This window comes from Amblyomma mixtum, chromosome 8, assembly GCF_055824585.1.
Source record: "Amblyomma mixtum isolate Tamu chromosome 8, ASM5582458v1, whole genome shotgun sequence".
Taxonomy (NCBI): Eukaryota; Metazoa; Arthropoda; class Arachnida; order Ixodida; family Ixodidae; genus Amblyomma; species Amblyomma mixtum.
This window is the reverse complement of record NC_143019.1, coordinates 94,781,219-95,063,570: the sequence shown is the minus strand read 5'-3', so window position 1 is coordinate 95,063,570 and position 282,352 is coordinate 94,781,219. Positions and strand designations below refer to the sequence as shown.

At 48.2% G+C, this 282,352-nt stretch overlaps 11 protein-coding genes, 32 non-coding genes and 1 pseudogene across 44 annotated transcripts; 38 read left to right on the top strand and 6 right to left on the bottom strand.

Annotated features, from left to right (window-relative positions):
- Nucleotides 1–25,598: 25,598 nt before the first annotated feature.
- Nucleotides 25,599–30,927, bottom strand: LOC149333604 (uncharacterized). Its single transcript, XM_089558715.1, has 2 exons — nucleotides 29,985–30,927; nucleotides 25,599–25,653 (listed from the first exon to the last, which is right to left on the bottom strand). The coding sequence occupies exons 1-2, from the start codon at nucleotides 30,714–30,716 to the stop codon at nucleotides 25,627–25,629; spliced, it is 759 nt and encodes a 252-aa protein (XP_089414841.1). The 5' UTR covers nucleotides 30,717–30,927; the 3' UTR covers nucleotides 25,599–25,626.
- Nucleotides 30,928–31,269: 342 nt separating this feature from the next.
- LOC149333603 (BTB/POZ domain-containing protein 6-like) lies at nucleotides 31,270–59,142 on the top strand. Of its 2 annotated transcripts, none has more exons than XM_089556085.1 (5): nucleotides 31,270–31,495; nucleotides 33,244–33,282; nucleotides 43,198–43,436; nucleotides 56,283–56,591; nucleotides 57,981–59,142. In XM_089556085.1, exons 2-5 carry the CDS (start codon nucleotides 33,256–33,258, stop codon nucleotides 58,264–58,266), a joined length of 861 nt encoding a protein of 286 aa, XP_089412211.1. In that variant the 5' UTR covers nucleotides 31,270–31,495; nucleotides 33,244–33,255; the 3' UTR covers nucleotides 58,267–59,142. The 2 variants fall into 2 exon arrangements, with proteins under 2 accessions (XP_089412211.1, XP_089412210.1); XM_089556084.1 differs by lacking the exon at nucleotides 31,270–31,495 and adding an exon at nucleotides 31,595–32,521.
- Nucleotides 59,143–68,964: 9,822 nt separating this feature from the next.
- LOC149333602 (uncharacterized) lies at nucleotides 68,965–69,614 on the top strand. The gene is made up of 2 exons (XM_089556083.1): nucleotides 68,965–69,127; nucleotides 69,203–69,614. Exons 1-2 carry the CDS (start codon nucleotides 69,093–69,095, stop codon nucleotides 69,612–69,614), a joined length of 447 nt encoding a protein of 148 aa, XP_089412209.1. The 5' UTR covers nucleotides 68,965–69,092.
- A 9,805-nt stretch (nucleotides 69,615–79,419) lies between these two features.
- On the bottom strand, nucleotides 79,420–89,312 carry LOC149333601 (BTB/POZ domain-containing protein 6-like). Its single transcript, XM_089556082.1, has 4 exons — nucleotides 88,578–89,312; nucleotides 83,072–83,295; nucleotides 81,641–81,949; nucleotides 79,420–80,495 (listed from the first exon to the last, which is right to left on the bottom strand). The coding sequence occupies exons 1-4, from the start codon at nucleotides 88,602–88,604 to the stop codon at nucleotides 80,210–80,212; spliced, it is 846 nt and encodes a 281-aa protein (XP_089412208.1). The 5' UTR covers nucleotides 88,605–89,312; the 3' UTR covers nucleotides 79,420–80,209.
- Nucleotides 89,313–91,371: 2,059 nt separating this feature from the next.
- Nucleotides 91,372–92,948, bottom strand: LOC149333600 (uncharacterized; annotated as a pseudogene).
- A 16,595-nt stretch (nucleotides 92,949–109,543) lies between these two features.
- Nucleotides 109,544–109,615, bottom strand: TRNAT-CGU (transfer RNA threonine (anticodon CGU)). The gene has a single exon. It is a non-coding gene; the product is annotated as a tRNA-Thr (tRNA).
- A 418-nt stretch (nucleotides 109,616–110,033) lies between these two features.
- On the bottom strand, nucleotides 110,034–110,105 carry TRNAT-CGU (transfer RNA threonine (anticodon CGU)). Its single transcript has one exon. It is a non-coding gene; the product is annotated as a tRNA-Thr (tRNA).
- An 8,493-nt stretch (nucleotides 110,106–118,598) lies between these two features.
- Nucleotides 118,599–118,674, top strand: TRNAS-ACU (transfer RNA serine (anticodon ACU)). Its single transcript has one exon. It is a non-coding gene; the product is annotated as a tRNA-Ser (tRNA).
- A 13,823-nt stretch (nucleotides 118,675–132,497) lies between these two features.
- On the top strand, nucleotides 132,498–203,778 carry LOC149333596 (peroxisomal ATPase PEX6-like). Its single transcript, XM_089558714.1, has 23 exons — nucleotides 132,498–133,669; nucleotides 135,139–135,278; nucleotides 138,268–138,495; nucleotides 140,418–140,589; nucleotides 154,468–154,601; nucleotides 160,404–160,444; nucleotides 161,846–161,891; nucleotides 164,395–164,485; nucleotides 168,183–168,334; nucleotides 173,576–173,687; nucleotides 177,820–177,892; nucleotides 178,478–178,558; nucleotides 181,356–181,510; nucleotides 183,370–183,471; nucleotides 186,660–186,730; nucleotides 188,088–188,383; nucleotides 189,312–189,396; nucleotides 190,638–190,699; nucleotides 193,449–193,557; nucleotides 196,722–196,838; nucleotides 197,700–197,777; nucleotides 199,224–199,363; nucleotides 202,653–203,778. The coding sequence occupies exons 1-23, from the start codon at nucleotides 133,076–133,078 to the stop codon at nucleotides 202,811–202,813; spliced, it is 3,240 nt and encodes a 1,079-aa protein (XP_089414840.1). The 5' UTR covers nucleotides 132,498–133,075; the 3' UTR covers nucleotides 202,814–203,778.
- Nucleotides 203,779–216,593: 12,815 nt separating this feature from the next.
- Nucleotides 216,594–216,665, top strand: TRNAP-AGG (transfer RNA proline (anticodon AGG)). Its single transcript has one exon. It is a non-coding gene; the product is annotated as a tRNA-Pro (tRNA).
- Nucleotides 216,666–216,774: 109 nt separating this feature from the next.
- Nucleotides 216,775–220,520, top strand: LOC149333594 (uncharacterized). Its single transcript, XM_089557755.1, has 2 exons — nucleotides 216,775–217,685; nucleotides 220,515–220,520. Exons 1-2 carry the CDS (start codon nucleotides 216,807–216,809, stop codon nucleotides 220,518–220,520), a joined length of 885 nt encoding a protein of 294 aa, XP_089413881.1. The 5' UTR covers nucleotides 216,775–216,806.
- Nucleotides 220,521–221,467: 947 nt separating this feature from the next.
- TRNAP-AGG (transfer RNA proline (anticodon AGG)) lies at nucleotides 221,468–221,539 on the top strand. The gene has a single exon. It is a non-coding gene; the product is annotated as a tRNA-Pro (tRNA).
- A 117-nt stretch (nucleotides 221,540–221,656) lies between these two features.
- On the top strand, nucleotides 221,657–222,947 carry LOC149333592 (uncharacterized). Its single transcript, XM_089557754.1, has one exon. It carries the CDS (start codon nucleotides 221,679–221,681, stop codon nucleotides 222,915–222,917), a length of 1,239 nt encoding a protein of 412 aa, XP_089413880.1. The 5' UTR covers nucleotides 221,657–221,678; the 3' UTR covers nucleotides 222,918–222,947.
- Nucleotides 222,948–232,494: 9,547 nt separating this feature from the next.
- Nucleotides 232,495–232,566, top strand: TRNAP-AGG (transfer RNA proline (anticodon AGG)). Its single transcript has one exon. It is a non-coding gene; the product is annotated as a tRNA-Pro (tRNA).
- A 72-nt stretch (nucleotides 232,567–232,638) lies between these two features.
- On the top strand, nucleotides 232,639–232,710 carry TRNAP-AGG (transfer RNA proline (anticodon AGG)). The gene has a single exon. It is a non-coding gene; the product is annotated as a tRNA-Pro (tRNA).
- A 72-nt stretch (nucleotides 232,711–232,782) lies between these two features.
- TRNAP-AGG (transfer RNA proline (anticodon AGG)) lies at nucleotides 232,783–232,854 on the top strand. Its single transcript has one exon. It is a non-coding gene; the product is annotated as a tRNA-Pro (tRNA).
- Nucleotides 232,855–232,926: 72 nt separating this feature from the next.
- On the top strand, nucleotides 232,927–232,998 carry TRNAP-AGG (transfer RNA proline (anticodon AGG)). The gene has a single exon. It is a non-coding gene; the product is annotated as a tRNA-Pro (tRNA).
- A 72-nt stretch (nucleotides 232,999–233,070) lies between these two features.
- Nucleotides 233,071–233,142, top strand: TRNAP-AGG (transfer RNA proline (anticodon AGG)). The gene has a single exon. It is a non-coding gene; the product is annotated as a tRNA-Pro (tRNA).
- Nucleotides 233,143–233,214: 72 nt separating this feature from the next.
- On the top strand, nucleotides 233,215–233,286 carry TRNAP-AGG (transfer RNA proline (anticodon AGG)). The gene has a single exon. It is a non-coding gene; the product is annotated as a tRNA-Pro (tRNA).
- A 72-nt stretch (nucleotides 233,287–233,358) lies between these two features.
- Nucleotides 233,359–233,430, top strand: TRNAP-AGG (transfer RNA proline (anticodon AGG)). Its single transcript has one exon. It is a non-coding gene; the product is annotated as a tRNA-Pro (tRNA).
- A 72-nt stretch (nucleotides 233,431–233,502) lies between these two features.
- TRNAP-AGG (transfer RNA proline (anticodon AGG)) lies at nucleotides 233,503–233,574 on the top strand. The gene has a single exon. It is a non-coding gene; the product is annotated as a tRNA-Pro (tRNA).
- Nucleotides 233,575–236,955: 3,381 nt separating this feature from the next.
- Nucleotides 236,956–237,027, top strand: TRNAP-AGG (transfer RNA proline (anticodon AGG)). The gene has a single exon. It is a non-coding gene; the product is annotated as a tRNA-Pro (tRNA).
- A 73-nt stretch (nucleotides 237,028–237,100) lies between these two features.
- TRNAP-AGG (transfer RNA proline (anticodon AGG)) lies at nucleotides 237,101–237,172 on the top strand. The gene has a single exon. It is a non-coding gene; the product is annotated as a tRNA-Pro (tRNA).
- A 72-nt stretch (nucleotides 237,173–237,244) lies between these two features.
- On the top strand, nucleotides 237,245–237,316 carry TRNAP-AGG (transfer RNA proline (anticodon AGG)). The gene has a single exon. It is a non-coding gene; the product is annotated as a tRNA-Pro (tRNA).
- Nucleotides 237,317–237,388: 72 nt separating this feature from the next.
- Nucleotides 237,389–237,460, top strand: TRNAP-AGG (transfer RNA proline (anticodon AGG)). Its single transcript has one exon. It is a non-coding gene; the product is annotated as a tRNA-Pro (tRNA).
- A 72-nt stretch (nucleotides 237,461–237,532) lies between these two features.
- On the top strand, nucleotides 237,533–237,604 carry TRNAP-AGG (transfer RNA proline (anticodon AGG)). The gene has a single exon. It is a non-coding gene; the product is annotated as a tRNA-Pro (tRNA).
- A 129-nt stretch (nucleotides 237,605–237,733) lies between these two features.
- TRNAP-AGG (transfer RNA proline (anticodon AGG)) lies at nucleotides 237,734–237,805 on the top strand. Its single transcript has one exon. It is a non-coding gene; the product is annotated as a tRNA-Pro (tRNA).
- Nucleotides 237,806–237,915: 110 nt separating this feature from the next.
- On the top strand, nucleotides 237,916–239,118 carry LOC149333577 (uncharacterized). Its single transcript, XM_089557753.1, has one exon. The coding sequence runs from the start codon at nucleotides 237,934–237,936 to the stop codon at nucleotides 239,116–239,118; it is 1,185 nt and encodes a 394-aa protein (XP_089413879.1). The 5' UTR covers nucleotides 237,916–237,933.
- A 2,466-nt stretch (nucleotides 239,119–241,584) lies between these two features.
- On the top strand, nucleotides 241,585–242,727 carry LOC149333576 (uncharacterized). The gene has a single exon (XM_089556081.1). The coding sequence runs from the start codon at nucleotides 241,585–241,587 to the stop codon at nucleotides 242,725–242,727; it is 1,143 nt and encodes a 380-aa protein (XP_089412207.1).
- Nucleotides 242,728–243,603: 876 nt separating this feature from the next.
- On the top strand, nucleotides 243,604–243,675 carry TRNAP-AGG (transfer RNA proline (anticodon AGG)). The gene has a single exon. It is a non-coding gene; the product is annotated as a tRNA-Pro (tRNA).
- Nucleotides 243,676–243,741: 66 nt separating this feature from the next.
- On the top strand, nucleotides 243,742–243,813 carry TRNAP-AGG (transfer RNA proline (anticodon AGG)). The gene has a single exon. It is a non-coding gene; the product is annotated as a tRNA-Pro (tRNA).
- Nucleotides 243,814–243,879: 66 nt separating this feature from the next.
- On the top strand, nucleotides 243,880–243,951 carry TRNAP-AGG (transfer RNA proline (anticodon AGG)). Its single transcript has one exon. It is a non-coding gene; the product is annotated as a tRNA-Pro (tRNA).
- A 65-nt stretch (nucleotides 243,952–244,016) lies between these two features.
- TRNAP-AGG (transfer RNA proline (anticodon AGG)) lies at nucleotides 244,017–244,088 on the top strand. The gene has a single exon. It is a non-coding gene; the product is annotated as a tRNA-Pro (tRNA).
- Nucleotides 244,089–249,140: 5,052 nt separating this feature from the next.
- On the top strand, nucleotides 249,141–249,212 carry TRNAP-AGG (transfer RNA proline (anticodon AGG)). Its single transcript has one exon. It is a non-coding gene; the product is annotated as a tRNA-Pro (tRNA).
- A 66-nt stretch (nucleotides 249,213–249,278) lies between these two features.
- On the top strand, nucleotides 249,279–249,350 carry TRNAP-AGG (transfer RNA proline (anticodon AGG)). The gene has a single exon. It is a non-coding gene; the product is annotated as a tRNA-Pro (tRNA).
- A 66-nt stretch (nucleotides 249,351–249,416) lies between these two features.
- Nucleotides 249,417–249,488, top strand: TRNAP-AGG (transfer RNA proline (anticodon AGG)). The gene has a single exon. It is a non-coding gene; the product is annotated as a tRNA-Pro (tRNA).
- A 66-nt stretch (nucleotides 249,489–249,554) lies between these two features.
- TRNAP-AGG (transfer RNA proline (anticodon AGG)) lies at nucleotides 249,555–249,626 on the top strand. The gene has a single exon. It is a non-coding gene; the product is annotated as a tRNA-Pro (tRNA).
- Nucleotides 249,627–249,818: 192 nt separating this feature from the next.
- Nucleotides 249,819–249,890, top strand: TRNAP-AGG (transfer RNA proline (anticodon AGG)). The gene has a single exon. It is a non-coding gene; the product is annotated as a tRNA-Pro (tRNA).
- A 2,600-nt stretch (nucleotides 249,891–252,490) lies between these two features.
- On the top strand, nucleotides 252,491–252,562 carry TRNAP-AGG (transfer RNA proline (anticodon AGG)). The gene has a single exon. It is a non-coding gene; the product is annotated as a tRNA-Pro (tRNA).
- A 121-nt stretch (nucleotides 252,563–252,683) lies between these two features.
- Nucleotides 252,684–253,880, top strand: LOC149333565 (uncharacterized). The gene has a single exon (XM_089557752.1). The coding sequence runs from the start codon at nucleotides 252,684–252,686 to the stop codon at nucleotides 253,878–253,880; it is 1,197 nt and encodes a 398-aa protein (XP_089413878.1).
- Nucleotides 253,881–255,898: 2,018 nt separating this feature from the next.
- LOC149333564 (uncharacterized) lies at nucleotides 255,899–257,559 on the top strand. Its single transcript, XM_089556080.1, has one exon. It carries the CDS (start codon nucleotides 255,952–255,954, stop codon nucleotides 257,476–257,478), a length of 1,527 nt encoding a protein of 508 aa, XP_089412206.1. The 5' UTR covers nucleotides 255,899–255,951; the 3' UTR covers nucleotides 257,479–257,559.
- Nucleotides 257,560–257,574: 15 nt separating this feature from the next.
- TRNAP-AGG (transfer RNA proline (anticodon AGG)) lies at nucleotides 257,575–257,646 on the top strand. Its single transcript has one exon. It is a non-coding gene; the product is annotated as a tRNA-Pro (tRNA).
- Nucleotides 257,647–257,713: 67 nt separating this feature from the next.
- TRNAP-AGG (transfer RNA proline (anticodon AGG)) lies at nucleotides 257,714–257,785 on the top strand. Its single transcript has one exon. It is a non-coding gene; the product is annotated as a tRNA-Pro (tRNA).
- Nucleotides 257,786–278,912: 21,127 nt separating this feature from the next.
- TRNAP-CGG (transfer RNA proline (anticodon CGG)) lies at nucleotides 278,913–278,984 on the bottom strand. The gene has a single exon. It is a non-coding gene; the product is annotated as a tRNA-Pro (tRNA).
- Between the last annotated feature and the right edge of the window lie 3,368 nt (nucleotides 278,985–282,352).

The window sequence follows — 282,352 nt, the reverse complement described above, 5'->3', positions numbered from 1 at the left end:
TGTGCATGTCGTACTGCCTGTGCGTGTACTATGCCGCACAAACTTCAAAATGTTTACCTGCCTGTTCATGGCTCAATAATTGACCATCAGTGTCTAAACTTTGCCTTTTATTTTATTTTTTTCACTAACGATCCCTCCGTGAGGTGCAGATTGAAATCGAAATATCTGATAAAGTTGGAAAATGCGAAGCTGAAAATATTCTCCGATGCCAAATAATGTCGGCCTACCAGTGATTAGTACGGTCCACGCTGTTTGGTAGGCTAGTGCACATTTCAAATTATTTATCTGGCGAACCTGTGCACGCAAACAGAACACAACTCGGCGGGGACGAAAGGAGCAAGTGCGCTCGGCTGTCGACGTGCCAAGAATGGCCGTTGCTCCCAGCTGTGCTAAATTCATTTCAGAATGGAGCTAAGGTTTCCATAAAACCTACAACAAACAGAAATGCCGTTGAAGGAACCGACTGAGGTTACAATCACTACTTTACAAGCGCTCAACGAAGGATTGAATGGTGTCCACACCTACACGCCATCTTCGGGCTTCTGCTGCTTGTTCTGCCGTCGTGGATATCAGTGTTAGACAGCAGTGAGCTGCTGGAAGAAGAGTGCCCGCAAAGAATATCATTACAATGCAACAATAAGTGCTGAGGACCCGTTGTAACGCGTCACCAAAGCCAACTTAATCCTCACAAGATGCGGAGCTGCCCAGACCCGACACATTAAGGGAGGGGACTATTCGTAATGAGAGAAATTAAGGGCAATAGGCCAGGAAAAATGGATTCCCTCCAGATTAGCGTGAGGTCCGATGTAATGGGTAAGGAGCGGAGGGGCGAAGTCGTCGGTACAAGAAAGAAAAGGCAGTGTTCAGGACTGTATGTCGAGACGAAAAAGAATGCGTTTTTGAGTGAGAGGTTTTTCGCGAACTGCGTCGCTACACAACGAATCTCCAAAGTTGTGAGATTGAAGATCTTTTTCCTGCTTGTAGTTAAGAGAAGCGCCCCATGTTAGTGGATAAGATTAAGGGATCCAGTGCGTCCGGTGTGGCAGTTGGCAGGCAAGTGGACCTGCCACCTTGCTACCTAGTTCAGCCTTCCCTGGGACCCACCCGAGTGTCACTGACTAGAGACGAAGTTGCCGGATAAGAATTTGTCCAAGAATTTGCAGGTATGAGGAAGAGTAGATCACAAAAAATTACGCCTAAAGCGTGCATCGAATCGGTGCGCATAGAATTCACTGTGGGGCTAGGAGGTGCTTGGGAGAGTCGCTGTATACCGGTGGTTGTCGACAGGCTCTCGCGCAGGGCAGTAGGAAGGGAATTGATGTAATGCCTCAAAGTGAATGGGACAATTAGGCTGTACGAGCAATGGCGTTAGCAGCTCATGTAACCTGAGCTATTGCTGGTCTTTGTTGTTTAACCGCCCGGGTGCCGTAACTCCTGGGCGCTGTAGCTAAGCGGTGACACTGACGTTTTCTTCGTCGGGAACGTTAAGCAGCATTGTGTCGAGCGCTGTCGTTGCTTCCCTATCATGAACGACCTTTAATAGCATCCTGCGCTGTTTCATGGAATGCATTTGGAGGCAATCAGTACACACGGAAAATGGCTTCCTACGGCTTGTGCTTGTCAACGTAAAAAGAGGCGCTATTCTCTGCGGTTCTGTACAGAACCGAAGCTTTCTCACGATGTGGGCTAGAAACTGCAGAAGTGTCATGTCTTCGGCGTCAGGTTCAGTCCTGACGACATGACTGCCCACGACACTCTCGAAAGTCTTTTCATGTTGCCATCAAAGCTTCAAGCAACGTCTTCCGTTGGCTTCATTTTTGCAAAGCGCCGTGCCGCAAAAACTACTATCTGTGCATCGTGGAGAAGTACTTAGTATCGCGAGTAAATCAAAGTCGTTGATGATTCTGGGTAGAGGATGAACAACTTTCGTAGGTACGCTCTTCAAGGGGTGGTAGCCGACGAAGAACCGAAGGTCATCTTTTGTCCTGCGTAAAAAGGATAACCTTGACACTCAGGGGCTCCTCTAGGGTTCGGTCATGTCGTTGCGAATTATTTTCCGAATGTTGTTGCAATTAACTTCGCGTTCTCGCACTTCACACTTGGTGGGGGATTTTGCCGATAACTGGGGCGTGTATGTTAATTATGTTTAAAAGTTTAGGTATGGCTGTTTTACTAATTTTTGACGCTAATATAAGTAGTAAAGGTAATGTTCGAGTGTACTGTGGTATGGTCTTATCTCTGCAATGGCACGGCTGATGTGGAAGATAGGCCCTTTTTAGCGAAATTGCTTGCAGATGAAACCTTCTAACTTTTAAACTGGATAACATATCTAACATTAATCAAGGATCACCCAAGGCCTGAGTACACGAGTGAGTCACAAGCATCGGCCACGCCTGAGTTTGCAGAACAATAATCGCAATAGACTGCCTTCAAAGAAACACCACGTGCGTAATCCGAAAGCCGCGGGGTCGATCCCGGCCGGGGCGGCTGAATTTCGATGGAGGCGAAATTCTGGCGGCCCGTGTACTGTGCGATGTCAGTGCACGTTAAAGAACCCCAAGTGGTCGAAATTTCCGGAGCCCTTCATTACGGCGTCCCTCATAGCATGCGTTGTTTTGCGACTTTAAATCCCCATAAACCAAGCCAAATCACGTGCGTAAGAAGCACCGCGCAGCATAGTGCTCTCGTGAAATGGCCATCGAAGTTGATCTGTACGCGCCGCAGTGAGCGCGAATCCCAGTCGGCGTAATATTTATTTTATTCCGGCAGGTATCTGAGAGCATTCAGGCAAATATCCTCTTTTTGAGGATTGCTTTGAAGAGAAGTTTATGTGGACACAGGAGCATAAGAGTGCAGCTGTTGTATACGCTCCACGAACTCCGGCGGAAAGCCGAAAGCCCCGAAGACGCCGAGGAGGTAGCGGTGCTCGACACGATCAAAGGCTTTCGCCTGATCGAGTGAGACGAAACAACCCGGTATTCCGGTCCTCGAAGTGAACGTGAACAAGTCACGCGTTAGTGCGAGAGACAAGAAAACCAAGCGTCCGGACACGGTGGAGGTCTGCGCAGGGCTTACGAGCACCGCTAAAACCTTGCTCAACCTTTTGGCCAGCAGCGATGCCACGATCTTGTAAGCTGCATTAAGCAAAGTGATCGGGCGCCACGCCTCCGGATCAGATGGACATCCGCCTGGCTTCAAGATAAGCACTACTAATGAAGAACTGCTTTCGACCGAAATATCTTAGGTGATCCTCGACGGATCGCTGGAATGCGGTAACAATTTCTGTTTCCGCTTATTCTGTGCCAGTTCTTGCTGAAGGGTAAGGAGCGATAGTGTTAGGGGGTTAATGTCCACACATGCGGAGTTGCTCTTTCTTTAATTTTTATGCATGCATCGCTGGGATTCGTCATTCACATGAACAAACGGAATTGGCGATATGAATCATATTAATTAACGGCAACTGTGGCAGGTTACATTGAGTATATATCCTGCCCCTGCAGGTATCGAAATTCCCTGAACGTGCAACTATATCCTACACGCAGCCTGCCAGATCTTTGTGGGGACGAATCTCCTTCAAATTCAATCCTACTGAAGGCTACATATGCAGCCGCCAACCGCCATCAGCCTAACAAAATGCCGAACAACGATGCAGGCAATCGTATTCGCAGCTTGCGTAAGAAGTTGTTCGGAAAACTTTCGACTGGATTTGCCCACTATAATACACAAGTTCTGGATTCGCTACTTTCCTGCACAGCGTGCCATGAAATGTCGCTGCATTTCATATACGACTAACGCACAAAATATTTCCAGTTAACAATGTTGACGATGACATCCAAAAAAATATTACTTCAAAAGCTAGCTCACTCCCCCTGGCATGACATAAAAAATGCATTATTGACCTTTCCTAAGCCAGCTGAAGGCATTGTCCTCTCGTGCGCCTTCTCGACGAAAACACCCGCTTTTCATTTTAGCATGAATTTCGCAATGCATGCCTTCCTCTTCTCAACTATGGCCTAAAGCTGCATTCTCCGTTGCAGTTGCCACTGCGTCCTACAGGTTTTCCCAATACTCTGAGGCAGCGCCTTGCATTTCAAAACCAATTGTGATTACCATGTAGTCAGCACAAGTCCCTTTGCTGAGGCTGGTGCGAGATAATCTATAGTGCGCTGGGTGCATTCCGTTGTGTCTTTTGCGGAGTAATGTCAGCTGCGCTGTGCGATCAAAAGTCTCCTTTGGTGGGGACAGCGACCTCAAGTTCTTCGGGTTTCGATGGAGCTACCAGTTTTAAACAGAAGTTGTCGGAGCGAAGGTGATGAAAAACACTACAAGTGCAGTAAATAGAAAAAAAAGCTGTCACTCTTCAATTGCGAACCCCCCCCCCCCCTCCCCCCCAAACAAAGCATAAGATTTGAGGTCAAGGATCGAAGGGCGAACAGCTTCACATAATATCAACAATTTCAGGGTACGTAGTTTGGACTCGTAGAGACGAATGTTGCGCCAAAACGCGGTCTAGTTTCAAATTTCATGCGAAAGGCGACCAGATTTCTCTGCAATAATTATCCCGCCAGCAATTGCGTCTAGGGTGTTTTGATATTTGTTGATTTATTGAGCGTCTGATCTCAAATCTTCGTGACTTGTTGCCATCGCTGACATCGACACATATGTGACTGTGGGCTGCAGTACACAGACTAAATGTTTCTAGTTTACTGCCCCGTATTTTCCGTGCAATCGACGACTGCGGCCGTGCTGTCAACCGTGGCGCATAAAATATTGTGGAGGTGTTAGTCATAGTCAACCACAGAATAGGACATGGCCGAGGTTTTCTACAAGCTCACCCTGAATGCCAACTCCAATTGCACTGCACTTTATTTCGAAAAAAGCATCATCCAACGCTGAGCCTTTGACGTATTGTCATTTCTTACGCCTCAGGATAATGAAATAGAAAAAGGTTACGCTAGCAAGGGCGCTTGCTTTCTAGAGCCAGTTCACACAAGTCTACAAGCCAGCGTTATTGCAGATGTCATGCAACACGTGCTCTAAACACAACTAATGTAACACCACGCTACAAGCCATTCTAAATGTTCCGGTTAGTGTCGCGCGTAGCTCTCTTTATCGTGGTGTTCATATTGTGGTGCTGTAGAAGACGAGCTGTTGCGAGGCCTGCTCGCCGAGAGGCTGCCGCTGCCGCAAATTGCATTGCCATGCCAAAGAAGCTTCCAAGGGTGAGAGAGTATGGTGTGACACCGGAGTTGCCAATGACGACAAGCGGAAGGCCTTCCACAAACCAAAGCACACCTGGCCACTCTGACTCGCTCCCACCTCTCGAACGATCAACCCGTACATGTCATTGTTGACTCTTTCTGCAGCTCCCATCTTCATTTTCTTATTTTCTTTCCGCACAGCAGCCGCTCCTGGCACATTGCACTTGCTGTCATCGTTGTAGCGCATGCCGCGATCTGCCTTCGGCGAATTTACCGGACATGTGTGTATTGGTTAGTTTCCCGCAGTCCGAGCACCGCCTAGTTTTATCCCTTCGCCCTGTTATCGATCCAGACAAAAGGTTCGAAAACTTCAGCCGTGTGACCAGGATCAACAAAAAAGGACAACTTTGCAAAGCTTTGTTATTGTCACGCAATAGAAGACGAAAAAGTGGGCAGTGGCGCGCCATGGAGCGCTCGCGCTAGGCCCGCCGCCATTAAATCATTCAATCGCCGTATGTGATGCAGTCTTGTCATTATCAATAGACGATCCGTCAAAGAGGCACAAACCATGAGAACACCGGGGTTGTAGTTACAAACAAATGGAAAGAATACTGACACACTCACTAAGCTGAAACGCACGATAGAAGCGACGGCGCGATTAATCCCCCGCATAGCTAATCGAAGACAAGGGGTGAGGGAAAGAGATTTATGCCGACTAGTGCAGGCCTTTGCGCTAAGCAGGATACTCTATGCCACTCCCTATCTCAAATTTGCGAAAGCAGAAAAGGATAAATTGGATAGCATGATACGGCAGGCCTACAAAGTCGCGTTAGGTCTCGCACTAAATGCCTCAACCGAAAATCTTATGAGGTTAGGAATACATAACACCTACAATGAACTGAAAGATCCGATTTGTTGGCTCAAACAGCGAGATAAGCCAATTCCGGAACTGGCAGGAGTATTCTTACCAGGCTTGGAATTAACTTTCAACCTACGAATACAGATGCCGAAGTAGACTTACCCCGCGACTATAGGACGGCCCTATTAATCAAACCACTCCCCAAAAACATGCTCCCCTTTCACCATGAGGGTAGAAGGCAAGCACGAGTCAAAGCCTTACATAATAAATACAGACAGTGCGCTGGAACACTGTGTAGATGCGGCAGAATACAAAGATACGAATGCATTTTCAATTGTGGCTGTGAACGAGAATGGTGACCACATCTTCTCGGCAACAATCAAAACGAAATCTCTGAAACGTCAGAAGAGGCGGCTATAGCCCTCGCCCTAGCGCATACCCAAGAGAGCATCATCCTCAGTGACTCCAAAATGGGGACCAATAATTTCGCAAAAGGCCGAATTACAAACACCTCTCTTAAAATCCTTAAAGCAACCAAATTCCCACCAAATTATTCCATCCTGATATGGGTCCCAGCCCATTCGGAGAATCCGGGGAACGAGGCAGCCCAGAGTAAAGCCCGAGGTTTCGTCGACCGGGCCGTGGATGAGTCTGGCTCCCTGAATTTCACGAATGACTCCATGATCACATATCATGATCTCACCAATCATTTTAAACTAGAGAGAATTTTCCCCCCTCCAGACCAAAGACTTACTACAGAACAAGAGGTTACGTGGCGTCGTCTACAGACGAGGTCGATACGCACCCCATCACTCCTCGCGCACATTTATCCAGATCTTTACAACCCAAACTGCAAACACTGCGGCCAACGTGCCGCCTACGATCACATCCTGTGGGACTGCCAAATAGAGCCACCTCCGGGTGACCTAGTTACAGCACCTTCTCTCGAGCGGTGGGAGACCGTGCTGGCTAGCTCTGACCCCAGAACGCAACTTTTGGCGGTGGAGTGGGCTGACAAAGTCGTCGAGGGCTATGTATTCTCGACCACGTAACGCGACCTCTTACCAAGCTCTTTCCGGCCAATAAAATGTTTTACAATCAATGTCATTATCGCGCTTGCCGTCACGTAGCATTTGGTGTGAGGTGGTGGGGAATCATCGTCATGCTGGTCTTGGAGCTTCAGCGAGCAGCGTCTACTATGGTTGTCGGCCTTTTGTTCCTGGTCTACACCGCACGGCTGTGCCCCATCCCGCCTGACCAGAACCAACCTCGACTATCGCCCCAGCCCCGACCTCCGCCCCGATCACAAGACATGAAGAACTGATCCTGCCAACCAGACCATACACGGCCAGACGATGCGAGACACGTGCGCTTACAGCCCCCTTGCCATGTCGTTTGGTGCGCCCATGGATCTCGGCGGTCGGCTCAAGGTGACCTGTGACCCGAAGTTTTCAGGACCGGCGCTCATCGATCCTCATCTGTTTCATCGTGAGGAGAAACCCTGCATCTTCCTATCCTGTGCTCATTCCTCCTGTCAAGCCCATTGACACGTGCCGTCCTCCTAGTTCGCGCGATCGGGATGATCGCTTGGCAACCCCGTGTGGTTTCATAGACTAGGAGACGAAAACGTGGGCAGTGCTGCGGCACGGAGCGCTCGCAGTAGGCCCGTCGCCAATAAATCATTACATCGACAAATGTCATGTATTCCTGTATTCTAGGGGCTTGCCGTCACGTAAGAATATGTATTCTTTGGTTCCGACCTTCAAGCGGCATAATGGCGTAAAAACCACGTCTGCGAAAAGACCTGGAAAACAGTCAAAATGAAGCTACTCAAGATGCTCCATAGCATCAAACCGGGAAAAAATCGCCCGAGGTAGTCCCACATTTCCATTCTATTACCCTAGGATACACCAACTAGCAACTGTTTGTGACAGTTTCGGTAAAGCGCTTTTAAACCGTCATCAGATTCACAAAAGACAAATCTGCCATAGGCCCTTGAGGAGCAGGACCCGCCAGTCACCTCACAGTCACCTCAGTCCATCAGGAAACAATGCCAACGAGCGGCGACAGCTTGTACAAGGTTACACACAAAGTTTTCCGTGAAACACATGCCGACAGTATTCTAATGAGGGACGAGGGCAACGTTCTAAATGGCTGAAAAATTTGTATATGGCGGAAGTTCCCTTATTCGATTTGATAAATTGTGATTGGTAATTTTGTCATTTATTATGCTATTATCTCGAAATCTGCACATAGTCATACGTGCTGAGAAAAGTTGCTTTTTACATGAGCTAGGTAATATTGTTACGGCCATAAGTCTGCATCAGGTACTGCCATTCGGTCTCTGTAATGCTCCGGCCACTTTCGAGCGGATGATGGACTCACATCTTCGGGGCTTCAAGTGGTCAACATGTCTGTGTTACCTGGACGATGTCGTTGTCTTCTCGCCGTCCTTTGAAACTCATATTTAAAGGCTTTCAATGACTCTCGCTCTTTTTCGTGACGTCGGGCTCGAGCTCAACTCCTCGAAGTGCAAATTTGGCCGCCGCCAGCTCACAATTCTCGGCCATCTTTTCGATGCGTCAGGAATACGCCCCGACCCCACTAAGATCCGCGCTGTAAAGAACGTCCGCAGCTTTATTCGCCCTTGTTCATACTTCCACCCCTTTGTTCAAAATTTCGCAGCTATCGCTCGTCCACTCGCAAACCTCCTGAAGAACGACGTTCCTCTTACCTGGGGCCCGCTCAAGCGTAAGCCTCCACAACACTCACAACCATGCTGTCCACACCACCTATTTTAGCCCGTTTTGACCCGTCAGCCCCTACTGAAGTTCCCGCAGACGCCAGTACACACTAGATCGGTGCTGCGTTAGCCCAGCGACCACAGGGCAACTGCGCGTCATTCCATACGCCAGCCATACGAGCGCTACAACTCCATCACTGAGCGTGAATGCCTGGCTCTCGTTTCGGCAGTTGTGAAGTTCCGCGCTTACCTCTTCGGCCATCCTTTCTCCGTTGAGACCGATCAACGCGCCCTTTGCTGGCTTTCTTCTCTCAAGGACCCCACAGGACGACTTGGTCGCTGGCCCTTGAGATTACAGTAGTATACAAGTCCGGATGCCTGCACCAAGACGCTGACTGCTTATCACGTAACCCTGTGGATCCGCCTGACTCCTGCGAACACGACATGGCATTTTCTGTTTTCGCTATTTCCGACTTACTGAATGTCGTTACCGAACAGCAACGCGATCCTTGGTTACGCAAGATCATTGAAGGACTCGCCGCTGTCCGCCCCGATTCCTCACGGCGACTTTTTGTGCTCGAAGATGGCATTGTGTACCGGTGCAATCTCTACTCTGACGGGCCTAACCGGCTGCTTGTCGTGCCGCAGCGCTTCCGCTCAGCTGTCTTGTCCTAACTTGACGGCTTGCCTATCGCTGGACATCTCGGTGTGCCTCGGATATACGACCTCGACCGCCGCCGTTTCTGTTGGTCAGGATTATACCGTGCCGTCTGTCGCTATGTCGCTACCTGCGTGTGTCAACGCCGGAAAAAAACATCTGTGTTGCCTGCTGGTCACCTTCAGCCTATTGACATACCTGCCGCTCATTTCTATCGCATCGGTTTCGGCCTTCTAGGCCCTTTCCCGCTGACCCGATCTGGCAATAAGTGGATTGCTGTCGCCACCCACTATGCCACAATTTATGCCATTTCGCGTCCGTTGCCGGCGAGCTCTGCTACAGATGTTGCAGTCTTTCGTCTGTATGGCATCATCTGTAGCGTTTGTATCGCGATAAGCAAACGGCGAACTCACGGCCACGTGCCGGTGTTTGGGCACCGCCCCCTCGCCTGTCTGTATCTCGATATAAGCACATGCGGGCTTGTTTTCACGGGAAGTCGTCGACCAACGGGACGCGCGGTCCGACGGCCGGCTGACAGTAAACCCGAGTTCTTGTTACACCTGGGCTACAGTGTCGTTCCCCCCCCCCCCCCAAGACACACCTTTTTGGCGACGAGGATGGCATCCTGAAGCAGAACGATGACCGTTCCCACGGGGACCGTGAAGACGGATATTCGGCCAAGCGTACGAGAAGGAGCACGACCGAGCGACTCGGAAACATGCAGGATTATCGCCATTGGCCAAGTGGAATCTTTCGATGAATCTCAGTCGGACTGGGAAACTTAAGAAGAAAGGATTAATGCATTCCTTCGAGTGAATAATGTTCCAGACGCGAACAAAGTAGATGCCTTTCTGAGTATCGCGGGCGAAGACGTACAAGTTATTGAAGAGTTTTTCCACCCGGAACGCGCCGGCTAGTCAGTCTTTGTTAGAACTGCTGAAAGCATTACGAGAGCATCTGTCACCCAAGCCATCGGTTATTGCGGAACGAGCTAAGTTTCACCAAAAACGCTACCACAAACGGAGAACATCGCGCAGTTCGTGGCAGGCCTCAAACAATCTGCAGAAACATGCAACTTTGGAACTAACTTAGAAGAAACTCTGAGAGACAGATTTGTCTGTGGTATTGCCAGCGCTGGCATCCAGAAGAGACTTTTTCTCTCTTACTTTCAAAAAGACGGTTGAGATAGCCTCATCAGTAGAGGCGGCTTCCAAGAACCGTCACAGAGTGCCGACCTAGCAGTGAGGACCTTCAAATGTTTTCTGTAGAAAAGTCGCCTCGCACGGAACGGTTTGCCGTGCACGCGATGTGGCTTGCGTGATTGCAATCGGGCTTGCCGGTTCCGAACAGCGACTTGCTTTAAATGCCACCAAGTAGGGCATATTCAAAAAAGTGTGTCGCTCCCATTTTGCATCTGATTCGCACCCTTCGAGAGCGAGCGGGCAAGACACACGAAAAATAAACTCCCAGAGGCAAAGCTTCGGCGTGTTCGAGACCGAGGAAGACATCGAGCCACTGTTGCAAACAACGCTCGAGAAACCGCGTCAAGAGCCGGTACGATTTACGATGTGTATTCAGGAAGTGCCGCTGGACATGGAGCTGGACACTGGAGCAGCAGTGTCAGTGATGCCGTACAGTTAATTTCGCTCACGCTTCCCGCAGATGAGTTACGCCCGGCATCGGTGTTGCTTCGTACTTACACAGGGGAGTGCGTGCGCCCGAAAGGGGTGGTAGCAGTAAACGTGAAGCATCAGCACCAGTCTCTACAGCTACCTCTGCACATTCTCTGCCAGAAGGGTCCTGCACTCATAGGACGAGACTGGTTATATCAGCTCAGGCTCAATTGGAGTAGCGTTAATCACATGGGTGCGCAAGACCACCGGCACTTCGAACAAGTCTTAAACCGACATCCTTAGTTGTTCAGCGATGAACTAGGCGAAATTCAAGGTGAGCAAGCTCAACTTTCCCAGCAGCCAGAACAACACCCGAAGTTTTGTAAAGCTAGAAGCATTCCGTTCGCTCTGAAAGAAGCGGTGGAGAAAGAACTGGAAAAACTAGTTAGTCTGGGCATGATCGAGCCCATTTCGAAGAGTGCTTTCGCCTCACCAGTGGTACCTGTGGTAAAAAAGGCAGCGTACGCATCTGCGGGGATTATAAGGCCTCTTTGAACCCTTGCTTAAACATTGACAACTACCCCTTACCCAAGATCGAAGAAATCCTGGCCGCACTTTTGGGAGGGCAAGTGTTCTCGAAGATTGACCTGAGTAGAGCTATCAGCAAGTGGTAAAGGATAACGTTTCGCGGCAGTACCTCACCCTCAATACACACAAAGGACTGTATGCAGTAAATCGCTTAGCTTTCGGGGTTGCATGTGCGCCTGCGATTATTCAAAAGATAATGGACAACATGTTACAGGGATTCAAAGGTGTGATATGCTACCTAGATGATATTCTCGTCACGGGCCGGAACGAAAAGGAGCACCTAGTGAACCTAGATGCGTTACTGAACCGGTTGCACGAGAGGGGAGTACGGATTAAGGCAGAGAAGTGCGAATTTTCGAAACCAGAATTGCAGTTTTTGGGTCATGTGGGCAGTAAACAAGGAATTACAGCATCACCAGAGAAGGTAAAGGCCGTATTAGAAGCCCCCGTCCCAGCCGATCAAAACCAGCTGAGAACGTTACGGGCATGGTGATATACTACGGAAAATTTTTGCCACAGTTATCAATATTCATCTTCCCACTGAATCAGCTGCTGTTCAATAATGCGCCGTGGGTCTGGAGTGAACTGTGCCACATAGCGTTAAAAAAAGATAAAAAGGTTGCTAATAAAAGCGCCGGTGCTGGCACATTACGATCCGGAAGCCCAGATTCAGGTAGTGTGCGATGCCTCATCTTATGGGCTGGGTGCAGTCTTATCGAAAGTGTATCAAGATGGTTCCAGGCGCCGATCGTGTTTGCATCATGCACATTATCGCCGAGTGAACAGAACTACAGCCAGTTAGAGCGAGAAGCGCTAGCCTTAGTCTTCGGAATTAAGAAGTTCCATTACTATATTTACGGCAGAGAGTTCAGCTTGGTAACTGATCACAAGCCTTTACAGGCGATACTCGGTCTCAAAACAGGAGTACAAAGCATTGCCGCTTCTCGTTTGCAGAGGTGGTCAATTACGCTGTCGGCCTACCGTTACGATATCGTCTATGGTTCAGGGGAAAGCAACATAGAGGCAGACTGTCTGTCGCGTCTACCGCTGCCCGGGAGTGTCGAGAAGGAAGATGACGACGAAGTAACCGCCTGCTACGCACTTCGGTGGGAGACTTTTCCAATAACAAGCTCGGACATTGCGTGGGAAACATCACGTGAACACACCTTACGGCAGGTTCTTCACGCGGTAACTGGTCAATGGCCCGAGCGAGTGACTGATGAAGAGATGAAACCATTCGTTTCAAAAAGACTGGAGTTGTCGGTGAACCAAGGATGTTTATTTTGGGGAGAGCAAATTGTGGTTCCCCCGTATTTACAGAAGACAATCCTGGGCGAGCTGCACGAGGGGCATCCTGGAGTGGTGCGGATGAAGGGACTTGCCCGGCGCTACGTCTGGTGGCCAGGAATTGACGCCGACATGCACAGTGAAAACGTGTGTGGCCTGCCAGCAGCAACGAGCGCTCCCTACCCAAGCTCCCCTTCATCCGTGTGCTTGGCCTACGAGGCCATGGGCCCGACTCCACTTGGATTTTGCTGGCCCGTTTCTTCAACACAACTTTTTGGTGGCGGTAGACGATCATTCAAAGTAGCCGGAGGAGTTCGTGATGCAATCGACCTCGGCAGAAGCTACCATCGGTAAGCTGCGTGACCTCTTCAGCGGTTTTGGATTGCCCGAGGTCATCGTGTCAGACAACAGGCCGCAGTTTTGCAGCGAAGAATTTCAGTTACTCCTCAAGATGAACTGAATAAAGCATGTGCGGCCACATGCATGTGCCACGCCATATCACCTGTCAAGTAACGGTTTGGCTGAAAGATTCGTCCGGCCCATTGAAGAGCGGCTAGCCAGTTTCCTTCTAGCGTACCGGAATACACCACACGCCGCCACCCAGCAATATCTCCGGCTTCGCTTTTGATAGGGCGACCTCTCAGAACTCGACTCGATTTAGTTAAGCCTAGTGCTCCTTCAGTGGTCGAGCAAAGGCATTTTCGCGAAACTCGCAGTCGAAGAGAACTTTAGAGAAGCTTTGTCGTTGGTGACAGAGTGTTTGTAAGAAACTCTAGAGAAGGTCCAAGATGGTTGGAGGCAACGGTGACGTCACGCTCGGGGCCACTGTCTTATGTGTTACAGGTGACAACACCTCTGGTGTCATGAAATGGAAGAGGCATCAAACATACGCACACGGCAGGCAGACCCAGAGGCACCATCTGCCGACCACGGTTGCGGCGCCCATGGCCAGGACTCCTGGCAGTCGTGGCAACATCTGGATCACCGACGGGTACTGATGAACAGAGTGCCGTGCAGCCGCAGAAACAAGCAGCGGTCACAGCTGAGGAAGATCCAGGGCCGTTTGGAGCAGGAGGTGGAGTGTCGACGGAAGCCCTCGGTTCCGAAGACATCGATCACGACTCGGGGCCTTCTCCTGGCGCCAGGGGCCACGAAGCCGCAACACGAGATCGGTACCCGACAAGGGAAAGACGTCCCCAGGATCGGTACACACCAGGGCCGTAACTGTGCCAACCAACATTCGGAACTAGTATGAACCGTTAACTTGTTTCTGTTATCTTTGTATAAAGTTAACCGTTCGTTATAAATATCAACCATATGTAATGGCCCATTGAACGACAAGACTTCCTGCAACTACTATATATATATATATATATATATATATATATATATATATATATATATATATCCTCTCACCACAGTATAAGTAATGGTAGGAATTTTAAATAAGAAATTGACTGTGAAAGGTATACATAATATACATACCTATCACAGTCAACTTATTATTTAAAATTCTTACCATTACTTATACTGGGGTGAGAGGCCTTCAGCGGAAAAAAATAAATTTAAATGAAGACGCAGACAGGACTTAGGGACATTATGTCCAACCTTTATTGCATTGTTGTATTTTCGTCATGAGCCGCAAACTAAGTTCTTGTTCCACGACGAACATTCGGAAAGAAAGTCTAGGGAAGGGCTAGGGGCTAGGGATAGAAGGGCTAGGGATAAACAAATTATTTACATCAAGTCAGCAGTAAAGGTCCAGCGGTCGTAACGTTCCTAGCCTGAAATGCTTTTCAAATAGTGGGAAAGTGCTGGCCTTGAGTTGTTCTTTATAAAACCCGTACTAAAATATGCACGCATTTATACACAAACATTGGAAGGGCAGTCTGGGATTGGGCCGGTCCTTTTGTGTGTTATATTTCATGCACTAGTGCGGTCAAAAAGCAGGGCCACAATTATTTTCTTATGGAAAATGCATCGCTAAGGCCTATGCATCCTAGCCCCCCTCTAATCCTAGCCCTAACGACGGTGGCAATTTTCAGCCTGGCATGAGATTTCGTCGAGACTTCTGCCACTTTGAGATTTACCCTCGGTAAGCGAGTGGTATAAGAAGAGATATAGCAGTTCGTACTTGTGGCAGTAGGAGTTCTGGAATTTAATTCGTGTGTTAAGATATGAATCGAATGGTTTTGCAGATACTTTATCTCGATATCGCCCTTTGTGACGCACTCTGAAGAGTATTTGGAACCTTATTGTTCGCCTGCAAGATCTGGTAGTTTACTTTAACACAGCCAGAAGGTGGCTTTGAACAGAGTGCGCTGAACGTTAATAAAAGCCCCATACTCTTATATATACGTTCGAGTGATATTTTCGCGTGTACAGTTTACGTCCGTCAGATGTGATGCTCGAACTGTCTACGGCGCCTGAACTCTTTTACGGCCCTCCAATGGTCACTTGGCATGCGTTACCTTTGTCTGTTTTATTCTCGCGTGATAAGCCTTAAATATTGTCACGTAGAGGCGACTGCAGTACGGCGAACAGGAAAACAGCGAGAACGTCTTCGAAACGAAACGCTTTATTCGGGCTGACTTGCGCCCGCAAAGAACTGAATCACTCGGCGGCGTCGGCGTAGCAACAAGCGTGCTCGGCGGTCGGCGAACAGAATCCCCGCCGCTGTCGGCCGTGCTCTTTTTAAAGCTGACAGCGAACCTTCCAGATAACGCGTGGAAGGTTCTAGAACTTTCTGGCACAAAGTAGAATCGGGCCCGCCTGAATGCGATCAAAAGAGATAATTCTAGGCGCGTCTTGCGTCACAAACGAAGCGATAAAGCGGCGTGCCGGCAGCCTTGGAGCATGAACAAATAAACACAACAAACAAACGCTACAAAGATTTGCGGCAATATTACAGAACTTCGTCACTGCTTTCTCACTGCACCATCCAGGTCTTCGAGCTCCGGCGAAAGCTGAAAAACCCGTCAAAAATGTCGAATGCGGGTCCTGCTGCGTGTTTGGACAAAATATCTGACGAGGATTTCCGCTACAAAGACTACTAATGAAGCCGTCAGTGAGAATATAAAGTACGTGAAGAAACCGGTCAGCTCCACCAACTGGTGCCTGGATTCGGCTGTGGCGTTCACCCGCTGCAGTTTGCTTCTGAGGTTTCCCCACTGAGGCGTGTACAGAATTCGAGTCTCGTGCACTCTGAGTATAAACTGTCTGTACTGCGCTTTTAGTTCGAACGTCTTCCGCATTAGGGTCGTCTCAAAGATGTTACTCAGCTTGTCCCTAGACAGTAAAATGTCTTGACTCACAGCCTCAACCACGTATGGCGGATGTTCTTCGCTTAAGCATACGTGGCCCGGCCTGAGTGCGCATTTTAAGCAGCTCTCGAACACCTTCGTTTCGAGTTTTCACGCGTGGCGATTGGCGTTGAAGGCTAAGCTGATCTTTCGCGCCAGCGGGTTGGGATTGAGGTTGACTGTCAGCTCGTAGTGCAATGACGACCCAACGATAGCGCAAGGGAAGAGGGAGCCTCGATCCAAAGCCTCGTCTAGCTCTACAATTGTGTCCAGAGAGTTTGGTGCCGCTCGAATATTGAGCGTCGAGATGAGGTGACTCCTCATGTAAGCTGACAGAGGAAAGACGCCCAAGAACCAGAAGCACAGCGCAGTGTATCTGCAGCGCTTACAGAGGCGCCAGGCAGGGATTTGCGCGGACGTCGCGTACACGGCCGCCAGGACCAGCATGACTGAGTCGTAGGCGTGGTCTAGGAACGAGAATTTGAACTCGAGCATGTCCGCGACGCTGAGCACCAATGAGCACAAAACAAAACACGCTATGAGCAACACGAATGCAAGCTGCGACTTCGCTACCACGCCGTGAAACGAAAGCGTCTTGCTTAGGGCTTGTCGAGAGTAAAATACGCTGTTAAAATAAGAGACCACCCCAGGGAAGTCGAACCACTCGCCGAGCCTCTCGTGCAGTGGCACTGGCGTCATGGCGACGTCGATCGCACTGCGCACCATTTCGTAGCCGTAAGACTGTTCGTTAGGAAATGCTTTCCTCTGAACTGTCACATTCATAATTCGAAGAAACGCAATGAGGAGACTATGCGGGGACACTGAACAAGACAGCTGGGCCGCCTGACTTATCATGCGCACACACGCAACTCTTATGGCGGCGCCGACGGGAAAAACGTGGCTCTCCGTGATCACTCCGTGATCATATTACTCCGCTCTCGGTCACATGTTCTCGCCAGGATCCTAAAACGAGTGAAGCGCGTAACAGACCCCGGCGTCTTCCTGCATGACATCATGCACACAAATCCTGTACGGCACAGGCGGTTTCTAGGATGGTTGATGTGGAGATCAGTCAAGCGCTCCACGCCTTCGTCCTCGCCTAGCAACACCCACACTGTTCGGTATGTTGTCACGTCTCCCTGGCTTATGAAACGGGCACATTCATTGAAGCCATGTGGTCCCAGTGATGGTACCACAAAATACCGTCTCCAAACTGTTTGCCTGGTTGGCCATTAGTAACCAGTGGAGACCTAAGTCTTGCGTCAGCCAGTGACTAGAGGCCGCCGGCAATGGGCGAATCCATGCGGCGTCTGAACGGTCCCAGTAACCCTTGCAAGAGGCAACGACGAAGACTCGGCCATTGACAGTCAGTGAGCCGGCAAGTGTTTCAGGTTCCTCAATGTGACTTCCGAGACAAATAAGTGGCGAAAGAAATGCCGTCAAGTGCAAGATTAGCCACGTCAAACTTACGTGCATCCTACGTGAAATGCATACAGATCGCATTGTATACGGTCTCGCTGCGGGCTTTCGTTCGTCCTGTTTGTGGACTACACTCTGCGTGTGTGCATGAGTTGTTGAAGAGCAGTGAAACCTCCTGCGTGATGCGTGCGGTAGTTGCGATGGATATTTCGCGTGCTGTAGGTGATCCTTGAAGTACGTGCGGAAAGGGTCCTGGGTGCAGAGGGTCTAAATTAATGCCTGGTATGGGCACCGTTGTCGTGACTGCGTTCCCGGACAAAGATAATTATGTGTTCAGCGCGATGATGTGCAGTCCGATTGGCGGGTAGTAAAATCTGCGCTCCTTACGCTGAATATTAAGTTCCAAACATAAAGTGTTTCCATTTCGTTAAAAATAAATTTGCGGTGCCAGGAGCTACTCGAGGCGACGAATGAAGCAAGTAAGGAAAAAAACATCATACACCTTGTCGGCGCGCTTGCGTACTCAGAGAAAATCTCCCTTGATTTTAAGTCCCGACAGCGCGTTTGTTTTAAATGCGATTGGTATTAGGTTGTCTCCGTGCAAAAAATTTTACCTTTACAATTTTAGCCTTTACAACAATAATGTCAGGGTAATAATAGAAGGAGTGGGATATTTTTTTTGTTTACTTTGGAGCAAGTGAAAAAAAAATTCATAAGCCAATAACGGTGGTATGTACAGCCTTTGTCAAAAGTTTACAGCCCAGGGTGTTTGCTTCTAAGCATTATTGTGGCGCTCCTGTAGCACTAGTGGAAGTCCTATGCATCGGAGGGAGCAGGACCAAAAATCTTTTTACCTTCAGGAGATTTGGGACACTGAGGACGCATTACGAGCAAAGCAATGTGGCCCAGAAGCAGACCCCCTGGGCTCTAAACTTTTGACAAAGGCTGTACACTATATCTACCATGTCTCTCTTGTCGTGCCCAGGTAATTCTAAATCGCTCGACACAGTGGCCCGAACCCCCTCCCTTAAGGATGCACTCTGCACGAGCGTTCAAGATCATGCACGTTTGCACAGCATGGTTGATGCCAAAGGCGGCAACCATAATCCTGACCTTAATTTGCACGACTATTGAAGGGTTCTCAGAGTCCCGTTTACTGCGTTTGTGGTGCGTATAATAAGCGTTTCCCGAAAACTGCATATATGATCCCAGTAACACGAAGAATTGATTGTGGGTGGTGCAGCGCGACACAGAGGAAAGACAAAAGGGGAAGGCGACACAGAGGAGCGCGGACTCGCAGCTAATTTTTTATTGAGAACAGCCTGAACAGGACACACTTTTGGAACTTAGTCATTGACGGACGGCACTGCGGAATTCAAGGGGTGTGTTGAGTGAGTGGCGGCGGCGTCGCGAGGATGATGCGCTCAGGCGGGGTGCAGCTGGGCAGTGAGAAGGGAGAGATAGAGGGGGGGGGGGGGGGGGGGGGGGGTGAAATGAATTATTGTGTGAAAACGGAAAATGGTGTGGGATGGTGCTGCTGAGACGTAGAGTGGCAAGTCTGATGTTCACGTAGAACGAATTATTCTGTTGTGAGGACTGCTCTAGAACGCCAGAGACTCTACACCCTTGTCTTTACGTCGGCCCGGGCATGTGTTCTTGCGTGTACCCTGTAAACTCGAGCTTTAATCCGATACTCATCCGAGGCCCCTGCGCGGGAGCGTGCTAGGCGACACCCGTCGGCAGACGCGCCGCCGCATCGCCCCTCTTTTGTGTGTGTGTAGGCAGGTCGGGTGCTTTAGAACGGAAAATGGGTAGGAGGTATACCCAAAGCTATTCACGCATTGCGTTGTGTGGTTCTGACCTTTTTCTCTCTCTGAACAAGAAAAAGTCTTTGGTAAAACGAGAAAAATAACTAAATACGTTAAAAACAAAACCGAGCCTCAGTGGGGACGCCGGGCCCACGTACCCCAGGTCGAAAAGGCCGTTTCCCGCATAATATTTTCTTTTGGTACGACATCAGTACGCGTTGGTATCTTTGCATTCTGGATGCGGAAGTCAACTTGCACTTTTCCGCGGAAAGGAGAGGTGAAAAGTGATATGAGAGCGCAAAGTAAAGGGCATTCATCTATGCATGTGGCATTTAAACGCCTTGAGACGGGGAGTATTTGAGGAACGGGTTCGGGTATACAGTGCGCTGAAAGGGTGTTTCCCTGTGAAATCCGAGACCGCGCTTATTACGTACCACCGCCCTCTTGGTGCGAACGCTTGCAGACCAAGACCCCAAGCCTGTTAGCTGGAACATGACGAAGACATGCAGTTGCGCCATTTGAGGGGCACTTTCGTTATTGGAACAATCCTGAGAAACAACCACCAGCGCTGAGCACAGGACTGTTGTGGTGGCAGTAAGGTCGCTGTTTCCAAGAGTTTCATCTTACGCGCTCGCTTATGGGCCTCGAAGACATCCACAGCGGGGGCAGTTGTGTTCTCTTTCAGGCTATGGCTGATAACACGTATGAGCGTGTACTGCAGGCTTAAAAAGAGAAGCCACCCTGAGAAGGCAAGGAGTAACATATTTGCATATACACCCGCGTAACGCTTGTTGAAACTGCTGTAGAAATACTGTGCTGGGCCAGTTTATTCTCAAGAAATTCTGCAGTGAATATTTTTGCGTTACCCGGCAGCAGAATTTTATTCGTTTATGGAAATACTTGCAGCATCACCAGCGTACTATGCCCGCCTGCCAGGGTTGCCAGATTGGGCTATTAATAGTCAAATTGGGCTACTTTTTGTCCGAGTTGGCGTCAGAAATTTCGTTTTGGCTATGTGGCTACTTTTGGGCTATATCTTTTTCATGCGTGAAAAAAAATGTTATTGTAGTTATAATGTGCTCTGTTACAATTATACAGTGAGAGAAATAAAAGGCATGCTGGAATCAAAATGCAGGCTATAGCAGGTTAAAGCAATTGAGTGCGTCTGCTACAAAATGACAATTTGTAAACGCTGTGTTCGAGAACACATGAGTTTCAGGCGGTCAAGAATCATGGCCTTTCGATTTCTTTTATAAAGAGTGGACACTACGTGAAAGGAGCTGGAATTAAAGGGTAATATGTTTTTCTCATTATTGTGAACGTGCTGTTAGACTGAAGATAAAATCGACATAGATCATCTAATGGCATATATCCTTGATTTATTCTGAGCTCATGCATATCGTATAGAATGTAACTTCAAGAAGTCGCATGCTAGATGCTTTGAGGTGACGCTCTCAGTGAGAACCTTTCTCTTAAAGCATAAAATTCAAATGTGTGGCTGCTTAAGTATACAGTAAGGTTTTTTTCACTGTTGATGTGTCAAATCTGCGCGCGAACATTTAAAAGGTGAAACATTCCGAAACTAGAGCTGCGATTGCGTTATATAGCGCCGCCGTTCTTTTCCGCGTGCAGAATGGCTGTCGTCACCTGCCTTAGGTGATATGGCCTACTGCCGCGCCTGCAAAGTGGAACTGCGGCCCCATCTTTAGAACCTGGTTAGCGCACCTGGTTAGCCGCACTGGTTAGCGCGCATGACGGGTGCGAAACGTAACAACGGAAAGAACACGCCGTGCGCACCCCCTCAGACATCATGTGTGGGAAAGAAACCTAATAAGTAAATATTCCTGCCGAAAATTAATTAATATGCTTAAGGAATGTCGTCACAAAAACAAATATTTTTGGCTACTTTTGGGCTACGCAAAAATTTCGCTTTTGGCTACGTTTGGGCTACTACGGAGGCCAATTTGGCTACCTGAGGTCGGAGCCATCTGGCAACCCTGCCGCCTGCTAGTTATGACTTGTCTCCATTTTCATTATCATATTAAATTGTTCGCTTCCGGTCTGCTCCTTCCAAACTCGCTTCGACAATGCGGGTAACTTATTCTCCTGCATAGGCGGCCACATAGTTAACATGCAGCGCGCGCTTAATAGGATGGTCATCATTCATATCCAAGTAAGCGTTATTGTTATCCATGTCAGCTGCATTGCGGACGGATCCACTGCACAAGCCCAGAAATGAAATGCTGCGCTAAAAACACAAAAAAAAATTAAGCATGGGCACGGCCGTATGCAAGGGCCTGCAGTGGCGATGCTAGGTTGAACTATTTGGCCGTCTCGATATGCGATCCTCAGCGAAGGCTTTTGCACAGACAGCCACAGGTGGAATGCGACACGATTTATATGCGGCCATTCGCTCGACCGGATGTTGGTATTCGACACTCGGGAATCGGGCCGTCGGATAGTTCTGCTCGGCAGCATGAGAATGTACTTGAGATGACTAGGAGCGCCGCACATCGAGTCGTGCGTAGCGCAGGTCACATGTTTACCCGCCGCCTTCTCATCGTCACGGAGATCTGCGAGCGCCTCGTGGAGTACCCCGAGCGGCGGTTGCATCATAGCAGAGCGCAGTTTAGAACTTCGCATGCGCTTGCGGCTCCTACTGCAGCGCAAGAGCTGAACGCTGGACCCGTCAGCGGGAAGGACCGCCTCCATGGATTGACGAGGTAAGGCTGAGAGCGGTACCTAATATGTGGTGCTCAAATTGTAGCGAGAGTCCAGGCGAAAAAGAATATGGACAGAAGATTTGAGAGCCATACATGCAAATATTAAAGGGCTACTGAAGCGGTTTTAGAATTCGATGAGTTTTAGCTTGACGAATGGGTGAAATGTGCTGGTAAAGCCTGCAAAATCGTTTCGCTCTAGCATTTGAAATGGTGGCGTAATCGCCGAATAAAGTCGTCGTCGGCGTTCAGGCTTCTCTGAAGTGCACAGCGACGGGCAGAGGCCCCGATAATGACGTCACGTATGACGGCACTGTGTTTCCAGCGAAGAAACGGTTATTCCATGCAAGAAAACCGACGCCATTGAAGGTGAAGCTCACAATGCATTGTTTGGCGACATCTGACGACGCACAGCAGCGTGCAGGCGTAAGCAGCGGACATTGAAACTTCGGCAACAATGACGTCACTGCTGAATTTCCCCGCACTCCTCCAAAGTAGTAAGGAGAAGCCTAAACTACGTTGCGGTTTTAATCGACGATTATGTCACCATTTTAAATTCTAGTGCAAAAATACTTTGCATGGTTTATCTAGAAGCTTGATAGATTCGAATTCTTGAATAACCACGAATTCTCAGAAAACTGTTTCAGCTTCCCTTTAACGACTAGCCGTAGCTGGCAGCGATTTATCACTGAACGTGCATGCGTTTCGCCCTTTCTTGCGTTTTAAAGCCTTTATCTGGAAGCGCAGTACAGGAAGGCAAATATTTTAAATTTACTCTTTTGTAGACGCGTTCGTTCAGCAGCAACGGGAAGGAGTGCGCAAACCAGAAAGGCCAAGTGGGGCTCAGCAGCTGAAAGCGCGAGATCCAGAATGGAAGGAAATCGAAAAACAAGCTGGAGCCATGCTTCATGATGTGAAAAAGGGAGCGAGTGATACGACGGGCACATCATGCTCGACGCTCTCCAGCTGAAGACGAATCTTCTGATAGCACCGTGCAATTTGAAGATCAGGAACAACTGCACAGAACGGAAGAAACTGTTGTGAGAGCTGAGAGTGAGTCGAGTGATGGCACTAAGCGTCGTATAAGTGACGTTCACGAAGAAAGTTCTCAAATGTTTCGTGATGTCTCCCTCTGGCAGATAACATTAAGAGATATTTGTCGACCTGAAATGCCGGAAATGGGGAGTGCTTCATTTCAAAACAAATAGGGACATTTTGGCTCAGTGACGAGACACAAGGGGTGAAAGCCAAAGAACGGGGGGGGGGGGGGGGGGGGGGGGGTTGCGCCAGCTTTCCAAGGATTGGTTTTACAAAGCAATCCCTAAAGGCCAAGAAATCTTGCCGTCATTGATGGCATACTCACCTGTCAGCGAGAAGTTGTACTGTTTTTGCATGGACTGCAGTGTAGTATATTGCATCGAGTGCTTGATATTTCACTGTTTTTTTTTTTTTTTTTCAAAGCAGACTCTGGCAATCCTCGGGCACAAGGAATATGAATTGGCGGTCAACAAAGGCAACTTTTTGGAAATGTTTGGAATGCTTTCTAAATATGATCCAGTGCTTAAACAGCACATTTTAAAGCAAATGACTCCTAAGATAAAATAAAAGACCCGGTCGTCTCTTATCGTTTCCCAGTAACACAAAACAAATTTATTGGCGTGCTCGCAAGGCACGTGAAAGAGAAGATCAAATCCGTGCAGTACTACGGGATTATGTTTGACAGCTCACTGGAGATATCTCATTGCGACCAGATGGTGGAAGTGATCAGGTGCCTCAAAAGAGAAAAAAAGGAAGTTGGAAGTGAAAGTAGTATTATTGACATTTACTCCACTAAAGGGTTAAAAAAGCTTCTGATCTTGCTTCTACAATACTACAATGCGTAGAACGTTACGGGATAGACATAACAATGTGCCGTTCACAAAGCTAGCTATGACAATGCTGCCAGTATTGCTGGTACCCAAGGGAGCGTACAAGCCGTTATTAAGCAGAAAAACAAAAAAAAGCTAACTTCAGTTGTTGCGTAGACCTGTGTGGCCATCATTCCTTTGCTCAGAATTTATCTTGCAAGAAGTTTTTTGGATCTATTGAGGCACTCGTTTCTTTCTTCGTGGCGCCAACTCACCGATGGTACCTGTTGATCAGCCACACCGGATTGGCTCTCAGAAGGATCAGTGACACGCTGGAACGCCCATTACGCTGCAGTAAAGTCAGCGAGGGAACATTGCGACGAATTGGTAGCAGTCATGGAAGCCCTCTGTAAACCGCAGGAAAATTTAGACGCAAAGGGTGCAGCAAAATGCATTGCAGTCGCTGTTTGTGTCTTTACTTTTCTGTGTTACTTGCAGCTGAGGCGTCCAGTACCTGGCGTAGTCCATGCTGCGCAACTGTATTTGCTGACAAAACGATTATCCCTTGACAAAGTGGCGGAAAAGCTGGAGGCCATAAGCTTTTCCTCAAAGAGGAACGTGGTCACCTAGTCCACTATGCCATTGAGCAGGCGCTCATAAAATCAAATGAACTCGGAATTGCAGTTGAAAGACGCTCCAGGTTAAAGAATAGGATGGCAGGTGAACAAGCAAGAGATTCGGGACTTTCATTGCAGGAAGCAAATACGAGGGCGATGCTGGAGTGCATTAGATGTTATGCCGAGCTGTGCGTAAGATCAAAAGCGATTCTAGAGCTGGCAACTTCTTTTCAACCTCTTGAAGCGAAAGGTCATCTTTATTCAACTAAGGAAGAACTCGAAGTTTCTATTCCGAAACTACAACACCATTCTAGGACAAGAGGAGTGTTTCCAAGCTGAAAGAAATCAAAGCCTAATTGGAATCATTCATGGGTCAGTTATAGGCTTTCCGATCTTGCATTATTATCGACTGAAAGCGAACTGGCAAAACGCACCAATTTTGAACAAGTGATCAGCAGCTCTGCAGTTCTCAAGGACAGAAAATGAAAATTTTTATCCAGTTTTCATTTTTGTTTGAAACTCTTTGCTGGTATGCCCACTTTTAAAATATCCCTGTTATTTTCGTTATCAGTCACCGGAAGAAAAGTGGCTCCTAAGCGTTCGCCCTTTTGTGGGTTCTTGATCGTTTAACGGATGCGTCGAGTGATATATGCTGGCCTGTTTCGTACGTGCGACAGACTTAATTATTGGTTCCCTGTGACCTTTGCAACTTTCTTGTTTTCTGATATATTAAAAATCTTGATTGACGGGTTGTTTGTTTCTTGACTTTAGTTCTTTGCTGTGCGTTCGAATTTTCCCTCGGGCTATAGATTTGTCTCTTTAGTTCTCATTTCTCATCCCTATTCATATCCCTGCGTGCGTGATAATGTCCATTGTCTGACAGGATTTGTGCTCGCTATTCGTTTACTCTTAGTCATTCCTGCGGCTATAAGTGCAGTCGTTTTGTGCCCGTCAAAAACTTCCATTATTTCTTACGCTGAGGTGGAGCAACCTGCGGAAGAAACACGAACCCAAGTAGGAGTCAGGACGCAGGAAGGCGCTTCTGCTTGTTTTCACATTACCTTCGCTGGTTTCGCTATGCCAGAGGTATGCGAAATAGCCCGCACTGCCACTCCGTTATAGCCCTTGTGGCATCTGCCACTTCACGTCTTTTTCACTATATTCGTCCGCATGTGGCTACAAGTTATTGTACACGCCCAATGTTATACATATCGCGAGGCCCCTATATTCTTACGATCTCATTCTGGACATTCCCCTGTCCAAAACCGCTTGCTCTGTTTATTTCATTGCAATTGACTTTTTTGGGTAAAAAATAATAAAACGGCTCGCGCTTGATTTTCTGTCTGTTCTGCGCTTCTCATATATGAATTATCTCTCGTGGGGCACGTTCGCTTCGTCTAGGTGTTTATTTATTTATTTATTTATTTTATTTATTTCATAAATACTGCCGACTGCCCTTTGGCGGTCAAGGCAGGAGTGCACAAAGAAAAAAAAAGAAAAAATTACAAAGTAGTAACAACCAAATAACAGCAACAAAGGGCGATTACAGTACGAGAACAAAATTCAATAAGACCAACGGGAAGCAAAAAAGTACAGGCAAATCATCCGACGTCAGACAGACTAAGTGAACAGAATAAAAACAAGGAAATCGAAATACACTGTGTACTAGACGCGCTACTGCGATACATGAGCCGAAACAGCAGACAAAAAAGATTCTGAAGATACCAGGTTGGTGATATCGCTTGGCAGTCGGTTCCACTCGGAAATGGTGCGTGGAAAGAAGGAACAAGAATATGCTTTTGTTCGGCATCGTGGCATCAAGATAGTCCGTTCGTGTTTGTTACGGGTGGGGCGTGTTGTGTTGTATTGCATGTAACTCTGAAAATTCAGTTTTGTTTTATTATGTATGATATTGAACAACATTTTTAGTCGGTGCTGCTTTCGACGGGATTCAAGCGTGGGAAGCCCAGATCTGTTGAGCAAATCAGATACCGAGACCTGCCGACCATAAGCGTGGTAAATAAACCGGAGTGCTTTCCTCTGGACGCCTTCAAGAATTTTTATATCCGTTTTTGTGTGCGGATCCCATACAGCGTCGGCGTATTCGAGCACTGGACGCACAAGTGATGTGTATGCTGTCAGTTTAGTTTTGCTCGTGCAATGCTTTAGGCGGTGCTTTAAAAACCGAAGTTTTTTGGACGCTGCTGAGACAATGGACTGGATGTGTACGCTCCAGTTCAGGTTGGATGTCATGGTTACCCCAAGATATTTCACCTGAGTAACTGAGTTGATCGGAAGGCCATTGATTTTGTATGTGCATTGGAGCGGTTGTTTCTTTCGTGTTACTGTCATTTTTCCACATTTTGAACTGTTTATACCCATTTGCCAAGTACAACACCAGCTGGAAACTGCTGTTAAGTAGTCGGTTAGGAGTGCCTGGTCTTCGACTGATGTGATACTATGGTATATAACACAGTCGTCGGCGAAGAACCGACAGCGTATGCGTGAGTTGAAGGACAGGTCGTTCAAATAAATAAGGAAGAGAAGCGGCCCAAGGACTGAGCCCTGGGGAACCCCTGAAAGTACTGGCGCTTTTGTGGAATTAGATTCAGATATCTGAACAAACTGATGCCGCTGTGTAAGGTAGGAATCTAACCATTGTACTACTTGCCGATTATTTAACCACCACCTTATTTTTAACAAAAGATTGCCATGCGATACCCGGTCAAACGCTTTTTCGAAGTCAATGAAAATTAAATCTACCTGTCCATTATTGTCTAGCGACATCATAATTTCATTTGTAATATGAATAAGCTGCGTCACTGTCGACAAGCCTTGCCGAAACCCATGCTGGCTTTCAATAAAAAAACCGCTTCCCTCTAGGAATGAACTTATGTGCTTGAAAATAAAATGCTCTAATACCTTACTGGACGTACATAACAAAGAAATTGGCCTGTAATTCTTCACGCAAAGCTTGTCTCCTGATTTGTGAATGGGTACCACCTTTGCTGTTTTCCAATCGTTTGGAATTTCTCCTGTCCTGAGACTTTCAGTAAAAATAATGAATAGGTATTTAGCGCACCACTCAGCATATCTGTACAAAAAAGCGTTAGGGATATCGTCTGGTCCAGAGGATTTTTTTGTGTTCAACTCCAATAGAGCCGAAACAATACCCTCCTCGTTAATAATTAGGTCTGGCAGATTGAAATGGCTAGTTCGAGATTCGGAGACTGAGTTGCTGTTACTCAGGAATACAGAAGAAAAGTGCTCATTGAAGGCAGTCGCTAAGCGGAGGGAGTCGGTAACAACTGTGTTGTTAAGGAGAAGTTTGTTAACCGGGTCTTTTTTCTGTGACAGATGCCTCCAGAACTTTTGGGGGTCAGTTTTTAGAAAATTGTGCATCTTGACATTAAAAAAGTGGTACCGTGAAGATTTTATTTTTGAACGCAGTTCAGCCCGAAGAGCCGGCAAAGCACCACCAACTTTATTGCTTGACCTTGATAAGCGCTTCACGCGACGTTTTAACTGTATGATCTCGCGTGTTATCCAGGGACACGCCATTTTCAGCTTCTTATGTTTAAGCGGCACGTACTTGTTGATACATTGATGAACCGTACTTTTGAATTCTAACCACAAGTCGTTCACACTTGTACGCCCATCAGTATATTTTTTGGCAAAGAATTCATACGTAAGTTCAAGCTGATCTAGAACGCTTTCATCCTGAGCATTGTTGAAGTCGCGAAACACTTTTCCTGCCTGATGAACAATTACTGGTCGCAGCAATTCGCTTTTAAAGAGCACCGCTTCATGGTCTGATATTCCGGGAAAGACATCTGTCGAAAAGCCCAATTGACTAACAGGGTCTGATATAAATACTAGGTCAAGAAGAGAACTGGTATTTTCTGTAATGCGCGTAGGTTTCTGAACAACCTGGTTTAAGTTATAGTTGAAAGCAATGCTGAGCAAAGCATCCGAGTTAGCACACAAAGTTTTATCGCACAGAGAATCCCAGTTGATGTTTGGCAAGTTAAAATCGCCGCATACGATAACATGGCTATAGCGCTTTGTATGTTCATTTAAAAAGTCGTGCAAGTTGTCCAGTACAGAAGTATCAGCATTCGGTGGTCGATAAATAACACCTATTAAAAGACTAAGCTGAAGAAGACGGAGAACAACCCAAACCATTTCAGTGTTGGTGTGATGCGGTATCAGCGTATAGTCAATGCCTTTCTTTATCAGAATAGCGACACCGCCCCCTCTTGAAGTGCGGTCGCGGCGAACGATTTCGTATTGATCGGATGTGATAACTGCATCATTCGGAATTGCATCATGAAGCCATGTTTCTGTCAGAACAGCAGCGTCAGGATCGTGTGTGAAGAGGAGGCTTTCAAGTTCGCCGAATTTATTTACTATGCTTCTAGCATTAATGTTAAGCACGGAAAAGGAATTCAAGGATGTCTGTGTTCTTAGTGCTCCTGAGCTCTGTGTGTTACTTTGTGCGGACACGAGTTTGGAAACAGACCATCACTTTGGAGCGCAGGGAACTCTTTCATTGCGGGCATCGTCCCATCGATACAGTTTGCCGTTTATTTTAATTTTGTCAAACTTGAGCATGACCTTCTCTTCTTTCAGCCTTTGCTCTTTCGCACTTTCCCAAAGCTTCTTTCGTATTGACTGAACGCGAGGGGAGAAGTCCTCGGATATACTATAGCCTGAGTTTTTCAGATTTCTACAGCTTTTGAGAATTCTCTCTTTGACCCTCCCGTCAACTAGCTTAAAGATAACTGGTCTGCATTTGTCCTCAGCTGGCTTCCCTATTCTGTGGATACGCTCAATAGCCACATCCGAAATTTTCAACCGGTCCAGAAGAACATCCTTGCAGACCATGTTCTCAAGGTCTTGGGGCGTTTCGTCCTCGGTTTCCTTAACGCCAAACACAATTAGGTTGTTCCGCCTGCTTCTATTCTCTAGGTCGTCTACTTTCATAAGTAGACTGTCGACAGTTTTTTCCAGTGATTCTACTTTAGAGGTGTAGTCAGTAACCGTTGAGGAAATATCGTCTAGCTTCTTTTCGATAGCAGACAGTCTCGTGTTAGTAGAGCTTGTATTTTGTTTCAGCTGTTTAAGATCTTCCATTATTGTTTGCAGCATTTCCTGTGTCGAAGGACCTGGGTTTGGTTCTACGTCACCACTCATAGCAAGCACGTCAACAAAACAATGATACATTGCTGTAAGGAGCGTAACTAACGGCCGTGGGCACGGCAGAAGCAGTAGGCACACATTGTCACTGCGGTAAGAGTAAACAGGCTGTTTGTCTCTTACCTGGACAAAAAACAGGAACGGATTTGTTAGCCGCATGGTTCCAAAGCCTCCGCCGTGCCCACTGGTCGCGAACCGGGCAGAAGCTTCTCTTTTATGTGCTGTGACTGGTGACGTAGTCGACGGTGGCGTGCGATGCGCATGCAGTAGTGGTGTCCAGTTGCGCAGTCCTATCAGTTTGGTCTTCGCGATGCATTCCGATGAAGAAATCACGCCGGAAACACGATGGTCGGTCCAATTTCCAGTGTTGTCGTGGTACGCCCCCTGTGATGCGGGTTCCACGTTCACGAAAAACACGGCCTGGACAAAAAACAGGAACGGATTTGTTAGCCGCATGGTTCCAAAGCCTCCGCCGTGCCCACTGGTCGCGAACCGGGCAGAAGCTTCTCTTTTATGTGCTGTGACTGGTGACGTAGTCGACGGTGGCGTGCGATGCGCATGCAGTAGTGGTGTCCAGTTGCGCAGTCCTATCAGTTTGGTCTTCGCGATGCATTCCGATGAAGAAATCACGCCGGAAACACGATGGTCGGTCCAATTTCCAGTGTTGTCGTGGTACGCCCCCTGTGATGCGGGTTCCACGTTCACGAAAAACACGGCCTGGACAAAAAACAGGAACGGATTTGTTAGCCGCATGGTTCCAAAGCCTCCGCCGTGCCCACTGGTCGCGAACCGGGCAGAAGCTTCTCTTATGTGCTGTGACTGGTGACGTAGTCGACGGTGGCGTGCGATGCGCATGCAGTAGTGGTGTCCAGTTGCGCAGTCCTATCAGTTTGGTCTTCGCGATGCATTCCGATGAAGAAATCACGCCGGAAACACGATGGTCGGTCCAATTTCCAGTGTTGTCGTGGTACGCCCCCTGTGATGCGGGTTCCACGTTCACGAAAAACACGGCCTGGACAAAAAACAGGAACGGATTTGTTAGCCGCATGGTTCCAAAGCCTCCGCCGTGCCCACTAAAAAAGAAATAGAAAAAATTGTATTCTCCTGCACTAATTACTTGGGTGCAGAATGAACTGGACTTCAAGGCAAGCCATGAGGATATAAAAAGTCGTGATTTGGTGCTAAAAAGGCGGCGGGTAGGAGGGGGTATAGAGGGGGTGTCGCGCAGCGCCTCCGCACCGGTTCAGTCCTACACGTGTGCGGAAACCTTCTACGCAAGAAATCGAACGCGACTTGAATTTTATCACAAAACTGCATGCTGCTTGATTCTGACGTGGCTCTTTATATATACGTGAAAAGGCGATAACATCAGTGGTGCTCCTGAGGGTAGGAGAGGCTCAACGTTCTCTTTCAACCCTCTCAACCATCCTTGGCGCGCTGCCGTACCCTGGACAGCTAGCGCCACCTCTTCACCGTCGTGTGAACTTGCATTGCCCATGCTGTCTGAAAGATGTGCCGCCGCAAAGTTTCGTTTCGTGAGTGCCTTGGAAGTTGGAGTACACGTTTTGAAAACCAGTGCGTAAGAACCCCGCGCCTCAGATCAACTTGCAGTGATACACAGACTGCATGAATACGTGAGTGATGTGCACCTGTGCTTTTTTCCACTGCGGAGGGTTTATGACCCATCGGCGTGGCTGTCGTGCTTGCGCAGAAAAATGTCAGTAGTTGCGCGGATCTCGTGGTGTCGTTGTGGGCGATGGCGGAAAGAAAACTTCCCCCATGTGCTGGGCGCTGCATGTCAGATCTGATCGTCGCTGTGGCGTGCATCGGCGTTCGCCTCCACTTGGGATAATGTGATCTGCCCGGCATTGGCAATTCATGATCGTAGATTACGGCGTCAGCCCTGCGATATAACTGTGCAGCTCAGATTGGTGCAACTTAAATGCCAGCATTGAGGCTGGCTACTGAATTTGAAAGCGAACTCGTTAATTAAATCCATTACGTTGGTTCGGTGGATGTGCAGAGCGTGGACGGGTGCAGTGCTGCGCCGTCGATCATTCGGCAGCGTCTCTCGTTTGTCTCTATCGGAAATGGCCCCGCTCGAAGCTTGGTACTTTCGCAGCGGGCATTTTCGCAGTGGGCTCCTCGCTCGCCGCTCTAGAGTTGAGAGGTTCAGAGTCCGAATGTGGGCGCGCCTCGTGTGTGCACAGGAGCGTCAAATATCCCGGGCCGCGGCGCAGCGTGTATTCGTCGAATGAATCCATTTGCAGCTGCCAGAAGCATAAGCGGACTGTGCTGGTTAACCACGTTCGAGGATTGCCTTCATTGCCGACAGCAATTGCAAGTAAAGAGGTCATAAGCAGTGAAAACTGGACTACGTGACGTAGTATCGACTTTACGACTCCCGCAGCAACGTCTTCCTCCGCCTTACCCTGTCAAAACCTGAGGCGCTCCTCCCCTTGGAACCGGTGACCACCGAGCATATCTTGTCTTCGTCTTCCTTTCTTTGTTCTCCGCCTTTATCTCGTTTGTTCGCCCCTATAGTCGGCGTTTGGCGTCCGGAGATAATGGGAGATGCTGTTGACAGGTTTTTAAGGCGAAAGCCTTTAATGGCTCACACCCGCGGCCATGACCCTGTCAGTCCGTCCGTTACATCTGAAGTGAGTCATAGCAGTCATTACTAGTCACTAGTCATTAACCAGTCATCAACTTAATAGCCAACTTAATAGTTAGTCTTTAACCAATCATGACTAGTCAGTCATTAACAAATTGTGGCTAGTTAGTCTTCAACTAATTAGTCATGATTAGTTAGTCATGGGTCATGACTAAGTCATGACTAGCCAATCCAAATCGCCCCATAGCCGCCTCGTGTGTGCCTTGGGCCGTCGTCGTGTTAGCAGACAAGTTGCCTAGAAAAGCTTTTGCCTAGCACACTTCAGATCGTCGAAGTGCCTCTTGATTTTTTTTTTTAAGCTGCGAGAGATACTTATGCGTGGTCTCTGCAGGTGGATTTAGCTCGATTTAGTATTTACCAAAGGAAACACGAAGGACAGGCATGATGACTCTGACAAGCGTCGTCTGCGTCCTCCTGTCCATCCTTCGTGTTCACTTTGCGCTATTTTCATCTGGAATAATTGATTCCAGCACGCAGTCTCAGGCATATTTTTATACTAAGGAAAACGAGTGGAAAAAAGTTGTTCAGCCCAGTTGCTCCGGACACCACTTGATTTGAAAGTGTATGCACATACCCTCTGTCAATGTATCCACCTGTGCTCTGTAGTCAGTTCATCCCGTGTGAGGACTATGTGGTAATGTTGTTGACTATCAGGTGTTTTCAATGGCAGTACTTTGGTTTCTGAATTTAAACTTTTCCATTTTTCAGGGCTCTGAAGATATGGCCGCAGCTGCTTTTCAACACAGTGTGAGCATTATTTCATCTTATGTTGTCCACTACCTGTTTTATCAAACCAAAAGCTGGTGTCATCTTTTTTCTTTCATGCTACTCCAGTTCTGGTTTACACAGCATCCATTCTACCTCGTACAAACCCATCCTTGTACCGTGTGCAAAGGGAAAGAAATTTGATTTTATTTGACATGATGGCTATGAAGCGAAAGCTTAGTTTGCATGAAATAATACATAAAAAGTGACATATAGGTACTACTTTAGCATTTTAATTCGCTAAAAATTAATGCTGGCTTGCCCCAAGTTCCAAAACAAAGGATGAGCAGCTGCAATTTTTGTGTGCCTCACTTGAACTGAACTTTAACGCCTTAACAGCCGTTTGGCTGATGAAACCGAAAGTGAAGTAACATGAGGAAGGAAATTCGATTATAGTCATAATTCATATCAGCAATTTGTGTTTACTGTTGTCTTGTGCATCATTATAATGCAAGACCGCTGAACTGAAGTTCGGAATTTTTCACCCGCAGATTTTTCCTTCAGTAAACGTCGGCGACTTTCAGGCGCTGAAGGCGGATCATGTATGGCTGGCGCAACCTATAGCCTTTATAGTGTTTACATTGGTGCATGCGCATTATGTTTGCTATGTCCCTCAGTGCAATGGAGTGCGAAGCACATATGCATTTTCTGCACGAAATGTCTCAACCTGCAGTGAATGTCCGCAGATGAAGACGAAGTTGGGCAGGAGTTTTGCAGCCGTGTTAGCTACTACCACTATTAGGATCGAGTGAGCGTGGTCGGGCAGGAGAAGGGATGAGGAAGGCGGGAGACGGGGTTACGTAGATAAAAGAAGGAAGGAAGAATTTTATGCAGGAATATTTACATTATTTGCAAGAGCAACTGAAAGTGACTCTCAGTGAAAGGGAGCTTCTTTAACGGGAGTGCACTGGAGTCCTCAAACAACACCCGTTAAATAGCTCTCGAATTCCCCAAACCCCTGACTGGGGAATAATGTTCGAAGAGCACTGTCCAATCAGGTGGACCGAAGTACACGCTGGTGTTACCACCCACGGTAGGGGCGTTGCGGGCTGTTCCGCTCTCTCTCAGCTCGGTCGATGGGAGGGGGGAGATGCTGACTAATCCGACATGGCTGGATATGAATCTCTCGCAGTCTACCAGCAGGTGAACGAATGTGCTTCCCCGCCGGATGTCAAGGACACGAAAACTCTGCGAGGACACAGCCGTCTTCAATTAACAGCCAGCGTGACTGTGCGTAGCACCCCTCCGTACTCCGGCAACCCGAGGGTATACACTCGGCCTAACTGGCGCCGCCACGTCGCCGCTGCATCTGCTGCTCTTTGCCGCTGTCAATGCCTTGTAAGCCCCCTTCGCACCTTCGGCCTTCGTCGCTGCTGCCGTGGTCACCTCCGCTCAAGGTCCTTAAGTCCGCTGCCTTAATCCACCCAGGCAGGAGGGGGGGGGCATCCCAAACACTACAGCACCCCCGCCACCAGGCAATGCGTCCGGAAGATGAGCCGCTCCTACGCAGCTCGGCTGACAGGACGTGCGAGAAGGGGCTCTCGTTCTGCACTTCTCCAGGCCTGTCTTCATCCGCTGCCGATGTCCAGCTCTCAGAATTTCGCTGGAAGGCGAGCCAAACGGAACCACAAACGCCAAGCCGCAACAAAAGCAAGTGCCGTCTGCAGCCCACTCGCCCCGCCAGACAAGAACCAAAGCAAAACTGATTACGCCCAGCCATCCCTCTGAGCAAAATCTGAAATGAAACAAAATTTTCCTGAACGAGCACTTCGATGCACGGTTCAAGCGTTCGGACCTCTTCAGAGTTTTGTCATAATGCATGACACTACAAGAAACAGAGGGAAAATTATAATTGGTCTGCAATTGGTCGGAAAGGTGGAAAGGATTCACGGATATTACCCGGGCAGGCAGGAATCAGCCGAGAGGTCAGACAGAGGCTCTCAATTTTGCCCCACGCTACTTCCTATTCGCAACTACTACAGGTGCCCATGTTGTCTTCCTTGCATTCTGCATGGCAGCAGATAAGACGTAAATGTGCGAAACTTGCACAACAAACCTAGCTGAAGTAACTACAGCAACACCTCATGCGATCAAACAAAGTAGCACCTCTAGGAGTTCACACGAGCTACGTAGGCTGCAATGTCCAAGAGAGGCTTCGCTCGCGCCTCTGTGTCAGTGGACACTAGCGTGTAACAAATACTGCAGGTAACGCTACTTGCAAAACCGCACAACAAACACTGTCGAAGTAATAACGTTGTGCAAAAGTCAATGCGGCAGAAAAATTGAGCACCTCTGGGAGTTCACGCCAGCTACCTAAGCTATGATGGCCAAAAGTGGCCTCGCTCGTTCGTGAGTGTCAGCGGACACTAGTACGCAATAATCGGAGCAGTTTAAGTTCACGTGCCAAACCACGAAACGGACCCAACAAAATTACAGCTCGAAGTAATCTCGCAGCACCCACGCGAGGGACTACGCCACATTCGCCCATGAGTTACTTCGCTGTACATCCGCAGCTCAGCGAGCATTCTTGCAATTCGCAGCGCCGCTAAATCTATATACAAGTGCCTGCTGCACGGCAATTCGCATCAAATCTCAACGAAGTGATGCCACGGAAGGAAAAAAAAACAAACCACAACATAGATAATCGCGTGGCTGAAATTACAGCTCACAAAACACTGTTGCTTCAGTGATCGTTTACGCTACATTGAGCTATCACATAGCGGTTACATAAAAAGGTAAGCGTAGTCAATGTAACATCGCTACAATGAAAGTTAACAAAAGTGCAAAATTCACTCAGGCAAAAGCTCAAAACTTGGTTTGCTTTCATTTTTCTGTCTACACTTGATTAAATGAAAAAAAAGCAAGCAGTAAATACAAAAAGTGCTGAAATGCACCTGGAAACCGTCTTGTGATTCAAGGAATCCACTGCTTCCTGTTCTTCAGCCACACCCTGCGCGGTCGTGGCCGGACGGCTGCTCTACCAGCCGATGTTTCCAAAAAGTCGTGGGGCTGATTAGTTACGTCTCCGCTCGACGCACTTCCAAAGCCTGAATAGCGCTTGAGAAGCTCAAAGCCAGAGGGGCGCTTCCTCCTCTCCAGGTTTTCTGGTGTCTCCCACAGACCTGTGTGCGCTCTGCGGCGCCCTTTTGTGTGGCGACCTTGTACCCATCTCCTTAGCACGCCGCCCGCGTCGCATGCCTCATAATCCCTGTTGTGGTCCCACAGTGGAGCCGGTGGCTTACGCCCTGCATAGGCACGCTTAGTTAGCTTGGCTTTGATGCAGTGCCTATGAAGCCTTGAGCCCCGCGGTGGCAATTTCGAGAATTTACGCAGTCTGTTGAAATGCAGAAGTTTGACCCACGCTTTTTGCTTTATCGCAGAGGTGTTCCGATCAGCTGTATTCACGCGTGGCCGTCTTCCGGAAACCTCGCCTGTTGACTTTCACTGCCTGTAAAATGTTCGCGTGCGGCCAACAGGTGCCAAGCTGCCGGCCCTCGCCTTAGTCGACCGATCAGTTTCCAAAGGCTCATCGTGTTCGCGGTTTTTCTCGCCACGCAGCGAAGCCACTTGCGCTTTGCCCAGAGTGCCGACCGCTCGCTCCCGTGACCTCTGCTGTTTCCTCTGAGCACAACAGCTCGCTGTCCTGAATTTTGCGTTTTGAGGCGGCATCGTCAACATTCCGGACTCCAGCGACAACCTGACCAGCATCGCCCTTTATATCTAACGCTGCGCTCTGACTTGACGCTTCAATGTTGATATCCGGCAACTCTCCGTGGCGCTCCTTCCCGGAAAGCTGTCTTTCAGTGCGGCGGCATACATGCTCAGTACCGTCTTTCTTGCGCTGTACCTCCGCCTCATTTGCCGTAGCGGCATCTGTCCGAGGGCTACAATCGGCCATGTCACTCTCTTCCTGACTGTCTGCAGTTGCTACCAAAACACTTGGTGCTTTTGCTATGAATGGCAGCATTGTTACTATTTTTGTCTGCCTTTAGACCTATACTTTGGGTCCCTGCTCCTGCCAAGCTGGCAGTTATTTCTGAGCTTTACGCTGTCCTGTCACTGCTCTTCTGGGCAACTATTTTGTGCGTAGCGGACCAAGCAGGGTTCGTTGGTTGATCGCTGACGCACTGATGGGAGCGCTGCCCACTGCCATAACTTCGACCTGAGTCGGCCTCTACACGAATGCCGAAGAAGCGGAAGAGGGCATTCTTTGCTATCTCGTAGTGGTCTACTTCCTCATCAGACAGGCGCGCTAACACGCCGCCGACATCACCAGGGAGGATGGCCACCAACATCATAGACCATTCGCCGTGATCGAGCTCCTCTTCCGTACAGATCTGCTCAAAATTCTCGAGGAAAACTCTGAAGTTCTCCCCACTTAGGAAATTCCTCAACCGATCTCGAGCTCTATGCCAGTGAACTTTAAGCGTGAGCTCCTGCAGCTCTCGTCTGCGTTGTTCCTCTAGCTGGGCCGCTAGCTGCGCCCGTCGCTCACACCTTGCTCCCATTGTCTTTGTTTCTCCTCAGTAGCCTTCTCCTTTCCTGCTTCTCCTGATCCTCCAGAAGTTTCTGCCTTTCCCGCTGCTCGAGAAGCTCTCGCTTCTTTTTCTCCTCGCTGAGTTTTCGCTTTTCTATCTCAGCTTTTTATTCTAGAATCGTCTCCCACGTCTCGTCTGCCTCCTCAACTGTCACCTCCTCCGCCCGCATAACATCTAAAATCACCTCTCTCGTTTTAGTGGGGCCTACTGATATGCCCAGTTCTTCCAAAATTTCAAGGAGGTCCTCTACCTTGAACTTCTCCATCGCGGAACGCACCTCGTGCCGCTAATCCCCACTAAAACACAAGTCTCAGCTTGAAGCGAACAAAACACAAAATTGCCAGAATCTCCTTCCCCAGAAATCCAAAATCTAACTACTAATATCTGCCTGTGCTAATGCGGTCTGGCGAAATGAATGGCAAACATGGGGCACTCACACTGCCGAGATACAGCTGACACCGTCAGTCCCGTAGCTGCCGTGGTTCGTTGGAGCCGGTGACCTGACTTAGGCACCTCGAGCAATTCAATTGTTGGGATGTGGCTTCTATCTCACCGCTGGCAACCAGTTATTAGAATTGGGTGAGCGTGGTTGGGCCGGAGAAGGGACGAAGAAGGCGGGAAGCGGGGTTATGAGGAGAAAACAAAGAAGAACTTTATACAGGAATATTGACATTATTTACAAAAAGAGCAACTGAGAGTGACTTCAGTGAAAGGGAGCTTCTTCTTTAACGGGAGTGCACTGGAGTCCTCAAAACAACACCCATTAAACAGTGCTCGGATTCCCCAGATCCCTGACTAGCGAATAATGTTCGAAGAGCACTTTCCAATCGGAGGGACGGAAGTGCACGCTGGTGTTACCACCCACGGCAGGGGCGTTGCGGGCTGTCCGCTCTCTCGCAGCTCAGTCGATGGGAGGGGGGAGATGCTGACTAATCTGGCACGGCTGGTTATGAATCTCCCGTAGTCTACCAGCAGGTGGACGAACGTGCTTCCCTGTCGGATGTCCAGAACACGAGAACTCTGCGAGGACACAGCCATCTTCAATTAATAGCCAGCATGACTGTGCGTAGCACCCCTCCATACTCCGGCGACCCGAGAGTATACACTCGGCCTGACTGGCGCCGCCACGTCGCCGCTGCATCTGCTGCTCTTTGCCACTGTCAGTGCCCTGTAAGCCCCCTTCGCATCTTCGGCCTTCGTCGCTGCTGGCGCGGTCACCTCCTCTCAAGGAAGTCCGCTGCCTTAATCCACCCAGACAGGAGGGGGGGGGGGCATCCCAAACACTACATCACATGAGAAGTGACACAGACTATGTCCTCTAGGCACCAGAGTGCTTTGTCAGCTTTCTCAGTAAAAACAAACGGTAGTGGAAGATTGTCTGCGCTTGATGGACATGACAGGCATTCGAGATTAGAAAGAACAGAGCAGGTTTGGAGGTGGAGGTATGGTTAGAGTGCAGAAAGCACGAGATGGGCCGATGCTTGTTGTGGTTACCATGCATGCTCTGCCACTGCCAGTGCCTCTGCTGTCTGGAGGATACACCAACTCCCGTCTTAATTATCTGAGCGCTCTGTATCCAGGGCCGCCCTCTGCAACGGCACGGTGGCATGCAGGTGCGTGCAATCTATAGAAACTGGATGTGAGGAACAATTGAGAGATGAATACTCCCATGACCTTCCTGGGTGTTAGGTTATTTAACAAGTACTTGGCGGCTGCTGTAAATTTTTAGGACACGGATGGTGAGGAGTCGCTGTTATGGAATACGCACTTGGGATACCGTAATGGACTCTTCTTGAAGATCGCAGACCGAGCGTGAGACAACGTTCCTCCCTGGAGCCTCTCCTGCCTCCTTGGCAGAGCAGGATGTTAAGCAAAGCGGAAAGTTGGGCAAGTTGGATAACGTTCATGATGTAAAAATAGCGCACAGGGAACACAAGGGACGGAAAGTAAACGACGCAGACAAGCGCTAACTGGCAACTGAGGTTTATTGCTGACGCGCGCAATATATAGGTAGTCACTTAAAAAAAAAACTACCTTATATTGCGCGCGTCAGCAATAAACCTCAGTTGCGAGTTAGCGCTTGTCTGCGTCGTTTACTTTCCGTCCCTTGTGTTCCCTGTGCGCTATTTTTACATCAGGATGTTAACATTTAGTTGCGAGCTGACTTTGTCTCGCCTTACAAAATTCTAGATCCCCGGAAGCTTCATCACTGGGGCCTTAAGTGGTTGTACGAAACCGTATATCTTTCATATATTTATTCTACCTCTGTGGACGAAAGCAAGGGTTACTGCAATTCGGTCAGTTAGCTTCAAGCCTTTGCAAAAGCCCGTGTCGAAATCAAGCTGTCAATTAGTGCGCCAGTTTCGCTACTGTAGCAATGCCTCTTGGTTAGAGCGATACCAGAAGTCCTGTGCATTAACACTGTTATACAAAGTACTTCTCTGTCGATCTTTACTCTCCGTTTTCTCCAGCAGGAGTGAAGCTACTACCATGAAAACAGCCCTTAGGAAATGCGGGCCTTTTGTGCCTGTTGTGACCTGCCGAACTACTCTGTGAACTCGAGCCCATAGCTGGAGACATTGAACGGAGCATTTAATTTTCGTTGACAGACTCTGCAGATGTTAATTAAAGGGTTGTTGCAGGGGTAGATTTTCTGTTGTTTCTGATGTCTCGTTACTGTTGTATGCTTCAAAACATAGCCAGAGTGTTAGAGGCATATGTAAACAGAGGTATCAGCACGGTGGACTGCTTATATTTTCATAGTTTGAGGGCTGCTAAGAAACGATCAGAGGTGCAGTTTTGTATGCCCAATGTTACCGATGAAACAAAAACACTGGTCTCTGTACTCTGCCGCCTCGATGCTGGCCAGCGTGATAGGGAGTATAGCCGCCTTCCCCTGTTAATGTGTTTTTTCTCAGTGCTGGGTTGCAAGATAAACTTTTCTAGGTGGTTAATGTAGATTTTAATGCAGGATGCATTATACAACTCGTATCCTTCGCATTCGTGTTCCGTTTGTAGTGCAAACGGCTGAATTGCCGTATCCATATATGTTTTGAGAAATGGGTGTATATTGGCTTACACCATTTGAATGGTCTCTTTCAATGGCCTCTAATGACAAAAGTTTCTTGAGTCTCGTTAAATAATTTCGGGAGTTAATGCTCAGCGCGTATTGAAGGGTTCTCAAGCTTGTCGTAGTCTGAGGCAAAACTCTTTACTAGAGTGACAGCATAACAGCAGGGTGGACACTTGGGATAAAGTGGAGAGAGAGTGAAGACAGTTTAGTATCCACATGTTGCTGCATACAGGCTCTCACCGAAGAGCCCAGAGTCAACGCAATGTGCGGATAAGGGGTTGAATGAAATACAGTGCTCAGAACAGAAAAGGTGGCCTTGTGGTACAGGATCCGCCAAGCATTTGGGAGGTGCTGTGTCCAATCCCTACAGCCGCCAGGTACCCACCTGTTTCCTAACGGGTACAAGATTTCTTCTGGCGGTGGATTTCAGCTCATCTGGGGTAAAATTCTTAGGCAAAGCGTCTTGGACCGAACCGTTGCTTCGAAGGGTAGTGTTTTGTTCCCTCCGTCAAGCAACTTCGCTTATCGTCAAAATTCCTGTTTTTATGCTAAAGGCTTAAGCACGAGCTGTAAATAATGCCACTTTTTGTGCAGTTTCTAAAAGGGCAAGAAAACTTGCCTTCTGTTCCTTAGGAAGCACTAAACAATGTCAACCGGCAATGGCTGCAATATTTAGCAAGATCAGTGTCACACTTAGAGATCAGCCGCGATAAAGCTGACGAAATGAGCCTTGTTTGAAGTCTATATGCAATGAAACAAAGCATAAGCATACTCATGTAGAATTTGGCTTGCATATTCAAGACAAATGGTTAGCCTGTTAAAGGTTGTGATGAAATACCGAAATGTCAAAAGACCGCTGATTATATATAGATACGTGTGTCCCTACGGCAAAGTTGCTGCGACCAGTTAATAAGCGCAATGACAAAGCAAAGCAGGAACGTACATATTCTTGCCGGCTTCTATAAACTTGGTTACTTAAGACTAAGGAAATACGCTTCGCTTGGCTTTCTTAGAGTTTTCTGTCAGGTGGCAACCCAAGAGAAATTGGCCTATGGCCGATAATTGGTCGCTCGCCGGCTTCGTGTTGGTAGCTGATGTGCTTGGCCAACTTGGCTCAGCCTGTGTTGGGCAATGGCAGACCAACTGCTGTGTCTGCCTGTGATTGGCAAAAGACAAACTACTGACCGCTGGCAAACGCCTGGCAATAGCTGGTCGCCGACGCGTAGGCAAGCAAACAGGCCGACACAGCACCACCAACCACTTCCAGTACATTTTTAGACAGTTACACGTAATTAGCTAAAGCACAGCCACTCATCAGAACGGTATGTCTTGATCGTACGTGTAACAGCCGGCAGAACGTTTTTCAAATATATGAAAATATGACCTTCATGACGCGCATGTCGCGCAGTTGTGGCGCCTGAGAAAATCTAGTCTCATTACGTTAGCATAACGTTCGCAACAAAGATTGCAAAGTGGACTTTTAACTTTGTTCTAATAGAAGGTATTTGCAATGCAGTCCGCTCATTTGCATTTCTCATTTGTGTCATCACAGAATCACAACTTTATGAAATTTTATTCTTAATGTGCAAGAGCTCCAGGCTCCAACAGCAGGGTCTTTGATTTGAAGTGTATAAGCCCGTGAAAATGCTTTGTTGTGTGGATTTAGGCTCGACATGTTGGTGCAACATGAGATTTTCTAATTTACGTATGTCATAAGGCATTGGTCTGCGTGACAGCTTGATAATATTACTATTAAGATTTCACCTACTGCAAACTCCTGATATGTCGGCACTAGGCCAAACAACTACTCCATGGTTATAAGCTGCTGGCCGTTCTTTTTCATGTCTAAATTAGAAAAAGTGCAAATTATGCTTTGTGAATGTTTTTCATGTATTTTCTACAGGTGCCATTCAAGTGTACTCTCCGGTATATAAGGTTATTTATCATTAGGCCATCGTAGGGCTAAGCATCTCCCGGCTTAGGCAAGCAGGGATCAGCCAGTGGAAGGCAAATTTCAATCCCCAACCATGGGCCGAGATCGTTCGCCAAACTCGGGCAATGGCTCCTGGAGCAATGGCTCGGGCAAACTCGGGCAATGGCTCGGGTAGGCTCCTGGAGATGGGCCATCAACGGGCAATGCAAGCTTTTAATATTGGGAATATCCGCACCATGTGTTAGGCCCTGAAACTTCATATTCTGTGGATAATTACTCAGTGCAGCAGCTTTATCTCCATCTGACTTCTATTTCATGCTCTCCCAGTGCACTCACCCCCTTCTGTATCTTAGGACATCGAGTTGCGGATCGACCTAGAGGCCTCTCTCGACAGTGGTCGCCTGACGGACGTTGAGTTCAAGGTTCGCTCGGCTGTGTTTCCCGATGTTCCCGAACGCAAATTTCGAGCCCACAAGCGGTTCCTCGCCCTGAGGAACGAGGTTTTCGAGGCCATGTTCTTCGGGGACCTGGCTGAAGGGGATGTCGTCATCATAACGGACGTCCACCCAAAGGGCTTCGAGATCATGCTCAGGTGAGGGGCACTGGGGCATAACCTTCTTTCTCTTGGGCGACGCCATCTTGAGTACCGCACATGCCTGGAAGACGTATTCCATTTCTTTGGGACGTTCATCTTTCGTTAATAAATAGTGTGAGACAGGAGACAGAGCGCAGGATGGAGCGAGCTTTTAATGGCACCCGCAAGTATGGCGACCAACCCTTCGAAGAAGAAGATGATCGATGATGATGGATATGTACAGATGAAGACGAAGGTCGCATGTTGTGCTTTGAGCGATGATGATGGATATGTACAGATGAAGACGAAGGTCGCATGTTGTGCTTACACGTTCTCCCCTCGCGTACGAAAGCGACCGGCCCGGGCGCAGATTAGAGCACGGTAGGGCGACGGGCAAAGGGTTTGAGGCGGGAAACATGAACAATCTCGGCACCTCGGCAACGACGATCATTAACAGGATGAACAGGGGCAACGCGATAGTTCACCGGGGACGTTTGTTCGAGTACAGTATACGGACCAATATAACGGCTCAAAAATTTTTCACACAATCCCGGGGTACGCACTGGAGTCCACAGCAGTACCTCATCACCAGGGTGAAAAAATATGGCACGGTGGGAGAGATCATAGGTGTTTTTCCGGGAGGCTTGGGAGGCGTCGGTGTTCAGGCGGGCAATGGCACGGCAGTAGGTAAGACGAGAAGTAAACTGTTCGTGAGAGAGGCTGGAAGAGGTTGAGGGGGCGGAGAAGAAAGACGCTTCGAGGGTGAAGGTAGGTTGACGTCCATACACAAGGAAGAATGGGGAGAAGTTGGTGGTTCTTTGCACGGCACTATTGTATGCAAAGGTAACGAAGGGAAGCATGGTGTCCCAGTTGGTGTGGTCGGGCTGGATGTAGGTGGCTAGCATATCGGACAGCGTGCGATGAAAGCGCTCTGTGAGCCCATTGGTCTGAGGGTGATAAGCTGAAGAGGTTTTGTGCACGGTTCTGGAGGCGTGAAGAACTTCGGCAAGGATGCTGGAGAGGAAGGACTTGCCGCGGTCACTAATAAGGACACGAGGAGCTCCATGGCGCAGAAGGATGGCGTTCAGGAAGAAGTGGGCGATCTCTGAAGCAGAGCCGGAAGGAACAGGGGCCGTTTCAGCGTATCTAGTTAAGTGGTCGATGGCAGTGACAATCCAACGGTTGCCCGTTGGTGTTAATGGTAAGGGACCGTAAAGGTCAATCCCAACGACTTCAAAAGGGGAGAAAGGACAGGGGAGAGGCTGTAGAAGGCCCGCAGGGGCAGACGTGCTCCGTTTACGACGTTGGCAAGAGATACAAGACGCAATATATTTTCCAACAGCGGTTGAGAGGCCAGGCCAAAAGAAACGGCGCTTGATGCGGTCATAAGTTTTCTGAAAGCCTAAGTGGCCAGCCGGGGGGTCATCATGAAAGGCCTGCAAAACTTCTCGGCGAAGAGAACGGGGTACGACAGGCACCCATGAGTCACCGAAGGGGCTGTAATTGTGCCAAAGAAGAATGATCAGCGGTGGTAACCAGATGATGAGAAGGCAGGACAGAAACGGCTGAAAGGTCGGATCCAGAAGCCTGTAGAGTAGGGGGACAGCAGGTAATTACAGCTTGCGCAGAGTGGAGGAAGTCCCAGCCGAGGATGAGGGGATAAGCACAGGAGGGAAGCACAGCAAATACTATGTAGTGCAGGATGCCGTCGATAGTGACTCGTGCCGTACACAATCCGGAAGGACGCATTGATTCATCATTGGCAGCACGGAGAGAAGGACCACTGTAAGGGGTGCGCACCTTGCGAAGACGAGAACATAAATCAGAACTAATTACAGAAATGGCGGCGCCCGTATCGATCAATGCTTCTACTACAGTGCCTTCAATGTCAACGGTTAACATGTTCGATGGCTGTGCAGGAGGAATTGAGAGGGCGGCGTGCGGTGCAGTTTTACCTCCGGAAACTGCACAATTTAGTTTTCCGTGTGGCCAGTTGTCTGGGAGGATGGTGGACGTAGAGGCGACGACGAGCGGCGGAAAGGCGATGGGGAGCGGCGGCGCGACGGCCTGTCGGTCGAGGAGCGGTCCGGAGAGGTAGAGGAATAGGAGGGACGATAATTGGTAGGGTCAGCAAACGGTGGGCGGTAAGCGTACGACGAGTGCGGAGCGTCTTGGGAGAAGTCCCCGTACGATGGGCGACGAGGAGGACTGGAGGCAAACGCCGGACGGTAAGCAGGTGACGAGTACGTAGCTCCGCTGCGAAAGTCTGGGTACCACTCGCGCTCGTCGCGTTGACGCCGACGGCACACACGGGCAACATGCCCGCGAATTCCGCAGTAGTGACATACCGGCCGACGTGCAGGTGGACTCCAAACAGGACACATAGCGGGGCTCGGGGACACAGAGACCGGAGTTTGCTGGACGGGCTGTGGATGCGACGGGTAAACAGCAGCAGGAGGCGTCGCAGCAACCTGGGCATAGGTAGGCACAAAACGCGGTACAGGTGGTTCCGCAGCCAAGGGGCGAGTGACCGAAGCGAGCTCGTCTTTGATGAGATCACGCAAAGGCGAGGACGACGGGGCTGGGGGCGGGTGGGAATCAACTGGCGGTAAGGTGGAGCCGTGCAGTTCCTCCCGGATAATGGAGCGAATGAGGGAGCGTAAGTCCACGTCAGGTGAAAGTGGGGTGTCCCAGGTGTCTTTTAATCGAAGCGACTGAAGGTCGTCAAGACGATGGCAAGTTGTTCGGATGTCTTGGACTGACGTTGGATTCTGAGCAGCAAGCGTGTTGAAGGCAAATGACCCAAGCCCTTTCAGAAGATGACGTACCCGATCGTTCTCTGACATAGCGCTGTTGACACGTCGACACAGGGCAAGCACGTCTTCAATGTAGGATGTGTAGGACTCACCGGGTAGCTGAACGCGCGTATCTAGCTTTTTTTTGTAGACAGCGGGGCTTGCACCAGATGTGCCAAAGATTTGTCGTATCTGTGCCGAGAAGTGAGCCCAGTCCGGGATGGCATCTTTGTGGTTGACGAACCAAGTCTTGGCCACGGCAGTGAGGTAGAACGACACGTTTACAAGTTTCATCGCTGAGTCCCAACGATTATAGGCACTGACCTGGTTATATTGGTCGAGCCAGTCCTCGACATCGTCCCCACGAAGACCAGCAAAAATGGGAGGCTCGCGCTGGAGAGTGGTGATGGTCCAAGTGGGGTGTCCAGAAGATTGGGAAGAACCGGGTTGGCTCATCATTGCTGGCTCCAGACGGTTCGAATCGAGAGGAAGAAGAACGGGGGGCCCATCGGGAGTACGAGTGGTGTTGTCGCTGACGGTATCCATCGGTGCGGATGGTACGAGCAGGTGGCGACCGGAACGTAGCTGCAGTCTGGCGGCGGAGAGGACGCAGGGATCGAGAGCACACTCCACCACTTGTGAGACAGGAGACAGAGCGCAGGATGGAGCGAGCTTTTAATGGCACCCGCAAGTATGGCGACCAACCCTTCGAAGAAGAAGATGATCGATGATGATGGATATGTACAGATGAAGACGAAGGTCGCATGTTGTGCTTTGAGCGATGATGATGGATATGTACAGATGAAGACGAAGGTCGCATGTTGTGCTTACAATAGATCTAAAATGCACTTCAGTTTTTCCCATGAAGCTTCTGCGTGTCGACTATCCTTTAAACGAAGTAGGATGGTGCCTGCATACACTAGTGTCAGACGGTGGTGTCCCGAAGATGCGGCGGCCCTGGCGCCAGCAGTGACTTTCGTTGTGTTGGCAAAAGGCTGCACCATGTGCCTTGGGTATGGCACATTTGCACATTTGTGAACGTATTTGGTGATGTTCCAATGAGTTGTGGTGCGGGTGGTTGAAGCCCGAGGCTGAAAAATGTTTGCAGCATAAGTTTCCACTAGTTTATTGCGGTTAGACATCGGGCCCATAGCGATTGGCAGTGGCCGAGGAACGGGACAAGTGCAGCGACAAGTTGACTCTGCGGCTAGTATCGCATTTCTGCATCTAAATATGATAGTTTGTGTCTCTTAATCAACATGGTTGTCCTTCAGTCGCGCAGCGAACAGTGCAAGAATCAACGCCTGCAACTTGTTCGCGTTCTGTATATGGCTCTCTTTACAAGGAGTTTAGACGTGATATTTAGTGCGCGTGTGATCATAAGCTGAATGCAAGGGGCCGTTTTCAGGTATGCCAATCACCGTGACTATGTTTCGAGAATCTCTTTGTGCAAAAAAAAAATGCAAACCAGCTAATACCGGCCACCTTCAGCACTCATAGCAAAAAATTTGAAGTTTGAGGCAACTCTGTACTCTCATAGCAGTAAGTACGATTCGTATTATTTCTCTATTTTCTCTTTTACTGGCTTCAATAAGTGTGCCTTTTCATCGTTTGTTCTAGAAAACGATTAAACGTCGCTATAGGATATTGGGAAAGTCACGCCGTGTTGTTTAATTCCCATGTTACCCGAATTTAATCATTGCAGGCAGATGAGAGCCTGGCAGAAGCAGCAAATACCAGACTAAAAGTCACTCTGATGAATTGTAAGAAGGTACGCACATGAATGTAAATTTTAAAATTAGCAGAATGACTTGAAATATTCAGATCTGCAGAGCAACTGTAAATTTCGCTGGAAGCTCAAGGAAAACATCTGTTTGCACTTGTGCAGCTCTGCTGATGCCAAGAAAACAAAAAGAGCATTCTGACTAATGTTGCCGGTGGAGTGAGGCTGCGATTCCTACCGCAAGTGTCTTTTTGATATCAAGCAGAATAAGGAAGAATGAAGTTAACTGTGCACTCGGCAAGGTTCCATAGAACACAAAGGTCGCATTTGCACACCTTATTCAATGTAACTGTATGACTTCAGTGTCCATTAATATTCTGTTTTCTCCAGACTGAAGTGGCTTGGCAAAAACATGAAATGTGAAAAAGGTGCTTCGCATCATGACACCCATTGTCCTACTCCATGCATTTAGCAATTGGATATGCCGTATCATCCCAGAAGTTTACACTGTAGATGATTAATTTTAATATATACCTCATGCTTTCTCGGTTTCATTTTATAAGTAACCATAGTCACCTATAGTAGCTGTGCTGTGGCTGCCAACTAGGAAAGCTGCAGCTGGGCTCCACCAGGTAATTCCATACTGCGAACATGTTGAAAAATTCGCTGTGGCTTAGCTTGGTTAAGCCCGGTAATTGCGAAAGCAATTCCATACCTACGGCATGGTTCAGCTGGTAGTGTAGCTGGTGGTGGTGCGTGTGGTTAGACTTGTGGGGATGCATCTTCAGTTTCAGTTTCAGTTTCAGTTTATTTCCCACAACAAGTACAGGGCATGTACGAGGTGTGGCGGGGGTGACGGGATAAAAGCTGCATCAAGGGCAGCTTGACTGGCCCCGTCTCCCCAAACAACATGGCAGCAAGCATGACAGTTCAGAAGGACATAAAATATATATGATGGGGAGAATAACAAGGAACAAATGGAAAAAAATATACGAACAAGATAAGTGCAAAAACAGTGAATGAGTGCATTAGTTAAAAAATACAATCAAATCTTACAGTATAGATTAGTTAATAATGTCGAATAATTTTTTCTTGGTTAGAACCCGCAGCTGCTCTTCTGTTAGCTTATATTTGTTAAGTGTACTAGGCAGCCTGTTTCGAAGCATCTGGAGACCGTAGTTAGTACGTGATCGCGGAACGTGCCAGTGTTCATGGTGGCGGGTGGAGCGAGATGATATGTTAATCTGCAAGTTTGCAACGGCTCGTAATGTTGTTATATTTTTATGGATTTCAGATTTCAAAGATGACAGCAACTGGCGCTCATAAAGCGTGGAAATTTTAGTAATATTGTATTTAAGGAATAGGTCGGAAGTGTGGGCATTATATGGAGAGTTTGAAATGGCTCTAACTGCATTTTTTTGTAATGTAACCAATCTATTTAGTGATTTCTTGGTGCCAGTACCCCAAACAAGATGACAATATAAGAGATGAGGTGCAAAAAGCGTGTTATAGAGCATTAGTTTTTGGGGGACAGGTAAAAAATGTACTTTTCTCAATATACCTAATGCTTTGCACAGTTTAGTTTGTATGTTTTCGGCGTGAAAATCCCATAGCATGTTTTCATCAAAAACGACACCCAGGGATTTTGCTGATGAAGAAAATTCTATTTCAGTGTTATCGAACTTCAGTGGATTAATGCGAACATTTGTTCGTTTAGCTTGAAAGAGAACTGCTTTTGTTTTGGAACAGTTTATTTTTAGGCTATTAGCGCTTGACCATTTACATAGTTTGTCCAAGAATAGGTTGGCGGATTTGACAAGGTCATTTGGATTGCTTCCTGTAAAAAATGTACTGGTGTCGTCGGCGTATACAACATAATTTATGGTGCTATCTAGAGATACAAGGTCATTGATGTAAGCATTGAAAAACAGTGGGCCGAGAATACTCCCCTGAGGTACGCCATGCTTATTTTTTTGTAATGAGGACATTTCATTTCCTATACATATTGCTTGATGTCGATTTGTCAAGTAACTTTGAACCAAATTAAAAGAAATACCACGAACACCATAGCAAGACAGTTTGTCTAGTAGGATATTATGATTGATTCTGTCAAAAGCCTTGGAGAAATCCACAAATAGTCCTAGTGTTAGTAGCTTCCTTTCAATATTATCTAAAATTAATTCTTTTTGGTGAAGTATAGCTGTCTCAGTAGATCTACCTGTCCGGAAGCCATATTGCGATGATGTAATAACAGAGTTAGCATCAAAGAAACCAGTGAGTCTTATAAAGATGATTTTCTCGAGTGGTTTTGAAAATATTGGTAATATTGATATTGGCCTATAATTTCCTAAGTTATCTTTTTCTCCACTTTTGTACACTACTGTCACTTTAGCAGTCTTTAGTTGCTCTGGAAATACACCGGTATACAAAACTAGGTTGTAAATATGGGTTAGGTATGGGGCAATAAGGTCAATGACAAAGCTAACCGGCTGCATTTTTATTCCATCTATATCCTCGCATTTGCTTCTCTTCAAAGCATGGAATAAATTCAGGACTTCACTCTCGTCAGTAGGATTCAAAAAAACGGAATGTTCTAATGGGGCAGATAGATATCGCTGGGCGTCGGTGTTGTAAGGACTTTCAACTAATGAGAGAAAATAATGATTGAATTTTTCTGCTAGTGCTTTTCCCTCGTACTGTTGGCCATCGATTTTTAATTCCAAAGTTCTTGTCTGATGCCTGGAAGGCAGAATTGAACTGAGTTTCTTCCATGCTTGTCTAGAATCCGTAATTCCGTCAAAGAGATGTGCATAATAGTCGCGTTTTGCACGCTTCAAACACTTATTTAACAAGTTCCGGTATTTTCTAAAATCTTCTAGAACTTCAGGGTCACGACTCTCAAGAAAATTGTGATACATCCTTGTTTTAACCTTTATCATTTTTAGTAATTTATTAGTCATCCAGGGCTTTCGTGCACGTTTGGGTTTCTTTACTACTTTATATGGAAAATGCTTCTTGTATATTGAAGAAAACAGTGAAATAAAATGGTCATAAGCTTCATTGGGCGAAGAGTAACATAGCAAGTCATGCCAGTGTGTCATAGCTATTTCGCTTCGAAACAGCTGAAGTGTATGTTCTGTAACATCCTGAATGATAAAACTTTGCATGCAGTTTTTTGCGGGTATAAGTTTCTGATCGGCAACCAGAAATATAGGTAAATGATCACTAATTGCTGCTGTTACAGTACCACTAAGTATATTATTATCAAGAATATTAGTAACAAATAAGTCAATTGCCGTTGCACTATTTGCAGTAACGCGTGTAGGGGTTTCTACAACGTTGTAAAATGAATGCGACTCAAGGATCATTAAAAACTCTTTTTGTTTCGCGGTGCAAGAGAGAATGTCGATGTTAAGGTCACCACCAAGAACCATTGTGTAGTTACACTGATTTACAGAGGAAAACACCAAATCTAAATAACTAAAGAACTTGTTTAGGTCACCTTCGGGTGGCCTATACATGACAGAGAACACAAAATTACCACTCTTTACACAAATAGCTTCATAGTGATCAGTAGACAGTGATAAGTCACTCATAATTTCATAGCCATTTCCACATTTAAGATCTGTTATACAATCCAATCCAATCTAATTCAATGCAATCCAATGTAATCTAATTTATTCTAATCCAATTCAATCCAGTCCAGTACAATCCAGTCCAGTCAGGCCGCCGTTCATGTGCACCGCCGTCGCACACGGACGGCGCGAGATCGCGAAGCTATGTTAAGCCGCTGGTGGTTGGCACAGCTACTGCTTTCTAGCGACGTGAGTCGAGCCTAATTTCTTCAGCGTAACGCCACAATCGCGCTTCTAGTGGAGAGCGCAGGAGTTAGGTGCCGGTGGTGGCACCGCCGCGGCTTGCGACGGCGCGAGTCGGTCGCCCTTCTCTTCGGCGTGACGTCACAACACCTGTTGCACTCCTAACGGAGAGCGCAGGCGCCGGTGGTGGCACCGCCGCGGCTTGCGACGGCGCGAGTCGGTCGCCCTTCTCTTCGGCATGACGTCACAACACCTGTTGCACTCCCTAACGGAGAGCGCAGGCGCCGGTGGTGGCACCGCCGCGGCTTGCGACGGCGCGAGTCGGTCGCCCTTCTCTTCGGTGTGACGTCACAACACCGGTTGCACTCCTAACGGAGAGCGCAGGCGCCGGTGGTGGCACCGCCGCGGCTTGCGACGGCGCGAGTCGGTCGCCCTTCTCTTCGGTGTGACGTCACAACACCGGTTGCACTCCTAACGGAGAGCGCAGGCGCCAGTGGTGGCACCGCCGCGGCTTGCGACGGCGCGAGTCGGTCGCCCTTCTCTTCGGCATGACGTCACAACACCTGTTGCACTCCCTAACGGAGAGCGCATGCGCCGGTGGTGGCACCGCCGCGGCTTGCGACGGCGCGAGTCGGTCGCCCTTCTCTTCGGTGTGACGTCACAACACCGGTTGCACTCCTAACGGAGAGCGCAGGCGCCGGTGGTGGCACCGCCGCGGCTTGCGACGGCGCGAGTCGGTCGCCCTTCTCTTCGGTGTGACGTCACAACACCGGTTGCACTCCTAACGGAGAGCGCAGGTAAAGTGAGCTAGAAGGGGTAGTGGGCTCACTCCTCAGCCGCCGCCATGCATTGTGGTGACGCCGTCTATGTCAACAGATTCTACTTCTCCGCGCCGCCGCGAGGTGGCACTACCGCCGCCTTCACTGTAGGAGCGTGCGTTGACGCGCGTTTGAGCCGCTGCCGCCGCTGCAGCCGCTGCTGTATGCCTTCACGTCTTGCGCGTTGCCATAATCAGTACACCAGCCTATCTTACGCAGAAAGTTGGATACAAATACTGGATGACGTCAAGAACCAGTCAGGACCACCTTGAAAACCTATTTGGTATTATCCGGCAGTCATCAGGTAGCAGTGACGGCCCCACTCAGCTTTTGATGTCTTTCACTCTATGGTCTTGTCAAGACAGTAAGCCAGGCGAACTGTAACCAGGGCGAGCTAGCCGCATTGCTAGATATACAGACTTGTGCTGACACGCTGTCACATCAAGAAAGCACAAATGCAGCTACGAGTGTATAAATAGGTCAGCCAATTACTGCACCCACATCTGCTGACCCCAGCCAGCATACAGCTAGAAGTGATTCTAGGCTGATATTTTACATTTCTGGGTACTTTGCTAGAAAATGTGTAGTGAAAACGAATTGCGAAGCCTATACAAGCCTACTAACCATGGCACCGCAGGGAGGCTTTCAACTTGTTCGGCTTACAACTTTTCGCGACAATTTCCAAATTTCAGCCACCTTTCACAACATCTCAAAGAACAGCTATATTTTACTCGCGTCCGCACGCTACTCGAATATGCCTCAGTGTGCTGGGACCCGCACACACAAGAACTTACTGATAAAGTGGAAAAAATACAAAACAGGGCAATTATGAGTGTCCTTCAATAATTTCCAAAGCGGACTGGTTTGTTTGGATTTATGGGGTTTAACGTCCCAAAGCGACTAAGGCTATGAGAGACGCCGTAGTGGAGGGCTCCGGAAATTTCCACCACCTGGGGTTCTTTAACGTGCACTGACATCGCACAGTACACGGGCCTCTAGAATTTCTCCTCCAAAGAAATTCTAGCCGCCGCAGCGGGTTCGATCCCGGCTGCGGTGGTTGAATTTCTTCGGAGGAGAAATTCTAGAGGCCCGTGTACTGTGCGATGTCAGTGCACGTTAAAGAACCCCAGGTGGTGGAAATTTCCGGAGCCCTCCACTACGGCGTCTCTCATAGCCTAGCTTAGTCGCTTTGGGACGTTAAAGGTTAAACCCCATAAATCCAACCAAACCAGTCCGCTTTGGAAATTATTGCAGGACACTCAGAATCTCAGAAAGCAAAAGGAATCTTCAGTGGCCAGAACTTAAAACTCGAAGAAGAAATCTGAGATCAAAATTTTTACCTAACATTTTCTATTCCAAGAGTGGTATAGACGGAACAAATTATTTGAAGCAGCCTTTCTATGTCTCGAAGCGAATTGGGACCACAACTTAAAGCTTTATGAACTTCCTTTTAAAGGTGACGTACTCCACTATTCGTTTTTTTTTTTGCGAGCAGTTCGCAAATGGAATGCTTTGCCTCCACATATTGTTAATGTTGTACCTAATGAAGCCTTTTTCACGCGTTAAGTGCATGATTTCCTGTTTTTTGAATGTGAAGTGCCCCCCTGCTGTAATGCCGAAAGGTGATGCAGGTACCAAATAAATAAATAAATAAATAAGAGACTGCTGTATCCGTCAGGTCAGCTGTACAGCTACATGAACAAACTAGAAAATATGTTCACGGAGTGTTTTTCCTGCAACGAGCTGCATTCGGACAGCATCATGGATGTACTCGGAGTTGTAAAAGAAAGGCTCTCGCAAGAAATCGGGTGCCCACAGCACGCCTCGCGTCTCTCGGCTAACGTTATCAGCTTTTATCTAACGACACGGTTGCATTTTTTTGTGTGTGTGTTTGTGAAAGGAATGCTGGCGGATCAGGGAAGCGAGAAAAAGCTAAACATTTAAAGTTGAGCCGCTGCTCATGAACTATACACGTCCTATAAATCGTGTTTTTCATGTGTTCAGAACTCCATAGTGCGGCCTCACTTCTTTCCTATAAGTCAGTTTTCATGTCAATGTAAAAACTCCATATGCGCGCCGTTTCATTTTACAGTTATTTTAGATACTTTATCTGCATTGAACAAGCGCGAGTAGTGGAGAATGTGCTGCTGCAAGCTTTTAAGCTATGTTGAACACAACAATTTTAGTTAGCTCTGTTCCAGAAATGGTGTGAGCAGTAAATTCACGAGCCAAAAGAAATGCGCACAACGAAACGGCGCTGACAGCTACAGCTGTAGCCAAAGAAATACCAAGAACGTATGCATGTCCTTATTGCACGCTTCGTATACTTGAAGCCGTGAATAATAATCCTCAGGAAGCGGGGCTATTGGGCGCCGCAATCATTTTCATACAGGTGTGTATTCATGTTTCTGATCTGCGTTGCGGCAGGTACGCCGGAGAGGAGCCAGAAATGCGTTTGCGGTTCGAACACGGTAACCTGTTAGTTCATCGTGTGCTACCGGTAGCAGCATTAGTTATTATTATATTCGACGTCTGTCTACCTGCTCCATGCAAGTCTAACAATTGTGACTGAAGGCAGCGAGGTTTTCTAAGCCAGACTGCCGCGAGAAAGCTGCTCAACCAGCAAAGCGCTACAGTGAAGTCGCCGGTGGCGCCACCCCGTGCGTGTAACATATACTGCGTCAGGGAAAGAGCCCCAGCGAGCCCACTACCCCCTTCTAGCTCACTTTAGCGCAGGCGCCGGTGGTGGCACCGCCGCGGCTTGCGACGGCGCGAGTCGGTCGCCCTTCTCTTCGGCGTGACGTCACAACACCTGTTGCACTCCTAACGGAGAGCGCAGGCGCCGGTGGTGGCACCGCCACGGCTTGCGACGGCGCGAGTCGGTCGCCCTTCTCTTCGGCGTGACGTCACAACACCTGTTGCACTCCTAACGGAGAGCGCAGGCGCCGGTGGTGGCACCGCCGCAGCTTGCGACGGCGCGAGTCGGTCGCCCTTCTCTTCGACGTGATGTCACACATGACGTCGCACAGAGGTCAACTAAAGGTCAATGGTGGCACCGCCGCGCCACGGCAAAGGCTGAAAGTGTAAGTAGTAAAGCTTTCGCTTTAAAAGTGCCAGACTACTCTCCGGGCATCAACAAGAAATGTTTCTAAATACAAGCAATGCCAAGCTTTGAAATATTCGCATACGTGTTGAGCTCCTAAGCCAGCATTACTTGGTGCATTTATAGGTATGGCGCGTTGTTGCCAACACCCGCGTCGCTGCCAGCCGCAGCGCCATACCTTTGTTTACAGACATGACGCTTGTCTGTACTTTTATTTTCCCTCCTCGGGTCTTCTACAAGTAAATCTGTTGGCCACTTTAGATCTAGAAAATGACAGAATTTCTTTTTTTGTCATGGGATCTTTGCTATCAAGAAAAATTTCTCAGTCAACACAGGGATGGTCAGTGGTGTGGTATGTTATTCCTCCAGTGCCCGGCCAACAAGGGCAGTCAAGAGAATTGGGGGAGGGATTGAGCTTGATTCTTTTTTTTTTTCAGGGGTTTGGTAGAGGAGGAAAGTGAGGCCTTGTATATATGTGCCTTTTCCTGGTAGTAGTTTAAATGTTTAGAAAAAATAGAATAAATAAAAAACCCTAAGGCTGGTGATGCCTGTCACCACCTCATTTCAACGGTAATCCTGTTATCATTCATCCATGCATATGATGCAGGTACCTCTACTCTGGCTGGGCCCGCTTCAGCAGTGTACTGGACGCACTGCACGCCCGAGCAGCGGCTAGGAAGTACATCCTAGCCTCGCTAAGGAATGGATGCACCGAGTACATACGCACAAACCTGGTTCCTTCAAACCTCTTCTCCTACCTTGACTACTATACCCGGACCGGTGAACCGGACAGGGATGCCTACGTCCCAGGAGTACTGCAGTCGTGGTCGCAGTCACTGGCACTTCAAACATTGTCTCACAAAGACCTCGCCCAAGCAGAAGAGCACAATGTCCACTTCATACTCGACAACATTAGGTAAGTGTAGCCCACGCAGGATTCATAAAGATCCAGCATACAGATCCGTGGTAAGGCCGCACTGGGAATGTGCAACCTCGGTGTGGCTTCAGCACTAGCAGCATCTCAATGATAAGATAAAACAGAATCCGAAGTTGCTCAGTCGGATTTTTATCAAGGCTGTACTATAGACATGTTTTCATAAGGGAAATAAAGAAACATATAGGAATGGAACCATTGTGTACAAGGCGTCAGGAGTAAAGGCTCGAACTGAATGCAATAATTCGAAAGGCATTGACAACCAAAATTACTTCAATGCACCCACTTTGTGTCGAACATGAGAGAGCGCTGTATCGAAATACATGAAATGAATTATGGACTGATTTATTTAAGTACTCTTTTAAGGGTAACTCTTAAGGTTGACGGAGTGGATTCCAAGAGAAGGCAAACGTAGCAGGGAGCGGCAGAAGGATGGGTGGGCGACTTAGATTAAAAAGTTTGCGGGGATACGGTGGCCACAACTGGCAAAGAACAGGGTTAATTGGAGAGACATGGGAGAGGCCTTTGTCCTGCAGTGGGCGCAGTCATGCTGATGATGATAATTGCACGAACAGTCTGTGAGTGGAATGAGTTGCTGGATGATATGTTGTCTGTAGATAAACAATATATTACTAAATTTACCCAGAAATTGTAAAAGTACAGTTCTTTAATATTATTCACCCCAATCAGCAAGTACTGTTGTTCATATTTTTTGTTACCTATTTGTTGGCTGCTATTGCTGCAATCCTCCCGCTGTCCCTTCGCCATACTTTTTTTGTTTTTCCTAGTTCTGCACATTCATTTTGTTGTCATTGTTATGGTTAGTATCCCGCACACACACTCCTGCTATACAACTCCTGTGCTGCAGGGCTTTCCCTATGACTAAATTTATCTCGGGGCCAGAAGTGTCGATAAGCCTGCAGGAGATTCTAGTGGCTCACGAGAACTTTTAATAACCCATGATTATGTTGTCATACTCCTTTTAATAACCCCTGATTACCTTGTCATACTCGCTACATTGTTTCTCGAGTAAGCTTCGTCGGCAGAATATACGAAAAAATCCGTTTACTCTTTCGCAATCCAGTTGCCGCCTAGCGGTCGTTCATCGTCTTTTGCGTAGACAGCAGAGAGCTCTCGGAAGCTGGAGCAATCAAAAGAGTGCGGTACTAAGGCGGCTTTTCGAATTCCTGGAGAGCTGTGGCCTTCTAGGTCCATGCTATGGCAGTTATATTTCGTATACACTGTGGGACGCAGGTGCACCTACTGTTTACATGTTCACTGTAAGGCTGATCTTCCCACGGTCTCCTCGTCTACACACTGCGTTCGATAATGCTTTAACAAACCTCTTGCACCGGTCTTCTCGACTTTTAGGCGCGTCCGAGAGATCGAGGTCGCCACAGCCATCATGCGCTGGTCCAAGGAGCAGTGCGCCAAAAGCCTTGGCTCGGATTCCCCGCTCCAGCTGAAAGATGTGATGCGTCCATTCTTCCCAAAGCTGCGCTTCCTGACCATGACCACCGAGGAGTTCCTGACAGGGCCAGTCGCCTGGGGCGTCGTGGACAACGACGAGGCCGTGTGTGTTCTGCGGAACATGGTGTCCCAGGGGGCGGTGCCGCTTCCTCCGGGATTCTGCGCCTCCACGCTGAGCCGCTTTTAGTGTACTTTAGGTTTCCAGAAAAGGCACAGGTAAGGTGTGAGGTTGCACGTTGTAGCCTCCCACCCAGCATTCGCCCGGAGTGCTTTCAGAGGTTCGTCGCCATATGGAACGATAAAGAATTTTGAAAATCAGTAAAAATTAAAAAGCAGCACTGCAAACTTACCAGAGATTCAAATCAAAATGCAGTGAATTTTTTTATGCTGTCATTGGGGAATGTTTTCCTCTTATATGTGTCAAATGTTATTCTATGCAAGATCCAGGAGGTATTTACTATTTATATTGCCGATAGTGTTCATTTTCGTAAAAGTACACGGGTTTGTAAAGATTGCTTAATGCTACATTTTGTATTTTCTGGAACTTTCAGTTTGAACCGCTTTCAAAGGTTTCTCGCCACACAGAGCACGGAAGAAGAGTTTTGAAAATCAATAGAAACTAAAATAGGAAGTTAAGCTTCATCAGAATGTGAAATCAAAATGTAGTGAGCTTTTTATGCCATCTGTATTGTGGAAGGTTTTCATTCCATGCAAGCTGCAAGAGATGTTTTAGGTACTCATGTTTGTAAGGACTGTATTGTACTACCTTTGTATTTTCTGCACATTTAAGTATGAACAGTTTTAAAGACCTTTTTGAAAAACAACTAGAAGTGCCTTTCATTTGAATCACGAATCAGAGCTGGCTGATGGAAGCTGTGTACAGCTGCATGGTATTCCCTCGAGACAATCATCTGACAGTGTAGTTGTAAATCAGGCTTACTCATAATCTGAATGAACAAGCGAGCAGTTGGCTTTGTTGCATATGTTGTTTGCTTCCTTTTTTACACACACAAATTGTGTAGTGAAAATGATGATCTCTGAACAGTATGTTCGCTTGTCTTTATCTTGTCCTGAATAAAAAAAATGTTATGTTCTTTTGCTGATACCCAGTGTCCGCTATCCACTTTCTTGCTGTTTCCTCTTCTGCCTCAATTTGTGTTTTTCAGTTAATTTTTTTTGCACGCTGAACTGCACGTTATTGTGCAGCAAATGCTTACGGAGCTTTGCCAAAGCCGGATACTGTGATGCGCAACAACTCGCCTGTGGTGAACTCTGCCGAGTTGCCGGCACTTACAGACTACTTATGTGTTAAGTACTTGGCGCAGTAGTACTCTGCTGAGGTTTGAATTTTAATAGTTCACATTCCCCTGGCCTTGTTCACAGAGAGACGGAAGCCAGCCTGAAACCTGAGAGTGACTAGGGGTTGAATGTGTGAGGATCTGACTGTGTGTCTGGCTTCCTAAAAGAACACAACTTTTATAGCGAATACTTTGCAGAGCACCCGCGGCAGAGAGGGAAATCAGCGATGGTTAACCCAAGCCTAGTGCACCAGGAACAACATTCATTTACCACGCTGCTTTCATAAAACCTTTCTTTTCTCCTGGCGCCTACCTGCAAGAGGGCCCGTTTTCGGCGGAGAAGTTCAATTTCAATTGTACACTCTCTGGGCTTCCCTCACAGTTTGCCTTCTTCGACGGCGCGGTGCGACACAACTGGCTTCGTGAAAGAGCGGCAAGAAAAATTTTACCTGTGTGATTGAAGACCGCCTAAAAAGGATGATGGAAATAATGCATTTCATAAATCTCAGTTCTCCGCTCAGTGTGCGTCGTGCAGTGATGGACGGCGTTTAATTGGAGAGTGGGCCCTTCTGAATATGGTATCAGCTCTAGCTACACGCCAATTAAGAGGATATGCTGCGATTACCAGTAGGCAGCGATGTCACCAACTCTGCTAGCGCCCTACGTTGGGCCCCCTTTGCCAAAAGTTACTGAGGAACAGGTGTTTGCTTCTCAACCGTGTAATGTAGCCGTTACGGCACCCCTAAAGACCGAAAGGTGTCAAAACGTGAATACAAGGGGTCATCTTACTTTATACATATTCAGAGCATGAGGGCTGCCGGCCATAAATGCTTCGTTGCACATCTAAGAAAGAAACCACCTGTGCCCGTTAACTTTTAGCAAAGGCGGTACCTCTTCGCGCGAACATGGACACAGAAGTGGCGTCAAACCGCAGGAATTTTCCAAAAATACCGAAATCAACTTTTGCTTCAAAGGCAACATACCTTCCCAAGACTTTCACGAACCGTACAAAGGAACAAAAGGGATTGGTCTCAGCGAGTTGCTTCAGTATGATTATGCAAAAACAGTCCAATAGCAGACGGGGCAAGAGCGAGGCACCAAAAATGACAAGAACCAGTGCTCGTCGTCGTTTTTTGTTCTACCTTTTTGTTCTGTCTCTTTTCGTACTGATTCTTCGAGTGTTCACTGAAGCGAGTATTGTTCGGCTCCTGCGTCGGCGGCCACGTGCTGTTTGGGCATCATCTGTGCTTCTTCCTTTGTAAACGGAGAAAAAACCAGTCACACAAGACGACGGACAAGAAGAGTGTACACACCACAACGACTGGACTAACAACTGAAGTTTATTGGAAAATACATGGTCCGAGCAAGGCCAGCAGAGCATGCGCAACAGCACCATCACTGATCACTGCGCAAAAGAGACAAAGACAAGAAATCTAAACTATCGTGGACGACCTAAAAAAGCAAATTCTTTTTCAAGTAGGCGCACCGAAGTTGTGCTTATACAATCAGAGCCTAACAAACCGATATGATATGCCTCCAGTATTTCCCGCTCGTGTTTTCCCTTGCCTCTACCAAGAATGGTGGCATTGCTAAACAAAGGATAACAGCCACATTCATTGCAATGGCGAGGCAAAAAGCAAATTCTTTTTCAAGTAGGCGCACCGAAGTTGTGCTTATACAATCAGAGCCTAACAAACCGATATGATATGCCTCCAGTATTTCCCGCTCGTGTTTTCCCTTGCCTCTACCAAGAATGGTGGCATTGCTAAACAAAGGATAACAGCCACATTCATTGCAATGGCGAGGTCGTCCACGATAGTTTAGATTTCTTGTCTTTGTCTCTTTTGCGCAGTGATCAGTGATGGTGCTGTTGCGCATGCTCTGCTGGCCTTGCTCGGACCATGTATTTTCCAATAAACTTCAGTTGTTAGTCCAGTCGTTGTGGTGTGTACACTCTTCTTGTCCGTCGTCTTGTGTGACTGGTTTTTTCTCCGTTTACAATGTACCAACTGGCCCGCATTTCAACCCTTCTTCTTCCTTTGCCTGCATCTGCGTGGTGGCTGAGCGGTTATGGCCGTCGGTTGCTCAGCTTAGTGACATGGAACATCAAATCTCAGCAGCAGCACTTGCATGGATGGCAAGACAACCTCTCGTATGTTGTGCGACGTGAGTTCGCTCTAGTGAACCCCAAGTGACCAAATTTAAATTAACCCCGGAGCCCTCCACTACGATCTCACTCATAATCGATGTGCAGCTTTGGGACTGTATATAAATATAAACAACTCATACAAAAACTTGCGGGCCCTTCTTAACCACATTCTGGAAGACGAAAATGCGCTAGCATTTAGGTTACATTCTGGGGTGTATACAGTGAGTGTCCTATGTTCTCCTTGCGATGTTCCTGCCAAAACCCCGGTCGGAACCGGTTCCATGGCCTTTATATATGGCATGCATGAATCATAACCTTCTATGTTCAAGTAGATTCACCAGATTATCATGTGGGATTATAATTAAACCGCCAGGTAATAAATCTTAATTTTTTATGGGAGGATCTACTTTCAAAATTTTTTGGGTGTTTTGAAAGTAATTTTGGATTTAGACCAACTTGTAAATGTTGAGGGTCGTCAGATTTTCATACTTGGCGGTGCCCTATGACAGGTTCATTGGTGGTCACGCGTGACGTCATGGCCCTCTCCCATTCGTAGATCGTGGGTAGTCCTCGTACCAATCCTGGCGTAGTGAGGCAGCGGTTAAGCGATACGCCACTGCGCCTGCCGATGGCTGTTTCAAGTACTGCCTCCTGTGGGGATTGTGACACCCAGGTTTTCCTTTTCCCGAGCTTTCCTAAGGCTCATGCGCACCGCCACGGTAGGCCAATGCGAGTTGCATTAAATTTATCTGACTTATTTAACTGTCACGGGTCGTGTTGGACAGGTCATTGACAACCGCCCGGCCAGGTTGCCACAAGCCATGGTGGCCAGGTTTTAATGACGCCGCAATGTCATGGGACCTCTCTACCGATCATTCGGAATTTAACATTTGCCGACGCTGGTGACCCTGGTGGCGTCGTCTTCAAAATGGCGAGTCAGAGAATTTCAGATGTGGCGGTGTTCTCTCATACCTCAGTTGGGGTATTGTAACCCTGATGACGTCATTAGAGCTACGTGATCTCTGTTGAGAAATCAGGAGATTGCGTTACAAAAAAACTGAAACTGCATGAAGTACCGCTCCTTATACCATACCATATTCCTGCCTCCCAACTGAGCACAATCATCTTTCAGACGACTAGATGTAATCGTGGCAAGATGTCCAACCCATCTTGAAAACGTCCTAAGTGAATCTTCAAGAAGTTGGTATATATGTTTGGCAAATGTCCTTGCAAGACATGTCATAAATGGCTTGCAAGATACTTCCAGATACCTTTCAGACGTTCTGGTAATGTCTTCCAGCTCAGCTAATGCTAATCCTGTTCGACGTACAAGATGTTTTTAGAGGGCGTTTCGTACCCGACTCAAAGATAACCTCTAGACACCCACAATAGTTTGTCAGAATTTCTGTAATCGTGCAGATAAATCGTCTTATAGAAATTTTAAATATCCTCCTAGACACATACTAAACGTTTATAAAATGTCTAAAGATATCTTTCGGCTGCATGCAATAAATTCACATCTTGATACATCTTGTAGCTACGTTCTAGCTCAACTAATGCTCCCTCAGGATATGTCTCTCAACTGGCAAAGATTTCTTATGTACTGCTTTATAAAGTCCTTCACAGTCATTCATGCAAGAACACGAAGCATCAAAGAGTACAAACCCTCCACTCACCTATTCTACCAGGAATCCTTAGCTCCTCCTTTTATACCCCACTCCAGTGGCCTCTGCTAATTCCATGGGGAGATCTGCCGGTCTCCAAAAGGTAAGGAAGCTATTTTCGTGTCTGTTAATTTATGCTTGGTGCATTGGAATTAGTCTGTTTAAATGCGACTTTCTGTTAGTTGAAAGTCTTGATTCATACCAGTGAAGAAAAATAAATTCAGAAATGAAAACTATTTCGTGGTCACGCTCACGCATTCTCCATAAAAAAGGTCCAGTAGAAGCGTCTTGTAGATGTTTGTAGATAGTCATTCAAGCCCGTGTGGACCTTTAGAGTTTCTCTTTGAGATATCTATAAGAATTCTTGCAAAAAATCCTGCAGCTCAGAAAAGTGGGAGCGTTAGCTGAGCTAGAGGCTGTTTAGAAATTGTTTGAAGATGCCTAGAAGTGCCTTGTAAGATGTCTTGCACATCTTGTCAAGACGTCTCATAAACTTTCAATAACTGTCGCAGAGGTTATTTGAGACACCTTAAGACAGGGTGTCCATCTTGGCAAGACACACTATATCTGTCTAGTAGATGTACTGGTGCTCTGTGGGCAGGGTGTTTGTTGTCAAGCATGTGGCACAGGAATCGGAATAGCATATGTCTGGGGCAACAAAATATTCCTGCCATTGGCAGTTATGCATGCGTGTGCGTGTTGGTAACATGTGAATTGAACTTTTTTTTTTGTTGTAATGTTTCTCATGGCCACACTTCTTTCTAGGTGTTCCCTTTTTAAATGTAAATATTGCAGTGCAACTGCATTTTCGGCCATATAGCTCAAGCCGAAAAACATGTGAAGAAGCTCTCAAGCCAATGTCTTGAATACAACTTGCTTAAGCAGATTAGTAATTAAGCGTGTTGCGTACCTGCTGAAGGCGTAAAAATGCTTCCTGGACAGCATCCGGAGATGGATAGATATCTTCTAGAGAAGAATCAAACAGCGTCTTGTAGATATCTTTTGTGGCACAAGATGTCTGTGACTGTTACAGATGTTTCAAGACATATACAACATATTCTGTGCTCAGTGGGTCATTGTAGATGGGTAGAGTCAAGGGACACCAGGATGAAACCACGCTATTCGGGGCACAAGAGAAGAAATCGTGAGAGTATGCATTGCAGCTGCACTGCTTAAAGGGCAACTCCGGCGGTTTTTCGTTGTGCATCGATTGAAATGAAATTTTAAGTCTGTATTCTTCATGATAGTCTGATGCGTCATGTAAAATTTCGCACCTGAAACCGGCGTAGTTTTTCCGCAAGCGAATTTTGAAGACAAGCGCTCCTCGAGGCGAGCTGACGCGAGCGGCACCCACTGATCGAGCAACTTCTACAGGCCACCCTGTTCTGTGACGTCACTGGCGGGGCGGCGTGTCAAGCTGGTTGGGCGCGCGCTGGCGCTGGCAGTGCAGGGAAAAACTGAAAATTGGTTTTTAGGAAAGTAAATGACGCAGCAATGGACACCAGAACCGCGACGTAAGGGAGGAGTGAAAGAAGAAAGGAAGAAAGAGGTCCGTAGTGGAGCTCTCCGGAATTATTTCGACCACCTGGGCAATTTCGCGCTATCTCAACGTGCCTGATGTGATGTGTACGCCAGAGTGATGGGTCACGGGAACTTCTGTTGTGCTGTGGGGTGCACAAATTCTTGATCTGTGACAACGGGCGTTATGTAGCGTAGGTTTCCTAGCGATAAGAACCTTCGCGACAAGTTTGTGAGAGCTTTCCGCCGTGTAAACTGGCCTCCGAGGAAGCATTCCCGCTAGTGCTCGGAACATTTCGCGCCAGATTGCTATGAAGAAAGCGTGTACTTTAAAGAGAGCTTTGGACTCGCTAAGGCTTCGTTCAACTGGCGCTTGAAGGCATATTTTGTGTCAACGTTATTTTATAGTGCAACCGTCTATCGCAGCGGCCAGCTGAACGAAGCGCGGCCGTCAAGAGGAATGTTGGATTGTAGAACTGTAGCTGGCGTGAACTCACTTCCAAAAGCTCGCCGTCGAGATAAAGCTTCACAGAGAGGGCTGTTGGTGATGCATGCCCCTGTAAGGACGTTGTGCACCGCGGCAACGTTCCGGCAGCAGATTCTTTCATCAGGCTGGGTCGGCCGGCACTGGCCACACGAACAGCTGTCGGCGGGAACATCTCATTAACTATTGTTCTGACGGCTCTGTCACAAATGCATGCACGAGAAATGACTCAAGTAATCACTTCTCCGAGTTCAGACCGTCTCTGTGCTGCAGGTGATGCTGCCTGTGGTGTGACTCGGCTGGCTCGCGCGGCGGTGGATCATACCTGAAAGGCGACTCGTCCAGTACAAAATCGTCGAATGAGTCGTCTTCTAAAGACTCGCTGGTCTCGGAAAAGCTGTCCTCCGCTCTTTCAGTCATGTCGACAGCGCGGCTCAGGGTAGTTGCGATATCTTCGGGGACTTCACAGCGCGGCGAACCCGCTCGTGACGTCACAGTCAATACCGCACGAAGGCACCTCCCCGGTTTCGGTTTTGCGGTTTCGGTTTCGAGTTTTGCGTTTTTTGCTGTTTAAAAATTATTTTACGGTTGCTTTTGAAAACCTTGTATTGTACACATTACAGGAGGTTCTTAGGAACACAAAACAGCCATTAACTTAAAATGGCTGAAAAATCGCCGGAGTTGCCCTTTAAGAGTCCGTTAAGGTGGATGCGGGGCATTATGTACATTACTTCGAGCATATTGCCCCCTAATTCAGCTTCCCATCTCAATCACGCCGCCACGTGTTTCTCATATATCCAGCTAGAAATCGCAGCCACAGCCATTGTTTCTGTTGCCACATGGAGATAGCTGTAAACCGCGAGCGAATGTAGGAGGCAACTGACACTACGGTATTCACCTATGAATACTATGGCGGTGGGAATACCATGCGATGAATAACCCCAACCACTTGTCTCAGCGTTCGTTATCAGCCGAAAGAGAGAAAAAAATGGGTTTGATCGATTGCTTGAACTGACGGGAACGCGAGAGCATGACGCTATATTTCCTGACACAAATAGGTTCATTTATCCAGGAACTTTTATACAGGGAGTTTCACGTAACTTGAACCAAGAATTTAGAAAAAAAGCGGCAGCGAGGTGAAACCAACGACTATTGCTTCCCGCCGTGCCAAGCTCCTCACTGTAATGAAGATGAAAATGGTTTTTTTGGGGGAAAGGAAAATGGCGCAGTACCTGTCTCGTATATCACGGTGGACACCTGAACCGCGCCATAAGGGAAGGGATAGAGGGACTGAGAGAAGAAAGGAAGGAAGAGGTGCCGTAGTGGAGGGCTCCGGAATAAAAATCGCACAGCACACGGACACCTTTTGCGTTTCGCCGCCATCGAAACGCAGCCGCCGCGGCCGGGTTCGAACCCGGGCGCTTCGGCTCAGTAGCCGAGCGCCCTAACCACTGAACTACTGCATCGGGTAGAGTATTTTTTTTAATTCCGTGCACTTAGGCGCTTAGCTAAAATTAATTACGCAAATTTTTAATATATTTTAAGCTCACGTGCGTTCTGCTAAGGTGTAGAGGCAGTTAAGAAACAACCGCTCCAATTCTGTGGGGCAAAGTGCCTCCTGCGTGGTTCTTTTTTTGTAGCAAAAGCCACATTGGCCACGAACTGATTTCGGGGGGGGGGGGGGGGGGGGGGGGGCGGTGCGCCGTTGCCTAGCAACCGCCGCAGCTGTCGGACGCCGCGGAATCTGGCATGACGTCACACAGCATGCCTCGCAGCGGAGCCGCCGCCATTTGGTATGACGTCACACCGCTTGCCTCATCGTTGCGGTCGCCTCCGATCGCTTCGGCAGCTGTGTCGCATGCCTCATAACATGTCGGAGGATTGACCAAGTTATGCCTTACCTTTATCTATACTCCGTTTCATACATAGCAGGCAACGCTGTGAAGGTTGCTTAAGTAGTGCGTACGCGAAACTATATTACTCCGCCACGTATTATTCGTTCTTCTCGAAACTCCGGTTATTGTTTGGACGAATACAAAGAGCGGTGTAAAACGATGTAGTAGCATATCAAGGTCGAAGTTGTGAGGCGCTCAGTGTTCGGGCTCTCTGGCCATAATGTTCACGGAGTGTGAACAACTTTTTGAGCGCGGATTTAGTAGAAGCGATTCGCCCTACCAACCGCGTGTACTTTTTGCTTCTCGATATCTCGACAGTCGCAGTGCGAAAATGTGGTAAGAGGTAAAACGAACCCAGACAACAGCAAACATCCTGAGGACGTCCTCAAGGCTTCTAAAACATCCTCAATATGTCCTCATTATGTCCTAGGTTGGATTGTCCTGGAAATGTCCTCATAATAATGTCCTCGCAATTTCCTCGCTGGCGTCCCAGAACCCTCCTCTGAGCGCCGCCCCTGCTCCTCCGCTTTCCTCCTCCTCCTCTTTTTCTCCCTTCTCCTCATTTTTCTTTCACGGCTGTTGCGCTCTTCAGTCTATTCCTCCGGCGAGTCTGCCTCCGCGCACCGCCGCCGCGAACCTGCGCGTCTTCTGGACCACGCGGTCTGTGTTCGTTAATATTTTTCATGTTTTATAGTTTAATTTCTTTATTATTTTGTTTCTTTTCATATTTACATTTTTTTATTTGTTTTGTTTCACTCACGAAACCCGTGCGTTCACTATAGATGTGCCTTTTTTCTCTAATATTTTTCGTGTTTTAGGATCTAATTTCTTATATTTTTGTTTCTTTTCGTACTCGCAATTTTTTCATTTGTTTTATTTCACTCACGAAGCCCGCGCGTTCACTAGATCTGCCTTTATTCTTGCTCAAACCGTGTTCGTGGCGGAATGGCAGCGAGTATACCCTTGAAGTGCCAAACGCCGTGGTTCGATTCCCAGTCTCAATAAAGTTTTTTTTTTTTCGCCGGAACTCGAACACACTTGCTAGCATTCCCTGCTCACGACAGTATTAGGCATTGAAGGCTTTCGCCTTAATAAAGCGATTCTGCTCGTATTCTCTTTCACAGCTGTTCTGCTCCTAGCGAGCTTCTACGGCGGCCGGCTCGCGATTTTCGCGTTGCCCTTCGAGCCATTTGTGTGGCCGGCACGTTCCTCGCGGAAAGAAGGCGACTGCGCACGTACTTAAAATGGTGTTGGTCACACGACGGTCCGTTCGCCCGCGGCCCACGCACTACCTGCTCTCCTTCCGTGATATTCTCTCGTATTACCGAGACAAACGAAGGGAATACGCACCCCCCGCTCCGTCCCTCACCATAGCGCAGGCTGCACATTGGCGACAACTACAAACCCGGACTGCTCAATACCCTATACTGCTGCATGCCCGATACCCAGACCAATTCTCGTCATCATGCAAACGTTTGCGACAAACAGGCGCCCCTACGATTTACATCATTGGCAATAAACGTTTCCACCACCACCTACGTGTTCATGCGTCAGCACATTGAGAGGCGCGCTGACCAGGCCGCGGTCCAGAAGACGCGCAGATTCGCGGCGGCGGTGCGCGGAGGCAGACTCGCCGGAGGAATAGACCGTAGAGCGCAACAGCCGTGAAAGAAAAAAAGAGGAGAAGAGAGAAAAAGAGGAGGAGGAGGGAAGCGGAGGAGGAGGGGTGGCGCTGCGAGGAGGGTTCTGGGACGCCAGCGAGGAAATTGCCCATTTCTACATGCTCATGCTAACCTTTGGCCCAAATGGCTGCCATTGTTTCTTATTTTGCTAGTCTAACATTATGCTGTATACTGCTCCATATTTCAGTAACAGTCGAGGAGATCATCGCGCGGTGGAAAAATTTAAGACACCTACCGAAGAAAAGTTAAGGACGAAAAGGATTAAAAAAAGAGTGGGGCAGGAGCCACTCCCAAAACTGCCTGGCCATACCTCAAGCAATTGAATGGAGTTTCTGAGGGACTGTATTGAAACAAGACGGTAAGCAATGACTAATCGTAATGTTGAACTAAATGTGTAAGCAACAGCAATTAACAGCATGTACATTCTACCCAGGAGTTTCTGCAACCTAGATATTGGCCGCGTGCAAGTGGCCAGTGCAGCGGCTGAGGTGAGCCTCACCAACAGCGCAGCTCCAGAAGCAGTGGAAACCTCAGCGAACGAGTTGCACACGATGTTCCTGCTCCCAGGCCTTCCGGACGCAAATGGAGCAGGGCCATCCTGTGCAGCAGTCGCCACCACTGCACGAGAGGTTCCCCCACCTAGAAAACGCCAAAAAAGGCGGCAGGAAGGGGAGGCTACCGACAAGGAGCTTCAGGCCGTGAGGAGTGCACTCGCTGCACACAGGCCGATGGACGCCTCCAGCCACTTCCTGCTGTCCCTACGGCCGCAAATGGAGGCAACTCCACCGCATATGCTAATGCATTTGAAGATGGAGCTATTAAACATATGCGAACTGTACAGCTAGCCTGGCTGTGCAATCAGCACAGAACAAATAAACAGAGTTTCTTGTAAGCCTTTATTTTTTGGTGCACTTGCTCTTTCACAGACACTCATGTATGTTGTAGCAGCATACACGTCAGCAGCATATTGCCGCGAATCTTTGTAGTGTATGTTCATTAATCAAAGCTGCCGGCATGCAGCTTTGACGAATGAACAAACAAGCACCACCAAGATTCACGGCAGTATCATCTTCATCGACGCAGCCCACTGCCATGGCACGGCTCCTTGGCTGCTCACGAAATATGCTTTAAACACTTCACGGATTCCTAGGCCACCTGTCACGAAGCGAAGGGTCTTTCGAAGTAGGCGAAACGCAAAAGGCTCCCGTGTGCTGGGTGGTGGTGGAAACATTTATTGCCAAGCAGCGCAGAGGGGGCAAACCCTGGCCCTCAATCCTTACGCACTAGGCAACCCTTAGGCGAGGCTGGGTCAGCCATGGCGGCAGTGGTAGAGTGCACGGCGTGTGCGATTTCTCATCGTGTTCCGTGGGAACGTTGTGTTTGAAGAACCTCGACACAGCATTAATTGTTCCCTTATTATTGCTGGCGAGATTGTCCAACAGTTATTTCCTTGATGGAGCTGAAGCAAGACAGTTTGCTAGCTTTTACTACTCGGCGAAGTGGACCCGTCAGTACGAATTAGGACTGCAAGTCGTTTTCACCGGCTGGAATCGTGACCTTTCCTGGTGCGTACTCAGTCTCAGTTTACTCATTGAAGTGTATTTTATGCACTATTTTTGTGTTCGTAATGAAAAAATTCTTACGCATTTATCGGCACGTTATATTTTTACGCTCACTCGTTTGGCTGTTTTGCCAAACTCGCTGTGTATTGAAACAAAGGCTGGTGATGTATGCAACTGGCCTCTACTACCGAAATGTGGGCATGCGTTCGGATGGTGTGCCGAAGTGTGTGTGCAAGCACACTCCGCTCAGCACGACTGCCTTTTAGTGCCGCAAGGGCAAAATTTGACACTTAATAGACTTGCATCGGTAAAAATGGCGTAAATTACTGGGCTTGTTGCGGTTGCTGTGCTGTTCTCTTGTCACCTATAAAAGTGAACAATTATGCTTTCTTTTGCAGCAACCCTGACTTATTGGGCTCGGCAGAAGAGTATTGATGCCACCGCAGCTGTAAACCTGACGATTATGCTCAACGAGAAGATTCAAGATTCAGTGAAAGCGCCGAGCGCAATAAAACACTGACGCAACCAGAAGTCATATGTAGTGTTTTGGGCTCCCGTGATGGCCATGTGCTCGCTTACTGTTACGTCCTTTATTGCTGGTAGCAGGGTACAGACTGGCGGGGAAGCCGCCAACACGTGACACATGGTAGCTCAGGGTTGCTTGGCCCTAAAGATTGTCCCGCTATAACACTCCTCCCCCCTACGTCACGAAGTCCTTCAGATACGCAGGGCGGCTGCGTTGGCGCTGTGGTCGCTGGACTTGAAGGGAAGCACTCGCTTCACGGTCCTCACCACAGGAAGCAGATTCGGTACTGGGCGCTGCAGCCTCCTCCAGTCTTTCTCCTTGGTCCAGTCTTCCAGGGTCCTCTAGGCTTGAAGGAATGCCAAGTCCGGAACACTCTGCCGGGGAAGCAACCAGCGGTTCCTCCTCTTCACACATCCCAGAAGCGAAACTGTCCAATGCGTAGCTGGCAGAACGACTTCTGAGTTGGTCAACATGACGTCTCCATCGACGACCGTCCTTGGTGACGACCAAGTACGACACTGGTCCTGTGACAGCATCCACAATGCCCGGCAACCACTTGGGCCCATAGAGATAGTTGCGCACAAACACTCGATCCCCCACATCAAACAGTCGCACTGCCTGGCTACGGCGCTGCATCACCTGCTCTTGTTTCTGCTGCACACTGGACTGCAGGTCAGGATGCAGACGCTCTAACACAGTTGAAAGTTTCCTGCCCATTAGCAATTCGGCCGGGCTCTTGCCTGTTGTAGCATGAGGCAGGATATGCTGGGTCATTAAAAACCTAGCCAGACGTGTGTCGATATCGCCTCCAACCATTCGCTTGAGTACTCCCTTGGTTTCGCGCACCATGCGTTCTGCTTGACCATTCGAAGAAGGGTGATATGGGGCAACGGTCACATGTCGGATTTGATTCCGGCACATGAAGTCTCTGAACTCCTCCGAACAAAAGGCAGTGCCATTATCAGAAACAACAGTTTCTGGAATGCCATGGGTAGCAAAAAGGAAACGAAGCTTCGCACAAACTGTAGCTGTCGACATGGAATTCATCCGGCACACTTCCAACCACTTTGAGTGAGAGTCCACCACAATGAGGAAAACTTTGCCTTGGAAGGGCCCAGCAAAATCGATGTGTAGTCTTGTCCAAGGACGCTTGGTGAATTCCCAAGGGTGAATCTTTGCAGCTGCTGGCGCAGACCTGGATTCCTGACAACGTGCACAGTCTCTCACCTTCTGCTCAACATCTCTGTCGATTCCTGGCCACCACACGGCTCCTCTGGCAAGCCCCTTCATCTTGACAATTCCTGGATGAGCTGTGTGAAGAATGTCCATGACATACGGTCGAGCTGGCTCTGGAATGACCACACGACTGCCCCACAGCAAACAACCTTGGTACACCGACAGTTCATGCTTGCGGCTCACAAACGCTGCAAACTCTTCTGGCAGCTTACCCTCTGGCCACCCATGCTGCACCCAATTGCAGACTCTAGCCAACAGCTTATCCCTTGACGTAAATCTTGCCACCTTCCTAGAGTTCCATGCTACTTCCGGCGCCATTTCCAGCATCCCTACTTCCCCAAGACGCTGCTCCTCTTCCTCTGCCCTACTGGCTCTCAGTGGTAAACGACTGAATGCATCAGCATTGGAAAGCTTCTCCGCTGGTCGATACTCAATTTCATAGTCATAAGCCGATAACATGAGGGTCCAACGCAGCATCCGTGGTGATAGCACCTGGGGAATGGGCTTGGCATGGTGCAACAGTCCTAAGAGGGGTTTGTGGTCTGTCACAATTTTGAAATGTCTCCCATATAGAAACTGATGATACTTCTTTATGCCAAAGCCGATGGCGAGCGCTTCTCGGTCTGTCTGGGCATAATTCCGTTCTGCCGCACTCATAGTTCTCGACGCATATGCAACCGGTCTCTCGCTGCCATCTTCGCACACATGACTCAACACAGCACCCAGTCCGTACGGGGATGCGTCACAGGCCAGCACTAGGGGTTTGTTGACATCATAGTGCACCAGAACATGTGATGACTGTAGCAGATCTTTCGCCTGGCGAAATGCTTCCGCCTCAGCTTCCATCCAACGCCACTCGCGACCCTTGTCCAACAGCCGGTACAGTGGCTCCAAGGCATGAGCTGCTCCTTTAAGAAACTTGTTGTAAAAGTTCAGAGCTCCTAAAAAGGCTTGAAGTTCCTTTTTGCATGTCGGCTCTGGGGCCTTGTGAATAGCACGCACCTTGTCTTCTGTCGGCTGCACACCTGCAGAGTTCACACGGAATCCCAAGTAACACACTTCCTCAACACCAAATTGACATTTGTCAAACTTTAGTCGCAGACCGTCTTCATGAATTCTTTTGAGCACTTCTTGTAAACGAGCATTGTGCTGCACCTCATCCTTTCCACCGATCAAGATGTCATCCAAGAACACAAGAACACCATCAATTCCATGCAACAGTTCTTCCATGTACCTCTGAAAGATAGCCACTGCCACTGCCACGCCAAATTGAAGACGGGTTACGCGGAACAGTCCCCGATGTGTTGTAACCGTCAACAAGTCAGCTGTTTCTTCATCAACAGTCTTCTGTTGATACGCCTGTCCGAGGTCTAGCCTTGAAAACTTCGAGCAACCTGCCAGCCTGGCAAACAGCTGCTCCGGTGTCGGCAGGGGATACGTCTCCCACTGCACTACACGATTGACTGTGCTCTTGTAGTCCCCACAGATCCTTATCGATCCATCTTTTTTGACAACTGGAACGACAGGTGTTGCCCACTTCGAGTGCCGCACAGGCTGGAAAATGCCTTGGCTCACCAACTTGTCCAGTGCTTCGTCCACCTTCGGTCTCAATGCAAACGGTACTTGTCGTGGCTTCAGAAATCGCGGCGGAGCTGCCGGGTTCACCTCTATGCGTACAGGAGGCCCTTTACTTGTCCCAAGTCCAGGCTCAAAGACTGAAGAATACTTCTTGAGCAAGGCTGTTGTTCCCCTACTGCCAGTTCGACTCGGCTCGTACACACTGTGAACACCACTCAGACTTATTCCCAAAGACTTGAACCAGTCCCGACCGAGAAGTCCGATACTAGCACCCTTAACCACCACCAATCGCAGGCGATGTTCCTGCCCCTTGAATTCCACCTTCACGGTCAGTTCACCCAACACTCGTAGTTCCTTGTTATTGTAAGCTCGGAGATGAAGAGTACTTGGGCGCAACGCCCTTTTCGATATTCGCAGCTTCTGCATAGTCCGGTCGTTGATGACTGAACACACTGCACCAGAGTCCACCTCCATCTCTAGGGGACTTCCGTTGACGCGCACTTCCACTCTCACGGCTGGCTCTTCACCAGACAGCACGAACACGTCGTAAACGTCCGACGCAGCATTCTTGTGACGGCCTCCACTGGCCCGTTTTTTGTTCTGAGAGTTGGGTTCAGCCGAAGCGCGAGCTGCCGCCTTCCTCCTGCATGCTCTCACTATGTGCCCTCGTTGCTTGCAGAAGTGGCACTGCATATTCATGAATGGGCAACCGCTTGGCGAATGCGCACCCTTGCAGCGGAAACATACGCTTGTGCTTCCAGGCGAACCAGCCTGCTTATGGGTACCCTCCTTGGCTGTCACTGGCGCAGAGACCTTCGCAACACACGGGTCGAAACGCTGCCCGCTCACGCTGCCAACTTCACACGATGCGGCACTGCCGCGAATTTGCTCGGTCTGTCGCTGCGCAGATTCCATTGCAATGGCTTTCTCCCGAGCTGTAGCAAACGTAAGCTCCGGCTCCGCCAGCAACCGACGCTGAAGGGTCTCGCTTCGCACCCCGCACACTAGCCGGTCGCGCAACATGTCATCGAGCGACGCACCGAAATCGCAGTGTTCCGAGAGACGTCGCAATTCTGCGATGTAGTCGGCAATTGACTCACCGGGCTGCTGTTGACGTGTGCCAAACTTGAAACGCTGTACTGTCACCGACGGTCGCGGCGAGAAGTGGTTTGAGAGACGCCTGACGATCTCATCGTAGGCCACGGCCGACGGCGCATCCGGAGAACAAAGGGAGCGAACGATGGCATACGTTGCTGGCCCGCAAACGCTGCAGAGCGTTGCTCGCTTCTTCTCGTTACCGTCGATGTCGTTTGCTTGAAAGAAAAATTCGAGGCGCTCCAAATACAAGGGCCAAGACGTCGCCTCTGTTGGAACGAATTCCCCAATCGTGCCCAGCGCAGTTGCCATTTTTACCTCGTCGCCAATTATATGTTACGTCCTTTATTGCTGGTAGCAGGGTACAGACTGGCGGGGAAGCCGCCAACACGTGACACATGGTAGCTCAGGGTTGCTTGGCCCTAAAGATTGTCCCGCTATAACACTTACTCAACTGTATTTGAGCTAGCTGGAGTGCTTGGACATCTTGACGACTCCATAGGGAAGTCTGTGGCTGGGATGCAGTATAGGTCTCCGTTCCATCTGGAATTGTAACAGGTGTCAGCTGCATCTCGTATTGCAACTGGTTCCAGTCGCAACTGGTTTAAGGAACAAATTTCCAGTTGCAACAACTGGAAATGTACGTGCCCCCTAAAACAGTTGGACTGGAACCAGTTAGAAATTTTCGCCAGGATATTGATCTATGTATAGTCATATTCTCTTTATATAGACGTCTAGACTACGTAGACTGGGCATGCTTACATGTTCACAAATATCTGATAAATGTCGAGCTGAATGTCTGCAGTACATACTTATAACGTCGACTGGACACCAATTTTCGTGTTGTAGGTACGTAGCTTCTTCGTAAACGGTACTAAAATGTATGTCTAGTGGAGGTGTCTAATGTCCAGCGTAAATATCTCGCTGATGTCTGTAGTTTTATGGTTTACTGGGTGGTCGGACAGCCCGGGTCTGTTTGCAAGCTGAGGCCTCCTGAAAGTCTTCCCACAGCTGTCTTCCCTTCAGGTGATGCAAATTGTATTCCCACTCTTGGTGGGCCGCATTAAAGTCTCCTACAATAAGTGGGGGTTGGTTCCTTCTTGCTCGCTTTGCAAAAGGGTGCCCTGAACTCAGCTGCTTTTGCTACGATTGTCCTGACTTTGCTCTTGCTGCTGTTTAAGTTTTTTCATTTGTTCTTTTTGTCTCCTTCATTGTTTTTTTGCATCCTTCGGTACACTGGCTCCGGTTACGTTTGTCTGTGCGACGCTTTCAAATTCTTGCAGTCAAGAGTTTAGCGTGATTTAAGGGCAATAAATGGATGACGTTTTGTTTGATAATTATGTTACTCTCGGTCTCACGATGTCACGTGGATTGCATATAAGAGTTACTTCCTGCTTTCAATAAACTGCTGGTAATTAAGCGCCAGACCTGTTGTCTTGCGTTCGTCCTTGTCTTTTTGTGCTGCTTTTTTTTATTATCTACTCTGACCAAAAAGCCCAAATCAAGATCTGTAGTTTGCCTCAATGGGCTCTTTATCCTATGACATAAAATTAAAATGGGTTCTGAGGAACGAACAGACGCTAATCGCCTCACATTCCGAGAGACCGGTGCACACCTCACACTCGGTGTGAGGGAAGAGGTGCATGAGGGACGTGAAAGAAGAGAGAAAGAGGCTCCATAATGGAGGGCTCCGGATTAATTTTGACCACATAGAAGGGTACTGACAACGCATGGGCGTGTTCTGCACTGAATTCGCTTCCATCGAAATGCAACTGCAGTTGCCAAGGTGTGATCCCACACCCTCGTGATCAGGAGCCCAACGCTCAGCAGCCACCGTGGCGGGCCACCTCCCCCCCCCCCCCCCCCCCCCCGCCCCCGGTTCAATGCGAACCGGATGCTCCACTTGCGGCTGCTTGAGCGCTTGGTGCTACGGGGCACATTACAGCTGTCAAGACAACTGACCAGAAGACAGTCCGTGGTTTGAGCCCGACCACGGCAGCCATGTTTCGATGGCGCCATCCGGAAATGAAAGGCTCGGTACCTGTCTCACTACTCGGTAGACACCTCAACCATACCATGAGAGAAAGAAAGAAGGTGGGAGTGAAAGAGAAAGAGGTGCCGTAGTGGAGTGCTTCGCAATAATTTCTACCTCCTGCGGACCTTTGACGACCACTGACATCGCACAGCACAAGGGCACTTTTTGCGTTTCGCCTCCATCGAAACCACTGGTGGTGGTAGCAAATACATTTCCAGCCTTGTGTCGCTGTCACGCTCGATGAATGGGACGGTTTCAAGGCCAAAGATTGTGGGCCCCCATATGGTCGCATTAGTGCTGCGTTGACTGAGATCTAATCTGTGTAAGACTTAGTGCAGAACTGCTACTAGAAACTTGAGGCCTGCCTTCGGCCGCGAGTTCAACCGTAAACCAACTCATGCATGAACGTCTGGCATAGGACTGTGGGCCCCCAAATTTGCAGACAAGTGCACAACTGATCGCGCTCCAATCTGTGTGAGATCTAAGAACTGCTAGCGGGGACTTGCGCCGGCCATCGGTCGGGGATTGAACCGTCAACCAGCACAGGCAGTGGTGTATGAGAACACAACAAAACACAGACGTATCGGGATTAACGCAAGCATGAAGCGGCACAGCCCCCATATGTGCATGGTTCCATCCCACTAACTTCAGCTGGCCGGTCAGCGCAGAACCTGCGGCGCAATACGCGAACATGAAGCCGCCGCCTGGAAGCGCTCATTATACCATGTGGTTTCTCTATATGTTGTTTGTATAGAGTTCCAAAGCTGCACATCGGTTATCAGCAAGATCGTAGCGGAGGGCTCCGGATTAACTTTGGTCCGCCAGGGTGGAAGTTTGGGCAAGTCGGTATTGATCGATCCATAACAGAAGAGTAGCGCAAAACCAGGACGACGGACAAAAGAGGAGAACGCACACCAACAACACAGGCGCTAACTTCCGACTGACAAAGAAAGCCAAAAACCTTTTTTTTTTGCTTTGGTTTTTGGCTTTCTTCGTTAGTAGGAAGAGAGCGCCTGTGTTGTTGGTGTGTGTTCTCTCCCCTTTTGTCCATTGTTCTGGTTTTGCGCTACGCTTATGTTAGCTTTGGTCATTTGGGGTTATTTAGAGCAAACTTACATCGCACAGCATATGGGTGGCTTTTATCTTTCCATCCATGCAAATCGTGTTGCTAGGATTTGATATTTTACGTCACTGGGCTGACCAACCGACGGCCATAACCACTCTGTCACCACGATGGATGCAGGCGAAGGCACAGACGAGACCCAAATAGTACGTGCTCGCGAACTCAGGAGCCAAACAATACTCGCTGCTTTGAATGTTCGAAGAATCGGTGCAAGAACAGACAGGGACAAAAACGTAGAACAAAAAACAATGACGACCACTGTGTCTTGTCGTTTTTGATGCGTCGCACTTGCCCCGTCTGCTATTTGACTGTCTTTGCATACTTAATATGAAGAAACTCGCTGAGACTGATCCCTTTTGCATCTCCAAACGTTTCATGAAAGTCTTAGGAAGGTATGCATCCTTCAAATCTAAAGTTGATTTCGGTATTTTAAGAAATTCCGGTGGCTTTAGACCACTTCCCCGTGTTCGCGCTAACAGGTAAACATAGGGTGCTAGCAGAGTTGGTGACGTACCTCACTGCCTCCTGGTAATCGCAGCATAGCCTCTTAATTGGCATGTAGAGCTGATACTATAATCAGAAGTGCCCATTGGCGAGTGGAACGCTGTCATTACCCATCACCCCACCCTCTGTGGAGAACTGAGATTTATGAAATGCATTATTCCTGATGTGTTCGTCTTTTTAGGCGGTCTTCAATCCCAAAGGTAAAATATTCCTCGCCACCCTTTCGTGCAGCCAGTTTTGTCGCAGCACGCGCACGCACCTCGAAGAAAGCAAACTGTGATCGAAGCCCAGAGAGCGTGCAAATGAAATCAGACTTCTCCGCCCAAAACGTGCCCTCTTGCAATAGCAGCGTGATACAGTAAATGAGTGTTGTCCGTAATGCACTAGACTTGAGTTGACCATCGACGATTTCCCTCCCTGCAGCGGGCGCTCTGCATGCAAAGCATTCGTTTTTTTAAACGGCCCCTATTCCCTGAATAAACACAGTTAAATCATCACACACAAATCCTAGCGACTCTCAGGTTTCAGGCTGGCTTCTGTCTCTCTGTGAATAAGGATGGTTACGTGAACTTCTAAACTTTAAATCTCAGCGGAGTACTATTGCACCAAATGCTTAGCACAGAAGTAGTCTGCATGCGCCGGCAACAGGAAAGAGTTTACCACAGGAGAATTATTGCGCATCACAACATCCGGTTTTCGCGAAGCTATGTAAGCATTTGGCACACAATATCCAGCAGTTCAACCTGCAAACAAAAATTAACCAAAAGACAGAAATGCGGCAGAAGAGGAAACATATGAAGAAAGGGGATAGCTGAAACAGGGTATATCAAACATAGCATTTCTTTATTCTGGACATGATAAAGACAGGCAAACATACTGTTCAGAGATCATCATTTTGACTACTCGCTTTGTGTGCGTAATAAGGAAAGCAAAGAACACACGCAACAAAGCCAACCACTTGCTCGTTCAGATGACACGACTGTTTCACGGCTCCAGTGTGGGATGGTTGCCTCCAGGGAATATCAGTGAGGCATACGCGGCTTCTATCTGCGGGGCTTGATGCGTGATTAAAATAAAAAGATGCTTCCAGTTGCTTTGCAGACCTGTTCAAACTTACACTTGCATAAAATACAAAACAGTATGAAAGAGTCCTTACAAACCCGAGTACTCTTATAAAAACAAACACTATTGGCAATACACATGCTGAAACATCTCCTGCAGCTTGCATGGTATAACCTTTGGCACATACAAGGGGAAAACCTTCCACAATGCTCGAAGCATAAAACAACTCACTGCATATCGATTTCACATTCTACTAAGTTTAACCTTCTATTTTATTTTTAATGATCTTCAAAGCTATTCTTTGATGCCGCATGTGGCGAGAAACCTTTGAAAACTGTTCAAACTGAAACTTGCAGAAAATACAAAATGTAGTGTGAAGCAATCTTTACAGACCCATGTACCTTTACAAAAACGAACACTACCAACAAAACACACACTAAAATATCTCCTGCATCTAGCATAGAATAAGGTCTGACACATAAAAGGGGAAAACCTTCCCCAATACTCACAGCATAAAAAAGTCACAGCGTTATGATTTAAAACTCCAGGGAGTTCAATGTTCTTTTAAATTTTTAGTGATTTTCAAAATTCTTCTTTGTTCCATGTAGTGATGAACCTTTGAAAGCACTCGGGGTGAACGCTGGGTTTAGGCTACAACGCGCATCCTCACACCTTACATGTGCCTTTTCCGGAATCCTCAAGTGTGTGTTCTCCAAACACTAATAGCGGCTCTGCGTGGAAGCGCAAAATCCCGAAGGAAGCGGCACCACCCCATTGGACGCGATCTTCCGCAGAACGCACATGGCCTCGTCGTTGTCCACGATGCCCCAGGCGACCGGCCCCGTCAGGAACTCCACGGTGGTCATGGTCAGGAAGCGCAACTTTGCAAAGAATGGACGCATCACGTCTTTCAGCTGGAGCGGGGAATCCGAGCCGAGGCTTTTGATGCACTGCTCCTTGGACCAGCGCATGACGGCTGTGGCTATTTCGATCTCCCGAACGTGCCTGACAGGCAAGAAAAGCAGTGAAAGAGGTCTGTTAAAGTATTACAGAACGCAGTGTGGAGACAAGGAGATCGTGGGACGATTAGCCTTACAGTGAACATGTAAACAGTAGGTGCACCTCCGTCTAACAGCGTAGATGAAATATTACTGGCATAGCATGAACCTAGAAGGCCCCGGCTCTCCAAGAATTAAAAAAGTAGCCTTTGTACCACATGCCTTTTACTGCTGTAGCTTCAGTGCTCTCAGGTGTCTATGGAACAGCTATGCGCGACCGCTAGATGGACAACTGGATTGTGAAATAATGAATGGAATTTAGCCTGCCGACGAAGCTTATATGAAAAACAATGAAGCGAGTATGACAAGGTTATGATGAATTATTAAAGGCTCTGGTGAGTCCCCAGAATCTCCTGCAGGCTTATCAACACTTCCGGCCCTGAAATAAATTTGCTAATTTAGAGAAAGCCCAAAGGTGCAGCAGTTGTATAGCAGGAAAGTGGTATGGGATACTAATAACAATAATGACAACAAAATGAATGCGCCTAGCTACGAAAAACAGAAAAAAAAGCGTGGAAAAGGCACAACGGTAGCAAAGCAACAAGAACAGTCAACAAATAAGTAACAAAAATATGAAGAACAGTGCTTTCTCATTACAGTGAGTAGTATTAAAGAACTGTACATTTACAATTCCTTGGTGAATGTAATAACACAGTGTTGATCTAGACAACACATCAGATAGGAACTCATAACACTCACAGTCTGTACATGCAATAAAAGAGTACTTCATTAATTTAGTCTTGAGTTCATTTCCCGTGTTTTAAAATAGTGCTCTCTTCTGTTTGAGACAAAGTGGGTGCTTTGAAGTAATTTTGGTTGTCAATGCCTTCCGAATTATTGCAATCACTTTGAGCTTGTGCTCCAGACGCCTTGTGCGGGATGGTTCCATTCCAATGTGTTTCTTTCTTTAACTTATAAATATACATAGCTGTAGTACTGCTTTGGTATAAATCCGACTGTGCAGTTTCAGATTCTGTTTTATCTTATCAGTGAGGTACTGCTAGTACTGATGCCACATTGCACATTCCCAGTGCGGCCTTACCATTGATCTGTATGTTGCATCTTTATAAATCCTGACGGGGCTGGACATACCTAATGTTGTCGATTACGAAGTGGAAGATGTGCTCTTCGGCTTGGGCGAGTTCTTTGAGAGACAAAGCCTGAAGTGCCAGTGACTCCGACCAGGACTGCAGTACTCCTGGGACGTAGGCATCCCTGTCCGGTTCACCGGTCCGGGTATAGTAGTCAAGGTAGGAGAAGAGGTTTGAAGGAACCAGGTTTTTGCGTATGTACTCGGTGCATCCATTTCTTAGCGACGCTATGAGGTACTTCCTAGAGGCTGCTCGGGCGTGCAGTGCGTCCAGTACAGTGCTGATGCGGGCACAGCCAGAGTAGAGGTACCTGCATCATATGCATGGATGAATGATAACAGCATTACCTTTGAAAAGAGGTTGTGACAAGCATCACCAGCCTTAGGGTTTTTATTTATTCTATTTTTTCTCAACATTTAAACTACTACCAGGAAAAGGCACGTATATACAAGGCCTCACTTTCCTCCTCCACCAAACCCCTCAAAAAAAAAAAAAGAACCAAGCTCAATCCCTCCCCCAATTCTCTTGACTGCCCTTGTTGGCCGGGTACTGGAGAAACAGCAGTTGGAACCCCCCGTCGCCCGCGCATGAAATGACGTATTTCTCTTGACAGCTAACAGCCAGGGACAAACACAGAAATTCTGCCATTTTTAGCTCTTTCAAGGGCCTTTCTTTGTTTTGACCGAAATCAACTAATATTTTACCTGAGTAGTATATTCAGGCCTCGGGAAAGGGAATTTGTTAGTTTTTGAGCGTGAAAACCCAGCAGGTAAGTTTTTAGAACAATGTGCAGTACTCCATACAAACTGTCAGATTTGATGGAAATAGTAAAATCGAAATGTTCTCGTGTGTCATGTAAGGACTCTAAGGATCGTGGAATCATTTTCTGTTTCGACGATGCACATTATGCTCGAAATTGAGCAAAAACAATCGATGTTTTCTCTCGCGGCAAAATCTGTCTACACACAAATGGCGAACAAATTGCTACCTACCTCACTGTTATGTGAAATATTATTTGCTGCGTGTGATATACATGGCACAAAAGACCAACCTATTTTCGATGGGAAGGGTGCTCAGTTCGAGTGAAACAATGAAATCACGTCCAGGTTCACCAGTCTCTCAGAACATGCTGTGAGTTTGCTGCGTACACAATTGTGTACAAAGCGCCTGAAAGGAATGTTCCTTTGTGGTGTCCATCGTTCGCTAACAAACAGCTCTAGAACGCGTTTTGTTTCTTCCCGTCAATGTTTTGAGTATGCGAATAACCTCTGAAATAAATTAGGATAGTGGGTGTATACTTATTATTCCCCCTGCCCCTGTCGTCTACAATTGAATCTCTGGCCACTTTAGGTCTAATCTTGCTCTCTGGCACGTGCGCTACACAAGATGGCGGCTGCCTGCAAAAAGAGGGTTGTGGTTCAGTGCTCCTCACCTGAGCATGATCTCGAAGCCCTTTGGGTGGACGTCCGTTATGTTGACGACGTCCCCTTCAGCAAGGTCCCCGAAGAACATGGCCTCGAACACCTCGCTCCTCAGGGCGAGAAGCCGCTTGTGGGCCCGAAATTTGCGTTCGGGAACATCGGGAAACAAAGCCGAGCGAACCTTGAACTCGACGTTGGTCAGCCGACCGCTGTCGAGAGAGGCCTCTAGGTCGATCTGCAAGCGGATGTCGTAAGATATGAAAGGGCGTGAGTGCACTGGGAGAGCATGAAATAGAAGTCAGATGGAGATAAAGCTGCTAAACTGAGTAATTATCCACAGAATATGAAGTTTCAGGGCCTAACACATGGTGCGGATATTCCCAATGTTAAAAGCTTGCATTGCCCGTTGATGGCCCATCTCCAGGAGCCTACCAGACCGTCCATTGCCCGAGCTTGGCGAACGATCTCGGCCCATGGTTGGGGATTGAAATTTGCCTTCCACTGGCTGATCCCTGCTTGCCTAAGCTGGGAGATGCTTAGCCCTACGATGGCCTAATGATAAATAACCTTATATACCAGAGAGTACACTCGAACGGCAGCTCTACAAGATACAAGAAAAACATTCACAAAGCATAATTTTCACTTTTTCTAATTTAGACATGAAAAAGAACGGCCAGCAGCTTATAACCATGGAGTAGTTGTTTGGCCTAGTGCCGACATATCAGGAGTTTGCAGCAGGTGAAATCTTAATAGTAATATTATCAAGCTGTCACCCAGACCAATGCCTAATGACATACGTTAATTAGAAAATCTCATGTTGCACCAACATGTCGAGCCTAAATCCACACAACAAAGCATTTTCACGGGCTTATACACTCCAAATCAAAGACCCTGCTGTTGGAGCCTGTGGCTCTTGCACATTAAGAATAAAATTTAATTCAGTTGTGATTCTGTGATGACACAAATCAGAAATGCAAATGAGCGGGCTGCATTGCAAATACCTTATATTAGAACAAAGTTAAAAGCCTACTTTGCAATCTTTGTTGCGAACGTTATGCTAACGTAATGAGACTAGATTTTCTCAGGCGCCACAACTGTGCGACATGCGCGTGTCATGAAGGTCATACTATCATACATTTGAAATACATTCTGCCGGCTGTTACACGTACGATCAAGACATACCGTTCTGATGAGTGGCTGTGCTTTAGCTAATTACGTGTAACTGTCTAAAAATTTACAGGAAGTGGTTGTTGGTGCTGTGTCGGCCTGTTTGCATGCCTACGCGTCGGCGACCAGCTACTGCCAGGCGTTTGTCAGCGGTCAGTAGTTTGTCTTCTGCCAATCACAGGCAGACACAGCAGTTGGTCTGCCATTGCCCAACACAGGCTGAGCCAAGTTGGCCAAGCACATCAGCTACCAACACGAAGCCGGCGAGCGACCAATTATCGGCCATAGGCCAATTTCTCTTGGGTTGCCACCTGACAGAAAACTCTTAGAAAGCGAAGCGTATTTCCTTAGTCTTGATTAACCAAGTTCATAGAATCCGGCGAGAATATGTACGTTCCTGCTTTGCTTTCTCATTGCGCTTATTAACTGGTCGCCGCAACTTTGTCGCTGGGATGTACGTATATATATATAATCAGGGGTCTTTTGACATTTCGGTACTTCATCACAACCTTTAACAGGCTAGCCATTTGTCTTGAATACGCAAGCCAAATTCTACATGAGTATGCTTATGCTTTGTTTCATTGCATATGGAATTCAAACGAGGCTCATTTCGTCAGCTTTATCGGGGCTGATCTCTAAGTGTGACACTGATCTTGCTAAATATTGCAGCCATTGACTGCCGGTTGACATTGCTTAGTGCTTCATAAGGAACAGAAGGCAAGTTTTTTTGCCCTTTTAGAAACTGCACAAAAAGTGGCATTATTTACAGCTCGTGCTTAAGCCTTTAGCACAAAAACAGGAATTTTGACGATAAGCGAAGTTGCTTGACGGAGGGAACAATGCACTGCGCGTCGAAGCAACAGCTCGGTCCAGGACCCTTTTTTGAAGAATTTTACCCCAGATGAGCTGAAATCCACCGCCAGAAGAGATCTTGTATCCGAGGAAACAGGTGGGTACCTGGCGGCTGTAGGGATTGAACACAGCACCTCCCAAATGCTTGGCGGGTCCTGTACCACATGGCCACCTTTTCTGTTCTGAGCACTGTATTTCATCCAACCCCTTATCCCCACATTGCCTTGACTCTGGGCTCTTCGGTGACAGCCTGTACGCAGCGACATGTGGATACTAAACTGTCTTCACTCTCTCTCCACTTTATCCCAAGTGTCCATCCTGCTGTTATGCTGTCACTCTAGGAAAGAGTTTTGCCTCAGACTACGACAAGCTTGAGAAGCCTTCAATACGTGCTGAGCATTAACTCCCGAAATTCTTTAACGAGACTCAAGAAACGTTTGCCATTAGAAGCCATTCAACGAGACCATTCAAATGGTGCAAGCCAATATACACCCATTTCTCAAAACATATGTGGATACGGCAATTCAGCCGTTTGCACTACAAACGGAACACGAATGAGAAGGATACGAGTTGTATAATGTATCCTGCATTAAAATCTACATAAACCACCTAGAAATGTTTATCTTGCAACCCAGCACTGAGAAAAAACACATGAAAAGGGGAAGGCAGCTATACTCCCTATCAGGCTGGCCAGCATCGAGGCGGCAGAGTACAGAGACCAGTGTTTTTGTTTAATCGGTAACATTGGGCATACAAAACTGCACCTCTGATCGTTTCGTCGCAGCCCTCAAACTGAAAATATAAGCAGTCCACCGTGCTGATACCTCTGTGTTTACATATGCCTCTAACGGTCTGGCTATGTTTTGAAGCACACAACAGTAACGAGACATCAGAAACAACAGAAAATCTACCCCTGCAACAACCCTTTAATTAACATCTGCAGAGTCTGTCAACGAAAATTAAATGCTCCATTCAATCTCTCCAGCTATAGGCTCGAGTTCACAGAGTAATTCGGCAGGTCACAACAGGCACAAAAGGCCCGCATTTCCTAAGGGCTGCTTTCATGGTAGTAGCTTCACTCCTCCTGGAGAAAACGGAGAGTCAAGATCGACAGAGAAGTGCTTTGTACTGAACTGTATGCAACAGTGTTAATGCGCAGGACTTCTGGTATCGCTGTAACCAAGAGGCGATGCTACAGTAGCGAAACTGGCGCACTATTTGACACCTTGATTTCGACACGGGCTTTTGCAAAGGCTAGCAGCTAACTGACCGAATTGCAGTGACCCTTGCTTTCGTCCACAGATGTAGAATAAACATATGAAAGATATACGGTTTCGTACAACCACTTAAGGCCCCAGTGATGAAGCTTCCGGGGATCTAGATTTTGTAAGGCGAGACAAAGTCAGCTCACAACTAAATGTTAACATCCTGCTCTGCCAAGGAGGTGGGAGAGGCTCCAGGGAGGAACGTTGTCTCACGTTCGGTCTGCGATCTTCAAGAAGAGTTCGTTACGGTATCCCAAGTGCGTATTCCATAACAGCGACTCCTCGCCATCCGTGCCTTAAATTTACAGCAGCCGCCAATTACTTGTTAAATAACCCAACATACAGGAAGGTCGTGGGACTATTCATCTCTCAATTGTTCCTCACATCCAGTTTCTACAGATTGCACCCACCTGCATTTCATCGTGTCGTTGCAGAGGGTGGCCCTGGATACAGAGCGCTCAGATAAATAAGACGAGAGTTGGTGTATCCTCCAGACAGCAGAGGCACTGGCAGTGGCAGAGCATGCATGGTAACCACAACAAGCCTCGGCCCATCTCGTGCTTTCTGCACTCTAACCATACCTCCACCTCCAAACCTGCTCTGTTCTTTCTAATCTCGAATGCCTGTCACGTCCATCAAGCGCAGACAATCTTCCACTACCGTTTGTTTTTACTGAGAAAACTGACAAAGCACTCTGGTGCCTAGAGGACATAGTCTTTGTCACTTCTCATGTGGTGTAGTGTTTGGGATGCCCCCCCCCCCCCCTCCCACTCCTGTCTGGGTGGATTAGTGCAGCGGACTTCCTTGAGCGGAGGTGACCACAGCAGCAGCGACGAAGGCCGAAGATGCAAAGGGGGCTTACAGGGCACTGACAGCGGCAAAGAGCAGCAGATGCAGCAGCGACGTGGCGGCGCCAGTCAGGCCGAGTGTATACCCTCGGGTCGTACGGAGGGGTGCTACGCACAGTCACGCTGGCTGTTAATTGAAGACGGCTGTGTCCTCGCAGAGTTTTCGTGTTCTCGACATCCAGCTGGGAAGCACATTCGTTCACCTGCTGGTAGACTGCGGGAGATTCATATCCAGCCATGTCGGATTAGTCAGCATCTCCCCCCTCCCATCGAACGAGCTGCGAGAGAGCGGAACAGCCCGCAACTCCCCTGCCGTGGGTGGTAAAACCAGCGTGCACTTCGGTCCATCCGATTGGACAGTGCTCTTCGAACATTATTCCCCAGTCAGGGGTTTGGGGAATTCGAGAGCTATTTAACGGGTGTTGTTTTGAGGACTCCAGTGCACTCCCGTTAAAGAAGAGGCTTCCTTTCACTGAGAGTCACTCTCAGTTGCTCTTTTTGTAAATAATGTAAATATTCCTCTATAAAATTCTTCCTTGCTTGTTTTATCTTCGTAACCCCGTCTCCTGCCTTCCTCATCCCTTCTCCGGCCCGACCACGCTCACTCGATCCTAATAGTGGGTAGTAGCTAACACGGCTGCAAAACTCCTGCCCAACTCTGTCTTCATCTGCGCACATTCATGGCAGGTTGAGGCATTTCGTGCAGAAAATGCACATGTGCTTCACACTGCATTGCACTGAGGGACATAGCAAACGTAATGCGCATGTACCAATGTAAACACTATAAAGGCTATAGGTTGCGCCAGCCATACATGATCCGCCTTCAGCGCCTGAATGTTGCCGACGTTTACTGAAGGAAAAATCTGCGGGTGAAAAATACCAAACTTTAGTTCGGCAGTCTTGCATTATAATGATGCGCAAGACATCGGTAAACAAACAGAAATTGCTGATATGAATTATGACTATAATCGAATTTCCTTCCTCATGTTACTTCACTTTCGGTTTCATCGGCCAAATGGCTGTTAAGGCGTTAAATTTCAGTTCAAGTGAGGCACACAAAAATAGTAACTGCTCATCCTTTGTTTTGGAGCTTGCGGCAAGCCAGCATTAATTTGTAGCGAATTAAAATGCTAGAATAGTACCTATATGTCACTTTTTATGTATTATTTCATGTAAACTAAACTTTGGTTTCATAGCCATCATGTCAAATAAAATCAAATTTCTTTCCTTTTGTACACGGTATAAGGATGGATTTGTACGAGGTAGAATGGATGCTGTGTAAACCAGAACTGGAGTAGCATTACAGAAAAAAATTACTTGATATGACACCAGCTTTTGGTTTGATAAAACAGGTAGTGGACAACATAAGATGAAATCATGCTCACATTGTGTTGAAAAGCAGCTGCGGCCATATCTTCGGAGCCCTGAAAAATGGAAAAGTTTAAATTGAGAAACCAAAGTACTGCTATTGAAAACACCTGACAGTCAACAACATTACCACATAGTCCTCACACGGGATGACCTGACTACAGAGAACCGGTGGATACATTGACAGAGGGTATGTGCATACACTTTCAAATCAGGTGGTGTCCGGATCAACTGGGCTGAACAACTTTTTTCCCACTCGTTTTCCTTAGTATAAAAATATGTCTCAGACTGCGTGCTGGAATCAATTATTCCAGATGAAAATGGCGCAAAGGGAACACGAAGGATGCACAGGAGAATGCAGACGACGCTTGTCAGAGTCATCATGCCGTCCTTCATGTTTCCTTTAGTAAATCCTAAATCCAGCTAAATCCAGCTGCAGAGAGACCACGCATAAGTATCTCTCGCAGTTTTTTTTTTTTTTAAATCAAGATGCACTTCGACGATCTGAAGTGTGCAAGGCAAAAGCTTTTCCACGCAACTTGTCTGCTAACAAGACGACGGCCCTAGGCACACAAGAGGTGGCTATGGGGCGACTTGGATTGGCAAGTCATGACCCATGACTAACTAGTCATGACTAATTTTTTGAAGACTAACTAGCCATGATTTGTTAATGACTGACTAGTCATGATTGGTTAAAGACTAACTAGTTGCGACTAATATGTTGATGACTGGTTAATGACTAGTGACTAGTAATGACTGCTATGACAAGGGTGTCTATACCAAGTTGACGTTTCCAAATTCCCTGAGTTTTCCAGGTTTTCCCTGAGTGCATTTGTTAAATTCCCTGAGAGACACATTACTTTGGTTTATGCGAAAACCGCCTGACACAAAGCCGCCTAATGGTATCACTCTTCAGTAAGCATGTTAAAAAATAAAAAAAACGATTTAGTCTTATTTGAATAGTAAGGAGTAGCTTTTACCGTATTTACTCGCATAATAGGCGCACTTTTTTTTCCAGAAAATTCGGCTCAAAGTTCGGGGTGCGCCTATTACGCGGGGTAAAATTTCCGGAAATTTTGCGTAAACGCACTCGTGTATGGGCCGCACCCCGTTTTCCCGAAGAAAATATTAAAAAAAAAGATCCGTGTAAGGGCTGCACCGAAACTTTCTACGACCCACGCGGGAATAGCCTTCAGAATGCACGCGCCGAGGCCTCTGCGATCGGATCCGGCTGCGCGCACCCGGCGCTTGATCGTGGAGGCCACACACGCGCACAGGAGCTTCCAGACGCCACCCACGGAGGGCGCCCGAGGTAGAGCTTATCATCATCATCAACGTTTTCTCCGCCGCGAGCTTTCGCTATCCATATCGCAATCAGCATCTCTAGCTCGTTTTTTTTTTTTTTGTTTTTCTTTGTTGCTGTCAAGTGCCGGGATCTGCGGTAGCGCGATAGTTCATCGTGGTTTATGGCTTTGCCGCGGAGCGTTGCTGTTTTAGCTCGACGGCCAAGCACCTTGCCACGTGATAGCGTGCGGTAAAATCTAGCCCCGCTGCGCGCGCGCATGCGGAGATTAGCGCGGCAGACTGACTGTAGATCAACCTCCTTGCTGTAGACCATGCTGTAGACGCCCGCGCCGCGGGTCGCACATACGCGCGCACTAAAACATACCAGAATCAAAACATATAGGGCAGACTCGGAGAGCGAAAAATGAGGGAGAAAACGGCTTCGTAAACACTCGGCTTCGTAAACACTCGGCTTGCGAACGCTGGCCGCGTGACGTCAAGCTCCCTCAGACGGCTGGGAGTTTGCTCTCGAACACGGCTAGCGTGCGGCAGGTCGGAAAATACGACGTGGCCGAGAAGTGCGGCAGTTGCGACTGCGGCGTCCCTAAATTTTCGTACGCGACTCCAAGCGCCGCGGTTTTCGCGGGCCTAAGTCGGGAACGTTTCCGGCTGGAGATGAAGCTTTCCAAACAGACGTTTAAACTTGAGCATCCCTGAAAACTGTGTGCGGCTGTTCTACGCGATGTCGTTGTACGTGCTGTGGGTCCGCAGCAGGACTAGTATAGTTCAGCAAAAACTTTGTTAAAATACATATTGGGGAGCGGGGGGTGGCGAGGTGTCGGCTTGCAATCGTGTAAATGCAGTATTGATCACAGTGCCAAGTTCGGGTACGTGCGCCTTTTATGCGCGGAAATAGAAAAAAATCTGATTTTTCGCGCCCAAACTAGGGGTGCGCCTATTATGCGAGTAAATACATTTCATTGTAAAAAAAAAACATAAGGGAAAGAGTAGCAAAATGCATAACAAATCGAATATCTTCGAAAAAATGCTAAAACAAACTGCGAATCGAATTGAACATTTTCAAATATGAAATAAAAGGAAGATGCATGCGGAAAGAAATACTTTCAAATGTGAGATATCTTTATCTACTGATAGTAACCGCAATGGTGCGATTCTCTCTCAGCAAGTCTATTCAGATGAACTCCAGATTACAAAAATCTTAGTTTGTAGAAATGAAAGAGTGACAAACCTCAATGTAACACTGAAAAGTCAACCTCAAGTTCGTGCACAACGCTTCAGTGTTGTTTCACTGTTTTAGAGAGCTTATTTTAGTTTGGATGAGGGACACTTGCATCTCGGCATCAGCCAACACTTTCTGTTTTTTCAGCTCAAGCTCTTTCACAGAAGCGGCGGCACGCTTCCTTTCCCGTTCCTTCCTCAGTGCATCAGCCCTTTCTGCTCTCGCCCTCTCCAGCTCCTCTTTCCACCGTGCGTTCGCCCCACAGACCATTTGGAGCATCCTCTTGGTCAGCTGAACGTTACTCCTCCAGCCGACATTACGGCGTCATACACGATTCGCTGGGCGACCAAAGATTGCTCCTTCTGATTTTCAACAAGGCATTCCTTGTTAATAGAAAATCCCCGCTCGACAGACGCATTTCCGTGCGAAAGAGACAGAATCATTTTAACAAACGTGAAAAGTTCTTTGTTCGAACCACAGATGCCTGCCCAAAGGGCATCCAGCCGATGCGTGCTCCTATTGAAATTTTTCAATGTCGCTTGCGTCGAGGCTAGGGAGCATACATGCTTGTAGGACCGCATCGCCCGGTCAGCTTCTGTTCCTGTAATCCATTGGTGCTCCGTTACAACTTCAAGTGCATCACTTAGACGCCGTTCCCCGAGATCGGGAATCAGCGCGCGCGCGGGATCCAGAGACGACGATCCCCTCGTCAGCTTGTACTTCAACGGCGACCTCTCCACGATCTTTTTGGCACAGTTCTTCACGAAAGTGGCGCAGTCCCTTCTGAACCCCAAGATAGCGGAATCTGAAAGTTTCGGGGCCTTTCGGAGCGCATTCTTCGTAGCAAACCCAAGGTCAACCTTGGGCGTCGCAAGTATACGTTCGCAGTCAGATCCATGCCCACCTTGATCAGCTTTAAAGGACTGCCCGCTGCCATTATTACTTATTTCTTCACTATTCTACTCATTAGTGATCGTAGAAGGTTCTCCAATGCTGCGCCAAGAAATGGAAGCATGGCATGGGCGAATCGGTCTGGAACTCAGCCAGGAACGGCTGCAGTTCCTCCGCGATGCCATAAAAGTTAGCTTTGCAGACAGCAGAGGATCGTGAATAGCTGCTTCGACCACGCAGTAACTGGAGCTGGTCGGTCGGTTATCCTCGTTTCGGCACGACTCGACGTACACTTTTAGGTACGGCAGAATCTCAAGAGCTCTTGAAATTACGCGAACATTTTCAAGCCACCGCACAGCGCAAAACTTCATAGGGTAAATGTTGCTCCCGGTTATGCGTGCGTATTCAGCGCGTCGGGCAGGTACACATTTGAATAAGTTGTACAAAGCCCGAAGAAATTCCACGAGTTGCCAACCTGTTGCCGCATGTCCGCTTTTGAAAGCGCCGTTCACAACATGAAGGCCACAGCTACCAACTTCGAGAATACGACGGCCGTCGCTGGATTCACACAGTTCTTGTTTGATCTCACGGAGAAATTTTGCATTTACATTTGGCCCATCCATTGAGATCTGAAGAATTTTTGATGGGGAGAGTCCATCTGTGAAAGTTTTGAAAGCGGACAGCAATTCTTCCGTCCACGTGCGCCCCAGAAAGCTTGACGTCAAGTAGCGCGTTTTGACGCTCTGCTCTGCATCCGACCAAAAGCGAACCAGCACGCCCATTTGCTCTCTTTGTGCAACTTTGTTTAACGATTCGTCAAACGCCACGACTACGTGGGAGGCTTGGCTTACTTCCGACATCAGGTTCTCCTTGAAGAAATTTAAGGTGCGTTCTTGGCTGTAGCTGATGATGGGAACCTCAAAGGGAACAGAGAAGCTGATGCCGCGGCAGAACGGAGTGATGAGTGCGTCATAACAGCGTTGAGGCACCACATCACTTCAGCATTTACGACTTCTAAGTCACGCTGAAAGATATTCTTTGCTGCACGGTCGGGCTGGACGTTCGTCGCCGTAGTTGAAGCCCTTGAAGGATGCGCAGAAACAGACGGCACTGGCTCGGCATTGGTCACAACGGTGGCCGGCGGTGTCAAAAATGAGGCTACAGAGGGTGTCCCGGCGCCAGTAATGGCCAGTCGGTGCTTCTTACTTTCAGCGTGACTTGTCACCGCTCGTCTTCCTATGTTGCTGACCGAAAACTGCTTTCTGCATAGCGCGCAGTACGCTGCGTTTGGGTTACTTTCGACGGGCCTAATCCAGGCTGCAAACTCGCAATGTTTCGCATTCGTCCAGTCCTGGACGAAAGTGCACTTGAAGGCCGTCATGCTTGACACGTCGCACACAGCTTGCCTGCGGCACCACAGCAGTCATTAAAACTAAGTCGGTTCAAAACGGCGCAGCTAAGTACGGACAGACTTCGTTGCTTCGCCAGCGTCGCCAGATCGCGATAAGGCGGGAAACTATTCCCCCTCTCCCAAAGCTGCGCTGCCTGCATCGCGTGTGTGCACCCACTGCGGCAGAAATGGACGCTTCCATCAGGGAGACGCGCAGGGAGGAAGAGTTCACTCAGAAACACCGGAAAACAAGGGGAGGCCGCTGGCCGTCGAACAGCGCACGTGCAAACCGTAAGAAGCGCGCGCTCTGTCGTCGGCCACAGCGCCGGAGAAGCACCGGAAAGTACGCTTCAAAATTCGAAGTGCCGCTGGCGCCGCGAAGCTTTTTGCCGCCTTGCTGGGATGCTCCACTTGACGGCAAAACGTTGGAGGCCGGCGCTCGCTGCGGAGAGTACGCGTAACGCCGCAGTGGACAATCTGCAATGCCAGTCCGCATCGTTTACACGAGGCAGCATTATCGCGCCTTTAATTCTTTTTATGTAGAAATGCAGCTATTTTTCCCTGACATAAGCACAAATCCCCTGAGTTTTCCCTGAGTTTTTCCAGATTATCCAAATGCCCTGATAATTCCCGGTTTTCACGGTTTTCCCGGTTGGTAGACATCCTGTATGACTCACTTCAGATGTAACGGACGGACGGACAGGGTCATGGCCGCGAGTGTGAGCCATTAAAGGCTTTCGCCTTAAAAACCTATCAACAGCATCTCCCATTATCTCCGGACGCCAAACGCCGACTATAGGAGCGAACACACGAGATAAAGGCGGAGAACAAAGAAAGGAAGACGAAGACAAGATCATGAGCTCGGTGGTCACCGGTTCCAAGGGGAGCAGCGCCTCAGGTTTTGACGGGGTAAGCCGGAGGAAGACGTTGCTGCGGGAGTCATAAAGTCGATACAACGTCACTTAGTTCAGTTTTCACTGCTTATGACCTCTTTACATGCAATTGCTGTCGGCAATGAAGGCAGTCCTCGAACGTGGTTAACCAGCACAGTCCGCTTATGCTTATGGCAGCTGCAAATGGATTCATTCGACGAGTACCATGACTGAGAGACACGCTGCGCCGCGGCCCGGGACATTTGACGCTCCTGTGCACACACCACGAGGAGCGCACGTTCGAACTCTGAACCTCTCAACTCTAGAAGCGTCGGCACTACGCGAGCGACGAGCGAGAAGCCCACTGCGAAAATGTCCGCTGCGAAAGTACCAAGCTTCGAGCGGGGCCATTTCCGATAGAGACAAACGAGAGACGCTGCCGAACGATCTACGGCGCAGCACTGCACCCGTCCACGCTCTCCACATCCACCGAACCAACGGAAAGGATTTAATTAACGAGTTCGCTTTCAAATTCAGTAGCCAGCCTCAATGTTGGCATTTAAGTTGCACCAATCTGAGCTGCACAGTTATATCGCAGGGCTGACGCCGTAATCTACGATCATGAATTGCCAATGCCGGGCAGATCACATTATCCCAAGTGGAGGGGAACGCCGATGCACGCCACAGCGGCGATCAGATCTGACATGCAGCGCCCAGCACATGGGGGAAGTTTTCTTTCCGCCATGGCCCACAACGACACCACGAGATCCGCGCAACTACTGACATTTTTCTGCGCAAGCACGACAGCCACGCCGATGGGTCATAAACACACCGCAGTGGAAAAAAGCACAGGTGCACATCACTCACGTATTCAGTCTGTATATCACTGCAAGTTGATCTGAGGCTCGGGGTTCCTACGCACTGGTTTTCAAAACGTGTACTTCTACTTCCAAGGCACTCACGAAACGAAACTTTGCGGCGGCACATCTTTCAGACAGCATGGGCAATGTAAGTTCACACGACGGTGAAGAGGTGGCGCTAGCTGTCCAGGGTACGGCAACGCGCCAAGGATGGTTGAGCGCGTTGGGAGAGACAGTTGAGCTTCTCCTACCCTCAGGAGCACCACGGAGGTTATCGCCTTTTCACGTATATATAAAGAGCCCCGTCAGTATCAAGCACCATGCAGTTTTGCGATAAAATTCAAGTCGCGTTCGATTACTTGCATAGAAGGTTTTCGCACGCGTGTAGGACTGAACCGGTGCGGAGGCGCGGCGCGACACCCCCTCCTACCCGCCGCCTTTCTAGCACAAAATCACCACTTTTTATGTCCTCATGGCTTGCTTTCAAGTCCAGTTCATTCTGCACCCAAGTACTTAGTGCAGGTGAGGGCAATTTCTTCCATTTATTTTTTAACACCTAGACGTAGCGAACGTGCCCCACGAGAGATAATTCAGCAAAACTATATATGAGAAGCGCGAAACAGACAGAAAATCAAGCGCGTGCCGTTTTATTATTTTTTCCCCAAAAAAGTGAATTGCAATGAAATAAACAAGAGCAAGCGGTGTTGGTCAGGGGAATGTCCAGAATGAGATCGTGAGAATACAGGGGCCTCGCGATATGTAAACATTGGGCGTGTACAATAACTTAATCGTAGCCATATGCGCACGTATATAGCGAAAAAGTCGTGAAGTGGCAGATCAAGATGTCACAAGGGCTATAACGGAGTGGCAGTTCGGACTATTTCGAATACCTCTGGCATAACGAAACCAGCGAAGGTTGAGAACAAGCAGAGGCGCCTTCCTGTGTCCTGACTCCTACTCGGGTTCGTGTTTCTTCCGCAGGCTGCTCCACCTCAGCGTAAGAAATAATGGAAGTTTTTGACGTGCACAAAACGACTGCACTTATAGCCGCAGGAATGACTAAGAGTAAACGAATAGCGAGCAAAAACATTGTCAGACCATTGACATTACCACGCACGCTGGGATATGAATAGGGATGAGAAATGAGAACTAAAGAGACAAATCTATAGCCCGAGGGAAAATTCGAACGCACAGCAAAGAACTAAAGTCAAGAAACAAACAACCCGTCAATCAAGATTTTGAATATATCAGAAAACAAGAAAGTTGCAAAGGTCACAGGGAACAAATAATTAACTCTGTCGCACATACGAAACAGGCCAGCATATATCACTCGACGCATCCGTTAAACGACCAAGAACCCACGAAAGGGCGAACGCTTAGGAGCCACTTTTCTTCCGGTCACTGATAACGAAAATAACAGGGATATTTTAAAAGTGGGCATACCCGCAAAGAATGTCAAACAAAAATGAAAACTGGATAAAAATTTTCATTTTCTGCCCTTGAGAACTGCAGAGCTGCTGATCACTTGTTCAAAATTGGTGCGTTTTGCCAGTTCGCTTTCAGTCGATAATAATGCAAGATCGGAAAGCCTATAACTGACCCATGAATTATTCCAATTAGTTTTGATTTCTTTCAGCTTAGAAAAACTCCTCTTGTCGTAGAATGTTGTTAGTTTCGGAATAGAAACTTTGAGTTCTTCCTTAGTTCAAGAAGACATTTTGCTTGAAGAGGTTCAAACGAAGTTTCCAGCTCTAGAATCGCTTTTGTTCTTACGCATAGCTCGGCATAACATCTAATCCACTCCAGCATCGCCCTCTTATTTGCTTCCTGCAATGAAAGTCCCGAATCTTTCGCTTGTTCTCCTGCCATCCTGTTCTTTAACCTGGAGCGTCTTTCAACTGCAATTCCGAGTTCATTTGATTGTATGAGCGCCGGCTCAATAGCATCGTGGACTAGGCGACCACGTTCCTCTTTGAGGAAAAGCTTATGGCCTCCAGCTTTGCCACGAGTTTGTCAAGGGAAGAGTCCTTTTGTCTGCAAATACAGTTGCGCAGCATGGACTACGTCCAGTACTGCACGCCACAGCTGCAAGTAACATAGAAAAGTAAAGTCAGAAACAGCGACTGCAATGCATTTTGCTGCAGCGTCTAAATTTTCCTGCGGTTTACAGAGGGCTTCCATATGACTGCTACTAACTCGTCGTAATGTTCCCTCGTTGACTTTACTGCAGCGTAATGGGCGTTCCAGCGTGTCACTGACAACCTTCTGAGAGCCAATCCGGTGTGGCTGATCAACAAGGAGTTGACGCCGCGAAGAAAGAAAAGAGTGCCTGAATAGATCCAAAAGACTTCATGCAAGATAAATTCTGAGCAAAGGAATGGTGGCCACACAGGTCTACGCAACAACTGAAGTTAGCTTTTTTTGTTTTTCTCCTTAATAATGGCTTGTACGTTCCCTTGGGTACCAATACTGGCAGCATTGTCATAGCTTTGTGAACGGCACATTGTTATGTCTATCCCGTAACGTTATACGCATTGTAGTATTGCAGAAGCAAGATCAGAAGCTGTCGTGTCCGGTCGCTGTGTTGAATGCAGCGAAAGACGCACACGGTACATAAGACTTCGTTTATTTTAAGCTGAAGAGGGTGCGACCAGCGTCGACCGAGGTAGGAGCCGAACTGGCCGCCCGAAGAAAGGAGGGAGTGGAGAAGCGTCCACGGCAGGGAGTGGCTTCCCAGAACAGGAGGAGGGTGCGGGGGCGCACCGTGGGGGGGCATCCGGCGACAGCGTGCGACGAGGGGCAAGTGTCGTTAGGAGGAGGATTGAGTGGTCGTTAGGAGGAGGATGCGAACTGTCGTTAGGAGGGGAATGCGAGTGGTCGTTAGGAGGGGGCGCACACACACAAAAGCGATAAGGGGACACAACAGAAGCTTTTTTAACCCTTTAGTGGAGTAAATGTCAAGAATACTACTTTCACTTCCAACTTCCTTTTTTTCTCTTCTGAGGCACCTGATCACTTCCACCATCTGGTCGCAATGAGGTATCTCCAGCGAGCTGTCGAACATAATCCCGTAGTACTGCGCGGATTTGATCTCCAAAACAATCTTCTCTTTCACATGCCTTGCGAGCACGCCCATAAATTTGTTTTGTGTTACTGGGGAACGATAAGAGACGACCGGGTCTTTTATTTTCTCTTTGGTCTCTTTTGCTTTGAAATGTGCTCTTTAAGCACTGGATCATAATCAGAAAGCATTCCAAACATTTTCAAAAAGTTTCCTTTGTTCACCGCCAATTCATATTCCTTGTGCCCGCGGATTGCCAGAGTCTGCTTTGACAGAAACAGTGTAATATCAAGCAGTCGATGCAATATATTACACTGCAGTCCATGCAAAAACAGTGAAACTTCTCGCTGACAGGTGAGTATGCCATCAATGACGGCAAGATTTCCTGGCCTTTAGGGATTGCTTTGTAAAACCAATCCTTGGAATGCTAGCGCAACCCCCCCTTTGGCTTTCATACCTTGTCTCGTCACTGAGCCAAAATGTCCCTATTTGTTTTGAAATGAAGTACTCCCCATTTCCGGCATTTCAGGTCGACAAATATCTCTTAATGTTATCTGCCAGAGGGAGACATCACGAAACATTTAAGAACTTTCTTCGTGAACGTCACTTATACGACACGTAGTGCCATTACTCGACTCACTCTCAGCTCTCACAACAGCTTCTTCCGTTCTGTGCAGTTGTTCCTGATCTTCAGATTGCACGGTGCTATCAGAAGATTAGTCTTCAGCTTGAGTGCGTCGAGCATGATGTGCCCGTCGTATCACTCGCTCCTTTTCACATCATGAAGCATGGCTCCAGCTTTTTTTTTCGATTTCCTTCCATTCTGGATCTCGCGCTTTCAGCTGCTGAGCCCCACTTGGCCTTTCTGGTTTGCGCACTCGTTCCCGTTGCTACTGAATGAACGCGTCTACAAAAGAGTAAATTTAAAATATTTGCCTTCTTGTACTGCGCTTCCAGAATAAAGGCTTTAAAACGCAAGAAAGGGCGAAACGCATGCACGTTCAGTGATAAATCGCTGCCAGCTACGACTAGTCGTTAATATTTGCATGTATGGCTCTCAAATCTTCTGTCCATATTCTTTTTCGCCTGGACTCTCGCTACAATTTGAGCACCACATATTAGGTACCGCTCTCAGCCTTACCTCGTCAATCCATGGAGGCGGCCCTTCCCGCTGACGAGTCCAGGGTTCAGCTCTTGCGCTGCACTTGGAGCCGCAAGCGCATGCGAAGTTCTAAACTGCGCTCTGCTATGATGCAACCGCCGCTCGGGGTACTCCACGAGGCGCTCACTTATCTCCGTGACGATGAGAAGGCGGCGGGTAAACATGTGACCTGCGCTACGCACGACTCGATGTGCGCCGCTCCTGGCCATCTTAAGTACCTGCTCAGGCTGCCGAACCAGAACTATCCAACGGACCGATTCCCGAGTGTCGAATACCAACATACGGTTGAGCGAACGGCCGCAGAGAAATCGTGTCGCATTCCACCTGTGGCTGTCTGTGCAAAAGTCTTCGCTGAGGATCGCATATCGAGACGGCCGAATGGTTCAGCCCAGCGGCGCCACTGCAGGCCCTTACATACGGCCGTGCCCACACTTGGTTGTTTTTGTGTGTTTTTAGTGCAGCATTTCGTTGCTGGGCTTGTGCAGCGGATCCGTCCGCAATGCAGCTGACATGGATAACAATAACGCTTACTTGGATATGAATGAAAGCATCCTAATAAGCGCGCGTTACATGTTAACTAGGTGGTCGCGTATGCAGGAGAATAAGTTATCCGCATTGTCGAAGCGAGGTTGGAACGAGCAGACCGGAAGCGAACAATTTAACACGATGACGAAAATGGAGACAAGCCATAGCTAGCAGGCGGGCATAGTACGCGGGTGCTGCTGCAAGTATTTCCATAAATGAATAAAATTCTGCTGCCGGGTACCGCAAAAATATTCACTGCCGAATTTCTTGACAATAAACTGGCCCAGCACAGTATTTCTACAGCAGTTTCAACAAACGTTACGCGGGTGTATATGCAAATATGTTACTCCTTGCCTTCTCAGGGTGGCTTCTCTACTTAAGCCTGCAGTACACCCTCATACGTGCTTTCAGTCATAGCCTGGAAGAGAACACAACTGCCCCCGCTGTGGATGTCCTTCGAGGCCCATAAGCGAGCGCGTAAGATGAAACTCTTGGAAACAGCGACCTTACTGCCACCACAACTGTCCTGTGCTCAGCGCCGGTGGTTGTTTCTCAGGATTGTTCCAAGAACGAAAGTGCCCCTCAAATGGCGCAACTGCAAGTCTCGTCATGTTGCAGCTAACAGGCTTGGGGTCTTGGTCTGCAAGCGTTCGCACCAAGAGGGCGGTGGTACGTAATAAGCGCTGTCTCGGATTTCACAGGGAAACACCCTTTCAGCGCACTGTATACCCGAACCCGTTCCTCAAATACTCTCCGTCTCAAAGCGTTGTAGTTAGGCCCTAAGCAGAGCGCTTTACATGCCACATGCATAGATGAATGCCCTTTACTTTGCTCTCTCATATCACTTTTCACCTCTCCTTTCCGCGGAAAAGTGCAAGTTGACCTCCGCATCCAGAATGCAAAGATACCAACGCGTACTGATGTCGTACCAAAAGAAAATATTATGCGCGAAACAGCCTTTTCGACCTGGGGTACGTGGGCCCGGCGTCCGCACTGAGGCTCGGTTTTGTTTTTAACGTATTTAGTTATTTTTCTCGTTTTACCAAAGACTTTTCCTTGTTCAGAGAGAGACAAAGGTCACAACCACACAACGCAATGCGTGAATACCTTTGGGTATACCTCCTACCCATTTTCCGTTCTAAAGCACCCGTCCTGCCTATACACACACAAAAGAGAGGCGATGCGGCGGCGCGTCTGCCGATGGGTGTCGCCTAACACGCTGCCGGCGCGCAGGGGCCTCGGATGAGTATCGGATTAATGCTCGAGTTTCCAGGGTACACGCAAGAACACATGCCCGGGCCGACGTTAAGACAAGGGTGTAGAGTCTCTGGCGTTCTAGAGCAGTCCTCACAACAGAATAATTCGTTCTACGTGAACATCAGACTTGCCACTCTACGTCTCAGCAGCACCATCCCGCACCTTTTTCTGTTTTCACACAATAATTCATTTCACCCCCCCCCCCCCCCCCCCCCACCCCCTCTATCTCTCCCTTCTCACTGCCCAGCTGCACCCCGCCTGAGCGCATCATCCTCGCGACGCCGCCGCTACTCACTCAACACACCCCTTGAATTCCGCAGTGCCGTCCGTCAATAACTAAGGTCCAAAAGTCTGTTCTGTTCAGGCTGTTCTGAATAAAAAATTAGCTGCGAGTCAGCGCTCTTCTGTGTCGCCTTCATCTTTTGTCTTTCCTCTGTGTCGCGCTGCACCACCCACAATAAATTCTTCGTGTTACTGGGATAATATATGGAGTTTTAGGAAAACGCTTATTATACACACCACAAACGCAGTAAGCAGGGCACTGAAAACCATTCAAGGGATGTGCAAATTAATTTCAGGAATATGGTTGCCGCCTTTGGCATCAACCGTCCTGTACAAACGTGCATGATCTTGAACGCTCGTGCAGAGTGCATCCTTAAGGGAGGGGGTTCTGGCCACTGTGCCGAGCGATTTAGAATTACCTGGGCACGACAAGAGAGACATGGTAGATATAGTGTACATACCACCGTTATTGGCTTAAGAATTTTTTTTTCACTTGCTCCAAGCTAAACGAAAAAAATGTCCCACTCCTTCTATTATTACGCTGACATTATTGTTGTAAAGGCTAAAATCGTAAAGGTAAATTTTTTTGGACGGAGAAAACCTAATACCAGTCGCATTTAAAATAAACGCGCTGTCGGGACTTAAAATCAAGGGAGATTTTCTCTGAGTACGTAAGCGCGCCGACAAGTTGCATGATGTTTTTTTCCTTACTTGCTTCATTCGTCGCCTCGAGTAGCTCCTGGCATCGCAAATTTATTTTTAGCGAAATGGAAACACTTTATGTTTGGAACATAATATTCAGCGTAAGGAGCGCAGATTTTACTACCCGCCAATAGGACTGCACATCATCGCGCTGAACACATCATTATCTTTGTCCGGGAACGCAGTCACCACAACGGTGCCCATACCAGGCATTAATTTAGACCCTCTGCGCCCAGGACCCTTTCCGCACGTACTTCAAGGATCACCTACAGCACGCGAAATATCCATCGCACCCACCGCACGCATCACGCAGGAGGTTTCACTGCTCTTCAACAACTCATGCACACACGCAGAGTGTAGTCCACAAACAGGACGAACGAAAGCCCGCAGCGAGACCGTATACAATGCGATCTGTATGCATTTCTCGTAGGATGCACGTAAGTTTGACGTGGCTAATCCTGCACGTGACGGCATTTCTTTCGCCACTTATTTGTCTCGGAAGTCACATTGAGGAACCTGAAACACTTGCCCGCTCACTGACTGTCAATGGCAGAACATTCGTCGTTGCCTCTTGCAAGGGTCACTGGGACCGTTCAGACGCCGCATGGATTCGCCTGTTACCGGCGGCCTCCAGTCACTGGCTGACGCAAGACATAGGTCTCCACCGGTTACTAATGGCCAATCAGGCAAACAGTTTGGCGACGGTATTTCTGGTGCCATCACTGGGACCATATGGCTTCAATGAATGTGCCCGTTTGATAAGCCAGGGAGACGTGACAACATACCGAACAGTGTGGGTGTTGCTAGGGCAGGACGAAGGCGTGGAGCGCTTGGCTAATCTCCACACCAACCTTCCTGGAAATCGCCTGTGCCGTACAGGATTTGTGTGCATGATGTCATGCAGGAAGACGCCGGGCTCTGTGACGCGCTTCACTCGTTTTAGGATCCTGGCGAGAACATGTGACCGAGAGCGCAATAATATGATCACGGAGAGCCACGTCTTTCCCGTCGGCGCCGCCATAAGAGGCGTTTGTGCGCATGATAAATCAGGCGGCCCAGCTGTCTTGTTCAGTGTCCCCGCATAGTCTCCTCATTGCGTTTCTTCGAATTATGAATGTGACAGTTCAGAGGAAAGCATTTCCTAACGAACAGTCATACGGCTACGAAATGGTACGCAGTGCGATCGACGTCGCCATGACGCCACTGCCGCTGCACGAGAGGCTCGCCGAGTGGTTCGACTTCTCTGGCGTGGTCTCTTATTTTAACAGCGTATTTTACTCTCGACAAGCCCTAAGCCAGACGCTTTCGTATCACGGCGTGGTAGCGAAGTCGCAGCATGCATTCGCGTTGCTCATAGTGTGTTTTGTTTTGTGCTCATTGGTGCTCAGCGTCGCGGACATGCTCGAGTTCAAATTCTCGTTCCAAGACCACGCCTACGACTCAGTCATGCTGGTCCTGGCGGCCGTGTACGCGGCGTCCGCGCAAATCCCTGCGTGGCGCCTCTGTAAGCGCTGCAGATACACTGCGCTGAGCTTCTGGTTCTTGGGCGTCTTTCCTATGTCAGCTTACATGAGGAGTCACCTTATCTCGACGCTGAATGTTCGAGCGGCACCAAACTCCCTGGACACGATTGGAGAGCTGGACGAGGATTTGGATCGCGGCTCTCTTCCCTTGCGCTGTCGCGGGGTCGTCATTGCACTACGAGCTGACAGTCAACCTCAATGCCAACCCGCTGGCGCGAAAGATCAGCTTAGCCTTCAGCGCCAACCGCCACGCGAGAAAACTCGAAACGAAGGTGTTCGAGAGCTTCTTAAAATGCGCACTCAGGCCGGACCACGTATGCTTAAGCGAAGAACATCCGCCTTACGTGGTTGAGGCTGTGAGTCAAGACATTTTGCTGTCTAGGGACAAGCTGGGCAACATCTTTGCGACGACCCTAATGCAGAAGACGTTCGAACTAAAAGCGCAGTAGAGGCAGTTTATACTCAGAGTGCACGAGACTAGAATTCTGTACACGCCTCAGTGGGGAAACCTCAGAAGCAAACTGCAGCGGGTGAACGCCACAGCGGAATCCAGGCACCAGTTGGTGGAGCTTACCGGTTTCTTCACGTACTTTATATTCTCCCTGACGGCTTCATTAGTAGTCTTTGTAGCGGAAATCCTCGTCAGTTATTTTGTCCAAACACGCAGCAGGACCCGCATTCGACATTTTTCACGGGTTTTTCAGCTTGCGCCGGAGCTCGAAGACCCGGATGGTGCATTAGGTATGAAAAAGCAGTGACGATCGTTCTGTAATATTTAAGGCTTATCGCTGGAGAAAAAACCAGACAAAGGTAACGCATGCCAAGTGATCATTAGAGGGCCGTAAAAGAGTCAGGCGCCATAGACAGTTTAAGCATCACATCTGACGGACGTAAACGGTACACGGGAAAATATCCCTCACTCGTATATTAAGAGTATGGGGATTTATTAACGTTCAGCGCACTCTGTTCAAAGCCACCTTCTGGCTGTGTTAAAGTAAACTACGAGATGTTGCAGGCGAACAATAAGGTTCCAAATACTCTTCAGAGTGCGTCACAAATGGCGATATCGAGATAAAGTATCTGCAAAACCATTCGATTCATATCTTAACACACGAATTAAATTCCAGAACTCCTACTGCCACAAGTACGAACTGCTATATCTCTCCTTATACCACTCGCTTACCGAGGGTAAATCTCAAAGTGGCAAAAGTCTCGGCGAAATCTCATGCCAGGCTGAAAATTGCCACCGTCGTTAGGGCTAGGATTAGAGGGGGGCTAGGATGTAAAGGCCTTAGCGATGCATTTTTCATAAGAAAATAATTGTGGCCCTGCTTTTTGACCGAAGGAGTGCGTGGAATATAACACACAAAAGGACCGGCCCAATCCCAGACTGCCCTTCCAATGTTTGTCTATAAATGCGTCCATATTTTAGTACGGGTTTATACAGAACACCTCAAGGCCAGCACTTTCTCACTATTTGAAAAGCGTTTCGGGCTAGGAACGTTACGACCGCCGCACATTTACTACTGACTTCATGTAACTAATTTGTTTATTCCTAGCCCTTAGCACCGCTTTCTTTGTGAATGTTCGTCGTGGAACAAGAACTTAGTTTGTCACTCATGACGGAAATACAGCAATGCAATAAAGGTTGGAGATAATGTCCCTAAGTCATATGTCTGCGTCTTCTTTTAATCTAATTTTTTTCCGCTGAAGGCCTGTTATATATATATATATATATATATATATATATATATATATATATATATATATATATATATATATATATCACCGCTCCTACGAATGTTATTGAAGTGATCGTTGAAGGTGTTACTGTTGACGCGCTCATTGACACTGGTGCTGCCGTGTCCATCATTAGTCGCAACTTGTGCCGCAGACTAAAAAAAGTGATGACGCCGCTTTCGGACCTTTCGCTTCGCACCGCCAGCGCTGACCCCATTCGCCCTCTGGCAGCGTGCACTGCCCGCCTCGTCATCCATGGCCTCTCCTACACCATTGAGTTCTTCGTTCTCACCCGCTCCTCTCATGACATCATCCTCGGGTGGGACTTTCTGTCCGCGCATCACGCCATCATTGACTGTGCACGTGCTGAAATTAATTTGTCGCCGCTGTGTGATGCTCTTCTGGACGCCTCCCCTGTTACCGCCGCGCCTATTCTCGCCGCTGATGACGTCGACGTGCCAGCTTTCTCATGTGTTCTCGTGCCGCTGACTTGTGCTGCCCTCTCTGACGCTACTGTCCTTTATTCACCCTCTCCTCTTTGTGCGGACCGAAAATCTGTCATGCTCCCTCATGCCGTGCTCACACTTTCTAGTGGTTGTGGTGCCCTGTACGTCGCGAACCCGTTGCCTTTCCCCACCACTTTACTTCGGGGAGAATCGCTTGGCACAGTTGGTCATCGATCTCGACGACGCTTCTCCTGTCCTTGATGAGCCTGCCGCCCATGGAATCAACGCCCTCACTCCTCCCGCCGACATCGCCGACCCGTCCTCCTCGGATATGTTTTCCCATTCTGTCGATGCCGCTCTACCACCTCACAACCGCGCCCAGCTCATTGCTTTGCTGCAGCGCTTCCGCGCATCCTTCGACTCCCCGCAAGCACCGTTGGGTCGTGCAGCAGCCGTTCGCCACCATACCGACACTGGCACCCATGGACCCTTGAGCCAACGCCCCTACCGCGTCTCCTCCGCCGAGCGCCGCATCATTGATGAACAGGTGAACGACATGCTACACCGCGGCGTGACTCAGCCCTCGCACAGCCCGTGGGCTTCTCCGGTCGTGCTCGTGAAGAAAAAGGACGGCTCCATTAGATTCTGCGTAGACTACCGCCGGCTAAACAAAATTACTCGGAAGGACGTCTACCCCCTGCCTCGTATAGATGACGCGCTGGATTGCCTGCAGGGAGCAGAGTACTTTTCTTCGTTGGATCTGCGCTCTGGGTACTGGCAGGTGCCGATGGCCGAAGTCGATCGCCCGAAAACAGCTTTCATCACACCTTCGGTCTCTGCAACGCGCCTGCCACATTTGAGCGTATGATGGACAACATCCTCCGTGGGCTTAAATGGCAGACCTGCCTCTGCTACTTGGACGATGTTGTCATCTTCTCCCAGAATTTTCCTTCTCATCTTCTTCGCCTCGAGAGTGTTCTTCGCTGTCTCAGTGATGCTGGCCTGCAGCTGAACTTGAAAAAGTGTCGCTTTGGCGCCCGACAGCTGACTATCCTAGGCCACGTCGTGTCCAAGGATGGTGTACTCCCGGACCCTGCCAAGCTCCGCGCAGTTGCTGATTTCCCGAAGCCAACATCCCTGAAAGAACTCAGAAGCTTTCTTGGCCTTTGCTCCTACTTTCGCCGGTTCATCAAGAATTTTGCTGCCGTTATCGCCCCGCTGACGCAACTTCTCGCTGGTAGCCACGACTTGTCGGCTTGGTCCCCTGCATGCGACGAAGCTTTTGCAACGCTGCGCCAGCTCCTCACCTCTCCTCCGATCTTGCGCCATTTCGACCCTTCCGCGCCTACAGAACTGCACACAGACTCCAGCGGCATTGGTCTCGGTGCCGTTCTAGCTCAGCGGAAACCTGGTTTCAATGAGTACGTTAATTGTTGCTTACGCCAGCCGTGCGCTCACAAAAGCGGAGACTAATTATTCCGACACAGAAAAAGAATGCTTGGCGATTATTTGGGCGATCACAAAATTTCGTCCTTACTTATATGGGCGCCCGTTCGATGTCATTACCGATCACCATGCCCTTTGTTGGCTGTCGTCACTCAAAGATCCATCTGGCCGCCTCGCACGTTGGGCTCTGCGTTTACAAGATTACGACATTCGGGTCATTTATCGTTCCAGTCGTAAACACTCCGACGCCGACGCTCTCTCGCGCTCCCCTGTGACCTCTGAGCCTGACCCACCATCTATTTCCGGCCTCACACCTTCTCTTGACTCTATTGATATGGCTTCTGAGCAGCGCAAGGATCCTTGGATTACTTCTCTTCTGGATTTCCTAGCCAACCGCTCAGCGCACCTCTCTTCTAGAGCGCTCCGTCGTCAAGCCCATCACTTTGTCGTGCGTGACCAGCTGCTGTACCGTCGGAACTACCTCCCCGATGGTCGCAAATGGCTGCTCGTGATTCCTAGGCATCTCCGCTCCGCCATTTGTGCCAGTTATCATGATGACCCACAATGCGGTCATGCCGGTCTGCTAAAAACTTTTACCCGCCTACGCCTTCGGTATTATTGGCGGGGCATGTACCGTTTTGTCCGCCAGTACATACGCTCTTGCCTGGAATGTCAGCGTCGCAAGAACCCACCACCGCACTCACCTGCTCCTCTGCAACCTTTACTGTGTCCCGTCCGGCCATTTGACCGTGTTGGAATTGACTTTTATGGCCCTCTTCCCTTCACTGCCGCCGGCCACCGCTGGATCATCGTCGCCATTGATCATCTCACCCGCTATGCGGAAACTGCACCGTTACCAGCTGCGACCGCCTCTGAAGTAGCCGTTTCATACTTCAGAACATCATTCTTCGTCACGGTGCGCCTAAGGAATTGCTCAGCGATCGGGGTCGCGTCTTCTTGTCCGGCGTCGTGGAAGCCCTCCTTCGGGAGTGTCATATATCGTTCACCGCACGACGTCTTCGTACCATCCGCAGACCAACGGCATGACCGAGCGCTTTAACCGAACCCTCGGCGATATGATGGCCAAGTACATTTCTGCCGATCACTCAGACTGGGACCGAGTTCTCCCTTTCGTTACCTACGCTTACAATTCTGCAACGCAAGCCACTACTGGTTTTTCCCCGTATTTTCTTCTCTAGGCCGCGAGCCTTCCTCCATCATGGACACCATACTCCCTTACTGCCCCGATTCGTCCGAATTGACCACCGTCTCTCAAGCCGCTGCGTACGCCGAAGAATGCCGTCAACTGGCCCGTTCCTTTACTTCTCACGACCAGCACCGTCAGAAAAGCGCCCGCGCCGCTTCCCCAGGTCTGCCGCCGTCTTATGCTCCTCAATCCTTGGTTTGGCTTTGGGTGCCCTCCTGCAGCTCGGGGCAGTCTACAAAACTGCTGAGCAAATACCAAGGCCCCTATCGCGTTGTTCAGCAGACATCCCCAGTTAACTACCTGATCGAGCCCCTCACGCCTTCTTCTGACAATCGCCGCCGCGGCCGTGAAATTGTGCATCTAGACCGCCTGAAGCCCTACTACGACCCAGCTATCGTCTCGAGCCCTTAGGCCGCCAGGATGGCGCCTTTTCACCCCGGGGGTATTGTAATAAAGAGAGTTGGGGTTTGCTGCCCCAGCGGCTAGCGCCGACGAAGGAGACGAAGAAGATAGAAGACGAAGCTGACGAAGCTCGGGAGCGCGCTTGCGAACGCTGGCCTGCTGAACAGCACCGCTTGAACAAAGACCGGCCGTTCCCACTAATTGTGCGAGTCGTCTTATTACAATATATATATATATATATATATATATATATATATATATATATATATTGTATTCAGTAGGGGTTCGAATGGCCCAGTTTACTAGTTTAGGTACAGTATTACGACAAAGGCGACTGTTCTTTTAACGTTTATTTTGCCAACAGTTTCGGGAATGGTATTCCCTTCGTCAGGGCAGGGAATACCATTCCCGAAACTGTTGGCAAAATAAACGTTAAAAGAACAGTCGCCTTTGTCGTAATACTGTACCTAAACTATATATATATATATATATATATATATATATATATATATATATATATATATATATATATATATATATATATATGACAGAAGCCAACAGCCACAGAAACCAAGGGGCACAGGGGATTAAATATATTTATTTAATTTGTGGTGTTGATCAATTTAGAATATTACTGAATATGTCATCGCTTAAAGCCAATTGATTAGAAAAGCAGAAGAAAAAACAACCACATGCCGCCGGTGGGATCCGAACCCACGACCTCCGAATTACGCGTCCGGTGCTCTACCGCTGAGCTACGGCGGCGGCTGTCAAATCTTCTGCTTTCAGGGGTATTTATGCTTACAAGTAACCTAACCTTGAGAGTGTTCATCAGCGCCACCCACGTTCATAAGCGGCGGACGTGGAACGTCCTGAGTTACCGCGGGTGTGACGTAGAACGTCATCGAACGAAGAGGGTGGAAGCTGCGTGAGAACCCTCTTATGCTTCCTATGGCGCCAAGGCTGCCAGAACCGAGGCCCTCGCTAAGCAATTAAGCAAACAAGGGAAGGGGAATGAGGGGCTCGTTATAAATATGACAGAAGCCAACAGCCACAGAAACCAAGGGGCACAGGGGATTAAATATATTTATTTAATTTGTGGTGTTGATCAATTTAGAATATTACTGAATATGTCATCGCTTAAAGCCAATTGATTAGAAAAGCAGAAGAAAAAACAACCACATGCCGCCGGTGGGATCCGAACCCACGACCTCCGAATTACGCGTCCGGTGCTCTACCGCTGAGCTACGGCGGCGGCTGTCAAATCTTCTGCTTTCAGGGGTATTTATGCTTACAAGTAACCTAACCTTGAGAGTGTTCATCAGCGCCACCCACGTTCATAAGCGGCGGACGTGGAACGTCCTGAGTTACCGCGGGTGTGACTTGATGAATATGATGAATATGATATGATATGAATATGATGAATATGAATATGATGAATATGAATTTGATGAAAGAGCCTTAAAACGCCTGAAAAATCGATATCCTCTTTCAGCTCCCCTCCCCCCAAACTGACACGTGTTTAATATGCCTAACAATGCCAGTTTAAAATGCCTAACAGCGTATTGCAGGAATAACCCCTCAAAGTCCAATGCCGAAACGATCACGCGCAGTCGTTACGTACTGTGAGAGATCTAATGCCCTCTGGGCCCGCAAAGGTGGAGGCTGGTGGAAAAAGCTACAAGCGCCCCTCTCAAGCACCAAGTGGTACGTATACCGTGTGCTCTTCCCTGTCATTCTTCGTAGGCCGAGGAAAAGTAAGGAAATATTAGGGAGGTGTGTTTTACGGTGCTGGTCATTTTGTTGGGTCCGTTATGTAAGAGCAAGCTTTAGTTTGGATGCTACGCCTTCTAGCTGGGTCAGTCACGATGGAATCGCCGAAAGAGCAACGCATCACATGCAAACATGCAGCGTACTGTTTCTTCAAAGCACGACAGAATGCTTTACAGAAATGACACTACAGTTTCACGGACCGTGCAAGGAAGACATGATAGCCAATTAGTATGCCGCTGCAGCCTTGGCTGCGGAACAAGAACGCCCTCCGTTGGCTACTGGCATTGCGTAGCGCGATATATATTTATGGCCCTTGCCGCACAACCAAAAGAAAAGAAAGAAATGTACCAAAAGGAAAGTAACAAAAAAAAGAAGAAAGAAAGGAGCAGACGTGCGAAAGCACGTGTTTAGCTTCACTGGCTCATGATCTTGCTTTGCACCGTCGTCGGCACGTCTGCCGACGATATCCGACTTAGGTTAACACGTTCACTGCGTCGTGGCCCACCGGTGGGTCACGCAACGCAGTCCAGCCGTGCTGGCGCAAACAACGAGGCGTTTCTTGCAGTGCGGCGACGATAGGCTTCCACAAGTGCATGAAAATGCGTTTCCACTATCATATCACTGATGGCGGTAGAGACATAAAGCACGCCTGTATTTATTGTCATTGGCGCTTGCAATGTTTCTGATGATAAAGCTGACGGCTATCAGGAAACGGCGCAGAAAATGTTCCAGCTACCTGCTCCAGCCTTATGTTCGGGCGCTTTCCACGCGCGCAATGTACTTTTGAAAGCGCTCACAATGTGTTCAAGAGGTCAGCTGAAGAATTAGTCTGTCCTATTCGCAATACCTTGGTTCACTCTCAGTGCCAAGCCTCGTGGTCCTCATCCTTGTGCTTTCCATTCTTTACGAACATTCAAAAATCGTGATGGACTGTCAAAAATTCGACGGTGGTACAGAAAACCAGAAGAAAAGACCCTGCGTTGGAAGCGAATCCGCCGGGACACACGGCAGCCCAAATACGAGCAGAACTCCTGAACATAGACAACGCTTTAGACATGGTGAGCTGGTGGCCCCTAAGACGTTCAGTTGCAGATGCTGTGATTTTAACTGTTTTTTTTCTTCGGAAAATTATTCTGGAAGTACTTCAATAAAATGTCGAGTTTGAGGTTTTGTTCTTGAGACTTGGGGCTTAGTGAATGCTGAAACGCAGGGTTACGTGGCGTTGCCCCACAAAGGGGAGCTGGTCGGTGGGCACTAAACGTAGCAGGCAACGGCTTCAAAACACAAACTCTTTATTGTTGAAACTTGTGCATGCCCACGAAAAGAAAGAAGAATCTAGGGCGCGAGAGCCAGAGGCACTAGTTCGGACCAGAACGACCGAAACTCTTGACAGCGCTCTAGTTACATAAAGCAGAAATTTTGTAGATAGAAAGGGCGCCGTTTTTCAAGGACATCCTAGAGAATGTGTTTCAGTCGCGTTTACTGGGGATGAAGCGAGCAGAGTAGCGGTAATAAATGAGTGGATAAATTCTCCAGTTGCCGTACGCTACAAGGATCCATTATCCATTTTGTTTTTATGATCCTTTTGGTCCTCTACGTCAGGGCAATATTGTTCGATGACGTAGCCGTGCCGTTCAAACGTCCGTGGGAAGCGACCTGACTATTGGCTCATTGGCGACCGGACCTCACTATTGGATGCACCTCGCAACCAATATTGAACCGGAGCACGCAACGAATGGCGAAGGCTATCGTCAACGCGAGTATCCGCTGCCTTTCATTTCTGTAATTGGTCGACTGCTGCTTTCTTCTGATGATTCCGTCACCCTTATGTCACGCGAAACGGAGCGGAAAATGTACAACCCCAAGCAACCACCGATATCCTTCGGACGGCCGACAGAGGTCTGTTTCGGATGTTCTGTACGTCCGCTGAACATCCGCAAACAGCCGGTAGACGTCCGTCGGCCGTCCGAAAGGTGGCCAAAGGTATACGGTTCGCCCGACGACGGACGTCCAGTTGAGTACGTCCATTGGCGGATCTTTCTCGAATATTCGCATATATGGTGCATGCGTGCTTTATTCACTCCGCGCGATGCAATAAAACCAAAAACAATTTGATGCATAGCACGCATATTTTATTGTGGTTGATGATACATCAGCAGAGCAATAGGTTATATTCGGAAAATTTCTAAATGTGACTCTTCAAATGTGGCAAGCTTGGGACACACATCCGTAATCTTCCCACCCACAGGATTTCTGAAATAAAAAAGAACGCGGCAAACATCAGTCATGTGAAACAAATGGCACAATGCAGCAGCCCAAGTTAAAAACATTGGATCCAATAGAAGTGCTGCAAGTATAACAGACAATGCACTTTAAGAAACACCTCAATAAGTATAAGGCAATAACATCTCTCACTTTTCCACACCACATTTGACAATGTATCTGCTCTTTATTTATTCTCATGGGCCTTAGGGCACTAACCTGCGCAGCAGTGTACGCGACTGCGCACAGAAAGCCGCAAAGCTTCCGTTGCGAACCACTGCGAACTACACGTGCTTCCTATGGTCTGCCTTTCGCGCGTTGTCACTCTTTATACAGGCACAGTGAAACTAGCGATGCCTTAAAAATTAACAAGATGCGATAATACTCCGTCCCGCAACTTTGAAGAGGAGTGGGAATTAGACGCGCGAGTTGAGGGCTCCCGCAGCTGTGTGATGTAGGCTCCCGAAAGTGTGAGAACAGCACACACTTGTGGAAGCCATCTCCTCGCGCTTACTGCTCCCACTGTCCTGTGAACGAATGTTATATGAGCATGCTGCATTGTCCTAGAAGCAAGTTCCAAGAAGTGTACTGGATACATACCTTCGTAGGCAATCACATGTGCACTAAGCCTTCTTCAAACCAAGGTCGACGCAGTACGGGATTCCGGTGTTCCAGAAGACCTTCAGGCGCTCCTCGTATCTTTCGAATTGCTTAAGTTACATACTACTTTCGTCCACAGACCGAACAAAGCCACACATTATAATAACAGCTATAAAGCTCTGCGCGACAACACTATGCGACAAATAAACTACGGAGCCTACGGAGCCGTACTGATGGATTGGATTGGACTGACCGCAAACTGACATCTATGATGATGGTGATAGCAGAATGCACGGGATTTTGATTCTTAGGAATGGTTTCAATGGCAAGTTTAGCTGTCTCACAACTCCACTAATTTGGAGAAGTTTTACAAATATAAAACTAGTCATTGAGTTTTTGCAAAATTCTGCAACACCTCCTTCTCCTCTTAAATTTAGCTCGTTGGCGGCTCTTGCACTGCAGGTAGGAGTGGAATCGCACCAATTTACAAACATCTTCGCGTCAAACTCTCCAACTGATGCAAATAAAACTGTATACATACACGAAAGACGCGAATTTTCTGTGAAATAAAAAACGTCCATACTCATGGCCTAGGAAAATACTCGGCCTTACATCCTTCGGACGTACACCTCGTCTCTCATGCGGATATACAAAAGTGGACACTGTCGGTACGTCCGGCGGATGTACGAATACGGATATCCGAAATCGGATTGTGTTAGTACGTCCGATGGACGTCCGATCTCGGCAAAGGACGTTCGGATCTAGCTCGTACGTCCGACGGATATCTGTGGTTGCTTGGGACGGATTCTTATAAAATACGGCCCCAGGTAAAGCAACTTACAGGAAATGCACGGGCAAACCACGCGATGACTTTCTTCGCTAGCATACACGTTTCAAGTAGCCCGCACAAGCTATGACCACCGAAAATGCCAGTAGAGCCATCTTTCAGCTGGTGGAAGTAACAGTTTCAGAAGTGTGCCCCGCCGGTGTGTCAGACCGCACCCGAGGGAAGCATCAGGTGGCCCACCGGTGGGCCACGACGCACAGAGATCAAAACTATGGTAAGGGGCTACGCAGTGAATGTGTTAAGCTCTGATCTAGGTTAAGCTAATGGGATCTGTGCCCGCCGCAGGTGGAAGTCGATGAAGACGGCAATGTGCAATGCACAGCACGAGATTGTGTCCCAGTTTAATACGAGGCGTGATCGGCTGCGGCGACTCCATGGGCACTTAAAGATCACATTTTTTGGTGCTCATAGAACTGTTTAGCCTGTGAAAGAGTCGCATAACAGATCGTTACGCAGAGTCACCACGTTCATCGAAGTCTCTGTTCACAGAGCAGTGTGCGATCTATGGTGCGGGCGGTATATGCTGCGCAGGATTGACCTCCTGCCTGGCTCTCTTTCCTCGGTGCATGCGTGTGTCTCCCGGAATTTTTATGTGCGGGCAAAGTGAGAGATGGATGCTGGTGAGACTGTGTTTGACGGGTTGCGCGATGCCGCCTGGCTAAGTCGGCTCGAAGAAAAAAAAAAGAAAAAATCCGTAGCGACAGCATAGTGCTCTCGTGCAGTGGCCAGCGAAGCTGATCTGTTCCAGCCGCTGCGGGTGCAAATCTCAGTCGCGGCAATATTTCTTTGTTTATTTATTTATTCGCCATTGTCAAGGCTTCAGCTATGACCCGGCTTTTGCAGCTTAGATCGTGAAGTAGAGCTATCGCTCAGAAAACCTCCTGACGCTGGTCTCGGTCCTTCCTGCTGCCAAAACAGTTCCCAGGAAATGACTAAGCTTAGAAAGCTGCTCTAGTTGGAGGTTTGTAACACTATGGCTCATCTTTCCAGCTCAAATAAAGCACGCGGATAAAAGCAGAATGGACACCACGGTAATCATGGACGCTGACACACCTTATGATCACACATCTGTCACGGAGACCGCGGTCGTCAACGCATCGCCAGGCTGTCATGTGTGATCTGACTGCTGCGTGTCCATGTGTTTTATGTGAGCCGGAAAGATGAGTCATAGTGCAAGCTTTCCTAGGGAAGCGTGTGTATTCGAGCTTAGAACACGGCTCTTGATCACACACGTGCTCCTTGAAACCTCTACGTGACACAATGTGAAACCTACGCATGGCCTACATGATTCGCACTGCAGACCACGCATGTGCATGCTCGTGTGTATTAGGACATGTGAGTGTGTGCGTCAGAACCCGTCTCTGCACCTGTGCTAGGAGTGCATCCCTGATAGTCAAACCTGTATGATCATACTTAGGTGGACAAAGTTTTCTGTTTGTAAGGAGGGGCCATGTCAGAAGACTGTATAAGTGATATGAGTCGGTGGTGCGGAAGAAATGGACTGCGGATATGCTACGCGCCGAATCATTATTGACGAGTGCCAGTTTGTGTGCGCGTGGACAACTCTCTTGACCGGGTCACCCCATGCAATTTCTTGTATCACGACATCATCCCCCTCCAGCCGCACTGTACAGCTCCGTTCCCTTCCCCGTTCACGAGGGCGCTGTTGCGGGCTAGTTGGTTAAACATTGCTTAAAAGGGAGCAGCGCAAACACGAGACAGAGGAAAATGCAGCACAGACGCTGACTTACAACTGAAGTTTATTCAAATGGTGCACGCACTTTCGCCCGCTCTTCCGTGTGGAGCAGCTGGCTATGGTCACATTGCCGCCGGCTGACCACTACGGTTTTCCTCTCATTAAATTTTGCTTTCTCTCCCTTTAGTCACTATGGACGCCCGTCACGAAGCTCTACGGTGGACCTAGGAAAACCTATCTGGTGCTGTCACTTCTTCTTTGAGGCGGGGGAACGTTTCTGATAAAGGACACTTCAACTGAGTTTTAGTTGTGGAAACAGATTGGGATAACAAAAATAATTGATTGCGCATAAAAGTGTTTTATAGAAGAAAAAATTGGAGGCTTATCAAGGTTAAGCCCAGTGGATGCGAAGCATGTCCTTAGCGTTTGGAGGCATCTTGACCGCATACACGCCCGGCGCAGACGCTGGCGCGGTTGCGGGCACAGAGACTGACGCGACGGCGGGCGCGCGCCGCCTCATCCCTGGCGTGACGTCACATATCACGTGATGCAGCGACGGTGGCGCCGCCGCCGCGTCGCGCGCGACGGCGCGAACCGAAGCGTGGAGGCCTCCGCCGGGCGACGTCCGACGGCGCGATATGAGGCCCCATCTGCAGCCGGTGTGACGTCATCACGTGACGTCACATCATGTGATCTCACTTCAAGGTCAATGGTGGCCACCGCCGGGAGGCGACCGACGGCGCGATATGAGGCCCCATCTGCAGCCGGTGTGACGTCATCACGTGACGTCATGTCACGTGACCTGCTTGAAGGTCACTTGAAGGTCAATGGTGGCCACCGCCGGGCGTCGCGCGAAGGCCCGAAACCTATGTTAATATGCTTCGCATAAAATGATACAATTCCGCGAGCATGGAAGTCTGCAGTGCGAGTAAATCCTTAAAAGTTTTAAGCAAATGATGTTGTTGCCGTGAAAGGGGGATTCAAAATACTCTCAGTAAGAAACCGAGACGGACGCTCCCGATGCAAAGGCGTCAGAGGACTTCAACTTGGCGTTATTTGATTGCTTTTTGTGCTTTTTGTGGTGATTATATCGTCGCTTCAAATGCAATTTCCTGGAAGACATGAAATCGTCATGAATTTGTATGTGGATGTCAAGAATGGGCAATTGTTTGTGGCATTTCGTCCTGTGCGCGTCTTTTTTTTTCCATGTACAAGTTCTGATTTCTAACCTGAACTTAAGGAATTTTAGATGGTCGCCAGTTTATTCTTCCCCTGCTCTGGCCCGAAAGGATGTGCTCAAAAATTCAGGTCATGGCAGTAAACCGTAAAACTGCGCGCAGTAACACCGAAGACTGCGGGCGCTTGAACTACTTCACATCAACTCTGTGGAACGGCGGCTGTTTCGGCGGACGTCCCATGCGGAAGCGTGCTTCTGTCCTATGTCTGTATGTTCCTGATGGAAGTGAAACTACTGAGTACGTCTTGGGCAATTACATACGGACGACGCATATCTGTACTATGAGTACTAGACTGGTTGCTCTGAAGGTGAAGGACAAAATACCGAAAGAGTCTCTGCAGTCGTTTGCGCAATTTCTTGAAGAGTGTGAGCTAGACCATTATCGTCCAATACTTGGTCATTATACGCAACAAACAGATTGAAAAGAGCAAGAAGTCGCTGATACAGATCAAAACGGCAACGTCACGGGTACATCTAGGTTCGTCAGTCGTGCGAACCGCTGCTCGCACATTGAGCCGACACGACTGCAACCTTAAGCTAATGTGATTCGGATGTTTTGCATAAAATATTCAAGAAGATAAAGCCATTCTCATCTCATTCTCAAGGAACGTTTCATCTTTTAAAGCGGAATGTCCCCGAACTTGATCGGTCTCTGTACTTTTTTTTTAATCCAGCGGGGGTGAACCATGCGTCAACACGGGAGCATGTAAGCACTTTTCAAATGTGGGGTCTTCACGTCTTACCCGTGTTTACACTATCCCAGCCCCTACCACTTTTCCTCTACCCCGAGGATCAGTCGAGAAATTAAAGAGGAAATAAAGGGGAAAGAGCCGGAGCTTCTTTCTTCAAAAAAGGTGTCTGGGCTACGTCAGTCAGCCGGGCGTCGCACTGACAGAAATTGCCTTGCTTCATCTATTTCTTCGCTATTTGTTGATGGCTTTCTTCTTGGTTCAGAATTACATGCACGGCCAAGTATCGATTTCGCGCTCATCATAGACAAGCTCAAGAGAGAGAGAGAGACAGAAGGACGGAGAGGTAATTTCAAGAGAAATCAGCAATGCTGCGGTGTGGAGAGAGCTGGTCGTTCTGTTGCGCTGTGGACAAAAATTAGTAGTTCTTCTACTGCGAAAACTAAGGCAGCGATGCTCTGTCAGTCATAACAGCTTCTTTATGAAACCGTCCACCTGTCGGAAAGCCCGTTTACTCTGTCACCTTGAGAACGTTCCCTGCATAGCTTCCCTCTCTTCTGCGCCTTGTTCACTTAGTTTGTGCGTGCGGCAACAGTCTTGCGGTATGTTGTACACAATCTTGTGAAAGCGTCACTTAGCGACCCGCCGCCGTGGCTCAGTGGTTAGGGCGCCCGGCTACTGATCCGGACTACCCGGGTTCGAAACCCGACTGCGGCGGCAGCGTTTCGATGGAGGCGGAACGCAAAAGGCAAACATGTGCTGTGCGATGTCATTGCGCATGAAAGATCTCCAGGTGACCGAAATTGATCCGGAGCCCTGCACTACGGCACCTCTTTCTTCCTTTCCTCTTCCACTCCCTACTTTATCTCTTCCCTCACGGCGCGGTTCTGCTGTCCACCGAGCTATGTGAGACACGTCGCTGCCTTTCCCCAAAACCAATTTCAATTTTTTTTTACTTAGCGGCTTCGTCGTTACAGGCCTCTAGAGCCTTTCAATGCAGCTGTGTATATGCAGTGGGCATGAACGACTCTTTCTAATATCTTTTGCATGTCGTCATCATCTCCATTACTCCCCAAGCAAGAAATTTCCCTGAACACGACAAAAGCTTGCCCTGACAATCTGCGCTCCCGTGTTCCGGCCCCCAAGCTTTACTTGCAAATCATGGCTTGCCGTATCTATGACCATTATTTTTGCCAAGAGCCTGATTTGAGAGGGATTTATGGCCTTCTGTCACCGCTCCCCACATTTTGTCATCCGCAGGTTTTCACATAACGCAGACCAATCTCTCGCTGCAGAATCGTTTCACCCGTCTCATCTGCTTCCTTGTTGAGAAGAGCTGGGTACCACTTGCTGGGGACAACTGCCCGACCTCTCGCTCAACTCTTCTAACTTATGGAGCTCAATCTCTCGCTGCAGAATCGTTTCACCCGTCTCATCTGCTTCCTTGTTGAGAAGAGGTACCACTTGCTGGGGACAACTGCCCGACCTCTCGCTCAACTCTTCTAACTTATGGAGCTCAATCTCTCGCTGCAGAATCGTTTCACCCGTCTCATCTGCTTCCTTGTTGAGAAGAGGTACCACTTGCTGGGGACAACCACCCCACCTCTTGCTCAACTCCATTTCTAACTTACTGAGCTCAGCCTTTAGCTCCAGTAATTTTGCTTCATTCTCACGTTCACGCTCACGCCTCTTTTCCTCTTTTTCCCGCTCTTTCTGCTGTCTGAGCTGCTCTTCCTTTTTTTGTTCGATGAGGTTCCATGCTTCACTGAGCTCCTCATCACCTGCCCCCAAATCAGCAATTGCCTGAATGATCACGGGTTTGCGTGCCAAACCCCTTGTATCAATTCCCAATGCCTTACACAACAGCAACAGGTCCGGCTTTTGCAGCTTCTGTAGGTCCATGATAGTTCTGAGTCTGGGCTATTTCCAAAACAACTATGCAAAAATACCAAACCTCTAGGATTTAAGCACAGGTCTCTACCAGTTCTAAATTTTAACCCTCTTTTAGAACCTGGTCCACATCAGAGAAAAAGCCAAGCACTCACCCACACATGTGATCATGTCCCAAGACAGCTGCACTCTCGCTGGCCGACCGCTGTTGCCGCTTGTAGCTTCAGATACCCATCGCTGATCCACACTTGTTGGGTCTTCGGATCCCACCGCTGATCACCAGTTGTTATAACTCGTGGTAGCAGCATCCCACCGCTGCCACCAGTTGTTATAGCTCGAGTAGCAGCATCCCACCGCTGCCACCAGTTGTCATAAGTTGGGTAGCGTGACCAGTTGTTGCGTCTCTCTGGGGGCTCGTCCGGGATGAGGAAAGCGTCTGAAGCTTCGGAGTTTGGGAAACGAAAAACAAGCAGGTTTAATGGCACTCTTTAAGACACTTATTTACATACTGCAGATTAGAATAGAAGAGCAAATAATAAAAAATTAAGAGTTCATAGCGTCGAACGTCTGGATGGGCCTTTTCGGCAGGGCCCAGAGCGTTCGTTCTCACTTAGGGCGCTGGTTATATACCCTAACGCCCCTTCACCAGGCTGCAATCCAATGCGACGCACAGATCGCCAAAGCACAGCACAGCACGGAGGCACCTGGTGCAGAGTCCACGCGTGAGAACTGGCGAGGAGGAAACGCAAGTCTGCACCTCTTTCGCACTGCGGTGCAACATTACTGCAAGCAGCACGTGTCCATCGAACACAGGTGTGGCGTAGGCATCCTGGCGCCGCGGCCGCATCTGCTCCGGCTTCCTCCTATTCGTTCCAGTTCCTCTCAGACGCGGTGAATCCCTTCTTCCCTGTCGTCTGTCCACCAATGGTCGCTTCTTGCGGGGTACCGAAGAGAAGGTCGTTCGCACCGAGCCCAGCGTGGGAAGAGCTCGATCGGCCACTTCCCAGCTAGTCATCCTTTTTTTGGTGGGGTCATCTTGGGGTAAAACGACCTTTCGAAATTTCCGCTGCTGAATCCGCCACCGTGATCATCGCGAGTCTCAAGCTGAGTCGTCACAGGATGTACGTGACATGTCAGCTCTGCTGTTGCACTAATCGTGCGCACCAAGCAATCTTTACGGCGGCTCCATGTGAAAAGACGTGGCCCTCTGGAGTCACCTCTCTGCGTGCTCGGTCACAGCTCTTTGCGAGGATCCTGAAACGATTTAAGAGTGTAGGGTTGGCCAGGCACATAGGACAGGTGTCGGAGTATAATGTTGGGTGCATGAGATGGAGGTCTGGAATTATGTGCGTCTGTATCTGCCTCCAAGAGACGGCATCTGGGGTGTCTAATTTCCAAGAGGTGCAGTGAAGCGTCTTTTCAAAAACGCTGAACCTCGATGCGTTCCTTATACCTGGAAGGTAGAGGGGTAAAAGCGGGCATGGTTTGTGGTTCCGCTCGTTTGATGATGCCAAGAGCTAGAGCATGTGCCTTCTCGATCGTTTCTCTCCATCCCCTCGTGACCTGGGGTCCAGGTGATTTGGTTGTGCGTGGTGAGGGGTGTAGCTAGGTGCCCATGAGCCAGCTGACGGGCTTAGGAACTCGGCCTCTCAGTACGTTTCGACACGCGTGCTGTGAGTCTGTGATCACATGAGCGCTCTGGCCTTGGGACTCGTAATGCCTAATGGCGATGGCCATGGCGGTGGTCTCTGCGGCCGCTGGTCTTCCAGCTCTTAGAGAAGCAGTGAATAGAGTGGAGAAACGGTGGTCCACTGCCGCCACTGCGTACTTGTGGGAGGGAAAGAAGAACGACAGAAAGAGGTCCCTTTGCTTGAAGCCTCCAGCGAAACGCGGCCACTGCGGCCGGGTTCAAACACGGGAACTCCTGCTCAGCACACCTTTCCAGAAGCCGCGCCTCGTGATCTGCGATAAGTAAAGGGCAGGCTACCGACAGCCTATTCAAACAGAGCTTTTACTGAGCCATCAAAACAAAAACAAAAAGGGAAGGCAGTAAAGTCCCATATTTCAAGGTGGCGTCCGTTTTCTTGTAGGCGGAAGAGGATAAACCTTATTTCTGAAGACGAATGTAGCAGATGGTGTGCGGTTATAGCCCCATCAAGTGGTCACGAGCCCGTGGCGTTCGGCGACTTCTAGGGCTCTTGTCACAACCCGGATCTGTGTGTCCGAGTCGGAACTGAGCAATGCGACCTCCCACTGGTCTGGATTCGAGAGCTGCAAACATCGAGAAGGGGAGTCCCGAGGGCCAGCCCAGAGTATGTGGGATAGAGTGGCATGTTGGCCACACAGTTGACAGGAAGTGGAGTAGACCCCAGGGTATATGCGGGCATATATCGCGGGGTTGGGCGTTTGGAGTTGCCTCCACGCAACTTCTTGGGGTTTGGTGACAGAACTATGAGCGGGGGGATATAGAAGTGTATCTAAGCGGTAGTGCATGGCTATATCATGAAATGTAATCATACGGTCTCTCGCCGTCCGCAGGACGGGCGACACCACATCTCAGTCGACGAATCCTCGGGCATAATTGTGGGCCGCCTCGTTCCTCAGATGGGATGAGTGCGCAGAGACCCAGATCAATTGGATCAGGTGGAGTTTGGGGTTGGTGGAGTGGAGGAGAGATAGGGTGACAGGGGAGACCAGGCCTTTGGTGAAATTACGAACCGGCAGGTGTCGGGTAGAGACGGTGGCTGTCGCAATAATAAATTAGGATTTCGCGGAACCGCAGAAGCGGTTTATGAGCTTCTGAGCCATGAGAGCTAGGATGAGGAGCCCGGTGTGTGAGCGCTCGGGCGGCCGCATCAGCGGCCTCATTGCCTCGTAGACCCTGGTGGCCAGGAGCCCAGATCACTTTTGTGCGAGTTGGATCGGCGAGAGCGCGTCTTAGAATTTGCGAGGCAAGAGGTGATATTTCGCCTGCAAGATAATGTTCACAGGCCCGGCGAGAGTCTGTGATAACCGTTTTCGATTTTGGATCGGCGGCAGCGAGAGCTATAGACCTTATGCGAAATGCACTGCCATCTAGCGGTCGCCGCGCGCGTTCCGCCAAGTTGGAGGATAGCCGCCGGATTCACGGCACGTACTGGTACACGCTCGTCGCGCGCGCTCGAGTTTCACCGCCTTCAATATCCTCACATATTGCTCATTGCCTTGCTGTACGCAGAAGGGTCGCAAAGAAGCCCAGGGAAAAAAGGCAAGCGGGCTTGATTTGAGCGTATTTCTTTGGACTGCGATCCCCGACGTCCGCGGCACAAATGTTGCAGAACCGTCGCTACATGTCGAGACATCGCGCAACACATTTCGTTATCGCCATGTAGCAAATGAAATTAGAAATAAGCTTTGTAGACACGAAGAAATTATCACACAAAAGCTGTTTTTCTGCTGCTGCGATTATCGGCCTCGCAAGAGAGTAATCGTGATCAGCTGTTCAGTGGTACGGGTCGCGCTTTGTGAGAACCGTCGCTCCTAGAGTTATCCGCCCCAGCGGTTACACGCCTTAGTTTTTAGTGCGAATATTTGTTTCGACGGAAACACTAGCAAGGGTCAAGTGCCCGTGGCACAGAACGTTTGCGCTCTGCAAGTCAGTCAATCGTTTCTGTTAGACCAGGGAAAGGTGCCTATTTTGTGGAGCTACGGCTTGTATGCGTGTAGCGATTTCACTGAACCGGCCGGTTTCCACGAAACCGTGTGTTGTGTGTAAAAAAAGAAAGAAAGGACCGTAAGGGCAGCCGCTCAAGCGGTACCATAGTTCCAACTAGTAGCGGGAATGCATAACGCATGTAGAATCCTCCAAAAATATCAGTGCACAACTGCTTGCTCGTCGTGGTAAAACCATAGACACTGCTGCATTCACGGGCTACGTGTTTTTAACGGCGCGATAGTCCAAGAATGGTAAGCACTTGTGTAGTGGGGTCGTGCGGTGACCCAGGGGTCTATGTGCCCGGTAATAATAATAAAATGTTTTCTCTCTCGGTCTAGGGCACTAGGGCAAACTAGGGGCTCTAGAGCACTAGGGCAAACAAACAAATGCTGTATGAACTTTTCAAGGAAAATGAAAAGCGTCGCATGTTTAGAGGCCACTTTTTTCGACACTACCAACATGAGCGTGAAGTTTACTATCGTTTGCTTTCGGTGCCTACACAACACACAGAAAACGCAACCACAACAACAGCAATTCAAGCAGCACGCCCGTCCGCAAAAAGTATCGAACCAAATAAAAACTGATTCAAACTAGACCGAAATGCGCACATTTATAGCCGTAAACGGAAATTACACTTGCTTCGTACATTTCTTGGTGTTCAGTGTCGGCAAACTGACGTAGGACTCCGTGAAAAACTGTAGCTCCGTACTCGGTGGCTTTCGGAAAGTGGTTTGCACGCGTAGTAAGTGTCTGCGAAGTCACTTAGAAACTTGGGCAGCAGAAACACGTCGACTGACCATTCAGTCATGTCTGCAGGCTCAAGTGACAGTAAATAAGATTTTCGAGCCAGCACAGCAGTAAGGAAGCTAACGCAGGGCACGCCTAAATCCAGACAGCAGAGGCGGAACGAGCTTCTGTCATCCTCCAACATGGCGGATTTCCACTGGTTCTTCTTTTCTCCGACAGATGGCAGCAATTTTGCATAAGGTCTATTGCGACTTCCTCCGCTAGTGTTGAATTTGGGGCCCGAAAAGATAGCCCATCGACATTCATTCCCCGGTGGACTACGGCAGCCGTGAAGAATCCCGCGGGCGACGGCCCTGTGATGTCCACGTAATAGACGCCCTCTTTATAGCCATATTGCCTCTCAAGCGTGCGAACCCGCGCTTGTCGTCTGCCTTCATGTGAAGCCATGTCCATGTTACGCGGGAGCGGAGCGACCAAGAGCATGTGGCGCCACAGCACCGGGATGTTCTCCGTCCCCTCTGGTATGCATGTGTGTTGGATGTGTAAGCGGTTTAGCAGGCGGCGCCCAGGCACCGTCTGCGATAGCCGCGTATATTGGTTCACGAGGTGGGCCTTCCGCAACTCCTGATAGGAGTTTACCACTCCCAGCGCCTTCAGTTTGGCGTTGGAGGTAGCCACCGGGAGGTCCAGTGCTAGCTTTGTTGCCTTCCTGATGATGGCGTCAATGCGCTCGTCTTGTTGTTTGGTGGTGCGTAGGTACGGCACGTCGTATAGGATCCGGCTGGTCACGAAGGCATAGGCGAGCCGTAGCGCGTCCCTGTCCCGCAGACCACTCCGCTTGTTGGAAACACGGCGGATCATGCGCCCTACCTGTTCACCTATGCTCTTGAGTTTCGCTATAGTAGAGTCCGGCCTAAGTTTGTTATTGATGAACAGACCCAGGATCCGGAGCTCCGCCACTTCTCTGATGGGACCGCCCGACAGAGATATGTGTAGAGACGTGTTGTCCTTGTGGTTTGTCCTGACGTGTAGAAGCTCTGATTTGGCGGGAGCACATTGGAGATCACAGTCGGCAGCATATGCTTCTACTATGGAGGCGGCTTGCTGAAGGCGGTCCTCCATCTCCCCAAGGCTCCCCTCGGTGGTCCAGATTGTAATGTCGTCTGCGTAGAGTGCGTGTTTTATGCCATCCACCTGAGCCAGTCGGCCGGGCAGGTGCATCATGGCGATGTTGAAAAGGAGCGGTGATAACACCGCCCCCTGTGGTGTACCTCGTGTACCCATAGAGTACGGGCCGTATTCCTCGTCCTCGATCTGGAGGAGTGCCTGACGCGCAGAGAGGAAGTCTCTGACATAGGCGAAGACCTTCGCCCCGCAGTTAGTGGTGTTCAAGTTAGAGAGTATGGTGCCATGTTTAACATTGTCAAACGCCCCCTTAAGATCGAGGGCGAGAATGGCCTTATCGTTTTGTTGCATGGCTGTGGGTCGTATTATGTCCCTGTGTAGTTGGAGTAGGACATCCTGTGCAGACATGTGCGGGCGGAACCCGAACATAGTGTCTGCAAAGAGGCCCTTACCCTCCATGTATGGAGAGAGGCGATCCCGAACCATCGTCTCCATGAGCTTTCCCACACACGAGGTTAATGAGATGGGTCTCAAGTTGTCCGTAGTCACGGCTTTACCTGCTTTGGGGAAATGCTAGAGGTGTACTGTGCGATGTCAGTGCACGTTGAAGGACCCCAGATGGTGGAAATTATCTTGAGCTTAACCTCTTTCTCTCCTTTCTTTCACTCCAACCTTCCTCACTTACCTTAAGGCGCGGTTCAGGTGTCCACAAAGATATGTAAGACAGATACTGCGCATTTCCTTTCCTCAAAACACCAAAACCAATCCGGAACCATTCAATATATAAGCGGCGTCCCTCACAGCACGAGTCTCTTCGGGACGTTAAACCCCATTAAGCTTTTATATCTTCCACTATAGCACATAAAGTGGCGTCTACAGCATGGAAGAAAAAAAAAGATTTTCTGAGAATGCGCGGAATTAAACCAATGGCCTCCAGACTGCGAGGCGAGCACGCAGTCCCTATACGTCGCCAAACCCTTTTTCTATTTAAACGTGTATTTACAATATTGAAACGATGTTTTATTTACATGAAATATTTACAAAGCTTCTAGGAAACGGCATGAAACAGGCTGAGTCTGTCTCTGTCTCTCCATAGCCCAGCAAACCAAAAACCTCTCAGAGACGTCTATAGCTAGACGTCTCTGAGAGGTTTTTGGTTTGCTGGGAGAATTCCCTCAGGTGAACAACCATCTGATGGAAATGAGATTTCGTCGAAACAATTGATTCACAATGTCGGTCCATCACTGACATTTTCTGTAAACTGTGTAGTACAATCAGACACAAAATCGCGTTAATTCTTTGCGTATAAAGGTGAACCAAGCTTGTGCCTTTCCTTACGACTGTCTGGTAATGAGCAATGAGGCAATGCCTTCGCATTCAAAGCACGTAAGCTGCCTTACGTGCCTTGTGTGGTTTGTATCATTGAGCAGTCCGTTAAACTCAGCAGCGGCCGCTTCCTTGGGCGTGGCTAGCGCGCACGCTTCGTTCGTTCCGAGGTTGCCTACGTGGACGGGGCAACGTACTTGTCGGGCTCTCGCATGGTCCTCGCCGTCGCTAATAATCAGGCCCGGTTACTCGCATCAGGCTCCAGGACCCCATAGACTCAGACATCGCAGAGGAAGCCGCCATTGCGCTCGCTCTCATCCCCGACCTCTGCACACCGAAATTCTCTCCGACTCAAAATCCGCCCTATCCAATTTCGCTAAAGGCCTGATATCCCGCACCGCAGCTCGTTTTTTACTCAGGACGAACTGGCGGGCTAGTTGGTTACACATCTCAAAATTTCCGAGCGCACGAGAACGAAACGAGGACTGATAGAAAGGACACACACCACAAAGCGGCGTACTGCAACTGATTTATTTGCATGCGAATCGCCCACATTTATGCAATGCATCACTGGCACTCGCGGAAAAAAGAACAAACATCAAAACAAACATCGCGGTGATACGTCTGGTTACTCCTTGATAACGGTGAAGGCCGTCGAGCGGAAACCAAAAAAAAAAAAACCCAAACATTATCCCGACAAAGTAAAACACATGGAAGGGCAACATTTAGCAACTGCCGTTACTGGGGCATTAATTTTAAGAAATCACGCTCCTCTGCACTTAACTGCACAGAAGCAATGCTGACACAATTATCCTTAAGTTTATAGATTTCACAAGCTTCCATGGTGTCTCTTGTGATTTTTTCCCCGCACCTGCGCAGAACTGTGGTCTGCTCAAAGATAGGCCCGTGTTTCCTGCACGGTTCGCAATCACGGCAATGTAGGCTGTGGGGACGCCTTCGTCCCCTGCGTTCACTTTCCCGCATTGCACCCCCTACTGTAGTTAGCTCCTCCGCAAAGCACTCCCTTTAGTTTGGTTACTCTAGCTAACAGGGGAGGGCGCTCGCGTCGCAGCGACAGCAGCGCCACGGATGGCGTGTTTTGCCGCTCGCGCGCGGAGGAAGGCTAGCTCTCGTCTCCCTGGTATCGGGAAGCGACCGGACGTTTCGCTCGCAGCTTCGCTCTTCGTCGACGGGCGCCTCTTGGTCGGAACTTGCTCCCGCCGAGCCCGTTCCGCTCGGCCTCGGAGTTTATCCCTTTGCCCTACCGTGGGCGAACGTTCGCTCGTAGCCGTGCTGGTGAGTCGGACATCCTCGATTCCTCAGTGTATTTTGTTGCTAGCTGGCGTTATTGTTGTTATAGCAATAAATGCCTTGTTTGTGTCAGCCAGTGTGTCGTTCCTTTGTTCCCGCAGAGCAAGGCCCGCCGTGGTCGGCGTGCGCTCGGTAGCGTACGCGACCACGGGGTGGGGTCCGCGCGGCATTGAACTGTGTCAGCCGCGCTTAATCGGGGAGAACGTATTTATCTCCCCCATTTTAAACCTCACATTTGGCAGCCCAACGTGGGGCCTGCTCTTGGAACATTGGACGACTGTCTGTTCGGTTCGAGGAACGCTCTTTGTCCGGACTTGACAAGTGGTAGGCCTAGTGTGAATTTTGATCGCTAGGACCTGCGGCATGCTTTCTTGAGTACGAGGTGTAGTGCGCTGCAGCATGTTTGAACTTTTCGACCTGCTCAGCATGTTTTTTTTGTGAAGTTTTCTTCCTGGAGTATCTTCAAGAACCACTTGATCCGCATCGAGGGAGCGTGAGGCCTAGCGCCCGCGGAGTTGCCGAGCCCGAAGCGAGTGAGTACGGAAGCCGCGTGGGTGGTCCGAGTTTTCTGTATATATTTTCTCGCTGTCTCTTTTTCGACTCTGGGAGTCGCGGCTCCGGGAGCCGGGTGGCCTGGGGCCACGGGTGCCGATACGAGCTCGCTGGTATTGCAGCTCGGCACCGGGCGTTCCGACACCGTCCGATACGGTGGGCGCCGATCGCTCAGAAGCTGCTTTGTGCAGTGAGCGGGGAGGACCACCCCACAAAGCTGATGTCTCCTCACGGCTGCGCGCACGAAACCCGTTTCGGGTATTTCTTTTGTTTGGGGTCGTCGACCTTCACTATGGTAGTGAGGCCTAAGGCTATTCATAGCTGCCTGCACCTTGTCAAAAGTGACATGACCACCGGACCGTGGTGTTGAGAGGGGGCGCACTTTGCTGGCCACCCGTTTTTTTTAACCTCGCATGAACCGAGCATTCTCGTTCAACTCAAGAAAGGGCTTTGTTCACTCGAACTTTGCGTTGCACAGCCGCCCGACACGTTTTGCTAGCGAGTTGAGCATTTGAGCCACGAGGCCCTTGTGTACGCCGTTTCCCCTCCCGTGACCTACGTTAAAGGCATGCGGAGTGTGTTTTGGCAATCTTTCAGATCCAGTGGAGCCACTCCGGCTTGCTGGCGTGTGCACATCGTCTCGCTGCCGCCTGCTGCGACGGAGCGGCCTGTATCCTGTTCGCCGCATCCATCTGGGGCAGCCGTGGCGAGACCAGACAGCAGCCACCTCCGGCTGCTGCTGCCCTGGCGACTACTGCGGAATCTTGGCCTGCAGTGGTCAACCGGCCCTCCTCTTCGCGGGCCATGCGAGTCGTCCCAGCGGAGACCTTCACGCCGCCTTCGGAATACCGCGGAAGACTGCGTGCACTCTGTCGGCGTGACCTCCGCTGCACGACCTGCCTCAAGTGCATGAAGACCAGGAGACTCCTCCATAGCATGTAACTTGCAGGCGCGTGGGTCTATTTAAGGTTGGGGGGATGTGGGGACGCCTTCGTCCCCTGCGTTCACTTTCCCGCATTGCACCCCCTACTGTAGTTAGCTCCTCCGCAAAGCACTCCCTTTAGTTTGGTTACTCTAGCTAACAGGGGAGGGCGCTCGCGTCGCAGCGACAGCAGCGCCACGGATGGCGTGTTTTGCCGCTCGCGCGCGGGGGAAGGCTAGCTCTCTTCTCCCTGGGATCGGGAAGCGACCGGACGTTTCGCTCGCAGCTTCGCTCTTCGTCGACGGGCGCCTCTTGGTCGGAACTTGCTCCCGCCGAGCCCGTCCCGCTCGGCCTCGGAGTTTATTCCTTTGCCCTACCGTGGGCGAACGTTCGCTCGTAGCCGTGCTGGTGAGTCGGACATCCTCGATTCCTCAGTGTATTTTGTTGCTAGCTGGCGTTATTGTTGTTATAGCAATAAATGCCTTGTTTGTGCCAGCCAGTGTGTCGTTCCTTTGCTCCCGCAGAGCAAGGCCCGCCATGGTCGGCGTGCGCTCGGTAGCGTACGCGACCACGGGGTGGGGTCCGCGCGGCTTTGAACTGTGTCAGCCGCGCTTAAATGGGGGAGAACACTCCCCCATTTTAAACCCCACAAGGCCCAGATGTCGGGAGGCATTCTTGACGTTGTTGTTATGCTCTTTGAGCCTCTCTGAATGAGAGGCTCAGAGAGCATAATCACGCTTCTGGCACCCCACCCGCCCTGTTACCCTTATCTGGACCCCCGCACACGCACGCCTCCCCGGGTAACGAGGAGGTCCACTCACTCGCCCGAGGTCTCGCTTCCCGGGCTGGAATTGGAACCCCTCCGCCATCTCGGGAGCGTCTGCTTAGCTTCAGAGATGTCCTTACCCACTACCGAGATACCCGGCGCGTTTACGCACCGCCGGCTCCCTCCCTAACCATATATAACCCAGGCCTTCCACTCCAGACCCGTACTGCTCCCTACCCTATTCTTCTTCATGGCCGCTACTTCGATCAGTTCCTCTCCTCACGGAAGCTCTGCGGGAAACCAGGAGACTTTATTCGCATCCTCCTCACCTGCCCTACCTTCCCACACCCTCCATCCCCGACCACGGCGAAGTCATACTGGGCGACTCTCCTGCCCAGTTCCGCTGCTGCTGACCAGCGCCGGATAATTACCGACGCCTAAAATCGCATAGCCCTCCAATGGCTGTCCTTTGCCCTTTAAGGGCAACCCCCTAAGGGTTTCCTCTTGCGTAACGATCGAGGGCCAGGGTTTTCCCCCTCTGCGCTGCTTGGCAATAAATGTTTCCACCACCACCCAGCACACGGGAGCCTTTTGCGTTTTGCTACTTCGAAACTAGACTCTTCGCTTAGTGACAAGTGGCCCAGGAGTCCGCGTGCTGGTAACGCGATCGAACCGAAGGCAGCAAGCGGAAGAAGGGCGAGTATGAACTTTAGCTTATCGACGCCAAAACATGCCTGCGACACGCCCTACCGAGCAGCCGCCTGTGAAGCGTTAAAATGGGCCGGCCACTCGAGACGTATCGGCCGCTTATGGCAAACAATTTTCGCTGATTAATGTGCCAGCTGGTAAGCTTAGTTCCAATTTTTTTAGTAAACAGGTAAGCAGGCCTTGTTTGTACTATCGGCTGCGGTTGGGGCGTTCATTATATCAGATTCGATACTTATCAATGTTTCGCTATGGACGCAAGACGTGCGTTATCACAAAGCTCAATGACGTTCAGCTCGGCATAGAGGCGCAATTGGAAAGGACCCTTTCTTCACATCCAAGCCTAGTTTTTGGCACTCCCACGATGACTCCTAGCGTAACATTGTTTCCAAACAGCGAGCGGTCACCGCTCTTGCGCTTTGTTCTGAAGCATTTCTGTAGTACCTTATCCATCGTGGTGGCTCAGTGGCTTTGGCTTTCGCCTGCTGATTCCAAGGTTGAGTGTTCGATCCCGGCCTAAAGAGGGAGAAAGAGAGAAAGCGGCTGGCGTCATGTTTTACACATTGGTTTATACAAAGAGGAGAAATCATTTTTCAAGCTCGTTTTTTTTTCTCGGTTTATGGCAGACCTGAAACAAACTATCCCCACGCTCTGCCAAAGCGCTCGTTGTTGTATAGCCTTGGTGAAATTGGCCAGTTGACTGACTCGGGGTGTGAGTGCATGGGCTTCCCTTTTTCTTCCAGCCTTTGTGTAGTGCTGCCGACTTTTTTATTTTTCTCCGCATCGGCTTTCAGCAAGCATGTTAACGATTCTTACTTTTTTCGAAGCAATAGAGAGGTTCCGATCATCGCTGACTAGACGAATAAAAAATGATTACCGGCTTCGGATTCATGCAGTCCCTGCACTATAGCATATGGGATCTGATATCACTTGTCAATTCAAGTGTTGGGGAAGGGGGGGGGTCTGAGGCCCCATTACTTTAGCCCTCCTCCGGTTATACCATCTAATGACAGCTGCGTAGGAGAGGTAAAAGCTGCCTTGATGCAAGCACACAGCCGCGATGTTGCTCTTCTTTGGATATCTGTAAGACATCTGAGAAACTTTCGTCCTCTTAGTATCCAATAAAATACGAACTGAGGATTTAATATGGAGGATATTGTAGTGATTCGCTCAGGGAACGTACCCAGTGCGCCCAATTTAATTGGGAGAAGGACATTTGGACGGAGCGAACCAGGTGTACCAAGATGGCAGGTAATGTCCATCAGCACTCTTTATGCGTTACTGGAGGCTGTTGAGTCCAACGCTTTCGTTGAACGTGATAAATTTCAAGCACTTCTCCCATCCTGATTTCATGTATTTTGAAGTGCGCGCGCAAATTGCCGTAGACTGCGTCGCTGCATGCGACGTCAGTGTCGTAAAAAAGAAAGTTTTAATCAAAAAATTTTTAGTTGTTTACACAAAAACGCGTTATAATACGAAAAAAAATTCAAAGTTGACGTAATAATACAAAAGTTATTGATATAAACTTTTTTGAAATGATTTAGCCAAATTTAGGTGGTTTTTAAAATACTGTACAGGCAACGACAGCAAATATGGTCATGCCAAGTAAACTGCTACCAGACTGACATACCGTGGTTTCGAGTTCGCCTCGCTCGTTTTTGAATGTGCTCCGAAATGTTCCTCTGGTCACCTGTTGCACAGTGTGTGGGCACGTGAATGTGTTTCTGCAAAGTGCCCGAAGTTTTAGCAGGTGTTCACTTTATTACTTTATGAGCGCACTGCGCGTGCGTGACAGCATCCCCAAGTGCGGGAAGTTTTGATAAGCGGCTCGAAGTTCCGCGTCTCGATTGCACACACTCGGAGATAACGTCCGATGAAACTAGCTCAACATGCCAACAAACCCAACCTTAACTGAGGAGCTGTCAGTGCCATGCTGCGTTCACTGATGTTATCGTAGGCCCGCCTTCCGCGGACAAGGAAGTCGTCTTCGCGTGTCGCCCTATCTCGGTGGGAACCCTGTTCGCGTTTTTTCTCGAGTTTGGCTGTATTTCACTAAGGCGCGCCTCTCCAGTGGCCGAAAATAATGCCTGTGGCGGTGAAAAAGCGTGTTCGAGCTCAGGTGCAACTCCTTGACGAGTCGGCCGGCGGCGACGGCTTCGGTCACGCCCTGCACGTCAGGATCAGCAAAACCACTGCCGACCAGCTACTGGTTGACCCGGCCGACAACGACGGCACCCTGGCCCTCGTTGCTCCCGAAAACGTCGCTCTGACGGCTCCGGGTCTTTTCGTCAACTACCAAATCGTCGACGTCGGCGGAGCGCCGGCCGCCGCGTCTGAATCTTCGTCGTCCGGAGGGTCCGTCAAGCTGTTTGTGTCGCGGGAGTTTCAGAGGCGGCATCCCAGATGGGCCCACCGCGATGCGGTGGTCGATGTGCTGTGCGGTGTGCGCTGTCCGCGTCTCGCGAAGGTGTCCTTGCTGGCGAGGGGCGCTGAAGCCTACGAGAAGCTGAACGGCCCGCGTCTCTGGGAGGCCCTGGGGGGCGGGGAGCGGGACGGGCGCCGTGGTGGTGGCATCCTGTGCCGCATGGACGACAGCCTGGCCGCCTTCGAGGGCGACTCGGTGCTCGTGGTCGACTGCGAACCGACTCGCCAGGGGCTCATCGTGCCTGAGACACAGGTGCCGCCGTTCTCCTCTAGGGGCTGGAAACGAATGCTTCAAAAGACTGTAAACTTTAAGGAAGTCAGTGTGCTGTTACGGGCAGTGTTAAGAATGGGTTCCTTTTTTGCTCCAGAGTTCTTAACGAGCACATCGCTTACACTGAGATGAAACGAATCTGGTAATTCTGGTTCGAAGTACAGTCATGAAATTTATGAGCGTGAACACGAGAGCGCGTGACTAATAGCCTCGAACTCTGTTTGTGGTGATACTTGGTGGCCGCTTTCAGAAACCAATTGGAAAAGGAGGCGTATTCTTCCATTTGAAGAAGGCGGCATAATCTTTTCCACCACGTTGCGAAAAGCAGTTGCCGTGTATCACCACAGGTAGGGCTCGAGGCTCGAGGCTCGTGTTCATGCTCATAAATTTCATGACTGTTCCACTCACAGCACTGAAGTCCTTCTCTTTGTTTCCTATTATTATGAGGTTGACCGTTACCATAATGCTATCTGTCACTTCATTACCCCCATCACCTTTCATCCTAAGCTTATGGGACCTTTGAAACTGTGGAAATTTTTCGGAGGAAAGACGAGCAAACCTTAAGAAGTGTAGAACTTGCTTAAGTCAGCCTTTTTTCGCACGCAGTACCACGTTAGCTGTCGTGTTTGGCAAGGCACCTTGAGCCCAAGTGCTTGGTATGCACAAAAAGTGATATGATGCTTAGAATTTCACTAGTCATTTCACAGCGGCTGTTCGTGGCTACAGATGTCTTGCACTGAAATTATGATGGCCGGAATTTCGGAGCCGTGGAGTAAAGGGAAAAATGGCACCGTTATCCAGAGTACTTGTTGCAACCTGTTTTGAAGTCCATTACGGAGGCTATGTGCAGAACACTCATTTCATCATCTTCGCAAAGTTTTACCGCTTACCTTATTGACGCAGAATCATGGTTGGACTTGAAGCGCATCTTTCTTGAGGTTTACACGTTCTCAAAGTACTTTTTTAGAGGCTTTACGTAGGTAATTTGTTGTTTTTCTTTACAGCATGGTTCTTCAAGGACAAAGATGTAATGTTGGATACAGAGGGAAGACAATGCTTGACCTCATTAAGTTCTTAAATCCTGCGACAAATTTGAACTTCTGTAGTACTCTATATCCGAAGGAGCAAATAAAAGCTGCAGCATTAACTTTCCAAGTGAATGCTAAAATGCTTACTAATCAGGGACATGCATGAAAGCATCTCTAACTTTGCAGTTGTGATCCTTTAGAAACAATTTATTTAAATAAGCAAAAACCACTGACACTCGAAGGGCAGTTATAAACGTATTTGAAGCCATTTTGTCTTGTACTGCTTATATGTAGGTTAAGTTTCTTTTTATTGTTTGAGTGGTTCTTACTTGTTATTTTTACCTAGCTATGCAGCCTTTTGTGTGAACCATATGTAGTTGAGTCTGCTTCATAGCACGGAAACTATGCATGCATGTCATGCAGGTTGTGGTCATCCGGTCATCGCTGGAGCACTCGCCAGGGGGCGAGTCTGTTGCATCGCGTGATGACGTTGCGAAGTTGGCTGGCACCATCTTGTACACCAGCAGAATCCTTCACTCATCTCACCGTAGCAAACGTGACAGGTGGGCATCTCTTCACCGGTTTGCCAAATCTTGAAGAAATTTTAGAATTTCAAAAAAATTCTCCTGGTGTAAACAGCCAAAACTGTGTGAAGTAGACATTGTGAGGGAACATTAGAACAGATATTAAGGCGGAAACCTTAAATGCCTCATCGTTGTCGACAGAAGGTTGTCAGCAGAGGTGTCACACTTTTTGGTTGGTCGATACGATTATAACATCAGAGTGCGCGGGTTCGAAGTAATGAGGTCACCCATGAATGCCTGACGCCACCTTTTGGATCAGACGACAACTAATAAAAAATAGTTGTCGTCCGCTCCGACAGAGGGCATAAGGAGTCCGTGGGTGACCACATTACATACCTCATTACTGTAAACAGAGCCATGGATACAACCAAACGCATCGAAGCAGAGAGAGTGTCAGTCAAAGTGTGTAGTTGTAATGTGTAGTTGTAATGTGTAGTCGTAATGTGTAGTCAAATAAAGCACTAGTACAGCACAAACAGCCTCGCAGTCAGTGCCAAACAGTGCGCCAGGAAAGGCTTTCGCCTTGCAGCACATTACAGAGCCAAAGTGCCCCTGAATTTTTTAATGACTGGCTTTTGAATAGGGTTGACTAATTTTTCTGTTCAACTGTGTTTAGGATTGCTAATGTTGAAAGCTTCTGGTGGCTAACACTGGATTAGGATATGACTGGCAGAATAGTTAGGTGCTGTTTATTCCAGTGAGAGAGCATATTGCTTTCTTGTAGCAGTCAACCATGACATCACAGTTAACAGCAACAAAGGGAAAGGAAAGGGCATCAGCATTCCCGTAAAAGTTCCAACTAGCTCTGCAAGACTTTTTTTAGACTCTGAAGGAGATGTGAGCTATGCAAACTGACGATGAAATGAAATGTACATCTAAATTGTGATTTTCGAACAATTTTAGTCTTATGTACATGCTGCTTGTAAACATGGTTAATAACAGCTAAACCTTTTCAGCATAGTTGACTATTAGCTTTCTTGTTTGGCAATTTATTGTACAAGAAGTCCTTGAGCAAATATTTTGATATGTCCTCTCATACTAGCAGTGACTCAGGAGAAAAGGAGCCCAGGACAGGACAGATATGTGGGAAGCAAGGTGTGGGAAAATGCTGAACACTGTTATAATTGTCCGCCAGGGCCGAGTCTTGTTTTATGAGCTAACTTTATTTTTGTTTCATGCAAGAAGGTGAATCTTTTTCCCGATTTCCAACAGCTTTCAGGGCTCCTAAGAAAACTATAACATTGCTGTCAGAGGCCTCGCATAATTTTAAGCGGTTAACCAGAAGACCTGGGCGCTGTGGCCGCTATGCATTGGGACACTACCAAAACAAGTGGCAAAGACTAGCTTGAAGTAATATTGGAGTTTATAATTTTTCACAGCTCTCCGTAATCTAGACTGTTCAGTGGAGCGTGTAAATTTGGTGACTGTTATGTGAAGATTTGATTCATGAATTACTGTTGGCTGTGTTCTCTTCAATTAGGATTACAAATCACCAGCAGCATATCTAAGGGGTCTACAGGCAGTTATGAAGAGCTTTGAGAATTTCTGCATGAGAAGGCTTGAAGCTGTGGAAAGGCTAGCTCAGCTAGTTGCTGACAACATTCTAAGCCAAATTAAGAGATAAACATGATAGCATCGGAAAGACCTGGATTTGATTGCACTGTGTAAGTCGCAGTGGGAAGGTGTTTGATACACTGGGGAATTAGGGGAGAGAACACGCAGTGGCTCAGTGGTTATGGTGCTCGGCTGCTGGCCCGAAAAATGCGGGTTCGATCCCCGCCGCGGTGGTTGAATTGCTTTGAAGGAGAAATTCTAGAGGCCCGTGTACTGTGCGATGTCAGTGCACGTTAAAGAACCCCAGGTGGTCGAAATTTCCGGAGCCCTCCACTATGGCGTCTCTCATAGCCTGAGTCGCTTTGGGGCGTTAAACCCCATAAACCAACCAACCAACAAACAACAAAATTCCTGTTTTGTCGTGATATGAGTTACTAAATGCTGTGCAGTCTTCAATGTCCATTTGAGTTCTCCTTCTTGATGAAAATGTAGGGACATCTTGATCACATCAGAGGTTTGTCCAGTCAACCCTTGCTAACGAAAGTGACTTTGCCCTCTCTCTTGTGCGGACAAGAGTGCTTTAATTGAGTCATCATACCACAATCGATAGCTTAGCACTGTCTAGTACTTAACTAAGAAGCTTGGCTGCATTTTGCCAAGCGGTCAGTTGTATGTTTCATTCCTCCATGGCCCAAACATCTCACACAGCAAGTCTCAGCTGTGCAGGCTATCGGTACAGTACTGTCCAGTGCTGGGTACTATATTGATTGTGCTAGTACCAAATTGCAGTACCATTTGGCACTAGTTTAACGCTCACCATATTAAGGCCGCCACTTCGGGCACTGTTTTGATGAGCTGTTGAGTGGAGAAATTCTGGGCATTGCTGTGCTGTTTCTGTTGAATGATTTTATTAAATCTTTGTCCTCGTAACCTGTACAGCACTGATTGAAAGTGTTTTGCTTTCTAAGCAGTAAACAGAAGTTGAGTGGCCATTTTAATATGTGCGCTGCCGGTACTCACCTATGGGGCAGAAACGTGGAGGCTAACGAAGAGGGTTCAGCTTAAGTTGAGGACAACGCAGCGACCTCTGGAAAGAAAAATGATAGGTGTAAGGTTAAGAGATTGGAAGCGGGCGGAGTGGGTGAGAGAACAAACGCTGGTTAATGACATTCTAGTCGAAATCAAGAGGAAGAAGTGAGATAACCGCTGATCCTTAAGGATAACGGAGTGGATTCCATGAGAAGGCAAGCATAGCAGGGGGGGCAGAAAGTTAAGTGGTCGGATGAGATTAAAAAGTTTTCGGGGATGCGGTGGCCGCACTGACAAAGGACAGGGTTAATTGGAGAGACTTGGGAGAGGCCTTTGCCGTTCAGTGGGCGTAGCCAGGCAGATGATGATGATGATGACTTTGCAGCTTGGCAATGGCGGCGGCCAGTGCGATATCGCGGAGGCAGCCTCCAGATGTGCTGCGGGTGCACATCCTTCCGCAGCTGCCGGAGCACAGCATCCCGTCGATGGCTGATCCGCTCAGCTGCGTCTTCCTCACCAACTCGGCCATGGCTGCCATGCGACTCGACGAGGGGTCGTGGGCCAAGGCATGGCTGCAGGACCCTGGCACCCAGGGCACTGAACGACGTCTCATGTGAGGAACTAAGATGAGTGCTCGCATGGAGCCTGGGAGCTCTGCATGAAGGGTTTGTTAAACGATATCAATGAGGAAGCTTTGTGAAAATTAAATAGTAATCCTTTCACCTTCTTTGGGAGGTCTTTTTAGGAGCTAGCAGGTAGATGTGCCATTTGTGAACTCAAGGATAAACTATTTCCATCACGCCATTAAATTTTACGTGCAGTTTTGCGCAGTTGTTTTGGCTGCCTGCAGTGGGCACTGCTGGTTGTGGAACTCTAGATTTTAGGCTTACCTCCTTGGCAGTTTTTGTTTTATGAGGAGTTCACGAAAGCTATAATTTTGCATAACTCCATACCTTTCACAGATTTCAAGAGTGGTGACTTTTTGGTCTCTGAACCTTATCTCCAAGAATCTCACAGATGGCTTTATCTTTGCTCATTTATATCAGGAGCTCAAAATTTTTCTCCCTCTACTCTGTCAGTGATTTTTCCTACTTTGTTTAATACATGCAGTTAATCTCATTATAATGAAATACAGTACTTAAATGAAAACTGCATTACATATGTTGAATACATATAATTTTTCTTGAAAGTAAATACAATTCACCTCGGGAATGTGTAAGCTACCCTTGCAAATGTGAGGCTAATGGCTTAGCATAAGCTTTCGCATCCTTACCACTAACTTAGATTTCTGTGAAGAAACATGAAATCCCTTTGGTAACTTTCTCCCTTTCTCCCCCTTGTGTAAGTTCGCCCCGCCGCGGTGGCTCAGTGGTTACGGCGCTCGGCTGCTGACCCGAAAGGCGCGGGTTCGATCCCGGCCGCGGCGGCCGAATTTCGATGAAGGTGAAATTCTAGAGGCCCGTGTACTGTGTGATGTCAGTGCACGTTAAAGAACCCCAGGTGGTCGAAATTTCCGGAGCCCTTCACTACGGCGTCTCTCATAGCCTGAGTTGCTTTGGGATGTTAAACCCCAATAAACCAAACCAAACCTTGTGTAAGTTCCCAAATCGAACCTGAGCCTGGTCAACATCCTCGATTTCTATTTTATCTTCTGACTCTCTTTTTCTACCTACAGAGTGGCTTTTCGTAGATTCTTCAAGCACACAGTATGTGCAGTTTTGCTTTTCAAGTACTATTATCAGAGACGCTCAGAAGGTTGTGATGTGAAATTACAAACAGGGCACGCGGAGAGGTCGTCCGAGGTCGTCACTGTGAGTGATGCATCGTTCGGTCTCGTACTTTCATTTTTGTTATGGCATCAGAAGACCCAGTTAGTCGAGCAGAAGCCCATATACTTGAGTGTATCCTTTGATTTACTAAACCAGTCTCTGCTCTGATGAACCACAATTGCAGAATGGGTGTAGCTGCACTTGGCAAGCGTCGGGTGTCGTTTCTACGTTTATTTCAAGTACTCGTCTTGTCTAAGCCTTCCTCAACTCGATACATTAACATTTTAGTAACACTTCCTGCTGGGTTAGTTTGTTCAACTTGACTTGAAACCTGATTTTGAAAGTAAGCATGACGACAACACGAAACGAGATATGAGAATTTTCGAACAATGTCACTCTCACGCTGCATATGTTTTATTTGTTGGATTTGATGCAGCCAGTATATTTATTGCACCTTGTCTAAGTGGCCTCTAAAATGAGACAAGAGCTTCGCCTAACAGTGAGCACTTTGTGTAGAGACACCTTCGCAGGCAAACTGTTTGTGATAGCCGACAAGCAGAGACATCACAGAAAAGTAATCATGTAAAACATGAAGCTGTATATTGGTGCGTATTTCAAACAATTTGGCATTCTGTTTTGTGCGTGCTCCACTTGAGCTGGGCAAACTTAGTATCTAAAGACATCACGGAAGCTGTCACTGCTGCCACTGACCCAAGCAGCGGCAGCAGACCTCTCGTGAGAGAAGTTTCTCCGCCGCCTGTTGCAGCCGCCAGGTGGTGGTGTACAGCCTGGACAAGCTGCAGATCCTGGAGGGGGAGATGGCGAGCGGTGGCTCAGTGGCGGAGGACGTGGCCTACATGGGACCCCACCTGTGGTTCCACTTGCACAACCGGGAGCGGCCCGTCCTGCTGGTCCGACCGACGGCAAGGCTCCGCCTGGTACTGGCATGGCAATTTTTTTCTCATTCCACTAACGCTGTCTTGTGCTTTGTGCCAAGAACTTTCGCAAGCGAGCACATTTCCAGTGTGCTTTAATTCCATGAAAGCATGATCAATGAATTAGACTGGCAGAGCAGAACGGTGGGCTAAAAAATAACACATGCAGAAAACAAGAGTAATGTTCAACAGTCTAGCAAGGGAACTGCAGTTCAAAATCGGTAGCGAGGTGCTGGAAGTGGTAAGGGAATTGTCTACTCAGGGCCGGTAGTGACAGCTGATCCAGATCATGAGAGGGAAATAACTAGAAGGATAAGAATGGGGTGGAGCGCATATGGCAGGTTCTCTCAGATCGTGAAAGGCAGTTTGCCAATATCCCTGAAGAGAAAAGTATACAACAGGTGTATCTTACCAGTACTCACCTATGGGACAAAAACGTGGACGAGGGGGGTTCAGATTAAGTTAAGGACAACGCAGCGAGCCATGGAAAGAGAAATGATAGGTGTAACGTTAAGAGATCGGAAGCAGGCAGAGTGGGTGAGGGAACAAACGTGGGTCAATGACATTCCATTTGAAATCAGGAGGAAGAAGTGGGTTTGGGCAGGGCATGTAATGCGAAGGCAAGATAACCGCTGGTCCTTAAGGGTAACGGAGTGGGTTCCAAGAGAAGGCAAGCGTAGCAGGGGGTGGCAGAAAGTTAGGTGGGCGGATGAGATTAAGGAGTTTGCGGGGATACAGTGGCCGCAACTGGCGAAGGAGAGGGTTAATTGGAGAGACATGGGAGAGGCCTTTGCCCAGCAGTGGGCGTATGATGATGATGATGATGATGAAATTGACTTGAAGGTCCCACTGGAGTTGAAGATGGCGGGCAGTGACGGAGGGACTGTTAGCAAAGCGGTGGCTGTGACGGTATCAGTACGAGCCAGTTTGACTCGATCAGCTGGCATAACATCTTGATGGCTGTTGATGTCCAGCATGAATGTCCCGATCTGATGACGCTGCACTGGAAACAGCTTGTTGTAGTCCAGTATTAAAGGTCGGTAGATGGGAACATACTACGCAAATCCACAGCAGCATGAGCCCAGGTTCTGACCGAGAAACACAGACTGTGTTCCCGTGGCCAGCCGCAGGCAGAGGTCGTGAAACCTGAAACACAATCAACACGTCTACTTGATGTAGGTGGAAATTTCATGCGCATAATGGGGATTAGAGTTGAGAAAATGCCAGGGAGGTGCAGTGGGGTGCCCTAGACTGGCTCAGCAGCTGAGTCACCCCAAATGCTGAGTGGATGCCCAGAAGGATGGGGAGAAGGTGGTTGGTTGAAGAAACGTTTTCATGGGCAGCAGACGGTGAGGTGGCTCTGAAAGCATGGAAGCAGAAATTTTAGGTAAATTTAATGCCTGAAATTTGTCAAAAGAAGCAGATAAAGCCATCATTGAGGTCATGTATTTCAGCTCTTCGGGCAGTGGTAGTCAAGGGCGGCTGAAGGCATCTTGGTGGTTGGTTGGACATCTCAGATGAAGGTGTGCTCGGCTGCCGGTAATGCCACGCTTGCAAGGTAGAAGGCTGCTACCACTAAGTAGAAACACATGTTCAGACATGTGAGTGCACGTTAAAGAACCCCAGGGGATCGAAATTTCTGGAGTCCTTCACTATGGCATCCCGCAGAGCCTGAGTTGTTTTGGGACGTTAACCCCCATTAAACCAAACCAATCTTTGTCTGGAATGGCTGTGCGACCAAGGACTGTCCAGTTCTGCGGCTGATGTGGCCGAAGTTGGAATCCATGGTAGAGGATTGAAGATTGGGCTGGACGTGCGAGTTCAGTGCTGGTCACCAAAACCCTGTGGTAGCTATACTAGCAAGACTTGTCTAGTGTCGACATCTTTGAACTGCTTCGTTTTTATTGTTCCGCTCACTGTGTATGCGTGTTGCTAACTTCCACTGTCACTGGTGGGCACTGCGCGTTGTGCCAAGTTAGGCTGTCACTTGAGCCAGATGTGAAGGGGGGCTACAGGCCCGTTGCAAAACCAAACCAGATTTGCAGACAGTGAATTGTAATCTTGAAGCTGTGCAAGTTTCATTTGGGTGTCTCGGAAACAGAAAATAGGTTTGTTTGGTGCATCTCTCTTTAACATGCACAAGGGTGCAATTATTTGCATTGCTGTGTTATCACTGGCTTACTGTGGTGGCTGCGTTTCTGTTGTGTCCCCTTATTGCTTTTGTGTGTGTGCGCCCCCGCATCCTCCTCCTAACGACCACTTGCCCCTCGTCGCACGCTGTCGCCAGATGCCCCCCCATGGTGCGCCCCCGCATCCTCCTCCTGTTTTGGGAAGCCACTCCCTCCCGTGGACGCTTCTCCGCTCCCTCCTTTCTTCGGGCGGCCAGTTCGGCTCCTGCCTCGGTCGACGCTGGTTGCACCCTCATCAGCTTTAAATAAACAAAGTCTTAAAGTACCGTGTGCGTCTTTCGCTGCATTGAACACAGCGACCGGACACGACAGTGGCGACGAGAAAGTGGATTCGACCCGCGCTACGCAACGCTATTGACAAGCCATGGCTACGCGAGGGTTTCCCAATCAGATACCAGAATTCAACGGCTCATCGTGGTCATCGTGGGTTGGACGCCTTCAGTTCTACTTTGAAGCTAACAACATCACAGACCCAGCCTTGAAGAGGGCCAACCTGCTGACGCTGTGCGGGGAGCAGACCTACGATACTGTCTGCGCCCTTATTCAGCCAAGCACACCAGCGGCAGTGTCTTACGACGACATCGTAAAAGCGCTGCAAAAGCACTACGACCCAAGGCCATCCGAGGTCTACAGCCGGGCTCGCTTCCAACGACGAGATCAACTGGGAGGAGAAACTGTGAGCGCCTACGTAGCCGCGCTCAAGAAGCTCGCTGCCGACTGCAATTTTGGAACGCTGTCGACAACAGCTACCGGGCAGGAGGGAGACGCAGCTTCTTCTGCTAACACCACCATGCTTCCCTTGGACGTGATGTTACGCGACAGATTTGTGTGCGGACTGAGTGACGAGTCACTGCAGCAGCGCCTGTTCGCTGAGAAGGACCTCACATTCAGCAAAGCTTACGACATCGCCGTTCGAGCGGAGAGCGCCGGTCACCAGCAGAGAGGGATTCGCCGGAACACCGAGCCGGTACACCAGACAAGCAACCAGGTGCGCAAGCCTTCTGTTGTTGTAAAATCGGTCAAAAAGGCACAACGCTGCTGGCGGTGTGACGACCAACACAACCCCCAGGGATGTCGATTCCAGTCAGCCACGTGTAATTTTTGCCACAAGCGAGGGCATATCGAAAGAGCATGCATTACGAAACGGAGACTTGCCAAGATAAAGTCACCTTCCCAGCCTAATCACAGCGTCAACGCCTCAGAGAATACGCCGCTATCTGATCTCCATGGAACAACATCAGCAACACCATCTGTGTTGTACGACCTGAACACCATGAATCTCGGCACGCGACCGAAGATTTTTACAGAAGTAAGCGTACATCACCAGCTGATTAAGTTCGAGGTGGACTCCGGCGCAGCCTGTACTCTGATCAGTGAGGACACGTTCCGAACTTCATGGCCATCTGACGCACCCGCCCTGCAACAAGACGACACGCACCTGCGAACGTGGTCAGGACAGAATCTGCCACTATTGGGCTCTGCCAACGTGCAGGTTAACTACAACGGCCAGACCCATACGCTACCTCTGCTTGTTGTGAAAGGCACAGGATCAAGCCTTCTAGGGAGAAACTGGTTTTCTCCACTAGGCGTGATGATATGCGGCATACACCAGACGCCGAGCCAGAACATGGTTGAGCAACTGCAAGAGAAATACGAAAGAGTATTCTCGGAAGAGATTCCAGGAAACGAAGGGCCCCCGGTCACACTGGAGTTGTTGGACAACGCGCAACCCAAATTTCTGAAGGCCAGGCCGGTGCCGTTTGCTCTCCGAGATTCAGTTGAAAAAGAGTTGGACAAACTGGAGCAGCAAGGTGTCATCGAGCCGACGCAGCATTCAGAATGGGCCACACCACTTGTCGTAGTTCGCAAGAAGAACGGAACCATACGCCTCTGCGGAGACTACCGGAGCACCGTCAATCTTGCGACTAAAGCGTCCTCTTACCCGCTACCGACACCTGAAGAAGTATTCAGTGTACTGCGTGGCGCAAGAGTCTTCAGCACATTGGACCTCACCCAGGCGTATCAGCAGCTGAAGGTGAGCGAGTCAACTGCTGAATTATTGGCAATTAACACACTGAAAGGCTTGTACAAAGTCAAGCGACTGCCTTTTGGCGTAGCTGCAGCCCCGGCCATATTTCAAAAATTCATGGAGACAGTGCTTCAGGGCATCCCAGGAGTTTGTGTCTACCTTGACGATGTCATCATCAGTGGCACTTCCACTGAAGAGCATGCAGTGCGCCTAGAGCTCGTTCTCGAAAGGCTAGCAAACGCTAATTTGTGCATAAGCAAATCGAAGTGCTGTTTTGCGGTGCCAGAGGTGCAATTTCTGGGACACCGAATTGATGCGGAAGGCATTCACCCTACCGAGGACAAAGTGCGAGCGATCACAGAAGCACGAGCTCCAACAAACAAGCAGGAGCTACAGGCTTTTCTCGGACTCTTGACGTTCTACGACCGGTTCTTGGAACAAAGAGCTACCGTGGCCAACGACTTATACCAACTCCTTCGGAAAGATGTGACATGGACATGGTCGCCACGCCATCAGCAGTCATTCGATGCCCTGAAAGACCTGATTCGAAGATGTACAGTCCTCCGCCACTACGACGAAAGGAAGCCTTTGCTTTTGGCTTGCGACGCATCACCGTACGGAGTCGGCGCGGTTCTATCGCAAACTGACGAGCAAGGAAGGGAAGCTCCCATCGCCTTCGCCTCACGTACGTTGTCGCAAGCAGAACGCAACTACGCGCAACTTGACAAAGAAGGGCTAGCCATCGTCTACGCGGCGACACATTTTCACCAGTACATTGCCGGCCGGAAGGTGACCTTTATAACCGATCACCGACCGCTATTGGGCATTCTGGGACCACAAAGGCCTATGCCACCAACTTTGTCTCCGCGAATGACACGTTGGTGCATCAAACTCTCAGCGTACGACTACGCTCTGGTCTACCGCAATGGGAGTAAACATCAAAACGCCGATGCGCTAAGCCGTCTGCCACTAGACGCAACTGTTGACGAACCATTTCCACCAGGAGACGTTCTGATGTTCGAAGCACTGCCAGAACCTCCGCTTACAGCAGGCACAGTTGCAGCATCTACGCAGAAGTGCGCAGCTCTCCGGCTAGTTTACACAGCTGTTCAACAAGGCAACGTGCACAAACTCAAAGGGGACAACTTCGACGCTTACCGCAGGCGAGCTACAGAGTTGAGCACCCATCGCGGCTGCATCATATTTGGGTCCCGAGTTGTGATTCCGAGAGAACTACGCGCACAAGCTATGTCTCTCATCCACGCCGGACATCGGGGCATCGTTGCAATGAAAAAGTGTGCCAGAAGCTACATGTGGTGGCCTGGCATTGACAACGACATCGAAACAGTGGTGCGAGAATGCAAGCCTTGCCAGAGCAGCCGGAGCGCCCCGCCGAAAGCTCCTGTCCCAGAATGGGAAAAGCCAGACACACCATGGCACACATTGCACATTGATTTTGCAGGACCAATTGAGGGCTGCACTTTCCTTGTGGTCGTAGACGCCTACACAAAGTGGCTTGAGATAAGGCAAATGGGACAGACGACTTCGGCAGCAGTCATTGACAACCTCCGATCACTATTTGCAACGTTCGGCCTGCCACGCAAGGTAGTATCGGACAACGGAACACCGTTTGTGTCTGCGGAGATTCTCAAGTTTTATCGCGACAACGGGATCTCCTCGGTTACATCGGCCCCCTACCACCCAGCGACAAACGGACAGGCCGAGCGCTACGTAGCCGAGCTAAAACGCGCCCTTGAAAGAGATCAGACAGGCTCGCTGCAGCGCCGCCTTGCGCGCTTTCTCTTCAAGCAGCACACGACGGTTCAGAGCACAACAGGCGAGACCCCCTCGAAAATGATGTTCGAGCGTGAAAGGCGAACCCAGCTCACAGCCATCCTCCCCGAGCCAAAGGCAGAGACGTTCCGGGAAGAAAAAGCAATTCCGCGCTGCGGCACGCTTAATGAGGGGCAGCGCGTCCTCGCCCGACAGTTTCTGAAAAAGCCACGCTGGGAGGAAGCTACAATTGTCAGACGCATAGGCCTGCGCTCTTGGCTCGTCAACATACATGGCACAGTAGCACGCCGACATCTCAACCAGCTGCGTAGATTTACGACGCCGTCTGAGAGCTGTCCGCCAGCGGAGAGAACACGTGCACCATCTTCCCACATAGCCTGGCACCTCTTCCCGGAAGAAGAGACTTCGCCCAGGACAGACCTAGGAGACACAGCGAACAACAGCCAGCCTACAAGTGTTTCTCCCCCGAGCGCACAAAGCCAGCGCGCCTCCACGCGTGAGCGCCGACCCCCTGCACGATACCAGGCAACTTTCTAAGGGGGAAGGAAGTGTTGTGTCCCCTTATTGCTTTTGTGTGTGTGCGCCCCCGCATCCTCCTCCTAACGACCACTTGCCCCTCGTCGCACGCTGTCGCCAGATGCCCCCCCATGGTGCGCCCCGCATCCTCCTCCTGTTTTGGGAAGCCACTCCCTCCCGTGGACGCTTCTCCGCTCCCTCCTTTCTTCGGGCGGCCAGTTCGGCTCCTGCCTCGGTCGACGCTGGTCGCACCCTCATCAGCTTTAAATAAACAAAGTCTTAAAGTACCGTGTGCGTCTTTCGCTGCATTGAACACAGCGACCGGACACCAGATGCCCCCCCATGGTGCGCCCCCGCATCCTCCTCCTGTTTTGGGAAGCCACTCCCTCCCGTGGACGCTTCTCCGCTCCCTCCTTTCTTCGGGCGGCCAGTTCGGCTCCTGCCTCGGTCGACGCTGGTCGCACCCTCATCAGCTTTAAATAAACAAAGTCTTAAAGTACCGTGTGCGTCTTTCGCTGCATTGAACACAGCGACCGGACACGACAGTTTCGATGGAGGTGAAGCGGAAAAGTCACCCGTGTACTTTGTGATGCCATCATGTTAAAGAACCCCAGGTGGTTGGTGGTTGAAATTAATCCACAGTCTTGCACTATGATGCCTCTTTCTTTCTTCTTTCACTCCGTCCTTCATCTCTTCCCCTCCCTCATGTGGTTCAGGTGTCGACCTTATGCTTTCCCAGTAACCAATTACCATATATGCTCACATAGTGACCCCCCCCCCCCCCCCCCACTTCTGGCGTTGAAAATTTACGGTTTTTTTTTAAAACCATTAGCTTTTCGTGGAGGGTGCTTCAGTTTTCAAGCCATCTGCAATGCACACTTAAAGGTGCACTGAAGAGGAATCTGAACTTGTCTTTTTGCCACGGGAACTCAATCTACGCGTTCCCAGCATTCTTAGAAACTGCGACTTATTGCCCTGTATGGCTGATTTCCCAAATTAAATCGAATTAACGGCCGGCTCCCGCCCTTTTTTTTTTAATTCTGCCTCCTACGGTGGGCGGAGTCGACCAACGCGTGGAGTGCCTTTCACCCAGTCCCGTGGCGGCTAGCCGCTCTGCCATCGGCGGAGTAATACGTAGTAGTCCGTAGCAGCAAATAGTCCGTGCGTATTTTTATTTCTGCGGGGTTATTTTGCGGCTATATTATCTGCGAATGAAACTATTTATTCATGGAAACCTAAAAAACAAAATAAAGCGAAAGCAAAGCCTCCACGGAGCTGGCTGAAAGGAACTTCACGCGTTGGTCGACTCCGCCCATCGTACGAGGCAGAATTAAAAAAAAAGGGCGGGAGCCGGACATTAATTCGATTTAATTAGGGAAATCGGCCATACAGGGCAATAAGTTGCAGTTTCTAAGAATGCTTGGAACGTGTAGATCGAGTTCCCGCGGCAAAAAGACAAGTTCAGAATCCTCTTCAGTGCACCTTTAAGAAGGGCTTGTTCATCTTTTAATGACGAGGGGCGTGGCGGGCTGGATGGACTTGGCAGAGCGCCAAGACATTGTGTGCCCTTGACAGAAGTACCATAGCACCGTATGCTTAGAAAGCTGGTGAGCACTTGAGCATCAGATAAGAGCGTAGCACTTTAACCCACAAAGCTGTAAAACATTCTCTACACTGGTATGCTTTGAAGGAAGTGGGACCTACAGACCGCCAATTTATTTGGCGAGCTTGAGGTAATGAGCGAAAATGCCTAATCCCTCACCACAGCTAAGGCTTAAACATTTGCATTACACACTCGTAACCATTCTGCGAGTTTTTTTTTTAATCTCTTAAAAAATGTGCACCTGACTTTCAACGCCGGTTTTCAGCATGTTTGCTTTATTTCGCCGTGATTGGCTGGCATCGCCGGCTATCACAAAATCATTGGATTGCACAGTGATACAGTGATACAGCAAACCCCTTTCAAAGTGAATGGTGCTAAACAGTGGTGGCACAAACGCATTTGACCATGTTCTTTTGTTGATGGATGGACGGACAGTCAAGCGAACGGCGAACGGGCAAGCGGGCGAACGGGCAAGCGGGCGAACGGGGCGAACGGGCAAGCGGGCGAACGGGCAAGCGGGCAAGCGGGCAAGCGGGGCGAACGGGTAAGCGGGCGAACGGGTGAGCAGGCGGGCGGGCAAGTAGGCGGGCTGCGGTGCGCATAAGCGACGGACCTAACAGCTCTGTATTCTGTGCAGCCCCTGGGATACGAAGTTCCACTGCGCAAGCGCGGCGCTGTCCACCGGATCTGGCAGCATCAGCGTCAAGCTTCAGCTGTGCCTGGATATCACTGATAGTCAGCGAGCACATCGACCAGACAACACCCTGCATTGTCATGAACAACAAGCGTCGAGTGGACACGTGAACACGACGGTGCCGGCTTCATCTATAAAAGGACCCTGCCCAAATCATCGAGCTTCAGTTCGGCTGCGGTGCGCATAAGCGACGGACCTAACAGCTCTGTATTCTGTGCAGCCCCTGGGATACGAAGTTCCACTGCGCAAGCGCGGCGCTGTCCACCGGATCTGGCAGCATCAGCGTCAAGCTTCAGCTGTGCCTGGATATCACTGATAGTCAGCGAGCACATCGACCAGACAACACCCTGCATTGTCATGAACAACAAGCGTCGAGTGGACACGTGAACACGACGGTGCCGGCTTCATCTATAAAAGGACCCTGCCCAAATCATCGAGCTTCAGTTCGGCTGCGGTGCGCATAAGCGACGGACCTAACAGCTCTGTATTCTGTGCAGGTGAGAAAGTGTCATGTTTCTGATAACTCTGTAAACAAGTTACTGCTTGCGCACTGCTGCCGAACACAGCAACCATACTGCTATATTTTGTGCATTGCTTTTCTCGCTGACGTTTAGGTGTGCCATTAAGTCATTGTGCCGCGAAAACGTTCCGTCATGAGTAAGGAAGTGAAAGATCTCGCGAAATCTGTGGAAGATATGAAACGCGAGCTCAGAGCTGACCTGAGGGCATTAAAGGAAAGCGTCAAATATTGTAGCGACACCTGCGATGGAGTAAATGAACTCCGAAAAGAAATGAAAGAGCTGCGCAAAGAGCTTCAGGATTTGCACAAAGAGAATAAAGAACTAAGAGCAGAAAACCACCGACTGAGTGAGAAGCTGGAAGAACTGGAACAATACCAGAGGTCGAATAATCTAGAGATACGGGGTGTTCCAGAAAGCAGAGATGTATGTGACGTTGTTAAGAGAATCGGGACCTTACTGGATGAGCCTATTGCAGATTCAGACATAGACATTTGCCACCGAGTGCCTACGTTTAAACCTCATGAGAAAAACATTGTCGTGCGCTTTGTGCAACGAACAAAGAAGGACAAAATCCTGCAAAAGGCAAGGAAAAAGCAGCTCACCACAGAAGATTTGGAATACGCTGGAGACAGCAAACAAATATTCATAAATGAGCATTTAACCACCTTCAACAAGGAACTGCTTCGCGCTGCAATCATTCAAAAGAAGAAAATGGGATGGAAGTTTGTGTGGACTCGTGGCGGAAGAATACTTGCAAGGAAGGACGAAGAAGCTGATGTGATACGCATCGCCAGCTTGTCCGATGTTGAAAAAATTTCAAACTGAATCGAGGCATAAAGAAAGACATCTGCAATGGCGCTATCCATGGATGAGGATACCGATGTACACTGCTGTTATTATGACACAGAAAATTTCAAATCAAAATTTCAAAATTTCAGGGGAAAATTCACAGCACTACATTTAAACACTAGAAGTATCAAAAACAAGATAGATGACTTCGAATTACTTCTTGGTTCACTCGGAATGAAATTTCATGCCTTAGCACTCACTGAAACCTGGCTGTCTGAAACAGATGTACCGCCCCACATAGATGGCTACAAATCTATGAGCTTAAGTAGAGAGGGGAAGAGAGGTGGGGGTGTTGCGCTCTATCTGTTGAACAGTTTGCATTTCCAAACTATGCATGAATTGACAAGGATGGATGACGACGTTGAAAGCCTTTTTGTCAGGGTCTCAAATTTTGCAATTGGCGTTTTGTACAGACCGCCAGCGAGTAATATATCAAAATTTTTAAATTTCCTAGATGATGCACTCGTTTTGCTTCAGTCTTCAACTTCGTCCATCCTAATCCTTGGTGATGTAAATATAAATACAATATCAACAACTGCAGAAGCACACGAATTTCAAAATGTCCTGAATCTTCATGCCTGTACTAATGCCATACGACTGCCCACTCGGATTGCTTGCGGCTCCGCTACCTCGATAGATGTTTGCATCACGAACACGTATTGCGGCCATGTCACTTCTGGAGTTATAATCAATGATATTAGTGATCACATGCCAATTTTTTGCCTCACTTCTTCACCAATAGAAAGCGACTTACGTCCTAAAAAGTTTATGTCCCGTGTAATCAACCAGGAGGGCCTTCAGAGATTTAGAGCACTTATCGACCTAGAATCGTGGGAAGATGTATATGAAGCAACCAACGCCAATCTGGCCTATAACGCCTTCTTGAAGAAGTTTTCTAGATGTTACAACGCGGCCTTCCCTGTGCAGGAGTATGAAGCAAGGAGCAAGAAAATAAAGAAGCCATGGATCACTCGTGAATTATATAAGAGGATAACGCAAAAGAACAAAAAGTACCACGAATTTATAAGATGCAAAGATACAAGCGTACTTGTGGAGTTCAAGAAGCTTAGAAATCAATTAAATTCCGATTTAAGAAAGGCCAAGAACACATATTTTGAAAATAGGTTCATGAATGTACAAAATGATTCTAGGAAAGTATGGGACATCGTCAACGAAGTAATGGGTAGAAAGCGCCACCAACAAGACATAATAGACATTTACAAAGACGGCGTTCGAGTTCCCGTAACGGAAGTTGCTGAAGAAATGAATAGACATTTCATTACCATAGGCTCGTGTGAAGAGGCTCGTGATGAAATATGCAGTCTGGTATCAGAGCAGCAACTCGAATCTATTATGCTTGTACCAACGACACCTACTGAAATATATAACATAATTCAAAGTCTGTCGAATAGTGTCGCTGCTGGAGTCGATGGCATAAAAGTCCCACCCATAAAATATGTTGCAAATACACTTAGCCTGATACTGAGTGACATTATAAATAAGATGCTTCAGTCTGGAGAATTTCCCGAGGAACTAAAAATTGCTAAAGTAACTCCTGTGTATAAGGGGGGCGGAGAAACCGATGTTAACAACTACAGACCTATTTCGGTTCTACCAGTGTTTTCAAAAATATTCGAACGTGCCATATATGTCAGGCTGTCGAGCTTCTTCGAAAAACATCATATATTTAGCAGTGCTCAGTATGGGTTTCAGAAGAATAAGTCTGCAGAACAGGCACTCATCAATATAAAAGATAAAATAATTGAAAACATTGAAGACAAGCACCTGACACTTGGTCTGTTTCTAGACTTAAGGAAAGCTTTTGACACAGTACAGCACAATATACTGCTTAATAAATTACAAACATATGGAATAAGAGGAGTCCCACTGGCATTGATCAGAACATATCTTCACAGCCGGTATCAGTGTGTATCTGCTAACGAAATGTTATCTAGCAGATTGACAGTTCTGAATGGCGTTCCCCAGGGATCCATTTTAGGGCCGCTGCTATTCCTGGTGTACATTAATGATATAACAAAAATACCCAGTTCACCCGAATTAATAATGTACGCCGACGATACAAATGTGTTCTTCAAGGCCCCAGTCAAATGAATCCCTGGAAGAAGCAGTTAACACTTACCTTTCTAATCTCTCTACATGGTTACGAATGAATCGGCTAGGACTGAATACTAGCAAAACTAAATATGTCGTTTTTAAGCCAATCAATAAAAAAGACTCCTATGCAATGAATATAAAGTTTGAAAACACGCTGATCAGCCAAGTAAGTGACCAAAAATTTCTGGGAGTGTGGTTCTCTGAGGATCTTTCATGGACGTGCCATATTCTTAAGCTCACCACTGATCTCTCCCGAGTAGTGGGTAGCATATGCAGAATACAGAGTCTATTACCAACGTGGCTGAAAATAAAATTGTATCACTCTTTATTCTACTCCAGGTTATGTTATGGCATCTTAACATGGGGCACAACGACATATTCTAACTACAACAGGTTATTGGTGCTACAAAAAAGAATGTTAAGAATGTGCGAAAACTTCCATGGAAACATCAGAAACTTACCCACACAACCACTTTTCACAAAATATTCTATGCTCCGGGCCGACCAGGTGTACTATTTCAAGTTACTTCTATGGATTCATAAATACAAACTCTATCCAACTTCCTCAGGTAATTCATCTCGCTATTCAATCCGAAACCCTACACTTAGACTACCAGCTATAAGAACAAACTATGGACGACAAACATTAAACTTTCAAACAATTAAGATGTTGAACAGAACCGATTTCAATGTAGATTTCTACAAAAGATTTCCTGTATTCAAAAAAGAGTGTAAAAATGTTTTGGTTTCAAGCGGTTTTTCCTTTGCTTTGTAAAAGATTGTGTGTTTTTGTATGCGTATTATCAACTAGAAAGAAGGAAGTCAGATAGAAAAAAAAATATTTTGTGCTTTCTCTGTTCCAAAGTTCATTATTTTAGCCTTGCTACTACCCTGTTTTTATGCATTTATTTACATTTCATTATCAGATGTGCAAATGTTTTGTTTGATTCACAAGTGCAGTACCGCTTGCCGAAATGTATTAATATTTTTTTTTGTGTGCTGAATTTGTATTGGGGGGCCGAGGCCCCGTCAGGCGTTGTTACGCCTTTAGCTTCGGCCCCCCCTTAGACACGTTCTAAGAAACAAATAAAGAAAAAAAAAAAAAAAGTACCATCGGTTCGAAGCAAGTAGGCGGGCAAATGGGCGGCCGAACAGGCGGGCGAACTAGCGGGCGAACGGGTGGGCGGGCGTATGATATGAAGTTTCAGCTGCCCCAAAAAATCTGTTGAAACTTTTTTCCCGCTTAATGAATCCTCCCTTCAAATTGATGTCAACTTTTCTAGAAAAAAATTGTTTTCATTACGCGAGTATACTCTTATTATTAGTATTACTGCCTTCAGACAAATGCCTTGGCTTGAATTGACATTTCTTTTGGTCCATGCTTTTTGTTTGCACCCAAGAAGCCGGCTGGCTTTTGTCTCAACAACTTCCAGCGATCTTTTCTTGCATTTGGCTCTTAAGTATTTGCACAGAACAGAGGCTTGGACTTGGCTTCGCTCGGGCACTACAATCTGAACCACTTCGTCTCTGTCTCAGCTGTTGTGTTTCTCTAATCTCTCTCTGCCTATCAGGAGGCCCCACCTGGCCCAAAGAGTGCGGCCCCACCCGAGGCCCAAGAGTTCTCCCTGGCCATTGTCCGCAGTCCGGCGTACAGCAGCACCATTGAGTGCATGGACCTGCTGAAAGCCCACTTCTCCCGGCCCAGGTGAGACACCAGTGTACAGTACACGATGTCTTTTTACCCTCACTTCTACCCTTTTGCCGTACTTTATATCGTAAACTGTCCTTATCCTATAACCTAGCAAATTACCTTAACATATTGGCAGCAAATAACATTAGTATACAAGACATCTCAAAGAATCAGTTATCTGTCATGTGCATGTTCCACATTGTAAATAGGTTTGGTGTGTTGTGTTGTATATTGTTCCTATTATTAATGGGCATTCTCTTTTGGTGTGCACGCGGTCAGGGTTACACTGTTGTCCTTTTTCTTTCTGTGTTTTGATGGGGATTTTCAGCTCACCTTAAGCCTGATGTTCACGAAACACACTGCTGTCGATGTATTCATGGGGCACTGGCTGCTACTTCAAGCTGCAATACGCAGCTTTTTGCCCAGTGTCCCTTCCACTGTAATGTGTGTGGAGAAATAAACGTTCAATTTCAGTTTCAATTTCATAGGAGGACCATTACTGCTTTTCACGAGCATGTGCATGTTGCCATAAGTTTTTGAACAGTTAAAGCTCATTATATTGAATTTCTGGATAATTCAAACAGTACGATTTGGTCTGTCCACATTTCATTGAAGTCAGCCTGTTAATTCGAACGTCAATGGGGTGCTCCACTGATAATTCAAACTATGCACCGCCACGACTGAGCAACTCCAGCACGCGGCGAACAAAGCAATGCTCCCGCAATGCTGTGCTGCCTCTTTGAAGGAGGTGTGGAAAAGGTCAAATTGTTGAGTCAGGTGAGAGGCCAGGTAAACGGGGGATGCAGGGCTCTGTCTCCATGTTAGCGGCAACATGGTGGTGGCAGCTAAATGCATGGCCTCCGAGATTTGTACCTGGCTTGCTTGTAAGCGTTGACCTCGAAGGCTTCAGTAGCTTGCTATGCTAGCTGTTGCTGTTGAGTGACGCACGACGTAACCAGCGATGAGTTACAGTGAATGAGACGCGTCTCAGCGCTCCAGGATTCCGAATCCGAAGCCATGGCGGTAGTGCGGGAAACACGGATGTTTGCGAAACGAATGGACTGAAGCTTTCTTTGGTGTGGTCTGCATGTCCTTGTCTCAGTTTTCAAGTGCCTTTTGCATTATGTTACATGCAGTTGGCTGCAGCCATAGGGGTCAACCTACATGGTGTGCCATGGTGTAGTGATTTAGAAGTGTCGCCTGTCTGCAGTAATTACAGCGTCAAAGTGCTTTGAGAGAAGATTGAAGGGAGGACACTGCTCTAAAAAGTGAACTTTGAACCGCTTGCTCGATTTCATTGAAACTTGCGAATATCACTGCTGGGACCACCTCTGCCAGATTTTATTATTCAGTGGGGGGGGGGGGGGGGGGGGGGGCTTGTCTTGGTCATTCTAGTGCTTAAAATAAAATGGGACGATTTAAAATCATGTGGGTCTATTTTTCTCATCTCCTGTTTCTTCAGTAAACTGTCACCTTAGAAAAACTACCATTCCAATATTACTTAATAATATTGGTATTGTAGCAGGTTTTCTGGAGCGAAATTTTACAAGGAACACAACTGTGCACTCAGTTTGTCATTTTTTTCCTTTTTCACACTAGAAAATGACTTCAAAAAAATTGATGCAAAATGAAAATGCAATATTATTCTTTATATAGTATCATTGTTTAGAAATATAGGAAAACTAAGCAAAATAATTCCACAGTTGTGTGCTGTGGACATTCCTAATGCCACATAACACAAAAGATTGGAAAAATTACTCTTATTTTTCAAACAATAGTTTTCCTAAGGAAGCATAGTCATCCTTGGCATAAAGGTTGCATAACGTGCTTCATACTTATTCTAGAATAATTGAATTTGGCAGAGGTGGTCACAGCAGTAATATAAACTAGCCGCACAAGTTTTAATGAAATCGAGCAAGTGGTTCAAAAGTTCACTGTTTAGGGTAGTGTCCCCCCTTAAACCATGCGCGATGTTGACGCTGGTGCGCTATTGGAACAGGATGTCGCCAAAAAGCATCCTCATTGGTTTGGCAGTTTGTGACGCAGGCTTTGAGTGCAGGAAAATCAGGGGCAACGTATATTTGGCTGTCTTGGCCATTTCCTCTTTTCTGCCCAAAACGGTTGCACAGCTTCCGCTACTCGCAAGTGTTAATTTGCGAGTTGGGGAGGCTGCGCGAAAATAACTGCTTGGAACATAATGCAAAAGGCACTGGGGAACCAAGACAGAGACCTGCAGCAAACGTCAACAAAAGCTTCAATCCGTTCGTTTTGCAAACGTTTGTGTTTCTTGCACTACCTCATGGTTTCAGATTCGGAGTTGTGGAGCCCCTGCGACGCACCTGATGTATCTCGTCATTGGTCGTCACATTATCTGTCACTGAACAGCAACAGCTAGCGCTATCGTGGTGTTTGAAAAGTAGCAGCCTTGCAACCATGCCCTCAGGTGTTTGCATGCCCTTAGTGACTCCGGTGTGGCCGTCTGCTGCACAAGTTAGGACGCACCAAATGCTGCCCACCTCTTCTTCAGTTTTGAAGACAAAGAGGCTTTCCAATTAGTTTGGGCTTTAGAACAGAAGGTGTTGGCTGTTGCCTTCCGAGAAAGAAAGCACGCGGTTATGACGGAATACTTTAGAACAGTAGACTGTTGGGTGATCCCTTGGCGGATGATTTGAATGTGGCAGCATTTTCTGTTGCTGCTGATTCTGTTGTAGCTCGACCTAAGCGTAAGACTCGGCAACGTTAATGGGTAAGTGCCTATTGGTCACTTCCTACTGTGATATGCCTCACACAGTTCCCTTGTTAATTTACCCCTATGCCTGCAAACAAGTTTTGTCTCATGGAGAAGAGGAGTGCATATTTTCTTATCAGTGAACCGGGATATTAATCAGGGGGCAATCTCTGTTATGTAACGCAAGGTTGGACAATGGGGGACCTTTTAATGAGGTACTATGCTGACATAGATGGGTGCTGATGTCAGCATAATACCTCGTTAAAAGGTCCCCCATCGTCCAACCTTGCGTTACATAACAGAGACTGTCCCCTGAATAATATCCCAGGTTCCCCCGATGACAAAATGTGCACACCTCTTTTCCATGAGACAAAAGCTGTTTGCAGGCATAGGGATAAATTAACAAGGGAACTGTGTGAGGCATATCACAACCGCGGGAATGGTGACACGTGTGTAAGCACTGCCTGGGTGCTTCTTCATGACTGTGAGGTTAAGTATCTTGATTTCCATGATTAGAAGTGTTTGCTGAGAAGCGTGCGTCCTGGTTGTTTTTTGGAGAGTTTTAATATCTGTGTTTTTTCCAATAAACCTCAGTTGTTAGTCAGCGCCTGTCCTTCTTTCTTCTGTCTTGTCTGTCGTCGCTGCGCTGTTTTTTAATTCTTCAGTATGCACAAACTCGCTCAGTTTGTCGGTTCTTCTGCAAGCTGACCACTGCGGCACATGGAAGTTTAATTAAAGTTGGTCGTCGCTGCGCTATTTTTCACTTCTTCAGTGGTCAGCTCGCTCACAATCTGACGGGCAGGTTGTGATGATGCCTCAAGGTCATGTGACCTAGGTCCGGAGGGGCTGGGGCTGCTCTGACTGCGAGGCTTCAAACGGTCGCCGACGCCAGACAGTTTTTTCCGACCTGGGGGTACTAGCACTCTCGTGTTCAGAGGAACATGAATTGTGACAAAGGGATGGTTTGGGCTTTTTTAATGAGCACTCTGGTAGAGACAGGTTGGTCAGGTGGTTGTCGATAATCACAAGGCCAACAATAGAGGGGTGCTTGCCAGCGTTTCGACAAGAGGGCGGAGACAAGTCCTATTGTCGAAACGCTGGCCAGCACCCTGAGGCTTTCTCTGTCTTGTTCACTTTGTGATTAACTCTTTTCGTACCATGGGGAAGATGGCCATTTTCTGAAGGTTTCAGCACATTTTTTTTCCTGTTAAAACTATTGCATTCAATATTTATTGCAATGCCCAAAAGCAGAGCTGAATAAAGATGCTTTTTATGCATATAAGTCTAAACAACAGATTGCAAGTTGCAACAAAAAAATTTCATTTGCTAAAAACGAGATTCTAGGAAAAAATTGAACAAAACTTGCAAAGACATGCTTGTATTTAAAAAGAAAAAAATGTTAAAAATATTTCTGAAATATGTAAAATGTTTGTTACTCTATTGGGCCACTATCTGCAAAAAAAAAATCATTTCTATCTTGAATAGTATTCATGCTACAAAACAATAACTGAAAACCCTATAGTTTTACATCGGAGCGCAGCTGCCTATGTTTTAGGCTGGTTTCCATCATCACCGATGCGAAAACTCAATCATCTTCAGCGTCTTGCAACATTTTCAGGCTCGTTGTTACACAAGTTGTCGATTAAATCACTCGCAGACGAAACAAAGTCCTGAGATTTGCTAAGATTTAGTGCGCGTGGCGCCCATGTAGAGGCTGCCAAGCGACCTTGATGGTACCACATCTTCGGAGCGAGTTCAAAAAATGCCGTTTTATAAGGGCGAAAAAAAACTATATCGGACACAAAACTTCAGTTCTCCCCGGCTACAAGCCAGATGCGCATCGTGCCTGTAAGCAACGCGGAAGGCTCCGAAGTCGAGCGGCGAAGGCGTCATCTGCGAGCAACATGGCGCAGCTCCGCGTCTTCATTTCTTCGCAGCACGTTAGAAAGTGCCCTCTAGCGGGACAAAAGAAAACTACATCGGAAACAAAACTTTGGTTCCTGGCCTACAAACTGTATCTGCAGCGTGGTGATTAGCAACGCAGAAGGCTCTGAAATCGGGCCATGAAATCATCGTTAGCGGGCTAACGATGCTCAATGGGCACGGTAGGGAAAGAGTTAATGAGCACTATGTTTTTGAAGGGAGTATGATGTGGAGTATGAAGGGAGCATTTGTTGAGGGCCAGCCATAATGCCCAGCGAGATGCAAAGATGTGTCATCAATGAAAAGACTGATTTGGGACACAAAATACACACTTAATATGGGTACTCCCGCTCTGTTACGAACCCAAAATCTGTTGAACAGACACCACCTCCTTCGGTGTCACTTTAAATCTAGCATTTTTTGGCTGGCACATAGCATATAAGGCCATTTGATGGGACAGGAGCACATAGCCATTGTCAAAAATGACTAATGTCTCTTTTAGCACTATTGTAGTATGCTGTGTGCTGGAATATTTGCCTTATTCTTGCTCCCCGCGGTTCGCTTTATCTATTATAATTTCTCCCGTACGTCAGTCACAGAACTTTTAAGACAAGCCAACTTGCCTGAACTAACCCAGCGTAATCGAGTTTCCCGACTAAAGTTTATGTATCAGATTGTAAATAGACATTGCAACGTTAACATCTCTGATATAATTACATTTTCTTCCGGATATGCCACCAGGCAGAGGCATCAACTAACTATGACACCATTCCAAGTGAGAAATAATTGTTCTAAATATTCTTTTTTTCCCAGGACTGTAACTGACTGGAATAACTTAAATAATACTGCAGTAACTCAACCCTCCCTTTCTTTGTTTGCCGCCAGTCTCTGCTGACAACCCCTCCCCCCACCCAAAAAAAAAATTGATTGTTCATATTTTGCTGGTTAGTGCATTGTGTTAAAATGGCGATTGTTATGGCGTTTGTTGTTGTACCCGGCAGTGTACTTTGCCTGTTGTGTTGCCTTTGATTACGTTTGCGTTTTATTCCCACCCTGCTAAAATCCCTTGTGGATTGCAGTATCTGTAAATAATAAATAAATAAGAAAGCTCAGTGGAGAGCATGTGCATGCTGTGGAGACTCACACGTTCTTTGACATCTTTCCAGGTACATCTGCAAGGGCGACATCGTCACCGTCGATCTTCACAGTGAGTTGTGCTTTTGTCCTCTCCCCATGTCACTTAAGTACTCGAGAAAACAAAAGTTCAACAAACTGTGAGTGGTCAGGGTATGTCGATCATCTATTTAGTGACTGCTTTGAAATTTATTTATATATACAAGTACCTGCAGTGCCCAGGGGCATTATAGCAGGGGGGACAATAACAGTAAACATATACCTAAAATGAGCATGTCACAAATATTGAAAATAAACAATAAGGCACATTTGTCTAAAATAAAATAGTAACGCATCACTCAAATGGCGGTCCGAGAAAACAAGTTCTGAAAGGGTGCAAAGCTTCTACGACACATTGGCCGCCAGGAAAGAGTGAAAATGTTTATCCGTTTTACATTGTTCTATGCTCTTGGGAAGCCTATTCCAATGTGAGGAAGTATGAGGAAAAAAGAATTACGAAATACATCAGTTCGACATCGCGGTACAAGAACTTTCAAGTTATGATCGCGGCGTTCAGAGATAAAATGTTGAGGTAGAATGCACAAGCTCTTGTTTATTCCCGTGAGATCAGAGTATATCTGGAAAAAAAGTTCTAATTTTGTGGTTAGTCTCCGGTATGATACATGCTTTTGCATGATTCTTGTTGTGGGTGGGTTTCTCTGGTTTGTGTTCACTTTGTGCCCAACTCGCTCTTCCACTAGCGATGGTTTTCCTTTGTATTTTAGTGGAGCATGCAGTTAGGTATTGTGAAATATTTTAGGGAGCTCCTTGTACATTGTTGGTTTTACGGAGAAATCCTTAGTTCTGTAACAGCGCTCAATGGTAGACAGGTTGCTGTATGACTTTTAACAGCTGAAGAGGTGAAAATGCAAAGGATAGATGGTTGTAGAATGAAGACTGACAAACAACTTAAGATTTGCTGTTTCTGTTTAGTTGGCTTGAACTTGAAAGCAGCCAAGCGCCATAACCACTAAGCCACCGTGGCAGCTAGGTTAAACTTAAAACCCGTACCTAACTGCCGCGGTGGCTCAGTGGTTACGGCTCTCACCTGCTGACCCAAAAAATGCAGATTTGATCCCAACTGCAGCGGTCGCATCTCGATGGAGGCGAAATTCTAGAGACCCGTGTACTGTGCGATGTAAGCGCACATACCAGGTGGTCGAATGAAAATTCTACTAGTTGCCACCCCAGTATAATTAATTATATGGATTTATAGATTTTTTACACGTCATAGCTGAGAGAATGATGTAGTCGAAGGTGTCAAGTTAATTCTGACCTGACCACATGGGGTTCTTCACTGGGCAGTATAATGTAGCAGCTGGAGCTGCACTTTGTATCCACGCGCTAATGCAAATTAGGAGAATGGCACAGGCATTGTGGTGGATAAGGTGGTCTCCGAGGCATTCAGCTTAATTCGTACATCAATATTTTTCAGGTTCACCCTGCCCGGAACAATATCTGCCAGATGGTTCATCGCTAAGGTACAGTTGTCACTTTTGAAGGCTTGTTTAGATGTGTGGGCTCATCTTTCTCTCGAGTTCCACATTGTGCCATCCGAGCTTTGTCTTCAATTACAGTCAAGCCCACTTATAACAATATTCAAGTGCCATGTAAATACCATTGTTATAACCAATAATTGTTATAACAGGGTTGTGCCGAAAAAAAGAAAAGATGACAAACTTCAGAGCATTTATTGACAGTAAATACCCGGAGGGGTTTGACTGTTCTAATGCCTGTAAAAGCAGGTTAATTCGAACTTCAGGGAACCGGAACAATGTTCACCATTTACTAATGACCAAAGCACCGCCATCACTGTGCCAACGGGAGCTTCGCGCACCTCCACGTCACAGGAATGAAGCCATTTTCCGGAAGTGATTCTTATGGGAAATTCAAGAAGCATGCAGAACTAAGGGCGCGGTGACAGCTGACAAGAGAAAATAACTGGCGCTGGCTGCATGCACGCGCACTGCACCGACTGATTGGGGGTATGCATGGCACGCGTAACCAATGCAGCAATGCAGCAGCTCTCCTGACGCGATGACGCCTGCCTCTTTTGCTTTCGTGGCATTGCCGCGCCAGCTTAGTCCATTGGTCGGCCCCACATGTGTGCGCTTTTGTGTTGTAAGTATGGTTTTGCTGGTGTGGTTGTAGCATTTCCTTCTTTTTTTTTCTATAATGGTTGACACTCAATTACCAGATTTAATTGTTATAACCAATAATGTGCCTTGACAGCATTGCTATAAGCAGTTTATTTTACCATAGAACACATGGCAAAGCTGATGGTGCCATGACTGACCATTGTTATATCCGATATATTGTTATAACCAGTATTGTTATAAGTGGACTTGACTGTACTGCCATCGGGGGAAGCAGGGGAATTTTGGCACTGGTTATAACTTCTGCATAACATGCGGCCTTTCATTCAGCAGTTATCACGTGGACATTTGAATTTTCGGCGTGAACCTGAGAAGAATGAGCTGAATAATTTTAACCTGGCTTTGAATGCCTAGTATTGAATAATTTGATTTACAAATGGCTGGTTCCATCAGAGGTTTTTTAAAGTTGGGTTCTGTGAAACAATGCTAACAGTGCTAACACAGAGGCCAGTTGCTTGATCCTCTTCCCAAACGCATGCACTACTTACAAAACGTGAGAGGACAAAATGAAATACGACACAGGCACAAACTTATGCTGTTTATTATTTATCGAAGGGGCTCCCCCTTTTGGGCGGTCATGCATGCCACATATACACAAAGTCGCGTGTAATGTTAAAAAGGTTGCCGCGAGATACGGTGTCAACGTTATATTTTCTGCACCCACAAAACTGTCATCACTGTGTGCCCGTATCTCTCGAAATAAGAGCACGGATAAGAAAGGCAGCGTCAAGCACCGGAGTATGTTCACCAAGTGTACAACCAATGCTGCATACTCTCTCCCCCTGTAACGTGGAAAAGCCTACATTGGCCAGACTGGCCAATGTGTTAATCGCTTGAGACAGCATTGTACATTGCTACAACCAGATAACACAGCCAATCTACCTAAACATTGCATCTACTGTAAAGACTGTATTGCCCCCTCTACAGTTATGTCGGAATCAACGGCTGCAAAAAAACACAGAACGAGAGACCTTGAAAGCATTTAAAATAAAGTAGTTAAGCACTGTATGCGCACGTGACAGGTCGGTCAGGTTTGTTGCAAGAGAATAGAAATTCATGAATGGGACATAGTTTTTCATGTGCAAGATATCAGCACCTGCACCATCAAATTTTTTTTTTGTTGGTGTTGTTGCTTATGCACATGTGCGTCCAGCTCTGTCAAGAGAATTTTCACCGAGCAAAATTCAGTTTTGTGTCTGGCATTGCCCTGTCAACTCCATCGTCTTGTGAGCGCGTCCTTTTCTGCTGGTTTTCTCCATAAATGTAGCAATCTGTCGCTGCATCAACTATTTCATTAAAATCTGACAAGTGGCAAAATTCTGGTGCGATTTTGAACACGTTGCTGGATTTGCTAAGTCATTCACTTATTCAGCTGAACAATGTCAGATGAAAAAAACACAGCTGCCGCGGTGGCTCAGTGGTTACGGCGCTCGGCTGCGGGCCCGAAAGACGCGGGTTTGATCCCGGCCACGGCGGCCAAGTTTCGATGTAGGCGAAATTCTAGAGGCCCGTGTACTGTGCGATGTCAGTGCACGTTAAAGAACCCCAGGTGGTCGAAATTTCCGGAGCCCTCCACTACAGCGTCCTTCATAGCCTCAGTCGCTTTGGGACGTTAAACCCCTCATAAACCACACAACCAAATGGAAAAAAATAGTTGTTGATATCATCTGTTGGTTTTCAATTTAGTCAGTTTTTGATGTCGAAACAGGCACTCAAACAAGCAAATTCAGACTTGAGATTACAGTATTGAGCTTTGCCATGATTACCAGTGTCATTGAGCTTTGTGAGTGGTAAGCACCAGACTGGCGTTTGGTTTGTTGTCTTGCAGGAACCACGTGGTGTTCTTCAAGGTCACCCAGCTGATTGGCCCTAACAATGCTGCTGGCTGCTTCTGTAGCGTCAACACCAGGCTCTATCAGGTGATCGGTTGTTTTCCCATTTTGTCCACGAACACACTGAGTGTACACCGGGGATGCACCAGGAGTGGCCCAGGGGTGCTTGCTTTGATTCATGTGTGTGTGAGAGGGAACCACGAATGGGAAGACTAGGATGTAAAAAGTGCCTGAGTATTTCAGCAGCCGTCTAGGCATAGAGTTTCTTACTATTACCTAGAGGGAAAGCTGGCAGCCCGTCTATGGGAGTTTGCATGGCGACCCCTCGAGACCACTTCAGCCACCATGGGCGCTCAAAGCATCATGGGGCGGTGAGCTACTTGTTGCGGAACTGCAACTTCTGGCCAAAAAATAATAGAAAAATAAAGCTGTCTGATAACTACAAACGTCCTAACATTCAATATCTTGTCTAATGATTGCAACAAGCGAGCATAAAAGCATTTAAGTGCAAAGTTTGCCCAAAATAAGAGACGACTCGCTCTCCTATTGGCCAAGTAGTGAACACTATAAAAACTAATATTTCGTAATTAACAGGCGCACTTTTAAAAGTAAATATGTTTTCAAAAAAGATGTTGTTGCTTAAATACTATAAGAGGTTTTTTAATGGCATTTCGGAAAAGTGAAACCTTTTATTGGCGTCGAGTGTCGTCGCGTTTTCACTACTATGGGTTTTGCACACTGCGTTCGCGCGAAAGTCGTCTGCGCACACACGAACAGAGTTTTCGTTATGAAACGTCTTAGTAGTGCCACTCCGTGTTTCCAAAAAATTATGACTGTGCCGCAACAAGTAGCTCACCGCCCCATGATGCTTTGGGCGTCCATGGTGGCTGAAGTGCAGCGCCGCCAGCTTTCCCTCTAGGTAATAGTAAGAAACTCTATGCGTCTAGGAATGGCAGTTGGAGATAAGGAATGCTCGTGGAAAAAATAAATACGGCGAGGCTTCATTGCAATGTCCTTGCTGGAATTGACGGGACCAAGAACCGAGCAAAACGGTGTATCGCGTTATGTCTCAAGTGACAAGATCTCATTGTTTCAGAATGCACTGTTCTCTAACTGGTCTACTCTTCCACTCTTCGCAAACAACCGGAACCACGACATTGCGTGGAAAAACCGAAAATTTTGCCTCATGGCAGTCACTATATTTTGTCGCCCGTTCTGAAACGTTGAACTTGCGGCCAGGCACTCAGTTGTTTGTTTCGTGGGCGTAAAGAACAACTATCTAGAATGTAATCGTAAACAAGCGCTGAACACTTACTGGCCCTAGCGCACAAGTGACGATTGACAAAGCACCACATTAAAGACTGGCAAAAACTTGACCGGCAGTCGTTAATTGTGTTAAAGAGAGCCAAAAAGAAACTGTGCGTTTGCGACGTAGGCTTTTCCATCAGCTACTGACACTCCCCGCACTGGGGCTCACAGTGGCAGTGTTGCTGTGATTGGAACAGTGGCGTTTCCATCAACTATCAACAATCCCAACAATCCCAACTGCACACTCCTGTGTGGAGTGTGCAGTTAAAAGTGAAAAAAATAAAAAATAAATGAAAATCCTACTGCCCAAGTGCGTAGAATGGCCAGATGCAACTGAGTAGAGCTGTAGAGCAGAAAGAAAATTTCAACCGTGGTATGGCATCCCTGATACTTGTTCGTTTCGCCTTTGTTTATGGTGCCATGCTTTGGCTTCGATTGTTAGTCGACCCCCACTTTGGCTTTTCAAATTTAAAAAGGTCAACTTACAATCGTGTAAATGGGGTATTTTTAATGCACAGTGTTGATGAGACCAAAGAATTAGTTCAACGCTTGAATATCATCTGCCATTTGAGTTAAGCGAGTTCAGATTAATGACAGCGCAATGTATTGTTGCTTTAAGTCATGTCCGTGGTCGCCCTCCCCTAAAAAAAAAAAAATATTGGCTCTTGGTCTCTCCATCAGTAGGGTATTGCAAACGAAATTGACAGCAACTTTTAAGAGCGTGAGCTCTTACCCGTCACATTTCGAGATTTCGTGGGGTCTGCTACCACCCTGAGATCACAGCGCCATCTGTGGCAGCTACTAGGAAACAGCACATTGCTTTGAGACTTGTAGCGCCATCTACAATAGCATTGTAGAAACAACCATATCAGTTCTAGTAAACCAAACAGGTAACGCTCGTTACTTCAATGTCTTCCAGACGGTGGCGGCTTTTTTTTGTCTTTAGTCAGAATTTAACCCTGGGCACAGTACACTTGGTGTGTACTACAAGGGACCAAGGGACACCCCTCCCCCCCCCCCCCCCCCCAAAAAAAAAAAATATTCTTTTTATAAAAACTTTATTTACTCTCCATTAAATGAGGTGCACTTGTCAAGTCTTTTTTCCCACTGTTTGAAGCATCTCTGGAACTCTTCAACATTGATCAGTGCCCTTTGCAAAGCTGTTTTTACCGCCTCCACATCAACAGAACACTTCCCTTTTAGGTTTTTCTTTATTCTCAGAAAGATAAGAAAGTCACCGGGGCTAGGTCTGGTGAGAACAGAGGGTGGGGAATGACAGGCCATCCCTTAGAGGCCAAATAGTGGGTCACTCGTAAGGCTGTGTGTGTGGGGGCGTTGTTGTGATGAAGGAACCAGTCACCTGATTGCCAAAGTTCCAAGTGTTTCCTCCACACATCCTCTCACAGAGGTGTTAAACTTTCCAAATAAAAGTGCTGGTTAACAGTCTGACCAGGGGGAACAAATTCCTGATGCACAATTCCATGAACATCAGAAAAGACAGTGATCATCGTCTTCACATTCGACTTCGATTGTCTTGCTTATTTTGGTCTGAGAGAGATGGGAGACTTCCACTGGCATGACGCTTGCTTAGTTTCTGGGTCGTATCCGTAACACCAGCTCTCATCACCTGTGATGACTTTGGCCGAAAAGTTTGGATAACTTTCAGTCTCTTTTTTTAAGTCCCAGCTCAAATTCACTCAAATGTTTTCTTTGGATCCTGTGTGGGAAGGAGAGGACCAAATTTAGCGGAAGCATGTCTCTTTTGCAACTGCTCAGTCAAAACGCGCTGGCATGAGCTCCAACTCATGCCCGTCTCTTCTGAAATTTGGTCGATCATGAACAACGATCTTAGTTGATTTCTTGGCAAATTTTTTCAACGCTTTCATCATTTCAAGATAATGAAGAATGCCCAGAACGAGCATGGTCTTCAACGCTCATCTTGCAACATTTAAAGCGCCCAAACCACTCGAAAACTTCTGTGCGGCTCATAGCACCCTCTTTAAAAGCCTGTTGCAACATTTGGTAGGCTTCCATTGCCAATTTTTCAAGCAGGAAACAAAATTTGAAACACACTCTTTGTTGTTTTAAATTTGCAGTAACGACTTCGCAGGCAGAACAAAATAACAGTAAGAGAACACAACTCTACACTCAAACGTTAACCAGCTGTTTCGTGAATGTCTCTACTAACCTGATCTAGTGGTAGAACCCTCTACTATGTCTCGAATGGTAGTGCTCTCTCAGTTTTGGTTTTTTTTTGGGGTCTCTCGCAGTGTAGTCAAAAAGGTGAAAGGAGTGACGCATTCAAGAGTTTCACAGATATATATATATATATATATATATATATATATATATATATATATATAGTGTGTGCGTGCGTGCGTGTGTGTGTGCGCGTGCGCGTGTAGTATACAGGTGTGGACGGGGTACGTTGGAAGGGCTGCCTGTTTGTTGATGGGTCCAAGTGTGGCACTTGCAGGTGGGCACCAAGGGTTCGTACATACCGGCGGCCATGGTGGCCTACCACCTGCGATGGCCCCCCCACCCGGTGTGGGACACCCCCCAGCCCCCACAGCTGGCACCCGTGGTGGAGCGGCTGCAGTCCATCCTGCTGCCCTTCCTGCAGTCGGGGTGAGCGGGAAGGAAGGCTCTCGGGTGCTTAAAAGGGGAAATTGAAAAGATCTCACTTGGGGCAGAACTGTGGCACTCCATGCAAAGGTTGGTCAAATGTTTCGGGGAATCCCCCAAGGTGGAGTAGATTTGTAATAAGGGAGTTATTACTCATTGGCATCCGCCCGATCACAGCCATACGGCTACAAGGGAAGGCTATACAGCTTTCTCACAAACTTTGTAGTTAAAGAAAAATTCGTCTTGGTCCGGGGTTCGAACCAGGGACCACTGCTTCACCGGAGCAGTCGCTCTACCAATTGAGTTAACCGGGACGGCAAGCTTATGGTAGGGCGAGAGCGAATTGATCAATAACTCAAAGTGGGCACAGTGTTGGTCAAATGTTTAGGGGAATCCCCCAAGGTGGAGTAGATTTGTAACAAGGGAGTAATTACTCACTGGCATCCACCCGAGCATAGCTGCACTTGGGTGGATACCAGCGAGCAATTACTCCCTTATTGCAGTGCAAAGGTTCATGAGGTGCACACACCATACCAGGAAAGCATTGGACACTTGTCGCAAGAGCAGTTTGGAAGGCTCTCAAACGAACAGTTTATTGGCTGAACAGCCAGTCAAGTGCTGCTAAATGGATGGCCTGACTAGCCATCAGGTCACTAATCAGTCAAGTTAACGAAGCAACTCAAAACTCGGGTTTGTTACTAGGGTCTTCATACAAGGGCAGCTTGCACTCTAAGACTTGGAGCATTAATAGCTGCATGCTGAGAACCAAAATTGATCCTTAGCATTGACCCAGAGTCAGTGCAGTGGAAGCTTCTTCGGCGGTGCAACCGATTTGCAGCAGCCTCGTGAGGAGGCGTTTTTACATCCTCCTCACCCGACGGAAAGGTCTATAGTCACTAAGAAATAGCTTAGGCTGGTAGCTTAAGGAAAGAATTGCCCGGCTACACATCAGTATCAACGTTGCCAGTTCTACGCAGTGCCTGGCAACTGCTTGCTCAGAGGCGCAGTAAAAGCTCGTTATCTCGACCCTCGTTATTTCGGAAATCTAGATATAATTCGAACTGCCGGCTCTGTCTCAGCCAGTGCTCATGTCAGTCTATGGCATCGGATGCTCGCTGATTTTGGATGATACGGGTCTTGCCTTGGATAATTCGAACAGGCTCCCGAAGGAAGGCCGCGTCCAGGCTGGTCCCAGTGTGACCGGCGAACAGATGGCTTCTGCTCCGAGAACAGTATGACTGCTTATTTTCAGTTTCGCTGTTCTGAGCAAGGGTCAACTGGCCACCCTAACAAAACTGAGCACCATTTCGGACACTGATCAGCGTGTCCCTGGTGTGCTTTCTTCCCCATTTTTTTCTCTAACCTGAGAACTTCACTCCTCGGGGTACAACTTCCGATTTGCATGTGGCTGAGACAATGACCTTCAATGCCTCACAAGGTCAAACCGAAATTAACTGTGTGGTGGTGTGGACTGAGCTACGATAGTATGACCACTTCATCATAAGACTCCAATAAAACGGAGAGTTGAGCTAGTTGGTACATGTTTCTTGGAAAAAACCGCGCTAAGACGAAGGACAACGAAAAAGAGTACAACAGGACCGGCGCTGACTATCAACTGAAGGCTTTATTAGAAACAACACGCAATGTATACTCCATCGGCAACCAAGAACGCGTGGCAACACCAAAAGCTACAATGATACATCAATCACCTGGATCAAGATACTTCAGTTCACAGTCATGAACTGTTACAGAGGGGATGCTCATGTACGAGTCCCTTTTTTTTTTTAATATGAAAGGCTTCACTTCATTAAGGGGGGCTCCGTCGTCAAACTTGGCCTTGCATTACAGGAACTGTTCCCAGAATAACCAACCTGATTCTTCTGAAAAATCATGCACCCCCATTTTTAATGAAACTAAGATTCCGTACAAACACAAAGATAAACTAACACGGGAAATCAGTGAAGCCTTTCATATTAAAAAAAAAACAGTGACTCGTGCGTGAGCATCCCCTCTGTAACAGTTCATGACTGTGAACTGAAGTATCTGGATCCAGGAGATTGATGTATCATTGTAGCTTTTGGTGTTGCCGTGCGTTCTTGGTTGTCATTGGAGTATATATTGCGTGTTGTTCCTAATAAAGCCTTCAGTTGATAGTCAGCGCCGGTCCTGTTGTACTCTTTTTCGTTGTCCTTTCGTTTAGTGCGGTTTTTCCAATAATCATCATAAGACCATGACCATTGGGTACCTGACCTTGACCTTTGACCGTGACATTTGAGAAAGTACGCACCACATCAACAATGACCTTCAATGCCTCACAAGGTCAAATCAAACTTAACTGCGTGGTGGTATGATCCAAGCTATGGTAGTATGACCACGTGATCGTAAGACTATGACCATTGGGTACCTGACCTCGACCTTGATATTTGATTTGAGACAGTGGAGGCTATGCTTAACAGAGCTTTCACTGGTATGACTAGGTTCAAGCCATGTAGAACCCCAGCTGTTTTTTCTCGCTGCTTCAGCACCACTGAGCTGTTTCTTTCACTTGTGGCCACGTTGTTTCGCTCTTCTAGTGCGCCCGTCACGTGTCGTTTGCATGCAATAAAGGACTAATGGAAACGTGAAAAATAGTCATTGCCATGCTGTTTTCATTTTAAAATCGGGCTACCATTTGCCAGTCTTTCAGCAGTTAAATTCACCATGATGCAAGCAGTTATTGCCAGTTTTTTCAGCGTCATTTGACAGTTCGAACTTGCGGACAGTTATGACATTTTTTCCTGTCTCTTGAAGTTGAATTAACGCGCTTTTGCCGTAGTGCTGCTTGATCAAATGTTTTTAGGGGAATCCCCCAAGATCTACTCCACCTTGGGGGATTCCCCTAAAAACATTTGACCAACACAGTTCCCACTTCGAGTTATTGATCAATCTACTCCACCTTGGGGGATTCCCCTAAAAACATTTGACCAACACAGTTCCCACTTCGAGTTATTGATCAATTCGCTCTCGCCCTACCATAAGCTTGCCGTCCTGTTTAGCTCAATTGGTAGAGCGACTGCTCCGGTGAAGCGGTGGTCCTGGGTTCGAACCCCGGACCAGGACGAATTTTTCTTTAACCACGAAGTTTCTGAGAAAGCTGTGTAGCTTTCCTTTGTAGCCGTATGGCTGCGCTCGGGTGGATGCCAATGAGTAATTACTCCCTTATTACAGTGCTACTTGAGCTTGTCGGAAAAGAAAAAAAACGAAATTACTTTTGCAAACAAATTAAGATACTCTGACGCACAAAAATTTTAATCTAACCATCTCAGGTTAATCTTGCGAGCTGATTGTATAATTATTGGCAGCGAAAATGCAACAAGGTTTTAGAATCTCTCGACAGTGGTTGAGTGTGACCTGTAGCAGCAGACATATTCAAGATGAGCAGAATTTGAGGATCTTGACTGGCCTCGACTCAATAAGCAATCAAGAATGCCTGCCTGATATGGGCACCAGTCTTGAGGGTTACCGTATTTTCCGGTGTATAAGACGCGGTTTTTTTCCAAAAATCTTGCTGGTGCGTCCTATACAAGGGTGCGTCTTATACGTGAATTTTCCGGTTTTTTTTTGCGAGTTCAGAAATTACTCAGGTTCATGTTCAAGCTTTTTTCAGCGAAAAAAATATTACTACCAATAACGCGGTTGTAACTTGGTTAATACTTCAATACGGGGACCGCCATGCGCTACTTTTTTAGGTGAACTTTATCATGAAACGGCGGGGTTGACCACTTCCGGGATCTTAAACACGCGGCCGTTTCGGAGAGCCCAAGCAAAGGTAATGTGAAATGCCAAAAGATGGCGATAGTCGCGCTTCTCGCCATTGTCAAGACAAGCCAAGAGAAGCCGATGTTTTTTTTTAGTCACCCTTTGCAAGTACCTAGTGCAAAGAGAATGCTTCAGCCGCGTTGCCTTTTCGATAGCGCATCCGAAGATGAAGACTTTGAAGGTTTTATGTAAAAATAAATTGTTGTGGACATAAAGAGAGTTCTTTTGCTTTTTTTTCTTTTGTGCTACAACGTGGGCGGGTATGGCGTGAGTGTTGCCTTTTTTGATCAATTAGCGTTGCTTAAGAACTTCTCACACGTACGATGCATTTTACGATGGCCGCATAAGAATGCTTAATTAAGCCTCACTAGCCTAACTGGGTAAATTGGGGTGTGTCTTATACACGGGTGCGTCTTATATACCAATTTTTTCAATGACAGCCTGCATATATGGCGGGTGCGTCTTATACAAGGGTGCGTCTTGTACACTGGAAAATATGGTAGTGTCTGTCTTGTGTGTGTGTGTGGCATGTCCAGGGCCAGCAGAGTGGCTCATAGTGTTTGTCTGCTGTCCGTGTTTCTCTGCCGACATGGGAAACTGACTTGCGCTCGTGGTTGTGCGCAGGTGACCAGGTTTCTGAGCATCACTTTTTCTGCCACTTGTGTAAAATCCTAGTAGGGTGAATCCTACTGCTTTCCTAGATATGTTGCATCAGATGTCTCATGCACGGTGGCGCAGTGCTGGAAGTAGTAAGAGAATATGTCTACTTAGGGCAGGTAGTGACCGCTGATCCGGATCACGAGAGAGAAATAACTAGAAGAATGAGAATGGGGTGGAGCGCATATGGCAGGTTCTCTCAGATCATGAATGGCAGTTTACCAATGTCTCAAGAGAAAAGTACACAACAGCTGTATCTTACTGGTGCTCACCTATGGGGCAGAAACGTGGAGGCTAGCAAAGAGGGTTCAGCTTAAGTTGAGAACAACGCAGCGAGCTATGGAAAGGAAAATGAGAGGTGTAACGTCAAGAGATTGGAAGAGGGTAGAGTGGGTGAGGGAACAAACGCGGGTTAATGACATCCTAGTTGAAATCAAGAGGAAGAAATGGGCTTGGGCAGGGCGTGTAATGCGAAGGCAAGATAACCGCTGGTCCTGAAGGGTAACGGAGTGGATTCCAAGAGAAAGCAAACGTAGCAGGGGACGGCAGGAAGTTAGGTGAGCGGATGAGATTAAGAAGTTTGCGGGGATACAGTGGCCGCAACTGGCAAAGGACAGGGTTAATTAAAGATACATGGGAGTGATCTTTGCCCTGCAGTGGGCGTAGTCAGGCTGATGATGATGATGATGATTAGATGTCTGATTGTCCTGTCATTATTTTTTGGCTGCACGTCCCATGGTTGACACGGGAGCAGCGGAGGTAAGCCAGCTGCTGTGCCCCGCTGTGCAGGTCCCTGCGGCAGCGGATGCCCCCCTGTGTGCTGCTGAGTGGCTCACGCGGCTGTGGCAAGCGCACTACTCTAGCCGCCCTGACCCGCTCACTAGGCCTGCACCACTACCAGGTCGGTCACTGCTGCCAGCGTTCCCGCTTCTCCAGTGTTTAAGAAACCCATTGGCCAGTTTCAAGCATGCATTCCAGACCATGGTGAAAAGAGAAAGGAACAAGCAAGACTATGGGAATGCTCAACTCGTTCCTTACCACATCGAATCAAATCATTCAATCTGAGCAATAGCGCAAATGCCCCCGTCCGAGCACTTTGGGAAGCTTTTGCACAAGTTAACGCCATTCAGTGTGTTGCAGAAAACTGTGCTTTGGTTTTCGAATTGGTTTAGCCGCGTGTTGGAGTATCTTTAAACTTTGTGTGAAAGCTGCCAATGCAGAGCGGGGGATCATGCAGGCATGGCACCCATAGGGGCATCCTCTTCATTGCTCTTACCCTGCTCTCCACAGTGTTCTCACAATCCCGCAGCATCGACACTCGACTCTCTGGGTTACAAGCGACAGCTTTGCGCGAAAAGATGAAGTCTGTTCATCTTAGTTTTGTTCAGACTGAGATGATTGCTCGTACTAGCCCAGACAGGTGCCCGTCTGTATTTCCGCCATTGTTGTGGAGATTCACTGCTTTCAGGGCCTCTTTTCAGGCATGACAACATTAGAACGACACCACAGTAAAGTTCACAGGTTCTCTACTTTCCTCGCACCAGAGGTGCCCCGCCAGAGACTGTTCGTTCACTTGAAAGACTGAAGTGTTCCTTCGCACCAGGGGTGCCCCGTCAGAGACGTTCTCGTGATGAGTTGAGACGCAGGGTTAAGACGAATACTTGAAGTTTTATATACAGGTATTTGCAGCATATACAAGTTCAGGCACTAGAGACAAATTAAACAGCAAAGAGATACACAACAACAAAAAGGCGGAACTGGCTAACACTAGGGGAGGCCCCTACTCGGCGTAGCCGAAGATGCAGAGCATCTCACCTTAGCGCAGAACCCGCTTCCGGCTCCGGGGCCCGGTTTTAAAGACCTAGAGGCCCGGCCCACATTTGGTAGCTTCCAATCATGTTACACTGCTCACATGATTGGTTTACCGAGAGCCTGGCCAGCCCTCCAGCTTCCGTAGGGCAAAACGCCCTTTCCATTGCAAAATACAAGTAAAAACAAATACACATTCGTGCCAGCACGTGCGCGAATCGAATCGGTCCCGCGGGGCGGGGGGACACCCGTACTTCCCGGCGCGTTCGCGAGCAGCCGCGTTCCAAGAAAGGAGACGCTTCGCTTTGAGCGCCCACAGCAGCGTTCTGATGACCCCGCGTACACTACCGATCCCTTACAACCACCTTCAAAAGACAGTGTTCGTGCTGGCCCACGGTGGTGGCGGCTGTCGACCGGGCCATTGGCCTACCGGCAGAGCGTAGCTGCGCACCCTTTGGATGCTGATTGGCATGACATTGGTGTTAACACTGTAGGGTTAAAGGCCCTGTTCACCAGAAAATCCGGTGTCAGTGTTGTTGGCGAAGCTGAAGTGTCCCCTCCAGTTGTTTTTGCTTCTTAGACAAGTGCCTTGGCACTGATGCGTGCTTATACATCTGTGTGGTTCTTCCACTGTTGCTGCATGCTGAGACTAGATGCTCGTCACATGCTCTGCCCAGTCTGCACGGCGGTGTGAGGACACCACACAGCAGGGGCGGATTTATGGGGCAGGGATAGAGGTTGTCCCCAACACTGGGCGAGAAATTAAAGGGACAGTGAGGAGAGCACTATTAATATATTTTTTATAGCAAAATCCGATAGTTCGGCATGTCATGGCTTTGTTGCCACTTGGCCGGCTGCAAAAGATGCATTTATTTCTAAGAAACTTGGATTCGAAGTTGAAAAAGTTTTTCCCGCCGCTCTGATTCAAACTTGGGACTCTCTTATGACGACACAGGACTAAGTGACGTGAAACATGACGTGCACGTGACGTAACGCAGACTCCGTGATTTCTGGCGGCCAGCAGTGCGGCCTAGCAGCAGCCGAAAAGAAAGCTACCGCCGGCCGCACGGTGAAGGCATCTATCGGCTATTGCGGCCGTCGCTACAGTCGCTTCACTTACGTTTGCACTGGCGTTTTGCCAGCGTTACAATGAATATCGTTCTTGAAGTTGCCAACGAAGTTCTCGCAAATAGACACCTTTAGCATACCGTGTACCATGGCCGTGTACCTTGTTACCACTAGCGGAATACCGGGAGCCAGCCTACTGCGGGTGAGCAGGCGCTGATTGGTCCCGATGCTTCAGGCGCGCGCGTAGCTGCCGGGCACGTGGCGCCATCTGGCGCTGTCAAGGAGATTTGCGCATGCATTGGCTGCGCCTCAGTGATTCATGGCTACTCGGGTTCTAGAGTTGCTAGAACTATTCTAGCAACACTGCTTTGTCCTATGACGTCACCACGCTTGTACTTGCGAGTTTGGCCTGTGGCGGCGATACCTGTATTTTGGTTCTTGCTCTTTTCTACGTTACAAGAGCTTTGTTGTCAGTATGAGTGGCGTTTTTGTAATCAGGAGCTGGTATTCTGTCGATACAAGCCAACTTCAATTTCTCCTCAGTGTCCCTTTAAAGGAGAACTGTGCTCTGAACCCCCCCCCCCCCCCCCCCCTTTTTTTTTGGCGAAAAAATTCACAGAAATGTGTGGTTCAGATGGGATCCCCCCCACCAACCACTCTCTCCAAGAGTGACCCTTTAATTGGCCGAGCTCCACTCCAGAATTGTAAAGCCACGGAATCCTTTGCCATTTTGGAGTAGTCCTATGTTTACATTCCTAGCAGCATACGTGTGGTAAAGCATCTCTGACAGAACTGTGGAAAACTGTCATTGCCGCGCAGTTTTGGTCCCAAAAGCAGGTGACCATGAACTAAAGGTTGTCATGAACTAAATTTACTGCTATGCATACAGTTTTTTACAGTTTTTTAATTATTATTTATAGTAAATAAAATCTGTGAAAGGCAGCTTCTGATCGCTGGTGCAGCATTTAAGTTAAAGAGCAGAAGCTGTTTTTCGTTTGTTTGATACGGATGTGAAGCACCTGCTGTTTCCTTGGTCCTTGCCCCGTTCATGACGACCACCATTGTAATCTTATTGTTAGCCGCTCTCACTGCCAAGCTGCCTACCCAGTCTCATGTTTTGCAAGTTTTTCTTTTTTTTTTTTCCACTGCTTATCGCTATGAAGTGCGTGCTTGTTGTACCCACTAGCACGCATATCTTACAGCATTTGTCATTAGCTTCAGACCTTTCGTGCACTGTCACCCGTACTTAGCTTCTCCTATAATGTCATTCTCAGTATAACATCGTAATGTTGACATGTCCATTGAGCTTCTTTGCAAAGAGCCAAAAGCGTCACCTGCTGAAAGCATGTTCATCCTTCCTTTAAGGGGGGGACCCTGGTCTTGGAAAAAAAAAATTTATGAAGGAAGTCACGGTTAAGAAATCTTCAGGGAATATGTATTTTTGTGTGCCGATTCTAAATATGTCATTTAATTTCGTGTAAAACAATTCCTTGAACACTTATGAGCTTTTTATGCAAGTATTATGCGAACAGCTTTGAAGAAAATTTCTTGTGGGAAACTTGCTGAAATGTATGCCATTGGATTCTACCAAGGAAAACAATAAGGGTAAAATTGTCTTCCTGCCTATCATAGAACATAAGTTATAGGGTATTGAAGTTAGCGCTTCAGAAATGAGAAAAAAAGTGTGTATTCCTGTTTCTGAAGAGGCAGCTCCAGTGCCCAATAACTCAAGTTCTGTGATAGGCAGGAATACAATTTTACCCTTATTGCATTCCTTGGTGTCAAGAGAACCCAATGGCATACATTTCAGCGAGTTTCCTGCAGCAAATTTTCTCCAAAACTCTTCGCATAACACTTGCGTAAAAAGTGCATAAATGCTCAAGGAACTGTTTGACATGAAATTAAATGAGATATCTAGAATCAGCACGCAAAAATACATGTGCCCTGAAAATTGCACAACTATGACTAGATTAATAAAATTTTCTTTTCAAGACCAGGCTCCCCCCTTAACAAAGTCAAAATCGGGTGAAATGAGAAGGGCGCAGCTGCTTGATGTCTTGGAGGGTGTTTACAAAAGCGCAGGCATGGCAAATGGTTTTATGCTTTGACAGTGTTTGCCTGCATGACCTGCTCCCTGTCCATTTGTCTGCCTGCAGGTCAGGTGCCAGGACCTTCTGGGCGAGTCACCCGCTGCCACCGAGACACGCATCAAGAACGCCCTCTTGAAAGGTGATCCCTCTTCTGTTTGTAGAGTAGAGCACTGCAGGCACTGAACATAAGCGGAGGGGATACGGTAGAATTAGTAAAGGTACACTAAAGTGAAATACTCTGCCGAGTTGAGCTATATTGAGAGAATAGGGTCCCAAGATTTAAAATATTTATATACTTGCATAATTTGCGCTCTTTTTTTTTTTACTTTAAAATAAGACTTAAAAAGGGGGTGTGAAAATTGTGCAAAGGTTTCGCAAACACAGCTTAAAAAACTGCAAAGGTCATAACGTGCAATATATACTGTATATTTCTGCCTATACATCATCCTCCCAGCTTGCACCCCTGATTGGTCAAAAAAAACGTTGACTCCAAATATAAGTCGAAACATACCCCCACCTTCCCTTTGTGCCATGGGATGGCATGACAATTCCAATTGGTGTTCCTCCCTTTAACGTTCATATCAATTCTAGTAAACCAAACAGCTAACGCTCGTTACTTCAGCGTCTTCCGGACGGAGGCGGCCATTTTTTTTACCTTTTGCAGCTTCTTTCAAGTGCCTTTTTTCTCCTGCAATGCTGAGCTGTGCCTGTGTCTCCCTTGCAGCCCAGCAGTTCACGCCCTGCCTCGTCCAGCTCTGCAACGTGGAGGTCTTCTGCCAGGATCGAGATGTGGGCTCTGGGGGAGGTGGGTGTCCCTCTCAAAGCAAATGCAATGCTTGCATGACACCCTGTGTGCACGGGGTGCAACACTTTGTTTCACTCCCAGTGCCTCTGAAATCCTGTCTGCTCGTCTTATGAATGCACGTGTTTTTTGTTGGTCCGATGCCTGGCTTTCTCAGGGGCGATGCATTTAGGAAAGGTGTCACGTAGACTTCTCGACTTGTTGGAATGCTTTCAATGCTGGAGAGAAGGGTTAGGGCATAGAAAGTGAAGGGAGGGAAGGTCGAAATTTTAAGGCGAAAGCCTTTAATGCCTCATCGTCGTCGGCAGAACGTTGTCAGCAAAGGTGCGACGCTTTTCAGTTGGTCGATATGGTTATGACGTCAGAGTGCGCAGATTTGAAGTAATGAGGTCGCCCACGGATGCCTGACGCCCCCTTTTGGAGCAGACGACAACAATATAAAATAGTTGTCGTCCGCTCCAATAGGGGGCGTAAGGCGTTGGGGTGACATACCTCATTACTGCGAACAGAGCCATGGATACAACCAAACTCATCGAAGCAGAGAGAGAGTCGTGCTAAAGAAGCAGTCAAAGTGTGTAGTTCAATAAAGCACTAGTACAGCACAAACAGTCTCTCAGTCAGTGCCAAACAGTGCGCCAGGAAAGGCTTTTACCTTGCAGCAGTTTAGAGACCCAAAGTGTCCCCTGAATTTTTTTTACGTTCTATGGCCTTATAAGGATGCAGCCGCAACATATAGAAGCACCCGCCGCGGTGGCTCAGTGGTTATGGTTCTCGGCTGCCAACCCAAAAGACGCGTGTTCGATCTTGGCTGTGGCGATTGCATTTCAATGGAGAGGAAATGCTAGGGGCCCGTGTACTGTACAATGTCAGTGCACGTTAAAGAACCCCAGGTGGTCGAAATTATCCGGACCCCTTCGCTACGGTGTCCCTCGTAGCCTGAGTCGCTTTGGAATGTTAAACCCTCGTAAACCAAACCAGCTACATATAGAAGCATATGGAAGCACTTGAAGAACACAAGTATGTGCAGTCATGGTCAAACTACTACAGTTGAACCTCGTTATAACGAAGCTAAGGGAGCCTGGGGATTGTTACAGCCCATGTTGACTGAGCTTCCAAGGGAAGTCGTCATGGCTTTGTTATATCCTGTATTTCGGCATAGACCGCTTCATTATAACGAGGTTCAACTTTGAGCACCCTTTGGTGATCAAACTCTTCTCGCGACCTGCCTAGCAAAACTTAGGCAGTACCTATGCACATATGCCAGCAAATAGTTCTGATGTGGTGGCATTTTGAACTAAAACAACCGTGATATTGTCTCCATGTAACCTCTAAGAAAAGTTTATAATTTCATAAAGTTTGTACAGGAAAGTTCATATTACTCCAATGTGTCAGAATATTTGCTCCCGCACACTGTAAAAAAGCAGTGTATGCAATATATAGTAAAAGGAAGAAGAAGATGAATTCGCCTTATTACTTTGTTGCTCTTCACTCATTGCTAAGTTATTTGCGACGGAAGTGAAGAGTGAGGCATTTTGTTCTCAAAATGAGTCTGGGAACACTCTTCATTGTTGCATATGTGGCTGGCATATCTTTTGCAGCTAAAATTACCCTGTAAAAGCCTTTGTATTGGTGACAACCACCATCAAGAATTGGTACTTCATGTCTACAGTGAAATCTCCTACAGCACAGTGTGTCTTCACACGGGAGTTGATATCTAAACTATCTGTTTGTCGTAACCATAGTTTGTTGTTAGCAGACATTCATTTTGTCACATGCCTGACGCGTTGCTTGTTTATGTAGTAAAAGTTCATTAACTTGATCGCTGTTAATTCAGAAATCTTGATAATTCTAACTGCTTGCACAGTCCTGGCCAGTGCTTATGTAAGCCTGTGGCATCGAATGTCTGCTAATTTGGACTCTACAGGTCTTGCAGCGGTTAATTCGAACAGTCTTCCGAAGGGAGGCCGTGCCTGGAAACGACTGGCACTGCAAGCGGTCATCAAGATATCCCTAGTCATACCAGGAATTTCATGCTGCAAAGTTGCCTATGTACCGCTGACGTGTGCACAATGGCAGACGTGACAAGAATTGGGACAGGCCGAGGACAGCACAGTGTCTGAGAATTGTCTGCCGACGTAATTTCAGTTTCGCTTTTCTGAGCTTCATGGCAGACCGTGACGGCAGCTTGCGGCAGTGCATCAAGCAGCCAACCATGCTCGGCTCCGGACCGTTCTGGATGCCGATTGGTGCTGCTTCGCGTCTTCCACGCTTCCATCTGCGTGGTTCTCCCATTCTTCCATTGCGGCGAAACTTCACGCTCAAGTGTCATGTTCCATTTCCTGGGGAGGCCCTTACCATTCCGGAGCAGTTCTGCTTTGACGCTCCCAGCAGTATGCTCACAATTAAGGTTTTGGTGGAAATGGGAAGAATATGTGATTGTCGCACCGTTCTCATCCCAAAAGCTGGTGACCAGTGCCGAATCTTTCGCGAAATAAGTTTTCCCTGATGCAAGTGGTTCCTGTCAGCCTTTTTCGAGGTGATTCAATAATTTGAACTTTGGATAATTCGACCGTTTTTTTCCGTCCCCTTGAAATCCGAATTAACAAACTTTTACTGTACATTGGTGTGCTTGTATCGCTTTTCTATGCACGAAATGGGTGTTGTAATTGTTGCAAGTTTTGTTGAACTGAGCACGCAAGAACTGGTATTGGCTTGTTTCGTTTTGCGATTACCGGGGTTTGGTATGCTCCCATCCCCCTGGGACCAAAGTACCGAGAGTCAGTGGTTCTCCTCTGTGCAGATCCCCGGGTGGTTCGGTGCCTGGGCGAGACACTGCGGCTGCTCAACGATGCTGCAGACGAGCTCCCTGCAGTTGTGGTGGCCACGACCGCCGCCAGCCTGGACACGCTGCACCCCGACCTGGCCCACCTGTTCCTGCACTCCATCGCCATCCCGGTGGGTCCCCCCCCCCCCCCCCATCTGCCGTGTTGCCCTGTTTTGATTCACTCTTCTGGCAGGCTTGTGGCCTCTTCACTTGTGGCAGGATACCAACTGAAAACAGTACACAGCATTGACTAGCAGTCAAGAGTAAAAATGGGCTGGAGCGCATATGGCAGGTTCTCCCAGATCATGAATGGCAGCTTACCAATATCCCTCAGGAGAAAAGTACACAACAGCTGTACCTTACCGGTGCTCACCTATGGGGCAGAAACGTGGAGGCTAACAAAGAGGGTTCAGCTTAAGTTGAGAACAACGCAGCAAGCTATGGAAAGGAAAATGATAGGCGTAACGATAAGAGATCGGAAGAGGGTGGAGTGGGTGAGAGAACAAACGCACGTTAATGGTATCCTAGTTGAAATCAAGAGGAAGAAGCGGGCTTGGGCAGGGCATGCAATGGGAAGGCAAGACAAGCGCTGGTCCTTAAGGGTAACGGAGTGGATTCCAAGAGAAGGCAAGCGTAGCTGGGATCAGCAGAAAGTTGGGTGGGCGGATGAGATTAAGAAGTTTGCGGGGATACGGTGGCTGCGGCTGGCGAAGGACAGGGTTATTAATTGGAGAGACATGGGAGAGGCCTTTGCCCTGCCGTGGGCGCAGCCAGGCTGATGATGCAGACAAGCTGCTGCACAGTCAGAGACAGTACACAAAGCAAAAGGAAACATCTGAAAATGGTACACAGTGTTGACTAGCAGTGAAGCCCTATGAAAGGCTGTTCTGGATTGACTAGTCTCACATTGCCTTGTTCTTCTTTTCACTATCTATGTGCACTGAGCTACTCTGCAAGAGAGGTTTCATTTTAGTGTACAATAACTAGTTGGCTATTTCTGAGAGCCATGCAAGCCTGTGTTTGGTTCGTCATGCCTTGGTTCAGAGCTTTGACAACCAGTACAAGCTCAGTGATTATGTGTATCTTATTTCATTAGGTGTAATCACTCACCTGGTCATGTTCAGGGTTGCAGTATTTTCTGCCACATGATTGCTTCTTCGGAATACTTTTAAATGTCAGCATGATGGTAACTTTTCCCATGCTCTTTTTTCTTTTCTTTTAATTTGCATGACAAATTAAGCAACGTATGTAATGCCCAACTGGGCCTTTAGGGTGTTCTGAAATAGGTAAATTTTGATTGGGCTGCAGTATGTGTCACCTTCTGTATGCAATTGTTTGCCGGGGGCAGTTGTAATACATCCAAAACTTTTTTTTTTTATAGTGTACTGTGGCTATTTGTGCTAGTGTATTTATTTATTTATTTAGTTCAATACTGCAGGTCTTGGAGTGGCCCAAGCAGGAGGGGAATGCAAATAGTACTAATGCAGCAGAACAATGCAAGCAGAGATATATAGAAGACTAATAAACAGTGCACAAAATGCGAAACCAGTCAACCAGCTGTAGAACAAATCACAGAACAGGATGGTTAGTACATATAATAAAGGAATTCCCAGAACAAATAATGCAGAGAACGTATGTGCAATGAGTCATCGATACAATATGAGTGAAGTAAAAGAACAATACTGCAGAGATACAAATGGATATATATAATTCACATCAGCACGATAGTGTCAATAATTCAGATGCTCAATAGAATCAATACTGGTCAGTAGTGACTGAGGTGAATTGTTTCAATCTGTAATAGTGCATGGAAGAAAAGGATATTTAAAGACGTTAGTTTGATTTCTGCCGGGAGCAAGAGTTAGATGGCGTTGTCTTCGGCCGTCACCAGTCATCACGTGGTTGTGGGAAGTCCTGTTTGTGCTGAGTGTGTGAATTGTGCTCGCCACTGGCACGCTGATTGAGTTGGGTGCGCTGTTGTGCTGTGCAGTACCCGGATGAGGACGGGCGTGCCCAGTTGCTGGATGCCCTGCTGTGGAGCCTGCCCAAGAGCAACTCGGTGGACATCTCCTACCTGGCCCAGAGGACGGCCGTGAGTCTCCCTCTCTCTACTTGAGGTGGATCACGGTCACTGACCCACTCTGAAGATGATCTGACATTTTGGAACCGCGTATGGGAGTTACTTTATTCACTGGATAAAAGAGCGCATCATCTCCACTTCCCCCGCCATGGTATTTGGCTGCTGACCCAAAAGACGCGGGTTCAATCCTGGCCGCGGCGGTTGCATTTCTTTGGAGGCGAAATTCTAGGGGCCCGTGCACTGTGCGATGTCAGGGCACGTTAGAGAAACTAAGCAAACAAGAGAAGCGGATGAAGGGCTCGTTATAAATATGAAAGAAGCCAACAGCCACAGAAACCAAGGGGCACAGGGGATTTTTTTTTTTAATTTATTTATTTATTTTGTGGTGTTGATCAATTTAGAATATTACTGAATATGTTATCGCTTAAAGCTAATTGATTGGAAAAGCAGAAGAAAAAACAACCACATACCGCCGGTGGGATCCGAACCCACGACCTCCGAATTACGCTTCCGGTGCTCTACCTCTGAGCTACGGCGACGGCTGTCAAACCTTCTGCTTTCGGGGGTATTTATGTTTACAAGTAACCTAACCTTGAGAGTGTTCATCAGCGCCACCCACGTTCATAAGCGGCGGACGTGGAACGTCCTGAGTTACCGCAGGTGTGATGTAGAACGTCATCGAACGGAGAGAGTGGAAGCTGCGTGAGAACCCTCTTATGCCTCCTATGGCGTCAAGGCTGCCAGAACCGAGGCCCTCGCAAAGCAATTAAGCAAACAAGAGAAGGGGATGAGGGGCTCGTTAGAGAAACTGGTTAGGACTGATGCTTGGGCGAGTTGGTGTGCCATGTTCAAGAAGAACAGCGTGAAAAATACAAGGACTAAAGGAAGATGCACATAGACAGGCGCTGACTTGCAACTAAAGGTTTGTTGCTCGGAGCGTGGAAATAAATAGATCAGGCTCCAAACAACAAAAAGAAATCATAGGGGTGGTACACACTTGTCCATACAGAATTGTCCCCTACACACTGACTCGAGAAATTATTGAAGCCACTGAAATCACCTGGCTAAAGGACGCATGTGTCAGTAGTCCCTCCTTATCATTGTCAACAAAAGAATTAGAACTTCTATCTGCAGGGAAGTAATGCTGCTGTATCATTTTGGTTTTTTTATGTGCTTGGACAAGTGTGTATCACCCCTATGTTTTCTTTTTGTTGTTTGGAGCCTGATCTATTTATTTCCACGCTCCGAGCAATAAACCTTTAGTTGCAAGTCAGTGCCTGTCTGTGTGTATCTTCCTTTAGTCCTTGTCTTTTTCGCGCTGTTCTTCTTGAACATTAAAGAATTCCAGGTGGTCGGAATTTTCAGAGCCCCTCATTACGACGTCTCTCAGAGCCCGAGTCGCCTTGGGATGTTAAACCCCCTTAAACCAAACCAGTCGTCTCCACTTGCATATTTCATATCTTTCTCTCACTTCTCACTTTCCCTCATTATTGCTGCAATGTATGTCACTTTTTTTCATTATTGCTGTTAATGTATCTAGCAGTGCTATTTACCTATGTGAAGTTCATCTGTGATGTATGCTTCATTGCTGCTTCTTTGATTCTTGTTTTTATTATCATTTTTTGCGATTCATTGTTGGAGTATATTGTAATGTTTTCACAAAGAAAAATGACCTCTTGTTTCCAGTCTTCATGTGTGTGCACACAAATCTTCACCTGAAGTGTTCTTCGTAATATCCTCCCCACTGTAATGCCATGTAAAACTGGCACTGTGGGTGTTCTGATAAATAAATAAGTAAATAAATATGCAGCACATTACATATTATGGGCATGTAGATGACCATTGATGTTCCCTTCTGCCCGTTTCATTGTGGCTGGCATCTATTGGATGATTATTATTAGCTGCGATGAACCAGACAGAAGGCAATATGCCGGCTGCTTATGCATGCTCATCACGTCAGGTGTTACGTACGTAAGCGGCAATGATGCCCTGTCCTAGTCTGTGAATAAAGTATTCCCATACACGGTTCTGAAGTGTCCATCCATCTTCATTCAAGGTCAGTGACCGTGGTTCACCTAATCTTATGCCCGACCGGACAAGCTTTAGTTGAACCCTTTATTATGTTATCCCTTTGTGCTTCTAAGAAGTGTGTGGTTGATGTGCTCTGCTGGAGACCCACTAGATTGGTTATATGGTTCTCACTTTTTGGTTTCGAGCACAAGTTTGTGGGTTTTGTTCCTGATACAGCAACCTCATTTTAATGGAAGCAAAGTGTGAAAGAAAAAAAAAAAATCTCAGTGCAAGGTGTCAGCATGCATTAAAATGGCTGGAAGGTTCAAAATTCAACTATAGACCTGCAAAGTAGCAGTAGCAGAGTACAGTAGGGCGAAGCATAAAAAAAAATAGAATGATGACAGTTCGCTAACGTAAGAGTGAACCACAGTAGTAGTTAGCTGCCAGAGTGGGTTCTATGCCATGCATAAGTGGAATGAGGTGAAGCATCTGATCTGAAGATTGCTACGGGCCGCCGCGGTGGCTCAGCGGTTATGGTGCTCGGCTGCTGACCCGAAAGACGCGGGTTCGATCCCGGCTGCGGCGGCTGGAATTTCTTTGGAGGAGAAATTCTAGAGGCCCGTGTACTGTGCGATGTCAGTGCACGTTAAAGAACCCCAGGTGGTCGAAATTCTCGGAGCCCTTCACTACGACGTCTCTCATAGCCTTAGTCGCTTTGGGACGTTAAACCCCAGTAAACCAAATCAAACCAAGATTGCTACGGTGACAGCGAAGAGATTGTAGCTACTTATGCTCTTGCTGCCACTTGACTGGATATGTTGCGAAGTCTCTTTCATGCTAAAAATGATGCAGATGTGGATAGAAGTCTACAAGTATCAGAAAAACACTTCAGATCTCACACTAACAAGTGCTGACCAGCTAAATGCCTTTGCACTTGTTTAGTCACACTTTTCGAATCCTCGGTTGTTTTGGATCATACATTTTCTGAGATAATGTGCCTTTCCCCCCACATTTTTTAGAAACTGTATCAGCGAGAGTCCAAAGTAGTGGTCCCCATGCTTTGGTTTCTATGACTGCAGCAAGCTTTCATGCATGAAAGGTCCCAGCTATAGTGTATTATCCTCAGAAGAATTCACGCCTACTGCTTCTTTCCTCGAGCACCCTGAATGAGTGTTTGCCTTTTGCAGGGCTTCAACCTGGGCGACCTGTGTGCCCTGGTGGGTCAGGCCACCATGCAGGCTTACGAGAGGCTCACACGGTCAGTATGCATCGCAGTGCACTGTGGTTTCACACCGTCGTCCCTTTCACTTCCGCTGGGCATTTAAGCTGGCTATGCTCAGACCTTACAGCTTTATTTTCTTGGTGACAAGGCAACGGTGCAGCTTTAGGAAACATGACCTTACTTACACTTACAGACACCGAAGCCTTCTTTTGTCACATGGAATCAAACAAAGTCGCAGAGACAAGCCTCTCTGTGTGTTTTCGGCACCACAAATTCAGTGGCAAGAAAAGACTCGGAAGTTGGTGGGCACCAAAGGCACCGGCGAGATCACTAGGAGATTGTCTGTAGCAAGCATGAGGTGGATATTTCTGCAAATATTGCCATCCACATTTGTTACGCGAAATGGGAAAAGCACAACAGAATCGCCTCGAGGAGGACAACTTTGCAAGAGGTTTCTTTGTTTTGCTTCACTTACTGCAGTCATCATCCTGAAATCTTGTTCTTCCACGGCATTTTGCTTTCTTTGGTTGGCTACAGATTCGTTGTTTGTAAGCTGTTATAAATAAAATACTTAGCGGGGCAAGTCGGTGCACAGCCTCCAGAATCCAAGCGCAACAAAGACAGCACACAGAAAGGAGAACGAGGGGACATCTGCTACTCGCAACTCTTTATTCATTTCAGAAACAGCTGCTTAAATAAGCCAGAGGGGGGAGGGTGGGAGCAACAGGTGACTGCTGTTTCGCCTTTGCTCCCCCTGTGTCCTTGCATTTGCTGCCTTCGAGATCGCGTGCATGGGCAGTCACCTGTTGCTTCCACCCTCCCCCCCCTCAGGCTTATTTAAGCAGCTGTTTCTGAAATGAATAAAGAGTTGCGAGTAGCAGATGTCCCCTCGTTCTCCTTTCTGTGTACTGTCTGTTTGTTGTGCTTGAACTCTAGAAACCGTTATAAGTTGCTGACATCGCTGCACTAAGACCATGTGATTGCCTTTCTCACCAGCAAAGATGACACATTGCCCATCAGTCAGAATGTTGCTGGTGTATTCATGTGGTTCGGTTCTGTCATCTTCGGGGCTGGCTGAAGGCTCTCTGGCTGTGGAGAGGTAAAGCAGTTGCAGCCACTCTGTCACCACTCTGTCCGTTTGCGGGGATAGGGTATCCCCAGCTGTCGAAAGACAGGGTTAATGGGAGAGACATGGGAGAGGCCTTTGCCCTGCAGTGGGTGTAGTCAGGCTGACGATGATGATGATGATGATGTCACCACAGAATAAGGAGCAAAGATTCTGGGATGTCTGTGTCTGTCCATTAAATGTCATGGTATACATTGAGATGGATCAAATGCAGTGTGTGTCCGTAATGTCTCCGCTGAACGAAGGTCTTCTCCCGTTTTGCTGCAGCCCAAGGGGTGGTGGCGTCCTCCGCAAGGGAAGGAGAGGGACTGCGGAAGAGTCAGGAGATGAGGCAGGGGAGGCTGGCCTGTGTGTGGGGGGCCCCCTGGTGGTGCAGGCTGACCTGGTCTCCTCCCTGGAGTGGCTGCAGGGCACCCAGGCCCAGGCGGTGGGGGCGCCCCGCATTCCGGCCGTCCACTGGGAGGATGTGGGGGGACTGGGGGAGGCCAAGCGCACCCTCACCGACACCCTGCAGCTGCCCCTGCGACACCCACAGCTGCTCGAGGCTGGGCTCAAGCGATCCGGTGAGGGGAGAGGGTGGAGCATCTACAGAACATTGAAATGGGGGGCATAGACGACAGATTTGGAAGCAAAAGCTTCACTATGGGACCTCGAGCTTCGTTCGCCGGGTGCCTAGTTCTGACCTTCAGCTGAGTTAGTGGTCAAACCATGGTAAAGGGAAAAAGAAATTGAATCAGTATCCATGACTGGGAGTCTAACCAGCGGCCGCGCGAACAGGTCTCTTTTACGCACTTCTCAGCAAGAGCACTAGGCTACCACCGCAGCCAACACTCCTCGTGTTTAACTGTACCACACTCTCCTGCTGTGCAGCCTTGCCGTGGTGGCTCAGTGGTTACAGTGCTCAGCTGCTGACCCGAAAGACGCGGGTTCGATCCCGGCCACGGCGGCTGAATTTCGACGGAGGCGAAATTCGAGAGGCCCATCTACTGTGCGATGTCAGTGCACGTTACAGAACCCCAGGTGGTCGAAATTTCCGGAGCCCTCCACTACGGCGTCCCTCATAGCCTGAGTCGCTTTGGGATGTTAAGCCCCACACAAATACAAAAACAAACAGAGATTGGAGGGATTAAAACAGCAGAGTGGCACTAACATCGCATTCTTCGTGAAACCTTACTTGCTGTCCAGTGTGTTTATTTTCGTGACTTTCAAAATATTCTCAAAGTTGCTGCATACGTCACACAAAAGACCCCAGTGGTCTGGGGTGCACTGCAGGTATTGCTTGCTCACCTCGCTCAGGTCTTGCTCACCTTGAGGGAGACCAAGCAAAGTTTCTTACTGTTTTTGTCCTGCTTTTTTTTCCAAAGTGTGCAGCCTTGCAGTGGGATGTTGGCATAAGCTTGTGCAGTGCTAGAAATGGGTAGGTGTGCTTTGAGCGTGATGTTTGGAGGCCGCCGCTTATGTCAGTAGCCCCGGTGTGGTGATGATGCACAGGGGTGTTGCTGTACGGTCCCCCTGGCACAGGCAAGACCCTGCTGGCCAAGGCAGTCGCCACCGAGTGCGCCCTCAGCTTTCTCAGGCAGGTCACCCCCTCTGGGCTCGTTCCCACTGCTTTGTTTGTGCAACTGAGGGAGGGTTTCAGATGTAGAGTAAACATCTTTTGTTTGCGCCTCATGTTTGCATTGACTGCATGGCTTTGGAACTAAGCACTGTTACCTTGCATGACAGGTGGAGGGGCAGTTTCCTTCTTTGAAAAGTTTCGGACTGTTTATTGAATTGTTAAAGGTGCGGGGTTTATTTAGAGACAAAGGTTATGTTGGGACAAAAAAAAAGAGAAAGAAATGAGAGCAATGTGTCCCCAACCTGCACAGGGTTTAGAGACATATATTAGTGTGGGGAGAGAAAAAGAAAGTAAAATAATGTTGCCCAGCCCGCACTCCAGGGTTTAGAGACAAAAATTATTGTGGGATTGCAAACGAATGAAAAATAAAGTGTCCCTGCCTGTGTCACTAAGTATAACAGGCTAGGGTTTAGAGACAGACAGACTTACGGTTCAGAGTGCTTGATAATGTTGTGACAAAAGTGTAAGCTGTCCTTGTGCAAAAACTTTTGGTGTGACAGCTAACATTTGGTGTGGCAGCTAAGCCAGACAGTTGCCATGTTGTTTTTGCAGCAATGATTACTGACTATTTTTCAGTTGAAGTGAAGAGAGGAGGTGCGACATTGTCGATGACTAAATCCACTAGACATCAGGGATACTACGCAACGAGCTTGGCCAGTTCGTTTTGTGATGCATATTAGTAAATTTAAACAAATGCATGAAGAGTTTGTTGATGACACATAGTTTAGCAGATGCCACCTTACTAGATATTCTTTAAAAGCTATGCAGTACATGAGGCTGTTAATGTACGTTTACCGCATTTTTTTTGCAAGATATATAACTAACATTGAGAGGTGTTAACACAAGTCTCTCGCTGCAGTCACAGAGGACAGAATTGTACATGGTCAGCTTTAAATCTGCTAACCACTTTCTTTTTTTTTTTTTTTTGGCGCCACTTCAGGCTACTTTTTAGAGTACATTATTTCGAATAGCAAGGTAAATGAATACATAAAAGCATTTGCAATGTTGCTTTACTGAACTTACTGATCACTCAGTAGCTTTCTTTCTCTTATTGTTCAGGTGAGCTTGCACACCAAGCACTTTGTGTCAAGAAGGCTGAGACAAATAATTTGTTAACCAAGTTTTTTCTTGTTTTCACAGACTGCAAAGAATATTTTGGCTCTCGTTCTTTTTTTTTTTCCCCCTCTTCCGTTCTGCAGTGTCAAGGGGCCGGAGTTGATCAACATGTACGTCGGGCAGAGTGAGGAGAATGTCCGAGCCGGTGAGTCCCCACAGTCGTCCAGAAAACAGAGAATCAAAAAACAAGAAAACGTAGTGAAGCAAAAAAAAAAAAAAATCTCCGCTGTAGCGATCATGGATTAAGAGGCTCGAGATCCTCTTGAGAGCACGAGTAATGTGTTGCCATCCAGCTGCGATGGGTGCATGTTAACGAAGACAGAGGCTTTGTTCGCATCAATGGACAACCCTATGTGACACAAAAGAGTGAAATCTGCATTGGGTCGTCCGTCGCACTCAATCTGTGTGACATCTACCTGACTGCAGCCGACAAGCGTATTTCTGAGTGACTTCCTGGAACATGAGTTGTGTCTATTCATCGGTATAAAACGGCACCTGTCCGATCCTCTGGTTTGTGTTTGTCCTTTTCCATTTGAACTACTTCTCTTTCTTGTCCTGGACTGTGATCAACAAGCCCAAACCAAAGTTCTAGGCAAAGGCTGCTTGTTCATTGGCATGTAATGGCATTGCAGCATACAGAAGAAATTTTTGGATTCTCATAATTGATTAGATTTACTTCCACACGGCATCTTTTAGAGCCAGAATGTAAAATTCTTTTGCAGGATTGTATTAGCTTCAAAAAGTGACTGGAGAGCCTTGCTACCTTTTTTTATTTCTTGGTTAATTCTTCATCTCTGATTGCTGCTTTTGTTGTTGCTTTCAAGTAGGCTTAACTTGGAAGCAAACATTGACCTTTGTATCAGACTGCAGAAGGATTAGTTTTTGCTAGTGCTTTTTCGATTCAGGATGGCTGACAGTTGCTAAGCAAGGCCATTCAGTTTAGACTATTTTAGGTGGACTAAATGGCTTTTATGAGATATTTTTTCCTTAAGCACTGTCAGTGAATGTGTCCTTCTGGTTCTGTCTTGGAATTGTGTTGACTTCAGTGTTACCGGGTCATTTGAGACTCATACGCTTCAGAGCTTGCCATGCTTTTCGTCCAGTGTGTGTGTGCTGCAAGAGCCATTTTGTTCGTTGTGAACAAAATTCTTGCTGTGTTGCCAATGCAGGTTTAAATTCACGTTGTGAGGTTCTTGGTGTCATTGGGAAATGGATTTCTTTTACTAAACGAAACCTCACCACTGTAAACTTCAGTGGCTGTAAACTTTTAACTGGATTTGCTGGTCCTATGCTCCTACTAAAAACATTGAATGTTTTGGGCCCAGTTTAGCTGTTGTGGCATTGTTGTGACTATCAACCGAAGTTGGAGAATGTAGTTCTGTTTTGCAGGAACCAAAGTTTACCCACAGCCACTGGCTTCCAAAGCCTACTGTGGAGGATTCTCATTCGGTCATTTTGAGTTGACGATCGCATTGTGCTCCTTGGAACTGCCTTCCATTGTTACTTTAAGTGTAGTTATTCTTTGTAAACGACTGAGTGAAACAATCATAAAGCTACCTCTAAGCAGGCAACCGAAAGCCACATAGGGCAGCATAGTAGAAGGCACCGTTGTCTTCGTGTGATGTGCCAATGATGTGCCAGTGATGAAAGCAATATGAGCAAAAGTCTTGTGCGGACACTCAGAGATCAGTGTTGACCACAAGTAGTCTCTCTATTTGCGAAATGTCTAGATGATTGAGCACAGTCACACGTGGCATTTTTAAGAGCGTTAGCTCTTGATCATCACGTCTCGAGATTTCCTGGGGTCTGCTACCACCCTGAGATCACAGCGCCATCTGTGGCAGCAAATAGAAAACAGTACATCTCGCATTGAGGCTTGTAGCACCATCTACAATAGCATTGTAGTAAACCAAACAGCTAACGCTCGTTACTTCGTCTTCCAGATGGTGGCAGCCTTTTTTTTTTTTCATTGAGCAAGAGCTGAATAGCACTTGTAGACGACAGGCAGCTGGAGTGGTGGTGGCAGGCAGGTAATATCGACAGTGGCCCAGTGGATGCGTTGACGTGTGATTGATTGGTGCCAGACTTGGGTATTGATTTCCAGAGAAAGAAAATGACACAAAGCCATGCAATTTATCTGGACAAAGAGGAGAACAGGCAGCAAGAATTTGTCGTACATGAACCTCCGAAAACCTCTTGTGCTGGCCTGAGCCAGATTAACATGACACTGTTGCAGTTATATTCCACTTTCATTCATTTTGCCCTATGGTACATGCCTGTGATTGTCTGCAAATTGGCACAGCTTACTGCAAGAAAAATCCAGGGGGCACTTTGGCTCTCTAAAGTGCTGCAAGGCGAAAGCCTTTCCCTGGCGCACTGTTGGGCACTGAATGCGAGACTGTTTGTGCTGTACTAGTGCTTTATTGGACTGCACACTTAGACTACACATTACAACTACACACTTTGACTGCCGACTTTGACTGCTTCTTTAGCACGGCTCTCTCTCTGCTTCGATGAGTTCGGTTGTATCCCTGGCTCTGTTCGCAGTAATGAGGTATGTAATGTGGTCACCCACGGACGCCCTATGCCCCCTGTTGGAGCGGACGACAACTATTTTATATTAGTTGTCGTCTGCTCCAAAAGGGGGCGTCAGGCATTTGTGGGTGACCACATTACTTCGAATCTGCGCGCTGTGATGTCATAACCATTCCGACCAACCGAAAAGTGTGATACCTCTGCTAACAACCTTCTGTCAACAACGATGAGGCATTAAAGGCTCTCGTCTTAATAGGGGCTGAAGGATGATAACTGCTGGCATGGAATAAGCGTGGACTTCTTTTTTTTCTGTTGCTGCAAAATCACAGCACCACATTTGCATGCTCTGTGTTTCGCAGTGTTTGCTCGTGCCCGAAGTGCGGCTCCCTGTGTCATATTCTTTGACGAACTGGACTCCCTGGCTCCCAACCGTGGCCGCAGCGGCGACTCTGGGGGCGTCATGGACAGGTGGGTCATCTAGAACGTGGCTCAGGGCAGTGTCGGTTTGGCAGCGGTGCTTGTATTTCTTGAGAAAACTTGATTAGTCCGTAGGAAACTGGTGACAATGCTTTTATAGTACAAGCGCAGGGGTGAATAGCTTCTGTGCAGTAGTGTGGGTATTAAGCTACTCTTATTTCTTCATCTCTCAAACACTGGCTTTGGCAGTGAATTCTGTGCGGTTCCTGGAAAACACCTTTTGGCCCTTTCAATACCTTGCTGTCCTTCATGGCTTCATTGCTGTACTGAGGGCGTGATGGTGCCATTCGGGGTTCTGTCGTTGAGATACCAGGGAAGCATGCTTGTAAAAGCATTGGCTGAAAGAGCTGACACCTTCCGCCGTGCTAGCAGTGCTGAGATTAGTGAAGCAGCTTAGTCCAGAAAGGATCAGGTTTAATGAATGATGTCAGTTTTATTGAAGAGCAGATAGTTATCACAGTACCCATTCACAGTGTGATTTGCTTATCCCTTTAAATGGTAATTGATAATCTAAAATATTGTTTTAGCTTGGACAGAGTGCAAGACATGAGGACAAGATGGTACTCATGTCTGTGATGTCATGAGATGTACTCGAACCCAATTAAATCAGATTCAGTTAGATCAGATTATCCTATATATTGCCACAGATCTTTATACTGTTTTTTTCTTTCATGCTGGAAGCCACCAGTGGTCGACTTTATAATTTTGTTTGGGACCCAAGGTGCGACCATACTAATCTCAAATGATTGTAGCCAGGAGCGACTGCTTTCACTTTATTCCAGATTGTTCTAGTTGCTTTGGCGCCTTAGCTTGGTGTTTATTTGCCAGCCTTAAATTGAGTGTGGCCAAAAGCGGCAGGCATTCTGTTCGATGATGGGCACAGCTCAGCTCAGCTGATCGTCAGCTCAGACAGATTTCTGTAAAGCCTGCTTGACAGTAGACCATATTCACACTATCAGTCAGGTGGTAGAGAAATGCGCAGAATGTAACCAACCCCTATATATAGCCCTCATTTATTACGAGAAAGCATTTGACCCAATGGAAACCTCAGCTGTCATGCAGGCACTGCGGAATCAGGGTGTGGAAGAGTGTTATGTGAAAATATTGGAAGATATTTATAACGATTGCACAGCTACCATAGTTCTCCATAAGGTCAGCAATAAAATTCCAATAAGACAAGGTGTCAGGCAGGGAGACACGATCTCGCCAATGCTCTTCACTGCCTGCTTACAGGAGGTATTCCGGGGCCTGAAATGGGAACAGTTGGGGATAAGAGTTAATGGAGAATACCTGAGTAATCCGCGATTCGCTGATGACATTGCCTTGCTAAGTCACTCAGGAGGTGAGCTGCAAAGCATGATCATTGAGTTAGGGAGAGCATATGAGTAGGTATTAAAATTAACATGCAGAAAACCAAAGTAGTATTCATCAGTCTAGCAAGAGAACAGCAGTTCGCAAGTGGTAGCGAGGTGCTGGAAGTGGTAAGGGAATATGTCTACTTAGGGCAGGTAGTGACCGCAGATCCGGATCATGAGAGGGAAATAACTAGAAGAATAAGAATGGGGTGGAGCGCATATGGCAGGTTCTTTCAGATCAAGAATGCCAGTTTACCAATATCCCTCAAGAGAAAACTATACAACAGCTGTATCCTACCGGTACTCACCTATGGGGCAGAAACGTGGAGGCTAACAAAGAGGGTTCAGCTTAAGTTAAGAACAACGCAGCGAGCTATGGAAAGGAAAATGATAGGTGTAACGTTAAGAGATCAAAAGCGTGTGGAGTGGGTGCGGGAACGAATGCGGGTAAATGACATCTTAGTTGAAATCAAGAGGAAGAAATGGGCTTGGGCAGGGCATGTAACTTGAAGGCAAGATAATCGCTGGTCCTTAAGGGTAACGGAGTGGATTCCAAGAGAAGGCAAGCGTAGCAGGGGGTGGCAGAAAGATAGGTGGGCGGACGAAGTTAAAAGTTTGCAGGGATAAGGTGGCCTCAGCTGGCACAGGATTGGGTTAATTGGAGAGACATGGGAGAGGCCTTTGGCCCGCAGTGGGCATAATAAAGCTGATGATGATGATTTGCTTTTAACATATTCACATGGACTGAATGAACTTCAATATAACTTCCAAATCTAGGAACAGCATGCACGTGACATCGTAGCAATGACACTGGAGCATGTGTTGAATGAATTGCTGGCAATCAATGCATATAGAGATAGAAACTTCTGTCTCATCTTTAATTTAATCCACAAAGCAAGGTGCATGAACGCATGCCATTGTGGGGCTTATCTGTATTGCAGATGAGTTTAGAGTCTTGTGCATAGTGGCGACATCTCATGGCCGCGGAAATAACCATTGCCTTTGCAATATTCAGGCGTCTTTTGCAGCCAGGGTCTTTTTTTTTTCATGATGAAGCGTTCGCTAAGCTTGTAATCACTTGCCTACATACTTTGACATATGCTTATTGGTCTGGCTTGCTATTAACCCCATAGCAAGGCGCTTTGTTGGAACGCTGCAATTCATGTAAATAGGTGGTCCTGCATTTTCATGTTCTACACACTGGTGCCTTCTCTGCACTTTTTTATTCATTCGTTTTCTTTTTTTAAATTTTTTACACCTAGTGTGATTACGTGTTAGCAAGAGATGCAAAACAAATGCAAGAGCAACATAGCAGGTTGAGAACAAAAATGTAAATTGTGAAAAGGATAAGTCGCTGTGGAATGCTAGGAAATAGAAGCTTTACCAGGATTTCATGCAAAAAAGCAGCAAAATGCAACTAACATGAAAGACGCGGGTTCGATCCCGGCCGCGGCGGTTGAATTTCGGTAGAGGCGGTTGAATTTCGGTAGAGGTGAAGTTCTAGAGGCCCGTGTACTGTGCGATGTCAGTGCACGTTAAAGAACCCCAGGTGGTCGAAATTTCGGGATCCCTTCACTACGGCGTCTCTCATAGCCTGAGTCGCTTTGGGACGTCGAACCCCCCGTAAACTAAACAAGTAAGAAACAGAGAGGCAGGAAGTGTGAACAGTGATGTCTGGTTGTTTGCCCATAGTTGTTTATGGGCAGTGGGTTTCTGCTTTTGCATGTCATATTTTGCACGGCCGCGCCACAGTGTGTTAATCGCACTGATTTTCTCTCTACCTCCCTCCCTTTTGGACAGAGTGGTGTCCCAACTTCTGGCAGAAATGGACGGCCTCAACAAGTCGGCGGACGTGTTCGTCATTGGCGCCACTAACCGGCCCGACTTGCTGGACCCGGCCATTCTGCGACCAGGGAGGTGAGCGTGCACTGATGCTGCTCTGCTGTCTAAAGGCACTCTCTTGTATCTTTGTCACTCATCCTTTAGTCACCCCTGTCACTTTAGTCACCCCCGAAGAAGGGACTGAGTTGGTCCCGAAACATTGGAAAAAAATAAAATAGTGGTTGGCATCTGTTTTCTCTCGTTATCCTTTCTGCCAAGTGCTGACTGTTGGGTGTCACATTAAAGGAACACCGGATGGGTGTGCGACGTCTTTGAGGGTGTAAATTAGTTGCGTGCCGGTTCTACCAACTCTGAAGCAAATGTGGCAGGGCCCTACTGTGTGCCCAGTGGCCAGGCAAACCTCTCAAGGAGAGCATCTGCAGTGGCAGTGAAAATTGCTGCTCTTTACTTGAGCAATAGGGGATATTCAAAATTCCGCAAGTGCGCTTTCCCGCATAACAAAGTTGTCCCAAACAAGATGGCTGACCATGCATTTCCAGCTGAAACAAAGCAAGAAAGACTGGTTTTTTGTTAGATTCTTCCAAAATACGGTTCTTACATTCTATCCACACCTTTAGCGCCTGTCCTGTAGCCCACGTAGTTCCTTTATAGTGACGTCGGCCATCTTGTTTGGGGCAACATAGTTATGAGGGAAAGCGCATTTGCGGAATTTTGAATATCCCCTATTGCTTTTGTGAGCCTACTTTTCAGCCAGCATTCCTGTCATCCAATGCTGACCGCTTGTAATGTGGACACATTGCAGCACAGTTCTCAGTAGTATGTCTTTTTCCCGAGTGGCTGAGGCATTCTTGTGCCTGGTAGTTTCAACGCTTGGCTGCATGTTAATGTGGGTGCAAGTCTGCACTTCCTTACTGCGTGCACAACCGCGTGTTGCAGGTTCGACCAGCTCCTCTATGTGGGCATTCCCTCCGACAAGGACTCACAGCTCAAGATCCTCAAGGCCCTGACCAGAAAGCAAGTTCTCTAGTTGTTTTTTTTTTCGTTCTTTAACGTCGTTTATTGATGTGCACCGTGTCAGCCAAGCACCCAAGTTGTCTGAGCCCTCTTGAGACGGGGTCTTTGGTGAAGAGGCTCCACCACTCTGTTCCCCAAACATGTGAGGGGTAATTGAAAGTAGTTCTAGTTAGGTAGACATTTGATTTCCCTGCTATTTTAGCTTTAAAATATTCCCGAGATTGTTATGTACAACTGAGCCCCTGACAAAGGCTCGGTTATTGGTGTAGACGTGCAGGACATGACTCATGAGGGGCTTGAGCACAAGACTGCAGAATGCCAGCAACAGCTGCTAGCGACCATGCTCCTGCAAAAAATAGCCTTGTTTCCATGCAGTCATTGTAGTTGTGTATCAAGGCTGTACATGAGTGCTAGCTGAAATGGTAACTAAGAGTGCAACATTGGTTGTGAAGAGCTAGCCACCTTTCAGGGTTTAGCAGGTACTTTTTTTTCTTCTTTCACGTTTTTGTATTGAAGCACCAGTGTTTTTGTATTGAAGCACCAGTGTCATCACTGGTGCCCAACTAGATGGTGTCTGGAAATAATGTGTTCAGTGTTGTTTCATTGCATGGTCCCAATGCATCCGAGTTAAGTCATACTATGTAGTAGAATCTCACTGATACGAATCTTACGGCGTTGAGAAAAAATTTGTATAATTCGAAATCTCTGATCATCCAAAACAAACAAAGTCCTCGTGCAGAAGCATGTTAAATGAATTCTCACATATGTGTTTGCACCTGGCAGGATATTATGTATTTGTATCATCCTGAAATGCATGTCAGCGTTTTTGTGTCCCTGTTATTCTAGTGTATATATGATGATGCTATCAGTCTGTTGTATAATCCCAATTGTATCATGTACTTGCTGCGTGGGAGTATGCTGATTGGAGATTGAAGAGCAGGTAAACATAAACAGCAATAAAAGATGTCTATCATTCAAAACAATGTGCCATTGTGCAAGGCACCCATGTGTGCTCTGTCATGTCAGTGCTCTTTAAAGGACCCCGTGTGCTTGAAATTAATCCAGAGCCCTTCACAACGGCATCTCTCCTAACCTGTCCTTTGCTTTGGGATGTTAAACACCATACATCAACAGAAAAAAAACTTAGTGCCTCCTCTCAAGCATAAGGGCGAGATTATTTCTCACATTTTGTGTGGCACGTTTATTTAATAGCTTTTGTGCACGGCTGCTGAGTGTGGTAAGGTCACATGTGTTGATGCCTGGCTAGGTCAAGACATTTTATGGTAGCAAAGTGCCAAAACAACCTTGTTTCGATATTTTGTGATATTTTGGCGAACCTCATGGAATGTCCCAGATAAATGAATGTGATTCAGGGCATCGTGCTACTGTGTCTCTCGTAGCCTTGGTGCCAGTTTCTCAGACGTAAACTTATGCCATTCTCTGAAGGTTTCGACTGGCGGAGGGCTTGGACCTGGCCTCCGTGGTGGAAGAATGTCCGCCAAATCTGACTGGTGCCGACTTCTACTCACTCTGTTCGGCTGCCATGGTGCGTGCCACAAGGAGGCACATCGATCGGCTGGAACAAGGTGAGGCCACCCTGGCAGGTTCTTGCTCGCTTGGTTTCAATGGCAGCTCCATGACACCCAGTGACAACAGCAGTGCGGATTGAGCAGTGATGTCCTGTCAATGGGAAAACTGCATGACTATGACAGTCATCATGTTTAAGGAAAGAAGGAAGGGGGAGTGCTGAAAGAGGTCCTATGCTTTGTTCCATACATTATCAGTCACCACTTCAGAGGGTGCGGAAATAGTGCAAAACCATATTACCGTATTTTCCGGTGTATAAGACGCGGCTTTTTTTCAAAAATCTTGCTGGTGCGTCCTATACAAGGGTGCGTCTTATATCCGAATTTTTCGGCTTCTTTTTGTGAGTTCAGAAATTACTCAGGTTCATGTTGAAGCTTTTTTCACCGGAAAATTATCGCTACCAATAACGCGGTTGTAACACGGCTATAATACGGGGACCGCCATGCGCAATTTTTTTGGTGAACTTTATCATGAAACGGCGGGGATGATGACTTCCGGGATCATAAACACGCAGCCGTTTCGGAGGCCCCAAGCAAAAGTAATGTGAAATGCCAAAAAGATGGCGACAATCGCGCTTTTCGTCATTGTCAAAACAAGCCGGCATTTTTTTTTAGTCTCCCTTTGCAACTTTGTTTGCTCTGTGTACGTAGTACGTGCATTGTGCCAAGAGAATGTTTCAGCTGCATTGCCTCCAGAAAGGGCAAACTTTTTGATAGCGCATCCGAAGATGAAGACTTTGAAGGTTTTAAGTGAAAATAAAATGTTGTTATGGACATAAGGAGAGTTCTTTCTTTTTTTTTTTTTTTGCTAAAACGTGGTCGTGTATGGCATGAGTGTTGCCTTATCGATCACTTAGCGTTGCTTAAGAACTCACAGGTACGGTGCATTTCACGACAGTCACACAAGCATGTTTAATTAAGCCTTACTAGCCTAAGTGGGTAAATTGGGGTACGTCTTATACACGGGTGCGTCTTATATGCCAACTTTTCTAATAACAGCCTGCATATATGGCAGGTACGTCTTATACAAGGGTGCGTCTTATACACCGGAAAATACGGTAGTTGGCCACGTGTCATTCGTTCCTCTCGAAGCCTCGGCATATGTTTGGACAAAAATGAAGAGCAGTATAAAACACACTGCTAGCATTGGGAATCATGGCTGAAGCTGTGAGGTGCTCAGTGTTCGGTCCCTTCGGCTGTAATTTTCAGTGAGTGTGAACTATTTTTTTAGGCACGGATGGTGTTGGTGCAGTTCACCCTACCAGCTAGTTATCATACCGCCACAACTTCTTAAGGTATCAATGAGTTACAGCGTGAAAATGTGGCGCGAAGTAAAACAAAGTGTAAGAGGTTGCCAGTTACGGACCACACTACTTCAGATTTGCCGCAGTGAAATATGCACGTGTTCACTTTGGTTGCAGGATGAACTACTTTTTGGGTAAGGACTTAGCGTGCACAAACAGGCATGCTAGCTTTGGCAGCATTGACTGCTATGTGTGAGAGTACTATGGCCTTTAGTTACCTCATATGTGTGCTGTGGTTTGTGTATAATTAATTGAGTCATGAATCTTTTTGGATAGCATATTCATAGCTCATCACTCATTCGTTTTCACAATGGGCGTTTTTGTTTTGTTTGTTTTGTGCTACTTTGCATGATCCAAGTATCCCGTGCTTTGGCTTTGCTCTTTGGGAACACTTTCTTCATTCCTTTGTTTTGTGCATAGCCCAGACCACAGCCTGACATGTGCAGTGCATTCTTTGCATATGCTGCAGCAACTGCTAACACCACGGCTTTGTGCATTTGTAGACCCTCGAAAAATGGGAAAAGGAACGAATGCATGCCTTGTTGATAGCGATAATGGCATCACTCAGTCCATCCATGGGCTGTTATACATGGCAGGAAGCAAATTGTGCTCCTCAGATGTTGCTGTCTGGTTTGTCTGGTGCTTCTTGTGACCTCACAAAGTTATTCTTGATGAGCAAGAAAGCAGGCTGTTTATGGAGTGAGCTTCTGCCTGCCACACAAACTCTGCTGCTCCAAAAACAACAAGCATGCTTCATGGTTATCTGTTTGCTTGTTCTTCTTCTGTGCTGCCTGCTTTTTGTTTTTCATCGTACATCCGAGTTGAATTGCACTTTTGTATTATATTTTAGCCAATCACTTTGCATACAAGTGCGTCCCTCATAGACTGAATCGCTTTGGGATGTTAACCCTTTGAGGGTCGAATTATTTTGAAGAAAACTTTCCCAGGTGGTCAAATTACTTTATTGCGGATCTTGAATCTACAAAATGTACATGATCGAGAATAAATAGTAAAAAAAAAATTAGGAACAGTACTTTGGTGACAGCATCACTCACAACTGGAGAATGTTCAATGGAATAGAATAGCAACGGTGATAAGCAAGCTAAGAGCAACACCAATAAAGATAGAAATCAACTTTCGCCGCCTCTGCAAAACAGTGCCCACAAAGAGAAAACACGTTTCGCGCAACTCCGTTGCGATCCCGTGGCGGAATGGAAACCGCGTAGGCGCGTTGCCACAGAGGGCGAGAATGCCTCTTGAGCAGCGGTGATAAGCAAGCTAAGAGCAGTGCCAATAAAGATAGAAATCAACTTCGGCAGCCCCTGCAAGATAGTGCTGACAAAAAGAAAACTCAAATTTCGCGCGACTCCGTTGCGATCACGCGGCGAAACCAAAACTACAAAAGGGGTGTTGCCGCAGTCTGTGCCGCCGCGCTAAAGCTAGACATAAGTTCTGCTTATCTCCGTAAGAAGGCAGCACAAAATTCAAACACTTCTTGTAAGTCCTAAGAGGTGGCAGCACCCCCCAGTGAGCACGCATTGCTCGTTTGGCGCAAAATTTCAAACGGAAGATCGAAACCGTACCCGTATGGCAAAGACCTTGCGGGACAGAAAACCGTCGCCGTACATATACGGCAAAAACCTTCAAAGGGTTAAACTCTCATAAACAAACTTTGTATACAAGTATCATGTTATGCAAGTAACGTAACATTGCTGCATGATCATTGCTGAAAGAGGAGCTCTGTAACACTGCTTACCTGGAGTAGAGCCATGTGAAAGTGAATGTAAAACACATGGCACCATCATGTTTTATCTGATCGGAGCAGTTCTAATGTGTTTTGTACATGCAGCAGTTGACACTTCATTGCACAACAGGCTTGGAGTGCTTGCGGGTTAAAAACTGGGTCATGTAATGTCAAGCCTTTGTGGATAGCAATGAAGTGAGTGCTTCTATTGCCTTGTTCTCTCTCCACTTCCCTCGTGCAGGTGTTATACCAATGGACGACCACAATGTCCTGGTGACCCTAGAAGACTTCCAGGCTGCCCTGAAGGAGCTTGTGCCCTCGGTCTCGACATCGGAACTGGCACGCTACCAAGACATACAGCAAAAGTTGGCTGGACCCAAACCATTTGCCGTGACGACCTAACAGCAGAGAGGACGAGGATGTTTTTCAGTGTGTTTGTTTCCTGTACAATATAGAGATGTTGACTATTCTTTTAAATGGTGCATTGTGTCAGTTTCGAGCCAGTTATAACACTCCAAAAAAACATCTAAAAAGTGTTAATCTAGTTGTTTTCAACTTAGTTATGTTTTAGTGGTCAGGCATTGTAATCTTGGTGCCATGTTGCCTGCTCCTGCGTGTATTAAATTTGTGCAGTGGAGGAGCCTGTTGAAGCATGTAATTATATGTATTCCACGCTAATGCTGGTTTAAACATCTTGCTTCTTAGGTTGCTTCACAGTTCTTGATATCTATAAATACCACTTTGCCACACAAGCAGTTGGAAAGCGCAAAGCAATTGTTGCATGGTAATGTAAAAAATAACAGAGCACAACAAACAATGTCATTTACAGGGCACACAAAAGTGGTGCGTGTCACATTTGCAAAGCCAGACGTTTAAGGAGTGTACAGGTAAACCCTGATAACGAGGTCCACTAAATCCGCACCTTACTTCATCACACTGAAATTTTGCTGCATCGAAATTCATCTCACAGCATGCAAAAAATTGCCCAAATTATGTTTCTGGGCCACCCACTGGAAAAGTTGTTACTTCCAGCAGAAAGTTGGCCATTACTTCTGCGCTTTCTTTGCCATCAGTGCCGTTATGTGTTGTTCGTATGGGCATGGAAATTTCATGGCGCCTTATGAGCTCTCAAACTGCTTTGGCACGTGGATCTTGTCTAGCACCTTGCGGTGGATGGGAGCTGCGCTACGACCTTGAATTTTGGTTTTCCTGTCGTCATTCCCGTACGAGTTCCCAAGCACATTGCCAACATATTGAAACATGATGGAGTATTTTGTCACTGCCACCTCATAGGAGGGAGGCAGGGAACGAAGGAAATGGCTGCGGGCCATGCCCCCGCCGCCGCTTACCCCCCCTTTTGTACATTTTGGCGAACGCGAATAGCCCCAGCAAAATAAAATGAGGCCCGTACCACGCCTCGTCGCTTTTCCTCCACAAACACACGAGTTTTCGCGTAGCACTTTCAGTGGAGCGCTTCGAGCGCTTTGAGTGCATGCACAGAGGGTGCACATGCATACTGCGCTGTCGCAGCTGGGTCCTCGTGCAAGCGGAACATTGTACCAGAACATGGATCTCTGTGCAATATCTCTCTCATGCGCCTCTGTGCGTGTGTCCATGATTTGGATAAGAAGCGAGGTTGTGAGGCGTGAAACGTAAAATGAGACATTTAGCATAGCGCAATCTGATTCCGCACGCCGCCAGTGCACACACGCTGATTGGTCCTCACGCGGCAAGCATGAGTGCAGCTCACTAGAGCTGGCCGGCACCTAGCGTAACGGGTGCCTCGGGGCGCTCTGCACATGCGTAGTGGCCCTCTGCGGAAGCGCACTGTACTAATCTATGATTTCACAGCCAACGCATTTTCCGATGGCTCTGACCTTTGCAGTTCTATTGCTAAGATTTTGGGATCAATAAACGCAACGAGCACTTTCGGTGCCGATTTTGGGCAAGAGCTAGCGAGAGCTACTGGCTGGCTTCACCGACACTTGTGCTACCCCCAGATGGCACCCTGCTTGGAACACCCTTGCCTCACAGCCCCACAATTGGACCATCGAACTTCAGTCTGTGCATGAGCTGCGCATGTGCCGATCGCAGAGTGCCCACTTTTGTGTGCTCGCATCGGTACGTGCTCCGCTCAGCTACTCAAGCCCATGGTACAATTTTCCATCGTGTTCGTTTCGAGTCAGCAGTTTTGAGTTGTTACATTGAAAGGGTGGCAAATTTTACTTCGTTATATTGAAGCTGGAAATTCATGGCACTGTATTGTGAGCGACTGCGCCAATGTTGAGCAAGAGGGCTGGGCTGATGATTGTGTAAGCTGTGTGAGAGGCTAGGCTGAGGCAAGACAACTAAGGCAGAGGCTGCTTGATTAGATGTTGTTTAATGGGCAGCGGCTTATGTGCATGGTGGAAGGGCAATCGCTAAGACAAAGGCTAATCAAGACAGTCGGCTCGACAGTTAGGCTACAATTGCTTGCTGGTGTCTTGGCAGGCTCACCGGCTGGTTAACGCAGCAGCAAATTCAGCTGCTGCCACCTGGTGGGCTCTTAGTCGAGAATGGATGGGTGGCTGGAGAGTGCTCAAAGAATCAAAGACAAATGCAGTGGCCCAGCTGCAGTCTACGTCCTCGCGGCCAGAGCAAAGGAAGACAAATACTTGCCACCATGGTGCAAGCGACAGAAGAGCAGGCCAAGTTCGATTTGTAATAAGGGAGTAATTACTCATTGACATCCACCCGAGCGCAGCCATACGGCCACAAAGGAAAACTATGCAGCTTTCTCAGAAACTTCGTAGTTAAGGAAAAATTCATCCTGGTCCTGGGTATTAAAAATATTAAAATAACTTATGCACTAGGCACAGGGAAATTTACTAATGCCTTAAAAAAATTAGGTGCTCCTTCCATTTAAAAAAGAAGTTGTATTGATGCAGCTCAGAAGTTGAGGGAGAAGTGCTTCGCCATCTCGCTTGTGTGGCGTGTAATATTCGTGACAATATAATAGTGCTCTTTAATGAGCCAGATGCTAGATGAAGACATCTTGGTACATTTAATTTTACATGAGTCAACTGTAGCTATTATATTTTTACCCCCAAAAAAACTTATTGCATCACATTGAGCTCTCACTGGAGATATTTCGCAAAACATTTAGGGATATCCATGGGACACCCATGGGACGTGCTACGGATCACAATAAGTGACAATAATCAATATTCCACGAAAACATCCACCCAATGGTCATTAAACGTACACGGTTGTCCACGCACTTTCCGAAATATTTAGTGGATGTCCCACCAATCTGCACTCGAACTCGCGGACATTGAAACCAAATTGGGACATCCCTTGGAATAAGTGATTGGCTGGGTTCCTTTGTCCGCGGGAGAAAGGGTTCTCCGACCAGTAGCTTGACGAGGTGGACGTTGCATTGTGCCTCTCCGTGTGGGACGGCAACGGCAAAAATGACCTTTTTATATGCACAGCATGGAATCCAACCCTACCTCTTCCCTGAAGTGTCGGCGGCAAGCCTGCCTAGGTCCTATGTCCATGAAGCACCGGGGTTCGAAGTTGGTGGCCTTGCGGGAGGTGGTACTTCGTTAACAAGCTTGGTCAACAATAACCTATCATCCAGGGCCGCTTATCCATACGGTACCAAATTTTTCTCATCCGGAACCTCTGCAAGAGGGCAACGGTGCCGCCTTCGGCGGTGGGCGGCTCCCGAAGTCATTCCGAGTGACCCCTTGATTGCACGTACGTTGATCATGCAAGTGCAGTGATTCCGTGGTTAGGGATCTCGGACTATTAAAGCAGCCGGACTGCAGAGCGTAATGGCGTCCTAACATGCGGAACTTGACCGCTGTGAAAATTATTTGAATAGCTTTGTTCAGCATTCTCCAACACTCCGGCTCTTGCTACTGGACTCCGGCCACATCGTTCCTATCCCGACCGCGTCTATGGACCATGGGCCACGGCAAGGTGAAGGCTTGTGTCAAACGATTCTGACTAGGCAGGGGGTTGAGTCCAGGCATATGAGTACAAGTGAGTACAAGCTTGAGCGGTCCTTATCAGTGCGCCTGCTCCTCGAAAGTCGGTGCAAACAAATGCAATCTTGTGTTTGTGGATTGTGAGCTTAGCGTCCCAAGGTTGCACGTAGAGCGTGGGCAACGCTTTTTTGGTGGGCTCCGGATTAATATCTATGGTAAACACGCGACCTACGCGGTAACTATGACTTAGAAGCGGCTTGGCAAGTGTGACAGCGGTACGTAGGAACGGCAGTGCGTTGCCATAACAGCCGTGCAGACATGCTAAAAATCTCAACTTCAACAGAATGGGATTCATTAACGCGAACCGACAATACGAAATGCGGTTTCGTATTTTACCCAAATGGAAACGTGGCAGGGTTCCACCTGCGATCTTGAGGTGAGCAGCATATAGCGCCAAAGCCGCTGAAACACCGCGGAAAGGGCGGAAGCAAGTACGTACGCTGAGCAAGCAGAAAAAAAAATGCAAAGCGCTGTTATTTTAATTATACATGAACAAGAAAGGAGAGGTTGGCCGCCGCGGTGGCTCAGCGGTTATGGTGCTCGGCTGCTGACCCAAAAGACGCGGGTTCGATCCCGGCCGCGGCGGCTAGAATTTCTTTGGAGGAGAACTTCTAGAGGCCCGTGTACTATGCGATGTCAGTGCACGTTAAAGAACCCCAGGTGGTCGAAATTTCCGGAGTCCTCCACTACGGCGTCTCTCATAGCCTTAGTCGCTTTGGGACGTTAAACCCCATAAAAACCAAAAACCAAAGGAGAGGTTGGTGTCGCATATGGTTTCGTTCGGAGGAATTTCAGTTTTCATGTATGTCGGCGGTTATTAATTTTTAGTCTACACAAAACTATAGAACAATGCTCTTTTGGGCTTTTTGCTTAATTCGGCACACAAAGCTGCTATTTCTCTAAGGCCCATTTATGTCTGAGAGTCGCAGAGGTCGTGCAGAGTCGTCGCTAAGCCTAGCCGGTTTCATGTCAATTCCACAGCTGAGGGCGCTTCAGAACTGACCAGCGCTGTGACAAAGGTGCTACTCTTGTCAGCGTTTTATTAATGCATATGGCTATATGTTAGCGTTTCGTGTCATCACGAGCTTGTCCGCACGATTACATCCGAACGAATGGGCTTATGCGAAAAAACATTGGTACCATTGGATAGAACATCAAAAAATCTTGTACGGGAAATTGGGGGGTTGAGGTGGGTATATTAGTTAATTAATTAAAGCCAAAAATGTCCAAAAAGTTGGCGGGGCCGGAGCAAAAGTGGCGCCAAATTTGAAAACGCTGAAAGTGTGGCACCACGTGGCCAGAAGTGTGGGCGGAACCAACGCGTGGCGCCAAATTTGAATACGAAGCGGAGCGCGAAGTTTTAAAACTCAGATGGACATTGATGGAACTTGATTAAGACAATTGTGGTATCGATAAGTGATCGATAAGTGATCGACTTCCGGTCACGAGTCTCAGTTGACGTAAAAAGTATGGAAGTGTTACATCGACGTCTTGTTGTGACGTCATAAGTAGGACGCCGTGCTTACGCATTTCTCCAATGCGGGTGCAGCAGTAATCTCTAACGTTGTTATTGCGAAAGCAATATGGTTTAGTTTGCTTTATGGGGTTTAACGTCCCAAAGCGACTGAGGCTATGAGAGACGCCGTAGTGGAGGGCTCCGGAAATTTCGACCACCTGGGGTTGTTTAACGTGCACTGACATCGCACAGTACACGGGCCTCGAATTTCTCCTCCAAAGAAATTCAACCGCCGCGGCCGGGATCGAACCCGCGTCCTTCGGGCCAGCAGCCGAGCACCATAGCCACTGAGCCACCGCGGCGGCCGAAAGCAATACCACGCCAGGTGCCGCCTCTTCGCGGTACCGCAGCCTACCCTTCACGGTGGGTGGTCGGTTATGTGACTACTGACGTCATACCAGAGCGAGAGATGGGGCACCAAGTCGGCTCTTCAGCGCGCCGCAGCTAGACTTCGCGGCCGAACGACAGTTGGCGGTCGGTCATGTGACTACTGACGTCATACCAGAGGGAGCGATGGAGCATTAAGTCGGCTCTTCAGCGCGCCGCAGCTAGAACTTAGTGGCCGGTCGACCACCTGCGAACGGCGGCAAGCGATTGACGTCATACAAGTTGCAAGAGCTTGCAGGCCTTGCTGCGGTGATGGATGACGTCAACCACAGACATCCAGGCGCTATTGGGCGTAGAGAAAAGTAGCGCCTGCTCGCGGGTTCTTCGGTACAGCTATAGAAGACTTCGGACGCGAGTCAAGATTCTTGTGTTGTGTTATTGTTTATCAACTTAAAACAGTGCGCAGGGACAGGACACAGTCAAGAAACACACAGACACAGCACTGACTGACAACTGAGGAATTTACTGCTTTGCTTGCAATACATACAGAAAGTATCGTCTAAAATACAAAGAAAGCCTTGAAATCGTCATTTTGTCACTTCTGTCGTCATTGCTTGTCCAGATAACCCATTTCTTTTTTCGTCAACGTTAGTGATGGTGTGCTTACGCAGGTGGAACGATTCTTCTGAATGATGAACGCTTCGTATATCTCTCGCATGAGCTTTCGGGGGTATCTTCTCAGAATCTTGCAGCGTCGAAAGTGTGGAATGCATTCGCAGTCCGACACGTGTCCCGCTAGCTTGCTGCCATATCCTTTTTCGATGTTGCCGACGTGTTCCATGAGACGTATGTTGACGCAGCGTCCTGACTGCCCAACATATGACGCCCCGCATGACAAGGGGATCTTATAAACTACATCACTGTCGCATTCGGTGAATTTGTCTTTGTGCTTTGTTTTACAACGTGCTGTTTTTTCAGCGCCTTGGTTGACCATTTTGCACAACTTGGATAATTTGCTGGGCGCATTGAAAACTAAGTCCACTCCAGCTCGCGCCACCACTTTCTTTAGTGCGTGGCTGACACCGTGGACATATGGCATGACGGCTACCTTCCGCTGTACTTTTTGAGGCTTCTTGGGGTTCGGTCGCCGGAACTCTTTCAGTAACTTGAAGCCAAGGCTACAGATGAGGTCGTCCGGGAAACCAGCTTCACGTAACCGTGTCAGCTGTGTCTGGACGCTTTGCTGCTGACGGTGAATGCAGGATCTATTCACGGCACTCCTCAATGCGCCTGTGGCCACAGCTCTTTTTACCAGTTTCGAGTGCGCCGATGAATATGGTAGCAGGCCTTTTTTTGACCGCGGTGCATAACACCAGCACAGATGGGCTTCTTCGATGAATAGTCGTAGATCAAGGAACTGAAGCTGATTCTCCGTCGGTAATTCTTTGGTCAGTTCAAGGTCAGCAAGACCTTCACAGAAGATCTTGAAGATGCCGTCGACAACGTCCTTGTGCTGCTCCTGGTTTGGAAGCTTGTGGATAACAAGGAAGTCGTCCACAAACCGGAATGTCCTCACGACAGTGGTATTAGCCAGAGTTTCTTGTAGTTGACGGTCTCGGCGAGCTAGCAGAAGGTCACTGAGAATTGGTGCAACGCACGAACCAATGCATACGCCTTGCCGTTGGATGTATAGGTCATCATTATGCTTTACAAATGTCGAACGTAGATAGAAGGCCAGCAACTCAAGGAATCTATCCGCATTGATTCCGCATTCATTCTGGAACCTTACAGTTCCCATGGCATCGATTCCTTCTCTCACTGTCTCAAACAAGGCAGTATGTGGCAGAGTGTAATAAAGATCTTTGATGTCTATTGAGAAGACACTCACTTTTTCCTGGCAGCCGTTCATGAGAAATGCGGAAACTTCTTCTGCCTTCTTGACAAGGAAAGGGTCTTCGACGGCGAGGAAGGAGAGCGATTCTTGCAGGTATCGTCCCAAGGGTTGCTGCCACGTTCCTCTTTCAGACACAATTACTCTGAAAGGGCAGTCATCTTTGTGGGTTTTTGCCGTGAAGAAGGCATTCAGGCATAAGCCCTCACTGTTCTTCACAGCTAGTCCTAGTTTTGTCAAGTTGTTGGCTTCACACAGTTTTAGGGCTTCGTTCCTTACTTTTTGGGGTTTAATCTTGTTCAGTTTGCGGAAGTTCTTTGCGATGGCCTGGCTTGCCTTCTCGCCAAAGGAAGCTGACGACATGACGACAAATCCTCCTTCTTTATCCGACAATAGAAGGCTGAGGTCCGCCTCCTGTAAAGACTTGGCCGTCTTGTCAAGGCGTGGAAAGGCTCTTTTCTTCGAGGCTCGACTTAAAACGTCTACCCCTTCGCTTATGCACCTGCTTACTTCTTCATCATCTCCTTTGCCGGCACTACTCCTCACAAAGGAGAGCAGCTGAACTTTGTCCAGACGAGGTTCCATGCAAAACTTCGGTCCCAGTTCAAGCACTTGGCTTGCCTGGAGAGGCACTTGCGTGTTTCCAAGGACATGGATTGTCTGCTTCGGAGGGGAGCGAGTGCCCTGTTTTGAAATTGATGCCAACACCTTTTTCCACAAAAAGTCCGTTACCTGTGACGCCGTCCGTGATAAGTCTGATAAGTCTGTGATAAGTCTTTACAGGAGGCGGACCTCAGCCTTCTATTGTCGGATAAAGAAGGAGGATTTGTCGTCATGTCGTCAGCTTCCTTTGACGAGAAGGCAAGCCAGGCCATCGCAAAGAACTTCCGCAAACTGAACAAGATTAAACCCCAAAAAGTAAGGAACGAAGCCCTAAAACTGTGTGAAGCCAACAACTTGACAAAACTAGGACTAGCTGTGAAGAACAGTGAGGGCTTATGCCTGAATGCCTTCTTCACGGCAAAAACCCACAAAGATGACTGCCCTTTCAGAGTAATTGTGTCTGAAAGAGGAACGTGGCAGCAACCCTTTGGACGATACCTGCAAGAATCGCTCTCCTTCCTCGCCGTCGAAGACCCTTTCCTTGTCAAGAAGGCAGAAGAAGTTTCCGCATTTCTCATGAACGGCTGCCAGGAAAAAGTGAGTGTCTTCTCAATAGACATCAAAGATCTTTATTACACTCTGCCACATACTGCCTTGTTTGAGACAGTGAGAGAAGGAATCGATGCCATGGGAACTGTAAGGTTCCAGAATGAATGCGGAATCAATGCGGATAGATTCCTTGAGTTGCTGGCCTTCTATCCACGTTCGACATTTGTAAAGCATAATGATGACCTATACATCCAACGGCAAGGCGTATGCATTGGTTCGTGCGTTGCACCAATTCTCAGTGACCTTCTGCTAGCTCGCCGAGACCGTCAACTACAAGAAACTCTGGCTAATACCACTGTCGTGAGGACATTCCGGTTTGTGGACGACTTCCTTGTTATCCACAAGCTTCCAAACCAGGAGCAGCACAAGGACGTTGTCGACGGCATCTTCAAGATCTTCTGTGAAGGTCTTGCTGACCTTGAACTGACCAAAGAATTACCGACGGAGAATCAGCTTCAGTTCCTTGATCTACGACTATTCATCGAAGAAGCCCATCTGTGCTGGTGTTATGCACCGCGGTCAAAAAAAGGCCTGCTACCATATTCATCGGCGCACTCGAAACTGGTAAAAAGAGCTGTGGCCACAGGCGCATTGAGGAGTGCCGTGAATAGATCCTGCATTCACCGTCAGCAGCAAAGCGTCCAGACACAGCTGACACGGTTACGTGAAGCTGGTTTCCCGGACGACCTCATCTGTAGCCTTGGCTTCAAGTTACTGAAAGAGTTCCGGCGACCGAACCCCAAGAAGCCTCAAAAAGTAGAGCGGAAGGTAGCCGTCATGCCATATGTCCACGGTGTCAGCCACGCACTAAAGAAAGTGGTGGCGCGAGCTGGAGTGGACTTAGTTTTCAATGCGCCCAGCAAATTATCCAAGTTGTGCAAAATGGTCAACCAAGGCGCTGAAAAAACAGCACGTTGTAAAACAAAGCACAAAGACAAATTCACCGAATGCGACAGTGATGTAGTTTATAAGATCCCCTTGTCATGCGGGGCGTCATATGTTGGGCAGTCAGGACGCTGCGTCAACATACGTCTCATGGAACACGTCGGCAACATCGAAAAAGGATATGGCAGCAAGCTAGCGGGACACGTGTCGGACTGCGAATGCATTCCACACTTTCGACGCTGCAAGATTCTGAGAAGATACCCCCGAAAGCTCATGCGAGAGATATACGAAGCGTTCATCATTCAGAAGAATCGTTCCACCTGCGTAAGCACACCATCACTAACGTTGACGAAAAAAGAAATGGGTTATCTGGACAAGCAATGACGACAGAAGTGACAAAATGACGATTTCAAGGCTTTCTTTGTATTTTAGACGATACTTTCTGTATTTATTGCAAGCAAAGCAGTAAATTCCTCAGTTGTCAGTCAGTGCTGTGTCTGTGTGTTTCTTGACTGTGTCCTGTCCCTGCGCACTGTTTTAAGTTGAAAAATGAACCAACTGGCCCCGCTACTTCCCATGATGTTATTGTTTAACCTGATGGAGGCTATGGATATCGAAGATGCTACAAGTTACACCACTTGCTTTCGCAATTACCTAGGCTTAACCAAAGCTAAGCCCCAGCAATTTTTGTGAACCCCGTGTGATAAAATAAAGAAATAAAGATATGCTCAATTTCCGCTGCGCCTCCAGCAGCGGAGCAAGTATACGCCAGGCGGTCGAGCCTGGGCAGCAGCAGAAGCGACAATGAGCTCCGGCTGGCGCTGCACATCACCACGACATCCTGGAGACGCGGAGACGCGGCCAAAGCAGATGAAACTCTTGAAAGCGCGCGAACAGTCATTTCCAAGAGTTCTCATTTCTAACGAGAAGGCGACCCAGAGGTCGCCCTTGCAGCTTTGAACAACGAAGTGGTCGAGCTACTGCCTGTACGCAAGTGACTGCTGGTCGCATGCCCTTTGTGACTCGCAAGTGTGAATGGGCCCCAAAGCACGAGTGTGCGCAAAAGGTCCAGAAAGGTGTCCAAGCACGAGAACGTACGCACGAGCGGGCGCGCTTCTCACAACAGCGTCCAAGCGCGAGCAGAGAGCGTGCGCGCGCAAAGCAAGTTCCTCTCATAACGGCGTCGAAGCACGAGCCATAGAAAGAACGAGCGCGCGCGCGTGCAAAACCTTTCTTTCGTGTGCAGGCGGTGCAGACCTGCACAAGACAGCAGGGGACCTAGTCGTCCTGTTACGAGGAGTCTCACGGAGAGGGCGCTGTTCACTGGCGTCCGCAGCGCCCTCTGGCCAAGGGTGTCCCCTATTACGCATCTGCTGTCCCGTGTGCGTCCCTCTGAAGTTCGTGCGTCTCACTCTGTTGGCACGTGCGTCACTGCGGCGCGCAGGCGTCGCGCCTGGTGCGTATTTTAAAGAAATAAAGGAAGTGAAACTGAACTTGAAAGGACACATTCTGAGATCAAGGTCCGAGAAACTGTGGGCTGCAGAAATGTCAACAAAACGTTCGCTCTCAGAGGAGAAAAGACATGCGTGTCAGAAAGGAATCTGCCAACTAGCTGAAGGAAACGTCATCACGAGTGACAAAAATGACATAAGGCAAGTGATCAATGACCACTTTATAAAGATATTGTAGGTCGAAAGACTGCTTCCGTGAAGAATTCCTTGCAGTGATGCCTAAGCTCGAAGAAGTTCGGACACGGCTTGAACAGCCAATAGGCTTAAGTGAGGCAGAGAGCGCAATAAATGAACTGATTTGATTTATTCATTTGATTTATTGGGGTTTATCGTCCCAAAGCGACTCAGGCTATGAGGGACGCCGTAGTGAAGGGCTCCGGAAATTTCGACCACCTGGGGTTCTTTACCGTGCACTGAGATCGCACAGTACACGGGCCTCTAGAATTTCGCCTCCATCTAAATTCAGCCGCCGCGGCCGGGATCGAGCCCGCGTCTTTCGGGCCAGCAGCCGAGCGCCGTAACCACTGAGACACCGCAGCAGGTCGCAATAAATGAACTGGCCATTGAGAAATCACCTGGGCCTGATGGCTTAGGGGCCAGTTTCTACAAAACTTTCAAATCGGCCTTAGCTATAGTTCTCCATGAAGTCATTAACGAAACTTACGACCTAAAGAGACTTCCTTTATTCTTCACAACCTCGCACATAGTGCTAATCCTGAAGAGCGTCGATGTATCAAAACATTTGTTGCCAAGGTCATATCGCCCGATATCTGCTGCCAACGTCGGCAATAAAATATTCACAATTGTTTTAGCGAAACGATTGCAAGGTGTCATCACAACAATGGTAGGGCCGCATCAGACTTGTGGCATCAAAAGCCGCAGTACCACGACGAATGTACACGTGGCTCGCAGTGTCCTGGAGTGTTGCGATGTTCTTGGCGACCACGTACGTCGCGATGATGCAGCTTGATTTGGCAAAAACCTTCGACCACGTCTCGCACAAGGCTTTGTTCTCAATAACTGAACATACGAACGTTGGCACTGTCATAACGGAAGGCGCCAAGGTGGCGTATCAAACTTGCTCAACGCGAATTATTGTCAACGGAGAGCTTACTGATAACTTGTGCGCGCTCTCGTCAGGGCGGCAGGATGCCCACTGTCGCCCCTGCTGCTTGCAGCCTATCTCGAGTCACTGTGTTTGGCCATTGACCATAATGCGCGCATAACTAGTTATAGGCTGCTGGCAGCATATGCTAAAATTTTGGCGTATGCGGATGACGTCGCGATTTTCTGCACGAATAAAGCGAGTATCAGAGAAGCAATTAATATCGTCAAAAAGTTTTGTCATTCGACTGGAGCCCACATAAACTGTGACAGAAGTTATGGTTTTTGGCATGGTAAGTGGGAAGACACGCCAGAGCCCTTTTCTAGGCTGAATTAGTCAGCTGGTCTCACTAACATTAACAACACAGTACCTTGAGGTGCCTCTCGGAAATTATCGTGAACCTCAACCTATTGGGCTGACCAAGCTTTGAGGGCTAAGGGCCTGACGGTTGGCAAGGAAGCAATTTTCAATGTTTTCTAGAGCCACTGTTTGCAACCTGTTTTTGGTTTCCAAGATTTGGTATGTTATGAATGTGTTGTGTGCAGCGCGAGTAAGCATTAAAAAAATTCACCGCGTTTTTGCTATTTTTATTTGGGCCTCGACATGGAAGCGGACCAGTCGAACGAATTTGTTTTTCCCGGTCAAGAAAGGTGGTCTTGGTCTCGTTCACTTCTTTCAGCGACAAATCGTGTCGGGCTTTTCTCTTTTTTACGGGATCAAAATGACTTCTTTTTCCGTACGATCATACAAGTAAGGCTGTATAGACATCTCCTGAGGTTCGTAGTTTCGTCCGTTCAAAGTATGTGCGGAGTGTTACTGGATGCCTGCGTGAAGTTGTGTTGGCTTATACAGGCTCTTGAATGTGTGTTTTTCACAGCAGTACGTGTCCGCCGTTACAAAAAGAAAACTGCATGTACAAGGATCTTGCGGACGTCATGCTCCCTGTACCTTTGTACCGTTACCCACATCGGAAAGGTCCTGGACAGGACGTTCTCAAAAGTGTGAAGAAAATGCCAGTTCTACCGTGAGCCAAATCGCTCTTTTTCATATTGCATACCAGCACACTTTCCTTTAAGACATGACTTCAGTACAAAGGTATTCTCACAACCTGGAACACTGAATGCTTTTTATGCAAGTAACCAGAAACAGTAGAACATGTATTCCTAGACTGCTGGGACCCCATCCTTCATTGGGATGTACTTCAGAGCACATTAGAGAAGGACCCGTACGGCATACGTTTCTTCCCAGTGAATACCACAGAGGCTATACCGTATGACCTCATTATGGTCCTGGGCCTCCACGTGGTGTGGAAAACACGAATGCGGTTCGAACACGCGGACTTGGTTGTTCGCCCGTTTCGTGAACATTTCATTGAGAGCGTTGTGCGCTTAAGAAATGTGTACAACGCACTGCCTGATCCACAGCAATGGATATCTTTACTTGATGGATTGATGTCGCTCAAAAAAATTTTAAAGTCGTGTTGGCCAAAGTGTGGCCGCCAAGCTTTATTTCTTGTAACCTCTTTATTTTAACGTCAAAATCGGCGATAAAAAAAAAGGCTCGTTGGTCAAGGGGTATGATTCTCGCTTAGGGTGCTAGAGGTTCCGGGTTCAAATCCCGGACGAGCCCGTCAATTTTTTTAAATTTTAGCCTCCAAATGCATCCCATAACAGTAAACGGCCAACGCCTTGCGTCATCCTCGGCTCGTTGGTCTAGGGGTATGATTCTCGCTTAGGGTGCGAGAGGTCCCGGGTTCAAATCCCGGACGAGCCCGTCAATTTTTTTAAATTTTAGCCTCCAAATGCATCCCATAACAGTAAACGGCCAACGCCTTGCGTCATCCTCGGCTCGTTGGTCTAGGGGTGGGGAGACGGTCGTGTGATGGGAAGCTCTGAGCGCGCTTCGTTATCGGTCATGTCTGGCCGAGGTTTCGGTGAGCGACGCCCACCAGTGGGCTATCGCTTAGTTTTGCCTACGCTGCCTTCGGGAGACGCAATGAAGACAGCGGTTTTCCTTCACTGCGATATTGCCGGGCGGCCTTATCGCATACAGGATTTTCGTGAGCCTTTGGAAACTGCCGGTGTTCTACCTTTCGTGGCTGGCATTGGGCCCTTTCAAATGTCGCATGTGTGGATGTTGAAGCTGAAAACTTCGGAAGCGAAGGAACGACTGCTGACAGAAGGAGCACTTGAAGTGAAAAAACGCTATTGTGCGGTCATAGACCCCAACAAACGTGAGTTGGCCTTCAGGGTGCACTGGGTGCCCTTCTACGTGTCGAATGATTCTGTGCAGAAGGCTTTTGAAGAATTTGGAGAGGTGACAGACGTCAACCGCGAGCAGTGGAACAGTCCCGGTTTCGAAGACGTCGAATCGACCACCCGTCTGGTGCGTATGGTTCTGAAGGAGGGGCTGTCTATCGATGATTTGCCCCACATGCTCAAGTTCTACGGAGGACAAGTGTTGGTGGTGGTGCCTGGACGGCCACCAATATGCCTACGGTGCAAAAGGACGGGACATATTCGACGCGACTGCCGCACGCCAAGATGCAGTTTGTGTCACGCCTTCGGACACGAACGGGAAGGGTGCGTTCGCACGTATGCGCGTGTGGCCACGGGTACTGCTCCGCCGCAAGACGACGGCAGCGAGCTGCTCATGGACCAGGAGGAACTGGAGAACGCCGGAGCCCCGCCCCCTTCAGGACTCAGCGACGGCCCTGCTTCCCAGCAGCCGGAGCTGCCCGCTGGCGACGAGAAGTCACAAGGTGACCCCGCTGCAGAAACGACTGGCAAGAAGGCGAATGCTGCTGCGGCGCCAGAAGAGCCAACGAGGGAGAGCACTTCAGGCGACCACGACTCCGAGGCGCCGATGGATGCGACAGTCGCTTCCATTAAGCGACCTCGTGACTACGAAAAGGCACCGGCTACGGAACGAGAACTGCGGCGGCTAGAAAGGCATTGGAGAGGGGAGGGAGCCAAGAAAGGCAAGTTAGCCTTGTCGCGGTCCTCGTCGCTAACTCGCGACGAGAGGCCGAAGCAGTGAGCCTTAGTCACTGTTGTTTGTTTGCTGTGTGCACGCTATGGCTTATTTGAAGAAACCGCTAAAAGTTGGCACTCTGAACGTACGAGGGCTTGCCTCGAAGCGTAAGCAAGTGCAGTTGAACCGACTGTTCGGGGAGTTAGATCTAGATATCGCGGCTATTCAAGAAACAAAAGTTGAGGATGAGCAGCAAACAGATAACATGGTGCTTGGTTTTCGTTCGCATTTCAATGTTTGTGTAAGCCATGCGGCTGGTTTGTCGGCGGGATGCTGTCTTTTCCTGAGGAAAAACATAGGCATAGTAGAAGAACAAATAATAACTTGTGCAAGGGGGCGGTTTATCGTGTGTGACTTCACATATGAAACATTCGCGGTGAGGGTTGTTGTCCTGTATGCTCCCACGATACAAAAGGAACGGCGCGGTTTTTTTGAACAGTTAGCCTCGTTCCTTGATTGCAGTCGAGTGCTCATACTATTGGGAGACTTCAATTGCGTTTTGGACCCTAAAGATCGTTCAAATGTAAAGGATGTAAAAGACCCGAGTGTTGATTTCTTGAAGAGTGTCCTCAACGAGTGCAGCTTGGAGGATGTAATAGGTCTGGCGAAGAGTCAGAATCACGTGCATTTTACGCATTTTCAAGGTAGTAGCCACGCACGACTGGACAGAATATATGTGTCGCCGGAGTTTTCACCTTCCTGTGAGCAGTATGAAGTGAAGCAAGTGTCATTTAGTGACCACTGCCTAGTTACGGTAACTTTGGGAGGAAGGAAGCAGCGTAAAGCAAAAATGAACTGGGATATGTGGAAACTAAACTCAAGGCTTATAGAAGACGACATATTTTTAAGAAAAGTTAAGGAAAGCATGGATATGTTTAATAATAGTAAAAGAGGACGTATTGAATCTTGGGAATGCTTTAAGCAGGAGTTGAAAATGCATGCCATTGAGCGTTCCACCAAAAGAAAATATGAGGAAAAAAAAGAAGAAAAGCATTTGCGTGAGCTTTTGGCGAATTTAGGGCACGAAGAGGAAAAAACGCCGGGCATGTTCATGCATGATATAAAAGGCGTCAAAGTTAGGCTAGAAGCTTTAGATGCTCAGAAGTACAGAGGAGCAGCGATAAGAGCACGCACGGAAAAATGGCTTACTGGTGAAATGCCTACAAAACGCGCGCTCACAGATGAAAAGCGATACGCGCGGTCAAACGAGATATCAGTTATCGAATACAAAGGACGAACCCTCAGTGAACAAAGTGAAATTTCGAGTGCATTCGTGGAACAGTACCGTGAGCTGTTTTCATGCAAAGCACCAAGTGAAGAAGGGTTTCGGGAAAACTTTTTGCCACTTATGCCAATATTAGGAAATGAGATAACTGAAGAACTAGAGAGCGAAATAAGTATTAAGGAAATAGAGACAGCAATTGAGGAATTGAATGCCGGAAAGTCGCCGGGACCTGACGGTTTGACTGCTGCCTTTTATAAGAGCTTTAAATATGACATTGCTGCTATGCTACATAAGCTTTTCAAAGAGTGTTTTGAGGTCGGTAGGCTGCCACCTTCGTTTAGCAATGCTCATACGGTCTTAATTCCTAAGACAGATGACCCTGCCAAGCTGGTAAAAGTAACAAGCTATAGACCGATCACGTTAACAAACGTTGATTATAAAATCCTGATGAAAGTGTTAGCTAAGCGATTGCAATACGTCATAAAGGATATTGTAGGGCCTCACCAAACGTGTGGCATAAAAACAAGAAGCATATTTAAAAATATTCATGTAGCACGCAGCGTGCTCGAGTGCTGCGATGCTTTAAATAAGAAAGTGGCTATGGTTCAAATTGACTTTGAAAAAGCATTTGATCGGGTGTCTCATGAAATACTCTATTGTTTGTTGGAACATATTGGTATTGGTTCGGTTGTTCTCAATGGGGTAAAAATGGCTTATGCATGTTGCTCGACACGACTTATGGTAAACAAAATATTATCTGAAAGAATTGATGTGAGGGCTTCTGTTCGACAAGGATGTCCACTGTCCCCTCTACTTTTTGCAATTTATTTGGAGCCTTTTTGTAGGATGATAACTGCGAGCGAGCACATCCGAGGTTTTAGGTTGGGAGCGTGTGAGGTGCGAATACTGGCATATGCAGATGATGTTGCCCTCTTTTGTGAAGATCGCAAAAGTATTGTAGAAGCGTTACAAGTAACCGAAAGGTTTTGCAGGCAAACTGGTAGTGCTGTTAATCTAGATAAATGCCTCGGAGTCTGGCATGGACAATGGGACTTAGAACCAGAATCGTTCTGCGGGGTTCGATGGGCTACAACTCCCGGGGTTTATTTGGGAGTCCCGCTGGACAGATATGGGGAAAATACCAATTACTGGAATGAAAAAGCGGAAGAAATGCGGGACCGGACCAAAGGATGGATGGGCCGTAATCTTTCTATTTTCGCGCGTGCAACTGTATGTAACACCTTTCTTGTGGCAAAGATCATGTATTTACTTCAAGTATTATATTGTGCACGAACCAATATCCAAAGGTTTCATCGGGTTTTTGCGGTTTTCATTTGGGCGTCTAATTGGGAACGCATTCGCAGAGATAATCTCTTCCGGAGAGTAAAGGTCGGGGGACTGTCTCTGATGCATCTCTATGTGCGGCAGGTTGTTTTAAGGTTTTGTTTCCTGCGTGACCAAAATGACGCCTTTCTGCGAACATTCATACAAATCATGTTATCCAGTGCACTTCCAGAATTCATGGTCTCTTCTTGCAGTGCTCGGCGGTACACAGTGTCTCGCTTCCTGCGAGAGGTTGTCTGGTCGTTCAGGTTTTTGAAAGTGCGGTTCTCTCTAGAGTATTTAGCGAATGTAACGCCGAAGCGATTATACAAGGATCTCATTGAACAGTTGTTTCCAGCGCCACTGTACAGAACCTTATACTGTGAAGGCCCTGGGAAAGACGTTCTCAGGCGAGTTAAAAAGATGACTGTTGCACCTGGCGTCAAAACTTTCTTTTTCAAACTGCACACCGGAACCCTTCCAGTAAAAACATGGCTAGAGGAAAAGGGCCTTTTTGTTCCTTGGGGCTCGAACTGTCTCCTGTGTAGAAAACCGGAGACGGTAGAACATGTGTTCCTGGATTGCTGGGATGCGGTGTTCTACTGGGATGTTTTGCAAAGAACCCTAAAAAAGGACTTGCCATTGACACCGCGCGGAATTCGGTACTTGACTACTGAAAGTGATGTTGCACAGTACGACCAGATTATGTTATTGGGCCTTCACAGCATTTGGAGGAGTAGAATGGCTGTTCGACACTGTGACTTGGATGCACGATCGGTATGTGATTATTTTGTGGAACATGTGTATAAATTAAGAGAAGTCTTGAAGCAACAAGATTACGCTGATGATGTATTGAGTCTGATGGACCAACTTGTGTTAATGAAAGTCCATTAGACACGGTTGTCTGCCAAGGGGCATGACAACTACGATATTTTAGTTATGTATTCATTCATGCAATAAAGAAAAAAAAAAAAAAAAAAAAAAAAAAAAAAAAAGCTCGTTGGTCTAGGGGTATGATTCTCGCTTAGGGTGCGAGAGGTCCCGGGTTCAAATCCCGGACGAGCCCGTCAATTTTTTTAAATTTTAGCCTCCATCCCATAACAGTAAACGGCCAACGCCATGCGTCATCCTCGGCTCGTTGGTCTAGGGGTATGATTCTCGCTGGATTCCACTTCCGGCCGCGATAGCGAACGGACGCGTGTGAAATGGGCTCCGTTGGAGCGGTATCAGCGGCCGTGTCCGGCCGCGGTAACAGGTTTTCTTCTGCATCGGATGATGAGTATCGTGTTGTTTTGCCTAGTCTGCCTTCAGGGCGTTTGGTTTTGAATACCGTTTTTATGCATGCGGACGTGAGAGCACGGCCCTACCGAGTAGAAGACTTCAGGGATACGCTGGTGAATTTGAATCTGCTCCCCGAGGTTACGGCCTTGGGGGCGTATCAAATGAATCACGTGTGGGCAGTTACCTTCAAGTGTGACGCAGGTGTGCAAAGACTGCTCGCCAACAACGAAGTGCAAGTGAAGAACCATCGCTGCGTTCTCATCGACCCGTCTCACCAGGACCTACGGTTGAAACTGCACTGGCTGCTGCCCACCGTCCCCGACGACGACGTGCGGGCGGCTTTGCTAGTGTACGGGAAAGCGACAGATGTGGTCAAGGAGCGTTGGAGGGTGAATGGTGTGTCTGACAAGAGCTCGACGACCCGGACAGTGACTTTGAAGCTCAAGGCCGGTGTGAAGCCGGAAGATATACCGCATCAGCTTAGGATTGCTGGTGAGCTGGCCCTTGTCGTGGTGCCGGGCAGGGCACCCCTCTGCTTGCGATGCCAGAGCACAGGCCACATACGGCGTGACTGCAAGGTACCGCGCTGTGTGCTATGTCGTCGCTTTGGCCACGACGAGACCGAGTGCGTGCGTACCTACGCCAGCGTCGCAGGGCCCGCGAGGAGTGACGATAACTCGGAGCTCCTAATGGATGAAGCTGATGCTGAAGCAGCAGCCAAGGCGGAGTCGGAAGACAAAGCTACGGCTGGAAATGAGCCGGCTGAGCAAGCCTCGGGCGAAACAGTACGCCAAGGCACTCCGAACCTCGAAGAAAATGGCACACCTGAGAGAACAGAAGACCCATCGACAGCGAGGTTGGTTCAGGACGAGAAGATAAACGCGACCTCGATGGGAAGCGCCAGCGAGGGGGAGCAGAACATGGACACATCAAACGAGGGCACCGCCGCCGCGGCGACTAAACGCTCGCACGAAGTCGTCGAGGAAGATGACACATCTTCTGGCCCGCCCGTCAACGGAGAGCCACCGTCAAAAGCAGCTCCCGTGCGTCGGTCGACGTTGCGACCTCGGCCGAACATCCCTCCAGACCGGAGGACGACGACGAGGGCGACGACGCCGCCGCCGACGCCGCCGACGCAGCCGCCGCCGCCGGCGGCCTCGTAGTTGTAAGTTTTGGGACTGGACGAGCGCTTGTTCTGGCGCTGAGGATGCTTCTTGTCAACGGTAAGCACCATCCTCTTGGTCTCCTTCCATACTACAATGGCGCTGCCAGATAGAGCTTTGCGATTCGCCACAATCAATGTCCGAGGGCTATGTGCGAGGAGGAGGCAACGGCAGTTATATAGGTTGTCAACGGAAAAAGATTTAGATATTATTGCCGTACAAGAGACGAAAATTGAAGGAGATGTTGAGACCGAGAGTATGGTGCTGCCTTTCATGTCACATTACTACGCGTGTGTGAGCCATGCGGTTGGGAGATCCGCAGGCTGTGTTCTTTTTGTGCGCCAACATTTGGGGCTTGAGGTGCAGGCCGTACGGTCGGATATTGCAGGACGTATGGTTCTTTGCGATTTTAGTTTTGGTTCAGTGCTATGGCGGGTGATATGCTTGTATGCTCCTAATGTACTCGAGGAAAGACGACAGATGTTTGAGGGACTCAAAAATTATTGCGATGTCGATCGGAAACTAGTACTGATGGGAGACTTTAATTGTGTTTTAGCGGCGCGAGATAAAGCGAACGATACACCGTACAGAGACGCCAGCACGGCAGAACTTCGAAGCTTAATCGATGAATTTGGGCTCGAAGACGTAGCGGAATGCTTGGAAGACGACCACTGCGTTCGCTTTACGCATTTCCAAGGAGCCAGTCACGCCCGGCTTGATAGAATGTACGTTTCGGCCGAATTGACAGCGCTTTGCCGAGAGTACCATGTGCAGTCTGTGTCATTCAGCGACCACTGTCTTGTCTGGTTTGATATTAAGAACAAGAAAGAAAATAAAAATAAATTCACATGGGAGTTATGGAAGTTTAACGCGAAGATTTTAGATGACGACGTTTTCAAGGAACAAGTGTCAAGTATGCTTGAAGAAATTAAGGATGATACAGCCACAGTGGTTTGCGAACAATGGGAGACTTTCAAGCAAAAAACTAAAATGAAAGCGTTGGAACGAGCTAGCGCTATAAAGTACGAGAATGATAAGTATGAGACGAACTTACGAAAGAGCCTGCAAATGCTAATAAATCAAGAAAACTCAGCTCCAGGCACGTTCAAGGCTGACATCTGTTCGCTCAAACATAAGCTCGAACAGTTTGATATCGACCGATACCGCGGTGCGCTTGTACGAGCCAGAGCCGATAAAGAGATAACCGGTGAGGCACCAACTAAAAGAGCACTGGCAAGGGAAAGAAAATGGGCCCGCAAGAATGTGATTTCCGAAGTTGAACAAGACGGCATTATTTTGAACGAACAGAACGACATCGAAAATGCTTTCACCCTGTTTTACAAAGGTCTATTTGCGCGTAGAGTGGTAGACTTAGAAAGCTTCAGGACAGAATTCTTGGCTTTAATGCCTAGGATTAATGACAACTCAAAAGAGGTGTTAGAGCGCCCGATTACTGTCGCTGAAATAGAGTTGGCTATTGATGACTTAAAACGAGGGAAGTCACCAGGACCAGATGGATTAGGCACTGAATTCTACAAGACTTTCAAGAATGAATTAGCCCCTATAATAGCCCACCTTTTAGAAGACGCATATGAACGGAAGCGCCTACCGCCTTCTTTCCTGGCCACGCATACAGTTCTCATCCCCAAAACAGAGGATCCAATCGCTTTAAGGCAAGTAAAGTCCTATCGTCCAATCAGCTTAACGAACGTCGACTACAAGATCTATATGAAAGTACTGGCTAAAAGACTTCAAACGGTTATAAAAGAGATTGTTGGACCACACCAGACTTGCGGTATAAGGGATCGGTCAATATTCACTAACATTCACACGGCGAGATGCGTGCTGGAGTGCTGCGATGCACTAAACATGAACGTCGCAATGCTCCAGCTCGATTTGGAGAAAGCGTTCGATCGTGTACCACATGAAATCTTGTTTACACTTTTGCAACACGTCAACGTGGGAGCAGTTATCACAGAGGGTGTCGCGATGGCTTACAGGGGATGCACAACGCGCCTAGTAATCAACAAATCGGTAGGAGCACCGATCGAGGTGCAACGATCCGTGCGACAGGGTTGCCCCCTCTCACCATTACTTTTTGCCTTATATATCGAACCCTTCTGCCTTAGTATAATAGACACCAGCTACGTAAAAGGCTTTAAATTACAGCTAACCGAGGACACCCAACTGCGCGGGAACGCGGACGTGCTCTGCATGGGCTCCGTGAATCGTCAGTGTTCTTGACCGGAAAACCCCAGTTTAATGCAAAGTGTTCATTGGATGTGTTCCGTGAAGTTACGAGGACCATCTGGACACCAATTTTATCTCTGTGAGTAGAATATTTTTCCACTTACGGGACATTGAAATCTTGAGGCGGCGAGAGCCACGCTACACCTAACGCCGACGTAGCGTCGGCCGTGGCCGAAGCAGGAGACGCATGGGCTTCGCTGGCCCTACCGGGGCTGAGCAGCCTCGACGGCGGCATGGCATCAGCATCGACTGCGGCACATATTACGGCCCCGGTTATTGAAAATAACCCGGGTACGGACCAGCCCCAAGCCATGGAGCTTGCAAGCACCAACAACGCTGGAGCTACGCGGGGACCGCAAGAACAACCAAGAGTCTACCCAGTCAACGAGACCCCGTGGCGAGTGATGAAGGAATTAGTGGAGCGCAGAGCCCAGAAGGATAGGAAAGCTACCGGTCAGGCAAGTACACCTTCGGAGGCAAAGAAGACTCCAGTGAGAACGAGCGAGCCACAGCAGCAGAAACCTGGGACGCCGGGACCGAACGCCATGGTCCCGAACGCGCCACCGGCGTCCGCTGCAAACAACCAACTGAAGACACTCCCTGGTAACAGGCGAGATTTCGTACAGCTCCCGAAAGGAGGATACAAAATCGTATTCCGACCGAAGAGCCACAACCTAAGAGTGGGAGATTTCAAGCCCAGCGATTACATACAAGCCCTGGTGAAGGAATGCAACCTGGTATACATCGGCGACATGCTTGTCGCGGTGAAAGCCATCTCAAACATAATAATAGTCCGGACGCCAGATGGCGCGAAGGCAGAAGCTCTGCAAAAGACGAGGAAGTTGTGCCTCGGAGACAAACAATTCGAGTTCAATGCATACTGCTCCACGGCGGAGGGAACTGTCCGGGGTGTGGTGCATGGAGTGATGGCCGGCACCACGCAAGAAGTCCTAATGAACCACATCCAAGTAGCAACGCCGGGAATTCGTGCAGTCTACGCAAGAATGCTCGGGAAGTCAGAGTCAGCGCTCATCGCGTTCGACGGACCGAGGTTGCCCAAGACAGTCGCAGTGATGGGAGGACTGTACAGAGTTTACCCTTACCAACCTACGAAGCAGGTGTGCTTCAGATGCCACCTGCAGGGGCACCGATCAGACGTCTGCCCGGAACCAGAACCCATTCCGCAGTGTCATAGATGCAAACGTGCCAACGTCGACGGACACGAGTGTGGGGAGCCCAAGTGTGAGTGGTGCGGCGAAGCTCACGCCACGGGCGATATAGGATGTAAGAGACGTCTCAAGCGGAAAGGCCAGCAGAACCAGCAAGGCAAGAAAAAAGAAAGCAGTTACCACGGTGGCCACAGGCCGCGGTGGTTCGACAGCGAAGAAGCCGAAACGAAAGAAAAGAACGGATCTTCGAGATCTGCGTCTCGGAACAGGCGCGGCGGCAGCAGAAGCCGAACGCCGTTCTTCAAAGAGGGAGACTTTCCGGGGTTAGCAGACGCGAGAACCACCGACCACGGTGGCGACAACGCCTGGGTTCGAGGGAATGCTCATGGCGCTTCCGCATCTAAACAGAAGACCAAGCAGTCCAAGAAGGTGAGTCAGTCTGGGAGCGAGTCTCCAGTCTATCCCACTGCTCTAGACTATTCGATACAGGCTAGATTTGAAGCTCTAGAAAAAACAAACAGGGAACTTAGAGAGGAAAATGAACGACTAAAAAGGAGGCTCTCGTTTATAGAACAGCGACAACAAAGAGAAGAAAATGATACAAACCGAGGAAAAGTACACGGAGTACAATCGCCCACGACGAAAACAAGCACGCAGGGGCCAGCAGCTGTACAACCGCAAGTAAGGGAAGAAATAGATGCTACTATACCACTACACCAAATACAGGAGCAACAGAAAACAGTCTTGACGACGCTGGAACAAATCATGAGCAGACTGAACGCGACCGATCAGAGATTGGCAGAACTGTTCAGGAGACAAAACAAGAGAGCACCGGAACAGGTCGACCTAAACGAAAGCGCGAAGATCTTCGCGGCGCAGCAGTAGTGTCACATCATGGCTAACGCAGAAGAAAAATTTACAATATGGCAATGGAACTGTAGAGGATTTAGGAAAAAAAAAAAAACCGATTTCAACATACATGTAATGCAGCATAAACACCCTCCTACTGTAATAGCGCTGCAAGAAACTAACACTTCGCCGAAGATAGTCGGCTACGACACCATAGTAGATGAAAGATTTAAAAAAGTGGCCATTTTATGTCAGAAGGGGGTCACTACGCACAAGCACACGACACCAGAAGAAGATATAGAACACCTTTTAATAGAGGTAATACCTAAGAAGCGCGGGGAGAAGAGCCTATTCGTACTTAACATATATTCACCACCGCGCAAGAAGAGACATGACTTCAGAGAAATCATTAGAGCGGTGATCGGCCTGGTAAAACAAAACCACCTTGTGATTGTGGGAGATTTCAATGCTCCGCACAAAGAGTGGGGCTACAAGATGAATACAAAGAAAGGAAAAACCATCCTAGATGGAGTGGACACGCACGGGCTGGAAATCGTTACCGATAGCAGATACCCTACTAGGGTCGGAAACAGCGTTTCAAGAGACACTAGCCCTGATTTGACCATCATAGGAAATATCCTAGACTACGAATGGTCTAACACCGGGGAGCAGTTCGGAAGTGACCACTACGTAATTCAAACTCAAATTAAACTTACAAGGTTCAGCACAATCCAGAGAAAGACAAAAATCACAGATTGGAAAAAATTCCGTGAACAGTTGGAGAATGAAGCCGGAAGAACTGCGATAACGGACATCGAAAAGTGGACCAAACGACTACGGGAGGTCCACAGAGACAATACTACGGAGCTAGAGGTCACCGATGAATTTCCACGTGCGGATAAACGATTGCTACATCTTTGGGAGGCTCGTAGGGGGCTGACGAAAAGATGGAAGAAACAAAAACATAACAGGAAATTGAGACTCAGAATAGCTCAAATCAATAAGGAGATAGAAGACCACACTGCAAACTTACTTAGAGATAATTGGCACCAAATTTGCAATGAACTAAACGCAAACTTGGGTAGCGCTAAAACATGGGCGCTGCTCAGGCACCTCATAGACCCGACAAAATCGAAAAGAGAGAACAGCAAAACGATAGAACGTATCACGCACAATTTTCAGGGAACGGACGCCCAGATTACAGATTTTCTTTGGTCCAGGTACGTCGGAAGCACGCAGGTGCCACCCTGCACCATGGTATATTCAGGGACAAGGAACTCGAAGCTGGATGAACCGATAAAAGACTACGAGGTATACGCGGCTGCCAGGTCATTCACAAGGAACACAACACCGGGAAAAGATCAAGTAACAAATGCAATGATCAGAAACCTCAGTGATGACCAAATCGAAAGCCTGACTGGACTAATCAACGAGCACTGGGAAAGGGGCACGGTCCCGGCGGAGTGGAAACACGCTGAGATTATCGTGATACCTAAACCAGGGAAAACACCCAGTTTGGAGAACCTTAGGCCCATTTCCTTAACTTCATGCCTCGGTAAACTATATGAGAAAGTGGTCAAGACTAGACTGAGCATTTACATGGAGGACAACGGTCTGTTTCCGGATACCATGTTCGGGTTCAGAACGGGGCTCTCCACGCAAGACGTGATGCTCCAGTTAAGAGACACGGTACTAAAACAAATATCGGGCACTCGAGAAGGCGTAATCTTGGCCGTAGACCTCAAGGGGGCCTTCGACAACATCGGCCACAATGCCATTCTCACAGAACTCTCGGCAACAAACTGTGGGGAGAGGATCTTCGCATACGTAAAGGCCTTCCTGTCTAACAGAACAGCAACGATCGGCATCAACAACATAAGGTCAGAAAAGAAGACGACGCCAAACAGAGGGACGCCACAAGGATCCATCATCTCACCTTTGCTCTTTAACATAGCAATGATTGGATTAACTAGGAGACTGAAAAACATCAAAGATGTCGAACATTCAGTTTATGCGGACGACATCACAGTGTGGACGACAAAAGGATCGACGGGAAACAAGCAAGAAATATTGCAAAGAGCGGCGGATGAGATCGGTCAATTTGCTTTCTTTAGCGGCATGCAGTGCTCCCCAGAAAAATCAGAATTTATTAGACTTCACAAAAATAAAGAGGACAGGGGAACGATAGAATTAGAGATAGATGGACAACCCGTAAGGAGGACAAATAAGCTTCGCATCTTGGGAATGTGGCTGCAGGAGAAAGGCAAACGGGACCATACCATCCAGCTCTTGGAACACTCCACGAAACAGATATGCAGGATGTTAAGCCGGATTACGAACAAGAGAAAAGGGGTGAAGGAGCGAGATGCGTTACGGATCACTTCTGCGCTCATCATACCGAGGATGACGTACGCGCTTCCGTACCTACAACCTAACAAAGGGGAAAAGAACAAAATGGAAACATGCATCAGAAGGGCGTATAAGCAAGCTTTAGGCGTCATGACCTGCGCCTCGACAGAGAAGCTGATGAACATGGGGGTGTACGGCACGTATGAGGAGCACAGCGAAACCATGCTCAGATTTCAAATGGAAAGACTTAAAAGAACAGCCGCTGGCCGCGCACTACTGGTCAAGCTAGGATACCCGGCAGAAGACGAGGGCGAAGACAAGACAGACATTGACAGCCAAATTAGGAGCACTTTCTTGGTTAAACCAGTGCCCAGAAACATGGACCCCAAGAACCACGAAGGAAGACGGGCGGCGAGATCATTGGAGTTGGACAGGTTCCTAAAGAAAAAACAGATGGTTCTGTATGTTGACGCGTCCAAGTACAGAACGAAGGAAAACGCTAGGGCGGTAGCAGTAGTGAACGCCAATGGGAATATAGTTTCTGGTGCATCAGTGCGCACAAGGACAACACAAGCAGCGGAAGAGATCGCCATAGCTCTAGCCCTGACTGAAGCCAATCGGCAGGGACTGAGTTACTGGATAGCGACGGATTCTCAGGCTGCAGCAAGGGCCTACAGAGATGGAAGGATCGGCCGAAAAGCCGCGAGTATCCTCTTCGAACAAAAACAACACAGACATGGATCAAACAACACAAGCATTCAACACACCATCATTTGGGTCCCTGACACTGGGGTTGAGGGAAATCTCATGGCAGACACCGTTGTCCGAGGGTTCACGAACCGGAGGGCGGGTTTGCCGGTCGAACCCTTCAGCACGCCAGAATCTTACGGGGAGGCAATGAAGGCGTTGTTGGGAGCGCGCAAGAAGTACTCGGCTCCGGCGGATATCCTCGACAGAGAGCAGGCCACCACGCTCAGACGACTACAAACAGACACCTACCCAAGCAGAGCCATGTATCACAAAATGTGGCCGAACAGATACGCGAAAGAGTGCGTGTGGTGTGGGGGCTACGCCACAACGTACCACGCCACCTGGGGCTGCGAAAAAAGCCCTTTACTACCAAAGGTAAATAGCCCTAGTCTAGAGCAGTGGGAGGCCCTCCTGGCTGACTCCGACCCGAGCACACAGCTTATGCTGGTGACGAGGGCCAAGGCAGCGGCGGAGGCCAACGGGATCCTGGACTAGGGAATACCGACCACTGAAGCTCCACATCTATCTATCCCCATCCCCCTACTCCCTAACTCTTCCTTTTGAAAAAAAAAAAAAATAAATAAATGTTTTCACTACTACTACTACTACAGCTAACCGAAGTGAAACTGTTGGCATACGCGGATGATGTGGCGGTTTTCTGCGTTGACAATGAGAGCATCTTGAAAACGGTGGAAATTGTTAAGCGTTTCTGTGATGCCAGCGGCAGCGCTGTAAACTGGGGCAAGTGCCTTGGATTTTGGCACGGTTCTTGGGCGACGAAACCAGGCACTTTCGCCAACATGCAATGGGCTGATACACCAGCGAGGTACCTAGGTGCTCCTTTAGAGTTTTACCGCGACAGTGAGCCCTACTGGCGGAGCCAAGTTGCAGAAGTGCGTGAAAGAACGGAGAAGGTTAAAGGAGGGGACTTGTCTATGTTTGCGCGCAGCACTGTGTGCAATGTGTTTTTTGTTACCAAACTGTGGTATGTGCTAAGTGTTTTGCACTGCTCACGCGCCAATGTACAAAAGTTGCACCGTGTATTGGCCATCTTTGTGTGGGGGTCGGTATGGGAGAGGACAAGCCGTACCAACCTCTTCCGGAGAGTTAGTCAAGGAGGCCTGGGCTTGTCGCATTTATTCCTGAGGCAAGTGGTCAACCGTTTTTGTTTCCTTCGAGATGTGAAGGACCCGTTTTTGCGTACTGTAGTACAGATCAGATTGAGCAGACTTTTACCGGATTTTGTGGTATCTACCGAGTGTATACCAGGAGGTGTTTTTGGATTCCTGAAGGAGGTTGCGGTTTCCTGTAACTTCCTCAGCGCACGATTTTCCTACCAATATCTTGCAAAAGTAAAACGCATACAGCTATACAAGGACCTTACAGACCTGGTTTTTCCTGTGCCACTGTATCGAACAATGTACAGCACCCATCCAGGCAGCGATGTTTTAAAGCGTGTGAAGCGAATGTATGTAGCTCCGGGAGCCAAGTCCTTTTTCTTCAGGCTGCACACCGGAACGTTGGAGGTAAAAACTTGGATGGCAGAGAAAGGATTGTATGTTCCATGGGGTGATCATTGCTTTATATGTAGAAAGCCAGAAACTATCGAGCATGTTTTTTTGGACTGCTGGGGAGGAGTGTTCTTTTGGGACATTCTTCAAAGAACATTGAAAAAAGATCTGCCCCTTGACCCCCGTGGGATTCGTTTCCTAGCAGTGGAAAATGAAGAAGGTGTACCGTTTGACGCAGTAATGCTCATGGGATTGCACTGTATTTGGAAGGCCTGCATGGCGGCCCGACATGCTGACATCGATGCAAGGCCGGCGCAGGAGTACTTTCGCGAGTCTGTAGGCAGATTCTTGGAAACCTACAAAACTTTGAAACAAGTGCCTGAATGGGTACCGAGAATTGAGCCTCTAGTCCATATGAAACGCTTTTAGCGCCCTACGTCAGCCAAGGTGTGGTTGATGGTTTTAGCCCATACCGACGCCATGTACCATTGAGTGTGTGTATACTTCTCTTGTTTTCTTGTGATGTATGTGTCTAAGCAGGCAATAAAAAAAAAAAAAAAGTTGGTCTAGGGGTATGATTCTCGCTTAGGGTGCGAGAGGTCCCGGGTTCAAATCCCGGACGAGCCCGTCAATTTTTTTAAATTTTAGCCTCCAAATGCATCCCATAACAGTAAACGGCCAACGCCATGCGTCATCCTCGGCTCGTTGGTCTAGGGGTATGATTCTCGCTTAGGGTGCGAGAGGTCCCGGGTTCAAATCCCGGACGAGCCCGTCAATTTTTTTAAATTTTAGCCTCCAAATGCATCCCATAACAGTAAACGGCCAACGCCATGCGTCATCCTCGGCTCGTTGGTCTAGGGGTATGATTCTCGCTTAGGGTGCGAGAGGTCCCGGGTTCAAATCCCGGACGAGCCCGTCAATTTTTTTAAATTTTAGCCTCCAAATGCATCCCATAACAGTAAACGGCCAACGCCATGCGTCATCCTCGGCTCGTTGGTCTAGGGGTATGATTCTCGCTTAGGGTGCGAGAGGTCCCGGGTTCAAATCCCGGACGAGCCCGTCAATTTTTTTAAATTTTAGCCTCCAAATGCATCCCATAACAGTAAACGGCCAACGCCATGCGTCATCCTCGGCTCGTTGGTCTAGGGGTATGATTCTCGCTTAGGGTGCGAGAGGTCCCGGGTTCAAATCCCGGACGAGCCCGTCAATTTTTTTAAATTTTAGCCTCCAAATGCATCCCATAACAGTAAACGGCCAACGCCATGCGTCATCCTCGGCTCGTTGGTCTAGGGGTATGATTCTCGCTTAGGGTGCGAGAGGTCCCGGGTTCAAATCCCGGACGAGCCCGTCAATTTTTTTAAATTTTAGCCTCCAAATGCATCCCATAACAGTAAACGGCCAACGCCATGCGTCATCCTCGGCTCGTTGGTCTAGGGGTATGATTCTCGCTTAGGGTGCGAGAGGTCCCGGGTTCAAATCCCGGACGAGCCCGTCAATTTTTTTAAATTTTAGCCTCCAAATGCATCCCATAACAGTAAACGGCCAACGCCATGCGTCATCCTCGGCTCGTTGGTCTAGGGGTATGATTCTCGCTTAGGGTGCGAGAGGTCCCGGGTTCAAATCCCGGACGAGCCCGTCAATTTTTTTAAATTTTAGCCTCCAAATGCATCCCATAACAGTAAACGGCCAACGCCATGCGTCGTCCTCGGCTCGTTGGTCTAGGGGTATGATTCTCGCTTAGGGTGCGAGAGGTCCCGGGTTCAAATCCCGGACGAGCCCGTCAATTTTTTTTAAATTTTAGCCTCCAAATGCATCTCATAACAGTAAACGGCCAACGCCATGCGTCATCCTCGGCTCGTTGGTCTAGGGGTATGATTCTCGCTTAGGGTGCGAGAGCTCCCGGGTTCAAATCCAGGACGAGCCCGTCAATTTTTTTAAATTTTAGCCTCCAAATGCATCCCATAACAGTAAACGGCCAACGCCATGCGTCATCCTCGGCTCGTTGGTCTAGGCAAACGTAGTGGAAGACAGGGCAACGTTTTTTGAGAACCTGCAACAGTATCTTCTTTCCGACAAACAAATAGTTCTCATGGGTGACTTTAACTGTGTTTTGAGCGCTCGCGATAAGAGTAGCACCCGAGCCTTCAGGGACAGAAGTACTGAGGTTTTAAATCAAATGATAGACGAATACGCCTTGGAAGATGCTGCCGAATGCTTAGAGGGCGCACGCGATGTGCATTACACGCACTTTCAACGTGTCAGTCACGCGCGCCTCGACCGCATATATATGTCACTTGATTTATTGCCGAAATTTCATAAGTACAATGTTTTGCCTGTGTCCTACTCTGATCACTGTGTAGTCGAGCGCTCTGTAGGATTGAAGAAGCGAAATAACAGCTTTTCGTGGGACCTATGGAAACTAAACTCTAACCTGCTAAGTGACAAAACTTTCACTGATGCCGTGGTAGAAAAGATTAATAAAATAGAGAGGGAGGGAAAAAACGAAGTCGGGTTGCAGTGGGAACTAGCGAAACAAGACATTAAAACGAAGGCTATAAGAACGGTCCACCGTTGTAAGGCACGAAGAACGATTACAAGAGAGGCAGCTGAAAGTTATGCTAGAAAAATTGTTAGCTCAAGAATGCAAACAACCGGGCATATTTATGGAAGACATGAAGAAAACAAAGGAAAAGCTGGAAATTATCGAAGAAAAACGGTATCAGGGAGCGCTAGTTCGGGCGCGAGCGGCAGATTTGGTCGCGGGAGAAACGCCCACTAAGCGGGCGCTTGGAATGGAAAAGGCGCACGCTCGACGAAACCAGATTCACGAGGTAGAATGGGCAGGCACTTCAGTCTCTGATAACGATAGCATACAGCTGGCCTTCTTTGAGCACTTTCGGACAATCTTCGCGCAACATGAAGTCGACTCGAATGCATTTAGAGACGAGTTTTTGAAAGATATGCCACGGCTGGATGACGAGCTTAAAGTAATTTTAGAGCAGCAGATTACGCAGCAAGAAGTCGAACGCGCTATAGAAAGCTTAAACCCTGGAAAGTCTCCAGGCCCGGATGGTTTAAGTGCTGTTTTTTATAAAGTGTTTAAGAGTGAATTAACCCCTTTGCTGGCTTCTTTATTTAACGAAGCCTACAATCGTAATGCTCTGCCTCCATCCTACGGTACGTCCCATACAGTACTCATTCCTAAAACAGATGACGCGCAAAAACTTAAACTGGTTACAGCATATAGGCCCATCTCGCTGACGAACGTCGATTACAAAATTTTTATGAAGGTGCTAGCTGCCAGACTTCAGGTGGTAATTAAAGAAATCGTTGGCCCTCATCAAACGTGTGGCATAAAGGGGCGGTCTATTGCTTATAATATTCACAAAGCAAGAAGTGTGTTGGAGTGCTCTGACGCCATTGGCGCTCGTGTGGCAGTTCTCCAACTAGATTTAGAAAAAGCTTTTGACTGTGTTGCGCATGACATATTGTTTTCTATCCTTCATCATGTTAATTTAGGCACTATTATCACTGAGGGTGTGGCCTTGGCGTACAGAAATTGCACTACCAGGTTAATTGTTAATAAATCGTTGGGGGCCCCCATTAACGTTCAGCGTTCTGTTCGCCAGGGTTGCCCCCTCAGTCCTCTTTTGTTTTGTATCTATATAGAAACTTTGTGTAAGCACATTATAAGAAATAATGCTGTTCAAGGATTTCGACTACAGACGGCTGAAGTCAAGATCCTAGCATATGCAGATGATGTTGCTGTTTTTGGCGTGAGTCACGATAGCATTCGTAACGCGGTCGACGGGGTCAAGCGTTTCAGCACTGTGACGGGGAGCAGGGTTAACTGGGGGAAGTGTGTGGGATTCTGGCATGGACAGTGGCCAGTGACCCCAAAGAATTTCGCTAACGTGACCTGGCACACGACCCCTGTGAAATACTTGGGTGTCCCGCTGGAAAATTACCGCGACAGCGAACCGTATTGGACACGGCAGGTGCAAGAAACATGCGATAAGGCTGAAAAGTGGAAAGCGTCCTATTTATCTATATTTGCGAAAGCCACAGTGTGCAATCTGTTTTTCATCAGCAAACTGTGGTATGTGATGCAAGTGATGCATTGTTCGCGAATTAATGTACAAAAGTTTCATCGTATTTTTGCTGTTTTTGTGTGGGCCTCGAAATGGGAGAGGTGTACGCGAACCAATTTGTTCAGAAGAGTGAGGGATGGAGGACTCGGGCTTGGACATTTATTTGCGAAGCAATTGGTCAATAGATTCTTGTTTTTGCGCGATGTTAATGATCCTTTTCTGCGCACAGTGTGCCAAGTAAGGCTCGGTAGGGCTTTGCCAGACTTTGTGATTTCAACTGAGTGTATGACGGGTGGCATGTTTGGGTTTTTCAAGGAGATAGTCGCCAGCGTCCGATTTTTGAATGCTAGATTTTCAAAACAATATTTGAGTGATGTGAGCCGGAAAGATTTGTACAAGGATTTGTGTGACATCCTCTTTCCGGTGCCCTTGTACAGGGCCATGTACTGTGGAGGGCCGGGCTACAACGTATTAAAAAGAGTAAAGAAAATGAAGGTACCACCGGGAGTCAAGAGTTTCTTCTTTAAGTTGCACTCTGGAACTTTACCTGTGAAAACTTTTCTTGAGGCAAAACAGATATTTCTTCCTTGGGGGTCGCACTGTCTCATATGCAAACAGCCGGAGACAATTGATCACGTCTTTTTGCACTGTTGGGAAGGGGTCTATTTCTGGGACGTGCTGCAGAGGACTTTAAAGAAACAGCTTCCAATCCACTCACACGGAATAAGGTTTTTGCCAACCAAGAACGAGGATGGGGTACCGTTAGACTTAGTCATGCTGGTGGGCCTCCACAGTATATGGCGCTCCCGCATGGCAGGGTATCATTGTGACCCTGACGCACGGCCAGCCCGTATGTATTTTAGAGAAAGTATGCACAAGTTTCTGGAAGAACAAAAGCTAATAGTGGAGGTTCCTGAGTGGTTACCAAGGCTGGAACCCCTCGTAACTTTGAGATTTTTAACCTAAGTCAGGCCCACTCTTTGGGATCCTGACTAACTGTGTATACTGTATGTACATATTATTATGTTCTGTTTTGTAACGTCGAAGCCCGGCAATAAAGAAAAAAAAAAGCTCGTTGGTCTAGGGGTATGATTCTCGCTTAGGGTGCGAGAGGTCCCGGGTTGAAATCCCGGACGAGCCCGTCAATTTTTTTTAAATTTTAGCCTCCAAATGCATCCCATAACAGTAAACGGCCAACGCCATGCGTCATCCTCGGCTCGTTGGTCTAGGGGTATGATTCTCGCTTAGGGTGCGAGAGGTCCCGGGTTGAAATCCCGGACGAGCCCGTCAATTTTTTTAAATTTTAGCCTCCAAATGCATCCCATAACAGTAAACGGCCAACGCCATGCGTCATCCTCGGCTCGTTGGTCTAGGGGTATGATTCTCGCTTAGGGTGCGAGAGGTCCCGGGTTCAAATCCCGGACGAGCCCGTCAATTTTTTTAAATTTTAGCCTCCAAATGCATCCCATAACAGTAAACGGCCAACGCCATGCGTCATCCTCGGCTCGTTGGTCTAGGGGTATGATTCTCGCTTAGGGTGCGAGAGGTCCCGGGTTGAAATCCCGGACGAGCCCGTCAATTTTTTTAAATTTTAGCCTCCAAATGCATCCCATAACAGTAAACGGCCAACGCCATGCGCCATCCTCGGCTCGTTGGTCTAGGGGTATGATTCTCGCTTAGGGTGCGAGAGGTCCCGGGTTCAAATCCCGGACGAGCCCGTCAATTTTTTTAAATTTTAGCCTCCAAATGCATCCCATAACAGTAAACGGCCAACGCCATGCGTCATCCTCGGCTCGTTGGTCTATAGATTTTGTGTTGTTTTCTTGAAGGCAATAAAAAAAAAAAAAGGCTCGTTGGTCTAGGGGTATGATTCTCGCTTAGGGTGCGAGAGGTCCCGGGTTCAAATCCCGGACGAACCCGTCAATTTTTTTAAATTTTAGCCTCCAAATGCATCCCATAACAGTAAACGGCCAACGCCATGCGTCATCCTCGGCTCGTTGGTCTAGGGATTCTGCTTCCGGCCGCGCTAGCGAACGGACGCGTTATCATGAGCTCCGTCGGAGCGGTGTCAGCGGCCCAGCAGGGCCGCGGTAACAGGTTTTTTGCTGAAGAAAGCCAGGATTATCAAGTTGTTCTACCGCCACTGCCAACAGGTGCGTCTGTTATGAATACTGTTTTTCTTCACGGGGATTTGAAAGCCAGGCCTTACCGGGTGGAAGACTTTCGGGACATGTTAGTTCATCTCGGAGTGCTCCCTGAAGTGATAGCTATGGGGGCGTTCCATATGAACCACGTTTGGGCCGTCACTTTTAAAAGTGCCGAAGCTGCTAAGAAGATGGTGCAAACCGGCGAAGTAAAGGTGAAAGAGAAACGGTGCCTTGTTGTCGACCCTGAAAACCAAGAAGTACGTGTCAAGCTTTACTGGGTGCTACATAACGTAGCGGAAGAAGTGCGCTCTGCGCTGGCACCGTACGGAAAGGTGACTGATGTCTACAAGGAACGCTGGCGAGTACAAGGAATTGCAGACAAAGGCTCGTCTACGCGCACGGTTGGCCTGAAGCTCAAGCCTGGTGTGACGATAGATCTGCCCCATCAGCTGCGAGTCGCACGAATCATGGCTCTTCTCGTCGTTCCTGGACGGCCCCCGCTGTGCTTGAGGTGCCATGCTACGGGACATATTAGGCGTGACTGCCGAGTGCCACGTTGTACCAAGTGTCGGCGATATGGCCATGATGAAAGCACATGCGTGCGTACCTACGCAAACGTGGCAGGCCGGAACGCAAACGAGGAACTGTCGACCGAGCATCTAATGGATGAGGCAGACGCGGCGGAAACTACGCCTGAGGCAGATACCTCGCTAACTCTTGGCGAAGGTAGGACTGCACAGGCGCACGAAGTGGATGCAGCTTCAAATGAGAAAGTGAATACCAACGCTTCGACCGATACCAAAGAGGCTATGCTGACGAGTAACCCAATGAACAGAGGCAATGCACCGTGTGAAGAGGTCGAGGGAGTGGCTGAACTAACAGACGTGACCATGACTAATGCCAGCAGTCTTGCGTCAAAACGACTGCATGAAGACATCAAAGACGGGCACAAGACCAGCCAGACTGCAACGGATGAGCCGCCGGTGAAGACCACGCCCACTCGAAGGCCAACCCTGAAGCCAGCGCCGAAAATACCGCTCGAGCTACGGCCCGAGCGGAAACCGCCGGCACCACCGGCGACGTGACGTGGCGTCTTTTTTTCCAGCCGGACAGTGGCAACACCGGAACCGACCAGAAAGACAGTGCGTCGAGGCCACAACGGCGAACTCGAAGTGTCAACCAAAATGGCTCGAGCGGGTGGAATATGCTCTAAAAATGTGAGTGTTTGGCTGTCTCGGGATAATCAAAGTGCTAACAGGCGATTCGTATGTGGAAATTAAAACGGCAAAGAAATGGCAGTAACTCTCCAAACACCTCTGTATGTAGGCACGCTTAACGTGCGAGGCTTGTCGGCGCGCAGAAAACAATATCAGCTGAGTCGGCTTTTTATGGAAAATGATTTGGATGTAATTGCCATACAGGAAACAAAGGTTGAAAGCGAGGAAGGAACGAACCGCATGGTTGAACCGTTCAGGACGTATTATAATGTGTGTGTTTCCCATGCAATTGGCACAGCCGGTGGTTGTGCTCTGTTTCTGAAGCATACCAGAGAAATAACTGTTGATAGTGTGTACGCGTGCCCTTCTGGAAGGCTCATTGTATGTGACATAACGCTGCATGCCCAGAAGTTTCGTATAGTTGACATATACGCTCCAAATGCAGCAAACGAGCGCAGAGTGTTTTTTGAAAGTGTTGAATGCTATCTGAACTGTGACAGGGTCATTATAATGATGGGAGACTTCAACTGCGTATGCAGAGTTGAAGATAGAATGAGAAATTTACCGATACGAGACGCGAGCGTATCCGTGCTTAATTCGCTAACAGAAGACTACCAATTACAAGATGTAGGGTGTTTTCTGTCAAACGGTACAGTGCCTCGCTTTACGCACTACCAGCGAAACAGCCATGCTAGACTAGATCGAATATATGTTTCGGCCGGTCTGGCATCTCACTGCACAAAATATGACGTCAAAAACGTTTCTTTTAGTGACCATAGCTTGGTTACGTGTGCGCTAGGACCAAGGAAACCAGCCAAGTTCAGCTGGGACCTCTGGAAATGCAACGCTAAGATCCTCGATGATGAACAGTATGTGAAGGAAATAAAAGAAAGAATTGGAGATCTACTAGCGAGTGAACCGCAGTGTTATGTTCAAGCATGGGAAGATTTTAAGCAAAATGCAAAAATAGCAGCCATTGAAAGAGCCAGTGAGCTGCGGAGAATACGGAAAAAAGAAGAAACTGCACTGCAAAGTCAGCTTGACTTTTATTTAAGTGTAGAAGCCATTGATCCAGGTAGGTTTGCGAAAGAAATAAAAGAAGTTAAAAGCAAACTAGAAATAATTGATACAGACAGATACAAAGGAGCTGTAGTACGCGCACGGGCGGAAAGGCTATATATGGGTGAAACACCGACTAAACGTGCCCTTTCAGACGAAAAAAGCTACGCGTCGCGCAATGAAATAAAAGCGATAAGATACAGAGATGAAGTTGTGCAAGACCAAGAACTGATACGCTGCGCTTTTGTCGACTATTATCAAGAACTGCTTGGCCACGAACCACAGATACTAGAAGGGTTTGAAAGAGATTTCCTTAGGCTCATGCCAAAGCTTGAAGAAAAGGAAAAAACAAATCTTGAAGTGCCCATTAGCGTTTCAGAAATAGAGTGGGCGATTGATGAATTAAGTGCAGGGAAGTCGCCAGGGCCTGATGGCTTTGGCTCAGAATTTTACAAAGCATTTAAAACGGAGATAGCAGTAGTTCTTTATAACGTTTTCAAAGAAGCATACAGAGTTAAGAAATTACCGCCTTCTTTTAGGCAAAGCCACATTGTGTTGATCCCCAAAACAGATGACCAGGCTACGTTGTTGTCAGTGCGATCATATCGACCAATAAGCCTAACGAACACGGACTATAAGGTCTTTGCAAAAATTTTAGGCAGACGGCTTCAAAGTGTTATAGCTGAGCTTGTGGGACCTCACCAGACTTGTGGTATTAAAGGAAGATCCATTTTAACGAACATACACGTAGCTAGAACTGTCCTAGAGTGCTGCGATGCCTTATGCGGGAAGGTAGCGATGTTGGAACTAGATCTGGAGAAGGCCTTCGATAGAGTTGCGCATAGTGTCCTTTTCAGCATTTTAGAACACATTAACGTCGGTACAGTCCTGCTGGAACGTGTAGAAATGTGTTACGCAGATATTTTTAGCAGGATTATAATTAATAAAACATTAACAGTCAGTTTTCAGATCAAGACCTCTGTCAGGCAAGGATGTCCTTTATCTCCATTCTTGTTCGCGCTCTACCTGGAGCCTTTCTGTTTGAAAATCATATCGTCCAGTGCAATAAAAGGTTTTCAGTTGAGCACAAGTAAAGTTAAACTGCTCTCGTACGCTGACGACATTGCGGTTTTCTGTTCTGACCAAGCAAGTATCAGTAAAGCTGTCAGCGTTGCGACTAATTTTTGCAAAGTGACAGGCAGCGTTATCAATTGGGACAAATACTTAGGCTTTTGGCATGGAGAGTGGGACACTCCTCCTGCAGTCTTCGAAAGCATGCAGTGGACATTGGTTCCAACGAAATATCTAGGAATACCTTTAAACCACTACAAAGACACAAATGACTATTGGAGAAATGAAGCAGAACTAATAAAGGAAAAATCTACGCAGTTTGGAGGGCGAAACCTTTCTATATTCGCAAGGTCTACTGTGTGCAATATCTTTCTGGTAGCGAAGATCTGGTACGTCCTCCAGGCATTGTGTGCGACGAGAGCAAGCATTCAAAGGCTGCATAGAGTGCTTGCAGTGTATATATGGGGATCAACATGGGAGCGTACGAGCCGTACAAATTTATTTCGCTCAGTGAAGAGTGGCGGACTGGGCTTGGCACACTTGTTTTTAAAACAGGTAGTTTCTAGATTTCTCTTTGTGCGAGACCAAAGGAACGTTTTCCTTCGTACTGTGATCCAAACGCGACTTTGTAACATGATGCCAGGGTTCATAGTGTCCTCTGCCCAAGTCAGTGGACCGAGTGTGCGAGGCTTCCTACGAGAAGTGGTCTGGGCTTTCCAGTTCCTCGCCGCGCGTTTTTCATTAGAGTATCTGGGCACCGTGGCTCGAAAGGAATTGTATAAAGCTGTTGTTGATGTATCTATGCCAGAACCACTGTATCGCACCTTTTGCTCAGCAGGGGCTGGCAAAGACGTACTGAAAAGAGTGAAGCGGATGCCAGTGCGGCCTACTGCGAAAACTTTTTTCTTTCATTTGCACACCGGAACTCTCCCCGTTAAACCGTGGCTGGAGCAGAAGGGTATCTTTGTGCCATGGACGACAGACTGCTTACCGTGCAGGCAACCAGAAACTATTGAACATATTTTTCTTGATTGTGAAGATGCAACATTCTTATGGGACATATTGCAGCGCACTTTGAAAAAAGATTTGCCGGTAACGCCATATGGCATCCGCTTCCTCCCGACCTCAAACCACGAAGGGGTGCCGTACGATATGATTATGGTACTATGTCTTCATAGCATATGGAAAACAAGAATGGCAGTGCACCACGCAGACGTAAATCCCCAACCTGCCAGAGAATACTTCAAGGAAAGTGTTGTATTTCTTCGTGAGGCTTTCAAAGTGCGGGCTGAACCACCAGAGTGGTTGCCTGTGTTAGACGACCTTGTCAACATGGAACGGTTTTAAATGCCCACGCTCGCCGAAAGCTGGCAAGCGTTTTCAACTTGTGAATATTGTGTGTACTTGTGATAAAGGAAATAAAGAAAAAAAAAGGGCTCGTTGGTCTAGGGGCCTGGCGGCGTCCATGGCTTTCTGCGTGAAGTCGTGATTTCGTGCAGGTTTCTGTCAACACGGTTTTCACTTGAATATCTGAGCGAAGTCAATGGGAAAAAGCTCTATAAAGATCTCTGCGATGTGGTTCTGCCCGAACCGTTATATCGGTCTCTTTACAGAGCAGGCCTTGGGAAGAACGTTTTAAAGCGCGTGAAAGCAATGTCAACCCCAGCTGGTGTAAAGTCCTTCTTTTTTAAACTCCATACGGGAACTCTCACTGTAAAACCGTGGATGGTCGAAAGGGGTTTTTTTGTTCCATGGGGTACACATTGTATAATATGCAGAAAAGAAGAAACAATTGAGCATGTGTTCCTGCAGTGTTGGGATGCTGTGTTCCTCTGGGATGTGCTCCAGCGTACCATCAAAAAAGAGTTTCCACTCGACGCCTATGGAATTCGTTACTTACCAATAGAAAGTGATGACGGAACCCCTTTTGACTTGATTATGTTAATGTGCTTGCATAGTATTTGAAAATGCAGAATGGCGGTTCGGCACGCTGATCCTGATGTAAGACCTGCACGACTGTATTTTAGAGAAAGCATCAGAAACTTTTTTGAGGAGCAAAAGTTGCAGGAATGTGTCCCAGAATGGCTGTCACGTTTGGAACCGTTATTGTCGATGAAGGACTTTTAAGTACGTCCGCACAAGGTGCGCGGTCGTTTTTAACTTAGTTGGTGATTGCGGTTTGTTTTGTATGTACATGTGAATACCGGAAATAAAGAAAAAAAAAGCTCGTTAGTCTAGGGGTATGATTCTCGTTTAGGGTGCGGGAGGTCCCGGGTTCAAATCCCGGACGAGCCCGTCTGTTTTTTTTAGCCACCAAATGCATCCCATGGCACCTAGTGGCCAAGGACAGACGTCATGCGCGGCTCGTTGGTCTAGGGGTATGATTCTCGCTTAGGGTGCGAGAGGTCCCGGGTTCAAATCCCGGACGAGCCCGTCTATTTTTTTTAGCCACCAAATGCATCCCATGGCACCTAGTGGCCAAGGACAGACGTCATGCGCGGCTCGTTGGTCTAGGGGTATGATTCTCGCTTAGGGTGCGAGAGGTCCCGGGTTCAAATCCCGGACGAGCCCGTCTATTTTTTTAGCCACCAAATGCATCCCATGGCACCTAGTGGCCAAGGACAGACGTCATGCGCGGCTCGTTGGTCTAGGGGTATGATTCTCGCTTAGGGTGCGAGAGGTCCCGGGTTCAAATCCCGGACGAGCCCGTCTATTTTTTTTAGCCACCAAATGCATCCCATGGCACCTAGTGGCCAAGGACAGACGTCATGCGCGGCTCGTTGGTCTAGGGGTATCATTCTACTTCCGGCCACCGAGCGTGACGGACGCAGGATCATGAGCTCCAGCGGAGCGGCGATAGCGGCCCTTTCCAGCCGCGGAAACAGGCTCGAGGACAATGAAGATAGCGACTATCAGATTATGCTGCCAACTTTGCCCACCGGACGCGTTGTTTTTAACACGCTTTTTTTGCACGGCGATGTGCGGGTTAGGCCATACAGGGTCGAGGATTTCCGCGACGCCCTTGCCAACGTTGGTGCGCTCCCCGACGTGTTGGCGTTGGGGGCGTATCAGATCAACCATGTGTGGGCTGTCACCTTAACCAGCACAGAAGCAACAAAGAAGCTGGCGGCGTTCAAGGAACTGGAAGTTAAAGGTCGCCGCTGCCTCATCATCGATCCCGAAGACCAACAAGTGAAGCTGCGACTCCACTGGATGTTGCACGGCGTGGCAGATGATGACATCCGGACGGCCTTTGCGGCTTTTGGGAACGTGACCGAAGTGACCCGGGAGAGGTGGCGAGTTCAAGGCGTCAAGGAGAAGGGGTCCACCACGAGGGCGGTGCTCCTGAAATTGAAGCCGGGCATCAAGGTAGATGACTTACCGCACCAGCTGCGAGTCGCCGGGGAATTAGCCCTTGTCGTTGTGCCTGGGCGGGCGATGCAGTGCTTACGCTGTCGAGGCACGGGACACGTCCGCCGCGAATGTAAGGTGCCCCGATATTCGAAATGTAGGCGCTACGGACATGAGGAGGCTGACTGTGTGCTCACGTACGCTTCGGCCGCGGGACCTGGAACGAGGGAGCGGTCGGCAGAGCTCACTATGGACGTAGTCGAGGCAGAGGAGGCGGCAAAGGGAACCGGAGAAGAGCGTACGCAGGCACAGGAGACAGACTCGTCGGGAGACTCCCCTCGAGACATCAATGCTGCCAGCGGTGCGGGGAGGAGTGGCGCTACACCTGACCTCCCTAGGTCAGAGGAAGAGACGTCACCTCAGCCGGCAGACGACATGGAGCAGGATAACGGTGAGGAGCGCCCGGACACCAGCGGTACTCGTTCGCCAAGCGTCACAGCCCCAGCCAAGCGACCCCACACACAGACCGATCTCGAAGGTGACAAGGCAACAGTCCCCGGTGTCGACGAGCCGCCAGCAAAAACAGTCCAACCCCGGCGGTCCACACTTCGTCCGCGGCCAAACCTTTCTTCGGAGAGGCGTGCAGCGGACAAAGCGCCCCCGCTGCCAGTTCAGCCGCTCGCACCAGACGGAGGCGGTTCCAACGACGGCGTCTAGCCGCGCGCTAGACGAGGAAGGTAAGCACCATGCTCTCGGTCTATTCACCCTTTATGAAAATGGCGCCTGAAACCCCTTTGAGTGTAGCCACGTTAAATGTCAGGGGATTGGCAGCCAAAAAGAAGCAGAGCCAAGTACACCGCCTGCTAAGTGACCATGATATCGACGTGCTTGCCGTACAAGAAACAAAGGTTGATGGGGAGGAAGAGACCGGGAGCATGGTGCAACGTTTCACGGCTAGATTTTACGCCATTGTGAGCCACGCGGTAGGGACATCGGCTGGGTGTGTATTGTTTGTCAAAAAGCTGCCCGGACTGATTGTACAGGCTCACTACTCATGTCTGTCAGGACGGTGTGTTGTAGCCGATTTTGCATATTCCAATGCTGAGTGGCGCATTATTTGTGTGTATGCCCCTAACATTGTTGAGGAAAGAGCAGTGTTTTTCGAGAATGTTATGCAGCAGTTAAGTACGGAGAGGCAGGTTCTAATGCTGGGCGATTTCAACTGTGTACTGAATGCTCGGGACAAAACCAGCACACGCGGCTTCAGAGACAAGAGTACTGATGTGTTGTGCCAGTTAACAAGCGAGTGGAATATGGAAGATGTGGCTGAGTACCTGGGGGGAGCGCGCGCCGTACAGTACACGCACTTCCAAGGTGCGAGCCACGCGCGCCTTGACAGAATTTATGTGTCGCTGGATTTGATTCCCGTATGTAATGAATACCAAGTTGTGCCCATGACATTCACGGATCACTGCTTAGTGAAATGCGTATTCGGCACCAGAAAACGAAGGAATGCATTTAGCTGGGAGTTATGGAAATTTAACAACAAATTGCTCAGTGATGAAGCCTTTAGACAGGTTGTACTAAATGAACTCATTAAAGTAAGGCCGGGCACATTGTACGAAATCTGGAAGCAATGGGAGATGTGCAAAGAACAGATTAAAATAAAGGCCATTGATAGGTCCAGTTGCCTGCGGTATCAGGAGAAAATTAAAGAAACCCAGCTAAAGGCTTTGCTGGAAAAACTACATGAGCAAGAATGTAAGGCACCCGGCAAATGGATAGAAGATATTAGGAAAATAAAAGAACAGCTTGCGTTGATGGAAGAAGACAGATACCAAGGAGCGTTAGTGAGGGCAAGGGCGGAAAGCTGGAGCATGGGCGAGACGCCCTCGAAAAGAGCACTGGCATTAGAAAAGGCTCATGCAGAGAAAAATCATATTGATAAGATTGCATGGGGTGGCATGCTATCGTCAGATGACGAACATATCAGACAAGGCTTCTTCCAATATTATCAGCAGCTTTTTAACAAACAGGACGTCGACATAAACTTGTTCAAAGAAAAGTTTCTTAAGGCTATGCCACGACTAGACGAGGACACGAAGAAAAGATTAGAGATGCCAATCACAGAACTCGAGGTCGAAAAAGCAATCGATAGTTTAAATATGGGAAAGTCGCCTGGGCCAGACGGCTTAAGTGCAGCTTTCTATAAGGGGTTTAAGAACGAAATAGCGCCAATATTGACTGCGTTGTTCCAAGAAGCCTACGAAATAAACAGATTGCCGCTGTCATACGGGTTATCTCACACTATTCTAATTCCCAAGACAAATAACGAGGAAAAGCTCCAGCAGGTCACAGCTTACAGGCCAATTTCCTTGACTAATGTCGATTATAAAATTTTAATGAAAGTGCTAGCAAGGAGGCTGCAGTCAGTAATTCAGGATATTGTCGGCCCTCATCAAACGTGCGGGATAAAGGGGAGATCAATTATGACTAACATACACACGGCAAGATCGGTTCTGGAGTGTTGTGATCTGACTAATGAATGTGTGGCCATCCTCCAACTAGACCTCGAAAAAGCATTTGACTGTGTCGCCCACGAAATTTTGCTCAGTATTCTGGACCACGCGAATGTAGGTTCCGTAATTCGAGAGGGCGTGGCCATGGCGTACCGCAGCTGCACTACGAGATTAATTATAAACAAGAGTCTGGGGGCCCCCATTCGGGTGCAACGTTCGGTACGCCAGGGCTGCCCCCTCAGTCCACTTTTGTTTGCCATTTACATAGAGACACTATGTTTGAACATTATTAAGAACGAGGCTGTTCAAGGTTTTAGGTTGCAGGCAGCTGAAGTCAAGTTGCTTGCGTACGCGGATGACCTAGCGGTGTTTGCTGTGAATCAGCAGAGCATACGGGAGGCTGTTGTGTCAGTTGACAGTTTCAGGAAGGCAACCGGAAGTAAAGTGAACTGGGCAAAGTGCCAGGGACTTTGGCATGGGGGTTGGCCATCAACCCCAGATCTTTTTGCAAATGTGACTTGGGTAACTATCCCCCCAAAATACCTAGGAGTGCCACTAAATTGCTACCGGGACAGTGATGCATATTGGAAAGAACAAGCGAACGAACTACGGGAAAAATCAGATAGATGGAAGGGGGCACATTTATCAATCTTTGCGAGAGCGACGGTGTGTAACTTGTTCTTTTTAAGCAAACTGTGGTACGTCATGCAAGTGTTGCACTGTTCCCGGGCAAATGTACAGAAGATACATCGCATTTTAGCTGTTTTTGTTTGGTCCTCGACCTGGGAACGGTGCAGACGGACGAATTTGTTTAGACGTGTGAACGATGGTGGCCTTGGGCTAGGACATCTGTTTCTGCGCCAGCTTGTAAACAGGTTTTTCTTTTTTCGAGATGTGCGTGACCCTTTTTTGAGAACTATGTGTCAACTAAGGTTGACCCGTGTTTTGCCTGATTTTGTTGTGGGAACAAATTATTTTTCCGGAAGAACTTTAGGTTACTTCAGAGAAGTTGCTGATAGCGTTAAATTTCTTGTTGTGCGTTTTTCGAGAGAATATTTAAGTGACGTGAAGCGGAAAAAGCTATACGCAGATCTGTGTGATGTTGTTTTTCCAGTGCCCATGTAGAGAGCTTTGTACGATGGAGGCCACGGAGGGGATGTTCTGAAAAGAGTAAAAAGAATGCAAGTACAGCCAGGAACCAAAACTTTCTTCTTCAAGTTGCATACCGAGACACTATCAGTTAAAGGGTTTTTGGAGGGAAGGGGTTTATTCCTACCGTGGGGTTCGCATTGCCTAATATGCAAGTGCCCCGAAACAATAGACCATGTGTTTCTTCACTGTTGGGAGGGTGTGTTTTTTTGGGACGTTTTGCAACGAACACTTAAAAGAGAACTGCCGCTTCATCCCCACGGTATCAGATTTTTGGCAATTGAAAACCTGGACGGGTTCCCGTTTGATCAGGTAATGCTCTGGGGCCTCCATAGTATATGGCGCTCCAGAATGGCGGGGTATTACTGCGACTCTGACGCTAGACCAGCCCGCATGTATTTTCGGGAAAATGTACGTAGATTTGTGGAAGTGATGAAACTGCAAGCATGTGTACCCGATTGGCTACCCAGGATGGAAAATTTGACTCTGTTGAGAGAATTTTAAACTTGACATGGCCAGCCAGGAAGATCTGGCAGGTTGCTGGTTTTCAAAGTTTGGTGTCTGTATTTTTGTGTTGTTTTCTTGAAGGCAATAAAGAAAAAAAAAAAAAAGGTCTAGCGGTATGATTCTCGCTTAGGGTGCGAGAGGTCCCGGGTTCAAATCCCGGACGAGCCCGTCTGTTTTTTTTAGCCACCAAATGCATCCCATGGCACCTAGTGGCCAAGGACAGACGTCATGCGCGGCTCGTTGGTCTAGGGGTATGATTCTCGCTTAGGGTGCGAGAGGTCCCGGGTTCAAATCCCGGACGAGCCCGTCTATTTTTTTTAGCCACCAAATGCATCCCATGGCACCTAGTGGCCAAGGACAGACGTCATGCGCGGCTCGTTGGTCTAGGGGTATGATTCTCGCTTAGGGTGCGAGAGGTCCCGGGTTCAAATCCCGGACGAGCCCGTCTATTTTTTTTAGCCACCAAATGCATCCCATGGCACCTAGTGGCCAAGGACAGACGTCATGCGCGGCTCGTTGGTCTAGGGGTATGATTGTCGCTTAGGGTGCGAGAGGTCCCGGGTTCAAATCCCGGACGAGCCCGTCTATTTTTTTTAGCCACCAAATGCATCCCATGGCACCTAGTGGCCAAGGACAGACGTCATGCGCGGCTCGTTGGTCTAGGGGTATGATTCTCGCTTAGGGTGCGAGAGGTCCCGGGTTCAAATCCCGGACGAGCCCGTCTATTTTTTTTAGCCACCAAATGCATCCCATGGCACCTAGTGGCCAAGGACAGACGTCATGCGCGGCTCGTTGGTCTAGGGGTATGATTCTCGCTTAGGGTGCGAGAGGTCCCGGACGAGCCCGTCTATTTTTTTTTAGCCACCAAATGCATCCCATGGCACCTAGTGGCCAAGGACAGACGTCATGCGCGGCTCGTTGGTCTAGGGGTATGATTCTCGTTTAGGGTGCGAGAGGTCCCGGGTTCAAATCCCGGACGAGCCCGTCTATTTTTCCTTAGCCACCAAATGCATCCCATGGCACCTAGTGGCCAAGGACAGACGACGTCATGCGCGGCTCGTTGGTCTAATATTACCTTCGCAAGAGCATTCTCTCTTTCATCACTCAGAGCCCGACGAGAAGGTTGCTCATCAAGAAACCTTCGGGACCTAGATCGTATCAAGGCCCCCTTATATTTTTCTGTCGCAAATTGTTGAAGCTCTGCTTTTATTATATTGGAAATTCAGTATGGTGATTGCACATACAGCGATGCGCCTGGTATTCTTGCTGCTTTCTTCGACTATTATCGGAAGCTGTTTGGCAGTTGCGAAGATCCAAATCAGGGTTTCGATTACAGTTCCTTACTCGGAAACTTCCCTCGACTTGACGATGAGAAGTGTGCTATAGTGAAGGGACCTATCACTTTGGATGAAATTCAATCAGCCATTTCTGCCCTGCAGAGCCAGAAATCTCCTGGGCCAGATGGTATTACTAGCGAATTCTATAAAACATTTTTGCCTTGCCTTGTGCCTGTTTTGATGGAAGTTTTCCAAGAATCTTATGATGTGGGTGTCCTGCCTCCCACTTTCTATTCTGGGCACACAATATTAATTCCCAAAAGCAAAGATACTAATCGGTTGAAAACTGTTGAGGGATATCGTCCAATTTCCCTCTGCAATGTTGATTACAAAATTTTTGCCAAGGTTCTTAGCAGTCGTCTGTATCTCGTCATTATGGACTTGATAGGTTCGCATCAGGTCTGTGGTATTAGAGGCCGCAGTATTCAAACACATATCCATATTGCACGTTCAGTATTAGACAGTATCAGATGAGACAGGCCAAGTAGCTCTGATTCAAATTGACTTGGCGAAGGCGTTTGATAAAGTTCGGCAAGATTTCTTGTTCGCGGTCTTGGAGTATGCAAATATTGGTGACGTCTTGCTCAAAGGCATAAGGCTGTGCTATAAGAACTCCTATACAAGGGTTATTGTTAATCAGGAGCTAACGAAACCAATACCACTAGAAGCATCTGTTCGTCAAGGATGTCCACTGTCTCCATTGTTGTTTGCCCTATATCTGGAACCCCTCTGTCTCAGTATTATTAACAGCGCAGCTATCCGCGGTTTCTCTTTGACCCAATGTGAAGTTAAAGTTTTAGCCTACGCTGATGATGTCGCCCTCTTTTGTTCTGACAAAAAGAGTGTACTTGAGGCTCTAAACTTGACTAAACAGTTCTGCGATGTATCAGGCGCGGCTCTTAATTTAGAGAAATCCAAAGGCTTTTGGTTGGGTTATTGGGGAACTAGGCCAAGCCAGTTTGGTGGCATAGGCTGGGACTGTAGCCCTCTTGAGTACCTAGGCGTTCCGCTGCACCAAGTTCGCAACAGTACAGCCTACTGGGATTCACAAATTGTAACTCTACGGCGGCAAACACTGGCTTGGATGGGTAGGGAACTCTCAGTGTTTGCGAGGGCACAGGTCTGTAACATATTTTTGTTTGCAAAGCTCGCGTATGTCCTTCAAGTCCTGCATTGTGCGAGGAGGAAGGTGCAAGCAATACACAGAATATTTGCAACATTCGTTTGGCGCTCTCAATGGGAGCCCATGAGGCGTGATAACTTGTTCCTTCCCTTAGAAGGTGGTGGAGTGGGCCTTGTTCACCTGTTCGTGCATCAACTTGTTTCCCGTTTTTTCTTTTTCAAATCGGCAAACCACCCGTTTCTGGTAGCTGTGCTCATTAGGCGGCTTAGTTTTCATTTGCCTTACTTATTCGCACCGACTGTGCAGGCTCGTGAGGGGACTTTATGGGGATTCCTTAAGGAGGTTGCTGACACTTTCAATTTCCTCACTGTGCGCTTCTCTTTAGATTACCTGTATAGCCTCTCGAGAAAACAGATGACCCAGGCTCTCACTGAGTCTTTCTTCCCTACACCATTGTATCGGCAGCCTTATCTGGGGTCTTTGGACATCAGTGTTCTAAAGCGTGTTAGGCGGATGTGCATTCAGGCAGCCGCTAAAACGTTCTTTTTTAAACTACACACAGCGACGCTGCCTGTCAAGACATTTCTTAGTGACAAGGGGATGTTTGTACCCTGGAATGTGAATTGCCGTCTGTGTAACGTGCCTGAGACAATTGATCATTGCTTCATCCTGCGCCGTGATGCCATGTTCTTTTGGGACATACTACAACGAACTCTTAAGAAGGACATTGAAATTACACCATACACTATTAGATTTCTGCCTGTTGACAAAAACTCTCTTGTGCCTTATGATCTGTTTGTGTTGATGGGACTATTCAGTCTTCGGAAAAGCCGTATGATGGACAGACATGCCGAGCCACCAAGATCGTCCAAATCTGTGTTTCGTGAACAGTGTGCTTTGGTGAGGAGTGTATATGCTGCACGCGAAGAACCTCCAAGCTGGCTGCCGTGTCTGGATGAATGTGTGTGCCTCCCTGAATTTTGATTTTTGGATAGAGATGCAGTGTTGAGGTAGGGCTATGGCGGGCTCCTATTAAGCAGCCCGGTAACTTGTGACTCGAACCAGTCTGACTGAAGTTTTCCTCCTTTCTACGGAAGTTCTTCCATGCAATAAGGAAAAAAAAAAGCTCGTTGGTCTAGGGGTATGATTCTCGCTTAGGGTGCGAGAGGTCCCGGGTTCAAATCCCGGACGAGCCCGTCTGTTTTTTTTTAGCCACCAAATGCATCCCATGGCACCTAGTGGCCAAGGACAGATGTCATGCGCGGCTCGTTGGTCTGGATTCCATTTCCGGCCACCGAGCGTGACGGACGTGCTATCATGAGCTCCGAAGGAGCGGTGTCAGCGGCCGCTGCTGGCCGCGGAAACAGGTTTTTTGCTTCGTCGGATGAAGATTACCAGGTCATCTTGCCAACGCTACCAACAGGAAAAATTGTTTTGAATACCATCTTTATGCACGCTGATCCGAAGAACAGGCCTTACCGTGTCGAAGATTTCCGGGATGCGCTGGTTCGTCTAGGTTTGCTCCCCGAAGTGCTGGCTTTGGGGGCGTACCAGATGAATCATGTGTGGGCTGTCACAATGAAGAGCGCCGACGCGACGAAGAAGCTTTTGACTGCCAGAGATGTTAAAGTGAAAAACGGCCCGTGTATCCTCGTGGATCCGAATAACCAAGACCTGCGGATAAAGATTCACTGGGTGTTGTACGGCGTCGCGGACGAGGATGTGCACGAGGCCCTGTCCCCGTACGGAAAGGTGACGAACGTGACGAAGGAAAGGTGGCGGGCTCAAGGTGTGGTGGACAAAGGAACCACAACGCGTACCGTCACCTTGAAACTGAAAGCCGGAGTCAAGACTGACGACATTCCACACCAGCTGAGAATTTCAGGTGAGCCCGCACTTATTGTTGTGCCGGGAAGGCCGCCGCTCTGCTTGCGGTGCAAGTCGACCGGGCACATTCGACGGGATTGCAAAGTTCCGCGCTGTAGCCTATGCCGCCGCTTCGGACATAACGAGGGGCAGTGTGTGAAAACGTACGCAAGTGCGGCGGAGTCTGGCAAAGGTGATGGTTTTGTAGAACATTTAATGGACGAAGTAGAGGCCGAAGAGGCGTCAGGGGCCCAACGGGGTCTCAAAGAAGCGGATGCGGCGGCCAGCACGCCTCTTCCTTCTGAGCACGTGCCTGAAGACCGCGAAAACAGCGTTCAGGCCCCACCCACCGTGCAGCATGAGCATGCTCCGGCACCGGACTCTAGCGCACGAGAGAATTCTTTGGGCGATGGTTTGGAGGCCGTTGCCAAGGAAGACACAGCCCCCATGGACGCGAGTGAGGATGTGTGCAGCGGCGGTGCGGCGAAGCGTACTCGTGAGGACGACGACAACTTGACAGGCAGTTCAGAGAACACCGAGAATGAGGAACCGCCCGCAAAGACGGTCCTAACTCGGCGCCCAAGCTTCAAGCCAAAGCCAACCATCCCACCGGAACGGAGACCTGCGGGAACAACGCCCCCGTCATGACGGGGGAAAGTGTTTTCGTTACAAGCGTGGAACTAAGAGGTGCCTGTGGCGTCGGTGACGGGGCCGAGACACCTAAGCAGTTGCCGAGGCGCCAACCACTAGACCATTGGAGCGGTGTTGCGGCACATGGGACGTCTCTATTTGCCGAAGAGCTCAAGGTAAGACCATGCGGCTCGTTTCACTCGTAGCGAAAATGGCAGCAAATACCATCACAGCACTGCGTGTAGCCACTTTGAACGTGCGAGGGCTGTCTGCGAGGCGTAAGCAGTATCAAGTGAGACGTGCTTTTTTAGAAAACAACCTAGATTTAATTGCAGTGCAAGAGACCAAGGTTGAAAGTGAAGAGCAGACGAACCGCATGGTCGAGCCTTTTAGAGAAAGATACGACGTGTGTGTGTGCCATGCTGTTGGGTCTTCGGGAGGCTGTGCGTTATTTGTTCGCAAATCCTTGGCTGTCCAATTTGAAGCATTGACTGTGTGTGAAAATGGTAGATTTATTGTCTGTGATTTTTCTTTGTCAAACGTTGAGTGGCGAAGTATCTGTGTTTATGCGCCAAATAGGGAGGAAGAACGTAGATTGTTCTTTGCAAACGTAGGGCCTTACCTGAAATGTGACAGATACGTTATTTTTCTTGGAGACTTCAACTGCGTATGCAGAGCCGAAGACAGAGTTGGTAGTCAAGCTGTTCGAGACAAGAGTGCGCATTTATTGAGCGAACTGATGCTTGAAAATGACTTGGAGGACATTGGATACGCTTTATCCAGTGGTGATATACCAGAGTTCACGCACTTCCAGCGAACAAGCCATGCGAGACTCGATAGACTGTATGTTTCCACTGATCTTTTGCCAGTGTGCACGCGCTATGAAGTGAAACATGTATATTTCAGCGATCACAGTATAGTAATCGCCACAATAGGATTAAAGCAAACGAAGTCGCTGTTCAACTGGGAGTTATGGAAATTGAATGCTAAACTGCTACAAGACGAAGTTTTTCTAAACCAAGTAAAGCAAAGTATTCAGTTTCTACTAGAAGCTCGGCCAGAAAGATCAATCGAGATGTGGGAACAGTTTAAAGAACAAATTAAGATGAAAGCCATTGAAAGAAGTAGCCTCCTAAGGCACAGTCAAAGGAAAAAAGAAAAAGATTTGCAGTGCGACCTAAAGTTTGCCCTGAGTTTGGAAAGTGCACATCCGGGCAGGTATACGGATGAAATCAAAGAACTCAAAAATAAATTAGAAGTTATCGCCCAAGAAAAGTACATGGGAGCCGTTGTGCGGGCACGTGCCGACAGACTGCTTTTAGGAGAGGCACCAACGAAGCGATCCCTATCAGACGAAAAGAGATACGCTGCAAAGAATGAAATCAAACAGATAAGGCACGGGGATTCTGTGACCACCGACCCCGATTTAATCCGGCAAGCTTTTGTAGATTACTATCGTGATTTACTCGGTCGGAAGAGAAGTGTAGACGACGGATTTGAACACGAATTTCTAAGCCTCATGCCGAAGTTAGATCAGGATGTGATGTCTGCGCTAGAAGAGCCAATCACGGTGGAAGAGATAAGGACAGCAATTGGTGAACTCTGCCCTGGCAAAACGCCTGGACCAGACGGCATAGGCGCGGTGTTTTATAAGTCTTTCAAGGATGAACTAGCAGCTGCACTGCACAGAGTACTGAAGCAGGCTTATGACGAAAAGCGACTGCCCCTGTCTTTTCGGAGAACGCACGTTGTGCTTATTCCTAAAACTGACGATCCCGTGAAACAGCTTTCAGTGACATCGTATCGCCCCATCAGCCTGACAAACGTTGATTATAAAATTTTCACGAAGGCTTTGGCGAGAAGACTCCAGAGGGTGATGAAAGAAAGAGTTGGGCCCCACCAGACATGCGGAATTAAAGGAAGATCAATTTTTACAAACATACATGTGGCCAGAAGCGTCATGGAGTGTTGTGATGCTTGGGGGGAACGTGTCGCCATGATGCAGATCGATTTTCAAAAGGCCTTTGATCGCGTCGTACACGAAATTCTCTTCAGCATATTAGAACACGTTAATGTAGGTTCAGTGATAATGGAAGGCGTTAAGATGGCATATGCCGAGAGTTTCACGAGCCTTATTGTCAACAAGTGCGTCACAACACCCTTTCAGGTGTTGACATCCGTGAGGCAAGGATGCCCACTGTCTCCTCTGTTGTTTGCGATATACCTAGAACCGTTTTGTTTGAAGGTTATTCATAATGAACAAGTGAGGGGTTTCCGTCTAATGGCGACTGAAGTTAAACTCTTAGCTTACGCTGATGATATAGCAGTGTTTTGCACAGACAGAGACAGCATCAACGAAACAGGGAGCATTGTAAACAAATTTTGTAGAATGTCAGGGAGCACTGTGAATTGGGGTAAATGCTTGGGTTTTTGGCACGGGAGCTGGGAGTCCAAACCTTTATCATTCCAAAACATGCAATGGACTGAATCACTGGGAAACTATTTAGGGGTACCCCTTGAGCATTACAAGGACGCTACTGAATATTGGAACTGCGAAACTGACAAAGCGCGAGAGAGAACACTAAACTGGGGAGGACGTGAGCTGTCAGTGTTTGCTCGGGCCACAGTATGCAATTTGTTTATAGTGGCGAAAATCTGGTATGTGCTTCAAGTTATGTGCATGAAGCGTGTAAATGTTCAGAAACTGCACAGAGTTCTCGCCGTTTTTGTGTGGGGCTCTACATGGGAGCGAACGAGTCGGACCAATTTGTTCCGGTCGGTGAGAGAGGGAGGTGTGGGGCTAGCCCATTTGTTTTTGAGGCAGGTCGTCTCCAGATTTATGTTTCTGCGGGACCAAAGTGATCCTTTCTTAAGAAGCGTCATACAAGTTAGGCTACATGAACTCCTTCGAAATTTCGTTGTGTCGACGAGTGACGTACGAAGCACGTGTGTCCGCGGTTTCCTGTTTGAGGTGGTTGCTGCTTTCCAGATGTTGAAAGCTCGTTTTTCTTTAGAATTTTTGTGTACTGTCTCTAAGAAGCAATTGTACAAAGATATATGTGATTTAATGATGCCCGTGCCTTTGTATCGTACCATATACAGTGCAGGCCCAGGAGGAGACGTCCTAAAAAGAGTTAAAAAGATGCCAATTCGCTCTTCAGCCAAAACATTCTTCTTCCAGCTCCACAGCAATACACTGGCGGTAAAACCCTGGCTTGAAGCGAAGGGAATCTTTGTTCCGTGGTCTACAAACTGTCTATTGTGCAGAAAGCCAGAGACAACAGAACACATCTTCCTCGAGTGTTGGGATGCCGTATTCTTGTGGGACATCCTTCAAAGAACCTTAAAAAAAGACCTCCCGTTGTCACCTCGCGGCATCCGGTTTCTACCTGTCCGAGATCTTGGTAGTATACCCCTAGATATGGTCATGCTGCTGGGCCTGCACAGTCTGTGGAAAGTGCGTATGGCAGTCCGGAATGCAGACATTGATACTCGCCCTGCGAGACAGTACTTTATTGAGAGCATTTTATATGTCAGAGATGCACTCAAGGCCCAAAATGACCCCCCAGAATGGATTGGTATCATGGATGAACTTGCAAATTTGAAACACTTTTAATGAACGCTCCACCAAATGTCGGAGGACGTATTTTAACATTTCATGTACAGTGATCTTGTTTTTCGCCAAGCCGGCAATAAAGAAAAAAAAAAAAGCGGCTCGTTGGTCTAGGGGTATGATTCTCGCTTAGGGTGCGAGAGGTCCCGGGTTCAAATCCCGGACGAGCCCGTCTGTTTTTTTTTAGCCACCAAATGCATCCCATGGCACCTAGTGGCCAAGGGCAGACGTCATGCGCGGCTCGTTGGTCTAGGGGTATGATTCTCGCTTAGGGTGCGAGAGGTCCCGGGTTCAAATCCCGGACGAGCCCGTCTATGTTTATTTAGCCACGAAATGCATCCCATGGCACCTAGTGGCCAAGGAAAGACGTCATGCGCGGCTCGTTGTCTGGATTCCATTTCCGGCCACAGAGCGTGACGGACGTGTGTGTCATGGGCTCCGTAGGAGCGGCTTCAGCGGCCCAGCAGGGCCGCGGTAACAGGAATATTGCTTCAGACAATGATTACCAAGCTGTTTTGCCTAGTTTGCCAACAGGGCGTTTTGTTTTGAACACCGTTTTTCTACACTGTGATGTTAGGGCCCGCCCGTATCGGGCAGAAGATTTTCGCGACGCGCTCGCCGAGTTATCGCTCCTGCCGGAAGTGATTGCCCTCGGAGCCTACCGCATGAGCCATGTGTGGGCGGTGACTTTCAAGGACGAAGATGCGGTGAAAACGATTGTCAGCATGGGTGAGCTGCTGGTGAAAAAGTGCCGCTGTATCGTAATTGATCCTGCCAACCAGGACATTCGCATGAAAGCGCATTGGCTGCTGCACAGCGTGCCCATACGAAGACGCACGGCTTGCCTTCGCGCCGTACGGGAAGGTCACAGACGTCGGCCGAGAGCGTTGGCGGGTGCATGGCCTAGCAGATAAGGGCTCAACCACCAGTCTGGTCACCTTGAAGTTGAAGCAGGGCGTGAAGCTGGACGACCTGCCGCACCAGGGTAGTGTCGCCGGCGAGTTGGCCCTCGTGGTCGTGCCAGGCAGGGCTCCGCTCAGCCTTCGGTGTCGCGGCACGGGCCACATTCGTCGCGACTGTCGCATCCCTAAGTGCAGTGCGTGCCGACGCTTTGGTCATGAGAGCAGCCAGTGCGAGAGGACGCATGCCAGCGTAACAGGACCGACAACCATGGACGACGCCTCAAACCTGCTCATGGACGAGGCGGACATGGAAGAGGCAGCAACGGCGGCAAGTGCGACAACGGAGGTAGCCGAAAAGACGGCGATTCCACTGCCGCAGCAGGGGCAACCCGGAACTGAAGCGGTTACTGCAGAGCTGCAACAACCGCCTTCGCAGCATTCTTCGACAGTTCCGACTGCCGAGCTGAAGACCTCAGTTGATTCTGAGGCGTCTCCCAGCACTTCAGAACCCGAGTTTATGGACAACCTTAGCTGTTCAGCCAGACTGCTGGTGGGGAAACGACCATACAAGACCCTTAGCGTTGGGACGAAGGAGGACGGCGGGGGCGGAGACGAGCCACCGACCAGAGCCCCAGGTATGCGGAGGTCTACCTTGAAGCCGCGACCGAACATTCCGGTCGATTCGCGGCAGGCGGGTAAACCGCCTCCGTAAATTTGGTTTGTGTAGATAAGGTGGGTTGGGAGGGGTTTCCGTAAATGCCATGGCCCTCATCCTGAGAGGTTCGTTTTTTGTGTACGGGCTAGGAAAGCGGCGCCAAGCTTACTTTTTGTTGGTTCGAGTTTTATTTTTTTTCCTGGCCTTCGACGTGCTTATCGCCACAGTATCATGAGCACAGACCCTTGGGCTATTGTAATGGGCACCATTCTACCATGTAGCCATGGCGGTTAATATCGAAAGAGCTCTACGGGTAGCGACGTTAAACGTACGGGGCCTCGGAGCAAGACGACGACAATGTCAGCTTAGTCGCGTTCTGTTAGATAATGACTTGCATATAGTGGGAGTCCAAGAGACAAAAATTGAGAGCCAGGAGCTCACCGACCGAATGGTGTCCAATTTTCGTGCTCATTTCGACGTGTGTATTTCTCACGCGACTGGTGGATCAGGTGGTTGCGCCATATTCATACGTAACAACTTTGGAATCTGCCTGCGGTCAGTATTTTCATGTGACAGTGGACGCCTCTTAATTGCTGATATCGTCTTTGGCGAATTGGAGTGTCGCGTCATTTGTGTATACGCGCCGAATATTGTCATGGAGCGGCGGGCATTGTTTGAAAGGCTTGAGGCGTACATAAACTGTCAGAAAGTGATAATACTGCTAGGCGATTTTAACTGTGTTTGCAATGTTGATGACCGCGCAAAACATTCGCGTGTTCGTGACAAGAGTGCAGAACTTCTTAATACACTTGTGCACGACTATGACCTTGAAGACATTGGTAGCATTTTCGCCAGCGGTACTCATCCGCAGTTTACACACTTTTAGCAAGACAGCCATGCAAGGTTAGACAGATTATATGTCTCTGCCGAATGGATACCCTTGTGTAGCGAGTATGAAGTGAAACCCATCGCATACAGCGATCACTGCTTGGTAACGGCCACCTTTGGAAAGACGCAGAAAAAACGAATCTTTAGCTGGGACTTGTGGAAAATGAATGCGCAGCTATTGGATGACGAAGCTTTTGTCGACGCTGTAACGAAAGAACTGAAAAATTTGACTGCAAGCGAGCCAGAAAGCTACGCCATTCGTTGGGAAGATTATAAGCAGAAAGTAAAAACAATGTCTATTGAAAGAAGTAGTGTCATTCGACGCGATCAGAAAGAAGCAGAGACAAAGCTTCGCCAGCAACTGCAGTTTTTTGTTAGTATGGAGATTGTCGAACCTGGTCTGTGTGTTAGTGGAATAAAGGAAGTGAAAACTGAACTTGAACGGATAGATTGGGAGAAGTACAAGGCGGCAGTATTGAGATCAAGGTCCGAGAAGCTGTGGGCGGGAAAAATGCCAACCAAGCGGGCTCTCTCAGATGAAAAAGAGATACGCATGTCAAAAAGAAATCCGCCAACTAGCTAAAGGTGACAACATCACGTCTAACAGAAATGAAATTAAGCAAGCGATTGCCGAGCACTTTAAAGAAATTCTAAGTCATCCACGGGACCTTAAAGATGGTTTCCAAAAAGAATTCCTTCCGTTGATGCCAAAGCTTGACGAAGAAGTAAGGACACAGCTAGAACAACCAATCACACCAAATGAGATAGACTGCACAATAAATGAGCTGGCCGTCGGGAAAGCACCTGGGCCGGATGGCTTAGGGGCCATGTTCTATAAAACCTTCCGGTCTGAGGTTGCCCAAGTTCTTTATCACGTTGTTAGCAAAGCGTATGACCGGAAAAGACTGCCCTTGTCCTTCACAACCTCACATATTGTGCTAATCCCGAAGAATGATGATGCTCAGAAACGTTTGTTGCCAGGCTCATATCGCCCAACAACTCTTGCTAACGTCGACTACAAAATATTCACTAAAGTTCTAGCAAAGCGACTGCAAGGCGTTATTAAAAAGTTGGTTGGACCACACCAGACTTGTGGTATTAAAGGCCGCACTATCGCGACGAATGTGCACGTGGCTCGAATCGTGCTCGAGAGTTGCGATGCGCTGGGCGATCACGTCGCGATGATGCAGCTTGACCTGGCGAAAGCCTTCGACCGCGTCTCGCACAAGGCATTGCTCTGCATACTTGAACACACGAATGTGGGCGGTGTGATTGCGGAAGGCGTCACGATGGCGTACAAAAAATGTACAACGCGTATTATTGTTAACGGTGAGCTCACTGATAGCTTGTGCGTGCTCTCGTCGGTGAGACAGGGATGCCCCCTGTCACCACTGCTGTTTGCCGCTTATCTTGAGCCACTCTGTTTGGCGATTGAACATAATGCGCGCATAACAGGTTGCAGACTACAGGCAGCCGAAGTCAAAATTCTGGCGTACGCGGATGACATCGCGGTGTTCTGCGCCAGCAAAGATAGCATTAGAGAGGAAACTAATGTCGTCGAAAAGTTTTGTGATGCGACTGGAGCCCAGATAAACTGTGATAAAAGTCATGGCTTCTGGCATGGCGATTGGATGGATACACCAGAAGCCTTTGGTCGACTTACCTGGTCAATGGTGCCAACGCAGTACCTTGGTGTGCCTGTCGGAAATTATCGTGACCCTGAACCATACTGGAGAGATCAAGCCTTGAGGGCTAAAGAAAAGGCGAATGGGTGGCAAGGCAAGCAAGTGTCGATGTTTTCTACAGCCACTGTCTGCAACCTTTTTCCGATATCTAAAATCTGGTACGTCATGAATGTGTTGTGTGCGGCGAGGATGAGCATTCAAAAAATGCACCGGGTTTTTGCTATCTTTATTGGGGCCTCGACTTGAGAGCGGTCCAGTCGAACGAATTTTTTTTTGCCTGTCAAGAAAGGGGGTCTTGGCCTGGCTCACTTGTTTCTGCGACAAATCGTGGCACGCTTTGTTTTTTACGGGATCAGAATGATATCTTTCTGCGCACAGTTATACAAGTGAGGCTGTGTAGACTTCTCCCTGGATTCGTCGTTTCGTCTGTTCAAAATATGTGCGGAAGTGTGACTGGATACCTGCATGAAGTTGTCTTGTCGTATAGGCTGTTGAATGTACGTTTTTCCCAGCAGTACCTGTCAACCGTTACAATGAAAAAACTCTACAGAGACCTTGTAGATGTCATGCTCCCTGTACCTTTGTACCGTTCTCCACATCGCGGTGGCCCAGGACAGGACGTCCTAAAAAGAGTGACGAAAATGCCTATACTACCCTCAGCCAAATCGTTCTTTTTCAAATTACATACAAACACCCTCCCAGTTAAGGCCTGGCTTCAGGATGAAGGACTCTTCATTCCCTGTAACACTGACTGCTTTTGATGCAAGAAACCCGAAACAATAGAACATGTATTTCTAGACTGCTGGGACCCGATCTTTCATTCGGATGTACTCCAAATAACTCTATAAAAACAGTCACCCCTGGATTCGTACGGCATACGTTTCTTGCCTGTGAATACCTCATAGGAAATACCTTATGACCTCATTATGGTCCTGGGCCTCCACGCGGTGTGGAAAACACGAATGCAGTTCCAACACGTGGACTTGGTTGTTCGCCCGGTTCGCGAACATTTCATTGAGAGCGTTGCGTGCTTAAGAAATGTGTACAACGCTATGCCTGATCCACCGCAATGGATATCTTTACTTGATGTATTAATGTCGCTCAAAAAATTTTTAAGTCGTGTTGGCCAAAGTGTGGCCGCCACGTTTTATTTCTTGTAGCCTCTTGATTTGAACGTCAAAATCGGCAATAAAGAAAAAAAAAGGCTCGTTGGTCTAGGGGTATAATTCTTCCTTAGGTTGCGAGCGGTCAAGGGTTCAAATCCCGGACGAGCCCGTCTATTTTTTATTTTCAGCCACCAAATGCATCCCATGACAGTGTTGAGGATTTGCGGGGTCGCAGCGGAGCACCAGAGAGAGACGACCAGCGTGGCAGGTTTCTAGTTCCGAACTGCCCGTGCCGGGCGTGCGCCCGAGCACGCGCTGTCCATCTTTATTTTCTTCTAGCGCGCGCTGTAACGCCGATCTCAGCGCCGGCGCTTTGTAGCGTCGCCGGGCGCTATAGGGAACGGCGGAGCCTAGCCGGAACGGCGAAATTTGCGCGCCGGCGGGGCAAAGATGGAGTAGCCAGAGATGGAGAGTCCGGTAAGTTCATGTCAGGTGCCGGGAAGAGCCGTCGGGTGGAGTGCGCGGGCTCAGGTGGACGAGCCTGGCTGCTGCGCAACGGGCGAATGATGCTGGGTGCCGAGTTGACAAAGGAAATGGGGGCAGGGAAGGCCATGGTCGAGCCGTCACCGACTGTAGGGCTGCCCGCTGGCACAAATGTCGTCGGTGTTGGAACGTTGGAGCCGGTGTCGGTGGGAATCTGGCGCGCCGTGTACGCGGTCACAAGCACAGGAACGGCCGAAACGGCTCCATGGACTGACAGCAGCTGTGGTGGGACCGTCGACACAACGGTGACAGCTGTGACGATGCCGGAGCAAGTTGCTGGGCTCAATGCCAGGTGCTTGGGTGAAGCGAGAGTGGCAGTCCGGAGCAACTTGCCAGTGGTGATTCGCGTGTGGGCATGGTCGGCGGTGGGTAGCTGCAAGAAGGTTGTGGCAGTTACAGGCCGTACAGCTGAGACTGCTACATCAGACGGCTTGCTGACAGCAAGAGATACAGCTGGTGGATGGACAACTGCCGCACTACTCGATGTGGGTAGCTCGGCCATTCGTTGCTGAAGATGGCTGAAGTCAGACAACAAAGCAGACGCTTGCTGCGACAGTGTCGAGCTGCCAGGATCAGACTCCGAGAAGTGGTTGGCAGTACTGAGTGCTTGGGGTGGGGCTTCTTGGGCAGGTGGTGTGGCCGCCGGGGTAGAGGGGCTGGTATCTGACAGATGATGCGGTGCCAGCAATCTCACTTCGCCCTTAGCACGATAGCTCAGGTCAGTGACTGACGGCTTTAGAGGAATGAGCGATGAGGCGGCAGGTGAGCGTTCGGCTGGCAGCGATGCTACGCAGTAGGGTACAGAAGTTGGCGGAATGGGGCACTCGTCGAGGAATTGGTCGACTGACGGCGGCACTATTGCAGATGAGAGAAGTTGCTCACTGGGCTGTGCCGTAGACGCTGTATCGTCCTTATGGGTGGCGGTATGGCCGGAGGCGCTGAACAGGGTGGCGCGAGGAGCATCTGTCGCTGAGTTCGCTGACGTGGCAAACCGCGGTGGGCCAGGCACCTCAACGAGCTGCTGAGGGAATAACTGCGGACTTCGGGCCGTGGAGTCGTCGCACAGTGCTGCTAGCGTAACCGGGGTAGCAGGATGTGCTGCCGGAAGCGATGCGGTAGCGTCTGGTGCAGTCGGCGCTAAAGAAGCCGGGCTGGAGACGCTGGATTGGAGTGGCGGCGAGGCGGCGAGGGGCTGCTGAGGCGGGCCGGGTTCTGATGAAGGCTGAGTGGGCGCGAGCGAAGCCGGTGCAGGGACAGAGGCTGGAGGCGGTGAAAACGGGTCCGCTGCGTCATAGAGCGGCGGCGGAACATAGTAGGCGCCGAAGTCAGCCAAGACGGCCGAACGCAGCTCATCGTATGGCCGGCAGCCGAAGGCAGAGTAGGTGAGCCGACGCAGGAGGTCGGGCGGGAGGATGTCGCAAAGGACTGCGTGTTTAAACGGCTGGATGGTAATGCCGTTCAGGTACATCGCAGCCTCCAGTTGGGCGAACCATCCGCCGACGCCTGCAGGCCGGAACGCTGGGAGCGGTGGGTCGAAACTTGGGTCCTGCCAGTACGCCATGCTAGGACGGCGCTGGGATAGAAGGCACGGTTCGCCGGGTCACCACTGTTGAGGATTTGCGGGGTCGCAGCGGAGCACCAGAGAGAGACGACCAGCGTGGCAGGCTTCTAGTTCCGAACTGCCCGTGCCGGGCGTGCGCCCCGAGCACGCGCTGCCCGTCTTTATTTTCTTCTAGCGCGCGCTGTAACGCCGATCTCAGCGCCGGCGCTTTATAGCGTCGCCGGGCGCTATAACAGTAAACGGCCAACGCAATGCGTCATTATCTTTTAGTGCGTTGGCACTAACAGTGGCTATTCCCCGCATTTAGCCGTTGTGTGTTTGCCTGTCTCTATGTGTGGATGGATAGAATGATGGCAAAGCTTTATTTAGCAACATAATTCGAGGCCCGCAGGCCTCCTGCGTCTCCGCCCTACCCCACTCACGGTCTAAACGTTCATGTTTTGTTGGTCCATGACGTATGCTGCCCGGCTGACGGCGATCTTCTACCTGGCCAGGCCCGCTGGCCATAGTGACGTCTCCCAGTCCTCCCAGGTTCGGAGAGGCACCGGCCCGGCGGGGGGGGGGGGGGGGGAGACGTCGGGCATGATAGGAGGATGTGGGTAAGGGTTGGAGCCTTTGGGGTTTTGGGTTTGGGCCTTTTGGGTTTTGGGCCTTTGGGGTTGGAGCACAAAATTCATATGGGCGTGCCGGTATAAATTCAGAAATATTCGCTGGTGTAGGCAGCGTTCGCTTCTTCGGGCAAAGCCGGACTGACTGTTCTATCGGAGTGAGGGAGGAATGGGGTGGCGGGTAGATTAGGCACTCAGCGCGGGAGTTTGCGGAGAGCTCAGCAAAAAGTGCATACGCTCCTTCGAGAAATCCTCCATGAGGTCCGCCTGTGCCCGGTTTCCAGATCCTCGGGCTAAGAAGTCGGCGGCCTCGTTGCCGGGATATCCCGAGTGCGCAGGCGCCCAGATAAGCTAAGCGCATCGGGGGAGGTTGAGGTGGGCACGTGCAGCAGGCATTGTACAGGAAGATGAACCGCAGTGGCTCCGTGCTCATCGCAGGCGGCATCCACCCAAACAGCATCGGGCTCATCCCCGTACCATTTGTGCAGCGCTGCCGCGTGCCCCTTCCTGCGGCCTTGGTCACTGTTGAGGTGCATGTTCCTAGGTAGAGGTTTCGCATATATATGAGTGTTAATGTGGGTGGGGAGTGTTCTTAGTGATGTATTGTTTGCAGGGATAGTGATGCCTAGCTGACTGAGTATGTGTCGTCCGGTAGCTGTAGCGGCAAGTCTAATATACTGTGCTTGTAAGTGGGCTCTGTGCGTTTGTTTAGAAAAGCGTAACGAGTTAAAGCGTAACGCCACTTTGACCCGGCTGCGACTACCGAAGTTCACACCGAAGCCAGTGACCATGGCCTCGGCGCTGTTACAGCCCAACGAAAATCTGGCGCTGAAGAATACGTCGTGGCGTACGCCAGTCGGATTCTGACCAAGGCTGAGACCGATTTTTCCGTCACCGAAAAGGAATGTTTGGCCATAGTCTGGCTGGCCTCTTCAGAAATTTTGGCCGTACTTGTACGGCCGCCCATTCGATGTTGTTACGGACCACCACGCTCTTTGTTGGTTATCTTCACTGAAAGGCTCCACCGGTCGTCTCGCCCGCTGGTCGCTTCGGCTGCAAGAATATGATATCCCCGTCGTCTACCGTACTGGGTGCAAGTACTCTGATGCCGACGGTTTATCCCGTTCGCCAGTGCCGCCTGACGTCCTGTTGCCGCCTGCCTTCAGCCCCGTCTTGTCTTCCCTGTCCGTTGACGACATGCGTGCAGAACAACGCAGAGACTCATGGCTGGCGTTACTCATCAATCTCCTCACCAGCTCATCGCTCTCGTCGGCCCCTCCTGACTTTCGTCGTCAGGCGCAGCACTTCGCTCTTCGTGAGGGTCTCCTCTACAGACGCAACTATACGCCAGACGCCCGTAAGTGGCTGCTTGTCGTACCTCGCCACCTCCGTAGTAATATCTACGCTTCTTACCACAACGACCCCCAGTGTGGCCATGCGGGAATGTTCAAGACTTATGAGCGGTTGCGACAGCGCTTTTACTGGCGCGGCATGTATACCTTCGTCGTTAGGTATATGTGCTCGTGTACCGACTCCCAGCGTCGCAAGCCTCCGCCCCCACATCCGCCTGCTCCACTACAGTTTATCCCTTGCCCAGACCGACAATTTGATCGTGTCGGCATCGATCTGCATGGGCCTCTGCCATACACACCAGCGAAGAATCGCTGGATAATTGTGGCCGTCAATCACCACACTGGCTACGCGGAAACTGCTGCACTTCCGGCCGCCACCTCAACTGACGTCGCCTCCTTTCTTCTTCGCCACTTCACTTTGAGGCATGGCGCCCCTCGTGAGCTTCTCGGCGATAGAGGCAAATCCTTCTTATCTGAAGTTGTTGAAGCGCTACTCCATGAATGTCACACAGTACACCGGACCACCAGCGCTTCTCACCCGCAAACCAATGGGCTCACCGAGCGCTTCGATCGCACACTGGCCGATATGCTGTCAATGTATAGTCTTTGTCAAAAGTTTGGAGCCCAGGGGGTTTTCTTTTGAGCCACACTGTGTCGCTCTTAATGGATCTGTAGCGCTCCAAATTTCTTGAATGTGAGAAGGTTTCTGGTACTGCCTCCTGCAATAGGTAGGACTTCCACGAATGCTCCTGGAGTCCCAATATAAAGCTTAAAAGTGAACCCCCTGGGCTCTAAACTTTTGACAAAGACTGTACATCGCCTCCGATCACTCCAGTTGGGACCGGATTCTACCATTTATTACAAATGCCTACAACACCGCTGTTCAAGCAACCACCGGATACTCTCCATTCTTTCTCCTGTATGGTGGCGAGCCTTCGTCTCCGCCAGACACTATCCTGCCCTACCTCCTGAACATCTCGGAGTACACCTCGGTTTCACCATCCACACCGAAGGGAGCTTCTCCCGACAATATTTCTTGCCGGCGCCTTCTGAGAAGCAACTCGTTCCCTCCCCCTCCCCCCTGTTCTCTACTTGGCTGCATGCCTCCCTTCGGCACACGACGAGCATGAAAGCAGCACTTATCGCTGGACCTCGCAGTCATATAGGAGGCCCTTAAGCACATGGTACTTACCTTCCGAGGTAGCGCAGTGGCTAAGGCGTTCCCCGACTGCGTTGGGCAGGATGCACGGGTTAGAAACCCGGCCTCGGAGGCTGATACCCAGGTTGGAGAATGGGTACGAAAACGCCCGTGTACTAAACGGGTACACGTAATGAGACACTTTCCGTAGAACTCCACTGCGGAAATAGAGCATTCAATAATACTACTACTGTTACAAAGTAAAAGTAACAATACTAGGAATGCTCTAAGTATACGAAACAAAAGAACTAGTGTAAAATAAAAGGTAGTAAGAATGTAACTGCAAAATATAAAGCAGTTTAAAATAAATAGTAATACAAGTGTAACTGTGAAATAATACTAAAGTAAAACTATAATGTTAATTCTATAGTTAAGTATCGCGTGTCATTTAACGCGCTACAAAGTTTGGCGGATTAATGCAAGTTCTCGTGTTAAGCTTCCGTTGTGTATATATACCTGGGGAGGTGGTGCATTTCGTAGAAAGTGGTGGTCGGTGGGATTTAATGCACTGGTGCGTATTGTTCCTTGTTGTTCATCCAATTTTTATTGTTACGGGGCGGTGGGAAGAGGAAGATACGCATTTACTGCTACATATTTCTTTTATATATTTATCAATGGCACGCATGATTGTGCATTGTGGACAACCGCCAAAGGGGCTTCTTGTGCAGCACCCTGAGAAAGCCAATGCGGCTGTGTGTGGGAAAACAGCTAGTATATTTCCGCCAGCAGTCTTTGTAAGTCATGCGCAGATTACTGAGCTTCACAGTGCAGAACCGTCATGTGCCATTAGCGACCCTATTGAAAAATCCGGTATCGCGGCAAACCGGATTTTACCGGAACATATCGGTTTCATGCCGGTCCGGTATCACTCTCATACCGGCGAGACCCGTCCGGTTTGATGGCTATACCGGTTCATACCGGTCCGGTATCGATCCCAAACCGGACAGACCGCTCCGGTACGGAGCTCATACCGGACAGTCCATTCCCGGTTCGAAGCTCAAACCGGACAGACCAGTCCGGTACGGAGCTCAAACCGGACAGACTAGTCCGGTACGGAGCTCAAACCGGACATACCAGCCTTTATTCAGAGCGATATGTGCCGCGGTTTTGGTGCTTGGTCTGCAGATTGACTGTTGTACGCCAGCAGATATTTTTTAGGGGAAAGGGGGGGGGGGCAGCGCGCGCATAAGTGCGATAATCAACACATACACGGTTTTGTTGAAAGGGCTAGGAAAAGAAAAGGGCTAAGCGTGAGCTTCGCAGTGGCAAAACATGCAGTTTGTGCATGATTTGGTGATTTGAGGGCAACCGCCATATTGGCTTCCCGTGCAGCACCCTGACAAAGTCAGGGCGGCTGTGTGCGGGCACACGGCTAGTATATATCCGCCAGCAGCCTTCGTAAGTCCTGCGCAGATTACTCTGGATTTCACAGTGCAGAACTTCACGACTGGCTGATAAACATGGCGAGCCTCCGGTGACTGCGCCAGAGGCTCCAAAAGGTTTGTTACTGTCGCGTTCATTGCAGCAGCTTTTTTAATGTTCGCTAGCGGCAGTCTGTAGCGACGCATCGATGAAGAAAGAAAATTCTTGGTTTTCGTGCAGGAATTCTTTGCACTTCTTCTTCGTCAAGTGATTGCCCATTGATAACGCAACTTGTCCAAGTGCCATCCCGAGCGGCCGCACCCTTCACTTTATCAGGAAGGCATGCTAATCACAAATCGCCCAGAACATTTCTATCGACGAACAAGAAAAGGTTAATTCAACGGAGCCGGCAGTGTTTTTATATCCATGATAGTGGCGATGGCCATATGGTTGGATGAATGTTGCTGCGCGTGCATTATTTGTTTAAATAATGATTGCACTTTGCGCTCTGATCCCGGTACTCGCTTTTGGTCGGCGAATGTTTTCGCTCGGCCAGCGATCTGCCCAAGACACGTCGGCCGACGGGTCTCGTCGGCATCTTTGGTCGGCGGTGTTGTCACACTAGGACGACGCTTGGTCGTTTGGGGCGTCGCCGTCGTCGTCGGTGCAGTGTGACTGGCTAGTCGGGGAACGACCGGGTTGGCCGATGCGACCGCCGATCGTCGGCGTCGTCGTCCCGTCGGCATCGGGGTCTCGTCGGCCTAGTGTGACCGCGGCTTTAAGGGCGACGCTTCGTGCTAGCTAGAAGATACAGCGCTCGAGAGAACAAAATAAAAACAAAAACCACCTGTAGAAACCTTACACGAGTAACCCGTCTTTACGCAAATTTTTTAAAGCTTTTTTTTTCTCTCATCACCGCCTTCTCTGCTTTTCCTGGGTCCGTCACAACAAAAAAAACCTGCGCATTCCTGGTTTTTCTATCGGGCTTTGTTCCTTCCCCTTCGGCTCCTCTGTGTCTGTCAACCCACGACCGAACATTTTAAGCCGCCCTCCCGACCACGCTCCCCGCGACTTCCATGAAGTGGCGAGGAGGTTCCGATTCTGCTTGTTCTCTGTCCCCGGCCGCTTCGCGGTGACTTTTTGCAAAAGTGCCCCCTCCCCCCCCCCCCCCCCCCCCCCGCCTTTCCTGCGTTTGTTTGGAACAGGTTTTTACTTATCTCCTGCGGCTGGGTTGAGTGTCAAGCGATGAAGGTAGCTGGGAAAACATGCTGGCACTCGCTCGTTGGCGTTGAATTTGTGTTATACAATTTTTTGCGCCTCTCTTCGTGTTGCCTTGATCAATCCATGATCAAAGATGACATCGCCTTTCATGCGTACGTCCAGTGCAAATATGGTGGAACCCTATCATCCTTGTCTCAGTGATGAATGACTTCGCTCCGAAAGACGTGAGTGGTGAATATTTGACCGGTGGAGGCCGGTGGTGAACATTTGACCGGTGGAAGGCGGATTTTATGACGGCGACGTCGTGCTGCTAGGACGTAAGTACGCATTTTAAATCACTCTGTTCTTAAGTACTGCCTCCGTCTCGGTTATATGCTCGGCGTCAACAGAAACGTTCTAACTGTTCAGTGTCTTTTTAACTAAAACTTTGTAGACTGCACAGCGTAGAGGGACGAAATAGCGCAAAATTTTCTTTCAGTTACATACCGAAATTGGTTGTCCTTCATGATAGCACGACTAAAATTAGTTTTATAGTTTGTATTATTTCTTTACAGAGGCACATGGTGTATACGTGCGAGAGCAATCATTGATAAGCGTCCTGAGGGGGAGCGGCTCAAGACCTTGAACAAACATCACGCATCGCATCGATGCTGCGGTATGTGCCGTAAATAATGGAGGATGACCACGCAAGCATCGCAATCGTCTGAGCAACCTGTTTACACACCAACAATGTTACGACGCAGATTTTCAATACATTATTGATTCAAATATGGAAGGCGGGAGGTGCATTCACGATACTGAGCATTGCCAATCCTCAGGGCCTGGCGTCTTGAGACGCCTGGCTTGTCTGTGGCTTGTCTGGGCCCACGGGGGCCCGCAATTCAGAGCCCCGTTTGTGCTACTGGGGTATGCATTTGTTATTGCATACAGGTCCACCTAGGGAATGGAATTTTTATTCCTTCGGCAACGTGCGCAGCAGTTATGGTGGCACCCAAAGATTCGCGTTTCTGTAAAGACGCAGCCTTTGGACGACTCCACAACTCCTGGAAAGGGGCGTTACAGGGCAAGCTTGCCATTGGAACCTGAAGTCAGAAGCCTCCACAGTGGGCAGAAAGCCAATGACCCCTGAAAAGCTACAAGCCATTGGCCGTAAGTTGCATGTCACAGTGCTCAATGCATTATGTTGTGTGTCAGTGCGCAATTAAATGATAAGCTGGGGGCATTATGTACTACCAATCATATTTTCTTTTCTGCAGGTGCTTTTGACTACTTCATTGGCCAGCACCCTGTAGAGACCCCAGCGCCGGTAGATCGTCGCAAAGGGTTAAATTATTACCTTAGTGAGCTGGTTCAAGACATGCGGAAAAAATAAACATCTTTTGGAGTTTTTGATGCATTATAATACTCACCAAGCTACCAATACTTTGGTAAAAGGTGGGAGCAGATAACACAATGGCACATCGACTGCAATGCGAGTTGCTGATAATCGCAGATTACCAGTTTCTGAGGCTCTGTATATTTCAGCATTTGGCATGTACACTTATGGCCCCAGTTTTTGGGCAGATTTAGTCCAAGTGGGATATATTTGAAGCATTTTATTCTGCCTTTGTCCTGTGATACAGGGCCCTCCTGTATAATACGGGCCTAGCCTGTTTAATACAGGACCGTCCTGTATTCCGGTATGAATTTTAAACCGGAACCGCATACCGGGTTATTGTACAGGATTTGCGATACCGGAGTATCCTGTACAAAACAGGAGAGTCCTGTATTATACAGGACTTTCCTGTTTTATACAGGATATTCCAGTAATCCGGTATCGCAAATCCTGTACAATAACCCGGTATGCGGTTCCGGTTTAAAAATCATACCGGATTTTTCAATACGGGAGTTGCCGGGGAATACCTATCGACAGTCCCAGATACATTAGTTGTACACGGGAAGAGTTGACATTTTCACATTTTGTATGCCTTCATATCCTACATAAGATGTAAAAGGGCTAAGCATGCCCAAATAGCAAGACCTTGCACGTTTCACTCGTGTGAAGAGCTGCTCTTTGAACGTCATAATAACAAAAGTACCCGCTTCTGTACCTGAGATTTTTTTCGCCCGCGGAAAGAAAAACGTAATGTAAAAACGCGGAATGTCCTAGCCACGTGAAACCAGCAGGGGGTTGTTTAGAGTCGCGTGACCTAGTCTGCAGTATTTTTGTTCTTCAAAATTGACTAATTAAGCCTAATCAGCTAACTTTTTAATTATTGACTTGAGGAACAAAGTGCCAAAAGAAAAGTTGTAGACAGTCTTGAAAAACAGTAAGCAGGGCTATTTCCACCAAGGTACGGTTTACGTAGCTTTATTTATCTGCCTTAAAAGAAAGCTATTGCGTGACCAACGCTTCCTCGTATCTCTGCCACAGCGCACGCAGAGACTCATCGGAAAGATCACTTCAGGTAAAACCGTATTTTGTTCTCTAAGATGCGTCTTGGGATGTTGAAGTGGCGCTGTTGTCACGTGAAAGCTTTTTTTTTTATTGTGCGAGATGTGGTTTAAGGGTGGTAAAAAAAAACAAAACTACGTAAACGGCACCTTGGTGCAAACGTTTCATCCATTATTTTTCAAAAGGATCTAACACTTTTCTATCGGTGATTTGTTCGTCAAGTCAATGATTAAAAAGTTAGATAATTAGCTTTAACTAATTATTTAACTTTTAAGAACGAAAAAAGTACTGCAGACTAGGCCAGGCTACTCTGAATGACTCTCAGGTGGTTTCATTGGGTTTGGCTACTTCGTCTTTTTTAAAAGCTTGGCTATTAGTAGCTCAGACACCTTATATGTATACCTTGGCAGGTTGCCCACCACACGGCGGGCAGGTGAGCTGCTTGCCCACCGTGTCAGGCGGCAGCTCAATTAATCGTGACAGGCTGCTCGCGAAGAGCTACATGGGTCGCAACCCAACCCAGCAATTCAAGTCCCACCGATGCCAGCACCTGCCATCGCAGGGCAGTGGCGCATCGCCTGACCGCTGCACCACTGCACCAGGAGTGGCAGGATGACTCCCAGGGATCTACGAATGCTGAGAATGACCAATTCCGCATATATGGGCATCAACGCATTACCCTACCCGAACAACTGCCATCCGTGATTACTAGATCTAAACACCGGAACCGAAGGGAAAAGCGAACTGCTAGCGCACATAATTCTCATTCGGCCTAACTGCACAAATCGACCACTTTATTTTTGGCATTCCATGACGCTAAATGACCAACACAATTCGTCGTCCTCGACTTGTCGGTCTAGGAAGTACTTGCCGAATGGTAACCGGAAAAAAATTGTGTATATATTTTGCGAGGTGGGGCTTCCAGAACCGTTGTACAGATCTGTGTACTCGTCCATACCAGGCAGAAAGGTATTTAAGCGAGTGAAGAGGATGATGGTTACGGCAGGGGTTAAAACGTTCTTTTTGAGCTGCACACTAGATGATTTGGGATGAAGAAATGGCTGGATCAGAAAGGTCTTTTTGTAGCTTGGGTCACGCACTACATATTACGCAGAAAAGATGAAACAGCTGAACATGTGTTTCTGTAGTGCTGGAATGCTATACATTTTGTGGGATGCTATTCAGCGGACGCTTCAAAACGATGTGCTCCTGAATTCACATGGCATCCGCTTTCTCTCTGCAGAGACCAATGATGAAACCCCATTCGACCTTATAATGCTTCTTGCCCTGCATGCACTGTAGGGTCGTCCACTCATAGTTAGAATACGCTAGCGCATGGCCGTGCTCTTTGGAGGGTCACTGCGTCCGAAACGGCTGCGCATCGAAGCGAAGCGGCGGATGACGCAAAGCACCACGTCCAGGTACACCTTCTCCTGCTCCACTTTGCTGCGATGAGCCACTGTGTCGCACACGGTGGCCCTCTGAAGAGTGCGGCCATGCGCTAGCGCATTCTAACTAAGAGTGGACGACCCTGTACATGGAGAAGCAGAATAACTGTAGAGCACGCTGGTGTCGATGTCAATGAATGTTCATCACGACGACTCTTTCGTGAGAGTATTCAGATCATATGTAGATGAGCAAGAGGCTTATCTACGAGGGGGTACCCAAAAGAAACCGGACTTATTTTTGTTTGAACTTATTTGTTCACATTTTAAGCACAGACCTTTAATATCCTTCAAAGTACTCTCCACTTACAATAATACGTTTGTCGAATCTTTCATTCCATTTTTCAAAACATTGTTTAAATTCATCTTTTGTGATGCTTGACAGTCCCTCCGTCGTTTTTTTCTTCACCTCAGCAACATCAGCGAAACGCTGTCCATTCACCTGTCTTTTCATTCTACGAAACAAAGAAAGTAGCACGTGGCAAGGTCGGGTGAGTATGAGGGTTGAGGAACAGAGGTCATGCCATTTTTGGTCCGAATTTGTCGTAGAGACAGGGCTTTGTGAGTAGGGGCATTGCCATGGTGGAAAAACCAGTCACCCGTCTGCCACAAATCAGGCCGCTTCCACCGAACACTGTTGCCCAATCTTTTCAAAACATCCAAGCAGAAAGCCTGGTTAACTGTCTGACCCTGCGGAATAAATTCTGAATGGACGACTCCTCTCACGTCGAAAAAACAAATCAGCATTGTTTCGAGGTTTCGTTTCACCTGACGAGCTTTCTTGAGGCGAGGTGAATTTGAAGTTTTCCATTGGCATGACTGTTGCTTTGTTCAGGACTTAATTCAGGAACACTTAAGCTGTCCCCATAGCATCGTCCTTGAACGTCTTTCTGAATATTTCAAGAGTTTCCGTTCCACTTTTTCCGAGAAAAAATCACAATTTCACCGGCGCACGCTGTTCACGAACATCAGCCATTGCAAAAACGACGCTCACACAAAACAGTCGTCACTCTAAAACTCTGCCTAAACTAGTCTGACCTCCTTCAGCGACGGCACTCGGCTTACTGACTCTGAAATGTTCGTTCTATGCGCTCCTAGCGGCAAAACGCGGTACCGCAGAAGCTTTGCCGATTCAAAAAATTATTCCGGTTTCTTTTGGGTACCCCTTCGTACATAGGCTCTAAAATTAAATACTGAATAAGTAGTGGCTATTCAAGAGCTGACACATATGAGCGACTTTTAATCCCACGACTTCAGTGAAGAGAGGCTGAAGCATTTACTGGAAACTTAATTTTACATTTTGGTCATTGTGCTTGTGCCATGCTTTCTGCTCTGTGTGTGTATTTTCAGGCAATAAAAAAAGTTCACAAGGGGTATGATTCTCGCTTAAGTTGCGAGAGGTCCTTCCGAACGGGCCCGACTTTTTTTTTTAACCACCAAATGAATCCCATGACTCGAAATGGCAAACGCAATCTTTCACCCTCTGCTCATTAGTCTAGGGGTATGATACTCGATTAGGGTGGCAGAGGTCCGGGGCTCAAATCCTGACAAGCCCGTCTTCTTTTTTACCCATCAAATGCATCCCATGACTCGAAATGGTCAATGCAATCTGTCACCCTGGACTCTTTGGTTTGGGATGCGACTTCCGGCCGCCACGGCGTACTGATTTGGGATGACAGGCCCTGCTGGAGCGGCTCTTTTGGAAAGAGGTCTTTTACATCAGACGAAGAATACAAGGTTATTCTGCCTGCCCTTCCTAGAGAGCATGTGTTTATCGGGACCAACATTTCAGGAATGCGCTGGCTCGGCTGATGCTATTCCCCGTGGTCATCGACTTGGGGGCGCATCGAATGAGCCTTATGTGTGCGTCGTTACGTTCGCATTTGAAGAAGTCGTTATGAAAACTGCATCTGCCAGTAAAGTGAATGCCAAGAGCCGCTGCTGTCATGTCATCGACCCTGCCAACCAGGGCGTTTGCATGTAACTACACTGTCTGTTACAGAGCGTACCTGACGAAGACGTGAGGGTTGCCTTCGCTCCGTACTGCAACGTAAGCAGTCATGACAGAACGGCGGCACGTCTAAGGAGTTGCCAATTAACAACGGGTCGACGACGTGCTTGGTTTCATTGAAAATTACGGCTGGCGTGAAGATAGAAGACCTGCCTCACCAAGTCAGGGTTGCCGCCGAGCTGGTTCTGGTGGTTGCGCCGTGCAGAGCCCCGTTCTCTCAACGCGGCCGCAGTATGGTGCACATTCGCTGTGAATGCCAGGCTCCACGATGTGACGCCTGTCACCGCTATGGGCACGAAGATCATTATATATGTTATATACAATGATTATAATGATTATATATGTTATATGCTTGGCTCTATGACTGCAGTATATGTATTCTGATGTTGTGAAGCGATACAGCACAGTGTGATGTAGTAATTTCGCTGCTGGTGACGCCTTGTCTGCTGTATTTTATTTTTTTTGTCCTTTGGTGTTACACAAATTATGTACCCACCTGTGCGATGGTCTTTTGTTCAATACCGCAGTATTTATAAATAAAAAATAAAATAAATAAATGAATAATCATCTGTGTTCGCAGGCACGCCAGTTAGTCCAATGTTTTTGGGAATCCTTCGAGGTGGAATAGATTGGTAGTAAGGAAGTAATTAATCATTAGCATTCACCCAAGTGCAGCCGTCTCAGTGAGCTTTGACATCTCGACTGAGCTACGGCCAAGGACGAGGCTATCGTGGAGGAAGTTAGAGCGGTGACAGGTGACAGTGCATTGCAGGAGGAGACGTCAGCCGCGCCTCCTACGGTCATATCCACAAATAAAAACAGACTCGGCATTGCACTCCAAGAAAAAGGAACGTAGCCAGGAAAAGTGTCGAAGGACGAAGACTTCCTGGGCAGCGAGGCGTCAGCTTCCGCTGGTCCCCGGCATCACGACATCATAGAAATTTCAGGCGGGTCTCTGGAGCAAATATATTTGCGCCAAAGGGCGAAGATATTTCCGGTTGAACCAGCCTCTAAACCACGCAGGGAAGGCCCTACGAGAATACCTATTGCGTTTTTTTGTTGTTGTTTCATAGAAATGACCTACCTGTGTCAGGAGAAGTTAGCCCTTGAAAAGGTCGTTGAGTGCAAATTCATAATGGCCGCTCATAGTACACGGACTGAACTTCGTAATGAGGTCGTGGTTCGGCATTGCACTTAGCATATTTGGCGTGCAACGCACAAAGCAAGAGCTTGTGTAAACACTCAATGTCGGCAACATCCTTTCCGAAGTGAAGCCTGCCAGCTTTCTGCACTTCATCGCAACCGTCTTAACGCCTCTTAATTTGTAAGAGCCAAGCTCACCATTTCTAGAAACATTAACATTGATTGTGGAGCTCATTAATAATAAATGTACCAATGATTGGAGCTGGACAGAGCTCAGTACCTCGAGGAAATTTTGAAGGATAAGTTACGATGCCGTGTAGGAGACACGTCTACACACACCCTGCATCACTGACAACGCGGACACCATAAATGGTCATCAACTGATTGTCCCATGTGGCGACTAAGAGACAGTTTCCGTTCCGTACTTCGCCGTGACACGTGGATACACCAGGAAAACAGGTTTACGGTCGGGTCCAAAACACCGCAGCTTCTCGCACTCTAACATCCACGCGTCGTGTGTGTCGCAGGGCGGAAGTCTATAAACGACAAGTAATCAAAAACGCTCAAATCACCTTTTGGAACCCCCGTCTTCAAGCCTGTAATAGCCGCGCCACACAGACAAATTTAATGCCATTAAGTGCTGGATGCGTGAAGTTTTAACGGCATTCGAGAGGTGCCACACGCGCACGTGCAATGCGTACTCTTGTTACCATTCTCACCCAGAAAAGCATGAAACTTTCTTAGTAACAACTTGATATCCAATGGCAAATGGTTAATTCATATTCACAATGCTGTATTGTTTTCGCCCCTCCTGCTAGGGCCCGCTTAGGGCCTGCAGTATTTGTTAAACAAACAAACAAACAAACAAACAAACAAACAAACAAGCAAAGGAAGAAACAAACAAACAAATAAAGAAATAAACAAACAAATAAATAAATGTCTCTACAGCATTTCTGATGCGAAGGTTGCCATTTTTACCCGCACTTCTGACACATACTCACGGCTTGTACACGCGCGTTTCTAGCTGCTTTTTCGACCAAGAACAGCGCAGCGTTTTCTAAAAAAATATTTTTATATTACGTTAGAAAGACCTTGCCGAGGTATTGTGATCATTAGAACTGTTTGTATTCAGGCTACACTTTTGACTGCCTTGCAGGCGTCATCATCGTCATGACTTTCGTATAATTAGGATAGAGGGGGATGTGTAGCACAATCTCCAAAAACAGTCAATCACATTAACAAACTTAAGGCCTCAAGCATTTGCTGCCATGTCTCAAAGGCGTGTGGCACGGGTATAAAAAGTGAAAAAGTTAAAAAACAGACGGGCTCGTCCGGGATTTGAACCCGGGACCTCTCGCACCCGAAGCGAGAATCATACCCCTAGACCAACGAGCCGAGATGCTACATGAAGAACGGGCTTGTGCTAATAGGCTGGGACTCCAACTAGGAACAAGTGAAGCACGTCCGTCCTGCCCTTTTTCAGGCTTACTCAGATGATAATCTTGTTTTGCAAATGTGCTACCTGCGTAAATAACGATACATGTCCTGTGTTGCTGCCGTCCGCGGCTTCAGAACACGAACACTGAGAAAAGCAACGAACGAGGGTAAGAAGCGGCTGTTTCAGCGCTGTTGTGTCTACTTCTTGTTCTGGTCCGTCGTCTCACAACGCTGCTTTTCTCAGCGTAATTGTAGCCAATCAACTCGCCCAGCAGCATGCCTTGCTTCAGAATACACTTGAGCGATTGCCGCAATTCAAATACGGACAACTAGTTCGTGTGGATAACTCAAACGCTTCATGCAGCCTGCGTTTACGACCAACGTTGTCAGCGTAAGCATGCCCGGATCACACGAACAATATTTTCAGGTGATTCGTGACTTTTATTGGCGCGTGACATTCTCCTGCAGAACGGGAATGACTTTATACGTCAGTAACGTTCTGGAAAATGCGTTCATTAGGCTATGGATAAGTGAAATAAAAAGTCACTTGGACACTGAAACTCCATAACAAGAAAGAAATTAACGTCACTGTGTTTATTGGGATAGTAAGCGCGAACAAATCTCGTAATTTTCACGGCCCTCCTATTAAAGCATTGCATGGTGGCGATGCAAAAAGAAAAAGGCGGCCGCTTTTCTCATAACTGTGCATGGCTCTTCGAAGCAGACGAATATTGTCGCTATTCGTTACATCATCAAAGTAAAGTATGTCTTAGTCCCGAAGTGGGCTAATATGTTTCGCGGCTTTTCTTACTTTATGTTTAGAGCAGTCGAACCGAGTCAAGAATTTGATTTTTGTGTGCAAACGTTTATGTTGAGTGCATCAGCTTCAATGCTTGTAAAGGAACCCTATTTTTGCTGATGACCTTGACGCCCAGGTATGCTTCCCTCAAACAAATTTCCGGAGTTGCAGACTGGGCGTTAGAAGTAACGCTGGTACACATGCGGGACCGTTTGTGACCTCTCTCTTCCGGCGTTTGTGATCTGGTTCATACATGGCAAAATAACTTTCGACGAGGAATTAAATTAAATTTCTCATTCCTTTTCTAAAAAATTGCGCGGATGCAATTAAATTACATTATCAGTTACTGGTAGCAAAAAGGAATGGCACTGCATTACATTTGCTTCCGAAAAGTAATGTAATTAGTTTTAAAATACTTTTTAGTGAACAAAGTAAAAGAAACACCAACTTCTCTTGACTTACACATTCCTTAGTCTTCCCGCCAAATTCCTTCCCAGTCAACTACTACTCCATCCCTCTTCTTTCCTTCAGCGTGGCTCGTTACAAAGATATGGCAACGCCAACAAAATAAATAAAGCAGAAAAACGGCCGCACACTCGTCACTTTCGCTGCGCTTAAAGGGACCATGAAAAGAATTAAAAGCCGCTTGTAAATGTTAGAAGTGATGCTCAGAAGCATTGACACCAAGTATGAGTCTTCTGAACTGAGCCGGCAATTTATTATGAATTTTTAAAAATCGTGTTTTTTAAAATTCGCGGGCCGCTTGGTGTCTTCGTAGGGGGCAATTCTGAAACCAAAATCGGAAAAACAGACGTCACTAGTCCCATGACGTCGGCAGGCCACCACACGCTGTCATTCGCTAGAGCCGCGGCAGCTTCGACGTCACGGGCACACTTCCGGTAGCGGTGAAAATCGTCTGCTCGAGCTGCCGCGCGACCACCTCGGGCAAGCGCGAGCGAGGGCATTGCCTTCGCGCATATGGTTTTAATTTACCTCTGCCGCCTCTTTCTGTCGCGAGTTCGGGAGCCACTCGCAGTGCCTTTTTCGACCGCCCAAGATGAATGCGCCTTGCTGTGTCGTCGGCTGCAAACCCAATAACTGGCGAGGTGTTGAAGTAAGGCATGTTATTCCTAGAGACGTGCGTGAGCGAGCAGCCTGGATGGAGCGCATCGGACTGCCAGCGTCGCACGCCCGCCGAAGACTCCGCGTTTGCGGTCGACACTTCGCACCTGACGCTTACTACTATAACCCAGCGCTCGTTCGACAGTCAGGCATGAATGTCAAGCACCTGAAGCTTCGACCGAAGTCGCTGCCGACACTGTTTCTTCCCGCCGGGAAGGTGAGTTTCCAGCTTACAGCGATCGGTATGAACGTTTACACGATATGATCTGCGATGGAAGGCAATTTTATCTACGAGAACTTAAAAAAAGGTGCCGCATTTACTTAGGGCACAGAACGAATTCGAAGCGTTAGCTGTCGCGGAGGGCCTTGGCCTGACGGCTACGTACTGCTGCGGTTCACATTCGGCTGCTGCTTCGACATGCAGACTCGGTCCCGACCTTCTTTCACTCTCCCGTCCTTTTTACGACCGTAATACCGTATGTTCTATGTGTTCTAAGTCGGGAGCGCGATTTTGCGATCCCGCAGCCGGGTGTCCAACATCATTCGACAGCTAGGCTCAGTATATGCACGGTGTTTCACGCCAAGACTTCGCAGCATCGGTGTGACGGCCGAACCAGCGCACAAAAAAATAAAACATTGTGTGAGCCGGGAACAGGTCCGGGTCCATTCTGCCAACTAGCAAAGAAACCCGACGCGCGCCGCAATCCAAGAAAGCGCCGAGACCGGAGAGACGCTGCCGACGCACGCTGCTCCTCGGGAGTGCGACAACCGGAAGTTGTAAACCGAACGTCAGCGAATGACGTTTTCATGGGCGGAGCCCAGTCCCGGAGCTGTTTTCTTTATTTTTTTCTTGGTGCCCCGCGCGTACGAGTTGAGGGGAGAGATGAGGAGGGTGATTTTTAATCGCCTATAACTTCGTTGTAATTGATGCTAGCTCAAAAATTCTTGCGCTGGAGTGACGAGTGATAGACTGCTTATCTTTACATAATCTCAATTAATTTGTTTCATAGTCCCTTTAGGGCATGAGCGGAGAACTCAACACCTTGCTGTGCGGAGCTGTCATCGACGTGCACAGCCTTGCTTCTTGCTGCTTGTGGTACGCTCGCGAAATATGGACTCTGTTGTGCTTTTCCCTTATCAATTCTCTTACTACTACACTTCTTGTGCCGGTCTCTGTAAAAACTACATACGGTAGCCATTTAGAGAGAAGGATGCCGCTTTTCCCGCTTTTTTGCTGAACGACAACGTTGCGATAGTGCTCCGGTCCTTCCGAGAGCACCACACGCCGTTCCAGCCGAACCTCCGTGGAACCATAAATTTGCGGCGGGGGCAAACATGGCCTCAGCGAGGCCCAGGAAGCACACCTCCCTCTTCCCACAAGGACTGCGAGTTCGGGAGAAAACGA

What these genes read in the sequence shown, in the direction of transcription:
- LOC149333603 (XM_089556084.1), top strand. Translation starts at nt 32,429, where the DNA reads ATGGGAGATGCTGTTGACAGGTTTTTAAGGCGAAAGCCTTTAATGGCT. An exon ending in GTCCGTCCGTTACATCTGAA is followed by an intron (nt 32,522 to 33,243) that starts GTGAGTCATAGC and finishes TCCATTTTTCAG; the next exon opens with GGCTCTGAAGATATGGCCGC. An exon ending in GGCTTCGAGATCATGCTCAG is followed by an intron (nt 43,437 to 56,282) that starts GTGAGGGGCACT and finishes CATATGATGCAG; the next exon opens with GTACCTCTACTCTGGCTGGG.
- LOC149333565 (XM_089557752.1), top strand. Translation starts at nt 252,684, where the DNA reads ATGAGCTCCGAAGGAGCGGTGTCAGCGGCCGCTGCTGGCCGCGGAAAC.
- LOC149333592 (XM_089557754.1), top strand. Translation starts at nt 221,679, where the DNA reads ATGGGCTCCGTTGGAGCGGTATCAGCGGCCGTGTCCGGCCGCGGTAAC.
- LOC149333594 (XM_089557755.1), top strand. Translation starts at nt 216,807, where the DNA reads ATGTCTGGCCGAGGTTTCGGTGAGCGACGCCCACCAGTGGGCTATCGC.
- LOC149333596 (XM_089558714.1), top strand. Translation starts at nt 133,076, where the DNA reads ATGCCTGTGGCGGTGAAAAAGCGTGTTCGAGCTCAGGTGCAACTCCTT. An exon ending in GGCACTGAACGACGTCTCAT is followed by an intron (nt 138,496 to 140,417) that starts GTGAGGAACTAA and finishes CGCCTGTTGCAG; the next exon opens with CCGCCAGGTGGTGGTGTACA. An exon ending in CTGCCCTTCCTGCAGTCGGG is followed by an intron (nt 168,335 to 173,575) that starts GTGAGCGGGAAG and finishes CCCGCTGTGCAG; the next exon opens with GTCCCTGCGGCAGCGGATGC.
- LOC149333577 (XM_089557753.1), top strand. Translation starts at nt 237,934, where the DNA reads ATGAGCTCCGTCGGAGCGGTGTCAGCGGCCCAGCAGGGCCGCGGTAAC.
- LOC149333601 (XM_089556082.1), bottom strand. Translation starts at nt 88,604, where the DNA reads ATGGCCGCAGCTGCTTTTCAACACAAT. An exon ending in GGCTTCGAGATCATGCTCAG is followed by an intron (nt 81,950 to 83,071) that starts GTGAGGAGCACT and finishes CATATGATGCAG; the next exon opens with GTACCTCTACTCTGGCTGTG. An exon ending in TTCGTAATCGACAACATTAG is followed by an intron (nt 80,496 to 81,640) that starts GTATGTCCAGCC and finishes CTTGCCTGTCAG; the next exon opens with GCACGTTCGGGAGATCGAAA.
- LOC149333604 (XM_089558715.1), bottom strand. Translation starts at nt 30,716, where the DNA reads ATGCGCATCGCACGCCACCGTCGACTACGTCACCAGTCACAGCACATA. An exon ending in CGTTCCTGTTTTTTGTCCAG is followed by an intron (nt 25,654 to 29,984) that starts GTAAGAGACAAA and finishes TTTCTTCCGCAG; the next exon opens with GTTGCTCCACCTCAGCGTAA.
- LOC149333602 (XM_089556083.1), top strand. Translation starts at nt 69,093, where the DNA reads ATGGAGTTTCTGAGGGACTGTATTGAAACAAGACG. An exon ending in GACTGTATTGAAACAAGACG is followed by an intron (nt 69,128 to 69,202) that starts GTAAGCAATGAC and finishes CATTCTACCCAG; the next exon opens with GAGTTTCTGCAACCTAGATA.
- LOC149333564 (XM_089556080.1), top strand. Translation starts at nt 255,952, where the DNA reads ATGGAAGGCGTTAAGATGGCATATGCCGAGAGTTTCACGAGCCTTATT.
- LOC149333576 (XM_089556081.1), top strand. Translation starts at nt 241,585, where the DNA reads ATGCAGTGGACATTGGTTCCAACGAAATATCTAGGAATACCTTTAAAC.